Source organism: Aythya fuligula, chromosome Z (assembly GCF_009819795.1).
Source record: "Aythya fuligula isolate bAytFul2 chromosome Z, bAytFul2.pri, whole genome shotgun sequence".
Lineage (NCBI taxonomy): Eukaryota > Metazoa > Chordata > Aves > Anseriformes > Anatidae > Aythya > Aythya fuligula.
Window position 1 is genome coordinate 27,065,448 of NC_045593.1, and position 283,114 is coordinate 27,348,561.

At 41.6% G+C, this 283,114-nt stretch overlaps 3 protein-coding genes across 8 annotated transcripts; 1 reads left to right on the plus strand and 2 right to left on the minus strand.

Annotated features, from left to right (window-relative positions):
- Nucleotides 1-115,067: 115,067 nt before the first annotated feature.
- Nucleotides 115,068-243,057, minus strand: ARHGEF28 (Rho guanine nucleotide exchange factor 28). 6 transcript variants are annotated; one of them, XM_032205530.1, is made up of 37 exons: nucleotides 243,013-243,057; nucleotides 234,306-234,349; nucleotides 211,648-211,795; nucleotides 209,483-209,773; nucleotides 198,734-198,917; nucleotides 196,665-196,845; nucleotides 192,855-192,927; nucleotides 188,658-188,704; nucleotides 187,200-187,260; nucleotides 168,896-169,026; nucleotides 166,711-167,012; nucleotides 163,692-163,887; nucleotides 162,280-162,391; nucleotides 160,188-160,268; nucleotides 159,158-159,197; nucleotides 158,799-158,922; nucleotides 157,250-157,382; nucleotides 156,837-156,892; nucleotides 155,288-155,339; nucleotides 154,697-154,844; nucleotides 154,473-154,591; nucleotides 152,741-152,881; nucleotides 152,019-152,269; nucleotides 150,981-151,103; nucleotides 150,495-150,612; nucleotides 149,335-149,589; nucleotides 148,292-148,368; nucleotides 147,415-147,593; nucleotides 146,692-146,786; nucleotides 145,667-145,849; nucleotides 141,482-141,601; nucleotides 140,610-140,710; nucleotides 136,862-136,900; nucleotides 136,725-136,772; nucleotides 134,453-134,932; nucleotides 132,087-132,387; nucleotides 115,068-116,130 (listed from the first exon to the last, which is right to left on the minus strand). In XM_032205530.1, the coding sequence occupies exons 2-37, from the start codon at nucleotides 234,336-234,338 to the stop codon at nucleotides 115,970-115,972; spliced, it is 5,184 nt and encodes a 1,727-aa protein (XP_032061421.1). In that variant the 5' UTR covers nucleotides 234,339-234,349; nucleotides 243,013-243,057; the 3' UTR covers nucleotides 115,068-115,969. The 6 variants fall into 6 exon arrangements, with proteins under 6 accessions (XP_032061421.1, XP_032061420.1, XP_032061425.1 ...); XM_032205529.1 differs by having other exon boundaries at nucleotides 209,480-209,773; XM_032205534.1 differs by lacking the exon at nucleotides 209,483-209,773.
- A 5,886-nt stretch (nucleotides 243,058-248,943) lies between these two features.
- UTP15 (UTP15 small subunit processome component) lies at nucleotides 248,944-259,965 on the minus strand. The gene is made up of 12 exons (XM_032206546.1): nucleotides 259,801-259,965; nucleotides 259,440-259,532; nucleotides 259,168-259,352; nucleotides 257,857-258,035; nucleotides 257,056-257,181; nucleotides 256,309-256,444; nucleotides 255,242-255,326; nucleotides 251,682-251,831; nucleotides 251,398-251,499; nucleotides 251,062-251,195; nucleotides 250,495-250,553; nucleotides 248,944-249,980 (listed from the first exon to the last, which is right to left on the minus strand). Exons 1-12 carry the CDS (start codon nucleotides 259,888-259,890, stop codon nucleotides 249,757-249,759), a joined length of 1,563 nt encoding a protein of 520 aa, XP_032062437.1. The 5' UTR covers nucleotides 259,891-259,965; the 3' UTR covers nucleotides 248,944-249,756.
- Nucleotides 259,966-260,117: 152 nt separating this feature from the next.
- ANKRA2 (ankyrin repeat family A member 2) lies at nucleotides 260,118-268,124 on the plus strand. The gene is made up of 8 exons (XM_032206486.1): nucleotides 260,118-260,480; nucleotides 262,536-262,694; nucleotides 264,094-264,159; nucleotides 265,503-265,600; nucleotides 265,769-265,894; nucleotides 266,232-266,298; nucleotides 266,390-266,470; nucleotides 267,564-268,124. The coding sequence occupies exons 1-8, from the start codon at nucleotides 260,183-260,185 to the stop codon at nucleotides 267,617-267,619; spliced, it is 951 nt and encodes a 316-aa protein (XP_032062377.1). The 5' UTR covers nucleotides 260,118-260,182; the 3' UTR covers nucleotides 267,620-268,124.
- Nucleotides 268,125-283,114: the final 14,990 nt, after the last annotated feature.

Consider the following 283,114-nt stretch of genomic DNA (forward strand, 5'->3'; position numbering starts at 1 on the left):
ACCCAAAAGCTTAGAGAAAACCATCATTTCTGGATGGAAAAAGCAGCTATGTCTGGAAAAGCTGGATGCATTGTACTCTTATCTAGACTTGGCTGTACAGAGAGTTGTGTGGGCTGAAGTACTCTACTGAGAACAGACATCTGTGGAGATACATCCTCAGGGTTTCGAAAGTGAATAAGAACAAAAATTTCTAGCATATGTAGTTCAGCAAGCAATTGTTCAGGATCACGTTAGCATGTCTGATGTCCTTGTATAAACTACACACACTTGTTTATATTAAAAGCCTAGACGTCCTGATGACATGCTGGTGGAATAATTTTGTTCAATAACTGGAGATGATGTCTACCTTTTGTCTAGCTCCAGACAGGAAGCTATACAGTGGCTTGTCAATCTTTTTGTCTCCTTTTCTGAGGTGCAGTTATATGTTGACTGGAACTGACTGGAATTTTTCCCCCCAACAAAATGGAATAATGGGAAGTGCTTTCACAAAACTTCCCTGGAACATTTATAAAACACCAAATGAAATGCCTTCTGCCCAGATTCTCCAGAGTATTGTTGTGGCCTACAGGAGACCAAATTCAAGTCTTTGATCTGTCTGAGATGTAGCATTTCACTCTAATTTCAGTCTGAATCAAAGGGTACTTCCTGTATCCTGCATCTCCCATGTCCCCAGTAGCCCTCAGAATGCCAGTGCACACAGATGGAAGTTTCATTTTCACTTCAATCACGTTTCAAAAACTGCAAATTTGTGGGGAAAAGGAAACAAACAAACTAACAAACAACCAACAACAACAAAAAAAGGAACAATAATTCTCTGGACACTTCATAAGATCTGTCACCATTTATCATCAATATTTGCTACTCCCAGAAGTCAGCCTTTTACAAGAGAAGCTTATGAGTCAGTTTCTTAGGGTCTTTGACTAGCAAACCAAGAGGTGCCTGCATGTGATAGTGGTGGTGTAGCTACTGATTTTGCAAAAGTTCTCATAACAGTTGAGGTTGGAGGAGACCTTTGGGGATCATCTAGTACAACACCCTTGTTTGAGCAGGGGCACCTACAGCAGGTTGACCAGGACCATTTCCTGTCAGGTTTTGAAACCTCAAAGAATGGAGATTCCACAACCTTTCTGGGAAACCCATTCCTGTGTTTGACCACCCTTAGAATAGTTTGTTGTTGTTGTTTTTTCCTGCATCAAAATGGAATTTCCCACCTCTTGTGCTGTCCTTGGGCCACCCTTGAGAATAGTCTCTTCCTTCTTCTTTACTCTCCCCATTTGATATTTATTCAAAGTGATAAGGTGCCCCCCAAGCCTTCTGTTCTCCAGGATGTACAGTCACAGATCTCTCAACTGCCCTTTGTGTGTCAGACCTTAGCAGTACTTTGCTGGTCTTGCTGCAGTACGTGCCTGTCTCTCTTGTCCTGGGAAGCCCATCACTGGACACATCACTACAGGTATATCTCACCGGTGTTGACGAGAAGGGAACAATCACCTCCCTTAACCTGCTGATGACATTCCTTCTAATGCAGCCCAGGACACTATTGGCCTTTGTTGCATTAGTGCCTGGTAGGCAACATATTCTCCATCAGGGCCTTTTCTACCAAGCTGCTTACCAGACGGTCATCCCCTGGTGTTTGCCAGTGCATGGGGTTGTTCCTCCCCGATGCAGGACTTTGCATTTCCCTTGATGAACTTCATGAGGTTCCTGCTGGCATATTTTTCCAGTCTGTTGAGGTCCTTATGGATAGCAGTATGACCCTCTGGTGTATCTGTCACTCCTCCCAGTTTTACTGTAGTTGTATTGGTGTCAATGGTGTTTCTCAAAAGGACAGGGGACAGGGAAAAAAAATGAGGAAAGAAGGTTTCAGGGGATTGGCCAGGCAGACCAATACCATCCACATTACCTCACGCTCTAAGCCTTACACCTCTGAAACTAAAGGTGAAATCTTGGTTATACTAAGCTCGGAGATGCTTTCACCAATCATTCCTACTAGGCCAGGTTTTCAGGCTTTATTTTCAAAATAGTAATTGAATTTTGCTTCCATCGTATGTATTTTCAACTATTTTTGTATGACTTTTGAAGAGGGGACTTTAATCCATGAGAAAAGGCCTCTGGGTCAAATCTCCTTTGTTGTTGGGCAACCTTGGCTGTAGTATTGTTAAGTTCAGTGGCTTTCTTCCAGAGATTCACTTACACAAACACGCGTGTTTTTTTGTTTTGTTTTGTTTTGTTCCCCTAGAACATATGAGGAATCATTGTCATTCCCATTTAGTCTATCTATACATTTCCAGGATATGGGTGAACTGTTTAATTGGAAACATCTTCTGTGTCTTAACAGGAAAAAAAATAAAAATAATAAAATTAAAAATTAAATTAAAAAATTAAAAAGAGAGAGATTTCTTTATAAATAACAAAGCAGAGAACTGTTGCAATAGTGCCTGCTTTCAAGTGTTTTAATGTATTCCTTAATTAATATGTTTAGACTGTGTTCAATAAATATGCTTCCTACAAAGCAGAAAGAGTACCAAATAAAAACTTTGCTGTGTGAAATGATTCTCCAAAATGTCTAGCTCTCTCCAGACTTCTTTAGCTATCTGATAATCTGGGCAAAAGCTTTGTCTGAAATCAAGAAGATAGACCTGGAGTTCTTACCTCTGACACTCTCTCCCTCTCTCTGTCTACACACACAAAGAACAAAGTTTAATAGATAGCATATGCTGTTAACTGAGCCTTTGTTCCTGCCCCAGCAGAGTCAATGCACTGCCAAGTCTCACTTAGTTTCAGTGTGTCTCCCCTTTTTTTGGCTTGAGTTTCCTGCAATCTGAAGCAGTCTCACATAAAACTTAGAAGATTCACAGTATATTCAAATGGAAAATTTGAACCACCACTCAGAGAGTGCATTTTTCAAATCTGACTCCTTTCAGTGACCAAAACTTGGCACATTTGCCTACAGTGTGATAAAGATGGATGAGAGACCACTGAGTCTACTCCCTGTCTCCATATAGAAGCTTGAGTGATAATCTTTGGAAAACTATCTCAAAAATTAACAACTAAACTGTAGAATCTTCTACTTGTTGTTTTTGTTGTGTGTTTCATTGTGTATTGTTTTATTTTTGACAATATTTCAGTATCAGAAACAATAGACCTGCTGTCAAGCTTAGGAAATTAAAAAGGTGTCTGGTCTGTGGTCTTAGAAAGATCTTAGGTATGTGGAAAGATATGGTGGTTTTCCCTCAATGGCTGGGTAATTCTTTAACCCAACTCCTCCAGGGGAATTTCCCGGGTGAAAAATTTATACTTGGCCTGATACAATTTGTTATTCTGTCTCTTTCTTTTGATTTTTTTTTTTCCTCCGATTCTCTGATTAATTGTTGAAGAAGTACACAGGCTTTATGCTTCTTTCTAAAGGTCAGATTGATTAAGTCATATTATACCAACAAAACTTTGTGAAATACTGTGTGAATGTGGAGGTCAGAGACTGCAACCTGGAATGGGCTGATCCTTAAAATCCCAGGTTTGCTTTTTATCTCTTCAGTGTAGAGGATAAGCATTTGTAACAGCGTGGTTTGCTGATGAGCATTTTTTTTTTACATCAGATATTTTCTACCTGGTGGAGAACAATGTTTGATTGTACATAATGTTTTGAAAGTCTATTTAAGACATTCTGAGAAAGATTTTGCCTTGAATTTGATTAATGGAATATGTTTGAAAAGCCTCCAACAAACTTTTATCATTGTGAATGGTAGCTGGCACATCAACTGGATGCAAACTTGGACACAGACGTGTCTAATGGCTTGGGAAATGCCCTGTTAGACGAGCAGAATTTTGCTGTCTGATGAATTAAATACCCAAATGATCTTGAAATAATGTTAAGGAAACATAGTTGACAGAAGCTGAGAAATGAAGAGAGATTCAGGTTGAGGTTGGCATTCCATTGCTAAGACATCATATTACTCTATGAAGAATAACAAAAATGCAGAGATTCAATTAAGGGAAGTCAGTTTCTTTATTTTGGATTCCCTTTCTCACAAGACTTGCTTTTACAAAACCAAAGATACAAGCCAGTTGAGTGGAAGCTAGAAACTGAACTAGTTACTAAGGATGGTAATCTGAGATAATGACTTCATCAATGAACCTGATCATGGAGTATCCACGTGAAGTCATGGGCTGCAGATACCGAGAAATTGTCATCAGGCACGAGTATATTTGGGAGGCCGTAATAGATCAGGTAAGCTTGATACTATGTACTAATTAGCATGGTTCATAATGTCGGTCTTCTCTAACCTCTTAGAAGAAGGTCTTTGGGATCACAAGCCATTTCTGTCTTTTCTTTCTGTGTGGCCCTGGGTAACAATCTTCTCTCCTCTTCTTCATAGACCTGGATTACACTGCCTATCTCAATTTCCCATCAGTCATATGTCTGTACACATCACCAGCACAGACCAGCAAAAACTGCTGCTACACCTAACAAATCTTCATCATGAATGAGCAGCCTTGCATAAGGTGTTAAACCCATACACAAAATCAAGATCCAAAGATTAATGTTGGTTTTCACTGTGTCTTCCCCCATACCAGAACAAAATCAGAGTGGTGGCAGCAAGGTAGTAGCCTCAGTAAGCCACGTTCATTTCTCTCCATGAACCAGAATGCCACCTGCATAAGATTCCCTCAGGTGCTGTGCTCCCTGAATGCCTGCTTTTGGGAATAGTTCTATGTTCTGAGCTTTTCCTGTGGAGCAACAATCAGAGCTTTTGTCTCTGGTGGACAGAGTAAAGACCAGCTTTGTTATTGTAGCATAAGAATGATTCATTGCCTTTGTGTCACAGTTAGCACGTGTGGGGAAACCTAATAAATATCCCTATTCAGCCAAGATAATAGGGAGAATTAAATTGGTTGGCACTTGGATTAAAGCTCATTAGACTTGCATCTAACACTTGACAACCAGAGATAATATCAGAAAGGGGGTTTTCTTATACCATTTTCTGCATATGTTGCAATGATTGTTCATGTGTAATGAGATCATATCTTAGCAAAGAATGAGAAATAGCATTCTTGCCGGTTGTCAAGACCTATCTGAACATAAAGTTTATTTAAAGGCATTTTTTTGCTATGAGCTCATATTAAATCTCAGCAAGTTTATCCATCTCTAATTCAGTTATATGGTCATTACATGGAAAATCAAACTCAGATAAAGCAAAGCATTTTCATCCTCTAGTTACACAAGTATCAGGTCACAGCAATTATGTGCAAATGTCAGATACCTACCATGCCACTGCAGGGTTGACTTGAACATGTTCTGCACAGATAATGAGAATCTTATTCTGTGCAACAAAGTAGTGAATGTGCCATTGCATTAACAGGACAAAGAAGGTGGACAAGCCTACTGAATGAGCTGAGCCTCAACCAAGTCCTTGACAGAGTGCCCCAGGTCTGATAAATATCCTAAATGACTCCTTCCCCGTGGATGGCCTTCACAGACTGGAAAGGCAATGGCACAACACAATATGTGGTGTAAACCTCCTGCTGTGTGTTTAACTATCCTAACCCCAATGAGCTTGGGGTTGAGAGGATGGAGTCAATGAACCACACCTGCTACAACATTTTAGCCATCTAGCCTTTCCTTTCCATCCCTGCAGCCAAACCATTCACACACACCTAATCACTGCTCTCTCAGCTACTGCAGTCTTCCTCACAGGACAGTTTGCTCCCTTCATGGGACTTTCAGGACATTGCTGCCAAAATCATATTTCTTATGCTTGCTGTGGCATTTATTGGCCTGTTTCCTCATTGCTCTCTGAAGAGGTCTGATGTCCTAGTTTTGAAGACCTTCTGCCTTGTTCTTTCCACTGTCACTGGTTACCTCCCTTCTTCCACAAAAGCCTTCACCCCTTTTTCCCTTTCCTCACCAAAGCCCATCCTGCAGCCACTTCCTTCTAGCAGTGCTGTCATTCATGGGAGTGAAAAAAAGAAAGGAAGAAAGAAAGGAAGAAAGAAAGGAAGGAAGAGAAAAAGGAAAGGAAAGGAAAGGAAAGGAAAGGAAAGGAAAGGAAAGGAAAGGAAAGGAAAGGAAAGGAAAGGAAAGGAAAGGAAAGGAAAGGAAAGGAAAGGAAAGGAAAGGAAAGGAAAGGAAAGGAAAGGAAAGGAAAGGAAAGGAAAGGAAAGGAAAGGAAAGGAAAGGAAAGGAAAGGAAAGGAAAGGAAAGGAAAGGAAAGGAAAGGAAAGGAAAGGTCATCCATATGCCTGTGACATATCTTTAATGGACACCACACATTCTTGTTATTCTTGCCTTTGTGCTTTCTCTTCCCCATCTAGTCAGCCTGTATGTGACCTTCATTTGCTATGTATATGTTAGACATATTCATTTGTCCGAGGAGATAGGCAATATTCTCCAAAGGAAATGGAAAGGCAGATGAAATTAAAGCAAATCAAATTTTGTAATAACAGTGGATCAGAAAATATCATTCTTTTAAGCTATAGAAATTAATCTTGACTTTTTTTTTTTTTTTTTTTTTTTTTTTTTTTCCCCTGGAACAATTTGAAAAATAGATATTGTCAAATAAGTATTGCCATCTGGATCCACCACATGAGTATTCTGAACTCCAGTAAAGATGGGTCCTTGACAGAAGAATTTGACGGTGCAAATTCCAACTGACCATTGGTGAAATCAGTATGATCACAATGCAATTTTTATTTGTCTCTACTGTCCTGTTTAGAGATAAGCACAAACTATGCCAGACAGAAAGCAGGAATAGCGAGCTGCAGTCTCCAGTCACAGTGAAAGACACTACACTGTCTCACTACACTGACCATAATAAAGGCCATCAATCACTTCTCTAATGCTTCTTCCTGGCTCCAGCCACATCCATATTTACAAAATCAATCAAAAGCTTGCTTTTGTTTCTTTTTCACCCTCAGTGGCTGGAAGAAAACAAAACAAAAAAAGCAACCATAACCTAATAATTTGTAAGATGCATTATTCACTCCACATGATGAGATCATTCCGTGAACTGCTCCAGTATCCTGGCTGAAGACTCCAAAGAAGAGGTGGGCAGTTGCTCAGGTCCTTCAAGATTCAGTCTGTATATTTTTTCCTTTAAAATGCACCTGTTCCACTAATTTTGTCTTGTGCACACTTGCCACAGAGGAGGCTCACACAGCAAGGCATTTACATGGTCCTCACATCACAGTCCTATCCATGACCTCATAGAGGTGAAGAAACGAGCTTATTCCTGTACATAGAAACGTAGGAATTCCTGCATTAGGTGCATGATCCCTCAACATCTTAAAGGTTTGTGTACCTAAACCACAAGCTTGTCTACAACATGATACAAAATAAAAAATAAAAAAATAAAAATTAAAAATTTTAAAAAATAATGAAGAGAAGCCCTAGGCAAGAAGCACATGGCACATGAAGTCTTGTGTTGCTGTTGTGCATCCCTGCCATGAAGGCTGTCACTCAAGGACTGAAATTCAGTGAAGAATCCATTAAAAGTGTTATCATGAGCTGGAAGGAGAGCAGCCTTCCTCCCTAAGCAGAGTAACAGACCCTTGCAGGCAAGCACACAGCCTATATGCTTTTTCCAGACTCTTTCTTCCAACACCAGGCTTACGTGAACTGACCAACACGCTTAGATCCTCACTTAAACAGAAGGACACACAGGCCAGCGCTGTTGTCTTCAGGATCACTGTCAGCATGCTGACAGGCTCAGGCTTCTTAGAAGCAGCTGTACCTCAGCCTTTAGCTTTGAGGGCTCCACACACTAAGAGTTTCTCTGTCTTTAACACCTCCTATTCTCTGCCCCTAAATTTCTGCAGCAACATAGCAGTCATATTGCTATAATATTATTTAACTTTGAAGGCATATTTAAATAGTTTTCAGCCTTTGATTATATACATTGAAACCAGTTTTCCATTTCAGATCCTCATGCTTCTCAAAACAATCTTGCTACCTTATGTTGTCTCTTGTTACCCAGTCATTTTTGGTATCTGACCATCTTCTGGGTGGCCTAAAATGAACCAGTCCTTCTTTGTATGAATTTGCTCCTCTATTAAGTCAGACTGATCATAATTACCTGCTTCACTGTGGTTCCTTTTCACAGAGCACTGCAAAGATGTAAAGATCTATGGAAAAATAAAATGCCACTGCCTTTCCATGAGCTGTATTTTTCAAATTCTGTCAGCAGGCCTGATTTTCAAGGGATTCTCAGAATGGAACCTAAGCCCTTTCAAATGCCTTTAGATTATTTCTATTTTTGTGCAGCACATATATTTTTCCCCATTAACAGTAAGCTTTAAAACAGAGCTATCCACTTGTTGGTGGTTGGCAGAAGCTCAGCATTCCAATGTAAAGTGATCTTTTTTTGTCTGCCAATAATGCAATATTAACAAATTTGTCTTGATATTTATCTGTTGTTATGTCTGTTGTTAGACTGTACGAAGAAAACAAAACTTGGAACGTTGTGGCAACCATTAGTTTAAGATATCTGATATGGCACATAGGACTTTCCATCAGGAATTACCAGTTTTGAGGCAATGAAAAATTGTATCTTGTAAGAAGATCCCTTGTGTATTTTCCATCACTGGCCATTTGAAGATGTACCTTCTTTCACAGACTCAAGAGCTCAGATTTTGCTTCTGCTGCCTGGAAACACGTTTGTCATGCCATTTCTGCTGTGTTCAACATAAAAAGCAGGACTGGCTGCACCAGCGAGGAAGAAATACATATTACATCCAATACTTTAAATTTCACTCTAAGAGTATTTGTTTTTTGTCACTCTGGTACTCACAATATCAAGACTCCACATATCAGTGCTGGACAAAAAGTGCTAGTAATGACACGGTTTGTCAGTCTTAAGGCTTCGCACTAATAAAGACAACAGACGGTGATGTGAATGACCAATAAGGACATGGGTTAGGATAAAATGAAACTGATTAAAATAAGCCTTATTTGCACATTCAAGCACAGGCAACATATTTGAGCTCCTGTAATTAATATTTGCTTCTCAATTTTAAGTTAGATAGTAGCCTGTGTATATTCTAAAAATGCAAACTAGCCATTATCAGCCTGATAAAATTAAGAGCCAGTAACTTATACAGTATCATTCTGTGAGGTATTTGTTTGGGGCAAGATCCTGCATGGCTTCTAAGAACAATCAGAATGCAAAGAAACACACTCAAAAAGAAAGGCTGACCAAGCACCAGTTTATTAGTTACAACTTCATCAGATCGGTGGGCTGGAACTGAAAAGAAATGGTGATTTTTATCCAGATTGATGACTATTTTTATTGTAATATTGATGATCAACAGAGAGTTGGTAATAGTTATAACAGATGTGGCCTCCCTAGCACTGCACATAGGAGTCATCTTGCCTAAGAGGGAATAGTAATTATCCACCGTTTTTCAAAACCTCCAGCATGCAATTGAGTTGTCACAGTCTCCCAGACACTGCTCCAGGCACCACAGATGGTACCAGCTGACACACTTGGGGCATATCATTATGAGCATGTGTAAACCACATGATTTTGCCTACTTTCCTGATACCTAATGTATGACAGTATCTGAAAGAGAGAGGCCTTTCAGGAGGAAATATGGGCTTCATGAAGCAGCAGTATAATTGAGGAGAATATTCAAGTGAGGACACATCTGAAAGAAATTGCTAGCATAAGTTTGCAGCAGGGAATTACCAGCTTCTGTAACAAAATGCTTGTTTCCAGCCTGAAGAATCCAAAATGATTTTATATGAGGTCAAAGTCAATGCTATTCTGAAGGCCTTTTCTATTTATTTTGAATGCTTCATCTATTGGATTTGCTGAAGATCACTGCTAAAACCGAGGGTGAATCTTTAATAAATACATTTAACAGCACATTACAAACGATTTGTGTGCCAGGTGTATAATAGGTTTGTGCAGCTAATAAAAGGGAAACAATTGCAAATGTTCACTCAGAATTTACAACATTTTGTTTATAGATAATTCAGTTTGAGGCAGTTGGTTTCCTAAGTCTGACAGTGTCATAAATCATAGCATGAAGCTCACTGCACATAAAATTAAGTCAGCCTAGTGATGAATAGGAGATTAATAATTGCCATAGCTTATAATCTTTAGAAAAATAACTTCAAAATAATTTAGACTAGTTAGAAATTACAATTCAGTGATGAATTTCTGACACAGCCATATAGGACTACATGAAGTAGAACTGAATGCAAAAATAATTCCACAAAAAGTGCATTTCACCTTCTTTTCTGTCCACAAACTTTTTAAACCACATCAAATTCAGTCATTCTTTAAAAATTATTTGCACTACTCTTGGTATTTTTTTTTTCCTACGCAAACACTGCAATGGCAGTTCACTGAAAAACAACAACAACAAAAAAACCTACATTGATACGTAATATAAAAAAAATTAAAAATGTGCTGCGTATTTGTATCATGAGGTGTTTGGACACTGCTTGATAAAAGCATATAAGCAGAGCCTGTGGAAACTGGGTCCAGACCCTGACATTACTGTGATTGAAATGATATGCAAATAAACTAGGTGTTTGTGCTTGTATGGCTTCTGTGAACTTCAGGATTCAGGTGCAAGCAGTAAAGAAAAGTTGTTATACCTTTATATAAAAAATGATACTTTTCTTACAAACCTTTAGGAGCACGAGATTAGAAATAATGTTTGCAAATACCTCTACTCACGAAGTTTCAGTTCTTAAAAATGAAGAAATTGAGCCTGGAAGGATGATGACTTTGGCCAAGTTAGCCATCACTTCTGCTTGTATGTTTTTTTCCTCATTTTATTTCTTTTGATATCCTCCATAACATCTATATAAGCAAGTGCATGGCTTACTAGAATCTCATGAAAATTCAAGAATCCTGGTATGAAGAGCTATAAATGATAAACTGAACCACATTTAGGTTGCCATATATTCACCCTAATCCTATATAATTTAAACGCATTTCCTATATATGAAATCTGGATTGGAGGCATTGCTTAAGAGGAAGTATGGAAGTAATAAATTAGTATATCTGGCAATAGCATGAATTAGCCACTGAGTAAATGACAAAACTCTAAGATAGATGAGGGGCCTCACTGCTTAGATTTGAGTCATTTCTCTTTGACATGCATGCTTTGAGATCCAGCTTCTGTTTTCCAGATGGAATGTAAGAGATCTCAGAGTCAAATAACTCTTTGGTATTAGGGTATGTGTCTCCTGTCACTCAGGAGGCCACCATGCCTTGGGACATGGGAAGCAGAGGGGGGTGAACCCATCACCTTTTCCGTTGTAATACTTGTGCTTTGTGTAAAGAGCCCGTGGGAAAGGAGACTTCTTTCTGTTGAATGCTCTAGCTGCTGGATCACTGACAGTGTGAGCTTCTTTCAGCACAAATGCTCAACATTTGAGTAGAATGACTTCTCCACTCTCACCATATTCTCACATGACTCTAATGTCATACAGCACATGCAGCACAATTCACACGGAATATACTTGAATTCTTAAATCTACTTAAATCTACTGCCTATGTGTACTCAAAATTCCTGGGACTGGTGGAAAATGAATTTTATATTAAAAATCTCAGGTTAGGTGAGATCTTCTGTGTTGGATATATGGATCACGGTTTTACATTACCATAGCCTTGAGTTCCCAAACATACATTTGAAGTAATTTAGTCCTATTAGGCAAGGTAGACATTACCTTGTAAGGACTTGGAAACTTCGTTCAAAAATAAAAATATTCTGACCTTCCTCTGTAGTTATCTAAAACTCTCAGTTTCAGATTATTTTTCTGTTTTAAGGTTGCCTGTTAAAACATTATCTGTGGCTACCCTCCACTCACCGCTTCACACTGAAGATATTTCTAAGGAGTATGAGTGGCCAGGAGCACTGAGCACAGGGCAGGCAAGCAGGGTGTGGTGTATCAGCCAGGGCATGGCACGGCAGTAAGTTCTGCTTTGAAGGAGGCCACCCCACTGGTCAAGTGGGATAGTTGGTATACATATAACCCAGAGACCGGGACCATTCTGTGCCCATTTGCACTGGTGAAGGATGCTCACCCCACCTGACCCTCAAGGCAGAAAGGTGGGCACTTGTCTGAAAGTGAAGACTGCAGCTCCAGCTGGAGGGCCTGCACCATCTGTCCTAGCAGTGGACAATGCCTCTGCCCAGATGAAGCTGCTGAATGGAGAGGTTGCAGTGCAGACCTCAGACTGCAGGCAGGACCTTTCTCCTGGCACAGGGACAGGCAGCAGACCTGCCTGCAGAAGGTGTGCCCAGGTGGAGGACATCCTGCAGCAGGTGGCTGAGCTGCCAGGGGTGGTGAGAAGGCTGCACAGCACCAGAGAGGCTGAGGAGGAGTAAGATATCTGCTTCCAAGTGCAGTCTGTAGTGGGCTTACAGCCAAACCATCAAAAACTCACCCACAAGTGCACACAGAAGGGAGGCATGCCAACAATGGAAAAGAATGAAAACCTGCAACAGCAAGGAGCAATAGGAAGAAAAAAGACTTTCCCTGAAGCCTGAGTAGCCATTGAAGGACCACCTCACTGCTCTGTGGACTGACTAGGAAGGACCCATCACTTCAGGGAGGATGCTGGCCCTGATTAAGCCAGCCCATTCTGCTCCCTGTGTAACAGCCAGCTCAACCAAGACAAAGCAATGGGTGATAGTTGTACATGACTCTCTCCTGTGAAGTATGGAGGCACCCATTTGTTAACCTGACCCAAGAGAGGTGTGTTGCCTACTGGGGATTCATATTAGGGATGTTGCCAAGAAACTACCAAGCCTTGTACAGCTCACTACTGTCCACTGCTGTTACTTCATGTGTGCACCAACAACTCTATCAAGAGCACACTGAAGCATATCATGAAGAACTGCAGAGCCCTTGGAACAGCTGTAAGAGGTTCTGGAGCACAGATGGTCTCTGTGATCCTACTTGTCAAAGGAAAAGGTATTGAAAGGACTGGTCAAATCCAGCAATGCATCATTGCAGGACTGGTGTTATAGCCGGGGATCTGGCTTTTTAGACCATAAGACTTGCTTTGAGAAACCTGGTCACTGGGGACTGATGAAGTCCATTTGTCAGAGGAGGGGAAGAATGTCTTTGGCTACAGGGTTGCCAAGCTGGTAAAGAGGACTTTAAACTAAAGTTGCCAGAGGAGGGGAACCATAATCCATCCAACTCCTACCAGCCAGTGCCAGCAATCAATGCCCAAAACCAGAAAAGGGATCAAAGGTCAATGAGAGAGCCCATGACGAGAAGCACAAAGGAATCCCAGTCACTCCAGCCAGTAAGGCAGCTTCAGCAGTGCCTGACATAAATGCCTCTACACAAATGCACAGAGTATGCATTGGGAATAAACAAGAGGCGTTAGAAATATGTGCATGCCTGCAGGGCTATGATCTTGTTGGCATCAGAGAGATGTGATGGGGTGGTTCCCAAGACTGGAATGTTGAAATGGAAGGATACAGGTTCTTTAGGAAGGACAGGCAGGGTAGACAAGGAGAGGATGTCACTATCTACATGTATATCAGTGACTAACTGGAGTGAATGGAGTTCCACCTGGAGATGGATGAGGAGCAGATGGAGGGATTAAAGGGAGGGCAGGGATAGGTGACTTTATAATAGTGGTATGCTATAGGCCACCTGACCAGGAAGACTGAGCAGATGGGGCCCTCTATAGACAGATAAGATCAGCCTCATGTTCACAAGCACTGGTCCTCATGGGGGAATTAAAATTGGCCAGAAATGCCAAATAAAACAAGACAAGCTTATAGTGTTGTGTTAATGATAAAAGGAAGAGTAGGAAAATTGACCCTCTCTGGAAGGAGATGTGAAACCTGGTTATCTAGGATATGGAGAAATCTGTGGTACTTAATGTTTTTTTTGCCTCAGTCTTCACTGGCATGAGCTCTAGCCACATAGCCCAGGTCCCAGAAGGCCAAGGCAGGGAATGTAAGAATGATGAACCATACACTGTAGGGGGAGATCAGGAACCTGAAGGTGTACAAGTCCATGGGATCTGATGAGATGCATCCTCAGGTCCTGGGGGAATTGGTGGATTAAGTCGCTAAACCACTATCCATCGTATTTGGGAAGTTGTGGCAGTTCAGTGATGTCCCCCCAAACTGGAAAAAATAAAACATAACCCCCATTTTTCAAAAGGGAAAAAGGAAGACCCAGGCCAGTTGGACTCAGCTTTGTGCCTGGCAAGATCATGGAGCAGATCCTCCTAGAAGCTATGCTAGAGCACATGAAGAACAGAGACATCACAGAATCACAGAATCACAGAATTTCTAGGTTGGAAGAGACATCAAGATCATCAAGTCCAACATCTGACCTAACACTAACAAGTCCTCCACTAAACCATATCACTGAGCTCTACATCTAAATGTCTTATAAAGACCTCCAGGGATGGTGACTCCACCACTTCCCTGGGCAGCCCATTCCAATGCCTAACAACCCTTTTGGTAAAGAAGTTCTTCCTATCATCCAACCTAAAACTCCCCTGGCACAATTTAAGCCCATTCCCCCTTGTCCTGTTGCCAGTCACATGGGAGAACAGACCAACCCCCACCTTGCTACTGCCTCCTTTAAGGTACCTGTAGAGAGCAATAAGGTCGCCCCTGAGCCTCCTTTTCTCCAGGCTGGACAAGCCCAGCTCCCTCAGCCGCTCCTCGTAGGACTTGTTCTCCAGGCCCCTCACCAGCTTTGTCACTCTTCTCTGGACCCGCTCAAGCACCTCGATGTCCTTCTTGTAGCGAGGGGCCCAAAACTGAACACAGTACTCGAGGTGCGGCCTCACCAGAGCCGAGTACAGGGGGACAATCACTTCCCTCTCCCTGCTGGCCACGCTGTTTCTTCTACAAGCCAGGATGCCGTTGGCCTCCTTGGCCACCTGAGCACACTGCTGGCTCATGTTCAGCCGACTATCAACCAATACTCTCAGGTCCTTCTCCACCAGGCAGCTTTCCAACCACTCCTCTCCCAGTCTGTAGCTCTGCATAGCTAACATGGCTTCACTAAGTGCAAATCATGCCTTACAGACTTGGCAGCCTTCTACAAGAGGGTTACAACATTGGTGGATAAAGGAAGAGAAACTGATTTCATTTACCTGTAGTGCTGCAAAGCATTTGACACTGTCCAACATGATATCCATCTCTCAAAATTGAAGAGACATGGATTTGATAGATGGACCACTCAAAATTGACTTAATAATCACACCCAAAGAGTTGCAGTCAATGGGTCCAGGTAGAGACCAGTGACAAGCAGTGTTCCTCAGGTGTCTGTATTGGGACCAGTACTATTTACCATCTTTGTTGGCAATGTGGAGAGTGGCATTGAGTGTATCCTCAGCAAGGTTGCAGATGATACCAAGCTAAGTAGTGTGGTTTACACTCTGGAGGGAAAGGATGCCATCTTGAGGGACCTTGATGGGCTCAAGAGTTTGGCCTATGCAAACAACTTGTAGTTCAACAAGGCCATGTGCACCTGGGTTGTGGCAATCCCAACCATGAATGCGGGCTGGGAAATAACCAGATAGAGAGCAGCCCTGAGAAGAATGACTTGGAAATACTGGTGAATGAAAAGTTTGTTATGAACTGGAAATGTCTACCTGCAGCCTAGAAAGCCAATCATATCCTGGGCTCATCCAAAGACCTGTAGCTAGGTGGGTGATTGTCCTCCTCTACTCCATTCTTGCAAGACACTTCCTGGAGTACTGAGTTCTGCTCTGGGGCCTTCAGCATAAGAAAGACATGGACTGGTTACAGCAGGTCCAGAGGAAGGCCATGAAGCTGATTAGAGGGCTGGAGCACGTCTTCTATGAAGAAAGGCTGAGAAAGGTGGGGTATTTTTAGCCCAGAGAAAAGAAGACTCCATGGAGACCTGATAGCAGCCTTCCAGTGTTTAAAGATGGCCTACAGGAAAGTTGAGGAGGTACTCTCTTATCGGGGGTGTAGTGAGAGCACAGGGGGTAGTGATTTTAAACTAAAAAAGTGTAGGCTTAGAGTAGATATAAGGAAGAAATTTTTCACTGTGAGGGTGATGAGACAGTGGAACAGGTTGCCAAGAGAAATTGTGGATTCTCCATCCCTGGAAGTGTTTAAGGCATACTGGATGGGGCTTTGGGTAAAACTAGGTCTACTGATCTAATGGAAGGTATCTCTGCCCATGGCAGGGACATTTGAACTAGATGATCTTTAGGTTCCTTTTCTACCCAAATCATTCTATGATACTACAACTCTCTAAAAACAAGAAAACAGTTGCTCAGATGACCACAATGGTTTAAATGTTTGGCTGGCAGCTTTAAAGTACTGATTATTTTAAGTTTTGTTTTTTATGCATAATATATTAATGTCCACTTCTTTAGATACAAACTGTCTCCCAAAGGTTCCAGTTAAAACTATTTTGGAAACAGACATGTCAACAGCACATGAGGTCTCCATGAAATAGATGAGCATCTGGAAGGAGCTGCAGAAATATCACATCTTTCACTTTTAACTAAAGAGTCAACTGCTCTATGATCTGTTTTTTTAGATTCATTTAGGGGATTGACCATTTCAGGGTCTGGTTATTAGTCTGACATTCTGGATTTTCTATTTGAGGCCAAATAATAACTTGCATAAGGCATCCATTTTGCAGTAAAGCACTCTTTGAATTAAAACAGTATTCTAGGATGAAGTACAAAAAAGACTGTTTTCCACTTTTTAGTCTCAATCTCAAAATTAGACTAAAGCTTTCTAAAGAGTGGAAACAGATCACTGAAAAGTTTTACCACTTTTTCATTGTTATATATACTGGTACTTACTAGTCATGACCAGAATTATCTGTGGTATGAAATGCAGACAATATTTCTCAAATTTCTGGACAGAAGAAGCAATCTTAATATATGGTTTGTGGCACTACACCTGGAATAGAAGAGTTCTGAATTAGAAGTTCCCTGAATTTCAGATAACTTTGCCTTTCCTGTGTTGCACTCTGACTTTATTGTCTTTAAACTTACCATTTACAGGTCTTCCATGCCCATGGTCCTTGCTGTTCTTTAACTTCTTCAAATTGTAGGCTGACCCAAGCTTTGATGAGTTGGGTTAGAAAAGATCAAACTGTTCCTGGTCAGAAGATTGTTAAGGCACTATTCTTTCTATCTATCTATCTATCTATCTATCTATCTATCTATCTATCTATTGCAAAAACACCACTGTCTCACTCACTGTCTTATATAGCTAAAACCTTGTATCTGAGTCACCCTGAAATTTGATTCACTGTCTATAGTGAAATCCAGATGTGAAATTTCTCTGCTTTTTCATTTGATTTTACAAAATAAGCAAAGAAAACAATAACATAAAAAAACATTAAAATCAGAACTCTTCACCCCATGTAGGGTGTCATACCTAGAATTAAAAATAAAATTAAATTAAATGTTTCTTTTCATCCTTGGCTAGTGCAAAGAGAATTCAACGTGATGTGAGAGTAGAAGGATATCCAAGACCTCAATTTGAAGCTGCAGTGGGATTTTCAGTAGTCAAAAGTAAGTGAATTACTCAAGCTGATAGAAGGGTTTTGGCTCAACCAGACTCTACATATGATAGATCACTGTGAGACTCTTAACAATCACAAGTTCTCAAATCTCCATTTTAGTCTCCAGTGCAAGCCCATCTCTTTCAAAAGATGAAGAATTAACTGTATTTCCTTACTGCTCATATGGAAAAAATGTAGTGGTCTAATCCATGTGTGTGTCTATTCTGAATCCTAGTAAGCACATCACTTTTAAATGACTTTGCTTCTAGGTAAATCATTTATCCATGCCTATATGTCTGCCTAATCCTATCTATCCATAAAACTGTGAGGACTCACATGTAAATAACGCTCTTCTGCAAAATATACCTGTTTCTTCACACCCAGACAAGACAATGTGTTGACATGCAGAGAGATATGTAACAGCACAGTTATATACAAAACTTGAATTTTGAGAATTACAGAAGGGGAGCCAAAGACTGTGGTCCGAGTTTTCAAGGTTTTTTTTTTTTTTTTTTTTTTTTTTTTTTTTTTTTTTTGTTATTGTTGTTGTTGTTGTTATTGTGGTAGACATAAATATCAGTGGTATGCTGAAATCACTTTGCAGTCCACCTGGGACTTAGTGTTTGTTTCTCATTATCTTTTTCTTCTTATTCCATATTCTATAATTGCAGGAGCTCTGTCACAGAAACACTATTGGAATTAGACAGCATAGAAAGAATTTATCTTGGAAACTGTAATTAAGCAATAAACTCTCTTATCCTGCAGTGAACAATAGGGTACAGGAAAAATCTTCACAGAGTTTTACTCAGATAACAAGTGGGGGCAGTAGAAGCTCCCAAGCCAGAAGCACAACTTGAGAGTTATTCCCAGCAAGAGGTATGTCTAAAACAAAGAGATTATCAAAAATAGAAGAGTCAGAGGAGAGAGAGAGGGAAAACAAAACAAAACAAAACAAAAAGCACTATTGGAAACAAAGCCTTACATCTTCACTCAAAATAGAAAACAATTCTCCAAAAGTGCATTGTCAGCAGTAAAACATTGTCAGATAAGAAGAGGTTTTTGTTCAGAAGAAAAAGGGAAACTAAGAGAGTCAATTTAGATATTCTGTTATTTATCTCAGTTGAGGTGGCTAGATGAAGAAGCCAGGGTGTGAAGACGTTCTGGCTAGTGTGATGCTTCAGAGAAATTTATGCACCTACTGCAGAATTTAAGTTCAGGCTGACAGTATGCAATTCAGCCATCATACACTCCAGAACTGTTAAACTTTAATTTCTTATGCAATCAGAAAAGCAAGTTCTTTGTAGGAATACAGATCTGTCACTCTCTGAAAAGTGGCTGCATTTTAGAAAGTTTGTATTAATTTTCTTTGGGATTTCACAGTGTTAAAAGTGCAAGTAATCAAGTTAATCCTGAGATGAGTTTTCAGGAGGCACCTGTGCATAATCCAGGTAAAGATCTCTTGATTTCACTCACAATTTATTGAGGAAAAAATTGCTTGTGTAAGAGCAATGTTCTGTCTTCTAGCAAGCTGCTTGGTCACTCTAATCTGCATTTTTGTTTTAAAAGAGCAAATTTTCTGTCTCATGACTGAATGTTATTTTTGGGAAATGCTGGGTTTTTGTAAGGCATATGATACATCAAAGAGGAAGTCTCAGCATGTGAGAAATTTCTGGGTAAAAGTCCTTCACTATCAATCTTTAGATTTCACAGAATTGTCCTGTGTTGTTGTAATATGCCCACACTCTGTCCTGTATTTGATAGCATGCTACAAACAAGTTGCTGAGACTAGATACTTAGTGGAAATCAAGCTTTTCTTGTTTGGATTATGTCATTTTGGTTTAAGCTAAGCTATACTTAGCTCCAAATGAAAAAGCAAAACCCTCCTTTGGGATTGTCTTTACCTGCAGACAAGCTATGAGTTTAGCCATTGTTCAACAAAGGAGGAAGAGGTTTTTTGTTTTGTTTTTTGTTTTTCTTTCTTCTTTCAATACACATCCTTCCCTCACAGGGAAATATAATCATAGAATCATAGACTCATTACTGTTGGAAAAGACCTCCAAGATCATCTGGTTCCACTGTCCCTGTACCGCCAATATTACCCACTAAACCAAGTCCCTAAGCACCATGCCCAACATTTCCTTAAACACCCCTGGGGTGTTTACTCAGGTAGGCAGCCGAGCTCCACCACAATCACTCCCTCACTCCCCCTCCCCAAAGGGAAAGGGAAGGAAAATACAATGCAAGGGGTGCAAAGGTTGAGATAAAGACAGAGAGATCACTCAAAAAGTACTGTCACAGGCAAAGCAGACTCAGCATGGGGAGATTAGTAAAATGTATCACCTATTCCTAACAAGCTAAAGAAGTGAGAAACACGGGAAAGAAACACCTTCCCCCATCCACCCTCCTCCTCCCTCCCCAAGTGGCACAGGGGAATGAGTAAATGGGTCTGCAGTCTTCAGCACTTCGTCTACACCACTCCTTCACAATCACTCTCTGCCCCTGCTCCCCGTGGGGTCCCTCCCTTCCCAAACTGGTCCTGTGGGGGCTGCCCACAGGCAGCAGCTCTTCAAGCATTGCTCCCACACGGCTCCGTACCACGGGGTCCATCCATCCCCCAGGAGCAAACTGCTCCAGCACGGGTCCCCCACGGGTGGGCGGCAGCTCCCCCCAGACCCCCTGCTCCTGCGTGGGCTCCTCTCCACGGGCTGCAGCTCTGGCCCGGGGCCTGCTCCTGCGGGGGCTCTCCATGGGCCGCAGCCTCCTCCAGGCCACATCCACCTGCTCCACCGGGGGCTCCTCCACCCATGGGGGGGCTGCAGCATGGAGATCTGCTCCATGTGGGACCCATGGGCTTCAGGGGGACAGCCTGCTCCACCAGGGGCCTCTCCTTACACAGGCCACAGGGGAACTGCTGCTGCCTGCCTGAAGCACCTCCTGCCCTCTTGCTTCACTCACTCTTCACCTCCTCACTCTCCAAGCTGCTGTTGTGCAGCAGTTTTTATTTTGTTTTGTTTTGTTTTCTAAAATATGCTCTCACAGAGGCACAAACAACATCACTTCTTGGCTTGGCTCTGAGCAGTGGTGGGTTCCTTTGGAGATAGCTGAAACTGGTCCTATCTAACACAGGACAACATCTGGTTTCCTCTCACAGAAGCCACCCCTGCAGCCCCCCACGACCAAAACCTTGCCTCATAAACCCACTACGGCCACCAGGAATAGTGACTCCACCACCTCCCATTCGTATGCCTAACCACTCTCTCTAAGAAGAGGTGTCTCCTAATTTCCAACCTAAACCTCCCCTGGTGCAACTTGATGCCATTCCCTCTAGTCCTATCACTAGTTACCTGTGAGAAGAGGCTGACCCCCAGCTCCCTACACCTTCCTTTCAGGTAGTTTTAGAGAGCAATAAGGTCTCCCCTGAGCCTCCTCTTCTCCAGACTAAACAACCCCAGTTCCCTCAGCCACTCCTCACAGGACTTGTGGCCCTTCACCAGCTTCATAGCCCTTCTCTGGACACACTCCAGGACCTTGATGTCCACTGGTGATCAGTCAGTCTCCAGCTGGATTTAACTCCATTCACCACCACTCTCTGGGACCAGCTGTCCAGCCAGTTTTTAACACAGCAAAGAGTGTGCCTGTCCAAGTCATGGGCTGCAGCTTCTCCAGGAGAAGACTGTGGGAGATCATGTCAAAGACTTTGCTGAAGTCTAGGTAGACTACATCAGCAGGCTATTCCTTACCCACCAGGCAAGTCACCTGGTCATAGAAGGAGATGAGGTTGGTCAGGTAAGACATGCCTTTCATGAACCCATGGTGTCTGGGCCTGACTCCCCTGGTTGTCTTGCACATGTTGTGTGATTGCACTCATGACCTGTTCCGTCACCTTTCCTGGCACTGAGGTCAGGCTGACAGGCCTGTAGTTCCCTGGGTCTGCCTTATGGCCTTTTTTATAGATGGGTGTCACATTACCAAATCTCCAGTCATCAGAAATCTCTCTGGTTGACCATAACCACTGATAGATGTTGGAAAGCAGCTCAGCAGTCACATCAACTCCCTCAGCACCCTCAGATCCCATCTGGCCCAATGGACTTGTGACAATCCAGGTGAAGCAGCAGGTCTCTAACTGTTTCCACCTGAATTGTGGGGGGTTTATTCTGCTTCCTGTTCTAGACTTCAAGGTCTGGGGACTGGGTACCCTGAGGATAACTGGTCTCACTGTTACAAACAGATGTAAAGAAGGCAATGAGAAGCTCAGCCTTCTTATCCTCAGCAGTCGTGTTCCCAACTGTGTCCAGTAAAGGATGAAGATTCTCCTTGGCCCTCCTACTATTGTTTATATATTTGTAAACATGATTTATATATATATATATATAATCTTTTACCACAGTAAATACTTGTTCTTAAAACTTATTTCACTTCTCTTTGGCAGCCAGAGGAAAAATAAGACAGGTGAGAGAGCAGCTGGGGAACACAGGCTGGAGACATGTTCACAGAAGCAGTAGGTTGGCTTGTGTCAGGAGCAGAGAGAGCTCTTTATTCTCATCCTACTACTCCACCAGTCAGTAATACTTGGCTGGAAGTTAGGGAATGAAGCCTGAGATGGTCTGCAGAAAGCACAGCTCTCCCCTAATCCCCTCACCCAGACCATGGAAGCCCTTGACATGTTGAGAAAGAAGGTTTCTCTGCTTGCTCAAGGGGCTCTAGCTTCTGTCCTCTGGGAATTTGACATGAATTTGCCTGCTAAGGCATGACAAATGGTCAGTACCTTGTGGTGCCTAGTAGAATACTGTTTATAAAGTGCCTCCTTTAATGAGTATCCCCAGGATTGCCTCACTCCATTAGTGCCCAGTTACAAAATTAAATGATTCAGAATTACATGAGGGGACAGAACAGACTAGAAACTGTAATTTTACTCTACACAATACTGGAATATCTTGAAAGCTCAGCACAAGGCTATGGGTTAAATCTACCCATACCGATTAAATCTACCCATACCCTCCTCATGTATCGGGTACCGATACATGTGGAGGTCATAGGGCTAAGAAGCGTGTGCATGAAGAGAGCACTAGAACACCACCCAGGAAATGCCAGTGTGGTGGCTTTCCATGGTGGAAGGCAGATAATTGCAGGTTGCTTATCTTTCAGTGGAAAAGAAGTATGCTTCCCTCACATTTGAGGATTAAGAGCTAATAGACAAATAATTATAGAGGGTCAGCAGATATACTGTAAATTCACCTTCTAATTTGCCCTGCAATGACTCATGGGCCTACACTTTGTGTTTTTACCAGAAGCATTTTGTTTTACTGTAGCTTCTCTGTTTCCTGACAGTGTTAAAGTCTGTTTCCCATAGTAAAGCCTAGCTGCTGTAGAGCTCCACTACTGTATCCCTCAGCAGCATCAGATGGGACCCAGCTCTAGTGAGACCAGCAGAAGCCATTCTGAGTCCTTGGTGGGTGTAGTGGGGTTATGTGGCAAGGTTTTGGTAGCAGGGGGCCATAGGGGTGGTTTCTGTGAGAAGGATCTAGAAGCTGCCCCATGTTTGGGAAGGGCCCCACTGCTGACCAGAGGTGAGCCAATAAGCGATGTTGTTTTGCGCCTCTGTGAGAGCATATTTAAGACAGGGAAAAAAATGCTGCGATACACAGCAGCTGGGAGAGTGAGAGGAGTGAGGAACAGCCTTGCAGGCGCCAAGGTCAGTGAAGAAGGAGGGGAAGAGGTGCTCCAGGCGCCGGAGCAGAAGTCCCCTGCGGCCTGTGGTGAGGACCATGGTGAAGCAGGATGTCCCCCTGCAGCCCATGGAGTGCCACGGTGGAGCAGGGTTCCACGCTGCAGCCCGTGGAGGAGACCACGGTGGAGCAGGTGGCCCTGCACCGACGGAGGCTGCCGCCTGTGGAAGACCCCTGCCGGAGCAGATTCTGGGCCGGACCTGTAGCCCACGGAGAGGAGACCACGCAGCAGCAGGTGACCTGGGAGGAGCTGCTGCCTGCGGGGGAGCCAGGTTGGAGCAGTTTTCTCCTGAGGGATGGACCCCGTGGTACGGACCCATATCTGGAGCAGTTCTGGAAGAGCTGCTGCCTGTGGGAAGCCCATGCCGGATCAGTTCATCAAGGACTGCATCCCGTGGAAGGGACCCCACAGCACAGGGGACAAGAGTGACTGAGAAGGAGCGGCAGAGAAGAAGCACTGTAGACTGACCATAACCCTCATTGCCCCATTCCTCTGCGCCGCTCAGGGGGAGAGGTGGAAGAGGGTGGATGGGGGGGGAAGGTGCTTTTGGTTTCTTTCCTTTGTTTCTCACTTCTCTAGCTTGTTAGTAATAAGCAATAAATCTTACTATCTCCCTATGCCGAGTCTGTTTTGCCCGTTACAATAATTACTGCGTGATCTTCTTGTCCTTATCTCAACCTTTGAGCTCTTTTCATCGTATTTTTTCCCCATTCCTCTTTGAGGAGGGGGAGTGAGAGAGCGGCTGTGGTGGAGCTCGGCTGCCCACTCGAGCAGAACCATGACAGTGGGAATGCCCAGCGGATGGGATTGATTATTTCCAATGTTATCATCCTTTACTTTTTATAAGCTATATTCTTTTCAGCTTTTGCAACGTTCCTGTATTGATTTATATCTGTTTTGCCCAGGGAAGAAAGCAAAGAAATGTTATTCTTTGTGTCTTGATAGAAAACCTTGGAGCAACAATGTGCTGAATATACTCTTGCAGACCAAAAAAGGCTGCTTGGCAAACTGACATAGCTGTTGCTACTGTGCTCTGATTAGATAGCATCTAATCACTTAGGTGGCATCCAAGACTCAATTGTTGTTAAAAACATAACATTGTAAATTAGATTAACATAACACTAGAATGCAAACAAATAAACTTTTGAATAGCTTTCAAGCACAGCCAGCAGAAATACAGATATTTTTATCATCCATTTCCAGATCTAACTACCAGCTGTCTCTGAGGGTTTTTTCAGTACCAAATGATTTTTTAGTTTCTAGAATAAGCAAAAAGTAATGGAAAAGGAAAATCACGGGTGACCTGCCCACTTCACCTGGATTCAATTGCATCTAATCAATTGTTTAGGGTAAAAATTGTTGAGTTATGGGCATTTGGTATGAGATGACTAGCGTCCTTTAGGTAGGCTCAAATTCTGACCCTGGGGACAGAGATCTGTTACAGTAAAATCTGACATTTTGCCCTAAAAGTGTAAAGGAGTTTTTGAGATTACAAATGCTTTTACTTGAAATGTTCTCAGCTTCCTCAGAACAGATGGGTCTCACTAAGAACAGAGGCCAAACCAGGCTGCTGGTGTAACTCATCTTTTTGAGCACAGAGCCAGGTAACTTGTCATTTTCCCTTCACTCGCTAAGTTTTCTGTTGGCCAGAGTGCTTTCTGTAGTTGCTTGGTGCAGCTGTGGAAGTTGGAGTGATAAAGAGTTACTCTGAGCCTTACCCAGTGCTGCATTTGGCTCATTAGTGCCTTTTCTAATTTACAGACAATACCCTTTCAGACACGTGATCTCCATCAGGAATCAAGTAGAAGCCCAAGAAAGACTAGGATTCAATTCATTGCTGAATTCAAAATTTCCCACTCAGACTCTGTCAGACATCTGCAACTTTGAGGAGCAAGGAGAGGAGTATGTCCCCGGGGCCTTTTCCACAATGATCAGAGTGAAAGACAAGAAGTGACATAAACTTTGCTCTACTAAGTATGTAGCTCTAATAAAACCTCTTCCCAGGGCACTGAATGCAACAGCATACAGTGCTGAGTGAAACTTAAAAGGTTTTCTTGTACAGCTTGACTGTTTTTCTGATGTGCAGCCAAATTTTAAGTATCTCCTGAGCCTACAGAATAAGCTGGAAATTGTGTGCACACAATCCTACTTCTATAAGGTTCCTACCTTCTGTTCCAAATGGAAACATCACAGTAATATCCTTGTGATGGTGTGCCTGGGTTTCCAATTTCAGGCACAGACAGTTTGAAGAAAAAGATAAGTAAGATCTGCTTTTATTTAACCCTTCTTTCTCGTGCTCCCTGCTTCCAAAGGTTTTTCTTGGATGTTTGTGTAAGTCATCAATGTTTACACCTTTATTCCATTCATTTTACCCTGAGAAAATAGGATGCTTTAGCACAGGCCAGAACTTCTTCTTGTTCCATCCACCACGACTGGCAGTGGCAGGTCTCTGTGCTGCATGCCAGCTATTCACGCAAGCTAAGGTATCCTCTTCTTGCCTTTTGAAGGACTTCTAGGCTGCCTGAACTATAGCCTTGCTACACTGGCTTTCTAACACCGTATTTTATCAAAATTTTCTTTCAGTATTCTAGTGCAGCACTTTAAATTCCTCGGGGCTGTCCATCCCATGTGTGGCAGCACATTTTCTTTCTACACCCTGAGCCCAGATCCCATTTCTGCTGCTCCCCTCGGCAGCTGGAAGTTACTGGCACCTCACACCCACCAAACAAGTCGATCAGCAATCCCTCAATGTTTCAGCTCATGCTGGCTGGATTATCACAAGCCTGTTACTTGCACCATGCCAGCTGCTGAGACTGGAGGTCAGGATGATGCCCAACACCTGGCCAGCTGCCCTGGGGAGTGGAGAAGAAGGGGGAAACCAAAGTCCAGCACCCCACCAGCGCGGCCTCCACCTTGTCTTGTACTGCCCAGGGAGGAGTGTCTGGATTCAAGTCCTGGCCCCTGTTCAAATGCTTAACATGTGCAGGCTTGCATAGGGGAGGGTTGAAATAACAGACAAATTAGCCCTTCTCCGGTTTCTTTCTTAATAATATTCTTTCACATGGAAACTAAAGAGGACCACAGACTGCAGTCAAACTGCAGCAAAGCCTGCACTTTTATGAGTGCCAGCCCCTTTCTGCAGTCTTCTCGGGTTTTCTTATTTCACATTCTCTCTGTAACTTTTCAGTGCCCAGACTTACCACTACCATTTTTCATATCCTATGGAGCAATTATGAACTCTAATAATTACAACTATATCAGTATTTTTCCCTAAGACACACAGAAAGGGAGAATGGCAGTTTACAAGCAATATGTGTGAAAAACTTCCGTATGCTGTGCAAAATACATTAAATAGCTCAGAGCTACAGTTGGGAGAGATGTTTCCTTTATGTTGGAGAACACTTTTCATCCTCATGAAACACATAATGTGAAATGATTTGTGTTGAGGGTAGCTCCAACTAGTTGTAAAGTCAGACACATGCATATTCATAACCTCAGAAATATACATAATGCACCTGTCATCAAATTAGTTCTGGGTAAAGACATCGCATGAAAGCTCTGCTGAGGGTAACTGTGATATCTCAACCCTCTTCATAACTGCATACATGGGAATGTGGTCCCCAGGCAGCTCAGCTTCTCTTTACAACTGTTTGTGTACACAAGCAGTATCATCTGCATATATAAATTGTTGATTGTGTCCATGCACAACAGGTAGACTCTGCTAACCAGCATGCAGGGGCAGTGTGGACAAGAAGCATAGACGAGAATGTGCATATACACAGACTTTGAGGCATGTTAGAGGCTTGTTTATACATCTTCAGAGACATTTTCACCCTCTCTATGGACTTTGCTACTAGTTACACTTCTTCACCTGTTTTGCCCCTTGAGTCTTAAACATTGAGGGAACCCTATAGAAAGCCTATATAAAATATCCTTCACAGTACAGAGGAAAGCGAGACTGTGCTTAGCAGGGAAAACTTTATGTCCTGAGAATGTTGCATGGGTAGGTCACACAGCAATCACTTGAGTTAATGCAAACTTATATTACTCCATTGGGGGATTAGAGTAAATTGGGTCTCTACTCATTTGTAGGCCCAAGGATCTGGGGCACTTATTCTGTACTTTTTTTTTTTTTTTTTTTTAATTGTATTTAGTGTAATATTGCTCTGAAATGTGCAGTTAATAACAACTTCCTGTTTTAAATTCCATAGTTATTATTCTCCTGCCAGAAGTGGATTGCTTATAATAGGATTGTGTCCCTTTTTGGCAATATGCTGCTAAGCAGACTCCATTCCCATCCTTATTATTCATGTTCTGTATCAAGAGAATACAAGCTCACAGGGTGAAATTCAGTCTCTGATAAAGTCAGTGGCAGGCCTCCCAGGCATTCAGGAAGGCTGTGTTCAGGGGTTTTTCATTCCCACCACACCCTTCTGCTTGTCAAGCTAATGAAGCATCTCCGCTAATTACACTGGAGGGGAAAGATTGGTCTCTCTATAGCCCTAAAACACAGTCACATCATTTTTCCTCAAAGCAAGTAGTTCTGGCTATATTCTTTGAATCTCACAGTCTCTATTGCACTTTTAACCTCTGGCTGTGGAGATGTAGCATCCATCAGGAGATGCCTCCCTCTAGGACAGCTCTAGAGTAACCAATGGGCCCTCACTCACCACTGCCTAAACACATAGCAGGTGAACAGGCACCTCCTGAGAAATACATGTATGTGATGGACACAGATCTGAGAACACAGACTTTGCCATCACTCAGCCCCCAGCCCCCCAACCCACCCCCATTCTTATGCTGAATAGTTCCCTTTCGACATAAGGATAGTGCTTGTGGGTGTGGTTTGGCAGCCATGCAGACTGAATCATTTTCCTCCTGGGTTAAAATTCTTTATTTTCTTTGTTGCTTTAATTTGGTAGTGTTAGGAGTTTCACTTTACTTTTGTGCAAGTATAGTCACTACCATGCATCAGACCAATTTTTTTCTTTGTTAAATGAATAAATATAAATATAGAAAAATAAGTATATATATGACTGTATATACATGTGTATATATGTATAGATACATATTTTTGTATAATACAAAACACTGTATTCTATTTTTCATACAAACCTAATACAGTAAGATTGTAATATCAAGCATAGCTGACTTACATGCATGGATATATTATGTGCTAAGAAACGTAGTGTTCACAAAATTGGAAAATGTGGATCTTGCTCAGGAAAGTATTGTTTGAAGTCAGTAGTAGAATGCAACATTTGCTGCAGAACTTTTTCACAACCAGATTTTTCACAACAATATTGCAAACCTGCAAATCTGTGATACCCTTCCTGTGAAGTGGTTTTGCAGGAAAAAGATGGAAAGAAGGAAGGAAGGAAGGAAGGAAGGAAGGAAGGAAGGAAGGAAGGAAGGAAGGAAGGAAGGAAGGAAGGAAGGAAGGAAGGAAGGAAGGAAGGAAGGAAGGAAGGAAGGAAGGAAGGAAGGAAGGAAGGAAGGAGAGAGAAAGAAAGAAAGAAAGAAAGAAAGAAAGAAAGAAAGAAAGAAAGAAAGAAAGAAAGAAAGAAAGAAAGAAAGAAAGAAAGAAAGAAAGAAAGAAAGAAAGAAAGAAAGACAGACAAAAGGGTATTTATTGTGGAGTTTTTTGAATGTAATATTTTGTTCTGTTAATAACAGAGCCAACATGACCTATTATTGGAGCAAATAATTTGTGGAGGCTTAATAAATGAAGAGAAAATAAAAGTAAGGTCAGGAAGGAAATGTTCAGTAGCAGTCAATACAGTGATTAGAGAGCAAGTTTCAGGAATGTCTCAGAAGGACAAAGAGGTTACATCAGCACATCAGAAACACTGTTTTTTCAGAGATGATGCCAGGAAATGTGGCCTTGCCTTGAGACATGAATTCACCAAGTTTCGGGCCAACAAACTACTGTAAGCATTTCTCATGGACCACCGTGACCTTCCTTCACAAGTCTGAGATGGAAACATTCAGAATTGAAGAGAAAACCTCACCCAGACCCTGAGGACCACTCGCCACCCACAGCACACAGTGTGGGAACTGCTGCTCTAACGCAACAAAGCATCCAGCATATGACTCACCCAATACCTGCATACAATGAAAAGGAAACAAAGCCTCATAACTCCTCTCTGGAGATCCACTGTTATCTTGCCTACTCTGGGCTGTGGGGACACATAGCCTATCAAACCCAAGGTCCTTGCTACTCCACACAACAGAGCCAGCAGTGACACTGGAGAGGGGAAGAGCCACTGCCCCTCCATGAAGCTGTGTGGGAAAGGAGGTGGCAAGGGCTGTTTTTTCTTAGGCAAAGCTTGACTTGTTTATACTGAAGCCTTCAACATACTGCTTATTGCTGGACAAGCGGATCAAAGCAAAGGGCAATATTATATATTTATGTAGCTTCAACAGCGTGTTAGGCACTTAATTTGCCATCTTGGGCTGCTCCTTTTGCTGTGATATTTCAGACAGGGATTCTCATTTATCACACTGATCCCACTCAGGGGCTGGAGCACAAGGTCAGCTATCATTGGCTCTGTCATGCTTAAAGGCTGCAGAGCTCTGGTAATTAAGACTGTTAGATGGGAGGGCCTCTTTTCCTGCTATTTGATGTAGAGTAGGTGCAGATGAAAGATTTATAGTTTTAATTCAAATACGGGACTTGTCTTTGACAACTTAATTGTGTTTGCAGAGAAGTTCTGGACCCTTTCTCTTGCCAAGTCATTACAGAAAGGCCTCACATCTTGGATCTACCAGGAAGCTGTTTGGATTAAAGAAATAACCAAAGGGACTCTGCATTAGTGCTGATAGAAGCAATAAATATTTGCTTGTCCTTCTTTTGCTTGTAGTAAATATGTGTATGTTGCTTAAGGTAGTACATTTTCTTACTTCAAGGCCAAAGTAGGTATATTTTTTCCTAACTTATTTTCTGTGTCTATATTAATCTCTATAAATAGAATTTTCTCTTTTTATAGCACTCATTAAAATCCATTAATGAGGCTGGTAAAATGAAAGGCTAGACTGAACAGGATACTAAAACCAGGTACTCATTCCTTTAATAAAAATGTAATTATAAGCAATAAAATATGGTTTAGGTCTACAAGCAGAATTGCTTTAACATTTGTTTTGGAGCACTTCACAGTTATCGCAAAGGCTTTCCTTGTACTTATTTAGTAGGCGCTAAACATCAGGATGGCAAAGTGCATTGCCTACAAGTTACGAATGACTGAAGACATCCGGCCATGGGACCAGATTTCTCATGGATGGGTATGCAGTGCTTGAGCTCATTGCTTTAATCATCAGTATTGGCCTCTGCTGGCAGAGGCAGGTTGCAACACTCTGTGAGGACAGAGGGATGAAGATGATGCACTCCTTGCTTTTTATTTATTTGTCAGTTTATATAATGAGTAAATATTTATGGAGCAATTCCAGGCAGGCGAGACAGCAAGCTCCCTGTACAGGTGCACCTGGCCACTGTGCCTGCCTCTGGAAGAGATGATGCATGGTCAGACGGGTGCTGACAATGCACCTTGTACTGTTCATCTCTTTGGAAATGAGGTTTGCAGCAGTGCTGTAAAGCCTCAGGTTCGCAGTCTGGGCCCTCACCTCTGCTCTGTTTGTTATAACCTGCCAGCCCTTCATACAAATCGGCTCTTTAACAGCAAGGACACTCAACATGTCCAAAATATAGCAAGAAATACTTCCTCTCTTTCTTACACACGTAAGGGAACAAAGCTAGACTGCTTCCCTTTATGTGGCACTCATTATGGAGTGTCTGAGGGTTTTACAACCATTGTTGCAATTGTCCTCGTAAAAGCAACTGAAGCACACAGACTTAAAGAATGGCATTTAAAAAGGCATTTCAGCCCCCAAAGTGGCTGATAGTTTCCTGGTGAGATTATCCAGAAATCCCTAGCCAGGCATTTTTCTCAGCAGAGATGTGTATCTTCAAGCTCATAAAAACCTTCAGACTGTGGATATCTGGCCCAGAGTCACACAAGGAGCAGAACAAGGAATTTAACCCCAATATCACAAACTCCCCAAATCCAGCATTTCTGCCACACACAGAGCATTGGGTACATGATTTGCTTTTGTCCAAAAGGGAGAGCAGAGATGGGGGTGCATAAAAAGCTAGAGGCTGGCTAGAGTGGGAGTGGAACAACTCCTCAGGCATTTCCAGAGGAGCTCAAAAAACAAATCAGAGGCACTGTATAAACCCTTGTAAGAGAGAGCCTCTCCAGAGTTTTTGTTTTCCACTTTGTCTGCTGAAATCTTGTTGGCAGGGGATGTATGGGATGAAGGTAAACACCTCCCAAGGCTCTCAAGTAAAAAGCATGCAAGAGTGGAAGTGCTTGGCCTGCAGGGCTAGAACCCACAGGCAATAAAGCAGCAGTGGATGCCTTTCTCAGGGTTAGCAGAAGCAACAAGGGCAGCAGAGCAATTTGCAGTACTGGGGATAAGACTTTCCAAGAAGCAAATCAAACCTGTGCTCTCTCATTTACAAATTCTGCAGATAACTCTCCCTATTCATACTGCATATTACAAATAAATCTCACCATTTTAAATACATACTGGTATTAACTTCTTCTTCTGTGTTAAAATACAGATTCAGGCAAGACAAGAGGGGCTTTTCAGCTGAGAAGTGTGGCCTCTGGAGGTCCAAGGTAGTGAGTCATCTACCTTTTGACAAAAAAAGCTGCTCTTTTTTTTACAGGTCATCCTGCTCAGTATGATCTGGAGCCAAGGCCGCCCAGCAGTGTTTACATCAGGCAAAAACACTGGGTGAATGTTTGCATGTTTTTTAACCTCAGAATGTCTTTTTAATTTATACATCTATGGATCTTACTCACCTCCCAGCAAAATACAACTTTCCTGTGCTTTTGCTTAGTGTTCCTAAAGATCTGGCAGCACATGCTGACTGTACACACATTGTTATGAGATGCACCTTTATAAATGGGGGAGTTTTACAGCCCTCAACTTCACTGAGTTTCAAAGTGCAATTTCATGGTAGAGCAGAGGGTGTTGTGTCACCAAATGATTGTAGTCCTGTGTCAGAGGGTGCCACGGAAGCCAGGAGAATCTGTCCAATTAAAAAAGAAATTGGTCCAGGTGTTTAAAAAGGACTCAAGTTACTTCAATGAGACAATGTTGGCAGAAAAACTTGTTATCAGTGTAAGGGAGAGAATTGTCTTTAGGACAGAAGGTTTTGATGATTTTGAAAGTTTTCTTATTAGGATGAATTGTGCTCGGTATAATAAAAAAGGGGGACTGGAAAGGCAACTTTTCATCACCTCTGAAAACCTGAACAATTTTTCTTTAAATACCTGAAAGTAGATTTAGGAGCTTAACATCAGACATCAAGCTTTGTAAATGCTGGCCCATAATAATGACAGATTTTCCCAGCTGCATCTTAAATCCATTGCTTCTTGTTATAACCTCATTAAGTGAGAAGCATGATAGATATTCCTTTAGCACATCCCTTTATGTTTCTGCGGTCAGTTGTCATCTATCTGTTATTCTCCACATCATTTATTGTATGTGTTACTCTCTCCTGAGCTGTAGAGGAGGCCCCAGACAATTCTCACACTGCAGATGTGTGATTTTGGCAGGACTACTCAGTTACTGTTCCTCAGAAATAACCCTGACTTAGTACAGGGATGAAAAGCTGCAGCAGACCCTTTCTAATTAGCTGTGAGCACTGAAGGGACAAGTCCCAAGTCCTTCCCCAGTGCTCCCTTATACTGCTCAAAGGAAGGTGGTGGGAAAGCATCCATTGGCCAGAGTGATGCTGAACCAGATGGGAATAGCTCAGAGAGCCTTTTGGAAGGTAAATACTACATGTATTTCAGATGATTGTTATGCATCTTGATTGCACTACAGCAGGGTAGATTAGCCAGCATGGAGCTCTGAGCTGCCGTGACAAGGCTATTATCAGCTCTGAGCCTGTTAATTTAAAGCTAGCTCAGACTCTGCACTGTCCTTCTCTTCCTTCAAGGCAGTCTAGATATGATTTCAAAGGATACTCTCTCACAGTCTCTTTGCCTGGGTTTTGGTTAAATATGTGCCTGAAAAATGCCTCAGTGTGTTAACAAACCTTCAGAGATGTTCTGTGTTCCTCTGTGTTTGTCTTTGTTCCTTAACAACTGGAGTACCTGGGGGTCTGGGGTGCAAGCAGCAGATAACCGCAGACTAAATCTGTGCAGACATTTCAGGCAATAATGTACATAGGGTGTCACAGCACATCCAGCCTTGCATATCTTTCGGGACATCCCATATCCTTTAAATGTGGCCAGCCATTTGCAGCTTTCAAGTATAGGAAAAGATGTGCCAGGTGACAGAGTGAAAGAGTATAACCATATTTGCAGAAAATATGTATCCACTGGATTATCTCTTAAACATATCTGACTTTTATTTGTATGGACAACTTATTTCTTTACTGTAGATATAGCAATTCTCACATCACTAACACTATTATTTAAAATACAATTTTAATTAATATCACTCAGGAATTAAACAGCGAGTTAGTTCACTTCCTTCCAAGGAGGAAATTCAAATCCACAGGGGAAGTCACAGACAACATGTATAAGCTCTTCTGTGGATGGAAAATGATGAAACATCCCAGAGCATCATTATTGCTCACTACTTCCTGAAATCTGTTACTCAAATCCCCCAACTCACAACCCAGTGGGTTTATGATTTACCGAGAGATCCATGGGTTTCTCAGACCATTCACCCAGCTTTGTGAGGAAGTGAGGGATTACAGGGAACTACACAAGCAGGTCAGCCAAGGTTCACATCTTGACTTAACTCTAAGTTGATGGTGACATTTTCCAGATATTTATGGGAATTCATCTTGGGAGATGCTCATTTATAGACACAGGGTGGAATTTCCTAAAGCAGGTATTTTCAGTGCCATGTGCATTGTAGTGAACATTTCCATTCAAACATCTCTTTCATGAACATTTGAAACATGAAGAAATGGCAACATGCTCTGCAGGTCAAAGAGGAGAGGGCTGAGACATGCTCTTTATCCCCATCCACTCTGCATCCCCAGCCACCACTCATACATGCAACTCATATGAGATGGGCTTCCAAAATGCTGCAGCTGCTTGGGAGAATATTTCCTACCTCTTCATACCAGGAGGCTGAGGGATTCCTTGCAAGCAAGGGATGGGCAATGACTCCATAGCCAGCCCTGGGGCAAGAAAGCCCTGAGCCTCAGGATATTCACCAAGGGAAGTGTGTGTCTCCAGGGCAGGCTGGCACAGGTCCACCTAAAGCTCTGGAAAGCATCAATAAGTGCCTTCTGCTGTGAGACAGTGTCACTGTAAATTTTAAGGTTGCTATCAGCAGCAGCTCAGGCAGGGGGCTGCCAAAAAGCAAATTGTATAATTCCAGCCCTAAATCTCTTGTTACTCTTTAAAATTCCAGATGGTCAGTTTATCCAGCAATCTAATTGTTGTCGTTAAAAAAGCAAGAGGTGTGCATGTTGCTTTATAGATAATTAAAAAGGGGCAGGTCTGGAGCATGGATGGCTTCCAGTCTGAATCAGACACAACATAGCAAGGGATGAGAATGACCCAGTTGGGAGAGAAGGCTGGAGAAGACGAGGACTGAAAGAGTGAGAGATTACTCAATACCCGTCTTGACTATGCTGGTAGTCTCCATTTTGAGGAGTCAGTTTGAGTAGAAGATTAAATGGAGATGATTTTAAGCAGATCAGTGCCCTGTGGACATGAACGGGTTCAGCACTAGCTGGAAAATGATGGCCACAGTTGTTGCAGATGCTTGATTTCAGTGACTTCAGAAACAGTATTTGTTGAAAGACGGGAACAGTTTTCCCTTGAAGAATATGTTACTGCTGCTTGCTACAGCTGTTCATAACTGTTTCTGAAAATGATGACCAATCTCACCAGCCCTCTTCTTGCTGTCATTCTCTCTTATAATGCTTAGAGAAATTGTGGAGGTAGATTTCCAGATTATTGTTACTACATCTCCCCCTAGTCCGCACCTACAGAGTATCTGCCTCTTTTGTCTGTTGGTGAACCATAAATTCTCTGAGAAATTTCCACATGTTTTTGGTACATCTGGGAGCACTTTGGGGGCTCAGCCTCAATTGACACTGTAGGATATGTACTGCAGTGTGCATCAGGATACTGCCTTTCAGATTTCTGTGATACCTATTGCAATATTTATTTATATGTTAATGCAATATATACATATTGCAATTTTTATCTATATCTAAAAGTTAAACATAAAATCTATTGAGTGACCGAAGTTGAAAGGAGCTGGTCTTGTAGATCTGTATGGAACAAGGAAGGTTTTATACCTGACATGAGCACTCCCTGTCTTATCTAATAATATCTTACAGCTAGCAATACTCAAAGCACAGAGATTACTGTTCATCACAGTAAGTGCCAGTATATATAGGAGGAAATACTGCTCTATGACACTAATATGTTAGTTATGCTAAGCTGGGCATGCCTGCAGCAGAATTGCTTTCTTTCTCTTTTTAGGACTCCTTTTTTTTTTTTTCTTCTTTCATTTTCACATGTATTTGGCAACTTAGTGGCCAACCAACTTCAAAACTTTGATAAAAGGAGGTAAAGGATTGTATTTTTAATATAAATATCTGAAGAGAGAAGCAAAGAATTTGAGTTATTCTGACTATAGCCAGCTGTTGCATCATTGCCACTTTAAGTGATCATGAAACTCAGTTGTTTTCCCTCAAAAAAAACTGAACGTAATTTACCAGGCATAGTTCTCTGCAGAGAAGAGAAAGCACATTACCTGTAAATAAGAGTTGTGCATCTACACCCCATGCAGATATTTGGCAAATATGTTCCCACAGACCTCTTCCCAGATTGTTCAGCTGTGTTTCAGGCTTTGAAATTGATTTAAAGGCAAAAGCATAAATTTAAAAACGTTAGTCTTAGCACTGGGGTATGCAAAATGTAAACTGGAACAACAATGTTTCATTAAAAAACAATATGGATTAACAAAAGGAGTTTTTACAAGAGTGTCATTGGCTTAAGTTACAGTAGTTTTTTAACTGAATTTGTTCTGCTGAAAACTATTAAAATCTGGAAATCGCTATCATAAATACATTACCAGAGTCAGGATGGTATAACTGTAACATATTTTGGACCCTTTTTCCTGATACTCTTTTTGTTTTCATTTCCTCTTTTGTGTTTAAAAAAAAAAAAAAGAGAGAGAGAGAGAGAGAGACATCTCTGCTGACAATGAGAGATGCCTCCCTCCAGCTTTTCCACCCACATGCATTGGCTGCCTAGATACCTGTTTTCTGTTTTTGTGGATGTAAAGGTCACATGAAAAGCATCACCTGAACAGGAACTGGCCAGCAGACCATTGGCCAGAGTATGCTGTAGTGTCCACACAGAGGTCAGTGACACATTTCAATACACAGTGCCTGCAAAGGATGTGATAATAAAGCATGAAACACATGCCGAAGTGCAATGCTTCAGCTTCCTTTACAGTGTTTTCATCCTGACTTCTCTCTCACACTAACTCAGCATTGTGTAATGCTATGAACAAACTCTAGGTGGTCTACAGAAGGAAACCACAATGATTTCAGTGCACAGTGCTTCTAGGAGAGCATTATTATCTCATTTTCTAGCCCTTCTGCCTGTGAGCATCCTAAGACATAGGGTCTATCAACAGAGAGTAAGGTGGGAACACCTGAGGGAATTGATCACTACAGAGCTGAAGCACTGAGAGAGGTTAAAGAGCACAAGGACTCCACCTAGGTGGATCCTTCCCATCAACACAAGGACTGTTTCCAGTCACTTTGTGATCCTTCTTACAACACTGTTTCTGTAGCAGTGGCAGGGAATGGGAGTCACATGGGTTTAATTCATTTATATTCATGTCTCCAGAAACAGATACCTGCACCTGGGCTAAAATCCATTAGAGGATCTGGCTGAGAGGATCTGATTTTTAGAGTCACTGGAAATCTGGCAGATACAATGAAAAGAGTCTCCAGTGCTTGCCATCTTGTCTTAAACTAGGTGCCTAAACTGAACTGGGATAATTTTAACTTCTTTAAATTCAGAAATATGGTTATGTAGGACTATAGAGAGTTTTAGTAACAAATGTGCCAGGAGGTAGACATTTAAAGCCTTAAGAATGGCAAAGAAGCAATAAAAGTAATAACTTAATTATAGCAATTCTGTGTGTGTGCCATCACTCCTTTGGGTCTGAAACACATGTTGCTGAGGTTTAAGTAACTTCACACTTGAAGTCTGCCAGAGTTGAGATAAGTGGTTTTCATTAAAAAACATTTCCAAAGAAGCTTTACTGGTACACAGGAGAAGCATTCATCAATTAGATGTTTGGGTATGTACATCTTCACCTACCTTGTTGCAAAGGAGCTTTGTGCACACAAATGCCTTCTTTTCTGAGTGGACATTTGCAAGCTTCAACTAGTGTCAGTAGTTTTTTCTAAACTCTTTTTACCATGGCTGCCACTACATTTCATCATGAAATCTAGTCAAAAGAGGATGTTCGGATCATGAGGGGTTTTTTAAAAGGGGTTTATTTAATACGCTTTGCCCTACAGTCATACAGTCATGGCAAGAAATATTTATTTCTTCATGAGTGTCTGGCTCTGTGTGCTTCAGCTCTCTGGGCTGAACATAGCAAGGCTCTTTTATTTCTTGCAGACTGTCAGAGTTCCTCCCATCTGGCAATCAGGAAAACACAGAATAAAAGGGTGTTTCCAACAAACACCAGCTTCAGTAAAAGCTTTCTTCTAAGTTTTCAACCAATTTGGGGTCTGCATCATAAAGCAAAAGGAATGGGACAATAAGCGAAGAGCTGTGCTGTGCAAACAGATTGCTGTTGATGTGTGTTCTACAGCTGTACTTAGGGACACATAAGCTTGTTCTGATGTGATAGAACTTTAACATCCAGACTTCATGTGCCAGCTGATATAAATGATGGGGGACAAATTAAAAACAGTTTCGTTAGCACAAAACACTTGCATCAGGAGTCTGTCAATTAGGTGCTAGCACAGAACATTGTCATTATACAAGCGCCTTTTGGCCATAAATGACTGTCCAGCACCTCTACTAGAAACCTGGGTCTTGAGGATTGCTAGTAGGAGGCTGATTTCAAAGTTCATTAGGTTAAAACTTGGCAGACTGGTTCTCAAGCCAGATGTGTATTTTTTATTTTCCAAAAAATTGTATAAATCAGTTCAAGCACCTTTGATCTACAATTCTGCAGTTTGGCAAACAGCACACTCTTCTCAAAGTTTCATATGGAGGCTTTTATTCCAACCTTTAGGTTAACAATAATTTCCTTAAAACAGGGAGCGGAGGGCATGTGTGTGTGTCGGGTGGGGGGTGGGAGGGTGTTGCTTTGTAAGCAGCTAGCTCGTCAAGCTAGTTGTTTTGGTTTCTTACATTTCCCATTTCTCCCTCCACAAATATTGCTTGCAAATGGCAGATAACAAAAATGCCTAGTAGCCTTGTTGCCATGCTTCAGTGCCAAACTGAAACCATGCCACCCCATAATAAACCTTGACCTGCATTATAATTGCTCAATTTTTCATGGTTTCCTACCCTGTCCTGGCCATTTCAAATTGTAGTGACCTGCCACCCACTATACCAGACAAGTTGCCAGCCAGAAGTCCAGTTTTTAAATGAAACAGGATTATAACTCCAAAATGGTATGAGGAATTTAACTGCTTCAAGATGTATCATGTGTTGCTAACCAAAGCCTGGAGTGCTACCTAATATATGACATCCCCATGGAAATGTCAGCAAATGCTACTGCAGTGCAAAAATAGCAAAAGCTGCTTACAGTAAAGGGAATGAGGGGGAAGATTATAACTGTACTGGTGAGCTTCATTGCCGGAAGTTTTCAAAATAAGCCTGCAATTAAAGCTCAATTTTTATTGAATCATGTTACAGATTTCCAGAGGATTTTGTTGACTAAATAACATAATCAGCAATACAATGGGAAAAAAAAAAAAAGAGAGAGAAAAAAAAAAATCCTACTTTATCATTAAAATGCATTTTTAGTAGAAAATTTGTCTTTTAAAGCAGTAGTGAATAAGTCTCAGTAGAGATAGAATTTCATACCAACATCTAAAAACATAGATTTTCTACAGTCCTCCTGGTAGTTTTGGAGGTCCCTCTTTGTGCTCACACCTGGGTTAAAGCAAAAATGTAAATGCTCTGCATATGACCCTAGCTCCTTTGGATGCACGAGAGTATAATATTTGCTTTCATGAGCGTTTATAAATAATATACATTTATAGCCTACAGTGATACAAAGCACACCTTGAAAATATAAGTGTCCACCTTTGCTCTGCAGGTAGTCTGAAACACGGGTTTGAGCTGTATAGGCCATCTGGGCATCTTAATCACTGGGGTACTTAACTGTATCCATTCCCTCTGTAACAGAGGATGTCTGCAGCAGAATAAAATGTCAGGTGACCCAAAACACCACCTAAGGCAGACACCACATGCATTTCATGAGGCTTCATGTATACCAGAGGTAAGGTATACCAGACAGCAACTTGTGTACATCCCAAGGAAGGTTGTTGCCCTGCCTGGGGAACAGCGCAGTGCAGCTGCAAGGTGCTGAGGAGCATCCTCAATCCACACCTGGGCTAGGAGGATGGGCCAACCTCCTCGGATCCGGTGATGCTTTCAGCTGGCATTACTGGCACCAGGATGACATCAGAGAGGACACCTCTCTCCTGACTGCTGCTATCCTAAGGTAGAAAAGCAGCATATGGGGGAAGAAGCACCTGTTCCTCCTAACTGAGGGCTGCTTGGCTCCACAGGGGCTCTTTTGGCTACAAAGAGGAGCTGTGCTTTTGCACGCTGTCAGGCTCCACCACGTTGCTCCCTGATGAATGATGTTAATAAGGCAGGTGTTTTACCCAGCCCAGCCGGTGTTTTGTCCCTGGGGAGGTGTAATCCAGGGGTGTGGGAGAAGGATGTTCATGCAGTAAATCTTTTATTATTTAAATAGGAAACATTTTTTATGGGGGATATGAGCAGCATTTAAAAGCTAGAGAGCTAGACACTCCAGGGATCCGCTGTAAATGAAGGTTAAGCCTTGAGAAGGCTTCTACCTTGGCTTTTTTTATTGGGACTGCTATTGTGACTGAGGCCTTGATGTTTTATTACCCTGGCCATATGGTTATGTGGTTTTGGAGAAGAGAGTTTGGCAAGGGGCAGAGGAAAGGGGGGAAGGAAGGGAGGTTGTTGTTATTGCTGCAGTGGAACAAGTATGTTCAACTTTCCCAGTCTGGTGTATCCTAACTTGCAGCATATGGACACCAATTCCACATTTTTTTACAGGGAAATCACATGGGCATTGTTAAATCATTTAATCTAAACTTTGAAAGAGAAAAATAATAAGGTGATTAAGGACAACCTGAAGCTACTTGATAAAGTGATTCTGAGGAGATGGAATCACCTTTCACTACCATGCTAGGGTGAATGCTAGCTGCTGAATACAGGGAAGAGACAGAAGGTAGATTTTTCAGAATTTTTTTTTTTTTTTTTTTTTTTTTTTTTTTTTTACAGCAGCTGCTTATGTTCTTTCCATTATAAGAGCAACAGACGTGCAGAGCAAGAGCTTCAATGCCTTCTGCAGAGAGCTCCATTAGTTCTGAGCTGAAATTGAACCATGCTAATTTTAAAGTGCTGCAATATAACCATTTTATTTCCTCCAGCTGTGGGTCTTGACTTTCAGCTAGAAAAAGAGGGCAGAAAGACAGATTGAAAGAAGGACTGGAAAAAATAAAACCACAGGATGCCTGTCAATACCTGCTCTTGATATAGGAGACTCTGAATAAGACTACAATTGAAAGAAATTATTGAAGTATTTTGCTGCCTCCCCCTGGTAATGAGCACAATCCTTGTTCTTAAATATTTAGGATGCACAATTCAATAATTCTTTTTCCACTTGAAATTCTTCTTGGGACTTTAAAAACATTGGAAGTTCCCTGAATATCCTAGCAGACTGCATGCAATCAGGCTGCTATACCACTTTTCCCCATCAGAGACATTATTGGGAAAACTTTTCAAAGGCACAAAGGGGAATTCAGCACCTACCTCCTACTGATGGCCTAAATCCCCTCTGTGCCACTGGAAACCTTCCCTTAGATGAATAACCAATGAACTCTGAAGAACCCATTTCCAGATGTGAAGCTGGATTTATGATACTAGAAATGCTCAATGGCAGAAAAGTGCTGAATTTATAGTTCTTGTTTGGATTCTTTCATAAAGTCTTGCTTACTTCAGTTTTGCTGGAGGTTTTCTTATTAACTAATAGAAAAGTTGAGATGAGAAGAAGCATCATGGAGTGATCGACAGATGCCCACAAGTTTTCAGGCATTCGCTTTGATAACATTTATGAAATGTTAGAGAAGTACTGCCAAAGTGTCAGCCCACACTTTGCAAGATGTCTAAGTCATTTCATCCTACAGAGAAAACAAAAATTGTCTATTTAAATCTTTAATGAGATGTGGTAGAAGCTGCAGCAAAGACTTAAAATCCAAATACACTCTGGAATTTGCTTTATCTGTCTGTTTTCTGACCATCTAAATTAAATTAACGCAGTTTAACACATTATGCTTAAATGGTATTGTTATTCATCCTGTTATTTTCTGAGGTGGTATATCTCAGTCATGGCACTCTGGCAGCATGCAGTGTATGTGACACTAGGGATGCTTCATGGTTTGGAGGTGACTGAGCATCAGTGGAGAAGCTGCCAAATTGCTACGTGAGTGGTTGTGCTTTGGCATTGTCAGAGCCAATACCCACAGAATAACAGGGAATGACAAGCCTTACTGGATGAGATAACCCCTGGGAGTGCCAGGAGGATGGCCTTACTGAATGGAGAGAGGAGGGACATTTGCCTCACCTTCTTGGGGCCAGGGCTATGGCATTTCTTTGAGACCTGCAAATTTCTTCCAGCCTATGAATGTGTAGTGACAAACCGCCAGCAACTCATTGCATTCCCACTGCCAGAGCCTGCCTCTGGCACTCAATGCTTTAGTAGCCAATATTAAGGTGTTATTCTAGGTAAAAGTCTTTGTAACAGGTATGTGCCAGACACATTTCTGATCTTGTGAAGAAGTTCAAAATATGAAGGCAGAAGGTAGATTTCACCTACCATCCAAGAAAGCATGTACACGTGTTTTCTACAAGGAAAAAAAATGCTTTCAAAGGACAAATGTTATCTCCTTACAACTAGGATAACACTTGATTTGCAGCTGTTTTTTATCTTCAGCATTGTGCAAATGCTTGACCAACAGTCCTAAATTTTGCTGTTTTGGAGAGACCCTGAACTGACACTGAGCTCCATCACTTCATGGGAAGGCCCAGGAGGGGTGACAACACATGTGCCTGCATCCCCTCCCTCTGAGCATAGGGCTGGAGAGTGCCATACTGGCAGAGCCTTACAGGGATGTGGCCATTGCGGAGTCCACCAGATTAGTGTAGCCTGTGGGAGGAGGTATAAAGCTTTAACCACTCTGACCATTCCTTGCCTGAGAGCTGCTTCATGGCTGCTATTGAGGCTGGTGGCAAAATTAAATACCCAAATTTAAGCACTGTACAGACAGGCACCACGCTGAGGTGTGATTGCTTCCTCTGTAGACTGAAAGCAGGCAAGAGTGCAGCCTTATGAAATGGAAAGTGTGCATCACTAGCTTCCAACAGGTCACTGATAACCTTCAGCATCCAGTGCTTGCAGCACAGCTACCCTTTGGAGCTACACTTATATTTTTATAGAAACTGTTAATTATTTTAAAATAAGCCAAATTCACCCAAATAATAATGAATAATGAGTAATTCCTTATTCTCTTCACAAGTATTTCCTTTCCAATACCTGGCCATCAGTAGACTGAAACAGTTCCTCATATCTCAAGGAAATGTGTAAGGAAAAACTTAAACCAACATTTCTGAGACAGATGGAGAAGCATCAGCCTCACTCCTGTGCACCTACTTTTAATCCCTGTTGCTGCCTATAGTACATAAAGAATTTTGAAGCAGAAATTTCCCTTTACTTTGATTAGTAGTTACATTTTAAAATCAATGACATAATACATTCTCTGGGAAGGAAACAATTTCTGAGAATAAATGAAGACCCAGCTTTCTGAATGTTGGAAATAGTGCTAAGATCTGCTGAAATGCAAACGAGCTGTTTAAGAAGCTCCTAAGAGGCTTCTAAAAGACAGAGAAGATTTGACAATTGATCTTCAAGAAAAGAAAAAAAAAAAAAAGTGTTTTTGTTTTAAAAGAATAAGTAATATTAACAAGACTTTGATGTCTTATTATTTAAAATTAGGTATTTTCTTAGCCCATTAATTTCCACTGGTTTTCATTTTATACCTGCAGGAAACATAATTAATCTGCAGGAAATATACCCAGTGTGTTAGCTAAACACCAGTGCGATGACAAGACAAGGACTGACATGGCATACATCACAAACAATACAAATCCTGAAGAGGCCTTGTAAAGGGCAAGAAGCAACTTTTGTTCTGCTCAGCTACATGCATCTGTGCAAGATCTCTCTGGGTTATGCCAGCAACCTGAAGTTGCCCTTCCAAATCAGTGAGCTTCTGGGTTTTAATCACTTTGAGTAAATGAGCTATTCTAGTTACCAACAGGGAAACAGTTGCCAATCACAGCAAAGAAGAAAGCAGACCTACTGCAGGGCATGAAATTTAATTTTCCAGGTAGTAGCAAGTAATTGATACCACAATGTGACCTTTGCCTAAAGCAGCCAATTTAGAGCCATGTGGAACAACAATTGGAGTAAGCTGGAGTCTGTGACCACCGGCAGGTTTGCTCAGGAAAGGAACAGTTCTGGCAGCACTCTCTACTTTGAAGCAGGCAGCAGGTTGCTCTGTGGATTTGTAACCTGCATCAAGGGAGGACCTCACCTAATGTGGACAGCTCACTGACAATATTTTTATACAGACAAGTTTTTAACACTTTTGTTATTTTGGTTTTGTTTGTGTGATCATGTGTAATGTGGCAAAATCAGACTAAAACAAATTTGCATACAAATGACAAGGAACTGACAATTTTCCTTGACAGGAACATATGTCTTGTTGGCAATTGCAATTTTTCTCCAACCTGATAGCTGAAAAATTACTGAAGAACCTGTCTGAGTAATCCTCATTGTATCCCATGTAGATATTAGGCATAGTTTCTTCTAGGAGGACTCTGTACATCTTTTCTAAATCTTCAAACTCTCTGAGCTCCTACTGACACAACAAGTGAAAATGATGATTTCCCAGAGAGATCCACACTCATCCTAGAGATATGCCCATAAACCAAAGTGTCTGAGCAAGGAACACAGCCGTCCCAACCACCCCAGAAAAGAGAGACAAGCATTGGTGGAGGGGGATTTGTCCCAGCTGCAGGCTCAGTAGCCTTTAGGGGTGCCTATCTCACCATTTCTAATGTTCAAAGAAAGAGTCAAGAATCTCGAAGCTGCCCAAATCAGCACTTCAGTTTAATTACCGTGGCAAAAGAGGATTGGTCTTAGTCTACAGGCTGATGCTGACAAAAGTTTTTTCATCATCAAGAGCTTTGGATGAGGAGCTCAGCCTTCATCCACTATCAATGAAACCAAGAGGAATTTTGTTGCCAACACCACCCAGTCCACAATCAAGCTATAAAACCAAAATCACACATAAGGGAGTCTTTGTAAAGTGACTGTCTTTCACACCTTACAATATCCAGCAGCTGCTGAAAAATGAGCCCTCATGTCCAGACTCCTGAAGACCTTCTTATGGATTTTCTCCAGCACATTTTTCTCTGTGATCTTTGTAAGACTACTTGTGTGCTTAAACCAGGCAGGAGACTAAACGATTCACTGCACCGGTGTCTGGAACCAGCCCAACATCACTGGGGCTTCCTCATGAAGCACTGTTTATAGTAGTGAATATCAAACCCATTGCTGACATTTTTACTGCTCTGTTGCAGAAACAGTAATGCATTCTCTCGGACCACTGGAGATTGAAGCTGTACACTGAATACAAATCTAGCAGAGCCAAGAAATGCTGATAATGTTATCAGCTGGGAGAAATTAGATACATATCATTTAGAAATGCTTCGCCATCCCCAGTTGTTTCCCAGATTATTTCTTCTTACAAATATGCATCCATAATCAGACATGAAATTCTATTGGTTTGATTAGAAATGCCTCCTGACTTTGGGCTTATTAGAATACAAGCTAAATGCAGAAGGAAGAAGAGATTTTAAAAAAATAATAATAATAATACAATTAGATTTAGCTCTCTCAGCCATGTAATTTTATGATTGCAGAAAACTGGAGAGTCACAGTTCCCCTGTTCAATTTAGATTGCAATCAGATTCTAATTCAGATTTCAATTAATATTCTAATTTTAGGGGGAAAAAATGCCACAATAGTGAAGGGGAAAGTGAGCTGCAGGGACTCTCCATGAAATGAAAAGTCAGAGTTCAAAAATGAAGGTCTCAATAGGGAGCCCAGGCTGCTCATTAACACCACTGCGTACTAGGGAAGGACAATGAAATAGGAGGTGTCCTTTTCCTTCCTGGTTGGATCTCTACAAAAATAACTCTGCAACTCTCTCTCTCATCCTGCCTGATCACAAATGAGACCAATAGCTGTCGTAAGCATTTTCAACTTGAGAGCAGCACTGACAAAGGAAAGATGACATTTTGTTATACTGCTGTTAGACCTCACTCTCACACTGCTGTCACTGAATTGTAATGCGCTAGCGATAGCAGGGATGGCCTCTGAGCCACAGAAAAGAAATAAATTTTGCTTCTCCAGGATAAGGATGAAGCAGCTTCCTTGTACAGGACATGTGTGATATATTGCCCTCCCCCTTGCACCCAGTCACACAAACAGAGCCCTTGCTTCTTTCCCCAGTGCCAAGCAAAGCCTTTTCTGCCACATTCCCTCCACCTGGAGTGATGCACCTTCACCTTCTATTGCAGTGCTCAGTGCACTCCTTGCAACCCCTCACATGGGTGCCTTCTGCACCCACTCTTCTGGACAGTGTAAGCCGCTGCTCACACAAATACTTTATTATTCACCTTTGTCCTGCAAACTGTATGATTAAATAGGCAGCTGCTTCTTGGTTTGCAGGTTGGCTATGGTCTTCTGCTCAGCTTTCAGGTTGGTTGTGGTATTCTGCTCATTCAGAAACTTCCACTGGGCTGTGAAAGCCAACACATGTTGGCAATGGAAAATCAGACTATGTACAAGAAAACAAATATTTGTATCACTTTTAACAGACTGAGGGCCATAAGGAGTATTCTGTGAAGCAACCTGATGGTGAGATATGTTGTAGCTAGACAGAAAGGGAATTATGTGTTAAGAAATTTTTTGAAATTATAATCTGGAGAGCACCCCAGGTGCTACACAAAGCTGAGATATAAACCACAGGACAGCCTTTAACTAACAGTTTAATCTTGTTATTGTGTAGCCCTGAAGCCCCACAGAATTGGACCTAACACTCTGCTATGTGCAATTAACCGTTTGTAGGGATGTTCAGCATAGAGCAGGTAACCCTGCCCTATGGGGGGCTTCTCACTGGAAGCCCCAGGGCACAGGGACAGGCAGTTTTGGGGAGCATGGGCAGGCACTGCACCAACAGCAGAAGTGCTGGAGCTCTTTCTCAAACATCAGCTAGGGTGAGGTTCACATAGCGATAGCCTAACATGGTAGTGCCTGACAAAAATTAGGGCTTGTTGTAATGTGATGATCTTCAGTCTTGATGATTCTCATGAGTGCCAGCCATGCACAGCCGAGCCTGCACCACGTAGTGCTGCCCCTGCACGCTCAGGCGTCCCTCGTGCTGGTCCTGCCATCCTATATTTCACAGTGTAGCCATACCCAATGCCTGACTTGTGGAAAACCACATTTGCTTGCTTTTCTTTCTTTTCAGAGCCTCTTGCTATTGAAGGGAAAAAAGAGCCGCAAGCACTTTGCGCTTTGGAGAAATTAGGCTAAGGGTATGGATGGGTGGGAAAAAGGCTTCCTGCCTCCGCTGCTTCTTCCCAGCACTCCTGTCCTTCATTCACTGGCTGCTTTTTTGTTTGTTTGTTTGTGTGTGTGTTTTGTTTGTTTGTTTTCAGGCCATGATATTTCAATGTTAATCCCTTTGAGGGGTAAAAACAGACAGCCTGTCTCCTAAACTTTCACACCATCAACTATATAATGACCTCATGAAAAGAAATCCAGCAAACATACAAATTTTATCCTAATGAAGTCCTCTGTTTGTGGAGCTAAGGGCATCACACCTTCGGCAGCCTTTGGTGGTCCTGACCTTCTCAAGGTGCCTTGTCTTGGAGATGGGCGGCTAGCCCATGGAAAAAGTGCTCCTCATGCAGCCAGGCTGAGACCTCATCACACCAGCACAATAAAGATTTCAATAGCCAATCATAAGACAGCCATCAAAATTAACATTAAGGGTGTCTCATAAGGAACTTAATTAATTTTATGATAACATCTATGAACTGACAGTTGAGTGTCATTAGGAGATGACATTGCCCTCAGAGCTTTTGGCAAAAGCAATTATCTATCTGTGTGGAGGTTATTGTTCTGCCTACATCAAAAGTTGTGGGAAATAAAGAGCAAAAATGCCAGTTTTTTTTTTATAAGCAACAATATAGTCTCTGTGTGTGTCATAACTCCATAATTATACCTGTGTAGCCACCTGAAAATTTTTGTTAATTTTTTGAGACCTTCTTCTCTCATCTCTTCTCCACTGCTTCCAGCAGCACTCATGTTCAGTTTGCTGGTATACGAATGATTCTGAGCTAAGAGTTATATTTTTTAGAATTACTGTATAAAGATGGGAGATATTTTAAAAGTAGTAGGCTTAATTTATGTTGTTCTTATGTCCAAAATATTCTATATAAAATGTCATTAATGTCCATATATCTACTATTGTTGGTTTTGTTGTTGTCTTTTTTTCTATGCATAAATGTGCATAAGCACATGCACCTCTATACTCATGTAGTATTTTGTACTATTATAGGCCATCTTTACTGAAAAGAAACAAATCTTTTAACCTTGAGGAATGTTCTGATCCACAATTCTAGATCTACACCAGCCAGAAAATATCCAATGTGGGGAAAATCCAGATGTGGTGCTGAACTTCACAGATGTCACAGTTTTCTCAAACAAGTCCACTTTTCATATAATCATTCCATACAGTTCCTCTCCTCCTCTCCCCGTTGTCTTCCCATTCCATGCCTATACAATATGCCTGGATTGGGGTCAGAAATTCCTGACCCTATTGCTTCAGTTTAATCTTTTTGTATATCTCTCATTTAGATACAGACCAAAAAGGAAGAGAGCTTAAGATACTTGCTACTTCTCAAGATGGTGAAGTTCTCACAGCTTCAGCAATTTTCATGGTATTTTTATTTTGGGATGAAATCTGACAGTATAGATTTTGAAATTTTGACAGGACTAAGCCCTAGTCTTAATTCAGCCTCAGATCTGAGCTCTAAGCTACATCAGCTTCACACAATCTCATCCAAATGCTGCCTTATAATGAAGAGGAACAGAAATTATTTTCATTCTTATTTTAGGACATTATTACATCCTATGTCACACACTTCTACTGTGTGCACTAATTTCTCTCTCTAACCACCTATTTCAACCACTTCAGAATAACACCCGAGTCTGCCTTGTAGTGAAACCTCAGGTAGGTTTCCTTTTCCCCTCATAATTATGGCAGGTTGATCTCTTTTTAGTTCATTGATGACATGAAGTGGCACTTTTTATTCATGATGTGGTTTTTTTTGCAATGGATAAAATGGAGTGCAGCATATGATATTTGAACGGAGGTCTTCTGGTCAGAAAATATTCAGTTCTGAACTGTGACACAAAAAATTAATAGCAATATTAGAAAAAGAAAAAATTATTTCATACTATTAACAAACAAACAAAAAAAGCCTTAAAAATAAGTCTGTATCAGTATTTATTAAGATTATAATTTGTTGTTTGTAAATTTTCACAGAAGCATCTGGAAATAAAAAGGGGCCATATATAGCCAGAAATTAAGCTTGAATGCCTTAAATATTTTGATGAACACTGCAAGAACTGAAATCTGAAGGGCACCATCTGTACAATTTCTATTGTTCATCTGCTGAGAATCTTGAAAGCTGCCTTTTTACAAAGAACCACCATGCTGTCTTAATTATCAGTGTAGAAAAAAAGTGAAAGAAATTTTCTGGCAGCACCCACACTGACAGGAAATTCAAACATTTTCAAGCACATGAGCCACTGGAGATGCTGAAACTGAACTCATTGGGTGCAGGACTTTGTTTTGATGTGTGTGAGATGAGCCTGAGGCTGGAGGTGATTGTGTCAGGCAGACTGAAAGAGAAGGAGCAGGAGGAGGAGGGAGAGGATGAATAGAGCACCAAAACACACTCTTCCTCTGAGTGTCTGGTGGGTATTTCCATGCCCAGCTTGCCGCCTTTGAGCCTGCTGCATCCCTGCACAAGCTGCTTGTGTTGGGCATGATGCCAGCCCTAGGCAGAGTAGCTGGGACTTGCCCAGCAGGAAATCAGCATCTCCTGGTGCCCTTTGGGCAGACCATGCCCACAGGGCTGGCATAAATTTTCCTCCTTCCCAGTATTTGCCAGCTCCTTACAGAGACTGATGCTGTAATTTTACTCCCTTTCCACATTTCCTCTGCTTGACACATGGTGCACAATCTCCTCAAACTGTTAATCATCACTACAAACTCCCTTTGGCTTCATCTGAGATGTTTTCAAAAAGTACTTTAATTTTTTTGATCTAGCTGTATATTTATTCTTCTTGATCTCATTTATATTCATGCACGTACACACAGACACATCAATTTTACAACCACTATTAGCATCAGCTTAAGGTGAATTCTGGCAGCCAGACAAAACACAACCCATTTTGATCTGCCAGGCTTAAATGAATAGAATCTATTGAACTGAAAACAGTGCCAACAAGTTAACATAACAGATTGAGAACAAAACCTTTTATATATTGGGTAAGCTAAGATTATTAGGGACCAACACATTTGGAGAATGAAAATGTACAGAAATCTAATTTACTTTCCTGAGGAGAATAAATAAATAAATAAATAAATAAAACCAGCTAATTTCCCCATCAGTTAGCCATTCAGTCCATCTACTCATGTTCAATAATTTGACTCAGGTATGCAACACTTCATTTTCTATAGCCAATGTATTCTTGATATTTCATTTATATGCTCCACTCTCCATTCTGGGTGTGTTGTTCTTCACAGCTCAAGCAAATAGCTGTGAGCTTTTGTTTCTAAAACAAGACATCTCATTTCACTCTAAAAAGATTTCTGTCTTGGCTACCACTAAGCATTTTCTTTCATCACTAACACAGCAGCGACATAGTTCTTTCCTTCCTGAAACTGAATAACATCTGAAGAACTATTTGAGTTAAATTAGTGAGCTTAGCTAGTCACTTACTGTAAAGCAAGGAAGAATTTGCACAAGGAGGCTCCCCACAGACTGCTTCCTGTGCAGGAATGGCCAGCAGTGTCCAACAGGGAGCTGAACCTCCAGAGAGCTTCCCATCAGCTCTCTAGAAAGGACACAGTATTGATGACCTACAGGACATTCCACCTTCTAAACAGTGAATAGAGCTGGCAGGGCACAAAAAGGACCACACCCCAAAATGTGGCTAACCTGGCACGTGCTGTTCCATTACTCATAGGAAATTTGGAGGAACACTCATTGGCAGTGTGTTTGCTCTGGTCCTTGTAGCTGGAGGGCTTGAAGATGACATTAATTTCAGAAAACAGCTGAGCTCCTCATAATGAAGGAGGCCTACTGAATTGTAAAATACGGCTAGTAAAATGACACAAAATGAAGAGCTGACACCCTCTGCATATTCAGTGTATGCATATTGTTGTCATGCTGTCACAGCAGTCATAACATAAGTGTCCAGAAAGTCATCATTACAAATAACTGCAAAACAAGATCCTAGGGGACAAAGAAAAAATAACTGCTAACCCTTTGCATTCTCTGAATCCACAAATCAGTTCCTTTTATTGTAGGGAGCAAATAATACTCTTGAGAGACCTGAAACAAATGAGCTCACATTTCTGTTGCTAAGAAAGTTATATGACCTTCGATAAATTTCTCTTCTTGGAGCCAAGTGTTCTTCTGATACATTTTGTTATTCCTCCCTTTCTTCAACCTTGGGAGAGCTGCATAGGTCCTATGGGGACAGTGATCAAGCTAATATTGAGGTAAGAGCAGACTCCTTTACCTCAGTTGCCCTTTTCCACCCTAAACTGACTCCACCCTGTCTCAGCCTTCCCTGGAGGAGCAATCAGCCCTCATCATTGCCAGTGACTGGCAGTCCTTGCTGTTCCCCAGCTTTCATGCATTCTTTCCCACCTTCTGCTAATGGTTGTCTTTCCCAAGCTCTTCAAAAGCAGAATAATACATGTTTTGCAATTTCGTTTGTATATGTCTTTAATTAAATCTTCCTGTTCTGCTGAACTAATCTCACACTTTCTGCACCCTGCAGATTAGTTTGCTCTTCACTTCTACAGCTCTCTGATGAGACAGGCTCTTTTTCAGGTCTGCAATATTGCTTTCATGGCTAATTTACTTTCCTCTGTTAGAATATGAATTTGATGAATCTACTAATATTGCAAATCCTCTTCACTGTGTTCTTAAGGATTTATGAGCTTCCAAGAAATTAAGCTATTCCTCTCTCTTGCTCAATTTCACAAAGATTACAAATCACCATTGCATATTTTACAGTGCACTTCTGTAGGAATATCTATAGTAATAATGTATTTATAGGACACCTATAACTCTATAATGTTGCAGCATTAGCCAAGGAATGGGTCTGGGGAAAATAAGGATGGGAGTACATTCACCTACTTCTTGGATTCCTCTTCACAGTTTATAAAACACTTGGTGTCCAGACTATAGCTCGGTGGAAACAGAGAGGCAGCTCTGCAGCCAATGAAAGCAGATGGAGCTCAAACAATTCCAGCCCTTTTATCTGTGTGCAGTAGCTGAGGCTCACTTACAAGCTGGAAAGCTTTGGCTTCCTTAGAAAGAGTGATAAATCCCCCTCTCAAAGTGTTGCTCTGCATTGTGTTCTCCAAAACAAGCAAACAAAAAGGGGGCTGCAAGGTTCAGTCAAATCTCTGACCTGGCATAGAGTGAGGTCCTACAGTTTCACCATCCCCACAGGGAATGTGACCAAGTGTTATTTGGGGATTGGAATGAGCAGCCAGAGGCAGGAAAAGGTGGAGATCTCTTAAATCAACTTCAGTATAATAAGGAGCTACACTTGGTCAGGACAGACGAAGTACTTACATTTCTCTACTGTAGTAAGCACTGGTGACTCTAGCTCAAGTACACCTAACCTTCAGCAGGTGCCACTGCTCTGTACCAAGAGGCAGAGATACAGATCACATTTTGCCATCCTTCTAAAACTTGTGACAAAAGTCCCTTTTGTAACACATTCTGCACTTATGTTTGGGAATCAGTAGTGTTATGAAACCTTTGGTCAAATCAGTTCTCAGATGTGTGATCAAGAAACCAACTATTTGTCAGGATATGGAAATTCTTTCCGTACATTTAGTATCTTTGGAGACTTCTTCATTCCAAAAAAAATAAAAAAGTTTGTTCAGTGTAGTAGTGAGAGCTGGTGTTGGGCAAAACTGGGGAAAGGCCAAGGCGGAAAGGGATTCACTGGCAGACAAGAGACACAGAAAGGACACCGTGCATCCTTACAGGATCATAAACTTGCATTACCCTGCAATATGAGCAAATGTCCACAGGCCTTTTAAACAACCTTCTCTTCGTGGCTCAGGTGTTTCCACGAGGATCATAATCTCATTTTATGGGGAAAAGGGTGTCATTACCAGTCCCTGAGTTGTCCCTGTGATTCTTTCCACCTGTTCTAGCTGGCCTTTTGTGGAGGACTTGGGTTTTCAGAGACCCAGCTGGTAAGTTGGTCTTTGGTGGGAGATTGAGGACTGATCCACCAAAGCTTGGGATTGCAGTATTGTGGAAGGGTGGGACCAATGTATTCAGCACCGTAAGAGCTACCTCAGTGTGTTGGGTTCATGTGGCGAGGTTTTTTTAGCAGGGGTGCTGCAGGGTGGCCTCTATGGGTAGAGCCCAGCAGCTGCCTCATATGAGACCAGCACCAGCTCCAGCTGGCTCCAGGAGAGACTCACCACTGGCCAGATCCAAGCCATGAGCAACTCTGGTTAGGCCTCTGGGAGAGCAAAGTTAACGAAGGGGGGAAAAAACAAAAACAAACAAAAAAAAACTTTGTAAGACAGCAGCTGGGAGAGAGGAGTGAGAAGCAGCCCTGCAGCCCCACAGGTGGCAGGAGGTGCTCCAGGCAGGCAGCAGCAGCTCCCCTGCAGCCTGTGCAGGGAGAGGCCCCTCGTGGAGCAGGCTGTCCCCCTGCAGCCCATGGGTCCCACATGGAGCAGATCTCCACGCTGCAGCCCCCCCATGGGTGGAGGAGCCCCCGGTGGAGCAGGTGGATGTGGCCTGGAGGAGGCTGCGGCCCATGGAGAGCCCCCGCAGGAGCAGGCCCCGGGCCGGAGCTGCAGCCCGTGGAGAGGAGCCCACGCAGGAGCAGGGGGTCTGGGGGGAGCTGCCGTCCACCCGTGGGGGACCCGTGCTGGAGCAGTTTGCTCCTGGGGGATGGATGGACCCTGTGGTACGGAGCCGTGTGCCAGCAGCGATTGAAGAGCTGCTGTCTGTGGGCAGCCCCCACAGGCCCAGTTTGGGAAGGACGGCATCCCATGGGAGGGACCCCATGGGGAGCAGGGAAAGAAATGAAGTGTTACGGATGGACAGTAGCCCACATTCGCTATTCCCCAGTGTTGCTAAGTTGGAGGAGGTAGAGTCAGGTGGATGAGGGAAAGATGTTTTTAGTTTGCTTTTAATCTCTCACTGCTCTAGTCTGCTAGTAATAGGCAATAAATTATATTAATCTTCCTACGCGGAGTCTGTTTTGCCTGTGACAGTAATTGGTGAGAGATCTCCCTGTCCTTATCTCAACCCTTCAGCCCTTTTCCATTGTATTTTCTCCCTCTGCTCCTTTCAGGAGAGGGAGTGAGAGAGCGGTTGTGGTGGAGTTCAGCTGCCCATCAGGGTGAAACCACCACATTCAGATATCTGTACTGCAGGTGAGGAGCTATAGCTGACAACCTCTACCTGCTCCATGGCAAAGCAAAGCAGCAGTTGTGAACAACACCTGGACAGCCAAAATCAGATGAGCAGTCACAGCTCTGCAGATGCTTTGCTTAATCCTAACTTCTCCTCCCCATAAGCTGCTAGTGTTACTCCTCACTGCAGAGTCTGCCTTTAGATCATTTGTTTGCAGGATATAATATTGTGTGGAAGCATTCCTCATTAGTGGCTAGTTCTAGCTTCCCACATTCTCTGTTGCCTTGAACTGTCAGGCATCTGCTCACTTGCAGAAGTGTAGTCCTTGACTGCTATATAAAAGCTAGAAGCTTACTGCTAAAGAAACAGCCTTCTTGGAGATACAGGATTCATCTATATTCCTAGCTGCAAGTACACACACACCCCTCCCCCAAAACACACACGCACACTTGTCAGTTCTTATTTATGGGTTGAGGTACTGCTGAAATACAGAGGTTCAAGGGTTCTGTTTCTTTGTCTGCCTGGAGTGAGAATGAGGTGGCAGCTTTTGCAGCCCCATTCTGACCATTTTCTTCCTGCTGGGGTGCAAATGCCAGCTGAGGTCTAGCACCTTGCTTTATTGTGTGAGGGCTGGAAAGAGATTTCTCAATTAGCTTTAAATTAACTGCCTCTTGTCATTATGAGTTCCCTGAGGATGGGTGTGAGGGTACGCTCAAAAAGGTCGTTAGGCAGGCTGCCAGTGTGTCCACTCTCTGGGCACCTACCAGACTGTGCCTGCCATTTCTCATCCCCAGGTTTCAAGTTTAATTAGGAACCTCCTGTGAGTCCAGTCTTCACAAGCACCATCTGGCACACCACATAAAATATGCTCTGTTTTTACTGCTGACAAATCCTATGAAAGTTGTTTGTGTGTATATTAGAATCATGGACCGGTAGGGAAGAGGATTGGGGCAAAAACTTCCAGAGCATTTCAGAGTGGCAAGAATCTAGGGAGAAAATGAAATCTGCATCCAAGTTTGGTTCTGCACTTAGAATATTATAAGTGTTATGCAAGCTTTTCATTGTCAGGACTTCTACATATGGACTGTGATGCAGCATGCTGGAGCATGTCCACTTTTATCACTTCCCAGTACGGATCTGGAAAATATAAGACTTCTCCTTTTGTATGCCTTTGTTTTTTAGTGCATATCATGACCAAGATCTAGCACTTCTTTCCTCCAAAATTCACAGTCGACAAAGAATTTTCATAGGAACTAGAGAGTGCCTTGTTAAATGCAAATCCTTGTTGCAATTCTGTAAAGCACTCAGAAATGCTGTAATTTTTAATATTAATACACACATTTTCCCTTCTTTTCTGTGGTCTTAGTAGATTGCTAAGCTGTAGATCATAATGCTAAAGGCCCAGGTGTAGCTACCGAGACACGTTGCTAACAAACCTGGGAACAAAGAACAGACACCATACTGTCCAAAATCTTGAGAGACTATGAGAGAAGGTGGCTGCCTGTGGTCTTTCTGCAGTATCTTGCAGTCTAAGACAGAACAGAGACATTTTCAATTGCATTATTTGGAAACATTACAGATGGAAAAGCACATGAACTATGATTTGTGTTTCTAATGCTTCTTCTAGCAGCCCACCACTGTGATGAGCTGTAATTGTGGCAGCCCTGTCTACCACACACAGCAGTGGGACAAGAATGTATCCTATCCAGAGATTACTGCTGGGAGGCCAGGTTTATCCATGGTAAGATGGGAGACAGCAAGCAGCTCAATGAAAGAAACCACTCCGCAGATCTTTGTTCAGTGCTGCAAATAGCATAAGAAGAAAATGTGGAGTTTTAACAACTCACTTCTTCAACAGGAGAAGCAGTAGTCCAGATAGCCAGGTAAAGAAAATACAAACATGAGAAGTGAAGTTGAATGTAACTATATCAATTGTAATTTCACATGATGGATATGGGGATAGAGGCTTAGCAAAATAGGTAATGTATATGAAACAATGGTAGAATACAGACCCAGTTGGATTAGGTTTCTTACTGCAGGAAATAGTTTGATAGGTGTCTCTTTCTTCTTGAAGTTTATATAGGACCATTATCTCTACATGGGGCTAAGACAGCTTTTGGAATGTCAACTTTCACAAAAAGCAGCACGAAACTTTTACTTCAAGTCGTGTTGTTTGGTACCTGCAGTGCAAGTGGAAGTCCTCGGGCTGAGCTGTAATTGAGCACCAGTTTCTCTCACTCTCCCTTCTGCCCTTGTGTTTAAGCCTGTTTTTTGTTGTTGTTGTTTGTTTGTTTGTTTGTTTCCCTAAATCTGCTGTAGCACTGCTGCAATGCCACGTTTATGCTGAAATTGACTGGATTTTCAAGATGAAAGGTATTGTGTATAGTGGAGGACTTCAAGATCATATGCCTAATGTATGCTAAAACATTTCTAATGTTCGATTTGGTTTGAATTTTGGATGCAAATTCAGTGTTTCTTCCATGGGAACCGTTAGCCTTAACCCCCGGGGCTTAAATCCCCAGATGATAAGAAATGCCATATACCCTTCAGCACTGAGGAAACCCGAAACATACTGGGCCATTATTCTTTGCGGCTGCATGCAGGCAGGAAGGAGCTAACTCTTTTCCCATCCCTAATTTGCTTTCCCCGCATCCCCCGGGGAGCAGCGCGGGGGGAGGCACCGCAGGCGCACGTGAGAATGGTTCAGGAGCATCGGGCCTCCAAAATTCATCTTCAGCTCCCGAAGGTGAAATCCTGACCCAGCTGGAAGGATGCTTTTCACGGGAGCTGGTGGGTGCCTGCTCGCTCTTTTGAAAGCCTAATTGCAGGCGCTGAATGCGCCGGCAGATCTGTTCCCCTGCTCCTCCCGTGGAAACTCTCACGCTTTTGAAGTCTCTGGACACAATTACAGGTCAAAGTCTTTGTGACCGGCTCTGACATTACGGTTTCAATGGCATTTTGCCCGGGGGCATTAGCATGTCTTTCTCTCAAGTTGAGCTGAGAGGACCTTTATTAGCTGGTAACTGTTGTTTTGTTAATCTAATGAATGGCTCTTTAGGAAACAACTGAGAAAACGCTTATTAATGGTGAAAGCTTCACCCATTATAAAGCTCCGTGCCTCCAAAGAGATCAGAAAATGACAGAATGTAGAAGGAAACTACTTTACCCATACCCATCGGTCTTAATTATTCACCGTATCACAAGTTTTGTCTGATCCTTGGAGAAGGTAAAGGTCTGCCTCTCACGTGTGCACAGTAAAAAGCAAGAACACCAAAATGATTATCGAAATTAAGTTTTTAATCACTGAAATAACATTCACTGCTGTGTTTGGCTGGAATACTGCACCTCACAGACAAATTGCTGCAAGTGAAGTGTTGGCAGAGAATTAAGACTTAATGCCACTGATGCTCTGAGAAGATGTATTAATTACTTTTTAAATACCTAAAATATACTAAGGCCATCTGAAATACACACACACACACACACACACACACATTATATATGTGTGCATTTGAGCTATTTTCTTAATTCTAGCAACACTTATGGTGGTGTAACCTATTGTAATAGAAAGGTGTAAAAGTAATTGTTCCTTAACCTTGTAGCCTGTTATATACTTTTGCATAAGAATATCAGATTTATCACTCCCTAACATAAAGACTCAGCTGCATTTCTTTCATAGTCTGTTCTCTTCACACTCGAGAAAGAGGAAGCAATATACTTGCTGTGCAGGGACCTCATTCAGCTACAGCCACAGAACAATTAACATTACCTCATTAGCTTTTGTGGTTCCTTGAAAGCAGAAAAATCCAGATTTTCTTCTCTCCATCTGCTGCTGTTATTCAGCACAGACGGCTGGGTGAGAAATAAGTTGCTTTAATTTGAACAAAATCTTCAGGACAGAAATCCATGACTGCTGAAATGGGTGTCCAGACTACTCTGCTGTTCCCATACTAACTTAGAAGACAAAATTAATTGGTACACCAGTAAAAAGACCGGGGACTATTAAATTCTCTCTCTCTCTATTTTTTTTTAACAGTGGCATAAGTAAAACTCTTGTGCAAAACCCTGGCAGAGATGAGGCGCAGCTTGTACCACAGATGGCTGGCAGGATGCGCTGCACTCCTCCTACCCCTGAATCCTGAGCTGCAGACCTTTGGTGGGTGGAAGTGGGGCATACAGAGCATGTAACAGCCCCAGTTGAAAAGATGAGATTATGACCTTGTCTATATTTGGGTCATGTATTATAGTGAATCAGGGACATTTTTTGAAGTGCATGGTCTGTCAGGGCCAGGGCTGCAAGGGGAGGTGCAGCATCATATGCGTTGGCTGAAGAAATGACCAGGCACCAGACAGTGCCTACTGACCATCAGAGAAGAGGTGAGTTATGTCTGCACTGCACCGGGAAGAGGAAATGTAGCATTTGGGTCCTTCCTGTGCCAATGCCAATGTGCCCTGGCAGCAGGAATGACATTTAACAGACACTGACTCGGTCTTATAAAGCCTTTCAAGATATGCTTCTGTATGGGATTTTTGCTTTCTTGGTCCTTCAGCACATTAAACATCTGTGAGATTGCTGTAAATTAAACAACAGAGCACTAAAATATATTTTGCTCTCTGTCTCCACATTTCTTGAATTACACTGAATTCACTCCAAGTAAGGTATCGCAGCACCGCGGGTTAGGAAAACATTCAGCATAAACATTCCTATGAATTTATTATCAACATTCTCAGTGGTCTCAGGGTACATCTCTATGTCCTTGGCTAGACTTTTTCTCCAGAACACTATAGAAAATGCTAACACTGTTCCCCAAATGAGGCATTTCATTACTAGTAAAGGTAGTGCCTAGTAAAACTTTTCATGCAACTGGGCGCAGCTCTTTAAAGCAATGCATGATTGCTCTGGATCATTCCTTCCAAGCAGGTGAGTACAGCAAATATCCCAGGAGCAGTAATGCCCCCAGTATAGTAAGGACTAATATGTGACTCTTCAGTTACTCTGTCAGTTTTCTAGTGAGGAGTGGCTTCTTTCAGATGCACAGCTGTTCTCCAGCTTATCGCACCACACTTCTACGATGTCAACCTGAGAGCTTCATACCTGCCCTGTTCCTCCAGTAGATCTTTACCCATGATCAGTCTTGTTCAGGACCTGGTTTGGTAAGGCATGTAAGCAACTACTTAATTTGAAGCAGATATTTATAGACATTGTTTTGAAAGAGCTGGAGTGAAAATCAGCCCAGCAGGCCTAGTGAAAATGCTTCTTAGAAGAGATAACAGAATAGGTCTTCCAGAAATTATCTGGGCAAAGTGCAAACTCATTGAACAGGAAAAAGAGAAACATATGTGTATTTTTATCCTTTAAAATATTTCTGGAATTATAGTTAATTTGCAGAATTTCTTGAGTAAAGAAAGATACTAATTCCCATTGTTTGCAGATGATTAGTTGCCTGGCTAGTACAATGTTACTATGGTGACTACTGCCAAAGGAAATATTATAACAGACAGCTAGATTATTTTTTTATTTTTTTTTTTAAGTGAGCAAAATTTAACCTTCTGGGAACAAACATGACCATAATGACTTACATGAATTGTGAGTGTTTTTGAGGCTTGAGTTTGATCTGGGGAGTGAAAACAGTGTCACAATCTGAATGCCCACTCACTATTCATCCTCTATTACTTGGCTGGCTGGCTGGCTTTTTCATATCATATGGAATGATATGAAAAAGAATCCAATAATAAATTTAAAAAAGAAAAAAAAAAAAAAAAAAAGAAAAAAAAGAAAAGGAAGAGAGCAAAGCCCTTATGCCTCTCACTGCTACAGACTGTTGAGAAGCCCTCTAGGTTTGCTGTAACTGTACTGAGATCCTTCTGTGACATTGCTCATCACAACGTGCCTAGGGAAACTGGAAATTGCAGCTGAAATGGCTAAAGAGCTCTTTGTGGGTCTTTGCAAACTGCAGCCTCCTGGATGTAGCCAACACCTTTTAACCAACTGTCCAGTCACAAGTCTTGAAGGTTCTAGTAATGTTGCAGAAGACTAGACATCAGTTCCACTGAACTAGCAGAGTTCATGGATATCACATTTGTTTGGTTTACCCAGTGTGAGCATGAGTAAGACTTTATTGGAAGCAGCAGCATTGCACTGCTTATGAAAGAATAAATGCGATTAGTATGTCTGTCTGGAAGTTAAGAGGATATCAGTAATTGCTATCAAAACCAGAATTCACATGGAGATCATTACAATTCAAACAGCTATTTGACCTGACTTTTTAAAAGACCAGAATAAAGTAGCCTGATTGGATTCCCCAGGGAATCTGGTGTTCAGCTGGGAGAGGCTTTAGCTTTGTTAACCGTCTCAGCACTGGCAAGTGTTTAAACTGGAATAAGGTTTGAACTCCCAGGGTCAGCAGGCCAATGCAGAGAGTGTATTTTAAAAAGAAAAGCATGCTTTATAAAGCAATTAATAAAACTCAGACCCTAAGGTGGCATCTGTTCCATTTATTTCAAGAAAGGCATTGCAGCAGATCAGCAAATTGCCTTATTTCTTTGTTTGGGTTCATTTGAAAATATATCTAATTGTAAAAGAGCCCCCAGAGGACTGCCATCAGGTATAGCAGTCATGTGTAATTCTCCAGGGCTCAGCCTTGCATAAGAGACCATAAGATGCACTTTACCAAAACTGAAAACTGAAGCTGCTGTTTGGAGGTGACAACCACACATTATCACTTTCAGGTACATTGGTATCACCAGACAAAGCAAGATTAGAAATTAGCTGTGCTAATTTCTAAAAAGAACCACTAAATTGTTTTATTGTTTTGTTTTGGTTTTGATTTTTTTGTTGTTGTTTTTGTTTTCTATAACCTTCTGTTTCATTCAGTTTCAGACAGAGTAATCCAGTAAGTGAGTAGAGATGAAGTACCATTGAAGATACTCTTTTAGGACACCTGAGTCTGGCAAAAGCCATAATTACATGGGCATTACATTTATATATCTTTTCCTTTTCAATTTATATAATCTTTTCTGAAACATTAATATCTGGCTTGTTTCAATATGAATTACGGTATAACTTTCTATTCAACAACCTTTGGTCTGATCATATAGATCCACTGTAAGTCAACGGCAGTTTTAAGTTACCGTGGAGCAAGCCTTGTCTTCTTACATTTGCAGTAAATGCCACATAGCTAATATAAATCATGCAAACTACTGGACATTGTCAGGATTTAGGCTTGGGCTGCTGCTCTTACTGTTCCAGGCTTGCACAGAGTATTTCAATCTCAAGGACTCAGCCAACAGTTAAAATAAACAGAATTAACGAATCATTAAAAATTTGTAATGGAAAGTAAAAAACTAAAATATGCATTTTTCATTTTAGAAAGCCTTTGTTTAAATCTCCCAGCACAGCCTAATACACTCTGATCACTTACATCTCTCATTTCAGGCTCCGATACAGATTTATCTGTGCTGCAGACTTTGCAAGTAAATTAACTACACACAATTGTAATCTGACCTCTCCACCAGAGTTTGTGGAAGGCATTATTATGTGAGAAGCCTGCATGTGAGATCTGAGGGTCTGCGCAAAGTGGATAGACCAGAGGATATTTTCCAAACTACCTATACGTTACCTGCAGGAGATGTTTCTAAAATAGACAGAGGTACATCTCTGCTGTTAACTTCAGTGTAAAAAGGTACTTCTCAAGTGCTCAACTAGTGCTTACAGTATGCAGTAGAAGTACTAAGTATATGACACTCCAGCTGAACTAGTATTAACGCAGATGTTAACCCTGTCTTCACAAGAACTGCATCAGATCATTAATGGAATCTGTTTGCAACTAGGAAATGTTGTCCAGACAAAATTTCTGTATAGTAATCGACTCTAATACCACTGCAGCAGAAGTGCAGGATGCTATGGAACAAACTGTGGCTGAAAACATAAATCTATGACCTCCATTTTGAGTTGTTCTCTAAAATATAACTAGAATCTAAAAAATAAAAGTTTGTTTTTCAAAGCAGCCTTGAGGAGCAAAATACTAGTTCAACAAAAGTGCTGTTCACTGCCTCTGGACAGTGATTTTCCTTGTTTATCCTTTGAAGATAATTTCTTCTAATCTTTGAAATGTGCCCACCTTGGGGATTATGGTAGTTCGGATGTGTGTGAGCCTGTTTGGAACCTGCAGTATTTACCTGCAAGTCATAATAGTCTAGCAGAAGGGTAAAATCAAATACCTAAATAGTAGAAAGAATTTTGATTGCATTTTTTGAATGTAAGTTAAATCTGAAGTAAATAAGCGGCATGGGTTTTCCATGGTTAACTGACTTTGTGTCAGTAGTTAATTCTCTTGTAATCAATAGCTAATCCTGCCAGTGATGTTAATAATTCACTATCACTAGTTGTTTCTTCTAAAAATTTCATATAGATTGGTTGGATTTCTTCAGCTGTTTTTAAATCTCTCCCTCTAGGTTTAATTGATCAAAGTTGTCTCTCAGTTAAGCTCTGTGCTTAGAAGAAAGTACCAAACAGCTTTCTGTCATAAAACATAAGATTACACGGTGTTTCTTCTCTTTGGGGAACCAAATAGCTTATTTCTTTGCAGCAACCCAAACCCAGAGGCAGGAAAGCTGAATTTTCCTCCTTGTTGTTCCAACACCTATAGTACAGCATCTTCCTTATCTTTGAGGGGAGGAAGAGAGGGCTATGTTCAGATGTAGCTGTCAGAGCAGAAGGCTCCTGCCTATCCCTTTTGCCACCTCAACTAGAGTCATGAGGAGGTAAGGCGGAGGGTGTTGACTTAACAAAAAAAGCTGATTTTCACTGTTATCTTCAAAGTAGGCAACATCTCATCACCAGCTGTCTGTTTTACCTGCAATTAAAGCTATGACACCTTCACTTTGATGTTTAAGGTTGGCCAGCAGCATAGCTTCTTCCTGGCATTGCTGCATGGTATGAGGAAATGTTTAATTCAAAGCCATTCGGTGTTTATTAATAGAACAAAGGAAAACACACCCATGTCTCACTTCTCCATGTACCTAAAGCTCACATTACCATGGCGTTTCTGACCTTTATATTGTTTTTTAAATAGTATCAGTCACCTGACCTTGTGGATGGTGAAATGCCACTGCAGCTTAGAAGCTGGTGCTCTTTATGACCATATCCCCTGACCTCGGAGGGTCATATTGTCACTTCCAGCTCCACAAGGAAGATGACCTTTCTGAACTTCTTCAAATACTGACGCAAAATGGAAGAGCCCCAGTACCTGGTCCTTGTGTCCTTTCCAGGTGGCACTGCAGGTGCAAGGTTGTAATTGTTTTCACAGCACAAATCAGATCACATCATTCATTCCATGTGAGCTGCTGGATTTTCAGCAGCTTCCCCATCGGCACCCATATGAATATTCAAAGTGGTAATTAAAACCTAAAATTTCCAGGTACATTACTAATACTACTTAATAGTTAGAATGTTATTTATACAGGCTTCAGCAGAATAACTGTATCCAAATATGGATTCCTTTGATGAAAACCTGGTGTCCTCCCTTAAGGCATATCCCTACATAGAAATGGGAGCTTGCACAGGACCTGTAGCACTCCCACAGGATTGAGCAATGATATTACTAATGCAGAATTAAATTAGGTTCTGAACTATCCTTTAGATGGTGCCCTTTCTACTAACCACATCCATATCCTACAGCTGAGATATGGCTTTTTTTTTTTTTTTTTTTTAAATCTTGATTTTATATAATATCAAAGACAAGCAGTGCTCAGACTTTGGAGATACCAAAGCTTCATCTGTGGCAAACACTACGGATATACGTGCAAGAACAAAGTCCTGTGTTCACTTTTTCCTGCACACATGCATAGAAGTTAATCAATGCTGGCCTTGTGTGGCTAGCTGATTTTTGGAAAAAGACAGGCACTAGGTAAAACTTCACATCCCAGTATCACTGTGATTACAATACTACAAGAGCTCTACAAGGTCTGTGTCCCATCTGGGAGACACAAATGCCATGTTACTTTCTGGAAGGAACACTCCCCTACATGTTTTAACCTCTCTAGGAAAGTTCATGCTGGGATATTTACAACCCTGGTGTCACTACAATAACTTTTCCTTTGAAATCTTCAAATTAAAGGAAAAAAGTTGATATTTCATGCCCATTAGCCCTAAACAGCAGATTTAGAAAATGAATCTCAGTGAAATAATCTGACAGAAAGAATTTTACAGCATTTGCTATTTCTGCCATATTGCATTACAATTATCATAATTCCACGTGGTCTACAGAGAGTCACAACAAAGAGCAAACACCTTGCTGGGCTCCACAGCACTCTTGGTACAGCACAAGGACCTTCACTGTTCCAAATGTTCTAGAATCTGAGTTGTGCTACAAAAAATGGTGTAAATTGAGCTGCTGGATATAGTGGTGTGAGATCATTGCATACTGTATTCAACAGCAGACTGTGTCTGTAAATATTACACTTGCTCCATTTATATTCATTTACTCCAGTTTTACAGTTCCCACTCTTGTCCTGAATACTTCGAGGAAACAAGAGTTTTCCACAAACCTCCATTCACCTTCCACTTCATATATATTGAATACATGCACATTAAACACTCCCATTATAAACTTCATCTGAATCTGTCCTTTGTATGAAATAATGGTAGTACTCAAGTAATATAGCACCTGTTTCCAAAGCACTGCACAATGTAGGGACAAATGATATCTTTGTAATACTCACACAAAGGGTACCTTGGGTAAATGTTGTCTCTTATTCAAATAAGGAAGTGAAGAAAGAGATTTTTACATGCCATAGGGTTAACAAAAGTGTTTCCTAGAACACGGACTTGAGGAAAACCACTTTGGGTGGTCTACAGCTGGTCTGCAAAACCACAGATCCGGTAGCTTAAATAGGCATTAAAAATGTCTGATGTCCTTGGAAGAATCTTGATTCTTCATGCAGAAATTTGGGAAACCACCGATCCATGTGAAATCTTACAATACTATTATTTGACACTACCTTGAGATTTGTGCCATATTGTGTTGCAATGACTATGAGAAGGATCTGATTCTATCCACAAAGAGCTCAGAGAAAATGCAATGTCAGACTGCTGTAGCCAGAGCCACAAAGCAGTAGAGTGACTGGGTTTCTTCTCTCTGCTCTGTCGCTGATTTGTGAAGAAACTTTACTGGAACATCTTCAGGACAGGAAGCAGATTTTCTTCTTTATGTTTACTGTGCATTTCTTCATAATGCAGGTAAGAAACAAAGATACTTCACAAAGTGAAAATTACACCAGTGTCGTTAGGACCAGGAGCTCATTATTATCTCTGCAGCTAATCATAGCAGATATCATTAAAATACCATCTCTATCTACATGCCTGCAGAGCATCTCCTGTTTTAATTGTAGAAGGAAATCAAGTTCAATCAAGTAGTTTGGATGGTGGATTTGACTTTTTCATGTCAACCCTTTTATGAAAATACCAGTATTGTTTTCAATTATCACTTGTACTAGCTAGAAAGACTCTTCACAGCAGGAAAAAAAAAATAGCTGTGAGATACTCTAGGGACTTCCAAGCAAATGGGTAGACAGAGAGAAGCAGGACATGCTGAGTCCTTCCTCTTGACATCCAGGATTTGCATGGGAGGGTGAAAATGTTGGGTGAGAGTGTGCTGACATGGAGCCCCTTCAGCATAGTCAAAAAACCAATATTTTTTGCTAAAGGCAAAATCTTTCTCACTAGTTTGTCAGGTCACTGACCTCATAACAAGGAAACTTCCTGGGTTTACACAAGTGTAAAAAAAAAACAAACCCTAAATAATGAGAAATGAGTTCTGTGTCTGAATGTAACCATTACTCATTACTCTAAGGACCACAATTGGACTGTGGTACATGTCTGTCTGTAAGGAAGGAGATGGTAACAGAGAGATGGCATGCCTGTCCCTCATCACCTAAGGTCTTCCCTTTCCCCTGACTTGTTTGTTTGTTTGTTTGCTTTTTTTTTTTTTTTTGAAATCACATTTTTATCTTCTTTTGAGGGATCATAAATTGCAGTGAGAGCCGTCCCACTGACCTAATATTTCAGGATGGAAACAGAAGGAGTAAATCAATACCTCCTCCTGCAATCATTTACACGGAGCCGTGCTTCAAGAAAATGAGACAGAATGACAGCCAGCCCCTGCCATCCCTCCTTATTACAAACCCTGCAAGCCAGTGCCAAATTCAATACAGCCCATCATCTCTGGTCAGTGTCTCTCTCTCAACATGAGCTGTTGTTTCCTTACTGTGGCTTTTACTAAACAAAGCCATTGGCCTGTAAATAACAGGAGATGTCAGCACCACACAGGCAGCCCTTGCCCCACTGAAAGATGGCTTTGTGCTGCACACGCGGCCCCAGCAAGCGAGCTCAGCTTGCTGATGCACTGTGGTACTCGCAGGCACATTTAATGCTCTCACTTTTCACACCTTAGCCCCTTCAGTATTTCCACTGGCTGCTAGAAAGGTGCCAGCTATAACAGCAGCAAAGACAGAGGTGGTAATGGCAGGTATCTGCCCCACAGGACGTCAGGGTTCAGCTAAGGTGCAAGGGTCAGGACAACTGTTTTGTTCAGAAGTGGCAAAATGCAGGGCATGATTCAGAAAAATATGAACTTTTTTTAGCATAACCTCAATCCTGCATCACCCTACTAGAATAACAAAACAAGACCCCCTCCTGATGCCTGTGCAAGGAGATGCTTTGGCTTAAAGCACACTCTCTGTCCCCCAGCAAAACCCAGGGACAAGAAATGGCTTTTTAAAAGCTCTTTATGGTCAGGTAGCTCTGGAAACAGGCCTATTTTGGCCAGAGCCCCAGAGAGTCCTGGGATGATCTGGAAGATGATCTAATCTGTATCAGCTGCCCATGTTGACAGAAAAACTATCTGCAGTGAGGTGGAGAGGTCTGTGCAGTGCTCCTAACAACATTACCACCATCCTGCAAGCAGAGAGCTTGATCCCTCTGGAGCAATGTCAGGTAACAGCCATGGTTCTGCTGGGATGGAGATTCAGCTGAGGAAGCCATTACCAGGTGTTTGGATTGGCCCTGGTCACCTGAAAAGGCAGAGAATCTCTCTGCTTTCTTGAGATTCTGGGGAGAAAGAGAAATGGGAAAGAGGAAAAAAAAAAAAAAAAAAAAAAAAGCAGGCAGACCAAAGCTCTCCACCAAATCTCTTAGCTGTCAAATTTGACCTGATGGCTAAGGAAAGGGACAAGAGCTGTCAGGAACTGGGAATCCCCAGAGCAGAGTTACAAAACGTCTGGAAAATATGCTCCCTTGGCCCGAAGTTCTCTTGCCTCCCACACTGGGTGTAGATGAGGGAAACGTGCCAGGAGCTGTCTATGCTAGAGCAGGGTGGTGGAGGATTCAAGAGTAGATGCCGGAAAATGGGTAAGGAGGCCCCTGGACATCCCAGAGCTGCTGTTTTTCAAATGGGCTGCTCAGGCAGTGTTGCACAGGCCCTTCCATGCCCAGTCTCAGACTGTGCCATTGCCGCTTTGATTCTCACTTGTGTATTCCCATGTGACACATTTTCTCGACATCCTCTCCCAATCCAGGCACGAATAAAACATTAAAATGTGACTCTCATTTTCATGTGGTATTTCTTAGCTTAATACAGGTACTCTGGCATATTTGAGTGCTTGGTCTGAGAACAGGAAAGAAATTTAGAGTAATGATACTTTACATTTCCAGAACCCACTGCGACAATGCCTTTCAAGGTGCCTGTGAGTGAGATTAAGAGTTTTGCTGCTGCATATTCACTGTTCTGCCAAACAGCATTATTCTGCTATCAGTGTTCTGCAGGCGCATGCCCTCAGCTCTTGTATGTGTCTCTGCACTGAACACCACCACTCCCTTCCCTCTGCATGGCTGTAGTCAAGCATAATTATGCAAAGCAAACATGTCAGCTTGCACAGCAGCAACCTCTGAAAAATGAAATCCCTATTCTTGCCTCTTAGCAGTAGGAAGATCACAACTCTCTGGTGTTTGATTCTGATCTCACACTCGTTCTCTGCTAATGGGATTTCCTTGACTTCAAAGAAGACATTATATACAATGGAGAGAGACCCTTGTACAGCCCAAATGTGTAAGCAGTTCTCAGTCAGTCACATGTATGCTCTTAGGGTTCAGCTCAGCAATATTCATTCCTAGACTGATCTCTTCTACCCCCTCCATAGTTGAGATCTCACCAAAGACTTGTCAACAGCAGTAAGTAAATGTGAATCCTTCATTCCCCTGTGTGTGGCATCACGTCAGCATCAGTGGGATTAACCAGCCAGGCCCAACCACAGCAGCAAGCACCACGATGTCAGAAATTAAACTTGCCCTCAATGCTGTGTGCTCAGTGCTTATCTCTAGTGGTGAGCTTGAGGGACAAAACCATGACAATCATCACAGAAGGGCTTCTCATTGACTTATTTGCAGTGTCCAGCTTAGGGACTGCAGATCTCAGTAAGCTTTTTTATGTGCTTGTAAAAAAGAATAAGAAATAAAAAAGCCCACAAAGTCAATAACCATCAGAAAGAGGCAATGTATCAGGTATCAGAAGAAGAAAAAGTGTGCATATTTTTTTTCCATCTAAATTGCTCTCAATACAGTCAGAAACTGGTCTGCTGTAAAGGCCAACACTTTCCAAGGGAAATCCTGTATCCCTGTATCCCTGACCTATGGATAAGGACAGGGGTATTAAGAAGATGGATAGGAAAAGCTGGTACATTACTGCTTTCAGATGCTGTGTTTCCCACACTAGGAATAGGCACATGGTAAATTTTAGGGAGCGATAATACCCTTTCCTGTAAGGAAGAAAAACATACAATATCAAGCCAAATCTTTATAAGACAAATCATTCTACATGAGTGAATGCCTTCATTTAAATATTTGTTCTTACAAAATACCTCTATCAGTGCTGCTATAGATGCTCATCGATACGAGGCACTGGAATACCAGTTTGAGACAACAATCAAGATCCAGGCCAATAACTGGAAGTTTTCACAAAGAAATGTACCCTGGCAAAGCAGAGTGTTGGAAACACAGCAAACTATAGGAAAAGGCCAAGAAAGGGTATCAGAGATTGGTTACAATATGTCAGGCTGCCATCACATCCACACAAGAACCCAGGTAGCTTTCCATGCCTTCAGAGAATCACTCCATTCCCCAGAGTGAGGAGAGATCTCCCATTTTTAGAGAGAACCACCATGAAGGAGCATGCAATGAGTTCGTAGCTGTTGCACTTCAAGCACACACTACCTTATAGTGCTGTAACTTCTTGCTCCAACAGCTACTTCTGAGTGTGAATTGTGCAACAAGGAGGGTCTGTTTGCTGACTGTGTGAGAAGCATCCCAAATTTTTCATCTCTCTGCTAACCATGAGCACTTATCTGATTGGAAAGGACAGTCAGGCAGCTGCTCACAGGCTGTCCAACTCTGCAATGGCAAAGCCAGGGCTTGCTGCCTCCTGAAGCTGGCTGGAGGGGAACCTCACCCCAAAGTTTTTGGGGTGGCACCATGCAACCCTCATCCCATGGTGAACCTTCAGTTTGGGAGCTGCATTTGTTCTCCTGGTGAGATGTGTGCCTCTGACAATGATGCTGGCACCCCACATGCGAAATTGAAAATTTGATTTATTATGGATGAAAAACAGTAGGAAAAATGCGCAGTAGTGAGACAGGCAGCACAATACTAGATCCAGTGTCTTCTGCTGGCATTTCCAAACAGGATTAAGCTAAGTGGCATAAAATCATCAGATTAAACTGGATGCATAACATAAACTATACACGAATACTACATGCATAAGCTACATGCCGATTAAATGGCATTGCAGGGAAGGAGTGCAGAATGGATGCAAGTGTAGAATAGCTATTAGGCTTTTAAATTCCTCCTTTCTCTTTTTACACACTAGCAACCCCCTAAATACCTCATGTAGCCAAACTCATAAAACCAGCACATTAGTTAGATTTTGTCAGACTTTCCCACTAGTCTAAATTATCTAAGTTCAATAAACCTTAATGATATCACTTTCTCCATTTTCCCACATTGTCTCCTGGTGAGGAAAAAATAAATAAAGAAACCCTTAACTTTCAACTACAATTGCCTTCTTAGCTTTTAAATGAGGTTTCCCCACCCAGAGAAGCTATTTGTGTAGAATTCAGCTTTTTAATGCTGCAAATAATGCTTTTTAATGCTGCTGCATATAGTGTCCAGAACCACAGTGCACTGAAACCTCAACAGTTTTTACCCTAAAAGACCCAGAAACCCTAGGGAATCTGTGGGACACCTCTGCAGAGTCTGCAAAAGCTGACTGTGAAAAGTAAATCCAAGTGAGCAGACTAAAGTTCGCTATGCACTAGAAAGGAAGGAAGGAAGGAAGGAAGGAAGAAAGGAAGGAAGGAAGGAAGGAAGGAAGGAAGGAAGGAAGGAAGGAAGGAAGGAAGGAAGGAAGGAAGGAAGGAAGGAAGGAAGGAAAGAAGGAAGGAAGGAAGGAAGGAAGGAAGGAAGGAAGGAAGGAAGGAAGGAAGGAAGGAAGGAAGGAAGGAAGGAAAGAAGGAAGGAAGGAAGGAAGGAAGGAAGGAAGGAAGGAAGGAAGGAAGGAAGGAAGGAAGGAAGGAAGGAAGGAAGGAAGGAAGGAAGGAAGAAAAGGGAAAAAAATTAGTATAACACAAATATTAACTGTGATGATTTTTTTCATCTTTGTGTGCATGCATCTAGGAGTTGGGTCTTTCCCTTAAAGAGGAAACTGTGTTTTGCACACTAAACAGAAAATGAGGGTGAGGTTTTTTGTTTGTTTTCTTAGTAAGTCTAATAATAATATATAGTCCGTGTCAGAAATGAAAGCAGTATAAAATGCAGAGGATTAAGAAGTGTTTGAGTTTTGGTGACACTCCTACTTATTTTGAGTTTTTTCATTGTTTAGAAAACTATGTGTGACTTGCAAGTCAGAGAGACTGCATAAGCTAAGACTGGACCACTGAGATTTTATCTTGCCATTAGAGTGGCCCAAGTGGTTTGAGTGGTACTAACCTAACAGAGAGCTGGATTCAATATTCTATGGGAGGAGAGATTTGGATTGAAGAAAAAAAGCAAAATGAGCACATTTTCAGACTTGGACATTTGTCTTCATCTCAGCCTCAGCTCATTCATGAGTAGGACAGTATCCATGTGAAGCATGCTGATACCAAGAGCAGGCATCCACTGCTGTTCCTGCCTATGATAGACTCAATTCTTCCTCCATTTTACCCTCACATTGGTGCCTCTGTCTTCCTCCTCTTCTTCCACAGCCCCTGTGAGGTGGGAGTGTTCCTCCACCACCTCAGCACAGTCTGACAGCTGGGCTTGCTGTCAGCCTGAAGTAAGCACCATGTCAGAAAGAGAGTTAAAAATAGAAAGAGGGGCCCTTTTTTTTTTTCTTTTTTTTTTTTTTCTTTTTTTTTCTTTCTCTTTTTTTCTTTTTCTCTGTCTGTGGTCTATAATACCTGTCAAATGAAGTGGCTTTTTCTCAGGCTAATGTTTGCCGACCAGTGTTCCTGCACTGGGTAGGCAACTCCTGAGACTCATGTTTGCTTTCTTATTCTACCTGTTACAATGAACCAAGCAGCCCATGATAAGGTTGTTATGTATTTTAGGGCAGGCAAAAGTGAAGAGATGTAGGAAGGAAAGGACAAGGCTAATACTGGAATTCACACCTCCATTTGTTTAAAGCCTGGTACACAGGAGTTACCCATGCAAATACTTCAAAACAAGTCAATGCGAGCAGTTATTCAGCACCAGCTAATGCTCTATTATCACTGGCTGAGTAATAGCATGCTATCAGACAATATTAACTTTGGCTGGTGGGTGGCAGAAAGCCATTACGGACTCTGTTATTATTAGCTTGTGTTGAACAACTTCACCCTTTACCTTATGGAAATATATTACTTCACCTCAAGATATAAAATGCCCTTAGAGGTAACGGGTGCATTTTGCTTACCCAGCTACAGTCCCCTTGGCTTCCCAGTCCTCCTCTACTCTTATCCAGCCTGCCTGCAGGCATGCCCGGCGATAGGAATGTGATAGAGTTTAATGGGGAGGAAGAAGCGATGAAGATCTAACGTTCTTAAAGCGTGTAATCTTGCTGTCCAATTCAGTGTGCTACCACTTAGTCAAACTTTGATATGATAATTAGCCTCTGGCCCCTTTGTAGCCAGCTCTGCTTAACTTACTGGAGATTTTGAAGATTGCCGCTGGTCTCCCTCTCTCATTACAGCTGATGCCATCTGAATGCTAACTTCCCATCTCTGCAAGTAGGAGGACAGGGAGAGTCTGGGCATGCAGAGTTAAATCAATCCAAAGGTTATTTGTATCACATTAATTTTTTTCTGCCATTTGCTATATACAACAGAAGAGGCTCTCAAATGAGGTAATGCACATAGAAGGCAATGATAATATATTATGACAGGTACAGTAAATTAATTTGGAGACTATTCTAAACAGCGTGAGTATATAGATTTTATTGCAGTTTCATCTGTGGAAAGATGGCAAAAATATCTTTTCTTAGTAATTTAAGAGGCTGCAGTTGCTTCCAGAACACTCTGATGAAAACTTCAGCTTCTTAGACAAGGGAGACTCCACTTGACTGGCCAGAGTCCAGAAGAGCTTTAGCAATTTAAACCAGCTGAAACCATGGTCTGTAATACTGTGTTTACACCCTCAGCCCTGGAGAACATTTAAACAGGACAGATCCAAGTTTCTACAGCCAGTGGAAACACTAACATTAATTTCAGAACTCAATTGAGCCATTAGCCAAACCAAGTTGATTCATTTTAGATGAAACAGAGGCATATGCAAAAACAAGTAGGTGAGAGTTTTGGTTTTGAAAGCACAGGTTTCAGGAGGTGAGAGAACTGGATAGTGAAGCCAGTCAAGCCAAAGAGTTATATATAAGGTACTTCAGCTGAAGAATATTTGGAATTTATTTTCACTAAAAGCTGCAAGGAAGGAGCTCTCTGCAATTTGCATCACAGGGAGGGACAAAAACCTGCAGGAAATGGCTGCAGATTGAAATGGATGGACTGCACTAGGAAGTCCAGCACAGCATCTGTTTGGAAAGGAGGAAGGAGCTAATCAGCAAAGAAAACTTCATTTTGGAGGCCAGGAAGCACGAGGCTGGGGTAAACATTGCCAAAAGTCAAACCAAGTTAGAAGTTTGATGAGGAAATGAAATGATAATATTAAAAGGAAATCATAAAATGTTATTTAGCTATTGAAACAAAAAGATTTTAAAGGGGAAAAAAGTGATGTATTTATACAGGGAGGATTAGATCTGTTGTAGGTGTGTGAAAACATTAAATGAAACTGCTTTGGTTTTCTGTGAGAACATTAAAATCTGGAGAAAAGCAGGACAGATATGATATGGTGTCAGGAAATTGAAAATACCTCCTCAAGGGAGAGACAAAACTCTGAAAACTGGATGTGGCAGGACTCTCCAAGACCTGGCAGCAACTCTGAGTAATTTTGTCGAGCCATGATGGAGGGGGACCCACATGACTTGGGAGCAGTAAATATAGTAACCACAATTAATTGAGTGAGTTTGCATATAGAGACACTTTAGCTTGATTGCAATAGTATGCAAGAGCACAAGGCAAATTTTAAAGGAAAGGAATAATTAATGAGATGGTGATCAATTGAAAATTTAAGAAACAACAACAGATTGGGCCTGACAGCTAGGGAATACCAGGTCAGCCTAACGCTTTTCTTCTACAGTAGAGCTCACAGCTTTATCAAACAAAGGTGTCTGAACATCAGGGAAGCATTTGCCATATTGGAAATCATTAGTTCAAATTAGGGGAAAAGAAGGGAAAAGCACACAAACTACTATAAGAAAGTAAGAAATGGCTTTAATGTTTAAATTACAGAAGGTTGTGCTGAAGGAGAGCCCTTAGCATTCTCTCTGAATTGGAAAAATTTTTAGTTGTTCCTAGTAATTACTGTGGTTGAAAAAGTAGGTGCACAGTAATGAAATTTGCTGATTAGCCACATGTCAGAGACACCTTGGCATGGAAAGACATCTGAACATAGTACAGGTAGAAACAGATAACCTGTGAGTCTGAAGTAACATTAAAAGAGTGAAATTTAGTACCAGTTTTCAAGATCATGCCTTTAGCAACTAATGGGAAGATTTCTGAAGTACTCTGGGGATTCATAAATTGGAAATGGCAGAGAAGGAGGTAGAACTGGGAATTTTACCTGCTCACAGGAATTACTGTGGGTCACCAGGGAGATATGCCTGTACAAAATCAGAGAATCATAGAATAATAAAATCATTAAGGTTGGAAAAGACCTCCAAGATCATATGGTCCAACTGTTCCTCTACCACCAATATTATCCCCTAAAACATGCTCACATCCAACCTTTCCTTATACACCCCCAGGGATGGTGACTCCACAACTTCCCTGGGCAACCCATTCCCATGCCTAAGCACTCTTTCTGAGAAGAAATGTCTCCTCATTTCCAGCTGAACATCCCCTGGTGCAACTTGAAGCCATTCCCTCTAGTCCTATCACTAGTTATCTCTGAGAAGATGCTGACCCTGAGCTCCCCACACCTTCCTTTCAGGTAGTTGTAGACAGCAATAAGGTCTCCCCTGAGCCTCCTCTTCTCCAGGCTAAACAACCCCAGTTCCCTCAGCAGCTCCCTATAGGACTTGTGTTCCAGGCCCTTCACCAGCTTCGTAGCCCTTCTCTGGACACACTTCAGGGCCTCAATGTCCTTCTTGTAGTGAGGAACTCAAAGCTGAACACAGTACTCATGTACTCACCAGAGCTGAGTACAGGGGGACAATCACTTTTCCTGCTGACTACACTATTCCTGATCCAAGCCAGGATGCCGTTGGCCTTCTTGGCCACCTGTGCACACTGCTGGCTCATGTTCAGGTGAGCATCAACCATCACCCCCAGATCCTTTTCCTCTGCACAGCTTTCCAACCACTCTGCTCCATGTTGAACCCCATCCCACTGGCCCCTGCCCATCAATCCAGCATGTCTAGGTCCCTCTGCAGGGTCTTCCTACCCTCGAGTAGATCAACAGTTCCTCCCAACTTGGTATCATCTGCAGACTTACTGAAGGTGCACTCAATTCCCTCATCCAAATCATCAATAAAGATATCAAGCAGGATGGGCCCCAACACCTACCCCTGGGGAACACGACCCATTCACCACCACTTTCTGGGCCCAGACTTCCAGCCAGTTTTTAACCCAGCAAAGAGTGTACCTGTCTATGTGCAAATGTGATCATAGAATTTATTAGGAAAAGTGCTTCCAGTAGACATAGGAAAGTGTTCACAGCTTTGTGCAACACACCAATCAGATGTTATTTTGAATACTGAGAACAAGAATTGTAACTCACATTTGAGAAAGAGATATATGGGAAGCAGCTCAGTTGGAAATTCTCCTCTGTGTAAGGAGATGGGGGGAGTTCTACTTGCATAGCAAATGAAGAGCACTAGCACACTTGAAATACTGACCTCTTGGCTCAGTAGACTGTATAGCCCAATGTGCATTTGGGATTCAAAAACCAGTATCCTTGCACACATGTTCGGTAAGGATCAGCCCTCATCTCCTAATCCAAGTTTCCTCGGAAATCTCTGGGAAGATGTAAACCTGAAGATCCATCTCCGTCCCTGGAAAGACCTCTCCTGCTTTCTATCAGGTCTGGACTTCCTGTCCTGCAAACTCAGAAAGATGTTGAGAGACACCTTTAAGATAAAAGGATGCAGTAATCAGAAAGGTTGTTTTGAGATCTGTCATCATGCCTAGATTTAGGTACCTGAAACAACCTTCTGAGTACAGGTAACCAGAGGCCTAACTTACAGAGGGCAAAAACTAGGACATATCAGTCCTACATTAAGGACTAGATCAACAGGTATGCCTTCTTATTCAAATAAACTGAGTTAAAGAGACTTTAAGGGAGTTTTTGAAATAATAGTTCAATGTCTAGAGGACTTGAACAGGTAATGGATGAGGTGAGGCCAGTACCGTTCTCAGCCTGGAAAGTTCAAGACTAATTTATTATGTCTCACATAAGAGAATGTCCAAACCTGTGAGCTGCAGGCAAGTCTAAGATATGGAGACAGTCCACCCCTCCAATTAAAACCATGACAATGAGCATCTAAGAACTGAGTATTTGTGAGACTGTGTATTGACCAAGAGGGACAATAACAGGACTTGACTGAGAGAAAGGTAGTCTGGAAGGGCATATAGTATGAGCTTTTTTCCCTCAAGAAATTTGAATAAATAACCATAAAAGTAAACATAAAAAGTGTGCCCTTTTCTGGCAACAGGAATGCAGCCTGCCATGTGACCTTTGTTATAAATACATGGTAATACCTTAAAAGACATGGAAGAGAAATGTATGTGTGCTTGTGCATAAAATCATGTATGTGAGCTTGTGTCGCACCCCTCTAGGGATTGGCATTGGTGTGTGAAATGAGTGCCCTTTGTACTGGGTCTGGCTGGGATGGAGTTAACTTTTCCTGCAGCAGCCCACACAGTGCTGTGCTCTGCACCTGTAGGTAGAACAGCACTGATATCACTCCAATGTTGTGTCTATTGCTGCATAGTACTGGCACCTCATCAGGACTCCCTCCAACACCACCAAGAGCCAGCAGGCTTGGGGCGTGTAAGAGGTGGGGAGGGAACATCACCAGGGCAGCCAACCCAAACCAACCAAAGGGTTACTCCATAGCATATGATGTCACACTCAGCAATAAAAGGTGGAAAAGGGAAAGAAGAAGAGAGGGGCGGGCTCTCTTTATGAAAATCTCTGTCCTCCCAAACAGTGGTTAAGCATACTGAGGCCCTGCTTCTGGGATGTGGTCAAGCATTGGTCATGGATGGGAAGTAGAAAGTAATTACTTTCCTCTCTCACTGTGCTTCCACAAAGCATTTACAATTTTACTTTAATAGTTATTTTCCATTCAATTAAATTATTCTTACCTCAACTCATGTGTCTTTTTTTTTTTTTTTTTCCTTCCCACCTCTTCTGAGAAGGGGGAGTGAGTGAGCAGTTCAGCTGCCTAGTAAGGCAAAACCACCACACTGATTTGGCTACCTCAACCAAGACTGTATCCCTCTGGGCCCAGTTAAGAAGCACCTATGTACTGGGGAAATGTAGGTGCCTATGGTCTCTCAGATACCAAGAGTTTGGGTGGGATCACTGTGGCTCAAGCCCTCAAATACCATTATCTAAACTGCAATGGTGATGGCTGAGGTCCTGGGTTCAGCCCTTTGGGTGGATCTCACCTCACCTGATGAATGTGAGGGATGAGGTAGAAGCTAGTTCTCCAGCTACACCCCTAGTCAGTGAAAAGAGACAGATGGTAGATACCTTCAAAGGTATCTCTGTTGGTTACAGGTAGAATTGGACAACCAGCTCAGATGACATACCTTGCTGTTGGAGAGCTAAAACCACATGGGACAAATCCTACCATGCAGACCTGAGCATGTAAATATCCAGGTCAGGGGGAATTAGGTTCCTTTGAGCTTCAGATGTACCTGGCAAAAGGAAAGGCAGAGAGTGAAGATCAGCTTGCCTGTGAGAGTCTTCAGGCCAAACAGCTGTATGTCAAAGGGTTTAATAGCTCCATTGGCAAATATGATAGATTTTTTTCATGTTTAGCAAACCCAATCTCTTCATTTAACTTACAAAATTTACAAGGTCTGGTGTAGTTGGTGGAGCTTATACCTTTGTGATCAGACGGAGCCAATGGAGCCATGTATGTTATGAGTGCCAAATAGTTCAGACGTTGCTTTCCCTCTTGCTTGCTTTAAATCGGCAGGAAAATAAAAGTAAACAACTACCTTCAAGATTAGAAAATAGAGCATTCAAATGCCAGAAAATCTCCCAAATCCCACAGCAAAAATAATTCATTCATACTTCTCTTTTGACTTCCCCTGAGAAGTGATTATCACAGAATCACAGAATCACAGAATTTCTAGGTTGGAAGAGACCTCAAGATCATCGAGTCCAACCTCTGACCTAACGCTAGCAGTCCCCACTAAACCATATCCCTAAGCTCTACATCTAAACGTCTTTTGAAGACTTCCAGGGATGGTGACTCCACCACTTCCCTGGGCAGCCTGTTCCAATGCCTCACAACCCTTTCAGTGAAGAAGTTCTTCCTAACATCTAACCTAAAACTCCCCTGGCTCAACTTAAGCCCATTCCCCCTCGTCCTGTCACCAGGCACGTGGGAGAACAGACCAACCCCCACCTCGCTACAGCCTCCCTTGAGGTACCTATAGAGAGTGATAAGGTCGCCCCTGAGCCTCCTTTTCTCCAGGCTGAACAAGCCCAGCTCCCTCAGCCACTCCTCGTAGGACTTGTTCTCCAGGCCCCTCACCAGCTTCGTTGCCCTTCTCTGCACCCGCTCAAGCACCTCGATGTCCTTCTTGTAGCGAGGGGCCCAAAACTGAACACAGTACTCGAGGTGCGGCCTCACCAGAGCTGAGTACAGGGGGACGATCACCTCCCTAGCCCTGCTGGTCACACTGTTCCTGATACAAGCCAGGATGCCGTTGGCCTTCTTGACCACCTGAGCACACTGCTGGCTCATATTCAGCCGACTATCCACCATCACTCCCAGGTCCTTCTCTGCCTGGCAGCTCTCCAACCATTCCTCTCCCAGCCTAGATTGTCATCAACATGTAGCAAAAACACAGAGATTATCATTGCTATTCACTTGACAACACTAATAGAATGGAATGGGTTAGAAGAGACCCTTAAAGATCATCTTTCAGGACTTCATTTCTCAAGCTGAAATTTTTCATTAGCTTTAATGCTTCACTTTTCATTATCCTCCCATTGGAAAATGAGTTGACACAATAGTTAGGAGTGCCAGTTTGGTGTAGGAGTTTGTTTGCCACACACCTACTCATTTTCCTGTTTCTGTACCAGAGCTCTGCATGCATAGATAAACCAGGAATAGTCCTGTAGGTCTGGGAATAAGTCAAATACAAAGAAAGAAGGAGGTAAGCAAACCTAACTCCTTACTGCCAAATAATTTTGAGCTCTTTGGATGCATCAGCAGGATAGAAGGAGCTGAAGTATTTTACAAAGGGAAATGCTAAGGTGGAGCACTGCAGGGGAGGGAGGGAAGTGTTATAAATACTCTGAGGCCAGAAAGCAGCCCTGGCTACCCCATGATGTGCCAGATGCAATGGTCCCAGAGAAAGGTGCAGCTAAAACCAGCTTTCTGGGCATGAGGGACCGCTGCATTCAAACACTCCCAGCAAGTGAGCCCTCTGCACTCACCTCTGATACAAACTACCCACATGTATCCTCTGCTGGCAGCCCCTGACCTGGGTTGGGATGGGGCAAGAAGCATGGCTGCTCTGGAGGGTGTTTTTCAAGGCAATAGAGCTTTTCAAGGCAATCAGGCTTCTGAGCTTGATTGAAGATGGCCCACCTCAAAATGTTTCATAGGGAAAAGCAGTAGCAAAGGCAGTCCAACAGCTCTTCAAGCAGAAACTGGCAGCAGCTTCAAAGGTGTCATACTGTGGGGAGAGTCTGAGTCAAAGCTCAGGGTGGGAACAAATCGGTCACAACCCTTCTTGTGTGGGTAGATGTACCCGGCATTGCAAAGGTGCCATCAGAGAAGGAAACAGTGTCTTTCATCTCTCCTCCTTCAACTTTTCACCCTGCAACACTTGTGAGGTTGTTTTCACCATCCAAGCTCTTGTGTCTTCTCTGACTCTTCTGATGAGGGAGGTGAGGCTCTTGCTCCACTGAACAACACCCTGAAACACCTCTGGTGTTTATAACACATTGCCTAACTTAACAGGGCTCAGGGACATGACAGTTTCACAAACACATGATTTTTTTTCAGGAAGGATAGTAAGTATTGGTTCCTGGGGGTCAAGATCTGTGAATGTTGTCTGGAAGTGCAAGTGTAACTGTCAGACCTAGGTTATCATGAGTCAGTTTTAGTGCTGTGACTTCCAGCTTCTGTCTGAGGTTTTCTACACATCAGGGTTGCCAGGCACTGTGAACCAACTTAGGTATATTATTGAAGCAGGACTTTTAAATCTAGATCTGCACCATTTTATTTTATTTTTTTCATAAAATCCAGAAAAAGTCAGAACTAGGACTTTATTTTCAGCTTCCTTTCATTTTTTTTATTTTTTTTTTTTTTGTCTTCATGCCTAAGCTCACTGTTGAACCTATTCCATCGTTTGTTCCTACTCACTTATGCATACACATGCACATGCATGTATATATTTCTTTTCCACCTTTCTAAAAGAACTGCCATCTATTTATAACTAAAATTCATGATGGACACTTGTATTTGGTAGCTCACCTCTGAAAAGCAGACAAAGTGGTTATTTTTACCGCTATTTAGCATAGTCTCCTAAGGAAACAAAAAACCTTGCTCTTGGGCCATCTTTCAACTCTGGAGGTTGCTGCAGTTATAATTGTATGTGACTGTGAGAAGTTTTAATTTCTAGTTTTCTTTAAATCAGTAACGTATTGGAGGAGAAGATGAATTACTCCACTGAAAGCATGTATTCAGGGCATCCATTCCAGCCCACAGCTGGCACATCTCACCTGGACGCCAGCCCCCAGCTGCCCGCTGGTGAGGACACAACAGGTTAGAAGGGAGGATCTGGGGGATGTGGAGGACAGATGTAGGAGGAGTTGTGAAGGACAGCAGGCAAATTTGGGGGGTCAGTGAGTGTGGGGCTTTGGACTGAGGTAGGTGTAGGCTGATCTCATACACTGAAACTAAGTTTTAGCACATGCCACCAGTTGAATTTAATAAGAAACATGCCTATAAAAAACCTAGCTATACTGTAAATGTACAAATAAAATGGTATCATGGTCCCTGCAAAGACAGTATCAGTGTATCTAAACTGTTCCCAGGCACTCTTTTTTTTTTTTTTTTTCATCAAAGCAAGCTTCCATTTATGTCAGTATTTTTGGGAGCAGACCAAGAATGTACCACTTGGAAGTAATTTTTCTATTTCTGAATGAGGGGGAATTTTGCCTCTTCTGCCTCTTCCTGGTTGGTTGATTCACATAAAAGTACCTGATTCCTGTGGCTGAGCAGGTAATTAACCCATATACAGGCCAGAAATCTTTCTCTCTCTTTGATATATTTCTTCAGTAGAAGAATAAAAGACTTCTCTGTAGTCCCCTGAATTTAGCTATTTTTAAATGGAAAGCAGTGCAAGAATATTTTGTGCCCTTCTTTTGGAACAGACAGCAAGAGGACATTGCTGACCTGTAGATCAGGTCCAGGTCTAGTCTTTTACCAACTGTCCAAACAAATGTTAGGAAGAAAAATCTATTTGTTAGCTTCTTGTGTGAAACTAAGGGCATTCACACGTACTCTTTCTGTTTGACAAGCTCAAACTTTTGCTGTTGCTGTGCATGATAAGCTCTTATATATATCCAGGCATCTGCTTTACTGTAAGTGTTCTGCCAGCTCCAGCACAAAGTTATGCTATTCCCTATTGTCTGGATCGTGCATATTTTTGCTCTTAGTGACCTGGAGTCTAGTGCAAGCTTTGGTTTAGTAATCTCCCACTAGGGCAGTATTTTCCAGTGGACTTTCACAATCTTTCCATAGAGCAATGGAGGAGACCTCTCGTGGCTAGCTAAAGCATTTTCTGCAGAGATGTAATTAATGTCACAGAGTCACAGAGTCACAGAATCACCTAGGTTGGAAAAGACCTCCAAGATCATCTAGCCCAACCTCTGACCTAACACTAACAAGTCCTCCAGTAAAACAGATCACTGAGCTCTACATCTAAACGTCTTTTCAACACCCCCAGGGGTGGTGACTCCACCACTTCCCTGGGCAGCCCATCCCAATGCCTGACAACCCTTTTGGTAAAGAAGTTCTTCCTAATACCCAACCTAAACCTCCCCTGGGGCCACTTTAGCCCATTCCCCCAAAAAAGAAACACTCACACAACCCCTGAGAATCGGTAAGAGCTGTTTATTTCTGGGACATCTTGCAGGCAAGCCTGCGGGATGTCCATGGTGTTTGGTGGCTCCAAGCTAATGCTTGCGATGGAGCCTGAGCTACAAGCAGTGATAGGTGATATTATTAGGCACTGAGCTGACCCTACAGGGGAAATATGAGAATGGAATTTGCAGTGATTTGATCATGGTCACAAAGCCACCATAGCACAAGTATCCTCTTCTCTGTCTCTCCACTCCACAATAATTTCATTATTACTTTTAAAGCTTCAGCATGGTAATTTTGTTGTCCATTTGGTCTGAATTAATGAAAGCTGCATAACCTGAGTGACAACTTATTTCATTCTTAGTAGTGGCTAAAATTCACTGCCCTCATCCCTATCCATGTCCTTGCAACAGTTTTCCAGGCAGACAACCTCCTTCAAGACCTCGGGCCATCCATCAAGTACATAGAATCACAGAATGGTTTGGGTTGGAAGGGACCTTAATGATCACCCAATTCCAACCCCATGCCATGGTGTTGCCACCTCCCACCAGATCAGGTTGCTCAAAGATTGTATTCAACCTAGCCTTGAACACTCCTGAGGGTGAGGAATCCACAAGCTTCTCTGGGCAACCTGTTCTGGTGCCTCACCACCCTCTGAGTGAAGAATCTCTTCCTTATATCTAAAACCTACCATGTTTTAGTTTAAAGCCATTACTCCTTGTCCTATCACTACACTCCCTGACAAAGAGTCCCTCCCCAGCTTTCCTGTAGGTCACCCCAGAGTCTATGATTCTCCAGGTTGAACAACCCCAACTCCCTCAGTGTGTCTTGATAGAAGTGCTTCAGCCCTTTGATAATATTTGTGACTCTCCTCTGGACTCTCTCCAACAGGTCTGCGTCCTTCTGGTTTTGGGGCCCAGAGCTGAATCCAGCACTTCAGGCAGGGTCTTGTGAGAGCAGAGCAGAGGAGCAGAATCCCCTCCCTCAACCTGCTAGTCATGCTGTTTTTGATGCAGTCCAGGGTACAGTTGGCTTTCTGGGCTACAAGTGCACACTGTTGGCTCATGTTGAGCTTCTTGTCAACCAAAACCCCCAGGTTCTTTTTCTCAAGTCTTCTCTCAATCCACTCCTCACCCAGACTGTATTGGTGCTTGGGATTGCCGTGGCCCAGATGCAGGACATTGCACATATCTCTGGATGTTCATGTCAAGCAGGAGCATTCAGCATCATGAGTCAGAACTCAACACTGTATGAGTCTTCTGAAGACAGAGCAAAGTGGTAATTTTGGGTAATTTTACTCTTTAGGAACCTTGGGGGAATACAACTTTTTCTTACAAAAGTGTAGGAGGATTTCTCAAACATCCACATGAGCCAGGTTGCCCAGCCCCTGTGGGAGCCCACTGCTGTCATTACAGCCTAGTCTGGACCTGGGCTGAGGGCAACAGGAAAAGTGCTGAAGCCACCTGCAGCACTTCTTGCTCTGGCCTGCCCTGAAGATGAAGGCAAGTGAGGTGATGTGGTTAATCTTTACCAGGGAAAGCTAGAGAGGGGGGTCCTGAGCTATCCAGCTGCCAGCTAATGCTGCCTTGGCAACTGTGTAATGGGCAATGGCCTGTACTTGAATGGCTGCAAGAAGAGATGCAATCAGCCATTCATTATCTTTCTTCTTTCCATTAAGTTCAAAGTGCTATATAATCACTTCAATTTTCTTTCAGCAGTGATAAGGCTCAAGAATAAACCACAAAGCTTGAACTCTCAGTCTGTTCCATATTTTATCCTGGGTTTATCTTCAGCCATCATCAGGTGCTGTCTTTCTGCCTGACCCCATGTGGAAACTGGCCTCCAAGAAGGGTCAAGCATTCACTTTCATTCTCCTCTGTGCTCGAATGCTTTTCCTGGCAAGATTAGATAAAGCAATTCCCTTTCATTTCAGGCCATCCCAAGCAGATTCTTTATAAAAATCTACTTTAAAGCAATTCTTTTTCTCATTTGCTATAGGTTTATAGATTGAGACTATGGCCAGGCTATTCTTATATTCACTATGCCAGGAACAAAGCTCAGTAATTTATTCTGCTTGAGGAAAAAAATTGATTTTTATCTTAAAAAGGCATTTAGAGGATATTGTCAAAGACTCCTCTCCCGGTCACTACCTGGTCAGAATCTGCAATATGGCTCAGAGCCAGATCCAGTAAAGCTCAGCTTCTTTGCCTTGCTGCCTCTGGGGAGAGAATGAATGCACCACCACTCTCCCCATAGCCTACAACATGGGCATGGGCTGGAGCACTCATGAGATGTGGGAGATGAGGGTTCATGCCTCCATGGAGAAAGTATGAAACAACTTCTTTCCTGGGTGAATGCTCTTGCCACTTGGCTCTCACTGCTTGGCATTTAAAAGTGGGAAGCATGTTTTTGAAAGGTTTTCTACAACATGCATGAAGCCTGGGACACCACCACCTTGCAGGGATTTATTTGCATGGTACTACTCCTCCCTGCCCACCTGTTCCCCAACATCTCAGGTCTGTGGCTGTTTTACCCCACAGCGCCTGCCCTAGACCTGCATTGGGCAGCTGCCCTGCCCCTGTCCCAAAGAGCTGTTGCCATGCAGACAGGCACTGGGCCTTGTCCTTCACCTGGCCACCAGATGAACAAGCACCAGCTGATATACATGTCCTCAGCTTAGCAGTGATCCCACATCCTTGAATGATGTTGCTCCCCTGCCCATTTGTGCAGCAGTAGGCCAGAAAGACAAATCATTTGCCTTGAATCTCATTGAATATCAGGATGCAGTCATGGTCACAAAGTGAAATCAGCCATGGGGTGAGCACCTCCAGGACCTGTGCACACACATGCATTCGCACCTGCATACACACACACACACACATTTTGCTCTGTGCACACACAGGTCTGATCTAGTGCACAGCCGGTGAACCCCAGCAGCCAGAGTACACCCCAAAAATTAAACACAGGTGATTATTCACAGTTCAGTGTCTTAATCATGCAGAGAAGAGGTAGCTTCCTGGTGTGCAGTAGCATGACAGGACTTGCAGCAAGGACACCAAGCACTCACAACATGCTCTAGAGAGGTGAAATAAAATATTACAGGGAGGGCTGGTAATGCAACTAATTCTTAAAGATACTGGACACTTTCCATTTTTAGACATGATATTTGGCTCCTTAAACACCAAATGTTGACAGTTTGGTCTGATTTTTATGTGTGCCAGATGTTTGCATTGTGCTTCTGTAGTATTGCTTTCTAGAGATGGAGAGGAAAGAAAAAAGAAAAAAAAAAAGAAAAAAAAAAGAAAAAAAAAAAAACAGTTCAGACTCTTAGGAATACTGAACTAGGGAAGATATGTTGCTTTATTTTTATTCAAAAGTATTCCAGTGGCCTTTACTCTGAACATCTTGGGGTGCCCTGTTATGTTTGAGAAATATTTGGCAAGCTGAATAAAACTGCTTTCACTTTATGCACCTGCCTTCTGTTATCCCATGAAAACATTCCCAAATTTGTCCAGAATGTAAGCCTAAGAAATCATCCCTATTGAGTGGAGACCCTGATTTTATCAGCTGAAATTTTGGAAGCTATTCACACAAGACTTGCTCTGCACACATGGCAGTAAGCACACGCCGGCAGAGCTCCTGGGTCAGCAGTCCCCAGCCCATCCACCTTCAGTGGCTGAGTGACCGTGTCTGGCAAAGGAACAAAGAGCACTCTCCACTTTGCCTGCTGTGACCAGGAACTCTAGTTCAGAAAGCTAGAAATATACCAAATATTGGTATATTTGGGCAAATATTGGGAAATATGCCAAAAAACTCTACCTCCTCCTAGCTGTGTTGTGAGTACTCTGGTGCCTCTCCTCACCCTGACTGGGACAAAAGGGGCCTGATGAGACCAAGGAACCTGCTTTGGCTGAGGCAGGAAAAAGAGACAAGTGTTCACAGGAGTGAAAGGGAAGCCAGTTCTCAGAGGCATTATATATGTTTTTCCTTCCATGATCTTACCCAGCTGCATCTTAAAAGCACCTTTCTTTGCCCATTGCCGCCTTCTTAGAAGTCTACGGCATATTTCTCTGATGTTGAAGTGTTTTCCTTTAAATTACAGCCTGTATGTGTTTGTGGGAAGTTTGTTACCATTTGTTCTCATGCCAATGCTGTCCTTTAACTTGAAAAGTGGTTTTATTGCTTAGGTATTTTTGTTTTTTCTTGGCCTCGTTTGTAGACTGCTGCAATATAGATAGACTGAGCAAAGACAGAGCTTCAGTTCAGCCAAAAAGCCCTGACTCCAAAGCAGAGCTGGGTTCAGTGCCTCAGGGTCTAAATCCTAAGCTTCAAGTACTGATTGTTTGTCCTCTACCAGCCACTCAAAAATTTCATCCTTCTCCTAAGGGGGCAAAAAACAAACCACAAACCTAACCCAAAAGCAGTGGATGTGAAGTAACACCCCACAAGCCAGATCTAGCTAGGTGGACAGCAATTACAGTGTTGTACAAACCTCAGGTACACAGTCACAATCCATTTTTTTCAATAGCATCCAGTATGCAGGATAGACCAGCCTCAAACATGAAACAACTGTTCTTCCTTCGAGCAATGCTCTGCAACATAAAAGACTCAGGCTATCAGTGTTCTAGTATTTTGAGTACTCAAAACTAAGAACCTAAACTTGGGAAATATGTTAGACCCTAATCATTCTGTGCTTCAACTTGCTGGCTCTAAGATGGAGATAACATCATCCTGCAGAGCTAGTGGGAGGACATATCCATTATTGTTTGTGAAACACTCAGGCTTCATAATGGTAAGCACCAGAGAAAAGCCTATAAAGCAGTTAATAACTTCATCCTCACAGCAGAATTTACACAGATGAGTAATAAATAAGATATAAAGCCTCATATTAAATAGCAAGGATGGAATAAAGCACAGAATAATTGCTCACTAAGGGGACTCATCTGCCCTGCGTACTTAATGAGGTATAGGTCTATGGGAAAACTTGTATGTTGTCTTCTTAAAACCATATCATGCTGCATAAGGTACAAAAGCAACAGAGGTAAAAGTGTATAGGAAATCTTCATTCTGGCATTTCCTACATTTTTAATTAATTGATATTTCAAACTTGATAATGTGCTTTAACACAAATTATTGTCTGTGCATGTGTTGTAATACAGACCTAGAGGAAAAAAAGCACCTGCACGTTCATCATATCATTTCACTACCTTTTTATTCTTCTGGAAAAGCTTATACAGTGTTGTTGTATAAGAAAGCTCAGGTTTCCAATACAATATCCTGGTTTCAGGTGCTTGTCCCACAGAAAGAAACATGCCAGACTGGGTCACAACCTGCTTAGAAAAGCAGAGAGGGAGAACAGCAAAGCTGCAGGCTTTATTAAAAGTCTCTCACAAAAGATACATCTGCCCAAAACATATTTTTCAAATGCTTCAAAAGAGGATGAACTGTTAGAATTTGCACTTTTTCACTATTTGCTGAGCCAGCAACTTTCCCAACACTGGCCTCTCTCTGTATCTGAGGTGTGTTTACTGGCAGTGACAATGGTATGCATGCACTTCAGCTGTGAAATGACTCATTTTTTCCCTTTGTCTGATTATGGAACTGACTTTAGAAACTGCTTCCTCAGGTTGAAAGCCTATGAAGGAGTGAGCAATGGAGGTAACCAAGCTTTGTTCCCTGCCACCCCCAGGTGTGGTGGCACCTAGGGGACCCCTGTGCCACCTCTCCGCGATGTGGTATCCCCTCCAGTCAGCAGGCAGAGCATAGGTCAGGGCACTCAGTGGACAAGATCTGATAGCTGCTGAGGTATGCAACAGCCAGGGGTGCCCAGTAGCTCTGTGGTGTCTCCTGAGAAGGTATGGCTCATCTCAAGAGAGCTGCTAAGCTTCAAACAAAAATTAAAATGAACCATGTAATATGATTTGCAATTAACACAAATGCATTAAGTATCAAGAAGGTCAAGAATATAACATTTTGTACATATATATATATATATATATACACACACATACATATACACACATATATGTCTGTGTGTGTGTTATATACAGGGATATAAAAGCACATACATAGCACTCTTAGCGAGGTGGTACACTGTGCCTACCATCACTCAGCCCCCTGAGGACGCTTCAGCCCTGTCCTCAGGGATATGCTGTCGTGTCATGGGAAACCAGCTTGTTAACAGGACTGGCAACCTGCTACTCAAGCCACCCATGGTAATTAAAAAATGACTGTCTACTCCACCTCAAAGGACAGGGAACTTCAGCAGTGTATGAAGAGGAAAGCACTCACTCTCTCACTAGCACAGAACATCAGGACCAATGGTGTGGATGTAGCTGTCCAAGTACACAGCTCTAGCTCGGGTTTCCAAGATAATATTTGTCATTTAACATGCTGTTGTCTTAAAATATGGATTCCAAGCATAGTGTGGTGATATAGATTCAACATTATGTTTAAGGTCATTATTAATATATCTCCTTTATGTGTTTTGTTGTTTTTTGTTTGTTTGTTTGTTTGTTTTTTCCCCCTTTTTATTTCTTCCTTTGTGCTGGAATAGGTATTTCATGTGGTTTCTTTCTTTGTTTTAGTTCTGAATTTTATAGTTGTGGAGTTGTGGCTCCTTTTTATTTTTATTGTTGAACTTCCTGTTCCAACTTATTAAATCATTATTCCTTTATTTATTTATTTATTTATTTATTTATTTATTTATTTATTTATTTATTTTTACAGGGCAACTTGCATGGTTTCATGGTTTCCTCTATCTCTCTCTGGAGATCAGGGTTTCAATAAATGTATATTTCCTGTGGCTCTTACAATGTTTCTTCTTTTTTAATTTCTACCCAGGGGATGAAAGAAGAAATATAGGACTGGAAATCAATCAATAAATAAATAAAATAAAACCACACATCCAAAGAGATAAGTAAAAGTGGTGAAGAGCCTCATTCCCTTTGCATCAGCAGCATCACTTCCCAGTGACTCCTGTGCAAGTCCTCCAGGACCAACACAGGAGATAAGGCATTTATAGTTAACATTACTCTCTCTTCTTCCTTCATCAGTTGCCGGCTGTGGGCTCTTACTCAGTTTATTTCTGAGCTAGTTCTTTTGGACCTTTCAATAATTTATGCTTCTACAGTGAAAACAGCTGTCTGAAGTACCCCTGTAAATTTACTAATGACACCTCCAATTTTGAAAGCTGAAACCATAAAACCTTTCCAGTGATATAATTTTATGACATACGTTTGACTTCCTGACAGCTTTCTGAGACTTACATGGGCAACTTTGTTTAACCTGGACAGCTTATCCCTGGTTGAGGAAATTAAGTTTCCCTTTAGAAGTGTTCAAACTTCAGCTGAGGGCTGCCACCGATACCAGGATATGTTGCAAAAGTCTGCACTTTTTTGATCCTCTCCAAGTCTCTTTTTACAACCTCCAACATAGTACAAAGAGCTGGCCATTGTTCGTGCTGCATGATTTCATGCTGTCTTCCTTCCCCTCAGCCTTGTGTGCAGGTGTGGCCATCCATGGCAGCTGCCAGCTCAAGTGACCAACAGTGCCATCACTGCATCACAAAAGCTGTGAGGGAAATAAATGTCTGCCCTGATCGAACCAGTCATGTGTGCCTGAGATTTATATGAAGATATGGAGGGCTTTGCATGAAATCTCCACTCTGAAGATTGCGTGCAGTGTCTAATAAAATATGAAACATTTAATTAGAGCGAGTGATTACTCTCATTTGTTCAGGAATCCTGGAGCTGTAGTAATTTGTTGAGGGGAAATTTTAAAAATGAATCATGAGTACAGTAAGACCTTGATGAAACACACTGGGAAAAAAAAAAAAAAAAAAAAAAAAAAAAAAAAAAAAAGGAAAAAGAAAAAGAGAAAAAAACAGAAACATGAACAAACAGAGAAATAAATAAATAAAAGGATTCTTACCTAAACAAGGGCACTGCAGTACTTTTAAAAGAAATCTTTGAGTCTGTACTATTTTTCAGAACTAAAGCAGACTGATTGGTAAGGGGGTGGGATGTGATCTCTGTGTTTAATCAAAATTATTATTCACTTTAAAGTCTCTTATGAGACACCCTCATTGTACTATTTCTCTGTAAGCCCTGCTCAAGCCTTTAGACGATCTGGGTTACAACAGATATGTGTGAGTTGCTTTCCTATCACCCATGAAGATATTTTAAATGGGACTTGAGGGAGAAAAAGCCAAACAAACCAAAACCACAAGGATGGAAGAACTGCGGAGTAGACAGGTTCTAAAGGTTCATAGTTAATCTGTTTTGCAGAAGAGCTGACTCCCTCATTAGGGCTCCGAGGAGAGTACACAGGGCTATGAGATGGACATGGAAAGACACGATCCTTCGCAGAGCATCCACCTGATGTGGCAGCTCTGAGGAGGTTGCCCCAGGAGGAAGGCCATGAAAGGAAGTTGTGGAGGATGCTGACACCCCATTCACCTCTCTCCTTCAATGAGCGTTGCTTTGTGGTCTCCTCTCACTTTCAGGGTGCCACTGGCTGATGACAGCTGCCGAACAGCAGCACAGTCTGCTTCTTCACAAGTGTCCACTTGACTTGTGCACATTAATCTACTTCTGGTTATGCTGTGGTGTGGCAGGGCAAGAACACAAGCAGTTGTGATTGTTTGAAAATACCAGTTTGCTTATGTAGAAGAGGGAGAGCTGTTCATGCTCCTGAAGTAACCAGATTTATGAATGAGACTGGTCAGGATTCAGCTTTGCAAGGAACATTGCAGCTGTGATGGCATTTGCCCAAATGTCATTAATGCTCAGCCCCTAGCTATTAGGAGATCCAGCTGATGTTTCCCAAGGGGCTGTCAGTATCTGGGCTCTAGCTCACATCTAGGCACCTACCTTTTAACCCTGGGGCTTACGACCACAGTGCACCATCTGTCCACCAGCCCTGTTCCTCATCTCTGTTCCTCAAGTCCAGTCCTGGTTCCTGAGGCTCTTGTCTGAGTGTAAGTACATCCTCTCCCAAAACGCTGAGCATTCCTGTCCTGCAAAATACCTTTTTGAGGCCTGGGACAGAGAGAAACAACCAGACATGCAGATATAGATAGCCTTTACAGAAACTCTGTAAAGACACTATTGAATTTACTTACAAAATAAAGTACAAGAGATCAGAGTTCATTAGAAAAATGACAAAATATCCCCAAAGACAGATTTCCTCTCCTAAGGGGTCCTTGAGACTCTATCAGAGTCAGACTTAGATATTACAGCTCTGTACCACAGCTAGCTGAAAGACACTGTTACAGGAGCCTCAACCTGTTGTCTATTACCAGTGAAAAATACTGAAGCCTTTGTAATGCTCTTTATCAGCTATTTGTGTGGGATTATTTTTTTTTAATTATTATTTATTAGATATTTATAAGATATGATCTGGAACACATCAGGAGTATTTTTGATTTGTGAATATACATAAAGATTTTTGTTTGTTGGTTTGTTGACTGTGAAAGAAGGCAAAGGGAAAGCATTTAACCTTCCTCTTGTGCTGAGATGAGATGTTATTGCCCATATACCTGTTAACATGACACAACTCTCTGCATTAACCAGCCTTTTTTCAGAAATCATTTTCAGTCAAACATACATTGTCTCTTATGCAAGTATAGATAAACAAATATTTTTACTGTGAGTTTGATGTACAAATTAGATACACACGCTTCAACTGCATTGTTAATATTACTCTGTGATTATTTGTTATGTGTGTTATGGAGCACTTGTAATCTGCAATACTGTAATGAGAGTTTGCTGGGCACAGCTAACAAAGACAAAGCTTGTCCCAAAGACCCAACAAATTGAATATAAAGGCAACAGACAAAGGACATAAAATAAGTGCTGGGTACAGAAAAGCAACAAAGTAGTATTGATCAACATCACATACACTGATCTGGCACACCAGCAGCTGTCATGTTTTTGTGGGACATCATGGAAAGGAAAGTGTTTTAAAGACGTCTAGCCAAAATTTTCTTTTAAACTGAAGGAGGTTGTCCTGCTGCACAGCTGTAGCTCAGCAAACATCACAGAGTTGATAGGGTTAAATCTATGTTCCTGACAGGAAATGCAAAAATAGGTAGGGAGAAACAAGAAGCCAACAGCAGAGCTGCACAATGCAGCACAGAATAACAGAATATTGATAAGGCAGCAGGACTATCCTCTGAAGGATGACTACCATACTCAGTAATTAGAGGACGGCAAATTACAACTGAATCAGAGAAGGATGTTCTAGTTCCATCACTAGTGTTGAGACATTTCCTTAAAATGAAAGGGAAAAAAAAAAGTAGTTTAATGGTCTATGAGGATTGTCTGAGCACACTGTCCTCCTGCTGCTCCATGTCAGCAGGCAGTGCTGTCAGATGCTCTCACATTGCTTTCACAGCAATTACAAAACTCAGAACAACTTGCAGAGAGAGGTTACTTAATTTTAATATTGATACATAGAATAGTCAGAACCACAAAATATGTGCATTCCTAGTGCCTCTGAGAGGTATTTTTTCTGTTCCTCAATTCCAAAATATAACATCTATGGTACATCCCTATTTGCCACATTTTTTTTTCTCTGAGTCCTGCAGTGTTCCCTTTCCATCCAAACTCTACAAGCTTTGTAAAAGCTTATCAGCACACTTCAAGTGCTGTGATTTTATAATTTGGAGACCTTAAATGCTTGGTATTTGTTAGTCACAGGCATCGCAGGGCTAAATTTACCTTACCACAAGGAATGCACATACCCAGACGATTTCCTCCCACCTTTCCATCACATGCCGAGGCAGGCACCCAGCTCTGGGAGATGCTGCATTCACCGTGTGACGCTGCCTGTGGCTATTAGGAAACAACTTGCACATCTGTTTTCTTGGCATCGGACAAAAACTGCACTCACACATCTGAAACCTGGCTCTTAGGAACATTAAAGGTATGCATGTTGTTTAAATCCAACCACTGCTGTTGAGGCAGCTTTTGATGCTCCTTTCCCTTGTACTTTGTGTTACAGCCGAGTTAGAGGACTAGTGGAAAGAAGCCTTGCTCCCAACACCAGTGCCTGTTCCTACTGAAGTCAGAAGAGAGCATGCCATTACCTTGGGCTAGAGTCTCAAAGAGTGTAAATGAGCATAACTCCTGTCTCCACTCTGCTGGAGATGTGCCATTTCACACTGCTTGCAGATCTGCCCTTACAGGTTCGTACATCATCTGCCCTGCAGTTTGCTGATTTCCCAGATTAAGAGTGTGAAGATGGGAAGGCACCCGTGTAGGTGATGGGTGCAGTCCTAGCACTGCACGGGATGGCTATAACTACCTTGCAGTGCCAGACAAGCTTCAAGTTGCCAGAGAGCAACTGATGCCATCTGAAAGAAAAAATCTGTAGGAACATGCCAGCCTTTTACTATATCAGAAGTAAGGACTTGTACTTCCCTTTCAGGTTCATTCACTCTATGACATGCCAATGTTGGTAGACTTCAAAGTCTTCTCTTTTTTTTTTTTTCTGCAGGGATCAGCATTTTCTCAGCTTGGGGTGGGATGAGTAATCAAAGCTTTGTAAGCATGCCATAGCATTTACAGGGGACATAATTCATACAGAAATAATATATATATTCATGGATTTGATCCGAGCCTTCTGTAGCCCATGAGCAGTGAAAGAAGAGAATTAATGTAAAACCTCACCAATCTGATGTGACATGTTTTATAGCCAGACCTACTGTTCCCCAAAGCATAAATAACTCCATATATGATAAATCCAGGTGAGGGAAATCACATATAAGTAAATAACAAGCACTGCTGCTGGCCTAACTCCTAAGAATGAATGTCCTGTGGATGAAGCAAACTCTGTAGCTGGCTCTGAACAACTTGCTGCCTGTTGCAGTAGCATTTGCAGTAAATTTTAAAATATGAAGTAAGGCACAAGGATCAGTTAACCCAGCAAAACTGAGACACACAATGTAATGGGTACATTGTTTCTTCTGACCAAGTGTTTGCTTTTTCTTCACCTTCTTACTCTGCATCAGTTCCCATCTTTTCCATTTTCTTTGTACCTGTCCCAGCTGTAAATGACAGTACTGGCAAGAGATAATATGTTGCCCTTTTTGTAGTCATTTTTCAGCACATTTCCATGGTTCATGCTGGCCAAGATGATTCATTTTATGCAGCATAGTATTCTGGCTGTTTAGCAATCAGATGTGAATATCAGTGAACTTTTGCAGACTTACTGCTGTCTTTTTTTTTTTCTTAAGCAGAGATATGGTGACAACAAGTGAATTACTTCCAGCCAACCTTAAAAAACTAAACATGAGTATGGTAAAAGTAAAAATTCATGTCCTGGTCCCTTGTGCTGGTTTAACCATATGTGGGGCAGAAATTTTGCCCTAGACTTGTCTCTCCAGTTTTTCCTGGGGTGAAATACAATCTTCTCAGTCTACCCGTCTTGTCTGAGAGTTCTTGTTTTTCAGAAAGTGCTGCTCTGAATAAATCCCAGCTCCTCAGGTAGCACAGAAAGGGCCACTTCTGCTTTCAGCACTTACTTCCTTGGGCTGGAACAAAGCTGGCCTGGCTTGAGGGGCTTGAATCTGGTTTGTAAAATGAGGAGCCCACCCAACTCAAAGCATTAATGTTCTCTTTCAGGCATTGGCAAGGATTTGGACACTGCTGACAATCTATGGGCCACTACAGTCTTTACCTAGGAATATCGTAACCAGCCATTCATTTTCTAGACCAGCAATTAAACACAAGCACTAAGCTATTTTGCAATGTTGCCATGAGATGAGTAGAACTAATACATGGATTTAAAGACTGCTGCACCTATATGGAAAGAAAACGCAGAGATGTGGGGCAAGTACACATGTTGCAAGAAGATTGGTCAGAAAATTGACCAAACCCTGCCAATACATCCCAGCACATTTGACTCAGCTTCTGTCGTATGCAGAGTCATCATTATGGATTTAGCAGAGCTTGTGCCTGGAGGAAAGACGCCTCTGAATTATCAAGGACACTTCCCAAGGCTTTCACAGGATCTCCCCACCTCAGAGATATCAAGAAAATTATGCATTAACAAGACAACTGTAGCAGAAAAAAAAATGCCCTAAAGACCTTATAATGATCAAATTGCAATTAATATTTTCCAGGATTTCTGAGTCTCACACTGAGTTACACTGGTGAGGAGGGAAAACTGGTGCTTCTTCACTGCACCTATGTTTTGTAGGGCTGTGCCAAGCCCTGGTGTAGTGAACATAAATGATCCCAGTCCCAAGCAGAAACACATCCTTGTATCTCAGTGATCAGGAACCATGAATTTAGTCAGCTCATCTCTGAACACACAAACACAACAGCCCTTGACCTGAGCCTCATCCCCCTTGTCTTTCAGATGAGCTGGAAGAATCGAGAAGGACCCCATCTCCTCTCTGTGCAGGTGGGATTTCCAAGCTGCTTTTTGCTTCCTTGTGGGTAGGCTGCTGCAAAGCACTCGGTGCACACTCCCTTGGACATTAAAAATACAGCTACAGCCCCAACTCTGCAAGGCAAAGAAATATCCAGATGTCAAATCTGCAAAAGGTTTGTGAGTATGGGGCCTAAATGGGGCAGAAATTCCCTGTTGGCAGTGTCACAGCTTAGGTTTTGGGGTTGGGTGGGAGGGTAACCTGTGCTTTTTTTTTCTTTCTTTGTGTCCAGGAACAGCTCCACTGCTGAGAGGACATAGCCCTGGCCCTGACTCCTGGTTTTGTAGATATTAGATGGAGGTTTGCTGCAGCCCTTGACTCAAGCAATTAATCATGCTCCTTAAACATTGTTGACAGAGGCTTGTTTCTCATTAAACCACCTGAAAGCAGATCTCCTGACAGTCCCAAGAGGAAAATAAAGAAGAAAGGTATTTTTTTCCAGGCACAGTTCAAAGGCAACAAAACTAAGAACTGCTGAAACAGAAACAATCACCATTATTTTATTTTATTTTATTTTATTTTATTTTATTTTATTTTATTTTATTTTATTTTATTTTATTTTATTTTATTTTATTTTATTTTATTTTATTTTATTTTATTTTATTTATTTTATTATTTTTTTCCGCATCCTGAGATAAATTCCCCAGGCGATGTCTTACTGAGCGAAAGCAGCATGGCTGTCTGCTGAGACACTAGTCTGCTGTTGCATGCCTTCCACATGGGGTGACAGGAGGTAGCTTGAGAACTGGTAAATTAGTGAGGAAAAAAACTTACTCTAATCTCCAGAGATGTAGGTGGGCATTCACACCTGGAGTACTGGGTCCAGTTCTGGGCTCCCCTGTGAGAGAGAGACATGGACACACTGGAGAAAGTCCAGCAAAGGACCACAGAGGTGATGAAGAGACTGGAGCAATGTTCCTATGGAGAGGCTGAGAGAGCTGGGACCATTCAGACTGGAAAAGAGGAGCTCAGGGTGGATCTTTTCAGTGCATACGTAAATTCTCTGAGGAAGGGTGAAAAGAGGAGAGTCAGGCTCTTTAGAGTAGTGCCCGGTGACAGGGCAAGAGACAATGGCCATGAACTGTAACACAGGAATTTCTTCCTGAACATCAGGAAGCAATTCTCTGCTGTGCAGGTGGCTGAGCACTGGAACAGTTTGCCCAGAGAGGCTGTGGAGTCTATCTCCTTGGAAATCTTCAAAGCCATTTGGAGACAGTCATGGGCAATATGCCCTAGGTGGCTCTGCCAGGGCAGGGAGGTCAGACCAGGTGACTTCCTGAGGTCCTTTCCAACCTCAGCCATTCCGTGATTCTGTGATGAATTCACTGAGGTCAGAGATACAGTTAAAAGCTTACACTGACATAATCAGGACTCTAGTCCCACAGCTGCACAGTGAAATATGTTCAGACAAATGAAATATGTTCAGACAAGCAAATACAGTGTAGTTAGAATTTGATTAATAGATAAATATATAGAGCAATGCATCTGAATTCTCGTGTCCCCTCTCAGCCAGCAGGACCAGCTGACCCCGTGCAATACTGATCTGAATTACCAGAATGGAGAATAATGCAGTCAGAAGTGTCAACTCTCTTCTGCAAGTAACAGGTTAAAACCCTTGCAGCTGGTGGAGTTGCTGATGTTGGCTGCAAGCCCACTTTTTTCTATTTTTTTGTTTGTTTATATGTATTCCCTCTATGTAAGTTAAACTGCACCTGATTTTGTGAAATGACACAGCTGCACTTCCTCCATCTGGACTTTGAATTCATTGTTTCCCAGAGTGTGGGGAAACATGCTTATCTGTGTGCTTCCTGAAAAATTACTGCAATCTAACATGCCAAAAAGCTAGGCTGTGATAGAAGAGTCCTGGGAAATCCATGCAGCAAGCATGTCCCAGAAGAATTTCTGGCTATCAGCTCTTTGGTGGCCTTGGCAATTCTATTACAACTTTCTTGGGGCCTTGGTTTTCTAGCATACAGCAAGTATGCTACATCATACAGTGTCTTCATTCTTGGAAAGGGTTGGCTGCTCAGCCATGTGATGAAAGCAATCTGCACTCCAAGACTGACCACAGGTGCAGCTGAAAACTTCATCTTTGTATGGTTTAGTACATAGCACATTTACTACATCTCATCGACTTCCACCTCTAAAACAAATGATCCTGGTTTGCTCCTGCAGGTGCAACTAGTTCACCCCTGCAGCAAGATCTCTGTGTAACTGCAACCTGAGGTGGGATTGATCACAGCTCCAACTTCATGCAGGGAGCGTATGCAGGTGGTGTGAATACCATCACATTGCAAATGACCACAGCAGGTCAGGAACACCTCCCTTCCCTGTCCTGCTGCAGACACAGAAAACATGAGCTCCCTGTTTTCCTTCTACCATGCAGATGATTGAATGAGGCCCCAGAACTAAACTACTTTCCCATCCTTCTCCCTTGCTTACGTCTTTGATCCACTTGGGCTTGGAGAGGAGAGGGGAGCACCTATGTTGGCCAGGCTCCATTGAATCTTCAAAGTTTGCCATTTGCTTTTGTATTCCAAATCATTTTTCCTGGTTGTCAACAGGGAAAGTAGCTCAGATCCCAGTACAGGAATATCAAAAGAAGGAGTGACATTTAAGAAACTGATCATAATGGTTACATCATCCTCAGATGAGACAGGTGCCAGACATGTCCCTCTCAGACAGTGCCCTTTCATTAAGCAAGGCTGAAAAAAACAAACCTCCACCACCACCACCACCAACAACAAAAAAACACTTTCATGGTTAATGAGAAAAAGCATGTTGAAAATATCAAATAATACATCATCTCAAGTCACTGCAGCCCTGACTGACATCCTGCTCTTTATACCCAGAAAGATAAGAGGTAGTCCGATTTTCCAAGAAATTTTATTAATTGCTCTCAGTCTGTCAGAAAGCTCATTATTTCCTCTCTGCTGTTGTTTACAAAGCAGCTGTATCCACTCCTACAGCCTGCTCTTAAATCGCCAGCTAAGAACAAAGCAGATCCCAAATGCTGGAGACTTTGGCAGCATGCCCTTGACCCCTAACATCATACACCAATGCTCACATGCTTGGGGGTATCTCCCAGCTAACTCCCAGTGTAGAAGGCACACACCATGGCAGATGGAATCTCCAAATTTCTCCCCAAATGATGTCTTGACACTCAGCTTGCAGGATTTGGCATTCTCTCTGCTGCATGGTGCTGGATTCATCTTTCAGACTCTGCCTTTCTGAACCAGACCTGGCAGCACTAGCCCAATGCTCTGTGCTCTTTGAGAAGGAAGCACCTTGCACACTGCCTGTCTGGTTATTAAATAACAGAATTACAACCCCTTCTGCCAGCTCCAGATGGGAGCTAGCAATCTCAATGCAGCTTCTGAGAGGCAGCCTCTCTGAGGTCAGTGAAGGAACAAAATGCCCGTGCCCTCTTGGTCACTGCTGCAGGTTACACACCATGTGTTCTGGCAGTGGTTTGTGCACCACGAGTGCTTCTGTCCCCGGTAAATAAAGGAACACCTGTGTGTCTGGCTCGCACCTTTCCCAAATGCTCATAACAGCGTTTGGCTTGAGCCCATTGAAGCCAATGCAAGTCTTCCAATTTCTTTCAATGGACTTCTAAAAAGCTTGCAAAATAAATAAATAAATAAATAAATAAATAGAGTAACCTCAAACTACACACCACTGCAAGTGAAAGAACTTGAAATTCAATCCTCTAAATTTTTAAAAAATTATTAGCAGGATTTAAATTATAAAAAAGAGATACAAATTACTTTGAGAATATATCACAGGTTTGTGTGCAAAAATACCTAGTAAGATCACAGGTTTTCAGCATGAAATTCTGTGTTAGCTAGGACTTTATTCTGTAGCTTTGATAAACAGCTGACACAATGTGGACTGATGTTTATCGTGCTTCAGATCCTCAATTGCCTCAGGTATTATTTCTAGACAGCATGTGAAGCCAAGGCTTGTGTTCTCCAGTCCAAGAAGAATATTTTAAGCAAAAATATTTCAGCCCATCTCCTGAACCTACAGCCTGCAGAAGATCGGCTACATTGAAGATGAAACAAAAATACTCCAGAGAAGCAAAATTCCCTTTCAGTGTTGTGCTTAAGGCAACACAGTACCTACTATCTTTATTCAGAGAGCAATAACTGTATAGTAAAAAAGCAGGGTAAAGAACAGTGACTACTAGAATAGTAGTGATAGAAAGTGATTCTGTGTAATTTCATGGTATCTGTTGTGGTTTAGCCCTGACAGGCAGCTGAGCACCACAGCCACTCACTCACCCTCCCTAGGTGGGATGGCGGAGGGAATCAGAAAGGTGTAAGAACTCATGGGTTGAGATTAAGGCAGATTACTAGCTAAAGCAAAAGCCACGTGCTCAAGCAAAGCAAAACAGTGAATTAATTTGCTAGTTCTGATCAGCAGACAGGTGTTCAGCCAATTCCAGGAAAGCAGGGCTCATCATCCAGAACTCCTTGTTGGGAAGAACCATCACTCCAAACATAACCTCCTTCCTCCTTCTTTCCCACAGCTTTTGTTGCTGACCACGACATCACAAGGTACAGGACATCCCTTTGGCCCGCTTGGGCCAGCTGTCCTGGCTGTGTCCCCTCCCAGCTCTTTGCACACCTTCACTGGTAGAGCTGTCAGAGAAGCAGAAAATTCCTTGGTTTTGTGTAAGTACTGCTCTGCAACAACTAAAACATCAGTATGTTATCATCACTATTTTAATCAAAAATCCAAAACACAACATCATATGAACCTCTGCAAAGAAAATTCACTCTATACAAGACAAAACCATTACAGTATCCACTCTTTTGTCCATACCACTTACATCAGGTCCCATGCTTTCCAATACTCTCTCATTAATCACCTCCCTTCCATTCATACACAGGTATCATTCTCTTAGTCTATGGACCACCCCTATGATATGCCCTTAAAATTTTCATAAAATGTCTTCTGAGTTCTTTCAGTCCATGACTTGGATTCTACCTGTTGTGGTGGCCACTCAGGACAGGAGAGGTGGTGTGCTGCATGGAGTTACTGGGCACCAAGGCCAGCTCAAGTTGGTTCACTGTTGCACTTGCACTGCTTCTTGTGAGACATCCTCCATTGGTTTGAGTGGTTCCTGCTACAGGACTTCCTATAACATGTGACTCATATTGGGTTGAATGGGTTACAACAATTTTAAGGTATATCCATCACAATCTCCACCCTTGGTCCCCTCCGACCAGGCTACAGGGTTCCACGTTGCAATGAACTCCTCCCTTTGCCCCTTGCCTGGCTAGCAGCAGAGGTTTCCTCCTATAGCGTTCCCTATAAAATGCAGCTCAAATCATGGGTTAGAGCAGTTTGAAGGCATATCTACTACAATCTCTACCCTTTGTGCCTTTGGACCAAGCCATAGGGGTTGACATTGCAATGAACACCACTCCTCGCCCCTGCTCCAGCCTTAGTTTGTCCACTGTCCACAGCCCCTTAGAGGTGCACCTGCTCTGGCACGACCTTACCCAGGAGCCACAGGCTCTTCAGAGGCCTACCCGCTGCATCATGGCCTTGTCCACAGCCACAGGTCAAGGTGTACCTGCTCTGGCATGGTGACATGGGACCTTTAGGGGTCCCTTCAGACACCTCCTGTGTTGTGCTCTCACCCACGGCCACAGACACTATGAGGTGCCTTTTGTCATGGCTTTATCCACAGGCATGGACACTGCAAGGTGCACCTGCTGTGGCACGGACATCTCCACAGCCACAGATGCTTCAAGCTGCACTTGCTCCACTGGGGCTTCTCCATGGCCAGAGATGCTTTGGGGTGTACATCTCCCACGTGGGTTCACCCACAGGTCTCCACCCCTCTGACTCAAGTTCACTCTGAAGCCCCAGCCTGTCCAGTAGGGCCACACAGGGACAGCAGTGATGCCCTGGCCATCTGCCAGCCTGGGCACATGGTCACAGCTGTTATCAAAATGTTCCCAGGCACAGCAAAGCAAGATCATAAGCAAATGGCAGAGGCAAAAGCAGCCACTACAAGCACTGGACAATAGCATAAAAAGGGAAACAGGCATTGTGACAAGCACGGGAGCCTGCCAATTAGCAGCTCAATGACTGTAGCATATATAAATTTGGTCTAGCACACTGCACATTGCAATCTAATCTGTCATCACCTCAAACCCTTTGTGTCCCATGTTGGGCACCAAAAGGGCTGTTGTGGTTTAGCCCTGGCAGACAGCTGAGCACCACAGCTGCTCCCTTGCCCTCCCCAGGTGGGATGGGGGAAGAGATTTGGAAAGATAAAAGTGCAAGAACTTGTGGGTTGAGATAAGGTCAGTTTACTAGGTAAAACAAAAGCTGCACATGCAAGCAAAGCAAAACAAGGAATCCATTCACTGTTTCCCATCAGCAGGCAGGTGTTCAGCCACTTCCAGGGAAGTAGAGCTCACCACATGTAACTTTTTTGGGGAAGACAAACACAAGGACTCCAAACATCCTCCTATTTCTCCTTCTTTACCCAGCTTTTATTGCCCAGCATGATACCATGTGGCATGGGACACCCCTCTGGCTCCGTAGGGCCAGCTGTCCTGGCAGTGTCCCCTCCCAGCTCCTTATGCACCCCCAGCCTCCTTGCTGGCAGGGTAGCATGAGGAGCTGAAAAGTCCTTGGCTTAGCATAAGCACCACTCAGGAACAACTAAAACATCGGTGTGTTATCACCACTGTTTTATCAAAACACAGCGTCATATGAACTTCTACAAAGAAAATTAACTCAATCTCAGCCAAAGCCACAATAGCATAGAATTTGGAAATAAAATACAAATTTTCTGTTCACAGCAATAAATCCTGGTTATATGCCTTCTAACAGACCAGAATGAAGGTGGTGGTGAAACCCAAATTGTATGCCAAGACAGTAGCAGAACAATGGAGACAATAAAGCTTGTATAGACTGGTAGACAGGGTGGGACAAGATAGATGCAATAGTAATTTCTACAATATCAGAGGGTAATTTAAGTTGAAGGAAATCTCTAGAAGTGTTTGGCCCAACCGTTTTCTCAAATCAGGATTACTTCAACATTAAATTGGGTTGCTAGGGTTCTTGGTGAGTCACATTTTAGAAAACTTCCAAGGATGGAGCTGCCACAGCCTCTCTGCACATGTCCTGGCTTGTGTTCCCTCCCACCCCAACATAGTGGAAAACTCTTTCTTCAAATACAGTAGGATTTGTCCTGCTGCTGGATCCCCCAGAGCCCAGCTCTAGCATCATTCCAGCCCAGAGGCAAGAATTTACATTCATCATTGCTGACAAATACCCACTCAATTTGGTTTCAAGAGTGATAGGAGAGGCAATACTGAACACTTTGCTAAAGAAGTCAAGTAATATGTTCAGTAAGAAGTTGCTAGAAAAATAAATTGAAGCATAAGATGCAAAACATAAATTTCTGTCCCTCTCCTGTTCTATAAAGTTTTAGCACTAAACAGGCTTTGACGTTGAAGATGCAAATCACCTTAACAGTATCCAAACTTGGTTTCAAGAAATTAGCTCAGATACCAGAAACATCTTAGACACAGCTGTATGGCACACACTAGAGGTAATTTTCCCTGCCAAGGAGTTTAACATATGCAGAGCCTAAGGTTGTCACAGCTACATTTTGTATAGTGTCCAAGCTAGTTGATTTATATTTAGCTGAAGGCTCTTAATAGCGTTGGTTGGTGTAGCCGTAATCCATTAACTGTGTAGCCATAATCCATTAACCTTCAGATAGAAAAGACTATTAGACTATTCAGATAAAAAAGACTATTTCAAGAATAATTTGAAATTACAGTAAGACAGACAACTGAGGACATCAGAAAGGGAAAAAGGTATGTGGGGAAGGTGATCTAATAAGGAACTGTAGGAAAAATTTCATTTAAATGATGTAAAAGCATAGCAACATTTTGCTGTGTATTAGTAAAAAATAAAAAATAAAAAAAAATAAACTCTTAACAGAAAAAGATGGGAAATGGTTGTAAGATTAGCCAGCAACATAAGGATGCACATAGTTAAGGAGTAGGGACTGGGGGGAAAAAGGGATTTAGGCATCTACCTAAAACTAAGAAAGTATCTAAATTGAAATCAAGTAGCTGGTAACCAAATACACGTTTAGAAACTACCTATATAAGGAAAGTCAGAAGTCCAATGTTAGGAAAGTATGTTCTAGGGGAAAGTATTCTACTTGTTTAAGGAGAGCATGTAGTTAAATCTACATGTACGTAAAGAAACTGCACAGGTTTCATTCAAATGTTTTGAATTTCATCACAAATCTGGGGACACTCCTGCTCGATGGTACATTTAATTTCCCAGTGACATAGAAGGTGAGTTAATACCTTCAGTCCATTTCAGTCCTTCCTATTTAAAAGGTTATCTATGTTTAATTTTGTTTTATTCATTTAATCAAAAACTATTCAACCGTTTCTGTTGATTTTTCAGCTTTCTCTAAAAGATTTATTTTTTCATATTATGGATTAGATTGTACTTTTCATTCTGCAGAAAAAGTTTTCTAAATCTAAGTAAGAACAAGCAAAGCTCTCATTAGCAACAAGAAAAACAGAAATAAATCTAGACTCATTCAAAAAGCAGGCTGTAATCTTTTCTAATTATTTCCATAACCTTAAGGAAGCCACATTTCCCAGGAGAGCATCTGAGATAATCCTTGAATATTAAGAAATGAGCGGAAAATGCAGCAGATCTAGCAGGCAAATTGGAAAGAGAAAGAGAGGATTGAGCACCTGGTAAAGAGATATGCTTCAGCATTCATTAGATTGGCTGTTTTTTCCCAAAATCTGGGAAAAAAATCTGTCACTTTTCATTGATCATACAGATGATTCAGAGAGTTTTACACTGCAAATAATTTTACTTCAAAAATAAGAATTTCAAGTACCTGATTGTTACAAGAGCAGAAGACTGGAGTATGAAATTTTGCCAAAAGTGCTTAGAAATTCATTTTTAAAATAGGATCCAGGATGAGAATCGTGCCATGGAAATATTTTATTTAATAGCTCTCAGCAAGTTAATATCCTTGTGATTGCCTTCTACCTCTTTAGATGAAAATGTCCAATTTTATCTTAAAACTAGGAGTTGCAGCAACATATTTTCTTATCAATAAAACTGGACATTTGTCCCCTTAAAACAGGAAGCTCTTGGCCTTCTACAAAATTTCACTTGGAAACATTGCAAAGATGTTTCTTCCACTGTAGAGAATGTGTGCAGTTCTGAGATGCCAATTTTTCTTTTTCAACAAAATGCCCTTAGAAAACACTGGGAGCATTTTTTCACATTTCATTTTCAACCAGCTGTGGTCCCAACACAACCAGCTCTTCACAAATCAGCCATAGCTACTCCAGAGCACTGCATTGCCACTTCCTAATGGTTCAAATATGCAAGTTCGAGTTATGGTGTTTTTGTTGTTGTTGTTTTCCCAGTGGATAGCTTATAGATTTTTTCCTTCTACATGCTTTTGGATGAGGCTTCAAAAATTGGAAACCGTCCATCTCCCAATGAAAAGTCAGGGGGAGAACAGGAACAGTGGTGGGAGAGCAGATATCCATCACCACATCTACCTCTCTCTCTGTAGTGTGCTGTTCCTACGAGTTCCTATTTTCACAAATAACAGTCCCTATGAAACCTAGAGCATTTCCTGAAGCACTGGTAGATGATTGGGCATTGCTCCCTCACTGTCCGGCAAAGAGGAAACAATTTAATGATCTCAAAGCCCTGCTATAGCAATAGAACAAAACTCAGTGAGCAGAGGGAGAGGAATAAGGTTTGGAAATGATGTTTTGGTGTGCCTTTTGAGCTTAGCAATACCCCACAGATGTCAGTAAAACAGCAAGTCACCTAAACTTTAGATGCACAAGCACATGTATAAGCTTCCTCTTCTGTCTTTGATTGCATAATTTATGTATGCATATAAATGCCCCTAAAAGCTTTATGTTTGAGCATTTTAGGCTATCATTAAATGCTATTCTTCAACTTTAATCTATTTCACAGGTGAATTGGCTCTTCTGAATTCCTGAATTTTGTAGGAAGAGGTAGGGCAGCTTTTGTCCTTAGTTATAGCATTTTCTTGTGAAATGATGACCCAGATAGATGCTGATTCTTAGTCTTTTTTTTTTTTTTTTCCTTTAATCTCTATTTCAGCATGCAGAGGGGCATCAATTGTTGTATACCAGTAATTCATTTTACCTGAAAAGTTGTCAAGCACAAATTTAGGTGGATAGTTGGATAGTTCTCTCTTCCTTTGTTTCTTTCCCTCCCCACCCCTCCCCAAAAAACAAACAAACAAACAAAAAAAACCACCACACTGATGCAGACGCATATTAACTGCAAGTAGAAAGCACAAATGACACTACATACTCCACAGCATCTGCTCAGGCCTTAATTAATCCAACCTTCATGTGGTACCCATGGCAACGATGCTTAACAGACTCTCCTGACTTGGAATATTCAATAGAGAATCTTACACTACATATTTTATTCAAATTATGGCCATCAAATTACTTCTGTGTTAGCAACGTAGTGTTGGTGTTGATGGGAACAGAATGAGTCCTTGTTCTACTTGACCCTCGTGCATTACCTCATTAAAATGTATAATGGCGTTCAAAGCTAAGTCACATGAAAGCAGACATACTCTTTTTCAAAGCCTAGAAAGAAGCCCATTACCACTTTTTTTTATGTTTTAAAGAATATCTTGGTGTTCAGAAAAATGAATAGGATATTTTTCAACCCTACTCCTGCAACTGCTATCATAAAGTCAATAATGAAAATATCAATAGGAAAAAAAGGTATTTCCTTGGTGTATTTCCTATCTCTCCAGTCCTGGTATCTTATCAGCCTAGTTTCCAAGTATGTGTTTTGGCAACATCGCACTCCTCATTATTTAAGCCTCAAGGGATGCTGGAATAACAGTGACTGTTAGAGCTAAAGGAAGAGTTGCGTATTTTGATGATTGGTTTGGCAAAGGAAGACCCATTCTCAACTGAGATGTGGCCAAAGCCACATCCTCTCTAGCTATGTTGAGCAAGGCACCAGGCTGGATATCTCCACCACGATGCTATTGGACTGCTCTGCCAGCCAGACCTCAGGACTCTTCTTTCTGGGAGTGAAAAGCTCATATCAGTCCCCTGGTGAAGGCAGTCCTGATGGCCAAGGGCCAAGAGTGACCCATTGCCAACCCAACCTCTCCCATAAAAAACAGAAACCCAAACAGCAGGATATTTGGATAAAAACACTTAGGCCAACACCACAGAGGGAAACACGAGCTGTCCCTGATGTTTTCCACCCTGCTCATTCCCAGAAAGCTGCCTCCTCAGGGACAGAAGTAGCATGGGGCCCTCCAATAGCAGAGGAATGAGGAGCCCTTCAAACTGAGACCAGGCTCCATTAGTGGGGCTGGAGCAGGGTGCTGCATGGGGTCATAACCACACTTGGCAGTTTTTGTCACATAACAACAACCATGTACTCACAAAATTATGCCCATGGAAAAGAAGGAAGGAAGGAAGGAAGGAAGGAAGGAAGGAAGGAAGGAAGGAAGGAAGGAAGGAAGGAAGGAAGGAAGGAAGGAAGGAAGGAAGGAAGGAAGGAAGGAAGGAAGGAAGGAAGGAAGGAATCAGACAAGTGATTTTAGAAGGATCTCAGGTAAAATGAGAAGAAGGCAGCAGGAGCAGGTGGCTTCAGGCCACAACTGTGCACCAGTGTCAACTGTATGGAGGGCACATAGGCTTGGAAAACCTCTGTAAATTTGCATCTCATAAACTGCTGTATCTTTCCTCTGGGTATTAAATTAAAACTTTAAACACAGACAGCATACACACAGAGTTTAAAAAGATGATTTTGCTATTGTACATAGACAGCTAAGTTGCTCTGAAGGTATGTACAGACTAAATGTTAATCTGAGTGCAAGGATAATCTAATTATTGTTTCCTTTTGATGTAAGAGAAACAATGTTTACTGAGTAAATTATGGACCTCTAAAGGTAAAATTTGCTTTGAAGATTAAACAAGACACATGTTGTTAGTTATTATAACCATACTTGACCCCTATTGCTTTGTAAAAATTGAAATGAATTTTGAGCTTTCACAGAGATGTTGCATTTCAGACAGCATTTTACTGCTTCATATCCTTGTCAAATGCCTTTAAACAGTGACTGAATAGGCAATATAACAGAGAACCTGTTTATGTGATGTGTGCAATGCACAGCTACTCTGTAGTACAAAAAAATACGGTCTTCCTCCTCCCCCTATTTTAGCATGGAGGAGACTCATGTGGCATGGAGAATCCATCTTCAGCATTGCAGCTGCGGGCCAAGCTCACAGGCCAGCTCACTTGGTAGAGGCCTTGGGTAGAGAAGCCTAGACCTGATGCCTGCTGGAAAGGGCCCAGAGCATCCAGATTTTGTGCCAGGAGGGTGATCACAGCGTAGGACTGGACCTAGGGGCAAACCTGGCACCTCCAGGACAGTTTAGCAGCTCTGGTGGGACAAGACAGTGCAATCTCACACCCCTCCTCTGACAGTTAATGAACTGCAAAAGCTTCCACAGAAAAAGATGATCCTTCCTGCTACCTGGCCGTGAAATCCTGAGGTGTATCACACCCAGTCCACCATGTTCAGCTTCATTTCCAACACTGACTTAGTCTAGAGCTACCCCATACTTTAACTATATACTAAATACCAACTAACAAAACCCCCAATTAAACCCAATTAAATAATAACAAATTATTGTTATAAGGTAATTTCATGGAATTCCTTTATGATATTTTTTTTTATCAGTAACTTCCTGAACACTATACAGAAGGATCTGTTGCCACCATTTCTTTCAATGTATTATTTCCTTGACTACTTATTTTTGAGTCTCTGTCACTTTGACTGACATTACATAATGTAAGTTTGAAAAACATCACATTGAGTGGAGCAGTTTATCTGAGTCTTTCAAGTTTTGATTCAGGTCTGCATGTTCCAAATATCTGAAGGTCTTTGGTTCTCTTTTATGTTCAGGCCTATCTCTGTAATTACCCCAGAATCGCTGACAGAAGTAGCAGAAATAATAGGTTGGAAACATCTGAGCAATGTTTAGGGAAATGTTTCTGCTTATCAGAAGGCAATTGGGAAATTAAGTGGTGAACACTAATTGAGTTACATTTAATTGAAATTATAGATGGAAGGACTGAATTCTGGGGAATTTCAGTTGCTCAGATGTTCTGAGTTCCAAATTTACCAGAAGGAAGAATATTTTGAGTTTGGTATCTGTAAACCGTGCTGTTTTAGGCATGTTCAGAATATCTGAGAAGTATTTTGAAGCCCCAGTCATCTCATTGGGCCTTTTGTTTGTAGGACTACAATGCAGTCCTGCCTGAGGGACAAGCAAAAGTGACTAAGCCCTTGCAAATAAATTAAACTGCTTTGCCTCTCTTTGGCGACCTCCCACAATGCTGATATATTGTCTTTGAAAGTTGTTATCCTGATCTTTTGAAGAGTTATGCTATAAATAGAATTGAAACAGCTGGAGTTAGAATTAGAAATTGAGTCACTTCTACTGTGCAAACCAAAACTTCCAATAAAACAGCTGAGGAGTGTTACCATTTGTCAATAATTACTTCATATTGTGAAATACCCTTTAGCACTCAGCATTCAGTTTTACATACCAACAGTGGTATTCCGTGCTGCAAGCCACCTTTCACAACCCGTATACAAACAGCCAAACTCAGTGTATGTACCAGAGAGATGACAGCCAAACAGGTGGGAGACCTGTCCAATTCATGGTCTCCTCTGGGGCCCTGTCACTCTGCTGTGAAGCAAATCAGGGTTGAGTGTGCCTGACTTGGTGGTGTTGGCTTCAGATGAATGGCTAGTTCCTCCCTCAACTAGGTTTTTGGATTACCAACATGCCAACTGTCAGCCCTGTGACATCCCCAGGGCTGGAACTTTTCCCTCCACATCCACTGTTTCCATTATGGAGCAGATGAACATACCTTGTAGCTCATCTGTAACACTGATGATCACCTTTAGTTTCTCAGGGAGTTTGTTCCCCATCTGTGGATCAGCCACATGCAAGGTTTGCTTCATGTACCAGTGACTTTCACCTTGTGGTAAAAATTACCACAGTTCCAGAAGTAGAAAACCATCAGTCATGTGATGTATGATGAACCACCCTGGAGTTTTAGGTATTTACTTAGGATTTAAAATGAAAGAAACTCACCTAGATAACCCTTTGTACAGGAAGCCTAGGCAGCAACTGGAAGGTAGTCTGATGTGCTGAAGAAATGTGCCACAGCACTCAACAACAGCAATGTGGTTTCCTGTACTCTAATGACTTACTGCCCAGAAATTTTGTGTGGATGTAGTTTATAACATATACAAGATAGATATCAAAGTAGATATCAAATGAGGGCTAGCTGAAGCTGGGGCATTATTTCCATGGTGGGACAGTCTGCTAACAATCCAGAAGAAGGAAGGGAATCTCACTCATAAATAAAGCTATGTGCAAACTTTTGTCCATAGAGCATCTAAAAGCACTCCCAGATCTCAAAGTAAGTAATGGAGTTGATGTGTATTTCACATGAGTCACTTCTCAGCTTTGGAGTGTCAAAGTCCTTCCTTTGTTTGCAGCATTGCTGCTGTCCAGCCTTCATTGAGATATGAGCTGTTTCAGTATTACTCCAGAATCAGGCACTTGGAGATAATTTTATGAAGTCCAGGCCACATTGTCAACTCACCCAGTGGCTGTACACATGTTTTAAATCAGACCATGGCTGGTCACATGGGAGTCTGCAAAAGAAAGCACCATCAGCAGAGAGGCAATTTGACTCCCTCTGATGTTCTCATTTCTACTGACAATTTCAGTACATTACTCTGAAACCCTGCTCCTTACACATAGGGGGCATCAGTAACGCATAGTAAACAGCATCAAAAGCTGCAGAGAGGCCCCAGAGGGTGAAAATGGTTATCCTCCACTGACTGAAAATAGGAGACCCTCAGTAACTGCTCTGAAAGCTATTTCTGTCCTCTTGGCTGCCTTTGTATTTAGATTGTGCTTGACTGAAGATATTTGCTTCAATTAGGTGTTTCTAACCTGCCCATAACAACCCCTTCAGCATTGCTAGGACAACTGTGTGCTGATAGGAGAAAAGGCAAAATTGACTTCAGGTCTGACATTATTTAACTTCAATGAGGAGTGACACCATTTATTTTTTTTTTCCACTAATGAAGAGGAGCAGAAGTAGATCTACAGCTTTATCTGAATGTGCTTGAGGGGCTGGCTGAACCCACAGTCCTGTCATTGCACTCACTTAGGAGGGCAGGGGATTAGTGCTGTCCTGACAAGCTGTCTTCAGTTCATGGGATAATTCATTGTGCAGGGCTTTGTGGTGAGCAGTGGTACCCTGGGAGGGTGAAAGGCTCCCACCTCTGCATAATTCCTGTAGTCATGATTTGGTGATTTTATAGTAAGTTGGTAGGAAAGTTTCTTTGTTTCTGCTAAACAGCCTCTATAGGTGAAATTGTTTCTGCTTGTATGCCTCACTGTCACTTTTGCAGATATCTGATTCTCATTCCATCTGGCACTGGTTTTCAGAAACATGGCATGTAACCAGTTCTCAGATTATCAGGCTCACAAACAATAAGCAGTGCAATAATTGCTGATGTATGTTTTGTGTGTGTGGTTTTGCTTTATTATTTTTTTCCAAGTGGAAAAGCTTGTTCCATAAAGGAGTTTAGAAAACATCCCACAGGTAAGGGACACTCTTCCTGCATTCTCTACACCCAGAGTGCCTTTTTCATTTTTCTTTTCTCTCGTCTCAGTTTCTTCCTGTAGTATTTTGAACCCCAGCCTCAGAACTCGGTGGGACCTGCAGACTTCCCTGGGACAGAGACCTTGTGTGTAAGGGATGGGAATGTTTTTACCAGAGACTGAGTCTGAGTCAACTGGGAGAAGAGGAAGACACTTCTTCACAGCTGAATTTGGGAGCCATCTACTGACCTGGATAGAGCTGCCACCAATACTACTCTACATGTCAGTGAAAAACGTTGACATTCCCAGATGACATGCTTAGTGCATTTCACCACCATGGTGCACAGAAGAACTGCAAATTCCTCCATCATCCTCTGAGTCTTTGGTGATCACCTGATACCACAAAGCCTATCTATCTATTTTATGATGCATTTTTTGCAGAGCAAAGGGCTGTATTAATGAGAAAACTGGCAGGCAACTGCCAGTAAATTTACCCTTTGAGATTTCTCCTTTAAATTGAAGAAATGAAAATGTAGATTCACATCAGCCTGATAAAGGAATCCTTTATGATGAAATGATGATGAATTCAAGCCACTGAGTTTAAGACATCCTTATGGTCACATCTCAAAACTGGGCACCAGGTGAGACATGAAAACCTTTTTGGGGGTTGACATATAGTTGTCATGACTAAGATTACTGAGAATATTCACAACTTCTTCTGCGGTGCATCTAAATACAGGTCATTTGCCAGGGATAAGAAAACAACAAACACAACCATGTACCTTGGTAAAAAAGTCACAAAGTGACTGCTATTCAGTAACAGAAAGAGTAGACATCCAACCTCTTAAAGTATGCTGATGCCCCATAACCTGTGCTGTAACCTCAGATACGAACTGGGCACAGTAAAGGCTTTGCTCTGGAAGGATTTGGGGCTGGAATTCTTTTCAAACAAGATATTCATTAAAAGGTATCTGAGAAGTCATGTTATTTTCCCATTTGTCATCAAATACATATGGAGAACTGCCTCATCTGCAACTTTCTTTTGCATTCAGAATCCAATCAGTGACATTTCTAAGAATGTTACTAGCCACAGCACAGCCTCGCTTATTTTTACTGAATGAACAACTCTGTGAACATGATTTTACCAGTGTTACAGCACTTTACTGAAGAATCTACTCTGACTTAATTGAGATGCAGAGAAAAGTTTTACTAGTTTTGTTGTTGTTGTTATTTTTAACCTAAATGGATGGCATATAAATTAATGCAGCCCACAGGGCACAGTAAGTAAAATGATTCATGTTCCTTATGTGGTAAACATTAACAGATTATTATTATTTTTTTAATTATCCTTGTAAATAAACTTCGTGGAGTTTTGCTGAGAGCCTAATCTGTATTTAATTTAGTCATTTGAAATTACACCTGTGCATAGACAAGCTTTGTGAAAAGTCTCTAAAAAATGCAGCTGAGTGTGCTGTTTACCTTAACACTCTTAACAGCAGCCAAGTGAAGTGCTCACTCTATTCTGGCCTCATCTTGTAGATGATGGAATGCATAAGTCTAAGGCACCAAAAGTTTGAGCCCTTCATTACTTTTTTTTTTTTCTTTATCATCTTCATAGACTTGCTGTACAAAGTTTAGTTGAGATTTTCCATTAAAAATCTTCCAAAGCTGTTAGATATGGCAGCTTTACTAGCATGCAATGACATTAAGGAGAAAGTGCTGGACAAAGTCTAAGTATAGCGATGAAGAAACCCTACTTTGTTAAATGATGGAAGAATTCTAATAAAAACAAAAGGAACAAAGGGAAACACCCAGTGCAGTGGAGATTTACAGAGCAGCAACTGCTTCTTTTCATGTCAACACTGAAGTGAAGTGAATGACTAAATTCAATTTTGAGCTTTTAGAGTCAAGACGTCTTGACAAGCATAGCTAAAAAGAAAACACACAGGAGTTAAAAATAAATATAACAGGCCATACAAATATACCCACTTCAAAATAATATAATGAAGATGAGGGAAAGAAGTACTTCTAAATACATTTTTCTAATTAAAAAAATAAATAAATAGGAGGAATCGTTAATACATGCCTGATAAAGACAAAAACACAACCTGCTAAAATAGCTGTCTTAAAGGGACTGCATTTAAATTCTGAGTATTAACAAATGCCTGAATAATGGACAGAGTTCAGGGGTGCATAATACATCTTATTACAAAGAGCACCTGCCGAGACCATACTGGCCTATAGTATAAACATTTTCTACAATTAAAATACCTAAATCTAGAGACCACCTGTTTCCTGTCTTTGCCTTCCCCAAGTGCCTTACGTTTTACTGTAAACACAGGTGAGCAAAATAAGATGCTGCCTGATAGGGGACTTGAGGAATTTGCCCAACAGTTTAAGTCCTGGCTAGCCACTTTCTGACTCCCAGTGCCTCAATTAAAACTGATGAGAGAAGCAGAATCCTCTTCCTCTCCCATTTGCAAGAGACACTTACGTGGGAATTCCCACACCAGGTTGGGACAGCAACTATCCATCCAGCAGCCTGGATTTGACAGTAACCAGTACCAGATGTTGCAGCAAAGGCATAATAAAAAGCAGAGTGAGCAATTGTGGAGCAAACTTGTTAGTTTTTCCCAGTCTCCCACCAGTTGCTGGGCAATGTGCATATGCTGAGACATAATACATTCTAGGAACTGGGGTGGTTATTCAGAAATTTACCAAAAAGGTGTCCAGATGGCAATCCAGGTTCACTGCTGACTGGTAAAACAGTGAAGGTTTGGTCTGTAGGATCCCTATCAAGAGGCTGTACTCCCATTTTAATTGTAGTCTAATCGTGAAATTTAAAGCACATCAAACACTCTGAAATTCTAGAAAATTGTTTTTTTCCTCTTACATGAAGATGGCAAAGAAGTGCTGTCAGGTGAGCAGGAGTCTTGAAGGCTGGAAATAGAAACTGGAAAATACCTCTGCAGGCCCAATCTTTCCACAATGACATGGGAAAACAATACCAACAGGCAAGCAGCACCTACTTATCAAGAACATCAGTCACCCAGTTATTAGCCCAAGACACCAGCCAAAGAGACAGCCTGGTAATCCAGTGAGAAGCAACTTGGAAAGCACTGCTTTTTTGTTTTTAATATCCCCATTAGCCTACCAACCCTGGATGAGAAGCCTCCACAACGACCACCATCCAAACTTCTGCTCCTTGCAAAAGATTTTGCACAATGCAAAGCTTAGGGTAAAATGGAAACCCTACGATGCTTGGGGCACATCCAGAGTGCTCCTGCTGCACCACTGCAGGACACACCTACTCAAATAGGCATGGCTTTGGTTTTGCCAACCAAGGTGCCTGCAGCACAGCTTTGGTTGCACTGCACCAATGCAGGAGTTGGGCAAGGAGATTTTATGTTAATTTTTTTCCTTCTGTTTTCAAACTTCTTTGGAGGACGCAGCAATACATCAACATGACAGTTTTGCAGAAAGACGTAGAGCATTTAATTGATTCAATTAAAGTGTACAAAGATTACTTAAAGACAAAAAGGCATAAAACAGGTCCCAGTTGCTTACTGCCTAACAGCCTGATGATCCTGTAAACCTGAAAGCAGGAAGCTAGTTGGTTCCATGTAGAAAAGCAGCAAAGTTTCCAAAGGGATTGGTTAAATGAAAAACCTACGTTTTTTCCCCTCTGTGTTGTTCAATGAGGCTTCATCTGGTAAATTTTAATGTATAAGGGCACTTACTGACATGAGGTACAGTTCCAATACAATAGAAAATTGACTTACAGCATCTCTACACAGAACCTGGCAACAGTACCAAAATGATGATAAGGTCTGGGACCTGAAAAACACTTACTAGCAATTGTATTGAGACCACAATCACCCTCCTCTGAGCAACTTCTGAGCCAAGGGATAAGGAAAATGACCCAATAGTTAATGTACATAGCACATTTCAGGAGAAATTATAGCTATTATTATTACACTGCTCTCTTCTCATGTAATATCACAACTGTTAGAGGGTTGCTGATTCATACCCTGGAATCACAAATAGCAGGCCCAACTCTCTTAGTTTGCTCTTTTAAAAAGAGGGCTCATGAGAAAAGCAACAGTTGAATTCACAGCTCATAACGGTGTCTTTGCAATTCCAAAATGTTACATCTCCCCTGCTACCCACTTCTTGCAAAACACTTGAAATAGAATCATAAATTATTTTTTTTAAAGACTTCAAAATAACTTAATTGTTGTACACATAATTGGGAAAATCTTGCACTGAGTATTAAATACTATCCTTAGAGCCACTTGGTCATACAGAGAGCAACTACAGACATTTAGAAAAGCAAACACAAGTATATTTCTAAAGTGCTACAAAGATTAGGAAATGAGCCATCAGAGGTAAACAATTTTCTCCTCTCCTCTGTCTCCACTCTTCATGTCCTGCAGGCTCTCAGGCTGGTGGTTCGGCAGCAGTGCTTCAACCCGTGGTGTCTGGATGGATCCATGGCTCAGACTGCTTGTTTGGGGACCCTGGGTTTGTGAGGCATTTAGATCTGTAACACAAAAAAGAAGGACACGTGACAATACATCTTATTCCATACCCATGCAATCATTAAGAGCAAATTTTAACTTTTAATTAGCACTGTGCTGAAGTACCATGTCCTATCTTGTGTCTGTCTAAAAAGGAAAACATTTCTTACTATTGAGCTATACAAAAGCCTGGTGAGAGCTAGGTTGTCAAAATTTACAGAAATCTGTTCAAGTCTTTCCATTGCCATCCAAGGATCAGTGCCACTATTTTACAATAAAATACATGTTTACCCTTACTTTGCCAACCAGACACACACTAATGGAAAGGCATAAATGCTGTCAGAGTTGTGCTGGAGGGAAACGTACAGTACATAACTGGTACCTTTATTAGCAAGATAATCCAATTGTAAAATTAATACGGTTTCCATCATTACACAGAATTTTATTTGCAATTTTTCTTTTCGTGTATGCAAAAGAATCAAGTGAGCAAAGCCCAGGTAAAAGTCTACCGGACTTGCTCTTGCAGTATGTAATAGCTTTATAACCAGTCAGCTTTTTCTGCCAGTTTTATCTGTGCTTCTTTGGGCAAAACACCTACTCTATTCTTGTCTCAGTCTTTTAGCTGTGGAGATGGTACTTGTAACCAAATGCTACAAAATTACTTCACAAAGACTTTTCATTTGTTATCTTCCTAATTTTCTCCTGCAAGTGCAGTGAACCAGCCACTTTTTTTTTTTTTTCCCCAGCAGAGCTTCGAAGGCTGTTGCAATGATTTATGGGTTATTACAATAAATAGATAGATAGATAGATAGATAGATAGATAGGCTGTATTTTCTTTCCCAGTCCAATGTTTGTACCACTTTAGGACATCAGGAACCACACCACTGTAGTTGGCTCTTCTACATCTTTATTCCTTGAAATCAGCATTTGCCATAGAAACAAGATGCATGAGAAGGGAGCATGTATCATCATACTTGGTATGAAAAAAGCCTGCAATGGCCATGCTGCAATATTTGGTCCATTCCTTTTACTGCAATCTCAGCCCAACCAGCCCATACTACCTAAACAGGGTTAACACCTCTTTCTTACCTCTGGTAAAACTCCACAAGAAGCAGCAGAGGTTGGGACATCTGCCACAGTCACCACGGTTAACACCAGAAGCAAGCAATCCCAGCTCTGGGGGCCTTTGGGCTTTCTGTCATTCATTCATGCCACTTTGTGCCTGCCCTGGTCTCTGCCCCTTCTCACACGTGTGCAATGAAAATCAATTTTAAAGGATATACTTGGCATTTTACACACTGTCACTCTAAATGGTGGCAATTTACAATGTCACCTGCCCACAACTGGCACTTCTGTGATGCACACAGCTCTCACCAGTCTTGTTCATTGAGTTTACAGAAAAACAAGTTTCCTGGCACCCTGCAAAGCCCAGGCTCTCCGGTGTTTAGAGTGGTGGGAGAAGATTACAGGACAGGCATGTGGGAACATGTCATATCACTGCCTCTGCCTACAGCGTGTTCTCTGCTTTGATATTTACCCAGCTAAGGGGAGCAAACAGGCTTTGGTGTTTCACACCCGGTGCAAGCTGCAGGCACACTATACCCTCTGCTGAGATTTCAGGGTGGGTGCCAGGGCAAGGTATTTACGTACAAGCAGTGCTTGGTCATGCTGGGGTTGTAGTAAAATGATGTCCAAATTCCCTTTCTTTTACTCTTTTACACTGGATTTAAAGGATCAAGTTTTTGCCTCAGTTGAGATCCAGAATAAGTCTTGACTCTGGATTTGCAATATCTAACACAGAAGGATTGGACTCCCTTACTTGAACAGTCCTGCTCTGTTAGTTGACATTTGCATTTATTTCTTTGTAATAGCCGTATTAGAAAAAGATTATGATTTGCAGGCTCAGATTCAAGAAACCAGAAATACCCTACATCTGCTTGTCTTTATGCAAGCTGGAGAGTTTGCTTCTATTTATTCAGTAAAAAGAGTAAAAGGTCCTCAGCCTCTGAACACGTATGTTTCTGGGTAATTTTGTCCACATTAATATTCCTTTTAAGTCCTGCGAGTCCACTCATCTTGACAAAGTTATGTGCATAAGAATATCATACAGTAAGCACTTATTTGAAAGATCTGTTTCCAAAGTTTACGAAGTACATAATTGGAGAAGCCTAATTACAAATTTGAAGAAACCTAGAAAAGAAAGAGAAACACCTTACACAGTTATTTTCTACCATCAAAACTAAACAGTAATTGCTTCATCAATTAAAATAGTAGCTGTTTCCAAACCATTTCTCATTAACTGGTACAACACTAAGCAACAGATCTATGCAGTGAAAACTGACAGCATTCTGGAAAAACAAATCAGATGCTGTCACTGTTGAAATAAGTGATTTGCTGCTAGTTTAGCTGTTGTGTTTTTGTTGTTGTTTTGCTTTTTTTTTTTTTAATTTTTATTATTATTCTCTTTATTTATTCTCTAATCCTTTGCACCCTGAGAACCTGAGCCACAGGAGACCATCCAGGAGGCTCCAGCCCTGCCACCACTGGGGGTGACAGCAGTTTGACAAAGTAGGAAAGACCTGCTCAACCTGGCAGATGAAAGAAGGGGCTGGTTTTTGGGTGGCACTTAGCACAGCCTTTGCCCCACAGAAACACAGAACGTCCCTGGGCCGAGGTCCCCAGCCTGCCAGGTGCCCTGCTGGCAGCTGCCTGAATGGAGACCAGCCAGCCTTGCAGGAGCAGAGCAACGTGCTGGGGGACCAGCTGCTCAGTGACAGGGGGAAAAGAGGCTGGAGTCAGTGATAAGCCTCAGAAGGAGGGAGAGCAGGGAAAGGGGACTTGCTGTAGGGTGACCCAGGTGTCAGACAGCATGGGCTCGTCGTGCAGAGCAGTGCCAGCTGCCAAAAAGGCTTCCCTAGCTCCCCTGCAGCATGGGGCAGATGAGCTGCCCTTGGTCCCAGGCAGACAGCTCTTTAAAAATGCTCCTCCAAAAGAAGGAAGAGCCAGGCTTGAAAGCATCACCTGCTGGCTAGTGAAGAGTCTCAAGGACTAAGGATGCCCCAAAAAATAAAAGTATTAAAAAAAAATAATCAGGAAAACGAGCCATTTATCCTCAGAGTCCATGCAAACAGCAAGGCAGAGGACAGCAGGCAAAGGGAGCTACTGCTGGGAAGGGGCTGCCCAGAAACTCTCCAGCACTGTGCAGGCAGCTAGGCTGGCAGAGGCAGCACAGAGACACCCATGAACATTGCACCAGCTCCAGTCCCGGGCTCCTCTCTGCAGCGCTGTGACAGACAGTCAGGGCTCGGAAAGGATTTAGAGTTAGGTCAATAAGGACCATCTGCCTTTTTAAGAGCCTCCTCCGTCGCAATCTTAATTCCCCTGCCAACATTAGACACAAAATGAGCTTTGCAGTCTTCTCTCTCTTACGTTTAGCATTTATTTATTCCTTTCTTCCGCGCTGCCGTGGGGGTGATGCTAGGGCTGACTGTGCTCGGCTCAACAGCGCGCCCACCAGACCAGTGCCCACATCACCAAAAGCGATGCTGCCTCACCCCTCCTGACCAGCCAGGCAAAAACAAACACCAGAAAAATCCATTCATTCACTCTAGGGCTGGCCAAACTCCCCAGCAAAGCAGGATGTGCTTCAGTGAAGCTAGAAGCCAGGTATTAGATGATCTGTAGTAGCACTTCAACAATAAGCATCATTTACGTCCAGCTTTTTTTCTCTCTCTTTTTTTTTTTTTTCTCCTCAGTCAAGTTAATTTTATTTAAATTAATAACAATAATTTAAAATAAATAAATAAATAAACAAAACATATTCCCTACTTCCTCTCACCCCCAATTTTCTCAAAAGTAGTTGGAGGCTGTTTCAGCAGGATTCTGGAAGGAATTACAGATTGTCTCATGAACATTTCGTACTGCCAAACCAAATGTTAAAAATGAATCCCCCCACTCCTCATTTTCCATGACCATTGATACAGTGCAATGAAGCTAGTTATCAGGCAAAGGTAGACAAACATTTTAAGCCTCCAAAATACATTTCTAGGCAACCTGAATATAGCAGTAAGGACCATACTGTAGGCTTTCAGCCTGTGGGACCAGTTTACATGGGATTTTCTAGGAGGACCTCAGTTCTGCCCCCAAGGGTCTGGTCCCAAATTCATAGAACCGATGGCTCCTGCCTAAAAGCATGCTAATCTTGTACGGGAAATGAAATAAAAGTGGCATTATGCATCCTAACTACCTTATCCTACCCTTCCTGAAACACCAAGAGACAGGATTAGTGGCATAGAATAAACCACTCAGAAGGTGAAAGACAAAGCAAAGGAATTTGCAAAATCTGAGATCAACACATACCAAAACAAACATAGCCCGTTATCCTGGGCTGGGGGCTGGTGGTGGTACAAAAGCCAAGTAAACAACTCATTAGTCACACTGATTCTCACCTTCTGACTGTTGTCATAGGATGTAATCATTTCCACATCAAATAAATGCCACAGATTTTCTCCTTCACCTCTCTTTCCCCGGAGAATAAGACCTCTGCAGGTAACCCTGAAGTGCCCACAGTGATGGTGACGGAAAGAATGGGAAGATCGCCCGGCACTTAACCTAGCGTTAGGAAATACTCCAGGCAACAAAACCCTCTCAAGTATCTATGTTTCTAATAGCCCTTTCTCCTCCAGCTCTGATCCCAAATTTTCAGCATTGTAGTATAATTTAAGTTGGAAAGGATCTGAAAAGGTCTCTGGTTCAACCTCCTGCCCAAAGCTGGGTCATCTCTAAGGTCAGGCCAGATTGGATACGCAGGGCTTTCCAAAAAGAGAGGAAAAAATAGTAGAAAAGAGAAAGAAAAAAATAATGAAAGAAAGAAAAGAGTGGAAAAAAAAAATGAAAGTAAAAAAAAAAAAAAAAAAAAAAAAACAAGGGAAAAGAAAGAAAAAGGTAAAAAGAAAAAGAGGAAAGAGGAAACACTACATGGACTGCATAAACAGCACATACACACTCAATGACTTTGCTGTGACTTTCAGAGATCCGTGTCACGTGTTGTCTATCTTTGTACAGAAAGAGAGATTTACTCCACTTCCAGCAGTGAACATGTTAAAGATTCTTAAAGCCATTATTTCCTGAGGGGGTAGGGTGTAGACAGAATTAGTTTTTAGTTTGACCATTTATTTCCAATAACTGATACCAGTTTTTATACCACGTTCATCTGGACTGACAGCTGACACATCAACTTCAGGCCAGAGCTATATGAAATGGCAGAGTTGCTGTATTTAATCCCCCCTGCCGGCACTCATGCATAATGCAAAGCATGGGCAGACACCTAAAAAACAGTGCTAAGTCTACCGGGTCTGGGATATTCAAAGGAATCCAAGGGAGACAGGCTCTCAATTGCCATCACAATTCAATAGCAAATGGCAGCCTAACTCCCGTAAGCTCCACTGAAAGTCCCCACCAGCAATCCTAGGGCAGCTGTTTATCTCTAAGGATGCGCCCTGTGATTTTCGTGCAGATTCCTTTGCAAGAGCTGATTTCCCAGGCACCTCTGAGCATCTCAGCTTTGCTCCCTTTCCTCCCGGCAAAAGGCACTGTGATCAGTTTTGATTGCATTTTCAGTTGATAGAGACTATTGCGACAGATATTGCATTGATAGACTTGCAATGGTTCTCCCATTATTGGGAGTTCAGTTGTTTGTGAGCCTACTAGTTGGTAGGGGGAAGTGAACAACATGTGGCAACATCAGATGTTGGTTTCACAAGAAACCAAGCTGATAATGTTGATGCTGTTATTTACTTGTAACCAGCCCAACCAGAGGAAAAAGTGGCAAACAAGCACTTCCATGAATAAGAGGTCTTTTCACAAAAAGCAGGTGATCAATCAGGTCATAACAGAACCTGCGTTAATTAAACTCATAAGATTATGGTGCCATTTGTTTGTTGTTGTTAGGAGACACAGAACAGAAAGAACCTAAAGCCTATGATGATGGTATGCCATGTACCCCTTTTTCATGTCTGTTCTTTGGATTTTAGATCATGGTAAAATTGCTCAAAATGTCTTTATTCCATGTCTTTCTGCTCTTTGTTTTAGCTCTTGAGTTCAATATAATAATGTGAGTCACTTTTTTGGGTTTGCCTCATAATTCTTTAGAGAAGTTTGGTCTAGACAATTTGGACCAAACTGTTGGCCAGGAAGAAATCCACATTATTCAACTGAAAATGCTTTTTCATAAAGCTTCATAATGGTTCCAACTCAGTTATCTGATACATGTCTTATCAGATTTTGAAGTCATATGATAATGCAACCCTCTTCTTTTATTAAAGCTCAGCAAACACTATTTCTAACATGGATGATATCAAAGAAAAAATTGAAAAAACATCTCATGCTCACTGTCAATGATACCTCTCTAACATCAAATTTATAGCATGCCCTAACCTAGGTCAAAATAATTTTAAATTTTAACCTACGTACATGGCTACAGTATCAGTTGTGTTAGTTTTAAAGTGCACAGCTTCTGAACTATTTTTGGCATGCTGTTTTTTAATGTATATCAATGAGGGACTTAAAAATAGGTCTTAACTTAATCATAACTTGTCTGTATTTTAAATACCCACAGTCTCACCTTGGCAGGGCATGCTGCCTGCCAGCTCTCTGCTTCTGCTTAATATTAATTTATTTAGGTATGAATTCCCTATTAAGCTTTCTTTGTGCTAAGCTTTGAAGCTTTAGATGGTCAATTACAGACACACACATGGTCCAACAGGTATTCTGCTAACAATGAACACATGTTTTATTGACCTACTTCTTTTCCAGCTCATTAAACACAGCTGCACTCAAATGATCAAGAGAAAATAACCGTAAAACCCCAAGAACACCCTTCCTGCAGAGGATCACAAAGAATGGTACAAGCTGCCTGTGCAGAGCCACCACTCCGCACAGCCCTCAGCACCTCTCCAGAGGCAGAGCCGTCCACCCAAATGATCATAAAAGCGAGCAGCAACAGGTAAACACCTGGAGCCTCCTCCTTCAGGAGCCTAATGCAAGTATCCAAGGCAAGATGCAGCTACTCCTCCCTGTCCCATGATTTGCAGAAGACATCCAACCAGCAAACTGAAGCCACAAAAAACTGCAGCCAGTGATGAAAGCTCCAGCCTGAGTGCTTGCTGGAGAAATGGAAAGTTCAATTCCCAGAGATTTAACAACTGATGAAACCAGCTCACCTCTCTGCTGCTGGGAAGCAGACCCCCCTGCCTTCCTTGCCAGCCTCCCCACTTTGCACCCCAAGAATAAAACATTGTCATGCAGCTTGCTCTCCTTCCCTACCAAAGAAACAGCATTAACCCTGAAAAAACAGCGTCTCTGGCACAAATTTACTCCCTTTGAAACAAAATGGGACATTTACACATCAAAACTATTCTCCAGAGCTGTCTGTTACCACAGGTTGGCATTACTGTGCTGATTAACCTCACTTCATATTTTATGGTGTTGTGTTGTGTTTTGTTTTGTTTTAAACTACAAGTTTGCTTTGAAATGAACATTCAATCAAAGTCCCTGGAAAACAATCAGTTTTGTCCCCAGCTTTTGGCCACTCTCTCAAGGTACAATACAAAGGAGTAAGATCTGGAATTTAGTAAATATTTTCCTGAAGAAACAGGAGGGCACAAATGAAGGGGCAGGTCATTTATAAAACACTCTCAAGCTACCTCCTAAGCACCTTGGCTTTATACAGCGGTTTTCCAACAACAGACCAGCTCCATCATTTTTCACTCATAAAAGCTGACAAGATCAAAACGGAGTAATTGGTACAAGAATACTAAGCCAATATAAGGAGTTGCTGCATAAGCAAAAATAAGGCAAAGCACCTGTTTCAAATCAATTGCATGGTAATTTTAACCTTTAATAGAAGCTCCTCCTTATTGATTAATACAGGAAAAAATATGGGCATTGCTACGAGTAAGTATCTGAAAAAAACCTCTTATCTGATGGTCACAGAGATAACTGCACTCCACTGAACTCAAAAGACAGGGAAATATTCACTAATTTTTGACTGCAGATTGAGTCAACCACTTTTATCTGTTTTAAATCTGGTTGTTAGGAAGTGTAGACTGTGACATTTATTTCTTGCAGTCAATTAAAAAACAAAAAGAATTGAACAGCTAAACTTTCCACAAGTTCTGCTTTGTAAGCAGAGGAAGTTTTAGGGTGTGATCAAATATTTTGAAATAGTTGCCCTTTTTAATTGTTTGCTAACCACTCTGTGGACATCTAACTGCTGTGAAAACAGTTTGCCTATAAGATATAGGGAAGACCATACATCAAAGCCCAAGGCACCATTATCAAAAAAACACGTGCTTTCATCCTGTCAGCCCAGTGCTTTTCTCAAAGAAACTGGAAGTACTTGGGTCCACTTTTCTTTTTTCTGCTCCCACTTATCGCTGCTATGGGCAACTCTGGCCTTACTTGTAAGCCTGAATTAATCACCACCTCCTTCCACTTTGCCTTTGCCACAGGTTTTGCTCATCTCTAGTCACACAGAATCACCTCTGTAGACCCAGATCTGCTTTAGTCTAGCTCCCTTCAGTGCCTTCCCATCCATTCCCTTCATGCTGCAGCTCTGCCTTGGTCCCATCCCACTGCTACAGAGACCAGGCTGTTTCCCCCCAGCAGGAAAAAGTGATGCTATATTTTAAAATACCTTCCTCCGTTCATTTTGGGAGGCAGGTTAAAACTGCCCATCTTTAATGCAGAAGCCTTTCTCAGGACTTTCTCCCCCTTCCAATCCCTCTGCTGTGTTATAATGGCAAGTTTCTTTGCAGAGCAGACATCTTCTCTGCAGTTATTGCTGTCAGCAACAACTATCCTGCCATTCTCAATTTAAAAAAAAATGCTTTTCGTCCTTGCCAAATCTACAAGATGTCTTGTCTGTCATGTATTCTTTAACACAGAATATATCCAATGACTTTTCAAAGTGCATGGGTTTCTTTGATTTTTTGTATGGTAGACCTAAGCAAATATATCCAAATCACATTGATTTTTGTGGCATTTATGTTCCAGCTCTAAATAACACTTCAAGAGAATACTCAAGGAATCTCAGCAGGTTACCACTGGAGATCTTATTTGATTAAACTAAAAACAACTTCCATACTAGCATCAAGGCTCCTCCTTTCTACTGCCCCACCAAAAATTTACACCCAATGGAAAATTTTCTGTAGCATCTGGGGAGGCAGAACAAGATACTCCATTAAATCTCCCCTAGCAATTTGGCTAGTGCCAATATAATTTATGTGGAAGGCAACTGGATGCTCTTATAATTGGTGCCAATAAAAGACAGACAGACAGACAATCTTCCCCAGTTTCTCAATAAATATTTAACAGCAGATGCTGCTAAGGTGGTTTCATATTACTGAGACTTCATTACTTTTACACAACATGCTACAGGCCATTTCCTGGAATATGTAAAGTATTATACTAAATAATTAAAATGAGATTTTCCTTTTCAAAATAAGCCAGACAGATACATTTGGTGATTCAGCTACATGATTTTCTTGGGTGTGTTTGCATACTCAGGATCTTGCAAAATTCGATCATCCATAAACTGCTTCTCCCAGCCATTAAGATGGATTATTTATTCATACTTCTTAATCTATTTCAGGTTGTAACTGCAATAATAAACCATATACAAAACATTTTTAATGTACTAATGCAGGGCACCCAACCAGGTCTCCACCCACAGCTCACATTACCTACGGAAAACATGGACCTCCCAAGGATTCTTCCTGACATCAGACAATTAACAATTGTTTTGTGCTTCTCCTCAGGGATCACCTCTTCCGCTTTGGACTTACTGCTGAAGTCACAGCTCTGCACAACCCTGAGCTGGAGCTGCCTGACCAGAGACCAAAACGAGCAGTCCTTTGGCAAATGACTCCCCATGTCTTGTTTCAAAATTTGCTTCTCTCCCCCCTACAGTTCTCTGTAACCCTGATCCATTGGAACAACCTTGCTTAAGTAAAGAATAAATCTGCATATAAAAGATGACAGTCCACACCATTCTGAACTCACTAATGCCAGTAATTCCACTGAATTCAAAAAACACTGTACTGAAATTGCTGGAATCATAAGTACAAGCAAGCTGAGAAAGATTTGGCCATCATTCTGTTGCTTATGAAGTCTGCAGGCAAGGCACCTCTCAGTGCAATGTGCACATTTATACCAATTCCAGCAGTACCCCAAAAGAGAGGATGGACAATCTTTACATTCCATTCATAACTTTGAAGACATGGCACTATTTTACACTTCCCTCCTAATGAATGAGCTCTCAGTGGGAAGATATTAGAAAGAATAAAATCAGACAGGCATTGGACAGGAAATTCTGTACTTACATTAGTGTACAAAACAAAAACAGTACATCATTAACTGCCTTAATTAAGAGGTTATGCAATACCACTGAATCTACTGTGGTTACGTTCAGAAATAAGAAGTATTTTGAGAAGAGAAAATTAGTAACAGAAGAACAAAACCCTAACATTGCAGAGCTGAAAAGCAAATGTTACTTGAAATATACTAATTGCGGATGACATATAACGACATATTTTTTGCTTTGGTATCACACCGCCATGTGATTTAATCCCTTTTGCCATCTGCTTTAAACAAATGGCAGTGTTATTCCCAAGAGGAAAAAATACTTCCCCTGTGATTCACTTCCACCAAGTATCCCACAGACACTGATGTCTTATGGCAGAGCACAAAACTCAGTGTTCTGTGATACGAAGAGGAGACAAAATTGCTGCTATCAGTTACAGCAAGTTGTTCTATTAAATTGATGTAATTTTGAACCCAGGAGCAATGGATGGTGATATTCAGTTACATATTCTTATATCTTCCCGTTTCAATTTATTCTCATAATAACTTATGTTGGGCACTGAACAGGTTGTCTGCTTACCTATGCAGCCACCCATGCTAAAAGCAGAACGAATAACCAGGATACAAAGGGCACTATTAAATTTAGAATTAAATGGATGTTCCTAATTTGACATCTACTCAATTAAAAGAGACAGCAAATTTAAAGTAGCTCAACATATCACATCTGCACAGGAGGCTCCCTGACAATCCTGGAGCTCCATAGTCAGGTATCTTCTGCTTTTAAGAGATTTCCACCATTTCCACTTCTTAAGTAAAAGAATTGAAAGAATTCACATTCCATGCAAAGCAAACAATTTTTAAAAAATCACTGTTAGAAATGTTGTGAAGCACAACAGAAAAATAAAACTCAAAATAGGCAGAACAGCATCCTTCCGTACCATTCTACAGGTGATACGGGACTGGTTTGCTGTTGGCTACAAAGGATGATGTTTAAACTGGGGACCAGTAAAGCGTGTACTGTGCAAGGTACAATTACATTTCAGTTCAGAGGATGAGTGGGTCAAATGTACTCAAAAGGAGCTCACACAGCAGTACCATTAAAGAAATTAACTGACAATGGTCATATATACAGAACTGTGATGACCTTTTTTGTTAGAGTAAGTCATTATTTAACAAGTTCCCACTGATGAAAGCCATCTTATTCAACAAAGTCCTAAATATCCCATTAACCACCCCTAGTGCTGGCAGCGGTGTCTGCCCTGAGTTACCGAGCTCCAGCCCTTGCCAAAATCCTGTGCTGACTTGGAACCATGGGGAAACAGCATGTATGTTTTCAGATGACTTTTAGCACTGTAGTACAAAACATATTTAATGTGATTTTTATCACATTTGCTTCAGTTTTACATTGTATAACTGTACTGACATCAACAGATTTGCCTTATGCAATGAGTGAAGAGCCAGGCCCATGCAGCACCATTCTCATCTTCCCTGATGTAAACATATGCAGATACTTCTATACAATGCCATTAGGCCATAAACAATGTTAAGGTAGCCAAAAAACAATGTGTCATTCTAAACCTCATAGCAGATATTATCAATGGGAAAATAAAACAAATGAATCTCATTCTCAATTTTAAGAACAGGCCCAACACAGCAATCACCTCTAGCACAATCTGCCTTTAGGAACAGGAAAATAATTTCTTATGAAGGATAAAGAAAACAAATGAAGTTACAGGACACTAAACGTTGTTTCTGTGATTGGTTTGTGGTTTTGCTTTTTCTATAGTGAATTAAATATTTTACAACTCTAGAAACCACTTTCTTTGATGAAAACCACTGTAAATGGATCGTTTTGCCAAAATCAAACTATCTCATTTGCTTGTATGCATATATGTACAAATTACTGTCTCTCAAAAAATTAAAAACGTTTTATTCAAATATAGCCCTATTTTTTTTCTCCCTTTTTTTTTTTTTTTTTAATTTGGATGTTTATGGAAATCATAGTGTTTTCTATGTTCCCCATTAAGATTTAAACCGCATTTTTCACTATACCATGTATAAAGATCCTTCATGCTAACACTGCAAATGTTTGGGAAAAATCATCCATAATCAAGTTTCAGTGCAGTTTTCCAGATGTTCCACTTTTCAACTCTATTCTTGTAGGTATGACTTATGAATAATAAATAAGTAAATAAATAAAATGTGAAAAAATAAAAAGCAGTACTAGGTACTGCAATGTTGTTCACTTCAAAGCTTAAAAGAATTAAAATTGCATTGATTTCCGAAATCAAAGAGGTGAATCCATAGGTAGATCCTTAGGCATTGCTCCAGGTAGTCAACCCGACATGTCAATTAAATGCAAGATGTAATTTATTCAATTCTCAGTCTAGTCTGACACAAAACCTATACTTCCCCTGATTCCTAATTAGCCAAAGTACTTGTCTTCTTTCATGCAGATAATTTCATAACCATTAGTGTAAAGCATTAACACGTTTTTCTTTCAATCATATTTTCCTCCTGTTGACTGACACACCTTTCTTTTCTAGTGAGTGTACTCGTGCCAGTTTCAGCTTTGTGGGAACTTGCCCCAAGGTCTTTAGTAAAGTTCCCTCCCATACACATAAAACAATGATATATAATCATGATGTTAGCAATGTGAAGAGACATATGTCTTACCTTAGAAAATATGAATGGAAAACTATGCACTGGAGGAATGTAGCTACTTCCATTTAGGTACATTTATGAAGCTAAACTGCACAGTATTTAACTTACAGTATAATGCAGCATGACTAACTCCTTGACAACATGTTCAGGTGGTATTTCTCATTAAATAATTTATTTTTTTTGACAGACCAGACTTCTTACAGGATGCCTAATAATTCTATGAAAATTATTCAAAACCAACAAGTTCTTTTTGTGTACTGGGCACACAAACTTAATATACGCAAGATCTGGCTATGTATGTAGCTGCTACGTGGCAATTCCCAGTAAAGCATACTCAGTATTTTTTTTCCTTAATTCTTTTTTAACTTACTATTTAGGACTGCTTTTGGAAAGATGATTATAAGTCTTTATATAGAAAGCTGGTTGAAGAATACAGAAAAATGTCATGACATTTCATCAGTATAAAAATATGAAAAGTTTCAGCTAACTTTCAAATTCTTTCTAGTGCTTCTTTCATTGTATCCTTGCTGGTTTTCTTTCACAGCAGTCAAAACTGACTTTATCTTGCAGAGGAGTCAGGAAAAAGAGGCACAAGGCACTTCTTAAACTTCTAAACTCTCTGGGGAAAAAGCATGGCCAAAAAACAACAGAAAGGAATTTGCTTTTTAGTTATGAAATGTTCGTACTATTCAACTTGATTCTCGTTGCTTAGGAATGAGTGATTCACTTAATTTTGATGTGGGGGGCCATTTGCTGGGGCTACGGATGCCATCTGTCTTTCAGGGGGATGCTCAGCGTTCTTCTCATTCCCTGCTCCCTGTACGGTGGCTCCTAACGCATGACAGAAGTAAGCCCAAATCATACAAACTCATGCACTGCATGATCAGAGAATAAAATACTTGTCACCCTCTGAGTCACAAATGTGACTACGGAATATGATGGCACATCCCTCTGGGGGGAGGCTCCCTCCCTGCCTGCTCTACCAGCATGCCGAGAGCTTCACAACACCATCTGCACCACCAGGATGCCACAAGGATTTGCTGCACTGCCTTGCCAACAGTGCTTTGTGACTTAATCAAGGCATTAGCTCCAGTTTTTACAGACTTGGCGTCAGCAGAGAGATTTCAGCTAACCTACTGCTTTCCCTCTTGGGCAGGTTTTGTAGCTACTGCTGGTCCCAGGCAGCTGGGGCTGTACTGGTGCCCTGTTTCCACAGCAAGATCAGGATGTCTGCATGAGATGCCGTGACAGCAGCTGAACACCACGCTGGCCTACTGTCAGCCCATTGTAGGTGAAGGGCATCTTTACACAGAGAAGCTCCACCAGCTTATCTTAGAATCAGTGCAATTACACTGGTGCAAGCCAGTTTAATTAAACCAGACGCTCTCATGTGGGCTTAATTTAGAGTATCCTGGTTAGCTTGCATCTGAACATTTGCCAGTGCAAGCTAATCCACTTTTGAAAGGTTTAAACCCACGTATGTGTTCCTTTTCAACTTTGCACTAGCTTAGCTAACCTATTACTAAAATGACAGCTTCAGTCAAACTAGAACAAGTTTCACCAGGCTAATTATTTAGGCATTTTTAGAAATATTAATCTCTTTTGCTAATCAGCTTGGTTTGCTGATTGTGGTGATGAGAATAGTCAGCCATACCTTTGAATATAAAATGTTGTTTTTTTGTTTTTTTTTTAGCAATCTGTGTACTCAGGACAATGTTGTTATACTAAGGCTGTATAGCACATGCCTGATTAACACATTACAAGGAGTCCTAAGTAACAACTTCCTTAACCAAGGACTTTTCCGTTTGAACAACTTCGAGATTTGACCTAAGAATACTAAAAAAATAATAATAATAAATTGTACCCATATACCATTTAACCTTCTGATCCTACCTAGTTCTGCTGCCCACTGGTCTTGCTGTGACCTGAGCTGCATGCAGCAGGCATGGGGACTGAAGACATCCTGCACTGCCAGCTGCAGAAAGAGGGCGGCTTGTGTGCTGCTGCAGTGCTGACTTGTCATGTGCCACCTGGATCTCATGACTGTGCAAGGAAAGCCCCGACAGATCATTTAGTCTGTTACACCAAAAGTGCACCATTGTCCCCTATGATTCCTAGATGTGTTTTTAAAAGCCTTTCTGCAACTCTCACTATAACGAACAAAGATACCACAAAAGATCAAAACTAGCACTGTGAAACAGGAGAAACTAAAAACAGATAGTTTAGTGTTTCTCATTAGCATGGCTTTAAGCCACTCAGGGAATTTTCAATGCAATGCAATGCTCAGATAGGTGCCATTTTTCCACTCATTTTGGTAGCAACAGTTAGTAACTACCATGCAATTAACCAGTCTTGTGGAGTTCTGGCAAAATATATAAGTAAGGAAAGGTAATGCAGTAAAAGTTACTTTTAAATCACATGGCTGCTTATTGTTAAAGATTATATTATCCCTTAAAAGTGATGTAATTTTCTTTCTGCAACTACCATGAGCCTTACAAGATATTTTCAGTTCATTCCCAGTGAAGGAAAAAGGAAGGTCTTTGATCAGAGACTACCATTTCAATATAGTAAAATAAAAGCTGTTCTAACCAGAAATCATCTAGAAGTGTAGCTGTGTCCTAAAACAGCTGCTAAACCACTAAGACGAACTTCAGTCCTCCTGAAAAAATAGCCAAAAAACCATGAGGAAATGATTTGCAGAGACCAACACACTGAATAGCTCTACACAGACACAGAGAAGGATATATTTTTTTTTGCAAAAGATTTCTGTATTTGTGTTCTATGCTGCTCATTTTCTCATCTACCCTCAACAATATTGCAAAATGGCATGCAACTGTTTTAGCAAACTCGATTGCTTATGCCACTACCAAGCTGCTTTCCTCCCTAGGACTATTCATCCTGAGAGGTGGCAAACTGCCCATACTACTTGTTAACTAAATAAAGTGCTAATTACCATTATTAAAGGCATCCTTGTTGTTTTTGCAGGAGAAAGGCATCTGCTGGGAAGGGCCAGTGGATTTGCACAGTTCATTGGTCAACGCTGGCTGACAAGAAGTGTTTGTTCTGAGGTCCACCTGATTTTCAACAGTCCGTGCTATATCAGAGTTTGAGATGTTCAACCCATACACACCATCTTTATAGACAAGAGAAGAATCTGATCTGTTGAGGCTGCTTAGAGACACACATACTACAGTGTCATTTAAGTAGAATGAATGTTCACGAAGAAAGCGATCCGACTGATTATGTCCCATTATCTGCAAAAGGAAAACAAAACAAAACAAAACAAACAAACAAACAAACAAATAAATAAATAAATAACAGCATTTTCAATTTTGTCCAGCACAGAAGAACCCTTATACCAGGGTACCTTAAGTTAAATGCTGGACAGAATGAGGATTCATACCACACAGTCACTTAGTTTCGCAGAAGCTAACATCAGAAAATGCTAAATTGGCCACACGTACAGGAATATACATCAGTAATTGAGTATATTTTGCTTTGGCTACTCCCAAAACACAGAAAGAATCAGTAATAACTGCAAAATAGCGAAACACAAAGACCCCGTACCTGAGATGTACCAAGGTTAGCTGACTTCTTTTAGGGAGTTAATATTTTGCTCCATGGCTAAATAAGGTACCATTTCACACGGTGTAACCATAGAGATGAGGACTGCAACCGCCCTACTGGAGACTGCAGATGGTGTTCAGCAAGTACATGCGGCTCCTGGGAGATCCAAATGCATTACCTGCAGCCTGCAACACCCCGCAGGCGTGTTATCAAGACTGGGTGCACCAACAGAAGGAGTAGCAGTAGAATTAGCTGTGACGTCTGGCCATCCAAAAATAGCTAGGCTCAGAGTGATGGCAAAAATAATGGTCTGGGAGGAAAGGCTGGCTGGTAAATGCCCAGTCCTGGTTCTGCTGCTGCTGCAGTGTGTGGCATTGGAAAATGCAGGACAGAGACAAGCCCAAGGACTGGAGTACATTCAGGTCATATATTTTACTTGAAATAAAAACACAAGTGAAATGGCTTTACACATTAAATAGTAGGTTAAGAATTACTTAAAACCTGTGGCTCTTTGACACTCAGGATTTCATTATTTTGCCTCTGTCTGTGGCACCCTGGACATCCCTGAATCCAACTGTCATCCTTCAACTTCCTCTCCTCAGAAGACTTCAAAAGTCTCATTAATTAGAGCTGATGGGCAAGTTCAGCTTTTGTTTTATCATCCACTTCTTAAGCATTGCCAAATAAGTCAAACTTTTACCACAATCTGTACTAATACACACTGCCTTCATTGTTTGGGCTGGGCAAGCATATAGGGATAAGTTGTGTTCACACCATGCTGACAAAAGATGGATGAAAAGGAAGAGGTCAGAGGCCAATCCTTCATCTCCTCATTCAGGCTCAGGCTTAGACACTGAATGGTCACTGCCTGTTATGGGTCAGCTGCCAGCTGAAGAGCTAGGGAGGTGATGGCCTGAAGAACGGCTCTACATTTTTTCTTGTGAAAATGAAAACCTGAGGGGAAGAAAGCTGTTTGGGTCAGTGGGCTTTGAATCCATGTGATTTGTTTTGATTTACAGGTGCTTTAGGGAACAGCCATGGAAACCAAAACTTTGCTCACTGGTGGAGGGACTGGGCAGCCAGGGCACACCTGGCAGGTTAACACCCAAAAGCTGAGTGCAAAGCCAGCTTCTTTTCCTGCACCCTCAACTTCAAGAAGAATTTAACCATTTTTGATACTAGCACTTAAGCAGCATCAGAGCTGCTTTAAAGAGCATCACCTAATAATGACCATCTAATAATGACCAACAGTATAACCAATTATACTGTTGAGGCCAGAGCCACACACCGACCTCATTCACTCAGGAGTTGCTTGTTTCAGAGAAGCAAGATGGACAGTGCAAGGCCCGATAGAACATCGTGGGAATCAGGCCTGCTCCTGGAGGAGCCTTTGTTCCTTGCTGGAGACAGTGCTGCCGTCCAGGAACAAGGAGGGTGGCTGACCCTTCACTGACAGTGCTGCATGCCTCAAGCATTACAATTTAGCTTTTCTACAAGAAGCAAGAGGCAGAGTGTATCTTGCCAGAAGGTGGCTACCACAGCAGTAAAGTAGAATAAAACACAATTCTCACACTTCTAGTTCCCATCTCCTCAATGTAATACCCGAAGTGTGGCTTCCACAGGGCTCCAACATTAAAAGAAAGCCCTTGGATATTACCAAGCAGCGGACACCGATGAATGGTGGTCCATTCATCGAGGAACATCTCTACAGCTCTGCAGCTGGGGATGTCATTATGGCATGGAAACACGTACCTCATAGCTCCCTGTAGCTGAAAGCAGGCTGCTTTGACTACCTTGCTTCCAGCGCCAGAGGAGCTTCTTCTGCATTTTCACTCTGTCTCTCTCTCTGTCCACCATTTTCTGGCCCTCCCGCAGCCTCTCCAGGCTCTGCTGGTACTCCTGCAGCTGCAGTGCCAGCTCCTGCCGGCTCCTCTCCAGCAGCTCCTCCTGGCAGACACAGGCCCGCTCCCGCTGCTCCAGCAAGCTCTCCATCTGCTCCTGCTCCCGCTCCCGCTGCTCGCATTCACGCAGCCAGCGCTGCTGCTCCTGCTGGAACTGCTGCTTGAGTTTGTCTATGTTTGCCAGCTCCTCCCTTTGTTTTTCTGAGCTCCGACATTTCTCTTGTTCCATGAGGAGGGTGAGCCAGGAACCATGCCCCCGGCCCGTCTTCTCATTCTCTTGCAGAAGTAACCTGTAGAGTTCTTTGTGGCTGTCCTGGATATTTAATGCTGCCTAGACACCACAACAAAATCAGACACAAATGTTTAAATATTAACATTAATCCATTTCTGTACTTCAGCATTTTATAAAAATGCTCCATCCTCCCTTAATATCAGTGCTAAATGCTTCTGGGGAGGTTACTCCTCATGCAAGCAAAGAACTCCGTGTTCACGCCTATACCAAGAAATGTTTCTAAAAGCACTCAACCATTTCAAGCACTTTTAATGAGGCTTACGGTTTGCACTTGGTGTTACTATATACAACGTTTATGTTACAGCTGGGGTTCTGTTCTGTCAGATGATGTTAAGACACATAGGAAAAATAATCTTTCATGGTTTAAGAGGGCATTAAAGCATCAGTCTAGGGAAAGCTGCACTTGACAATGTATTCCTAATACAGATGTGGCTTAGGCAGAGAAAAACGTACGATTTCCAGTGCATCTCATTCAGGACCTAAGGGTCACCTTACTAACCTGTTGATAGGACCTTGCTCAGTCCTATCAACATTAGACCTACAGGCACCTGCCAACAGAGTCAGGTCATCAGGACCTTACTTCTACATGCAGAAGACCAAGATACCTGTGCCAGCTGAAATCTGCCATATAGTCATTATTTCAGTTTTGATGTTTCAGTAGCTTCTTTTACAACCAAGAACACAACAGGGCATCCCTTACAAGGATGTTGTGACATTGTTTGCATTAAAGATTGTGACATCCTCCAGTAGCACAAAAAAATTGCTGGGATTCAAATACAAAAGAAAGCAAGAAAGGCCTAGGTCTACTGAGGCACTTAGTGCACTGCCTGTCCTCAGGAACTGACATGGGAATCTACTTGAGCAGATATTCCCAGAGAATTCCATCAGCCCCGTTACTCCATGCCATCCACACCCAACTGCACATTTCATAAAGCTAAAGACTTTTTAAATTTTCTGGCTTTTTTTTTGGCTCTTCCCCCAGTACTGGGTCAGTTCCAGTGATTTGTAAACAGGGCAAGGACAGTATGCTCTGTTTGTTTCTTTGCACCTATACTGACAGCTTATGCAATTTTCATGGTCTGGACAATAAGGCATGATCCCTTTACTTTACTGCCACTGGTATTAAGCTATTTGTTTTTCATTTTTTCCAACATTTTAGCTGATTTACAGGCCTTTTATTTTGCTTTTGCTTTGCTTCAATCCACTTAATTTCTAACCCTAAAGTTTCCAGAATTGTTAAGAAGCATGCTAATGTCAAGAAAGTTTAGAAGTTAAATGAAACATTTCAAAATTAATCTTCAATTGGACCTAACTGAGTGAAAAGAAGTTAAAATATTCAAACACGGCATGGAAGAGGCAAAAGCTTTAGACTAAGACCCTATAGCATATGCACAATAATCAACGGAGGTTGAAATATCTTCAGTGTGTTAACTGGTCACCTAAGTGGCAGAGATGTGTTTTAGCAGTTGCCAGCAGAATATTCTAAGCAAAATACTTACATTTTTTCAACATTTTTAACTATAATTTCAAAAATCTGTACATGAAATGAAATCAGCTCAGCTCAAGCCATCATTTTACTTCCTCCCTAGACTTTTGACTGTACATACAACCTTTTTGGGAGGGAAGTAATCTCCAAGCAAGCATTATTCAGTTCTTAAAAGAAACATCAGTGATGTAAAATAAAAATATATCATATGACAGCTTGTGCAACAGTCAGTAGAGATAAGTATCCACTGACATAATGTCTAAAAATAGTGCGAGATGAAAACAAACCTTTAGAAGTAAATTACCAAGACTAATTACTCTACAAAGTTAACAGTGGAATAGTCACCTGTATGCTGTACAAGAGACGAGTTAGATTCTGGACTGTTTGTACAATCTAGAAAACAAAAGAGAAGGATTTTCAAAGCTTTGTCTATTATTAACTAAATAGTTACTATATTCTGTCTAGGGTTTAAATAAACTCACCTCTGTCCCTGTAGATCCTGGGAAAATCATACTTCCTTCCTAAAATAAACACATGTTGCTTTAAAAAGTAGTTCTTAATTTTACAATTGTATCATATAGGTAATTTTTTATTTATTTATTTATTTTACTAGTGGAGACATTCATATTGCTAATATATGCAGTGCTGAGTCAAACTCTCTCGTGGGTATGTGAAAAAAGACAGAAGCAATAATCTATGAAGACTAATAATTCATCAACAGTGTAGTTTCCGTGGAAATCACTAGAGATCCTAAGCACAACTGTAAAAACAAAAATATTTCATCCACAATTTTAATCCTCTTGTGACTAATGCTACACAGAAGAGACATTTCCATTCACTCTTTGTTTACCTGACAGTTTTGAAATACAGTAACCAGACTTCTGTATATACAGCAGAGTGGGTTTAGATTACTTCTAGTAGGATGAAACAGCTCAAGACTCTTCAGAAATCAAGGCATTAATAGAGTAAGAAGCTGACAGCAGTTACATTAGTGGGTTATGGCGAGTGCCTTCAGTGAGCAGTGAGGCACAGAGCTAGGGCTGTGTGCCTGCTGTACCTTTGGAAATCTACTGGCATAGTGACAACCATCCACAGCAGCTAGGCTTGCTGCTTTCAGATGAGGCTCAGCCACTTTGCACTTTCCACCCTATCCTCTTTTTCCTAGGAAGCTTTTTTAATTTATGGGGTGAAGCCACCCATAATCCTTTCTGCATGAAAAACAGCTCCTCTGAGAAAGATAAGGTGAAATAGTGGAGAAATAAAACACAATCCCTCCTGAGGCTACACTGGAAAGACTTCCTGTATGATTTCTGTAATTTTTTTTTAGAGAAGTGGAGGAGGGCTTGGGGAATATTTGTTCTTTCTGTAATTCTCTTAAGTTGTCTACTGAGCCTCATTTCCCATCACAGAGAGCACAGCAGCTGCTCCATTTCGCTGCAATAACTGGAAATGAAGACGAAAAAGGCCAGGCCCCAAAACAGAACTCACAATGAAGATGAAGTTTAGGAAAAAGGAGCACCAGCTGCTGCATTTCCTCCACAGCTTGCATTCTGCCTCATTATCTCCCTTCAGTATTTTCCTCCCCACACCTTCACCTCCTCCACTTCCTACTGCAGCCATGAACCCAACCACTTGCCCTGCCGCAAGACACAGAGGACACAGCAGGGATGCCTCTGTAGCACTGGGGCAGACACACAGGAGCTTGGCCCTCCTGCTCTGGGCTGCCAACACAAGCTGCAGACAGGGAGGAAGAGGAGGGTGAAGAAGGGATGAAGAGAGAAGAGAAGAAGATGCAGGTGGGGTGAGGAAGAGTGAGTGTATGAACGAGGGCCCATTCGTTGAACAGAGGTGTGGGATCAACTCTACACTTTGTTTCATTCTTTTAAGCCCTGTTTAATTTAACAAAGGAGGTTTACAGGGGGATTCAAGGCCTGGCTAGCTTTGGCATGGCTATGAGGTAGCCTGTGAACAGCCCAAGTGCCTGTGGACTCTTTAATGCAGCTAGGCAGCACCACTTGAGGACTGGCCATAGTCTGGGCATGGTCCTGGGCACCCTGCTGTGGGTGTCCCTGTTTGAGCAGGGGGTTGGACCAGATGAGCTCCAGAGAGGCCTGCTAACATCACCTATCCTGGGATTCTGTGACTAGGGAGTGAGCCCAAGGAAGGTGTGGTCAAGCTACCCAGGGAAACAATAGCATTGTAGCTGCACCACTACAGCTTCAGCACAAGTCCTTTAAGTCTAGTTAGGTCTGAACCAACATATTCAGCTGTTTTACTTGTCCACCACCATCTCCCTGCCACTCTACACCTTTGTTAAGAGTGACGAGCAGCAGATGTTCAGACCCCAGTGCAGGCTGCCAGTCCTCAGGCAGCGAGCTGGAGATAAAATTACAATGCAGGAGCAGGGGGATGAGATGGAGACTGCCTCCCACTAGTGCCCGCTTGGCATCCCAGGAGGAGTGCACAACACTCCTCCTGCTGCTCGGTCAGCACCTAATCCCAGAGCTAGGCGCCTTCAGTCTGGCTTTCTGGCTCTCTTCCCAGGCTAGCTGGTCTGATACCAGTGCTGCCATTCCACAACCTCAAGGCACTGCACACAGCATCTAAAGGCAGGCTGGTGAGCACACTCTGCCTTAGAAAGCCCTTGCCTTTCCTGTTCTGTTTGCACATTCTGCCACCTCCTGGCGAATCTGATTCTGACACAGTAAGATGTGACATGACTGTTGCCCAAATAGTAGGCTAAACTGGAATAAGGAACTATGATGGCTTGCTGGAAAACCTCTAAGTGGGTTAGGTGAGGTTGTTCAGGGCCTTCTGCAGTCAAATACTCGAAATCGTCAAGGACAGAGACCCCAGTGCCTCTCTGTACAACCTGTTCCTGCTTGATTACCTTCTTCATGGTGATTTTCTTCCTCTTATATACAATCAGAATTTCCCTTGCTTCAATTTGTAACCTTTTATGCTCATCATGTTGCTGCGTGCCTCTGAGAAAAGTCTGTCTCTGTCTTCTCTGTAACCCCAATGGCATTTTTTTCATGTGAAACTACTGAAACTTTTAACAGGGTAGACCTACGCCCCTGTACCTTTTATTATTTTATTTAATTTCATCTAACTTCTGTGACCCCTCACTTGGAATCATCCCTACCCTATTTTTTTCCATACACACTTTTCTTTCCACTCTCCTAAACAGCAGTCTGGTAGACAAGATGACCTAAAGCTGAACATGACGTGAGGTTTAATGAACATGAACATGAGGTAAGGTTTAAAGGGAAACAAGTGTTTTAGTAAGAGTCTTACAGAAAGAGCTAGAAAAAACATCCAAGGTTTCAGGCACACAAGTCCTCTTTTTGATCTGACGCAGACATCACCATAATGCTAAGCATCTACTTTTCTAGCAAACTTTGCTTTCCCTTTCGTGGCACGCATCTTCTGTTCTTGTCTCTCCCTTTTATTCCTTTTGTGGTTCTGTCCCTCCATCTAAGGTCTACACAATTACAGTTCAGTTTATTTGCACATACGAATTCATACTGCTCTTGCTGTAACACTCCCTGCTGCTACCACAAATTTGCCATTTATAATTCTGCCCAGAACTGACTTTTCATTCTGTGTTTTTTGTTGTTGTTGTTTGTTTGTTTTTTTTTTTCCCCCCTCCCCCGGATTCGCTGAAGAGTTACAGGACTTTGAAAAATATGCTGCTTCACTTCTATTTTTTAATTGCTCCATTTTGTTCTAATTCAAAATTCTGAAGCAAGCTGGCGTAAGACAATCCATCCTATTTTATATGCTTGTTCTGAGGATGAAGCTCTTCCAACGCATAAGCCTTCCTTGCATTAGCTGAGGTCTCTGTCATTGCAGGAGACTCAACATCCTGTGAATAGGAGGAGAGAGTAGAGGGAATACTATCAACTCCACAGAGGTGGATGTATTGAATGATGACAGTGGAGAACCAGGGTCTTAAGTGTCCCATACAAAAGCATTGTGGCTGCTATCACACCCACCAATCTGTAAGCCTGTCAATAAATGATTTTTTTTAATGATTTTTTTTTAATTCATCATTAATTGCAGTGACCTCTATTAAATTGAATTATCTGGACTTGGATAAAATGTGCCTATCCCATGCTTTAGGTTTTGGAACAGTCTTTAGACTTCCTTTAAACATTTGGACAGCAGTTACATTCCCAGTGCCCACAGTCATAAACACAACACAGGAACAGAAATCAGTTACGCTACCTTATACTCTACATTGTCATCTGACGTTTCCTTATCAACAGGAAATGTGCCTTCACTGAGGTCGACGTCAGATGATTCTTCAACTTCCTTCATTTCTGCATCTAACAAATAAGACCACAACAGGATGCAAGAGAAAGCTGTATCAAAGCATATTCTGACTGCAGAAACAAAGGGCACATTTTTTTCACAGCTACACACAGGATGCTGAAAATACCTAATGCTCTAGAATTTTAGGCTGAGGAAAAACAAGTTTCAAAGTCAGGATGGCATGGCTGGGACAATCTGTTTTTCCTACCATAAAAAATCAGTAGTATTTAAATTATGAAAGCTAAGATATAAATACAGCCGTATCACTAAAAATACTTGCAGCAATGGCTTTTACAGGACTTAATTTTTGTGTGTGTGTGTGGTTTTTTTATTTATTTTTGTTGTTGCTGTTGCAAGAAAATCATGTTATACTTTTTATAGCTGAAATTATTGCAATATCAATCCTACTTATGAGCTGGCTTTCAGGCCTTCAGACAAAAATTAGTACCCAGGAAATGGGCTACACTGCAACATACATTTGCTGTGGAGCTGAGCAACAAAGACTAGAAATCACGTATACATTATGTATGAAATTACACAAATCACACTCAATAATGCTGATTACAGACATATGATAAGGAAAAGATGCAGTGGATGCAAACAGTCTGTTTGCATTAATGAAGTTATATGACAGTTTACACTATCGGAGCATTTGTCCAAAGACAACTTTTGTTACATTTTTTTTCTGTTGATTCTGCCATAGACTGAGACAGCTTTCCAAAAAAACAATCCTGTATCAATTATTTCAGCAATCCGAATACATAGAAACATCAAATTTTACTTACCACCATGGGAAGATTCCAAGATTTCATTGGCACTAAGTTCATGCTTCAAATTTAATTCTTCAGGACTTTCCTCTGATTCACTCACTTGTGAGTATGTGACAGCAACACGGAGACTTTCAGCTAGAGAGGAAAACATGAACAGTTAGAGGCCCTTTAAATAGCCCTTTAAATAGCTCCTTTATGCATAAATAAATGACAACAAGTTGTAGAATAAGTTAGTCTGGAAGGGATTTTCAGAAGCCATCTAGTCCAAACTTCTGGTCAACAAAATTGGGTCACTCAGAGCTTTGTACAAGCAAGCTTTTAAAGTATCGAGGGACTGAGAGTTCACAATCTCTCTGAGAGACTTGCTCCAGTTTTTGACCATTCCCACAGTAATATAATTTTTCCTTTTATTTTATTGGAATTCTCCATGTTCCAACCTGTGCCTGCTGCCTCCTGTCCTATCCCCATGCATCTCCAAGAGTTCAGCTTCATAGAATTACAGAATTGTTTGGGTTGGAAGAGACACCCTGTTCCACTCCCCCTGCCATGGGCAGGGACACCTCCCACCAGACCAGGTTGCCCAAAACCCCATCCAGCCTGGCCTTGAACTTCAGGGATGGGGCATCCACAGCTTCTCTGGGAAACCTGTTGCAGTGCCTCACCACTCTCACAGCAAATAATTTTCTTCTTATATCTAATCTAAATCTACACTCTTTTAGTTTAAAGCCTCTACCCCTTGTCCTATTAAAACATTCCCTGACAAAGAGTCCCTCCCCAGCTTTCCTGTAGGTCTCCTTTACTGGAAGGTCACTATAAGGTCTCCCCAGAGCCTTACCTTCTTTAGGCTGAACAAACCCAACTCTCTCAGCTTTTTTTCATAGGAGAGGTGCTCTAGCCCATTTACTATCCTTGTAGATCCCCTTTACTATCCCCTCTGGACTCTCTCCAACAGACCCATAACCTCCTTGTGCTGGGGGCCCCAGACCTGAATGCAGTAGTCCATGTGGGGTCTCATGAGAGCAGAGTAGAGAGGGAGAGAACACCTCCTCCACCCTGCTGGCCATGTCTTTTTTTGATGTAGCCCAGGATACAGCTGGCTTTCTGGGATGTGATAGCACATTGCCAGCCTATGATGAGCTTCTCATCAACCAATAACCCCAGGTCCTTCCTCTCAGAGCTGCTCTCTGCACAGCCCGTACTTTTGCTTGGGATTGTCCCGTCCCAGATGTAGGACTTGGCCTTGTTTATCCTCATGAAGTTCACACAGGCCCAACTCTCGAGCCTTTCCAGGACCATCTTTAGGAACATGTCCAGGTCCAACCTTTTCCTCCAGTGTGTCAACTGCACCACACAGCTTCAGCAAAAAGTGTCATCAACAAACTCTCTGAGGGGTGCACTCAATCCCACTGTCCATGTCACCAACAAAGATGTTAAATAGCACAGGTCCCAATATCAACCCCTGAGGAACACCACTTGTTACTCTCTCCACTTGGACATTGAGCTATTGGCCACAGTCCTATGAGTGTGACCATCCAGCCAATTCCTTACCTACCAAGTGGTACATCCATCAAATCCATGCCTCTCCAATTTAGAGACAAGGACATTGTGGGGGACAGTGCCAAATACTTTGCACAACTCCAGGCAGATGATGTCAGTTACTCTTCCCCTATCCACCAATGTTTAACCCCATTATAGAAGGTTTGTCAGGCATGATCTGTCCTTAGTGAAGCCATGTTGGCTGTCGCCAATCATCTCATTTTCCATGTGACTTAGCATAGTTTCCAGGAGGATCTGCTCTGCGATCTTGCCAGGCACAGAGGTGAGACTGACTGGCCTGTGGTTCTTTGGTCTTCCTTTTTCCCCTTTTTAAAAATGGGGGTTTTGTTTCTCCTCTTGCAGGCAGTGGGAACTTCACCAGACTTCCAAGGCTTCTCAAATATGATAGATAATGGCTTCTCCGCTCTTCTTCAGCTTCTCTGTTATAGTACTTTTATCTGGTTGCAGACAGTTGTAAGATCCACCAAGCCTTCTTATTTCAAGGCCTAGCTTTTGCAGCCCCTCCTCAAACATCACATTCTTCATGCCCTTCACTGGACTCTCTCCGGTATGTCCATGTCCCACCACTGGACACAGCATTCAAGATACTTCCCACCACAGGTGAGTAGAGGAAGGACCACCTCCCTCAACCTGCTGGCAACACTTCTCCTATTGCAGCAGCCCACAAGCCTGCTGGCCTTCTTTGCCCCAAGGGCACATTGCTGGTTCATGGTCAACTTGCTGTTCACTAGGACTCCCAGGTGCACTTCTGCAAAGCTATTTTCTATCCAGCCAGTATGCAGCCTATACCAATACACGGATTACTGCATCCCAGATGCAGAACTTTGCATAGTCTCTGTCATTTTTTTGAGGTTTCTCAGCACATTTTCCCACTCTGTTGAGGTATCTTCAGCACATTAATCACTCCTCCTCATTTGCTGTCAGTCATTAATTTGCCAAGAGTTTACTCAATTCCTTTGCTACTTCACTAATAATATGCTGAAAAGTACTGGTCTCAATATCCATCCCTAACTCTCTATTAGGGATTCCCTCTCCCTTAATAACACGTTGCCAGCTGGACACTGTACTGCAGATCAAAATCCTCTGAGCCAATTTTCCAACCAGTTATGCAGTCCTTACATCACCAATGTGGCTGTAAGGATACTACAACCAGTGCAGGCCACATTGACTGCCTTGCAGATATAAAGGTAAAAACATGCGCTGATCTCTGCTCATCATAAAAGCCATCAAGTTAGTCAATTTGCCCTCAATGAATACATACTGGCTGTTGCCAGTCACCTCTTCACATGTTTTGAAAAGGCTTCTTTGAGTATTTCCTCCATCATCTTCCCAGAGGCTAAGCTGAGGCTGGCTGCTTTGTAGTTCCCTTTATCTTCCTTCTTGAAGAACAGTGTAATGCTGTTTGTGTTCTTCAAGTCATCAGGAACATCTCCTGGTCACCTTGACCCTTTGAAGATGATAGAAAGCATCCTCACAAAGATATTGGCCAGCTCCCAGAGCATACTTGGATTTATTCTATCTTTCCCATGGATTTGAATATATCCAATTCGCCTAAGCATTTCCTAATTCTATCCTTCTCTACTCTGAGTAGTGTTTTACTGCTAGAGAGTCTGTTATTAGCTCAGGGACTTAGTATTTGTGTTCTGGAAAATAATCCTCCACACATTGCTGTAAATTCATTATAGTGGGCTGAAAAGACATCATCAACAGTACGAGTATCATGAAAGAAAGTGAAAATTAAAAGTGGGCAGAATTAGCTGTGTCAGTATAGGCTGCTGTTTTAGATAAAATCACATCTATTATGGCATCACTACCTTATATTCTTTATCTAAAGACAAAGTCTATCAACAAACTTATTCTCTGCCTTCATAATGATGATGGAGGTCAACCTTTGCTGTTAGGGTTGACAGCTGGTTATTTGCTCACAGATCTCAGTCTATGTGATGCTATAATCTTGCAGTACTTCTCAGAGTATACCCCTATGTTGGATATGGCTCAGTTTATCAGGACTCATTTCAGCTAAGTTTAAAAGGAATGTGGCTAAACCTCCAGCTATACAAGACATCACCAAAACCAGTCTTCCTTACTTCAGAGGACAGCACTGTAGGCACAAGGCTATACAGCCCCTGCTAGATATTATGCAGAGAAACACAGCTCCTCCAATGGCAGGTGCGTCTTGGCAAATCTGCCAATACCATCTGCAGTTTGGTTTGTATATGACCCTACATGATCCAGACCTATCATCAAATCAACCTAGGCAGGTGAGGGTAAGGGATCAGATGCAGTATCACACTGTATCCCATTATCTTCTTCACCAGGCTGTACTGCAAGGAGTCCAGTTAAGGAAACACTCCTTGGATACAACCTAACACCACGGTCCAGCCTGCTTACATATGATGTTATGCACTAAACATATCCCTTATGTCACAGTCTGGCAGATACGATCTTATGCACCTGACAAGTATAAACTCAAGAGACTTTTCCTCAGCATCATTTGCCAAGTTTTGACACTGCCAGCTCTTGAGACTTGGTAGAATTGCAAGGCAAGCCAACATGGCTGTATTTTGTTACTTGGAAATGTAAAATGTTATCTGGAAATCCCATTTGGAGAGGGCAGAAACCACTATTCCCATACAAACTCACCTTCTCTGAGTGCTGCTGCCAGCAGTGAAACAGCCTGTGGAGTTTCTCCAAAATCCAGTTTGATAAGGAGGTGAGGCTCTACATGAACATCCTTTAACCCAATCATATCTACCAGTTCCGCATAGGTACGCAACTTGTCTTCCAAGCAGCTGCAGATTTGCTGGTCCTGGTTACTCAGTGATTCTGTCAACAAAAATTGAGTAGCATATTAATATTTTTTTAACCTGCAGGCAAAGTACTTTGGACATTCACACTTCTAATGCTTACACCACACAGACACTGCTAATGAGCTAGGCAACAGACCTACACGATACCTTTTGCAAGTGGCTAGGACCCAAATTCAACCAATAGTCTGTCCTGCCTGACAAAGGACCAGGCAACTGCCCTATCCTGATGAGGTGGCCTTGCCGGTGTTCTGGAGCACTCAGCTATCTCCTGCTACACTCACAACAAGCAATGCTGGAAAAGCACTTGGCTAATTCACTGTCTCAACATCAAAGAACATCTGCTCTCAGTGGAGGATGCCCTTCCCTGTTTCTCTCTCCAGGAAGGACATTGGTGAAATTTCTCTCCTTACAGCACTTAAAGATGTGGAAATTAGGTGTACAGGAAACAAGGAAGTGAAATTTGTCTTGATTAGTGATAATTTTAGACAAAAATAAAAGCAGCAAAGGTGTACTGCCATAAACAAGTAGAAAAGTAGTTACTGGAGGTTTGAGGTACTTCCACAAATAGGAATCTATCTGACCTTGATGCTGATCTGCAAAATTTAGCGCTTATTCTGAAATAAGCCATTTTACCTTTTCTTTTGTACTCACAGTAATGTAGTAAAAATATAAAGTACTTGGAAAAAAATGGTTCTTTTTCAGGCAACTCCCATATACAATCAGACAACCCTAGCTTTCTGTGCTGTGACTCTGCATATTAAGCCATTCTGAGTGCATCAGCCAACACATGAATGTTATTCCTTCATCCTAAACTCTCAGGACATGGGAGGTCTCAGAGTGGCAGGAAAGGTACCGCACCTTGATATTTCTGAATTCTGGATGCTTTGGCCTCAGCAATACGTCTGTCCTCATCAGATTCATTCATTTTTCTTCCCTTTTTTTCCTCTGGACATCTTTAGAGATGAAACAAATGTGGATAAAGCAAAATCTGAACATTTATAATTATCTTCAGTACAGCCTTGCATTCATAATAAATCGCACAACATCAACATCAACTTTTGCTCCAATCCAGCAGCATGCCATTTGCCTACTTCTTTAAAAAGCAGTAACTGGGTATGAACAATACTGAAGGATTCCTTTCAATCCTGATAAGGTTACATCATGCAGTGAGTGGGTGGCTGGCCCTCCTGCAGGTTTGCAGCTCCCACACGGAGCAATGCTTTCCCTGCCATTCCTAAGGAACTAATACCAAGGTGTAATTGGGGATTTATCCAGAATGGATGTATGGACACTTGCAGAACTCAAGAAAGCATCCAGTGCCAAAAGGAAAGGTGAGAGAAGCCTAAAATGACAGGTGAGGACATCTGATGGGGAGCAAGAAAGGTCTGTAGGTTCAGTGGTAAAACAGAAGAAAACGGGTAGTTTGGCAGAAGTGATGGTGAGGTTTTGGTGTTTGTGAACCCAGCCTCATAGGATAGATCCAGTGCAGTGCAGAAGAGAGAGCACGCTGCAACAAATACCCAAATGACCTCCTATCTGCTTTGGACTGCCAAGGTGAAAACCAAAAGCCTTTTTCTCTACCTTTCCACTGCATCTTGAATATGCCTCATCCAGCTGTTACGTTCCTCTTTGGAGCTGGTATGAATCTCATACATTTCAGGTCCTGAAGATGAAGCGCTGATCAGAAACATCCCCCTTTCTTCATTGGCTACTTCTCTTACTATGAGTTTCTGAAGACAGATAACTGAAGGCTTCCGGTCCTGGGGGAAACAGTCACAGTATATTAAAAAAAATAAATGGGTTTCTCATAAAATACCATACTTTTATAATAAGGCATATTTTTGAATTAACTGAACTAATTCTCCTACTGTTAAACTCAGCCTATGCATGTTCTCACCAAGTATATGGCTGCAAAAGATGAGTATTCAGACATCTTTTTAAACTATTTTTGTTAAATACCTTACAGTATTCACAAACAAGTAAAGCATTGTGTATGCGCTAAAAAATAAATCCCAGGGGATCAATGATACTGACACACTGTATTTATATAGTATTTATAATAAGTTTGGGAACTTCAGTCCATGACCTTTCATATATTTTATGCGTATTTACTACTACATTTGCAGTCAAATTATTCTTCTGTTTTGTTTAACAGAACCAGAAGTTAAAATTTATTTTAGATAATTGAAAGAGCCTGCTCTGCTTCCCATCCTCATAACCACATGAGGCACATCGCTAAACATCATTCTGTTGTTTTATCCTTCTTCTTCCCCGAGATTTCTTAATTTTGAAAATAAACCACGTTTTCCATATACTGGTACATTACCGTTCTGAATATACTACCAGGATTAAAGAAATAAAACAATATTTGAGAATAACCTAGAAAGGGTCCTCACATTTGAGAAATACACAAACAAAAATGTAATGTATATATTCAAAAGTCTGGTAATATACTTACAACAGCTGCAAAGATGTATTTTTGATCTTTTTCTTGTAAGAACAGCAGCACATCAGTTAGAAGCAGAGCTAAGGTGTCTTAAAATGAGAAAAGTAAAAGATTTTTTTTAATGAAGGGTTATACTTAACACTATACTTAATTTCTTCTTTTATACTTTAAAAAGGAAGAAATCCTGTTCAATAAGTCTCCCACATAATCCTACAGTAAACTAAACAGGAAATAGCTGGATTGCCCTATGGTCTGCACAAAGCAACTGCAAGACATCACTTTGTGCCTCCTGGGAAAGACCCCACTTTCTACTATTCACCCTCCTGCAGCACAGTGCTGGAGCACTGTCCCATGGAAAGCAGAAACCCTCACTCAAACATGCCCCCACATTTCCCAGGCCACTGACAGGCAACCTGGCAAAGAACAACTCACACAAATTTTGTTTTGCCTGTAGCAGCACAGTATGAAAGCATTTCTGGAGTAATAGTGAGGAGATAGCTTTATAAATCTTACAACAAATACTAGTAAGTTTAAAAAAAAGACAATCCCAACATATGATTAAAGTGAAAATCAGACTGTGAACTTGAATGTAAAAACTGGGCTCTGGCCATATTTGCCCTCATGTTTTCTTTTTCACTGTCTGTGTACCAGTACCACTGAAGAACCGCATGTAATTTTAATGCCTTATTTTCAGTAGTCAATGCTGTGAAGAATATAAATATGTAAGTCAAGAAGCTACTTCACGGGATGAAGCTGCAAACTGTGGGAACTAAAAGAAGTGTCTGGAAGAAAAAATGCAACTAATAGTAGAATGTACAAAATTTACAGTTTCCCAGGCACTGTAGGCAAACTTGTCATTTTAAATATACAGGGGATTACCTATAAAACATGACAGCTTTTGGAACTATTCTTCCAACAATATTCTCACTACCATTCACCCAAAAATCTGTGTTTGCAATGCAGTGTAACAAAGTACTTTCATTCTTAAACCAAACAATCTTTATATGTTACTTGCAAATAAAGAGTTGGAGGACTTTACTGCTAGGATGCAATACCTTTGAAACGACCTGTAGCTGTTTTCCAGTACACTAAACCTTCATGAAGAAGTATATTCTCTTTTCTCAGTAAGTCTTGCTTCCTAAAAACATAGCCGCTCTTCAGCTTTGTGTATGTTTTGTTGTCAGTCCGACTGAGAATTTCCAACAGCTTTTGCTTTTTCTCATATTCATTAACTTTTAAATCTACTGCGGCAATTATGTCCTTAATTAAATGAAGGGCTTTGCACAGGTCTTTATGTTCTTCTGTTCCTTCTGTAGGAAACAAAAAATAAACAAACTGATAATAGCTGACATATTCAATAGAAAGTATTATTCCTTACTTTCTTGGAACTAATCAACATGATGCAAGGCTTAAATTGATAAATATGTCATTTTAACTTGAACACAGTAATCAACTTACTAGAAATACTAGAGATATCTGCCTTTGGTTTGCCTGTTAAAAGATGACGGGTACCTCAGATTTATTCATCAGTCAAAACTAAACATTGAATATTTCTGACATATTTATGAGCTGTTAGCATCTCTTTTTTTTTTTTTTTTTTTTTTTTAACTAAGTTAAATCATATATTACTCTTCTGGTTAAGAGTTAAAAAGAAATTAAAATAGGATTTCAGGGATTTCAAAGACAGTTTCCAAGGAAATTTTGCAACTTTCTGCAATATAGAAATATTGTATAAAAACTTTCTGCAATATTCACTTATTACCCATTTTGAGGGTAATATCTGTAAGCTTCTAGCATTTCTAACATATTCTACAAAACTGCAGGGTTATTCAAACTTTTGTTTGAAAAGCCGAACAATAATTTGCCTAATTTTACAAGATCCTTCACTGTATCTCATTTTGAAGAACATGCACATACTTGCCTGAATTAATTCACATCCTCTATTCAAGATCTTTTGCTAAAACATGTTCTACTGGACTTCTAGGACTTACCTCACTGGAATCCTGGAAATTTTCACATCCTAGCTTTGGCAAAGACTATGTATACTAGACACACACTTTAGGTGATATTTGCCTGAACAGTAGTTACTTACATTGCTGTGTTTCTCTACAGAACAGTGAATTTCATTCTTTGTATAAATTGTATCAGTGCATATTCCTTACATTAGAAATGCACTATGATTACAGATGTGAAGCAACACTCAGCTTTTATTCACCTTTTGTGTACAGCAATATCCTTTCAACCAGAACAGGGTATTTGGTGATTCGCTGAGTGACAAGCAGAATGCACTCAGGGATTCCTCGGCGTCGTGCCAACAGGTTGCTGTTCCTCAGCTGTACAGACACAAATACATACCTTAAGTAGTAAATGCTTATCAAAGCACCAACTGACTAATAAGAAATATGATCTCAACATGCTAGACTAAACTGAAATGAAATGCTGGGTTACCTGAACCATCCCCAAGGAAGATTTGTTGCCCTGAGGGATGAGGTATGCTACAACAGAAACATGTATGTGATATATACTGAATGCCAAAGCTTTCATACATTTGAAAGAAAACTGTAATTTATTAGCTCACTCATTAAGAATGAAAAAAACTTGACATTTTTATTGACTACTAAAAGAGAGATACTGAATATAACTTTGATCCTTAAATTTTAAATAAAGGCTACATAGGGATCACATTCATGTGGAAACATACCTTGATAAAATTGTGAAATTTCTTGTTTTGCTGCAACTCTTTGAAGAGACTAACAGCTTCTTTCTGATGGCTGCAAAATTCCCCATATATTTTCTTCATTTTGGTTGCATTTTCCTCTGAAAACTGAAGAAATTAATAATTAAATCATGCTCAACATCGCAACTAACATAAAAGTATATACCAAGGATTAATATATTCTGTACATACTCAGAACCTCTAACTTCTATGCTACTTGTTTGTCAAGTTCTCTGAATGTCACTAACAGGGTCTGTCACCACAGAACAAAAAATGGGCTAGCCATTTTAGGAGTAAGGAGAGGAAGGTAAGCTGTAGAGGGCACAAGTGTGACAATCCTGCAAATAATGGCTAGACCAACTAGTATAACACTGCTTCCTTTGCAAACGTGATCCCTTTGAGGCTTATTTGCATTCATCTGATCTCCCCATCACTTATAAAACAGATATCAATAGTTCAGCTTCTTTAGTTCAGCAGGGTGAGAACTGACTGCCAAAAGGTGAAAAGCTGCACTCATTGCAAGGAACCAAACTGCTGGCAGCAAGCAAGCAGAGTTAGCTAGCAGTACTACAGCTACCATAAGCACATGTGACGACCCCTCCTCTAATGAGCAGCAACCCAAGATACACCACACCAGACCACTTTATGAAATGAAGAAATGAAAGGATAGTTTGTTTTCCATGATCAATTATTCACACTTCTGCCTAGCTGTTAACAAAATGAACTCATTGCTACTGTTTGAGCAATCCATGGGAGCAGCTTTTTATCATGAACAGAATCTCAAATTCATCACTTTCTTTGTCACTTGTACCATGCATGTACAAGTTCGTCCACCTGTTATCAGTTACCTGTCAGTAATTATTTTCTCTCATTGCTATTTCACCCTGCCATAACCTTAAGGGGACATTGAATTTAATAAGGCAACATTAGCCCTCTTCTCATCCCCAAAAAAAGTTTCAAACTCAGTAAATTGTATTTGAGAACCCTGACTATGTGAAGGATTAACAGAGCTGATGTCTCTACCTGTTGCACAAGGATGTCTCCAATTCTACTGATTACAAAATTACGGTCATTCCCCACTTCACATGATTCCTGCCGTCTCTCTCTCATTCTGAAGAAGAATTGCTTGTGGATCTCCAGTAGCTCATCTAAGCAGGGGAATATCTTATTCACTGTGTTGTGGTCCAGCTGTAGTTCTTCTTTCATTCCCTTCCTGAATATTTCAGACATAATGAACAGGGTATGGATGTGATGCACTTCTGTTTGCACCAGCTCTGCGGCATAAAAGAAAACAGCTTAGTGTAGTAATCACCTGAACATTTTAGACACCTTCTGTGATATGTTATATTATATATCATATATCGCACATAATCAATTTTCCTTTGTGAGCCTCAAACCTAATAGATTATGCCAGTGAGAAGACTTAATATATTGAGCTCTAATGCAGCTTTCTCAGTTGTACCCCACTGAGCATGCTAGGATAGCAACTGATTAAAATGGGAACTGGATGAGGTCTCTTCCAACCTCAACCATCCTGTGAACAGGGTAGGCATGTCTTTGGTAAACAGTACGCTCCTACATTTCCTTAGCTCTAGAATAAATCATAATCTGTGACAAAAATGTTCTTTGAGCCTTATTATTCTAAATTGAGCCATTCATTCTTCCAGACATAAAACGTCAGGTTCCCTAGTGCATTTTCTACACCCAGTTGTTTCCAAACTTACACGAAGCTTTGATATACTGACCAAAAATGACGTCCTGCCTCTTGATGACATCCTTTTCTTGTTTGTGATAGAATGCTGGGTCCACAACAAGACTCCAGGACTCCGCTTCAAACTCTCTTGCATCTGAGCTGAGGTCAGTCCACTGAGACGAATCCACATACTCTGTGGGAAAATGTGTATCTCATATATACCAGCTGTATGAATGTTAAGGGACACTCCTTTGCACACACACATCTATTTGTAAATAAAGGAGACAAATCATCAAATCATAGGAATTAACTTTAAGCAACTTCTGCAAATGCTGGCAATTGGTTTTATAACAGAAATGCTTGCCAGATGTCAATAGCATTACTGTAGTATTGAAATGCAAATGTGACAGCAGGGGAGAAGAACAAACAAACAAAATCTTCTCAGATTAAATCCTTTTACCCTTTTTCACTTGAAGAAACCTTTCAAATTTAAAAATAAAATCCATCATTTTCGAAAGTATCTGTGATTTTGGAGGATCACTATTCATTTTGCAGATGTCCTGCATAGCATATCCACACTACCTTTTGTGAAAGGATTCCCTTCATCTTTGAAATTTAGCCTCTCACCTACCTACAGAAAATGCCTATATCTGTTCACCTCACAAGGATGTGTATCCATTTTGGAGGGCAGTTTACCAGTGGGAGATAAGATTTGGAATCATAGAATGACTGAGGTTGGAAGAGACCTCTGAATACCATCAAGTCCAACCCCCTGCCGAGTAGGATCACCTAGAGCACACTGCACAGACATCCAGAGAGGTTTTGAACATCTCCAGAGGAGACTCAACAACCTCTCTGGGCAACCTGAGCCAGTGCTCTGTCACCCTCTCAGTAAAGAAATGCCCTCTCATATTCAGCCAGAACCTCCTTTGCTTCAGTTTGAGCCCATTGCCTCTTGTCCGGTCACTGGGCACAACAGAAAAGAGACTGGCTCCATCCGCTCAACACCCTTCCCTCAAATATTTATACTCATTGATGAGGCCTCCCCTCAGCCTTCTCTTTTCCAGGCTAAACAGGCCCAGTTCTCTCAGCCTGTCCTCATATGACAACTGTTCCAGTCCTCTCATCATCTTCATAGCCCTCCTCTGAACTCGATCCAGTAGCTCCATGTCCTTCTTGTACTGGGGAGCCCAGAACTGGACACAATACTCCAGGTGTGGCCTCACCAGGGCTGAGTAAAGGGGAAGATCACCTCCCTCAGCCTGCTGGAAACACTCTTCCAAATATACCCCAGGATACCATTGGCCTTCTAGGCCACAAGGGCAAGACTGGAGGCTACTGGGGAAACAGAAGGGATGTAGGTTTATATTTTCCAATGTATGTTGACAATAGAAACAATTAGGTGAGTGCAGAAAGAAAGTATATTTTTTCTGCAAGGATGCCAAATATATTTACCCTATTTTTTTCCAGTAGCCACACCATACAAAAATATTCTAAAAGTTTTCAAAGATTTAGTTACCAGGAAGAAAGAAAAAGCTATATTTTAAGACTATTGTGTCTGATTGTATCACTTTAATGAAGGACTCGGTTTTAACTAGCAAAAATAGGTTGCTCGTCTTTTATAAGCACCTTCCTGTATCAACTAATTATATAGGAATAATGATAATAATTAAGTGATATTAAAATAATAATAAATAATATTAAAGTAATTAATTAAAAATAATGACTTATTTTGCTCTTTGAATATAGGTTATAAAAGGCAACATTTGTATAATACTTCTCACCTTCCATCATAAATGTATCTGTTGAAGAAAAGGTCCCTAATGCCTGTAACATCTCCTCAGAACGCGACTTGGACCTCCAGGTACTAGTCTCAGAGTCTTCCTCAGGAAATGGCATAGATCTTCCATAGCAGGGGAAAAGGAAAAAAAAAAAAATTAATGGATGCAATTTTCCCAGAAATGCTGAATGATATATTTAGCAAAGAATCTTGGTGGCTACCCTCTACCTTTCAGAACTGGCACTGGGAACACTTTTGGACAATAAGTGGGACTGTGGCAAGGCTTCCCTCCACCCAGCAGACAGTCCAATAGGCACAGAGGAAGAAGGACGCACAGAGAACAGCACAGGCTGTGGAATATCTCCAAGCCGTGAATCTATGAAGCAAAGCACAAAATAGCATTTTGAAAATGTATAGCATATATTAATAACATAGTTAAACTAAAATGCTCTCTGGTTTTCTTGTAGACCCATACCAGGTACCAGGAATGTCCTCCCAAACATGGTGCAAGACTGTAATATTCTACCACAGAATATAAAGAAAAGTCTCCCAGCAAAGTAGAATAGCTCCAGTGTGGTTACTATTGATAAGAAAACAATATCTAATCATACATGCTCTCACATTGCAACCTGAACACCAGAAGACCCAAATATCTATGCATATGGTGAGTGACAAAAGCACAAGACAGAACTAGCTACTTCTGATTTCCATTCCCATGAATGATGAAGGACAGTTTCTGTTGTCATTCCCCTGATTTTTTCAAAGAGGCTTAACTTTGAAGTGCCACGTTTACACATCTTAGCCTACAAAAATACTTACTTGCTACACCAGCTTGGGGCTTGCTTTTGTTATGGTACCTCTCCTGGGATTTCTGAAAAAGAATTATTTTTGAAATAACAATGAAATCACAGCAGACAGATAACTAAATAGTCAAGTTAGTAATTCACTTACATATAACATCACACAAAAGGGCTTCAAGAAAATGGTCCTAAATGATGTTCCTAATTTCAAAAAATATCAAATAAACCTAAGTCAAAATAAAACGTTATTTGTACTACAATACAAAACTGAATCTATTTATACCAAAGAGAATTACTGAGCTACTATAAGCTGCTTTTTATGTATCAATATTGCCATGAAGGCTGCAAGAAAAGGAGATCATCTTCAGGGCTTTATATTCAAATATACTTGAAATACTTGTGGCAGGATACTGCCTGAGGAAGTCTGGGCTAGGTGTCAAGAGGCAGAATCAACCATCCTTCCAAAATGTGCTTTGCAAAACCTGTCATGAAAGGCTGTTGTGCTTAGACATGTATTTCACCTGAGGTGGTTCAGTGAATGTTTTCTGTATCTCATTCTTGTTGAGATGAGTCAACAAGAATGGTGCGGAAAGGCTCTTGTCTCCTCTTGACAAATAACCTATCAGTCCCAATAAATAAAATTGCCAGTTCAGCTCTCCTAGTGTCCTCTAGTTGGCCAGAAATGTGTGCTATAACATGAGAGCTATAAACAAAAAAAATAAAAATACCTGTTTTACATCCAGTTTAAGCCTTGTTTACCCTGAAGACTCTGTGTGGAAATATTCTTCCTGCAAGCCACCATGATGCAAAACCCAGCTACACCAGAAAGACACACTCCAGTGATTTGAAGAATGACCTGCATCACTGTGGCATACTTCTTTGCTAGACCCGTTTTATTCCATGCGGGCAATGACCTTACACATCTATTTTTGAAAGTGACATATTTCTTATGATAACTTCACCATATCTGCACACCTACTTAAAGGGAAGCAGCCTGTATATTTTCTAGCCCTGATTTTGCTCTGTCTGCAGTGGCAGCTGAACGCTGGGGGCGAGTGCCTAGACAGGCTGTGGAGTCTCCTCCATGAGAGATTTTCCAGAGCACATCAGAAAAACATCTGCCAAAATTGTTAGCTAAAGGTCAGCTTGCCCCAGAGTAACAAGATGGACTAGGTCACCTCCTGAAGTCCCCACTGCTTTCCATTATTACACACATGTAGGACCCCATTTCTGCAAAAGGGATGTCCATGACTTTGGGCAGCCTTTCTTTTTAATCCCTTTGTGTACCCTCCAGGCACACCGTTTTCCAACTTGCCCTTGCAGTTCTTAAAAAATACAAATAACACTTTAAACTTATTTTTGACCCTCTTCTAGAAATTCTGGTTCAAGCACAGAGCTTGCTGTGTTGTTCACATTAGACAGTTTAATGCCCTTGTAACGCTTTGCATACATATATAGCATTAGGTCTGCAAAGGCTTCCAGTGCTTTCTGGTTTTTCTTCACTTTGTTTCTAAACCCCTTGGAAACCAAATATTCTCTAAAGAGAACAGTGTGGTGTAGGAAGTTACCTTGGTGCAAACAGGAGCACACTCCTTACAGCTTTTATGGACAATCATGTTGCAATCTGAAAGAGAAGGTACATTTCAAAGCCTGATCCTGAACAGGGTCCTCAGCCTGCAGATGATGTTATTCTGAGGCTTCATCACTTTTCCTCGTTCAGATCCCCTTACTAAAGTATACTTGAGGCTGCTGTGATGCTACAGCTGGAAGAAGTCTCTGCCTGGAGATGACTGTGGTCCCTTCTGAAGTTTTCATCTGCTGTCCTTACCCCCTTCTCCCCTGCCAACCTCAGCCCACTACATGAAGTAGGTACTTCCAAATCTAGGCAAGGTTTCTTTTTGACATAAAACACTGAACCAGGATCTCCAAAGCAGGTTTCAGAGCACTGCAAATTCACACACAAAAGCTAGCAACTACTTACAAGAGCACTGAAGGGACTCCTTTCCTAGGAGAGCCTTTTCGCAGGCCATACATGGCATAACTCCTGAGAAAGTCCCATTTATAAAATTATGTCTGTTCAGTTTCTCTTTATCTTTGGTATCTTTAGTTTTTGTCTTCATCCCCAACAGCACAGACAAGAAAAAAAAAAAAGGGGGGGGGGGAGAACATTAGGAAAGAAGATAAAATGATTCAACCTTAGAAACACTACAGCATTCTCTTAAGAGCAAAGGATCTTAAAGCATTCATTCCTTGTTCTGGAAGACTTATAATACTATAATATATTATTACATCTGACATTGTTAAAGTTCTAAAACGATGAAGGCATTAATTTCACTGGCAGCTAGGCGAGAAAGCATTAACACAAGGAAGACTGGCATTTAAAAACCTGCAAAAAAGAAAGGGCCAGGAAACAAAATTTAAGAAGTCTTATTGACTTGCCACATACAAAAAATATTTTTGTTTGTTTGTTTGTTTGCATCTTCTTGAGGAGTACAGGCAAACTCATGCCTGTGCAGTTAAAGCTGCATTCACATAATCTTATGCAAACTGTCTTCAAATATTAAATGACATCGGAAATAACCTATTTTCAATAAGTGTTAATGGATTTAATAATTTTTGACTATTTTTACAGTACTTCTGTTGGTGTGAGCATACATTCCTCTGAGCACTTCTGGTAGTCATGCTTTAGGAGACCACACAGAAACACATTCATGTATGGCTGCTGGACTGGACATATGTGTTCAGAGCCAGCTCTGCCTCATGGGAAGATCTCACCCCAGCAGTAGTTTGCTAACCATCTTCATACCCACATATGTTAGGATATCCTGGGGCACAGCAGTGTGCATTAGAAAGCCTGCAAAATTGCTGAAACAACCCACAGGCCAAATCCACCCCTCAATCTTTTAATTGATGCCATTCATCTACACTTCAGGTGTCTCAAGATTAAACCACAAACATTGTCATCTACCTTTCATAACACGTATGTTTGACCAAACAGGCCTTGAATCTGCACCTCTTTAATGCTAAGCAGCATTTACTCATACAAGAAGTACCATTAACTTCAAATAAAGGAAATTCAACTGATTAAGTGCCCACGTACAATGACTAAGTGCCCATGCTACAGACTTGAGCACTTATTGAGAATGATTACAAGAACAGGAATATATCTTTTAATTTTATTTAGCAGAGAAAATTATTTCTTAAAGGTATTTCTAAAGACATTTCAACTTTGGCTAAACAGTAAAATGAAATTATTGATAACATTGAAAAATGGCACCGGCACCAGTTGATGTTGTTTTGCTAATGCTATCATTTAAAAGGAAAGCTGTTTTTCTAATATGAAGGCCTTTTGAGGGTATTCTGCATAAGTTTTAAAATTACAAGATAAAGACTGATGTTTCTTCCTATTACATGTTTTTTGCAATAAAGAACAAGCTATGTCTACATAAAAATTTAGATTCTCATCTACAATTAATTTAATCACAGTGACATAATTATAGATAATAATATAGACATAAATCTCAAATTACCTTGCACTTATTCCGCGAGCTAGTCATTCTGTTCATTAGAAAGCTGAAAGTCCGACTCACTTTACATTTTTCAGGCTCTGCTTTTGAAGGAACAATATACTTATCCCATTCCTCCTCCTGAATCCTAGAAACACAGACCAGCAAAAACAACTCATCCCAGTGGGAAACAGAGCAGAACCTAGATGGGGGTTGCTTCGTCTGACATTTACAGCTACAGTGTTTAATTCTGGTTTTAGTTCTCATTATTACAAAGATGATAAACACTATTTATTTTTTCCCCGCTCGGCTCCCTAGGTGGCAGCACGCTTGCACAGACCCGCTCCCGGCTCCTGGGGACCCGTGCCCGACGAGCATCCTACCTTTTCTCCCGGGAGTGCTCGGGCAGGCTGTACGCTCGCTCTGCAAGACACAAGCAGGTAACCAACATCAGGCTGGGAAGACACCACGTTTACGGGAAACACGCGACCTCCACCGGGCCGTAAGCTTGTCATTAAGCGCTTGCAATGTCATTTTAAAATTAGGGAAGCAAAAACAAATAGGTACATTAGAAGCAGCTTTTTCTAGGGTAACGCCACTGCTGACTGGGCTGCGGTTAGCTGGTGGAACCTGATAGAACTGAGATAGACAGGTATCAGCAAATGCCAGCCTCTACAAACAGTCTTAAGAAAAAATAAAAAATATATTTTTCTTCTTAACAACCCAGACTTGAATGATTCATACTCCATTTTGCTTTTTAGCAGATCTGTCATAATATATCTTCATGATATTCTTCTAACATTCACAATTGCCTGTTTAATGCAGCTTTATCTAGAACACTATTAAAAAAACAAAAAACAAAACAAAAAAAAAAAACCACCTTTTCCTAAAGAGGAACAGTACTAGCCTATGTACTGCACAGACCATGTCACTTTTTAAACGTTTACACCCTGGAAAGAGTGGAGAGGTCTCAAGGAGACACTTTTCAGCTAACTACCTAGAAAACAAAAATAAATAAGTAGATAGATAGATAGGTAAGCTGGGTTGTTTTGATAAATTAGAATTTCCTCTACTATTTCCATATGAGAAGTAATTTAGTTTTGCAGAGATTACTTGAAAAGTATCAGAAAGATACTTAAACAGCTAACCTGAAGCATCAGACTGTGCCATGTTTAAGGTTAGATACAAACTTAAACATGCTCCACAGAATCAGCACGTCTTCAGACAAACATGTAGTTCAGGTTAGCGAGAGCCAGAGTCAAAGAAGCAGCGAGACCAAAACAGCATCTCAGTTAGCTGCCAAACAAAACCTGTGCAGCAGGATGCTTTCTGAAGACACGAAGACCATGGTGCCCAAGGAAGATGAAGGCAGCTTCATGCAAAACAGCGCTGTGGGGTTGTCGTGGTACTTACTACAGGGGTGGAGCAGAGACACTGACTTAGAGAGTGTAAGAGCCTGAAGGAGGGATCGACCACTGTTCATGAGCACACCATCTACAGAGCAGGGACAAATCCTTTACTGTTATGGCCTGGTAATACCTTCTTGAATAAAAACAGGCAGCTGTTTTAAACCTGAGCATATCAAAAAGCTTCCCTCAGAAATAGATGGGGATTTCCCATTTTTTCATCATATTTGGTGTGAGAAAGACCAGCCTGTTGCCATCGTGCATTCCTCTCTTTGGCTTACACCTTATTGACATGTACAGGGTCAGCAGTGCCTCCCTCTGGCACAGCCAGGCCCTGAGTGAGATGCCTCATGAGCTGGCAGCTGGGCAGAAGGGGCAGGTTTCCAGCAGGCAGACACCCAAATGGACCTAGACACAGCCCCTCTGTAGCCTGCAGAGTCCAGGATGTCCTCTCATCCACGGCCCTTGCTCCCAGCAGTTGGTGAGTGCAGAGCACACTACATCTGCAGTGTGGGCTGCAGAGCAGCTTTTTTCCAAAGGAGAAGGAGAAGGAGAAGGAGAAGGAGAAGGAGAAGGAGAAGGAGAAGGAGAAGGAGAAGGAGAAGGAGAAGGAGAAGGAGAAGGAGAAGGAGAAGGAGAAGGAGAAGGAGAAGGAGAAGGAGAAGGAGAAGGAGAAGGAGAAGGAGAAGGAGAAGGAGAAGGAGAAGGAGAAGGAGAAGGAGAAGGAGAAGGAGAAGGAGAAGGAGAAGGAGAAGGAGAAGGAGAAGGAGAAGGAGAAGGAGAAGGAGAAGGAGAAGGAGAAGGAGAAGGAGAAGGAGAAGGAGAAGGAGAAGGAGAAGGAGAAGGAGAAGGAGAAGGAGAAGGAGAAGGAGAAGGAGAAGGAGGAGAAGGAGAAGGAGAAGGAGGAGAAGGAGAAGGAGAAGGAGGAGAAGGAGAAGGAGAAGGAGGAGAAGGAGAAGGAGAAGGAGAAGGTTTCCAACAACACAGGGAAATGTCTAGCACTGACAGTCCTAGGGGGAAGGGAGGAGAGAATGGACAGGATGTGGGCTCAAGCCCAGATCAGGTTGGAGTAGGTAAGGGTGTCTGGATGAAACTTAATGTTCTGTGACACCAACGGTCCCTTTGGCAACAAGGTCAAAGGTTTTAACTCTAAGCACACACATTACAAGGTTCTGCTTATCAGCCATCCTCTGCTTCTGTGACATACTTCATTTATTTCCTTCTGCCTTGCATTTTCAAAGACTTTTCACTAATCTGTAGGATACGAATGGTTGCAAATACATAAGCGGCGTGACAAAATGCAGCACAACTACATGCTGCAGCACACAGTACTCATTTCAAGGGGACATAAAATCTTACTCAGAATAAAGCATGTTAGAAACAATTTGTAAGACATTACAGGTTAAGCAGAAAAGTCATTTTGACAACACCGGAATAGAATGTGATGTTCTTACAGAATTTTTCCGTGGGAAAACACCTGTTCACTCATAAATCTGACAGCTCAATCTGATCAGAAACAGGCTGAGCCCAACCCTCAGCTTGAACAGCATGCAGATGTCATACGCATGAATCCCCACCAAGACACCTCCAACTTTGTTTGAAGGAGAGGGTGGGTTCTGATTATGAAAAAGACCACAAAGCCAACAATTTTAGAGATTCGCCAGGATCTAAGTGAAACTGGGGCCACTCGCCTTCTCCGACTCTGCTTCCGCATCATCTTTAGCCTTCTTTCAGTCTCTGTTGGGCACACAGCAGGAGGTTAGGATAAGGCTCTTTGGAAAAGAAGATTAGTGTCTACATTACCTTTTCTGACTAATGGTCTCGCTGTCCCAGTTCACATGTCCTCCTAAGAATCTGCTGCTGTATTGGGGGACAGCATGAGGAGGTAGTACATGGGAGAAAAGCAAGGGAAGATGGTACAGGAACCTGAGGGCAACTAAACCCTTCATTCACGGGCACTAGTGAGGTCTATGAGTGCATGGACCTTGTGCACACAGGTACTGAGGGGACACAACGGGCCTGAGTAAAGACATCAGCACTGGGTCTGAAGCAGGCAAACATGGGTGCAGATGAAAAGCAAGAGCAGAGCTGGCACTGACCTTCATTTGAATCACCAACTGTGAAGTCCTGAGGAATGTAAGGTCTTCCTAATACATCTTTTGGTGAGGAGCAGGAATAGGAGCGTGACCGAATTCCAGAAAGTGAGCATTCCTACAACAAATTGCAGCAAATGAGAACCTGTATCGGTTTGAAATTTGCCAGCAACGGAACCAAAATAAATCAGTGGCAACATTTCTAAAAGAGACAGTTGACCACACACATATATTTACTTGGCTTCATTAAAGTCTTAAATTCAAGTACAGGTTTTGTCTACTTTGAATTCTTAAAAGAGCCTGCCATACTTCTGTCATAAGAAATTCTGGTATATTTCAGGAAATGTTTTCTGGGTGCAGGTTAGACTAAGAGGAAGCTTACATTTTTCTCGTTTGGTGGCAAGCACCATCCAGTGTTGTGCACCATTACATCTATCTGATGACCAAGTTATGGTTTTTTCCTATGGGAACCACTAATTCTTTGTGGTTTAATACCATAAGAACATATCATATAGACTAACACCCTGTCCTGGTAAGTAGTGATAAGTCTCAAAAGAAAGCAGTTAGCTTCTTTCTCCTTTTCTCCCGTACTTTTTTGATTGTGCTTGAAAAAACATTCTGATCCCCAACTATGTCAATGATATGGCTTGAAAGGAACCCCCTCTGATTTTTGATGCATCATTTAAATTTCAAGACAGGCTATTCCTAAACTGCTTATACTGCTTTTAAAAGTCTCCCTAACAGAATTCAGCTCTTGCTGGACTTCTTTTCTCCCTTCAAGTAATTATTTACTGAAGGTCAGATAAAACTACAGTTTCACAAGTAGCCTGCCTAATAAAATATAAAGAATCTCTATGAATATAGAATAACTCTGTATATGTGTCAGATATTGACAGAAATGGCACCAAGGTCTAATGAAAACAAATGTAGCCAGAATGCTTTAGGAAACTGTAACCTGGAGGACAGATCTGCACTGGTCGTTGTACAAAACCCAGCTGACCCTCCATGAGTCTAGGAATTGTTTTATGGTAGGCAGCAGACTGGATTTATTCTTTACAAAGCTGTTACCCTTTCACATAACTACAGCTGGTTAAACATTTTCTAACTCAATATATTTTGGTTGGAAAATGCTTATTCACTGAACCTGATCTATTTCCTCTGAAACAGTTCTGATAAATGATGCTTTTCCAAAGGTGAAGGCAGTCTCTGGTGACCCTTTCCCTGTGCTGCTGACAAACCTGGCCACAACCATGGAGCCCCTGCTCCACATCCCTGCCCATGCTGTTCTCTGGAGAGACTAGCAGCTGTGACGTCCACCTCGGAAGTGAATTTTCACTTTCAGATTTCAGGAGTTGCTTGTATGTTTTCAGTGACTAACTTAAAAGGATGACAATCCACATCAAAACAGTATCACATACCTTGGTTTGCAGACTGGTGGATAAGGAAAGCAATTCTGTCTGGTTGATATTAAAATCACTGCTCATCTCAGAAGAGTCTAATCCATCTCTGCTGCAAGCCTTCACATCTGAAGGTCCGAGGGGAAGGGAGGAAATGTGGGGTCTGTCCAAAACACCATCATTTCCTCTGTCTACTTCAAGGTCATCAAGGCTTGAACTGAAGCAGACAACAAAGTCTTTAAGTCTCATGGATTTTATGAATCAGTCTCAACCTTAATGCCACAAAGCAATGATACGTCTGCATACTCTGATAAATGACAACCCAAGTCACACTCTTGAGTACCCTCACATTTTTCCCATCACCTGGTCACTTTGCACAGGACTTATCTGACCTAACCCAGTGGATCTGCAGTACAGATATTTGCATTGTCCAAGTCACCCAGATTCCCACCACATTTAGCCACCTCTGGAGAATGATATTCAGAACCATGATAGTTATCTCCCTTAAAAGGAGATATTTTGTTCCACACAAGTACCTGCCAATCTACATAAACAATAAAGAGAACCAAGACAACTAGCTCAGATCTCAGCAGGAAGATACATAGATGTGTGGATTTTGCTGTGTGCCTATGTGCGCATGTGTGTTTATGTAAACCATACCATGCGGCTACTCACAGAAGTCTTTTCTACACCTGTGAATTGATGGGGGATGGAAAAGAAAACAGAGATCTGAAGGAGGGTCTGAAATAGTTTATGAGATTAATTTCAAAATATATACATTTAAAAGCATATGTAGGTGGTGAGGCAATGGAAGAGGTTGCTCAGACAAGCTGTGGATGCCCCATCCCTGGAGGTGTTTGAGCCCAGGTTGGACAGGACTTTGGGCAATGTACTCTAGTGGAAGGTGTCCCTGCCCATGTCAGAAAGTTGAACTAGACAGTCTTTAAGGTTCCTTCCAACCCAAGCTCTACTGTGATTCTATAAACATATTCAAAAATCTCTGGCTAAATCAATATATCGAACATCTAGATAATTTGATTGGCAGGGGTTCCTGTACAGAATAGGACAATAAGACTGCTCAGCAGCATCAGGCTGCAAGAGGTCTCCCACGTCGGGTCACATTGACTGCACATGTGAGTTCATGGTCTCTTCATCAGTGCTACTGGAAAGACTGGTTGACTGCTTGCAAAAACATTCCAGCATTACAACATAAAACTTTAAGTTATGTGTGGTATTTCTAAATAGCCAGAGTTTCTACCAGAAATATTAGCACAATAACTCCTTCCCACACCACTACAATTCAGTTTGCCAAAGGAGGAATCTATCAATACTGTCCAAAATTACTTCCTTATTACATTTCTGAAGACCATCTTTCACAATGTTTCCAAATAATATCATATGTGATTTCTCAGAAATGTTATTCAACCATATTATCAGTTATTGTCATGTTTTAAAACTGGAAAAGCAATACATGTCTATGTCAATAGGCAAGCAGTGCATGTCTTACTAGGGGTACCTTAGCCAGGAATTTTTTCTGACATAAAAAGATGTTTTAAAGATCTACTAATTAACTTGCCACATCACCCCAGATCCTTCAAGGAAGATGCCACTGAAATTACATACTGATTTTTCTCATTTTATGTACAATATTTGAATCACTTACACTGTGGATACATCAAGGTCAATCACATCTCTCTGAAAATTCATATAAGCTCTTAAAGCTTATATATAGCTACCTGACCTTGGTCTTACAAAGTCAAGAATAACTAAACAAGTATAGGAGAAAGAATGCTTATGTCAGAAAGGCAAAAGAAGATTATTTATGGTAGTGTGCATTTTATCCCCATAGCTAGTAAAACAGAAAGGTCTGAGAAAGATCAACTTTTAGTCTAATATTTGTTGCCTTATCCGTGCCACAACATTCCTCCCAGTGGGATTTTATAGTTGCTTAAGGAAAGAAAGACTATGACAGAGAAAATGTTATTGATCACTTTGAATCATATTGATCAACAATGATGAATAGCCTCTACTGCTCCCTTTCCAAGCGTTTTTACATAGATATGGTGCCCTATGTCCAGTTAGTCCAAACACTCCTGAAAAGTGGAATACAAATTCAAATTTACTTCTGCATAAGAAGGAATGGACTTCAGGTCTCTTCTACCCAGAGCAGCAATACAGCATTTTTGTTGTTGTTTTGTTGTTTGGTTGGGTTTTGTTTGTTTATTTTTGGTTGGTTGGTTGATTTTTGTTGTTTTGTTTTGTTTTTGTTTTTTATTTTATTTTGGTTTGGTTTTCCCTACGGTATTAACCAATTGCTAAAAGCAAAAATGATCATTTCTTCTCCAAAGTTCTCTCTGCATTCCTGAAGCCAGTCAGTTCCCAGCATAACCAGCATAACCTAAAGCCATTTGACGGAGAGTCCTCAGAGAACTGGCTCTGCTGGCCTCACACTTTTTGTATCAGCACAAGAGCAGAAAAGTCTGAACCTATCAGAAACATGAACTGTACCGTGTACTATGTATTTTGAGGTTAAAAAGTATATGAATTCATGAATATGCTGTTCCTTCCACATATAGGTGCCAAGAAAGAAAAGACTCCTACAGAATTCAATGGATTTTGAACTATTCCCTTAATGACAAATAGTCAAACTATTCCCAAATAATGACAAAAAGTGAGAAAAACTCAGGGTGAAATTGCAATTTCTGACAAAAACACCATAATGGAAACTTACGGTGAAAAGCTGATTTTTTTTTCTTTGTATATTACATACAAGAAAAAAGGTTAAAAATATATAAAATTTGCATTAAAAATTAATCTGCTTAGAAGACACCTTTTGTTTGTAAATAAAATAAAGATAAATAAAAGTCTTCATAACTACCATATAAAAACAGATCATTAAGACAATTTAAATATCAGTTAATGAACAGTGATTTTACCTTGCAAAAAATATTTATCACTACAGATTCTGCCTCATCTTATAAAATAAAAGATTACTGTAAACAATTCTTACTCTGGCCATATTATTGAGTCAATTCCATACCTTTTTTCTTTCATGTCAGCATAAAGTCGACCTCTCTTCTTAATTAATGTCTTGTATGGAATGTCTTGTGTGGAATCTGGTCCATACAGATCAGAAGGTAAAACAGTATGCCTTAAACCTACATTTTTTCTGTTTTTTACTGACGTTTGATTTCTTTCATTGGGATCACATTTATATTGGTCATTCTCCTCCAGAGACAGAGTTGAAGAGCTCTTTGCCACTGATGCTGAGTTGGTGGAATTCAAACATGTTTCACTGCTGACACTATCTCCATGAATGGAGTTCATCTTTGAATCCCCAACCTGCAGAGGAAAAGCAAATGCTGATAAAATTTAGTAACAAGATATCTTGTCAGGGAACAAGGACCAGGTTAGTTTGCCATTCTATGGTTATTTCATTTTTTTTCCTCTGTTACTTCTTGTAGCATGTGAATTTATAGATCTTTTTATACCACATGAACTGAAGATAAATTATATGGCTAAGAAGTTCTAGACCTTGTGCTGCTGTTTTGCATGACAGTAGTAATGGATTGACAGTAATTGATAGTAACCAAAAATTTTGAAGTCAATCAAAAAATATGCATAATACATTAGTCTGGGGAACATATGGAAGAAAATTCAAACTATTTAATTTGGAAAAATCAGCCTATTCATTACGCACACTTTTATTTTTTCCATACTGGTTCCCTGACCTTTGAGATAAAAATGCATGACCTGAAACTGAGGTTCTCCACATAAGGATGAGAAAGGAATCTCTCTTTTTTTGTCATTAAGCAGTTGCAAGCCATGAGGCATCCTTTCTCTGGCACAAAACCAAGAATGCAGCTAGAAACTGTTTTCTCAGGAACAGGGATTAGGATTTAGACCTTGGTTACAAACGCTTAATTCTTTATGAAACTAAGGTTGAAATTCTCTGTCAAATCTACATAAGATATTCAATTCAGTCTGTTGTCAGTCGTTTAGGTAGACACTACTGCTGTCTAGATAGATGCAGAATAATATTGAAAAGCCAGTGAAGACAACCTCCCAAAAGCACCTGTATAAGCAAGAAGAAATGAAGGAGTGGAAGTGTTTCCAAAGTCCTCTTTTTTCAGATGATTGATTACCTTCTCTCCAGCCCCATTTGAGATGTATTATCCCATTCATAACAATGTTTCATAAGAGATGGAAAGAACTGCTGACATTTTTACAGCGGTCCATATTTGCAATCAAAGGTAGTTCTCTTGTGCTGTGCAAATGAGATGCATAAATGAAAAATTCTTCTCCCAGGTTTTACAGCTGCTCCTCCCTCCAAAGTTATCACTGTGCAGGCAGTGTTTCCACTCCACACAACCACAGAGTGGGTCAGTGATGCTGGCAGAGCAGTGCTTAAAGGAGAATTTTGCCCCAGTCAGCAGTTTAATTAAGTTAAAGTGGCTACATGTTGAGCTATGAAAGGGTGGTAATCCAAACTGAAGGTCCCACCAGCAACACACTCGGGTAACATGAGCATTTCTGCAGCTCTGTCCTTACCACCACAATATTATTAAAATCAAGGATTCACTGATATTCATAAAGAGTACCCTGCTATTTACTCACTCCTAGGTCGTTATTTCATGCATCTCTCAGTAACTTTAGGTGCATTTTGAACATACTGACATCTGACAGAAACTTCTGCCTCAGCAGTCAGAGGGCTGCAGTGTATGTAGTGCTTGAATGGGGAGAGGGAGAGGGAGAGAGGAAAGCACAAAGGCATGAAGAAAAAAAGAAAGAGAAAGCGAGAGAAAGAAATCACACCTCAAAATCTCAGCCTTTTTCTAACATTACGATCTTATCATTTCTTATTCCTATATTCAAACTTTCACCCAAGTCAAAGCTCACAGTACATTATAAACAAATAGATCACTTCAGCCTTCACTAAAACACAGCCTCATGATGCCAAAATTTTGCAGCTGTTCGACTACACACAATGACTAAGATTGGACCAGTCCCCCTTCCCCAGGTTATGATACAGAAGTGTGACCATAAAGAGGTATTTCAGGTGCAACGCACTGATCTAAAATACAGTTTGGTCTGCATGCTCTCTAACCTCCAGTGCTGCTAATAAATTGATAAGAAATGTGAATACTAATCCAGGAGCTCTGCATCAATTCTAAGGCACTGACTTCAGCTTCTCACCTTTCCATGAAGTTCAAACATAAACTTACTTGGCCTACTACCATGCAGTTTGCATATATTTCGTCTCCTCCATTCAACATGGCAGAATGTCTGGCTGCAGCAAAGAAAGTAGGTGGAGTTTTGAGCTTCCTAAGAACATCAAAGGTAGGATGTCTCTGCTCTGGAAAAAATAAATTGTGGAAAATAGGCAATTATTTCTCAAACCATTTTCTTTTTTATGTAATGTCATAAAAAATTGAGAAGTTAACTAGTAAGCACCAAATCTTAAGATTACAATTTGAGAAATGTTTGCGTGGCCTCTCAAACATCTGCCAATTTCTTAATTGCCTAACACTTGGTATATGTTTCTAGAAACCTATAGCCAACAAAACTACAAAAGATACCACAAAATGATTCACAAAAAGTAAGTGTTCCTGCAGCTTGGCTAGGAACACCTTCCAATTTTCCTACCAAGCTAGAACTTTGTACAGTCTGTGGCTGCAGAAGTATAACCGCAGTAAATAGGACAAGATTTATGGGCTAGGATGAAATATGTAGGATTCTGGCCTATATGTTAAATATCTAACATCAGATGCATTATACGAACAGAATACAGTCCATTTGCAGCCAAATAATGACTTTGACAAAGCATTCTGCCTGCTGGGAGCAACATAATCTTAAACCAGTGAAGTAAATTACTGTTATTAAAACAAACAGACAAACAAACAGCAACAAAATTTTAAGATAGAGATAAACAAAATACTATTGATAGTGTCTTTACAGAGTGACAGAAATCAATTAAGGTTTGATCTGTGAACACAATGTTTGGGATGAAGACTGCACCTGATATCTTTTCAGTAGCAAAAGCAGAAACAACCAGTTTCAACAGCGAACAATCTTTATCAGAATTTCAGGACTTATATTTCTATAGTGTGTTCATGACTGCAGATATTACAGAAAGCTGTGTGTGCTGACTCAGTATTTCAGAGTTCTGAGCAGTAGAAAACCCAACCAAGTGCTACAGAAACAGTCAATCTGTCCTGTTGGCACAGATCTCTTGAAGCTGCTTTTGAGTATGAGGAGCATGCACCAACCTAGCACCTGATCTGGTCATCAATGCCTCATAGTATCTTCTGATTGTAGAAGGAGCAAAGTTTCACAAAGTGGGAGCCAGTCAGTTCTATAGAGTGTGAAAACAGGTATATAAGATATATTTCTAGAACTGCTTCTGGAAGACACCGTGCCTATAGCCATCAGACTGCAAGAAGAGTTACAAAATACTGGATTAGAAACTACGCTTGACTAGATCTGGGACATTAGTTCCTTAAAAAAAAAATCCTGGACAATGGCCAAAAATGCAACACTACACCACAGCTTTTATTTAATTTTAAGATCCTATCTCATAAAAGCCCATGAACAGTAAGCTCTATACTTAGAGAAAACTGGAAATTCCCATTTAGAAATGGCACGCTATGAACTATTTTGTTTCTAGTCCTGGCAGGCTTTGTGGGATCTCATACCATTAAAAACATCCTTATATCTCTCATTTTGTTTCTTCCCTCCTGTAGGATTTTTAACATGATTTTAGTGACTGCCATCTTGAGACTTGCTAAAGCTACAAACCATTTCCTTATGTCTGCCAAAATCCTGAAGTCTTTGTTTATAAATAGCGTAAACCATTGTTTTCTACAGCAATTCATCAGACTTTGGCAGCTAAAATCATAAGGAAATGTGATTTGGCAAAACAGGCAGTGCTTTCTTGTGGCAAGCAAAGTTTTCCGAGTGCTGATCTTAAACCAACAACCACTGAAGAAAATCATATTAAACTCTACATTGCCTCTTGTGCATTCACTGTCTCCACTGCCTCCCCCAGGTATGAGCCTGGTGAGTACAGCTGGAAGGGTGGCATTTGGCTCCTGTGCTCGGCTGAAGGAGGTTCAATTATACACCCCCAATCAGTCTGCTGTTAAACATGCCTCTAAATATTCACCAGAGTTTTAAGTGAAAAGATGAAAGAAAGCGGGGTATTTGGGGCTTTGTGATGCAGCACGATTCCACTGAACCTCCTTACCCACTTCGCCCTCAGATTTCAAACATACATGAAGTGATGACCACATTGCACTAACTGTGTTAACCATGAAAGCATTTCAAGACTTTGCTGAATGCAGGGGAGAGCATTATTAATTACAAGTAACTTATTTCTACTGGAAAGGCCAGCTTAGTTTAAAGGAGGACAAAACCATAAGAAATTTCCACATCATGCACTGTATTCCTGGAGCCCCACTAATTGTTATGCTAACAGCCTGCATCATGAACAGTTATGAGTCATCATCAGTCTTACAGGGACCATCAATACCTTTCACCAGTTTAAAATGACAGCAGGTAGTAATAGTTCACTGCACTTGGTGACAGTGTTAAAGCCCAGAAAGGCCTTTTGTTGTTGTTATTTGAAAGGTTAGGAGTATTGATTAAGTGTATTTTCAAACACAGTATCTCATAAATATCCCCCACCCTACCCAGTCAAAAGCGTTGTTATTCCTATTGCAGATGCAAATTCCAGCACGGTGTATGAAGAGACATTAAGACTGGCATCTCTTTTGGCAATGAAGATGTCCCAAAGAGACCTAGCTCTGAAAAGTGTTGGTAATGGACTTCAGGATGCTTATTAAGGAAAACACAACCTAAATATGACACAGAATAGACCCAGCCCTCTGCTGCTGAAACAACCCAGCAAGCACGCCTCACCAAGCTGATCCTCTTTCTCAGAGATGAATGCTCTGACTGTATACTGTGCCACAGCCACCAAAAGGGAATAAAATAAAGGCATGTCTCCCTTTAACAGAGCATGTGGATCTCTGTCATCTGCCTGGTAAATGGATAAGTAAGATGTGTGCATTGTTTAGATGCAGGTGAACAAAAGCCACAGTGCTTGGAAGGATAATCTCCAAACATGGATAAAATAAAACATGTGGACCACCAAACGACTAGGCACAAGTTCTCTACATCTTTTGTTATGTCAGGTTGTCATCAAAGTTATTCAGCAAAAGCTGCACATTTTAACAGGCACAAATGCTCGTGAAAATACTTTAACTTTAGAAAACACATGATCATCATGGCGGTAATTTAAAACATGCTTAATACTGGCATAAGAAGATGTATAGCCTTGAATGACCTGTTTTGGAAAACGGTCCAAACCAGTATTATGACCAAATTCATAATACTGACTTTTACCACAAAAATCAAAACTTAAATTTTCTGAGAAGGCACATAGTAAAAGGGAAGTGAAGTACATCAGTGTGACCAAGCTGAGAGCCAGAAAAGAAATTACAAATTCCCCTCTCTAGATGCAACGAATAGTTTTCAGACAGCTCATCACATTTACCCCCAGCAGACCAAATAGGGGTTAATGTGTAACTGGAAGTAAGAGAGGTATGAAGTCAGAGAAGAAATGCAGACAACTAAATGCATGGGTCATGCAGGACTATGGTAATGTTCCTCTAAATCCAGAGGTGGTCACCTGAATTTCACAGAAGTCCACAAATTCCTGACAAGGCACTGAAAAAGCAATATGCATATTTGGAGATGTGGACTGTATGATTACTTTCAACCAGGTATCTTCATTCCTAGCCTGGGGAGTCTTAGTGCTCCATTCAGACAATGCAACCACTCCTGGGAGTAAAATTAAACAAGCACATGAGAACAGCACTGCACTGTGCATAAAGTGAGGTTGGCTTTGAGGTGCTGTTGTCACAAGCCTGAACGTGACATTTAAGTGTCCTGAATCTGTGGAGCGGGAAACTAAAGCACTGTCTCCATGATGTATATGGGAAACACAATCAGGCAGCTGTATGCTAGAAATCTTATCCAGGATGTTCCAGACGTGATGCTATAGTAGCCACTAAGAAAAACAGACGATAAAGGCACTTTTTAATCATCACCTTTGATTTTTGTCACCTAAACCTGGATAAGAAGAGAGCAAACTCATCCACCATGGGATTCACAGCCCTGACCGCCCTCTCTGAAGCAGGTACTGTAGCTGTTTGCAGTAAATCAATGAGTATAAAGGCAAAAATAAGTTTGTACAACACCAAAATGCAAAAACTACATTTCCAAAATAGAGTATGCTTGGTTTCTTAGTGTGCTCTGTCCTGTGAAGCCTGAGAGGTCTCCAAGCAGGGACAAATGCTGAAGTTGGGGTGAGAAACTTAAAATTTGAAAACACTGATGTACGTAATGCAAAGTAGCATTCAAGAATTTCAGCTTTTGAATTTCCCACCAGAAGTCTGCAGAGCTTCACTACCTCCCGGGAAGAGAAACCCCAGACCGTGAAACCAACAATGGGCTTGGGGAAGAAGGAAGGAAGCTGACGTTTATTGCCCAGATCAGCCAAAACACCCAACACAGGTACATAACTCTTCATGACTTTTGGGGTGGGGAGGAAGAATCCCCCACTGCCTCCACACAGTTCTCAGGGTCTCTTGTTCACTGAGACCCGAAGCTGTACGTGATGGAAACACAGATGCAAGGCACCATGTCCCACACCTGGCCATGTGAAAACAGGTCACGTTCTGCTTGGAAAGGAAGCGACCAACACAGCTGTCCTGGAGCAAAGTGGAGAAGAGCTCATCCCCTCATAGAGGTGCTTCTCCCACCTTACTTGCTGCCGGGATTTCAACACCACAGACACCATTTGGAATTTACCACTGAAACACACAGGTGCACCCGGAGCATCTTCTTGCTCCAGCAACACAACATAGCCTATCACCTGTGCACACATGCCACATGTGTTGGTATGTTATTCAAAGAGACAGGAATCAAGACGCAACACTATAACATGAAAACATCAGGAGTGTATACAATGCTATGTAACACATAAAATATCTAAGAATAATAATGCTGTCCTAAGGTAAAATAAAGAACAATCAAAGTGCCATGGAGGATGGGTGAATAGCTACAACATATACAAATAAATCAAGTACTCATGAGAGACACAGACTGCACACTACACAATTTGCAATCCTTTTCATCTTCTTTACAGATTGTGTACACATCCACACACATTACAAAAACTCCTCTGCACTTGGGAAATAACGGATTTCCCCACTAATAAATAGTTCATAAATTGCTGTGTGCTTTAAAAAGTGTATTCTGTACACATTTTTTGCTCTAAAAGTTAAGGTCAAAGTCTGAGCCTGTGTAAACAACATGATTCTCCTCACTCACTGACTTTAATGACACTGATGGATCTTGATTCTCTTATTTGTTCTTTTCCCTTTCTGAAACAAACAAAAAACTATGAAAGGAAATATAAAGTACATTTTTTCCACTCGTCCTCTTTTCTTTGCTTCTAAATGCAGGAAAAAATATATTTCCTTGTTAAGGCTTTTAATGATAATTCTTCCTAACACAAATTTTCTGCCCAGTGCTTTTCCGTCTCCTTAAAACTCCTTTTCTCATGCTGACAATTTATAATGCTTCCCTGTCAGAGGCTTCTCCACAAAGACAGACAATATCTAACTGCACCAGTATCTGTGCAGAGAATGACTGACCCTGCCATCTCTTTCTTTTACAGAAAGCAAAAGAATTCCCTCTTCATTCTGATAAGATTTCTGTACATAATTGTAAAGGTTCTCTTGTTAGCTGTTGAGACATATTTGAGTTACAAAATTCCCCTTAAGTGAAAACAACTGTAGCTAGCAGAACTTTGTGTAGCTGCAGCAGTGCCGTTCTGCAAGCTCCCATGGCACCAGAACTGCTTAGTGAGAGCAACACATATAGCCTGAAGAAAAGAAGTCCTGAGAGAATAAAGAAATTAAAACAATTTTAAAGAACAGTACATAATTTGGAGAAAACACTTTTTTCCTCAACAATTTTCAATAACATTATTTACAAAAGCATAACTAACAGTGAGGTAGACTTTTGACAAAAAGGAAGAAAATTTGCCTCATTACAGCTGTCGATAGCCACCTGCACACAACCAGACAACAAAAAAGAGGCAGAGCAAGTAAGCAAGAGTCATTTAAAAGAAGACAGCTTTTTCTACCTTGTTTGGATGCCCTTCTTCGAATCCGCATTTTAGGTAGGGAAGGCCAAGAGTAATTAAAAGGTGAATCAGAGTCTGAGTCCATTTTTTTGCTCAATAAGCAGAGAGCAGATTCTCAAAGTTGCACTTTGTTGTTCTCAATTGCAAGTCAAGTCTAAGAGTGATGTAAAATAAAGGAATGGACAAAGAAGGATCAAATTGCCCACTAAACACAGGGGAGGGAAAAGCTGTAAATGTTTGCTCTCTTCAGGCGTCCAGGCATGTAGACAGATCAGGCTGCAAATATTAAGGCAGAAGCAAGGAGGTTAAAGTATGAGAGCTTCGAGTGGAACTGTTCCATCGTGGTCCAGAGCTATTTGAAAGGTCATTGTGTGCCAATGAATCATTAACTCACCTTTCCATTTTGATGTAAATGAAAACAATAGGAGCTGAGTAAGGAATGAGAAAATATGTCTCAAAAGTAAACAAACCAGTGTAAGGTTTTTCAAAGCTTCATTTCCACGTTAAAGCTAGGATTTACAAGAGTCTCAAACTGAGGACAAGCAAAACACTGGGAGTGAAGAAGCGAAAGATTAACAGTAAACTAAGAAAAATAGTCTACCTGCTGGACCCTTTATAACTGCGGAGAAATGCCTCCCCTCTCAGTGTTTTTGACTTTGGCAGACCTTGGGATGTAGCAGCTGGAAAGCAGAGATAACCCACTCAAAAGCCTGTCGCTCCCATCTTTCTAGCTCAAATGAGCGTAAAGCTTAAGTGTTATATAGAAAGATTACAATGTTATTAGAGGAGCTCTCTTTCAAATAATATTTAGTCTGAATAGTGTTTTCTCCATCACACAGTCACCAAGTGAGACAGTGAATCATAAGGATTTTGTAGAGCTGGCACCTTTACAGCACTAGTCTAACCTCATAGCAATGCACAATACAGCTAGTGACTAATTTACAACAAATCCTCCATTCTTATACAGTCTCCCTGAACAACTCACAGGCAATTAGTATTCAGTAGGAACTCATTATCCCTTCCCCCAACATCTTTACACTACACAAACTACATTTTTTAAACAGGCTCGAATGTGGCTATACAAGAGCTAATACAAAAATAACATGTCCACTGTTTCTTAACCAGCTCCGCCAAACATTTCTTTTAGTTACCCCACAATGCATGCGTTTTTGTGTTCCACATAAAGGAGGAGAGGGAATGTGGATCAGCTTAAATGTCAGTTTTTGGAAGATGATGACATTTGAGCTTGTTAACATTCCTTACTTCACTTCAATTATTTTTCAGGCTGCTGAGGTCTGCAGCGCTACTTCTGTATTATGTTTCAAGTGATTCCTCAATCCACATTGCAGTCGGAGATAACAATGTATTTGCTGAAAGAAGATCATGCGATTCAAATGCAAATTTAATTCAAAGCTCATTATAAAAGTATCTATCAGGTTTTCAGGGATAAAATAATTATTATATGAGCACTTCATAAAGTGCACAAATTACACAAAACACAATTGAAGCAGATCATTGTTCTGCCCTTCCCTTAACTGAAGTCCTGCCAGCTTTGTTAGGCCTGGAAAGAGTAATTTGCCCCAGACGCTGGAAGCCTTAGACTTTCACTTTAAATATTAGACACTCCCATTGACTTTGTTTGATTTATATATATAATTAACAGCCCCAGGGAATAACAGCAGACAATGGATAACTGACAATACAGGGAGGATATAAATCCACGGTTTAAGCATCCACTTCAAAACATCTCCGCTCGCTGGAATGTCAGGTTCGAGCAGCACTGATGGATCCCCTGGGCCCACGGGAACGCAGGGGCGGACATTCTCCTGTGCACCTGCACCCCGGCTGGCCCCCATTCACCAGTTGTGGCCACAGTTAAATGAAAAAAAGAGGAAAGGATGGAGCATATTTACTGGGTAACTTGTTCGCTTAGGAAATGTCTTCCCAGCTGCTCCAACACAAAAGATTTTCCCTGTACACAACATCTTTCCCTAGCCAAGCTCTCTTTATCACCAGATATATTTAATGACAACCTGAATACAAGCCTCAATTTCAGATGTACTCAGGGCAGTGCTCTGTGAGCAAACTGGTGTTCATATTTAAAGAGCATTGTAAGTTTTACACTGGCCTTAAAATTCCTCACCTTTCAGTTTAGGCAATTATTCTTTCATTCGTGATGAGGAATGTTTTTTTTGTTTTTGTTTTCCTTTTCTCTACATTGGCCAATTCTGACTTTTTCACTCAACTTTATATGATCAAGAAAAATATACTTCTTCACCTCCACAGGTCTTCCTTCTATCTATTTTATCTATAGTTAATCCAGAAAGAAACAATTAGAACTGAACAAAACTCTCACAGCGTGGACATGCAGCTGATGTATTAAATGGCAATAAACTATTTTATATGCCAAGATATTTACTTTTCTGAATGACCTCTGTATGTTTCATAAATGCTTTCACTGACTGTTTCAGCTATTGCCTGCCCTTAAACTAGCAGTGTTAATTTAGAACCTCCAAACATAAATGAGTAATTGAGGACTGTTAAGTAATTTTTAAACTGCAATCCTATTACATAATTCTTGGAGAATCCAGCTTTTAAACTTCTGCTGTGATAAAGACCTGATCATTTACTGCTGCTATTTATTCTCTATTTCTTGGGCAAATCTTAGGCTTTTTACATGCTTACTGCAATCTCCCCTGAACAGGATCTTGCATGAGAATTTGTCAATTGCATTCTGAAAGTGCAGATAAATTATCAACCTTAACCAACTATTTCTGAAGGGCTAATTGAATACCACTCACATTACTTGCTCTGTTCAGGCCCTATGAAAGATTTATTTTTTTTTCTGGCTTGTAGAAGTCCTTTCTTCAGAAGACCTCATGCTGCTTTTCTGCCATGAAGACAGGTTTTGCTTTGCCTTCCAATCTATGGCTAAAAGTATTTTTCTCCCCATTCTTGCACTTTGGGGGATGATCCAATCTACATCTCACCTCCCACTCATCATTTCCAAAGTGGCAGCATTTCAGCAGTGGTATTTGCATGCAGCTGGCATAGATATTTGGCAGCTTATAAGATAAAAGGTGATTTCTAGCTGGAAAATATTAACCTTACTTTCCATGTAAAATGTTTTCAATTATGTATACCAACGTATAGATGTGAAGATAAAGAACAAATGTTTTTTGTGTGCATTACCTAAGGCTAATGCTTTTGATAAATACTAATGCAATGCTTTAAATTCTTTCACCTAACGCTTGCCAAAACACACCCATACGATATAAATGTTTTTCAGAGATATTACAGTCTATTGTCTATTGTCTGACCACTCCCTCCGCTCGTGGCAAGACGGAAGGAAGTACAGGAATGTCACCAACATTTACAGTTTCCATGGAACAGCACCATCACCTCCCCAAGGCACTTAGAGGACAGCCTCATAGTGAAGTGGTGTGGGGGATGTGGTCTCCCTCTCCTGAAACACTGCTAAAACAGCCCCATAGCTGGTAGTTAGCTCCCTGGCAGGCCAGAAAGAGAAGATCCCTTTGAGTTAGGTGCCCCGTTCCCAGATGGAGAACAGATCTACGGGGCTAATGACCCCAGAAACAGGACCGGTGATGGTTGACATAGGGTGTGGGTGTTGAGAACTGCATGAGCAATGGTTTTGACAGAAATGCCCTCCCTGGTTTGCTCTGAACAGTCCTCACCAACATTAGGGACAAAGTTGATTTCCGCCAGCTTCATTCTGTCCCAGGACCAGCAGAGTTCATTTCCCAAAACTGTGGAGAGACTTTGACAAGGAAAGATAGCATAGAAAAGGCTACATGCTTTTCTCCACCAACCTCTGTGACCCACAGGTCCATGTGACTTTTCTACCATCTTCACTCCATTGTTTGTCTAAGGTCACAGAAAGGACCTGCCAATGTACCTGGACAAAATATCTACATTACCTGACAGTAATCGCTGTTTTGAAAATTCAGCAAATGTGAATTAAAGGCGACTGAAAGCAAAGTGCTACCAGCCAGTTCCCACACACCAAGCACACCCCAACCCAAATGTTCTTTCCACCTGCCCACAGCAATTATATGGTGACTGTGAAGATCACTGCCAGCAACAGCATCACAGTTCCCATAAGACAGCTTGTCATGAAAAAAAAAATAAAAAATCTTTACCACCTCTCTTCTCTGCCAAACACCTGGGTCTTTTTTATAGAAGTTTATACTGGAATTGTCAGAAAACTTTGCCACATCTCTCTTCTCCCCATCTCCCTTTCCCAAATCATTGATGAATACACTGAAAAACACAGAACAAAGTCCAGATCCTTAAGATCTTGGCAGATGACCTCCCCAATTCGTTTTTATGATCTTTCTTACTGCTGAGCTTCCAATGGATGATTCATTCATTCAGTTTAGAGAACTGTCTTTTCTGATGTATTTATTTCCTTTCTTTGTGCACAAGCAGAGGAGATCTGAGAAGGTCTCCCACTAGCAACAAAACAACTTGGAATTTAAACTGCATAGCAGTGGATCACAAAAAGATTCAAGCAGCATTCACTGGCCATCATCACTGCCCAAATTTTGACAGTATTTGGTAGAACCTGTCTCTTTCATTGAAACTGCATGCAAAACTCCCTGTCCCATGTCACCGTCAAGGGGAATACTGCAGGGAAGGGGAAAAGTACTGGAGAGGAAGTGGGAATTGCAACCTTCCTGTACTGCACACATTTGTCAGCAAACACACATGCTTTTCACTGTTTCAGCCCCACCAATGCTAAAGGTTAGTGCTAGCAACAGCCTTGTGAAAGATCATCATTGTTTATCACTATGGAGCCTCTTCCTCTCACCACCATTTACAGAGGCAGATTTTTCTCTACTAGAAAAGCCCTAGGTGAAGGTAAATATCAAAGCCAAGTAAATCCTGAGATAAGATTAAATGGCCCTGAGCCCTCAGTCCTCTCATCTCCTACATGAAATACTTGCAAGCATTCTCCACCTTTCATAAATAAAACATAAAGATGTGGTGCTATAAATTTGGGTTGATTTTTTCTTTTATTTTTTTGTGCAATTTCTTGCGCAGTAGTCTGATGATGAACCAAGATGCTACAGCTTCACAGAGACCCCAGTGAGAGTGGCAGGCCACCTGACCTGTCTCTAAAAATGCTGTTGTACACAAATAAGAGTTTACTGAAGCACTCACGTCACAGCAGACAACAGAAGAAGCAGAGCCAATTTGCGTGCACTGCATTCTGGTTCACTTTAAGCTAGATTGCCAATCCAAGCATTTTCATGTTCCATTGCATTTATTTCCCCAGGGATATATCCTTTTACTAACTCCAGACAGTGCACATAGACTCACAGTGTCGTAAATGATCCAGACTGAAGCAGGCCATAACATCTACATTTTTTATCTAACTCTTCAGCTACTCACTTGCAGGTGTATTTCTAATTACAATGTGAATTATAAAATTATTTTTTAAGGCTGTTCTGCACATTTTTTCTTTGAAACAATAAAGACAACTTCAGTTAGAATGGATTTAATGAGAATAATGTTTTCATGTTAAAAATACCATGTTTATGACAGTCAATGAAAGGTGCATCATTCCACAAAGATCTACTGGTAATACTTATCTTCCCTTTGAAAAGCAACTGCTTCGTATTTCTTTGCTAAACTAAAGGAGCAATTCACCTTTAAGAATACAAGAGAACCAGGTTTGCATAAACAATACTAGTACTGCAAAATCTTTGGATAACACCCAAGAGACTGGGATGAAGAAGAGCTCAGCACTTACAAAACTGAGGCAAAGCGCTACCTCTGCTCAACCCTGAGTCATTCTAGCTCCAAAGAGCCACTGGACAAAAAGCATTATTTCAGGCTTTGTCCCAAATGCATTGGCCAGTTTACTGTACTGATATTATGGTTTCACAGTGTTCTTCAGATCCAGAGCTTTCTGAAATCTGGTTCATGACTCACTGGATATGCTTTCCTTTTTAAAAAAAAAAAATATATATATATATATATATATACACATATATAAAATATCTACAATATATGTTATATATTTTATATATGTGTGTAATAATAATATATATTGATATGTATATAATATATATGTAGATAATATATATAGATAAGATATGCTTTCTTTTTTTAAATATATATATATATGTATATATTCACCTGGTTGTTTAGGATAACAGTTTCAGTTTGGGTAACTAGCTCATTAATACTACTTTCATGTGACAGCGGTCAGTATGCCCTGACTCCTGAAACAACCACTAAGCTGTTCCAGCAACGTACATAGTGAAATAATTTGACTAAATGCTCTCCTTGTCCAGCATCTACTCACATCAAAAGGGTAGCTGGGATATGCAGTCCAACTGTGGACAGAAAGCTCATTGCTGTTTGTCTCATATCTTGATGAAAAGGTCTCCTGAGTTTATTTGCAAATGCTTGAGAATTAAGGGCTAGGATAAACAGAAATTTCTTCCTGGTTTCTGCTCCACAAAGTCCTGTGCAAGTCCCAGTAATGCAGACAACACACGTGGCCGTACATGAAAGCACACCAAAGTTTGAATTGGACCTCACTCATACTGAAGTTTTGCCAATGACTTGGTTGTTGAGTCTACAATTACACTGGCAACCTGAGCAGCCAAAAAGTTCACCAAAGACCCGATTCATTAAACATTCAATTTTCCATGTTTCAGGGAAGATTTCAAGGGAAGGGCTGCTTCTCAAGGAGGAGGAAAGCTGAGAAATGTGATCATTTGTGCATTTTCAAGACTGCAACTGTTCTCTTCACAATATAGTTCTGGAATACATTTCATATTTAAAGAGTAGCTTGACATTAGATATATCCCAGATTGTTTATTTACGTTAGTGTGAAATGAGACTGGGCAGAAGACAGGCGAAAGAGCTTATTTAAACATCAGAAAAAAGAGCCTCTTTTTGAAGGATTATTTTGTTGAGCAAATTTGTTTTGGATTTTAGGCAGAGGAGGAGGACAAGTTCTGGGAAGCCAGACAGCACATGTTTGTAGCTTGTTCATTTTTCTTTCTGTCTTCCTTTTGAGGTTAACTTGAATTATAATGTCTCAGAAAATGAAGAGTGGAGGAAACTCCAAGAAACAAGAACAGGCTTGTTTTACTGCTTAATGCTTCTTCTTCCAGATTTCTCCACAGCTTTTTAATTAAGCTCAGTTGAGGCTTACATCCCAGGAAGATTTTCCTTCCCACATCTTCTTTAGCTCTCAACTATTCAGCTATCTTCAACACTCAGTTGTTTATAGACAGTTTAAACAAACATGAAAATGTTTTATCTAACGCAACGAACAACAACAAAAAGTCAGCTATATGTTGTTTAAAGGTTGTTTCTGGAAGGGTTCTGACAGACCAGATCCAGGTTAAGTGTCTGTTCTGCAAGGTGCAAGAAACTACGCAAAGGTTTTGCTCAGTAAAAGAAGCACCATAAAGATCTGAGAACTTCAGTGAAAAAGGGCACAGTATAAATGCCACAGTCATTAAAAGACAGCTGCATCAATAACTCTGCAGTTTTCTTCAGCTAGTATTTTTCTCTGCAATTTTCAAACCCGTCACATTTCCAAAAAAAAAAAAAAACTGCCTTTAAAAAAAAAAAAGCCTCCTTCCACTGCAAATCCATCTTCCTGAACTTCTTCAGCACATCTCCAATCATTTAAGTATTTCAGTGCCTCTTTCTCATCTTATTCTTCATGATCTCCCTTACTTCTGATGAATAACAGATACAGGGAAAAGATAATTGGCATGCCCAAGGTCATGTTGTAAATCCATAACAGAACAGAAACTGAAGTAAAGGTCTGCAGATACAAGGGCCGGATCACCCAGCTTCTCCCCAGGCATAGAAAAGGGGAAGACCGGATTGGGTGCTGCCATGCAAGGACTGCAAACACAAAAGATCTGCCTAGCATTAATCATAGGATTCTCGTAACTGTCTCGAATAGGCAACACGACATACAACTTTCACTTTTATCTGTCAATAACCATAAAATTACCTCCTGTGGTTCCAATCTCAAAACAGGTACATTTGACTCAGAATAGTTCCAAATGTAAATATTCTTCTCCCCATTGAAGGGGAAAAAAAAAAAACACGGAGTGAAAAAGTTAACCCCAATCAGTAGAAGAATCAATCATTTTACAGACCCAGCAAAAACTGTGTCAAGGAGGGACTCTAGACAGTAGAACCATGCTTTTTTGTATTTAAGCAAAACAAAAAACTTTTTAAGTCTTACCAACCACAGTAAGGAAATCTAATTGAAAAAAGAACAAAACAGCAACATTGAAACCAGATTCTCTGCAGATTACAGTGAAGCCCTTCTGGTTTACACAGAGAAGAAGATCATTGTGTTCTGTTCCTTAAACTGATCTGCGGTTAAACTAGGATTTCTGTGGAACCATGAAAATCAAAGGACAGATTCTACTAAAAACGTTTCACAGCTGCCTGATCACATACAGAGAACCGCCAAAATTTGGCATCAGTATTTTTATCTCTCAAAGTGCAAAACCTGGCTTGCAATACCCTTTCACCACTGGCAGAGCAAACAGACTAGATTAGGCAGACACCAGTAGGTCACTGGCACTGTAACTAGGAGAACAGGGAAAATATTTTGAAAATTTATCTTCATCCTGCCTTCCTGAAGTTATATTTCCTTGGAAGAAAAACTGGAGGTTAGATTTTTCTTGTTGGAAAAGAGAAACTTTTGCAGCTTTATAAATGGCCTTGTGAACATCCTCTTTCCAAACCAGCTATACAAAACAGGAAGGAATTATAACTCTTTAAAAACACATGCCCTGCTAACACCGTCACATGTCCAACAGTAACAGCATTCAGCTGTCACCTCCTAGACTCTCTCCCAGAAAGTACAGGGCTGCTGACTCTTGAGGATGACAATGCTTGGCAATAATACATACGCTTAATATTGACAGAAAAAAAAAATAAAATCCTTTATTTTCTTGCTTCCCTTTTTGTTTCTTTCATTCACTCTCCCCAACTGGATATTGTTTTTCCTCTCTCAATCTTTCCAGTGTGTTTCTTTCACTGAAAAAAGCCTTTGTGTTCTATTTTTTTAAAACACAAAATACATCTTTAGCAACTTCTGAGAGAGAGAGAGAGATCAGTGGAGGAAAGAAGACTGCCAGGTGTGATTATCACTGAATTCAGGTGTCTCTACGCCATCCACTGTTCGTCCTGGTTTAGCTTTCTCTTGTGCCCCACAGTTTACTCCTGTTTTTAAAATTCTTGAATATGACAAACCCACTTCACCCGAAGAAAAAACATATGTAATTCACATGGCTTCCCATGTGTGTTCCTCACCTCCCCAGTACACATCAGGGTGGGACCCCAGGGCCTCTTCCCTCAATTCTGGACAATGTGGTGCCTCTTGCTCAGCAGAGGCCAAGGGGAACAATTTTTGGAGTTGAACTCTGAGAATCAAACAGTGCCTGAGGCAGCCAGGTCCCAAACCAAAGATGAAGACAAGGAGCAAGAAGAGTTGGCATCCTTTTAGTACCCTACTGACTGCTGTGAGCACCCTTGCAAGATACTCCCAAAACTTTGTTAGGTGAGGAGAAAGAAACACATCAGTCAATACATTTGAAATGGCAGGGTGGAGGGAAGACAGACTGCATGAACAGGAGAACCCCTCCAGGACCCACCATGCTTAGACCAATTTTTGGAAAAGCTTCTCAAACCACGTGGAAAAAGAGTGAGATGCAGAAGTAGAATAACTTACATCCCATTCAAAGAAACCCATTCAAAGAGTACTGGTGTTCTTGGTCTTAGAAGTCCTCTTTGATTTACACATCCAACTTCCTAGTGAGATTCCAGAGTTTGCTTGTTTCTATTCATTCTTCTTCACTCAACCCCCCCTAGCTGTTTTCCCTCTTCCTCTCCCCCACTGACAACCGTTTCCATTTCTCTTCTTATTCCCCACTGTGTGCTCTTCCTGCCAAAAGAGTTGCCATTTAAAAACAATGCCAGGCAAACAATTATTTTTTTAAAAGTAGTTTAAAACTATTCAGGGTAATAAAACTGACATTTAGCAATATGGTTATGTGAGTCAGGTTAGAACATATACTGTTTTTTATATTCAAAGAAACCCATAAAACCAGCTTAAGCCAACTTATAAATTTTTGGTTGTCACTAAACCCTAATTTCATCCCTTTCCCTCCCTACCTTCACCTTTTAGTGCACATCCAAGAGCACCCTTAAACCCCAGCTTGCACTTCAACCCCATCACCTCTCACACAAAATGCTGATGGGAGGCCTTCCAGGCTCTGGTAAGGTCAATGGCAAAAACCCATCAAATGTCAGCACTACAAGCTGAATTTCAGCTGAGTTCAGTAGTCAGAGATGGGAGATGGGTAAGGAGAGCTCAAGACCCACATAGTAGTGAGACCATGCTCCAGTCTTCACAGAGTGAGCACATTTTCAGTTACAGTGATTTACTGATGTCTGTTCTAAAACAAGTAGAATAGACTTCACTGCAGCTTCTCCACACGTAAGTCAACCTCTTAGATGCATTACATGGTGATTACAATTTAGTGAAGAGAGAGAAGGTTCATTTTCAGACAGAAGGTACAATAGGTAATATTTCTGATTTTAATATAAGCTAAGCATGTGCTCAGGACAAAAGCTTTATATGTTCACATGTATATGATATGTGCATGTACACATTTATCTACGTATTTATAATTTATTATTGTAAATGAATAAGATGCCTAAGAAAATAAGGTAAAATCAAATATTAAGCACCTAAATCTTGTTCCAAGCTGTATGCAAGTACACCGTTTTTTCACCTGGAAGCTCCTTTAAGAATCTACCATTCCTATCTAGCAGTATGAACCACAGCCAAAGTCTCTTGCTTGCTTCTTGCAGGGGACCCAGGATCTGCTGGCAGCTGCCTATCCAAGCTTCAGAGAGGAGAGGGAACTGTTCTGAAGCCAGAGGGCCTGGCTTCTGTTCCTGCTGTCACATCCAGCCCTATGCAAATGATGACTTAGAAGGAAAACTCATTTCAGGGGTAAGAAAAAAATATCAGCTATAATTTCAGGGTTGAGAATTTCCACTATGCAGCTTTTCAGCTACCTTCTGCTCGTTCCAGATGGTGTAACTGGAACTTAGACTGGAGCAGATTAGCAAACCATAATCACTCCCCAATGGCTCCACACCCTCCTACATTGAGACGCAGCCCAACATTTTGGTCTTCCTTGACAGAAACAATTTGATCATGTGGGAAGTAACATTGCATGCACATGCACTGCATTTTTGTGCAAGACAAGGACTGCTATTCTGTGCTATTAACAAAAGTATTAAAGCCAGTATAACCATGCATATTAATATTTTTGCTACTAGTCCCAATTTCCTTATGCAGCTCCCATATCGCTTGGATGGAAGAGCAAGACAAGCATTTGGATTTGCTGCAGTACAGGCATTTGACCTAACAACAACTAGAAAAATTGAGAACTAGATGATGATTTTAATGAGAGATTATTAAAATAATCTGCTGCTTTCTTATCTTACAACCATGTCTCTGAGTTTATGCCAGCTCATTTCTCCCTAACATATAATGCCTCCATTCATGCATGCACATCCCCCCCCCCCTCTTTGCACACACACAGAGCAACTGGTGGTTTTGTAGCCACCAGAGCCTGCACATAAGTGGTCTGAATGCAGCCATCTGGGCTCCGCCATCCTGAGCTCAGCACTGGACCACAGGCAAGCCTTTGCCTGGCACAGCAGTTCCCACAGGCAGAGCTCAGCTACTTGTCTTTCTCCTCCTTGCTCTGCTTTGTATGCAACCATGGTTGCACTTTCCACTTGGAGCTTTCCCTAAACTTGACAATATTCACCTTTCCATTTGATTTTCATTCTCTAAATGCACTGTCTTAATGTAGTTGGCTATATTCTCCTTCTGGCCCTACAATGCACTTTGCACTGTTACATCTAAACATTTCCACTTGCTTCATTTAATCTACAGTCACATATGTTGGAAATCGATCAGAAAATCAGAAACGATCAGAAATCGTTTTCAAGATTCTTATTTCTACAACAGTTTATATTCTGCTGAAAAATCCTAGGATAACATGATACTGTTGGATGCATTGTGTATGTACATTAGAAGCATTTTGAAAGAGGTTCTCCCTTTGACATAGACATAACTCATTTGATCTTTTGCCAAGCTATGTTGCAATGTAATTGATATTTACATTTTTAAAAGACACTGCCTTATGGCATCAGAATACATACCAACAGCTTTTTGGAAGTCAAAATGATTAATTATTTCTTACCTATGCCCAAGAGGACATGATCTTCATTTTCATTAGAAGGAACCACAGCATCTCGGAAAGGCTAGAAACAGAAAACTTTAGCTAGATCTTCTAAGATTAATAGTTACATTTGTGCTTAGTTACAAGCTGTGCTTCAGGCTTTCTGAATTCAGTTCAAATAAAATCAAGCAGCAGTCACTTCATTTTAGTCATTTTAATGAAGGCAGCGGATAGAGAATGCCTCTCCCAGACTGATACGAAAATGAATTATAAGGCTGACCTGGTGGACTCAAACTCATAGTCAAAGAAGAGATCAAACTCTCTTGACATGCAAACTCCAGTTTTCTTCCTTAAGAAGTTTAACTGTGCCCAGAGTAGCCAGTAGAGTGCTTGGGAGGAAAGAGACATTTCTGAGAGGGCTCCTCTAATGCCTGAGCTGTTCATGCCTATAGCAGTAGTATAAGCCAGCTCATTCTCTATAAAGTGAACTACAGACTTTCCCCACCACAAAACAAGAAACAGTCAACACAGTACCAGAAACTTCTACCCCACAGCATGATTTGTGAGCTACCACAGTCTGCCCCAACAGACATTATCAGCATAGACTCAGAAATTCATGCACACTGCAGAGATATGATTTTGAGATGACACAGATTGCAATCTCAAAGGAATGGTCAATCTTCTTTAGAGCTGGCACTTAAAAGAACTAAGGGGGTGAGCACATTCAAAATCAGGGTGTAATAGCAGTGGCAGCCTAACAACATTCCCAAAATTCAAATGTTATTTAAAATCAAAAGTCACTAACTATGCAAAAGATAATACCTTTACCAGATTTGCCAGATTTTGTTTCTGTCGACCTAAATAATTTAACTTCACACCCATTTGAGTTAATAATCAAATATAAACTTCTGGCTTAAAAAGGTGTCAATAAAAAAAAAAAAAAAAAGAAAGAAAAACAGAATGTGATTTCTCAAAAATATTTTTCCTCCACAAAAGCTGTTTGAGACCTCCATGTAAAAGACAATGGGAACTGTTATCTTTTCTACAGCAAACATTTTTTCCCAGTTGAAAACTCACAGTTAACCAAGAAGTCTCCTTCAGGTGTAGCAGACCATGCCATCCCAAGGATGAAGCAGGTGCTCACAGGAGACAGGTTTTGACCCCACAGACCAGCAGCTGAGCTGCAGGCTGCCTGAAGGCACTCAGGATGGCCACAAACACAAGAGTTTTCTGGTCCAAAAGCAGAGCTTGCTTCTGTGACCCAGCTTCCCGGCCCACAACCACATAACAGGTTCCTTCAAATGATAATCATCTGCACACATAGCTATTCCTACAGGATAGGAATGGACAGGAAATGTTGGCTGGCAGGCATTAGTCACCTTATTTGTTAGTTCTGAGAGATCCTCAGATAGCCAAGCAAAGGTTGCTGCCCCCGAGCCTACAGGGAGCTTAGCTATTTGTATAAGGAGAAATCTGTACCTTCATATCATCCTGGGACAATTCATCAGATGTCAAGTTCACAGGACCTGCAAAAGCAAAGATTCCTGCCTTTAAGATCAAGCGAATGCAGTTTGGATCTGCTTTGGCTTCTGCTGCTGGTCTCTCTTCTCTTTCAGATAGGAGGGGGAACAACGAGCACACAAACATGCAGGCAAGCCAAAACAATGGACTTGTGCAGCCCATGCATCCCCCTAAAACAGCATTCCTGTGGGCAGCAGGCAGGCTAGATGCACAACAAGTGCTATGTTATTGTCATGGGACAGTTATGAACAAGCTATTGAAACCAAAGGCTAGGAAAACATGGTGACTTGTCGGGCAGATGCTGATGAGCCGCCAAAGTGTTCAAACACCACTGTTTCTTGTTCTGTGCTTTGCACTAACTCTGCAGAGCATTTGGGATCTGTTTCTTTCCCTGAAAGAGGTCTCTTGTATTTTCCAAAATTAGACCTCACATCTTCACACAACCACACACACATACAAGGGAAAAAAAATAATTTCTGTCACTCTCTCTTTTACAGTTTCTTCTCAGAACTGTGGGAAAGGACATAGCACACACATAACACTTTGCAAGTTTTGCCCAAACAGCCTCCAGCACTATTGTGAAACAGCAAAGAGAAGTAATCTGGCTACAGGAATGCAAATGAACACCAGAATCACCCAGGCTTCCAGGAACATTATTATTTACTAAGTATATTTTAAATAATAACAATTATACCACCATAGTTATGCTGGTAAATATGTGGGGTTTTTTTGACTGAATCTTTCAAATTGAGGTTCAAGTCTGCTGTCACCTACACAAATCCCTCTCAATTCCCCATTTCCAGCAAATCATTAAACTAAGCATGACTCAGCAGCTGATATAGGGTGGTTTAGGGAAGTGCCTTGAAGAATGGTAGGTTATGTGGCAACTCACTCCTTTCCTAGTATTCCAAGTATTTCCAAGAAGGGAAGGGAAGGGAAGGGAAGGGAAGGGAAGGGAAGGGAAGGGAAGGGAAGGGAAGGGAAGGGAAATCACAAGCCCAGTGCAATCAGAGCACCTGTGATCTCTGAGCTCTGCACAGCCTCGGGATGCTGGTGTGAGTCAGAACTGCAAAGGCCTGGGTTCATGCTGATCAGTATCTCAGCTGCTAATTCTTAATTATTTCACCTTGTGTAACGAACCTGCTGCAACAGTCAAATACATACCTTGCATTTGTCTTCCCTTGCATTCCAACACTGACAGAGTCCTGTGCATGAGGTGTGTCTGCATCCATCCTCACACAGGGCTGACATGCACAGGCCACCCTAGCTCCCCGACACCTGCCAGTAGCATGAAGCACTGCCTGCTTCTCCATGCCAATTGCTGGCTCTGCCTGAAGCTCTTCCTGTCCCTTCACAGTTGTTTTGTTTTGTTTTTGTAACTCTGATCACAGTAACTTACTTTAAAAGCTTCAGTGGAAGAAGTGGCATTTTTGAAATGTCACTTCCAGAAAATGAATGTCCAATGTTCTTCCAGATTTTTCTTTACAATACTGAGATGCAATTATTATCATCATCCAGTCTTACAATTCTCAGAAGAAAAGCTGTTTCCTCTATAGCTAAGTTATTTTGCAGAAGCAAATGGCTTATACCTCCAGATAACAGCATTCAGTCTACTTACAGACATGGAATTTCACAGTCAGAAAACAGAGAAAAAGCACAAACTACTGAATTAACCAAAATACCATCTACTTCACCTTTTGTTCTTCATCCTTACCAGATAGTGTATCACTCCATGTATTTTAATTTAATGAAGTTGCTTTGAGAGATTCACTACTAAGCTAGTAGTATCACCTTACAGTGACCCACTACTTTCACTTGATTGCATTTCACAACAAGCAACATACTGCTATAGCAACCTTTTGTAGATAAAAGCTCAGGGCTTCTGAAAGCATTGTGTTTTAAAGGACTGCTGATCTTGACTTTAGGCCCACCGTGAAAGGAGTAGTTATTTGTTCGCTAAATGGCAGCAGCTCTGAAATATGAGGGGGGATCCTTTCATGACACTAATGCACCAAATTTATATCCTAAGCTCAGCAGCCATTTTGCAAAGGAGTTCACTAAATGCAACTGAGAACATAGTAAAAAACATTCCATTAATTGTTTCATATTAGTTTTAGTTGTACAGGTAATTATTTTAATTAGATCTACAAAAAAATAAAATTATTTGAGTCTCCTGAATGCCTGCCGATGGAGAGCTGGAGAGCATAACACAGACTACAAGTCACCAGTACTGATCATTAATGAATTTTCAACATCTAGATTTGGTGGTAGGTGGTGGGAAAAAAAAAATAATCCTGGCTGATAGAAATGCTGTAACTGAGGAGAATATCAAAACATGTGAAATTAAAAACAAACAAACAAAAAAAAAAACTGTTGCCCATCTATGTGAAAATAATAATTAAGGGCTCCCCATGTATACATGTAGACAACGCAGAATGCAAAAATGCAAGTCTGATCAGCTTGCTACTGATTTGTTTGACACTACCAAACCAGTTTCACAGTGGTTTGTGTGGTTTATTGGATACTAATAAAATGTGGCATACTTCTCTTGTCTGAAATGAGGTATTTTTTTTTAAATCCAAATCAGGCACAAAACAACTCTGATCTATAAAGGCACAAAACTACATAGCTTCCACTGAAAATGCAAATAGGTAGGTGTTCAAACATCTTTGTAGATCTTGACATGATATATGTTCTATATGAGGATCTTTACAACCAGAATCCCAAACAAGAAGCCCTGCAACCAAAATCCAACCAGAATGCAGCCCGTCCTGAACTCATGATTCTCTCTTGGGGCAATCAATACCCACTGATGTTCATTAACTGCTTGCCCCAAGTCAGGCCAAACAAAAAGTGCCTTTGGTGAAAACATCAAAGTAATTATCACCTAGAAGTTGTATTGCCCTAGCTAGTGCTACATATGATGTTACCATGCCATGCCATTCATTTTCTATCCATGAAGTACAGAGATCATGCTGGTCAGAGTATGGCCCTCAGAGGAATAAACTGAGTCAATGTGCATGCTGCATCATCAAAGCCATCCACATACCATGTAAAGGAAACTGCTGTTTACAGTTGCAATAACAGATGTATAGTTTGCAACTGCTAACAGCTGTTTATTGTTTCTCTGCAAATTTACCTTCCACTGGCATGACAATAGCTGCCTGAACACTGATATATTAGATGTGAAGTTCCTCTTCCAACACTAACCAGCAGTAATCTACCTTTTTACCTGTGACCTACACTGTTTCACTGATTTATCTATTCCCTGAAAACTTCTAGTTGATGCCACTTGGAAATACAGTCCAGCCCGGTCCAGGGCCTGCCAAAGGTTCATGCAAGTGCTCATATTCATGCTGCTCTCAGCAGGGCTGCCACCACTGCAGCCACTTAGCCTGACCAGACACTCTCAGAGCGCCCACTGTTCTTAGCAAGACACTTAATCTCAACAAACAGCACCAGCCTCATAAGCAAATGGATAAAAACTTTTAATTAATTCCTAACAATCATACATCAAATATCCCAACTTCCATACTTCTGATGCTTAGGAATGTCTTTGTGATTTTCTTTTCAGCTCTGAAGTACATACAAAGATGCATCTTGGCAATGAAAGAGCTCTGATTAGAAAGTACAGTCCTGCAACCCTCATGGAGGTAAATCACCCAAAAGCACATTGAATGTTTAATAGAAATACATGGGAGTTTTGCCACATGAAGACTTTTGGCCTGGATCCCAAAACTGTTTGCACAAGAAGTTACATTTTTGTAATCCACTCAAATCTTTGTTAATTTGATTCATTTTACCGGCATTTTCAGGCTGCAGTGTTCATTCAGTTAAACACTGCCCTCTCCTGGAAACTACTGACATTTTTCTGGCTTTTGCAATAAAGTTGATTGAGGCCTTTCCAGTCACTATGCATGCCACAACATTTTTTGAACAATTTCAATTTTACTCTGGAAAAACAGTGCTCTGTAGGGAGTATAATGATTTACAAATCTCTCATAGTGTATGATTTGTGTATTCCACTGTTGCCTACTTACAGGTTTCTAATGTCATATGTAACATGATCTTCCTGAATAAATAAACAGTATATGAATCTATGCCAACTTTCCAGAACTTTTAGAGAGTTTAACATTATGGAATAAGAAACTGTACCTTCTACAGAGCTTGTCGTACTGCAGGGCATTTTTGGACCTTCCAGTGTCTCAACTGGGTTTGAATTAATACTCTATAAAAAAGAAATACATATCAAAATCACAGTAACTGTATTTGATGTCCATGACATTTAGATAAAAATTTACAAACAAAAGCAAAGACTAGCAAACAAATAAATTATACATAATACTAAAAATGCTTGATAGAGGTTCTACAGAATATTTTATCAGTTTCCCTCTCTCAAGAGGAAAATTACCCTCTGCTTACAGTAACTTCCTTCTCTATGAGAAAGGCAGCACAGCAGTTAGCTAGAGTGGCTCTGTCCAGAAGCCTGGTTAACCTTGTCAGCATGCCTATAAAGAGCAATTTTTACTGATAAGAAATACAAAGAGCCTAAATCAGGACTAAACAATGACTACATAGCAAACCCAGCCTGCAAGCAGGAGTCCATGTACCCCTTGCTGATGTGACCCTTCGGTCAGGCACACACACAGCAGGCATTGCTCCACTGTCAATGAAAGTGGGGTGGTCAGGTCCAGTCACTTACTTTATCAATTACATTCAAAGAATGTAAGTCACTTACTTTATCAATTACATTCAGAGAATGTAAGAAAAGGGAATGGAGGAGAGACTGTCTCATTTTAAGTAGTTACTTTCACCTACAATTTTACTGCTTTTAATCTTTCCATCTACAGCTAGGATTCCCATGTATATGTCATCTCTCAGAACAGCAAGCAGATAACGGCATGGTAGTTTAATTTCAAGAAAGAAAGTTAGAGATGACACTGAATTATTTTAATGTCTGAATTTTGCACCCAAATTGCTCCGAAAGCCACATAACTATCATTCTAGCTCTTTCTCCCCCTTGGTAGGCCCAGTTACATTCTTCTCAGCTCCCACACTTTCCTACTCCTACAGTCACCTGTCAGAAGTAAGCCCTTGCAGTCAGCTCCTCCTTGAGAAATTACAAAATCTATCCAACACCAGGCTACAAAGTTACTTTTAAAATGTAAATTATCTTACTCATTTTGGACAATTACTCTGTTTTGCCCTCTTTTTTTTTTTTTTTAAACCCTGACACCATTTGATGCGTGGATGTCAGTCCATGGATTTCTTCTTCTCTTGTGGAGGATGCTTCTTCTGTGTGTCTCCAGCAAACCGATCACCTCTACCCACTGGTTACAGCTCTGCTGGAGGTGCAAGACAAACCCCAAGAAGCTCACCTTTCCACTGCTTTCTCCCTATGCCCTCCTCCAACCCACATGTGCTCCCTGCAGCCTCACTGATGCATGCTGCTACCTCCATGGGGCCATTTCTGCCTCAAAGAGGTTTAAACTTGTGGGTTTAAACTTTTTTGAATTGCACAGCCCCTGAGAGTTTCCAGTGAAGGCAAGATTACTGCACAAGTAACTCAAGCTTACTAACAATCCTGTTTGCTTTAACTTTTCCATTGCTCTTTTAGACTTGCAAGGAAAAGTGAAGCCACAGCTAGGGAGTGAAAAACATAAATGAGAAAGATCAGGTTTTGTTGGTGTGAATAAACAGAAAATTAGCTTCTGCTGCTCCCTTAGCCATCCATTTCACACACACAAATCCAGTGCTGCTTGCCACCATAATCAACACAAGCTCTTTCTGTTTAGTCCATGACTTTTTCTGACTCAAACTGAAAATAACAATGTGGGCATTTATACAGTCTCAAAATACAATAAACTAGATTTACAGTCTTGGGGCTGAATGATCAAGTACAGCAGTAAATTCTAGCTCTATTTTAAACAACTACGTATCTAGAAATCTCTGACACCCACCTTATGCTTTGGATCCAGCTAAGGGCTGCAAGTCATTTATAACAGAAGAAAAAATAATTTTACTTTATCTTTTGGATATAATACATAGTCTAAACATGACAGTTTGATTGCCTCCCCACAGACATTTCAGGATGGCACCTGGTCTATCGAAAATTAATCAAACACTGTGACCTTCCTAATTATTCTGACTTATTTCTGTTTTAATAAAAGAAGTACAACGCTGATGCTGGGATGGACATAGGGTCCACACAAAGAAGTATTTAGACTGCTGCAACTACAGGAATGAGCAAAAGGGAAAAGCACAACTGAAAGCTGATGGGCTTTTTTCTTAAAGTACATAATTTTGCTACCTCAAAGAGTTTTTGTTTCTAAAAGCTGTGCAAACATCTAACATAGCACATTTTCTTATTCCATTTCCAATACCACAAGAAGAACATGGATTTGATGAGTTTAAGAAAAAGCCAGCGATATAAATAACAATGCATTCCTCATTACAGTCTTGGTTTTGCTACTGGGTTTACTACTGTTTCCATGGGAAAACCACACAAATTGTAGGTATTCTGCATGGTACAGAGTAACTTTTTTTTTTGTATGGGAGCAAATCAAAATCTTGGCAGTAAACACACAAGATTATACACAAGAGCTGTACAAAAAATCACACCTTTAAGTTTTTGTGTTAAACTTAACGAGTACCTTATGTTCTAAGTTATAAGAACATGTATAATATAACAAAAGTGACTCAAGGAAAATAAGGAATGCTGAAATTAAACAAGGAAAAGGAAAGTTAAACTTTAAGACCAGAAAAAGAGAAAAGCCTGACTATTTTCAGTGTCTTTTCAGCTAACTAATTTTATGTCATGAGCTAGAACTATGATTGAGACATGCAGTCTCAATCCAAACTTATAGGTGAGCACCTGCACTGCTATTTAAAAACTCAGGTTTCCAACTCCTAACCTCCTTTGTTTACTTAATTTTAAGCTTGTCCTGAAGGTATCACAGTAGTGCTCCAGACACCTTACAGCAAAATAAGACCCAGTGCACCATAAATTCCTCCACAGCAAAAGTCTATAATCTGTATGTTCTTGCTTTGTATAATACACTGGGGTTGGTACTGTGAGAAACTAAGTTGTGTTTTTGCAGTAGAGAACTAATCTTCTGTATTCCAAGGTAGTTGTGTAGTCATAATAAGGAGAAATGCTAACTAGAGAAGTGGACAGTAGAAGGCCTCACTGTTCCAAAATAAGATAAAAGCTTGAGAAAAACAGGATGAGCAGTTTGAGAGCAGTAAAACAAAGACCACAGGTTCTCAAAACATAAAAATGGAAAAAAAAGGAGAAAAAAAAAAAAAGGAAAAGGGAGAAATTAATGGGTTGAAGAAAAAAAAAATGTACTTATATGGTATAGAGGAGCGTTGAGTAGCTTGTGAACCTGTAGTACTCAGGCAATGAGGTGATCAGGCATCGGGTAATAGGGAACAAAAGGATATGATTTGTTTACTAAAATGTGCTCCTGATTGACAGGATGTCTGCCATTGCAATCGCAAATAAAACAGCTTCACAAAAGATCCTGTCTGAAAAAAAATATTGAGATTTTTCTCACAGTACATGGTAAGGGCTCACAGGCATTACACTGGTACAAAGAAAAATGGAACTAAATTAAATATTTCAAAGTACCAACATGAATACAATGGCAATGTAATCTAAGAGACAGAGATTTCAGGGGGAGATATTCACCAGGAAGTCCACAGCAAACCAAAAACAATTTGGGGTGTAAACAAAACTTTGATAAAGTTCTCAAAATCTCTCACTCTCTCCAGCTTCATATACACGGTGAGCTGCATTTACACACCGTGGAAGCCCACAGCAGTAATCCTTCATTACACTAGCCATGGGTGAAACAGGCAGCTTCAACGAGAAGGCTACTCAAAAAAAAACAATCCAGATTGCCCACAGCAAGAAATGTGTGAAGACAGCCTGTGAGCGCCCTGAGTTGGGCTGGCACCCACCTTGCAGAGCAGGGGTCTGTTCATGAAGTACCTTCTGAAGAGCCTCACGTCCGACTCCAGCAAGTGCTTTGCAGTGTGGTCAAATGTCAGCGTCAGGGCTGATGACGAACGAACAAAGCGCACGCAGGCATCCTTGCCGATCTCCGCTCTGGAAATTTCAGGTGAGCGGCTGCCCTGGGAACTGGAAAAAACACACTCCTTGAGCCAGGGCAGATGCTCTGTGCGCAGCTAGGGTGAAAATACAATCGCAGCACCGTTCCCACTCCCCTGCAGTATGGCCTGCCAGCATCCCAGCACACTCACTGCAAAATCCTGAGGCAAAAAAAGCTTGAAACATCCACTGAAAACACAGCTGGGCAAACAAATACTTACCAAGGGCTCCTTTCAGTACTAGGAAACTTCTAGCGATTGGCATGGAAAAAACAAAGACTGCTCTAGAAGTGGTGAGTGGTTAGTCACTAATAAAACAAGCCAGTGAGAGCAAGCTGTGACAATACCTATTTCTCCTAATTGCTGTCAATTAGCAGTAGTACCTTTTCCTGTTACCGTTGCCATATATAGCAGTAGGACATGACTGGCAGCTAGCAGATTTGTTATCCCGTCACAGAGAGTAAAACAGAAAGTGTCTCAAGGGAGTACAACATTGTTTGGACATTACAAACAATTCATAACATAATGTACCATACTGCTCTTTCACGTATTTTCTTCAGACAAACTGAAATGTGCATAATTCTCACATCAACTATACACTGCACTGAACTGGGACTGAGCGAGCCTCACTAAGAAAAAAAAAGAAAAAAAGTAAAGCATTCAAATTCTGGCATATTTCCCCATATTTGCAAAGAAAACCAGCAGTAAGAAGGGCTCCTGGCACTGAGCATTTCGCACTGAGAGACACACACATCAGGCAGAACTGCAGGTCAGTGCAAGGGAAGCTCTCGACAGCTGAGGTGTGCCAGAAAGCACTTGTCCTTGAAGTCATCTGTCAGCCTGGAGGAAGTCTGGTGAAAACACAATCATCACTGCAGTCCTGGGTGTGCTACCCTCTCCCTTGATTACAACCTGAGACTTTACAAAGGCCACAAAGTCACCCAAGGCCTTTGTGAAAGTCATGTCTCTGCACCTGTGTGCCCCTCCATGTGCATTTTAAGGGATGCCTTTACTTGTTAGCAGCAGGTTTGGGCCCAGCTAAGCCAAGACCTTTTCAGCTTCCCATGCTGCCCTCCTAGCGAGAAGGCTGGGGGTGCACAAGAAGCTGGGAGGGGACACAGCCAGGACAGCTGGCCCTGGGGGGCCAGAGGGGTGTCCCATACCACATGGCATCATGCTAGGCAATAGGAACAGGGAGAGAGGGCCTGGGGGTCTGTCACTGCTCAGGGTCTGGCTGGGCATCAGTCAGCAGGTGGTGAGTGACTGCATTGCACAACACTCTTTTTATGCACATATTTAATTACTATTATTATGCTCCCTTCCTTTTCTGTCCTATTAAACTGTCTTTACCTCAGCCCAAGCGTTTTACCTTTTTTTTTCTGATTCTCTCTCCCATTCCACTGCAGGGAAATGAGTGAATGGCTGCGTGTCACTGTGCTGCCTGCCAGGTTAAACCACAACAAACTCCTGTCAGACAGGTGTGTTCTCTAACAAGTCCCGGAAAAGGAGTACTTGTTATTTAATAATTTCCTTTTACCTCTCCCATGAATCCAAAATTATGAAATGCCAGAATACAAACTCATAAGGCTACAAATTAATGTCAGATGCTATTTACACAACAGCCTGAAGGAAAAAAATAATAATAATCCCTAACTGAATCATGGCAATAACTTAAAATCACAGAAGTGCATTGTTGATACTAACACTATTAATGGATTTGCAAATGCAATGAAGGATACACATCATAATCTTGCTTTACTTATAAATAAGTGCCACTTGAAGTGGTAATAAAGACAAGAAGTAACAGAAACCAACACAAGATAGAATCATAGGCAAGTCTTTTGAGAAAAAAATTACTTCCCACATCCCTTAACAGATGAAGAGTTTTTCAGGAGAAACAACAAAACCATTATACTCACTTTGTGAAGACCTCAACAAGTTTGGAGTGCCCGTTTTGTACAGCCAAATCTAATGGTGTTGCTCCATCTGCATTAGGTAATGTTAATGCCACTGACCCTCCAGGCTGGGCTGCTAAGAACTGGGAGAGTTCAATCAAGCCTAATTTCATCACAAGATGGAGAAGAGTTTCCTTCTGTGTAGGTTCTGAAAAACACAATAAACAAATAAAATCATAACTACCAAAACTGGTATTTTGTTGGCTTAGAAACATCAAATTAAACTTTTTTTACGCTGAAGCAATAGCTCAGCTCAGGTTCAGACCCATGGAAGTATTTAGGCAGTATTATTTATTAGGCAGTATTATTTATTAGTATTATTAGGAAGTATTATTTATCCATCTTTCACCGAAATCAATAGAGTTCAGCCCTTAATTGTATCTGTAGAGCTAACCCAGGATATACAAATACCATCTAAGTCCAGGAGGTAAAGAAAACACTTTGAATTACATGATTTCAATACTTCTTTCTTCATGTATAGTATAGCATTCAGCACAAGGGATGTCCCAATATATAATACAGAAGATAGCTGAGGTAATTTCCCAGCTGCTGTGCACAGCCTCAGCAACACAAAACATGGCAGCATGGCTAAGTATTTATTTTATTTTATTTTACTGTAATTAAAGTTTGTGATTTTTCAGGGAGCCTGCTTAACAGCATGCTAAGACATCCGTAGTGGTGCAGTGTGACATAAGCTATCACACCTGTGGGTAAAGCATGCAGTTCTTGTGTCTCTTGTCTTGTCAATAGTTCTTGTGTTAATAGTTCTTGTGTCACTTTTTGGAAAGGTGGCCTCACCCACCAATTTCTCCTCTTTACTTTTTAACACAATCATCAAGTTCAACTGAGGCTGAACCTTAAAATAAAGCAATAGACAACATGGACTAAATCATGTGATGCTGATTGTCATTCACTTGAGCCATTTGCTTGACTTTATTCAAAGCAAGATTTATCTGTCTACATACATTTTCAAACACAAAGCCTCTGGTTTAAGGGCAATAAATGAATATTAGCTCAAGTGCTACTAAACATATTCCTTACATCGGTATTTTGGTATGAAGCTAAATATTAGGGTGTTTTGACAAGCACTGACTTGGGACTGGACTGCTGACTTGGGGCCCCAGCTATATGTAATACTTATGGCTGGGCTGAAACTAATGTGAGATGCAATAATTACACATTTTGATATCGAAAATACACCAAGGAACTTTTCCATATATCAAATCTAGCACTTTTTCCTAAAATCAATATATTTTTGAGCTTGCACAGACAACAAATCACGGCAGAAAATTTTTTTTTTGCTTTTTTTTTTTTTTTTTTTTTTTTTTACATCAACTGTGCAAAATACAAACAGCAGCATTTAAAATATATATCATAACCATAAAACAAAATCTGTTTCTTATCTAGGGACCATCTACACACCCATTTTTTCCAAGGAGAGACCTATCCTAGTTCTAGTGCCATCTGCAAGCCCACACATGCTAGCCCAGGCTTTCAAAGCCTCTGACCTCTTTTCAGTCCACCTAGTCTGAAACACACTGCATAAACAGCTATGTTTCCACAAGGGAAACTAAAGGATGTATCAGAAGAAAGAAAAAGTGGGAGGAAAAGGTTTCTCAGAAGAGCATCAGTGAAGAACTTGGCTCCTTTTGCTTATCTTCCACGCAGACAAGCTCAAGAATAACCAGGAGGAGGTAGCATTAGAAACTCCCTTCTCTCTCCTTTCTGCTCTTGGGGAAAATGTTCTCTGCTTCATCCCACAGCACTGCTGCATAGCTAAGGCCAGGGCCACTGTCTCCTCTGCAGCCTGTCCCAGGTGCAGCAAGGGATGGCTGCTGCACATGGCCCCTGCCTGTGTGGGGTTTTGCATGTAATGCACACAGAGCTGTGCTGATGTGGGTGCACAGAGCTGATGATATGGGTGCCAGCATATCTAGCAATAGCCAGCTGATGCTGGTTGAGAACTCAGAGCAAAATCTAGGACACATATGCCTAAAAATGAATCACCTGGTCCTGCAGGGTCTGGATGACTCACTAAGACAAGTGAAGGTGAGAGCCTCAGAGAGAAGCTTCACAGAAACCCATGTAGTGAGCATGTGGCTGGCTAAAGTCAGCCCACAGGCAATACAGAACATTAGAATCTCACTCCAAATCACAGCTTCAAACAGTGAAACAAAGGATGATGTGCCACTTCAGAAATGGAAGACCTCCATTCGACTTCCTCCTTGGCCAGATGGGATGTAGACCCACATCTTCACACTTCTTCAGGTCACCCCCCTTCAGATGGAAGCACAGCCTGTCTGCTCCATTAACGAGTAATTGAAAGTGGCTCACCAACTATGCAGAAGGAAATTCAAGGGACGCAGGGCAGGAGGAGACCACAAAAGCAGCAGCCTGACTCTACTGCAACAGAGCATGGCTGGGAACCAGACATCAGTGTTTCCATGTCTGGCATGCTTACATTTACACCAAGGAGTTATGGTTTCCTGGAGATGCCCAGGAAATTTTGTGGTATAAAACACAGTCCCAAGGCCATATTATGCGTTTCCAGACTAAAATATTCACTAAAGCATGAGCTTTCAGAAGTGCTCCTTGCTCTTGAGCTCTTAAATTACGCTGAAGTCCCACTTTAGACATCATAGTAGGACTCTGGATGATTCAAATTTGGCCATTTTTTTCTACATAAGCAACCAGTGCATAAGACCATCTAATTAAAACACATGCAAATGTTTTAACCAGTATTAAGTACACTAAGCATCTGATTATATATTAACCACACCCCAACCCTCAGATTAAAGACAGAAATAAAAGGACAAACTATACTCTGAACTCCACTGCCTGATTAAAACTTTGGCCTTGGGTCACTGGGTTTCAGTGTCTATTGTAACACTGTAATTAATAAAACAAACAAACAAACAAACAGACAAAAAAGTGCACGCACACAAAAAACACAGATAAATTTACACTGGGCAAAATATGATTAGGACTTTTCTGCTCAGCAAAAAAGGAAGCCCTTAGGAAGACTCCCATAAGGAGTAGCCTAGGCAGAAGCCTACCCTAAGCTCTGACACTGCAGCAAATAAAGTTACATTTCTGGAGGCCAAATCTTAAAAAAAATGTAGTGTGAATAAGTCTACCACAAAAGAACCTAGTTTTAAAATTAACTTAAATAACACTTATTAATCTCTGCGGTCTTAAAACATGACTTACAATAATATCTTCTGTTATCTCACCACAAATATTCTGGTAACTAATTTTTGCCTGTCCAACCCAATGACCTTCATCTAACACTAGACTCAGTTTGCTCATGGCTACCTTAAAAGCATGTTGTAGCAGAACCAGCCTGGCAGTTCAACCAGCTCGTTTCACTAGCACTTAGTTAGAAACAGTACTTAGATCCCTCTGCAATCTTCAACTCCAAAGAGTCTTTGCTGGGCTACTCTCCTACTACTCACATCTGGCTTGCCTAGGAGCAGGCAAAACCTGATGGCGATTACTAACACCTTCAGGATACTAAAATCTGAAATATAAAGCTTAAGGTCTGCAAGATAAATAGGAAGGTAAATGAGTTCTTCCAATACAACGAAAATATTTTTCACCAAAAGGATGGTCAAACATTGGGACAGGCTACCCAGAGGGGTTACGGACCCCTCTGTCCTTTGGAGGTACTCAAAATTTGAAATTGAGCAACCTGATCCAACTCTGATGCTAGCCACGAGCAGGGGGCAGGAACAGACCACCTCCAGCAATCCTGTCCATCTACATCCTGCATTCTGCTATGGTTCTATTTATGATTAGCAATACCAAAGGGGAGGGGGGGAAAAAAAAAAAAAAAAAAAAAAAAAAAAGTAAAGTTCTGATTTTTTTAGCAACTTTTTTCATAAGAACAGCTTCCAGTCTCAATTCTTCTCTTTTACTCTTCCTCTTCTGGCTCCTCAATGGCAGGGAACAAATGGCATTTTCCCATATTTTTTCATTTTCATTTACTCTTCCCTTGAGGAAGATTTGTAATGTGGCAAAATGGCAAAACAAATGCAACAATAAATAAAAATACCACATCAAGAAACAAAAATAAAGATGTGGTGAAAAAAAAACACAACATAATTCATTGAACTTCATTCAGCGGCCAAAAAAAAAAAAAAAAAAAAATGGAAGAAAAACAGGAAACAATGAAAACATAAGATTTCTTCAACAAATTCATATTTAAGTGGTATAAAATACCATTTTCCATCAAGACACACAAAAAAACAATTACTAACATTTGAAAGATGCAGTGCTGGCTGATTCATACAAGGTTAGATACCACAAGCAGGTGGTGCTGTAAAGGATATGCACTATCAGGACGTTGTTTTGCATCGCATCCCGGTTCTCCAGCCAAAACACCCTGTTTGAGTTACACTGAGCTGAGCCAACACAATCTGTTTTAAACATTATATAAATCCCTTTGTTCTTCCTTGCACCTGAATCTCTTCCTACGTCCAAAACAATAAACTAAAAACAAATATTTCTCTCTGACAGAAATGACTAAGCCCTTTCTGGGCTATGAATCTCATTCATTTCCTGGAAGGAGAACGAAAACTCAAGACTTGTGACTTGAAAAGCAGAGGGAGACATCAAAACAGTCTGACAAATTCCAGTTTTTCCTGGCTTCATTCTTTTATGTATTACTCTTAATTTTTTTTTAATTTTCCCCTAGGTACGAGTTTATAAAGAAGTCTTCTGTGCACCCCACTACTGCAGAAACATACATACATGCTGATCTCACATGGCAAATGGTTTTGTGAACACACAGCAGTGAGGCATGAAGTCAGTGCTGTTCTGAAACCTAACCCCTTTCTACTTACTAACTGGAATATCCCCTTTTTCTATTCCTCACATCATCTGCCCTTCTGTAGGGTACCTTTATCGATTAAACTACTGGATTTGGTGATCTGTGTGATCCCTTCCAGCTGTAACTATTCCAGCCTATTTCGATACCCTTCAACCTACTTCAGACAGAGCTGGACCAGGCCCAGGAAGTGGGTTACAACAGTCAGGCACATCTGCTGCTCTTGGTTTGGACAAACCCAACCAGCAGCCACCAGCCTGACACTGAGACATGTTTGAGTGCATGTAGCATAGCAGGACCATAATTAGCACCAAGTAGAAACAGTAACAGGATTTACAGTGAAAGCGAGCAGGGAAGGGAAATGAAAATGTCAAAAATGCAACAGAAAACAAAACAGCGTTCCCCAAAAGCAGCCTATAAAGCAGAGAAGTTGGATACTTCAAGTCATTCTGTGAGAAACTAAGTTGTGTTTTTGCAGTAGAGAACTAATCTTCTATATTCCAAGGTAGCTGTACAGTCATAAGAAGGAGAAATGCTAACTAGATAAGTGGACAGTAGAAGGCCTCACTGTTCCAAAATAAGATAAAAGCTTGAGAAAAACAGGATGAGCGGTTTGAGAATGGTAAAAGAAAGATCACAGGTTCTCAAAACATAAGAAAGGGGAAAAAAAGGAAAAAGGTGAAATTAAAGGGTTGAAAAAAAAAAGAATTGTAAATATATGGTATAGAGGAGCATTGAGGAGCTTGGGAACCTGTAGTACTCAGGCAATGAGGAAACAGGAGAGGTGATCAGATGTCAGGTAATAGGGAATAAAAGGCTATGATTTGTTTACTAAAATGCTCTCCTAATTGGCAGGACGCTTGCCATTGCAATCACAAATAAAATAGCTTCAGAGAAGATCCTGTCTGAAGAAAATTATTGTGATTTTTCTCACAATTCCACAAGACCTATTCCTAAAAAACAATTACAGAGCATTTATGAAATAAAATGAAAATTCTCTTTGTTTCTGAAAGAGAATTAAACAAGTATAGACACTGTTCTGTTCTCTATGAACCACAGCTATTTTTCATAATTTTATTGCTTCTACTAATAGCCTCAAACCTAATAGAGCACTCTTCTTCAAGAAAAAAAATGTAGTAGTGACAAAGCTGGCAGGAAACGTTCTTGTTTCACTACCAGCACAGTTATGTCAGCCAGACAACCTGACCTCAGCCTCCCAGCAATGCCCTTAAAGCAAACTGAGACACCCTCAGCCACCTGTGTGTAATGCAGATGCCTTGCAGATTCCACGCTCCTGCACTTGCGCACCCATTCTGACAGCCAGGGGACAAAACCCTGAGCATGCCAAGGACATAAGAGGTGCAGAGAGGATGCTATGTCCATGTCTGATGGGGCTGCCAGCCCTGAAAGACTGCCCTAAGCTGACCCTACTATAGGAAGCACGGAGACATCCTCTGAAGGTTATCATAGAGCATTTCTCATCCAAATGAATCCATCTCTTCTTTTCATCTTTTTTTTTTTTTTTATCTGAACATAACAACTGTGAGAGGATTCTCCTTTTCTGACCAACCTTAACAAGTTAATTGGGATAATATTTATTACAGTTTAGCTTCCTAAATTGAGCAATCCAATTTTCAGAATGAAAATGTCCATTACAAAAGTACAATTAGCAAATAAACAGCTTCTCCAGTCCTGTCCCTCTTTCCCCTTTCCTCAAACCCACCAAGGAGTACGTGTGCAAGCACAGCACCTCCACTGGGTCCTCAATTTCCCCTGGCAGCAAACTGGCTGTGGGCCAGGTGATCAGACCGTCTGACCCTTTTTTGTGAGCAGGCGTTTTCTGACATAGCTGTCTAACAGGCACTTATTACAAGTGAGGATTACCAGAAGGTTCGTGCTTTCTTGTTTCCTTTGTTGAACTTTAAATAATGTGGATAACAAGTTCTGACCTGTGCAACTGCACTAAATTCCTGAATTATTTGCAATGCTCCCTAGACAATCCAGTCTCTCTCTTTATCCAGTACTTTTTATGCCTTATAAAGGGAATACAAACACTTTTTCCAAATACCATAGCTCCTATGAATAAATTATTCTTCCATCTTTCCATCAACCCATACGTCTCTAAATCCTCATAAAAAATGAAAGAGATCCAAAAACACCAGATGGTGCAACAATTTTCTCAAGCCATGTGTCACTCAAAAGTAATTTTTTTCTAATAAAAATAGCCCAACAGGCCTGAAAACTGACAGAATCAGCAGCAATTTAGTCTCACAGGCATGAGATCCTAACTAGTGATGAATGATACCACCCAAAATGTTTCATAATACTGATACTAAAATGAACATCCTGACACTGTCACGTGTCAAGACACTAAACAGACCTTCACGACAAGGAATTTCAGGGACATCAAGGACAGAGAAAGGGTCTCCCTCTCTTTTTAGCTCCCATATTTCTCCCCCAATTTGATCTTTTTCAGGGGGTGTCAGGGAAGAAGCAAGGTCCTGGGGCAGCCTTTCATTACTTCATGGTGGAACAGGAAGAACCTCCTTCTCCTCTTCCTCTCACCTGTCCAAGGTCCTCCTTGCACAGTCCAGTTCCTTATCCCTCCCTCTCCTTCCCCTGCATGCACAGGGCTCCCTCTGCAACATGCAACCGATGGCTTTGCTCAGCTTCTTGGTACTGGGACAAAAATACTGGTATGGAGACAACAAGTGGGTTAGAATATAAGTCAGTGCTTCTCAGGCTCAGGTGAAAGAGAATATGGCTGTGAGACAAAAAAAAAAAAATGATTTCAGAAAAGAAAGAGAAAGGATACAGGAGATGAAGAAGAATTGTACAAATTGATTAGAAGAGACTAAAACAGATGGGCCTCATGAACAGAAAACACAGGAGAAAAAAAATGGAAGAACTATGTAGAGACTTTTAAAGTAAAATGCCGAATACTCAGTTACTGTGGGTAAGCTGCTCTCCTGTCAAGTTGACTACATACACTATGAGATGACAGGCTTCCTTATTTCTATATGTGTGCACATGGCCATAACCAGTTATTTGAGCCACCCAGGCCATTCTTGCAAGTGATGCATTTAAAGGACTCCACAGACTTCTGTCCCAAAAGGCCTAGAGTCAGGACTTCTCTGGGTATGGAAGGCTCTCCACCACCTATGTGTCTTAACAGAGGCACAGAAAACTCCCCTCAAAGGCCAGGATCCATCTTGTCCTCGTTCAGCCTCAGTTTTCTTTGCTGTATCAACACATCCTTACCATAGCACTGGCAGCAACACATTTATTGTTGCTTCACAAACTCTGACAGAGGGCAGAACTACACTACATAAGGAGTGGAGGGAGGCACAGAGGGAATGTCAGTCCACCCTTGGGCTGAAGGAAAAGCTAGCCAGAAACCTTTTGGGAGCCCTCAGTCAACAAGGGTTGCCAGCCTTTGCCTTCCTGCCTAGCAGGGACACCCCTTACAAGGACTTTGTCACTCTGGGAGAGGAGAGAGCCAACCACCCAGATGTAACACTGGCACTGCCTGGAAAGCAGGGAGAAGATCCCCATTTAAAGCAATGCCTGAGGTATGAATGCAGATGTGACCTGCACACATCAATGGAGAGTACTGCAGCTGGGTCAGGGCAATCCCAGACATGAGCACAGACAGGGAGAAGAACCCATTGAGAGCAGCCCTGCAGAGAAGGACTTGGGGGTTCTGGTGGGCAAAAGGCTCAGCATGAGCCAGCAGTGCACGACTGCAGCCCAGAAAGGCAGCATGTGGAGGGAGGTGATTGTCCCCCTCTGCTCTGCCCTTGTGAGACCCCACCTGGAGTGCTGCATCCAAGTCTGGGGCCCCCAGCACAAGAAGGATGTGGGTGTGTTACAGTTGGTCCAGAGGAGGGGCATGAAGTTGGTTGGAGGGCTGGAGCACCTCTCCTATGACTAGGAGAGCCGGGGCTGTTCTGCCTAAAGAAGAGAATGCTCCAGGGTGACTTTATTGCAGCTTCTCAGTACTTAAAGGGGGCTTATTAAAAAGAGGAAAAGCAACTTTTTGCTCTGGCAGATAAATGACAGAACAAGGGGAATGGTTTTAAACTAAAAGAGGGGATATTTAGATTAGGTGTTAGGAGGAAATTCTTGGGTGGTTGGTGAGGCCCTGGTACAGGCTGCCAAGAGAAGCTGTAGATGCCCCATCCCTGGAAGTGTTCAAGGCCAGGCTGGATGGGGCTTTGGGCAACCTGGTCTGTGGGAGGTGTCCCTGCCCATGGTAGAGGGGTTGGAACTGGGTGCTCCTTAAGGTCCCTTCCACCCCAAGCTGTTCTGTGATTCTATGATTCCTGGTTAGACACACACTCCCCACAAGAGGCATGAATGACCACTGAGTCTGAGCAATTTAATGTATAAATGCTGCAGTACACCTCAAAATTGACAGCTAGCAAAACTAAAAATTTGCGATTTGGGTAGCAGCTGCCCTGGCAGAGCTCTGCCTGGTACTGGCTGTGCTGGTCTCTGATCCCCCAGACTCACAACACACACAGCAGAAACTTCCCCGAGTTTCAGGCAAACAGGTAGGCATCTAGATTTGGCCAAGCATCTCTCACTAGCTCTGGTGTCCTGCTGTTACTTCTGGACTGGGCTTCAGCTGGTTTTGATGAAAAGCTTAGCGAAATCTGTGAAAAAACTACAGCTGATTTCTTCAGACTTTGAATCAAGATCTTCACTGCTACAAAACAGTCATTCCAGAATTTGAGCAATGTGAACAAATATTTACTACACATGAAAATGAAACAAGTAAATCCAATGTCTAGCCAATATTTGAATGAGCCTTGGTATTTGTTTTTACATCTCTTGAAAGAGCTATTTACAGCAGACAGACAAAAATTATCTTTCTCCTGAGGAAGGCAGTAGCGGATTTCAAGCTGACTGTCATTAAGAATTAGAAAGATTTAAGACAGGGAAAAACCCTCACCCAGAGAAATGGGCTAAGCATTGTATTTTCAGTTCCCAAAAGCTTGCATGAATCTCTCCTTCAGTTTGGCTCATATGGAAACTGCCTGTCCTCCAAATTTTAGCAATTTAAAGTACTAAGAGGAAAACAGCCAAAAGTACCAAATTTTCAATGAAAAACATGTGAAGCCATCAAGTTTAACACTGTTTCCAACCTCAGCTATAAATCAACTCAGTCTGCAAAAAAAATTACACTCTTCAGCAAAAAGTAACTACAGCTTTGTGTTTGCAATGAAACATGAAGCCAGGCAAATTTCACCTGATTTTGTTACAAAATTTTTCAATAGCATACCCTAGTGTAAGGTTTCATGTATATTTTCATTCCACTTTCTATTTAAAAAAAAAAAAAAATCAAAACTTGGTTAATGATACTCTCCCCTAAGAATAATCATAGTTGCAAGTAAAGTATAAATACTTACAGAACTATGATAAACAGTATGCTTACTCTACATATCCAAACGCCTACAGTAACACATTATTCTGTTTTATGACTGTATACTTCGTCTCCTTTTTGTCTGCACAATTAAAACACTTCACTTGGTTGGAATCACGGTAGAGATACTCTACTACTACAATTACTACTACAATTCTTTTTAAGAGACAACCCTTTAATCTTGTAAAAGCAGAGTCTTTTTATAAAAGCTATTTTAACAGTGAGTCAAAGTACAAAAATCTTCTGGAGAGACTGAGTTACAATAGCCACAATTATTTTTAAAACTTCTGGGCGCACACCAAAATCTCTGAGTACCCTTCTCAAACAACTTTTCATCATAATCACAAAATAAAGCAGAAGGGTTGGAAACCTTCAATAAAATGCTGAGAGACTCTGCTCTGACCTATGCAGGAAGTCACCACTAGAAGCCTTCCAACCTGAAATAAAATCTTACCACCTTCTGAGTAGCTTCCAAGGATGTTCCACGTTGATGGCAATTCTTCATGAGCAATGGCCATTGTCAAATCATTATCCAGGGACTGCAGCTCTTTTATTGTTAGCCCAAACTTATCCAGTAAAACCTTGTGACTAGTGGCAGTGATGCATTCTGTGTGATTGACCAGAAAACGAGACAGTTTGCAAGTCAGGTTCTCTCTGTAGGTGACAGGACAGCTGCCGAGCACCACAGGTGAGTATCCTCTTGTGTACATTAACACAGAGAGAGAAACTTCTTCCTGGCATCCATGGCCTAAAATCATAATGTAAATTAATCATTAAAATTATATATGCTCAGAAAATTAATTAGTTTTTCCTCTTTTCTCATCCTGTAAGAGCGGTGACTACTCATCCAGAATTACTTTCTTCTTCCCTCTAGTTACACCTACTTATTGTCAGGCACCCACCAAGCATTTCTGTTGATGAACTTGGATTTGACTAGATTCTGAACTGCCAGTCCTCCAGTTATACTGATATAGTGCATTTTTAAAGCAGTCCTTCTATATGAAGGTTCTTCAACTACAAGAGAAAGAAGAGGTAACCATCTCAGTACTAAACACCAAAAATCAAAAGCATGAAAGTACCTGGATAAGAATTACAAGAGACGCCCATAAAAAGAATGTCACAGTAGCATGCAACATGAACTCTGAGGAATACATCGCATCTATTTATTAACACACATTTTTTAATCTACCCAGCATCTCCATGCAGGCCAAAACCTAGATGCTTTTAACAAATGCGCATTTCATACTTTTGGCAGGCTTGATTCAATGTTGTATCAACTGTCTAATTTACAACCCTGACTGTCGAAGTCTAAGGGAATTTGCCACTTAAAAATCCCACCCCACCTTTCCTCTTTCTTTGCCAACCAGGTGAGGATAAATGTCACACATCCGTAAGGTGTGCATCCTGTACTCACACGTCTTACTGGAGAGCTGCCATGACATACTATGGGTGCAAATCTAAATTTCCTACAATAGCCTCCCAATAACTACAAGTTTATATGCAGTCTTATATCTGCAGAAGCATGTGCTTACCACATCTGCAGTTGTTTTTGAAGTGCTCTGCATTCCCTTATGTTTAATTTGGCCACTATGAACCAACAGTAACTACACCAGAGCCATATTTTAACTTCGCCTTTTATTTTCATCTGCTAATGGCCCCTGTTGAGAGCAGACAGAGGACTAAGCATTGCCTGTAGCCTCCTGTTTTTATCCTAGCTGAGAAGTAATCATTTAGTAGTGTCATTTCAGGCATCTCAGAAAAATAACCTTGCTACCCTGGGATTAGTCTAGCACTGCGTTTTCTCCCATTGTATTTCATGACAATCTTTTAGCATTTACAGACTAAAGCAGCCACCACGTAACAGCAGCAAACTTTCCCTTTTTATACTCACTGGTTACTCTAAGATTCTAAATGTCCTTTAGAAAACAAGAACAAATAACAAGTGGAACTTACTGCCTAGGTACATCATGTTTATAGCCACCTACTCCACAAATGAAAAGGTCACAAAGCAGACGATAACGACAACAGTCAGGGTTCATATTACACCAGCAAGAGGGAAAACGCCAAGGCCGAGAGAGACAACGCCAGCTGTGAGGGAGCTCAAACCCCCTCTACTTGCAGCAAGGCACCTGCAGATGATTCTCCCCATGGCTCAAGCAGAGCTCCAACCACCCCAAGCCACCACCACCTGGGTACTGCAAGCTGGGCTGACTGCTGCCTTCAGGGAAAGCCCAGACAAAAATGTGAGTTTTGTAGGCATTACAATTCCCAGAGGCAAACTCTAGTAGGATGGAACTGTTGGATAGAATTAAGTCAGACTAAAATCAATGAAATGCCTGAAGATGCATTTTCCTACACACCCTACTATGTGTACACCCAGGAAAGCCCTGCCTGTAGCATTGTCTGTGTCTGACACCATGCAGGTACAGATGGCTACAGAGGGCAGCATAACTTATGGCCAGTTAAACTCACGCTGCATCCTAAGGACCATCATTCAATGCCTACATTTCCTCCACTACAAAGCCATAAAACAGAGTTACCCAAATCACCCAGTTATGTCCAACTTCAAAATGGGACTGCAGTATAGCAAAGAGATCAGAAATAAAAACGAGTAACACTCACCTGGAACTAGGGACTGAAGAGCATTGTCACTTATCCGCGCAGCAAACATTATGTGCCTCTTCATGGATCCGTCATAAACAAAGTAAAATTCCGCATCTTCTGGCAGGTAAATGCCTTTCTCAAATTTTGCATTTATAGTCACCTGTCCCTGAAAAATGAATATGTTTTCATAAACATCCAATAGGTTTCTCATTTTCAACACACACATGAATATATACTTCTAGTGCAAACTTTTTATAACCTTTCCAACTCTATTATACAGAGTCTGTGATCCAATGACAAATCTGAAATTTTCTACTTCCCCTTTGAAAATAATGCTGTGTTTATGCCTGTAAGGTGATTTAAAAATTTGTCTTTAAACAATGCCTTTTAGCATACTCCTTTCATCCTGACTCGTGCAAATATATGACTTTTAAATAAAAATGCCTCAGAGCAAGCAAATCAATGAATCTGAGGATTTTGCTATTTACAAAGTATTCTTTGTGTTAAAAGAAAGAGAAAAAAAAAAAAGGAAAAAAAAAGTGATTGAAATATTTTAGACTTGGTTTACAAAAGCACTGTTGCAACTCTACAGCTGAGTTTCAAAAAATACTAGTTCCCAGATACCTGCCCATGTGTGTTGTTTTTTGTTTTGTTTTGTTCTCTTATAGTAAACAGAAAGCAACCAGCCAAGAAAAGTCTGCCATACAATGGCTTCAAAAAAGAACAGGAAAGGGATCTGAGAAGCAGCAAACAATAACAAGTGTCTGACATGTTCAAGGGAGGAAATTTAGATGAAGTTGCATTTCCTCAAAGAGGAGGACAGCTTGCTCCAATGTGATTCCTGGCTGCCACGGTTGCTTGAAGTAAGACTGGATTTGCCCAAGCATTATCTGAACTGGTGTTTCAGGAAAACACACCGCAGAAGAATATCTCATCATTTCACACTTCCAAAAGATGCATGTGCCCTTGCTACTCTGAACAGCTGCTGTGACATGTGCTCCATCAGCTCCATGAGAAGTATGGTAAAAGCCTGCATCAAAGCATAACACGGTAGCATAGAAATTTCCATGGCTGAAAAATACAGCTGTGCTCCTTTTCATTATATAATAAATGAGCCTCTTTGTGTAAACATGCTGGATAATTTGTGATCAAGTTAGAAAAAAGAAGTACTGGAGTGTTTCACCATCTCCACAACCTCAAGTGTCCGCAGGACTGCAGGCCATTTCTCTTGGTCCACATGCAGTGAGATCCTTGCCAGACCACTGCAAAGTCACATCTTTGACTGCCTTCCCCAAGGACATCCTTCTTGTCACTCGTAACAACGCAAATCCTGCGTTTGTTTTCCTCTTAAACACAAGCATGTCTATTGAGCTAGAGCTAAAGAGGCAGAATCTAGTTTCAGACACACAACATCTTCCTTAAATAGGATTTTCTGGCAAGATTAGATGTAAACAACTTTAGGAGACTAGCACTGAGAGCAGACATGTCTGTCATCCTCAGAAATTGATGCTTATCTCTTTTTATTAGCCTGAAGTGTTACTGTAACTGCCAAGTGCTTTCTCCTGCTTCTCTTTTTCACAGTTATACACAGAACTGGTCTTCTTTTTTCTATTATTATTTGTAACTTATATCCTTTTTTTTTTTTTTTTAACTATCATTTTTTCATCTTTTTATGTTAGTTGTGAATGGGTCTTTTTATTGGTTGAGTAATGCTATGGATGGCTATTCTGGGGAGACAGGAACAGGGTATGTCCCTGAAATATCTCAGATAGCTCCAAGGACTGCTCCAGTATGGGCTTTGCTGCCAGCAGCCTGGTGCAGGGGAGCACCACATGGGCCATCACTCACAAACCACCTCTGAACCCTCTGGACCCCTAAGGCTGAAGGACTACATAGGCAGCCAGCTTCCACACTGCGCAACTGCAAGAACACTGGAGATATTTTCGTGGCAGTACTTCTCATTTTATAAACCAACTCTTAGAAAAAAAAAAATCAACTTTAAATTGTAACTGTTGTCTTACACTGCTCCTTAAAAAAAACAAACAAACAAACAAAAAAAAAATGTCTGTTTAGACTCAGTGAAGATAGAGGAACAACTTCAGAAACACTGATCACACTGCCAGATGTGAGGAACAATTTCACAACTCCTTGTCTTCTAAAGGGTAGAGGGGAAAAGCAAAAGGGAAAATACAGTGCAAAGCTCAAGTGTATATGATAACATTTTTTTCATAAGCCCTACCTTACAACCCTTCAGAGGAAGAAACTGCTAGTAACTTAAGGAAAAAATTACAGAAGAAAGGCAAATTGGCAGCTATCTTGTATCTGCCCAAATAATTAAGTGCTTCATTTTGAAAATTCCATGCAATTCAAAAAAAAGGAGGGTTAAACCATATAATACGAGAGAAAACTCAAAGATAAAAGAACTTTCACAGCTCAATAGAAGTCTTCATGCTTTCTGATGCTGGGTGATTACCACACCTGGCATCAGAGGCAATTACTTCACTAAACATAAGTTCGTCTCCAGCACTTCCAAATTGCATCCATCCCACCTATAGACTTCCTTATATCATACTCCTTAATTCCATACTCCTCAGTTGCCTCCACTAAAATATGTATCAGTTTCCATTAGTTGATCAAGCCACCATGTGTTTTTTTTTTCTCTAGCTTTGAAGTATCTCTTTTCTTCTCACCTACTCATCTCCAAAACATCCTTGGGACATTTACATCATCTCCCCTTCTCACCCTCTGAAAACCTTGTGCAACTGCATCCTGTTGCCACTGGACTTCTGGAGTTCATGCCTGCCTTTTCATCCTTTCCTGTCCCTTCACTGCTTTGCACAGCACTTTTCCCATCCAGCCATGCCCCGTGCCTGCCAAGCTGCTGCCTGCCCTCTCTTCACCCTCTCTTCTCACTTCTGCCTTCCTCATCCTCTCTTCTGAGCTACAGCCTTCAAAATGTAGTTAATACCACATTTAAACCTGAATATTTAAGCATCTTCTCCTTAACTCCAGCTACCCTTAGTGCACAATTATGTCTATTTAATGACAAGTTTGACAGTAAAGCAATATTTCCACGAAAAGCATCAAACGTGTCTATGCTGCAGAGGAAATCACAGAATTTCTAGGTTGGAAGAGACCTCAAGATCATCAAGTCCAACCTCTGACCTAACGCTAACAGTCCCCACTAAACCATATCCCTAAGCTCTACATCTAAGCGTCTTTTAAAGACTTCCAGGGATGGTGACTCCACCACTTCCCTGGGCAGCCTGTTCCAATGCCTCACAACCCTTTCAGTGAAGAAGTTCTTCCTAACATCTAACCTAAAACTCCCCTGGCTCAGCTTAAGCCCATTCCCCCTCGTCCTGTCACCAGGCACATGGGAGAACAGACCAACCCCCACCTCACTACAGCCTCCCTTGAGGTACCTATAGAGAGCGAGATGGAGATCATGGGACTGGCTGGAACTAGAAAGCCTACATACAGTGTTTGATCAACTTCTTTCCTACATTTGCAAAATCTTTTTTTTATATATACATTTGAATAAAATTATTATACTGTTAATATAATTATCATACATGTTGTATATGTAGCATACATATAATTGTATCTCTGTATATACACACACTACAGAAAAAAAAAAAGAGAAAAAGATGCCATAATGCAGCTAGACAATGTCACAAACAGATGTGACTGATGGAGATGACCGCACCCACGACTGCATCCATTTGCTCTGCTGGCACAAATGTGTTTAACAGTCTTCCTAAATCCTATGACCACTTTTCTCCTCCACTTTCCTCCAGCCTTTGCTGGCAGAGGTTCATTAATTGCACACAGAAAAAACAGAATGCCAAATATCAATACTATTGAATATTGAGGATGATATTATTGTTGCTACAAGAGGTGTCTCAGTATATGCCCATGAACACATTAAATGTGCCTTACTCTTTGAATTGCTGTGAGAGAGCACCACAACTAGAATGTTGTTCATTTCCTCTGTGTAAAGCCAACTTTGTCACCAGAACCTTTTGTTTTGTTTTGTATTTTCCCCTCAAGCAAAGATCATCTGCAGTCAAGTCTAGAAAACTTCCAGGTAGAAGCAGTCAGAGAAAGGGATTAGCCTCCTGCATCTGGAGAAGGAGGAAAGATGCATCCAGCTCCCAAGCCAGACCAATATGCAGTCTTTGCAGGTGGAGAAGGAAGAAGAGGAGATAAGGTGAAAATGCCAGTTCATTTAGCTCTTTGCACTCAGTTTTTAGATGTTTGGCCTTGCCTTTAGCTGTATTTAAATCCAGACATTCATGAGCGTTGACTTTGCCATGTACTCATCTCTGTATACAGGCAAGCCACTGCTTTATTGGGAGCTGTCACTCCCAGTAAGCAGTAAACTCACTTTACTGATCACCTCAGAGTCTGGGGAAGCCACTTGTTGGAGACTAATTCAGACAACTTCATTAGGAAAAACAAAACAAAACAAAACAAAACAAAAAACTTAGGATGTCCTAGGCCACATAAAAACAGCCTGGAAGGACTACCAACATACATATACATATACATATTAAATTAAACAAAATTTCAGTGCTACAACTACTTCAGATTATTATTTTTTGCAGCAGTTGTTAATGCACAGTTTTAGAACGATGCAAACAGCTTCAGAAACATGTACCAGCTTGATTTCTGTCAGCCTCACTGCACATACAATATAAGCTCAACTAGGCAGAAGCCCAGAGCTCTTAGCCTTTTGAGAAAAAGGCTTATGCTACTAGCTTAAACCTGAAGGATAGTTTACACCTTTCCAGTACACCCACTCCTGCAGAGGCAGTGCCTTCCCCAGTCCGTCGGGGGGCGAATGTGCCCAGCCCAGCCCCAGAAGCAGGCTGCAGTGGAACAGCAGGAGCTACTTGCACAGATCTTTCCTAAGTAAACAACAGCACGGCACAATGCCATGAGTCCCACAAGAAATTCCTACACTCTCAGAAAACATTTGTTTGGTAGCACTGCTACTGCCTCCAGCAAAAGTGCTTGCTCCACTGCTCCCCATTCCATTTTGCAAGGTAATATTGCCAATTACCTTTTCTTGTGTACTTCTCTATAGTGCACAAACCTCTACAATTGACCCACTGCTGAAGTATGAAGAGATTAATATTAGGGTTATCAGCACCTAAAACTAGGCAATTGAGCCCTAATTTAAATATTAACAAACAGAGCAAAACCAACAGAAATAAATAAATAAATAAATAAATAAATAAATAAATAAATAAGGATGGTGTACACATGACCATGTGCTCCTGGAAGGCCATGTTTGTTCTGAGCCTCTTCCACACAATTTAGCTGAAAACACATCCTACTGGCATATTTCTTTCAGAATGGTGTGTGTTTCTAAATAGAGAACCAATTTAAGCTTAATGGTTATCCTTTTCGTGCTAAAACAGAAACTATAAGGCACACTGGCACCAGCAAAGTGGCCTGAATACAAGGCAGCTGTGAGAGCATGGAAGCAGAGGACTTCTCTGGGCCACATTCCTGAGAATCTACCAGTGGTTAGGAAGCTTTGCCTTTGACATTATTTTCACCAGTTCATTGTCTAATGACAATTCAACCTCTCTCCCATTGTTTACTTTCCCTAACAAGCCTATTTATATTCAGATGGACTTGGAAAAACATAAGAGGAAGTTACAGGTTTATTTCCATGCGTAGGTAAGCTTAAGGATGATTCTCAGCCTCCACATGGATCTAAGATTGTTAAATCCTCTTTCAATAAAAGCAAAGGAAAGGATGTGCCCCCTTTACCATCTCAGGAAATAAACACAGCCCCTGGTCATGACTTGTTTCTTACAAAAATGCTGGGGAAGGTTCTTGCCTTCAAGTTCATACAGTGTTGATTCTGGCAGACTTGTACAGGAAGTAAATTTTAAAGTCAAAGGGTGTTTGTTGAGACCAACCTGACAGTGTATTGCTTAGATTTACACTCTAAACAAGAACCTCAACTTTACCTAGCCACCACACAGCAGCAGGAGATCTCTCAAATATCATCTATGCTTGTAACAGCCAAGAACTTCAGACAGACACAACATCTGCAACTGCAAAATGTACCACAAAAGTCATTGCAGACCACTGCAGATAAACTTCTGGTCAACCACCTGAAGTGCTGCTGCATGGACCTTCATTTAAAAAAAAAAAAAAAAAAGAAGAAAAGAACTTCACGTAGAGTACATTGCAGTATCCCAGTTATCTCAAGTTCAAAATTAGAGAGGCACAGACCACCTTCCTACAGCCTGAATCAAGAATAAAAATATTAAAATGTTCAAAGAGTAGAAAGGAACTGGTGTTCGGAACCAGAGCTCCAGAAAATGCCACATGCATCATGAGACTGGAGAAGATGAGGCCCTTCCAAGCCCTCAGAGATGCAGCAGCTGGTAGAAAGACCCTATGGGCAAAGGCCAGAAGCTCCTGCTTCTATGAGCTCCCCCAAACGTGCCCCACTCGCAGCAAATTCAATACCTTCAGCATCAGTCAAAGAGAAGGGCTTTCAACTAAAAATTGCACAGAAGAAAGGGTTATTTTCCCTAAAGAGCTTCTTAAAGACTAAGAAACTTTGGGTGCAAGCCATTTTCTTTAAAGAGCACTTGAAAAACTCTCCATCTATATAAGCCAAAAGGAGTTTTGCCACTGATTCAATGACAGCCAAGAGTATCACTGCAAACCCTGAAATAAATTAAATTAAATTAAAAAAAAAAAAAAAAAAAAAAAAGCTGCACCCCAAATTTTGCAGGCCCTGGGCACAGAATGCGATCAGGGAGGTGGGGCAGCAGCTGTGGGGGTATTAAAAGAGATGACAATCCTACTCCAAGCACATTAAACCTGTGACCAAGCTGTTGTTTGGCAGGTTTGACATCTTTGGGATCCATGAATTAAAACATACCTCTTATAACCAGTGAAAAGGCTGCACTGGTACTGGTGCCAAGAAAGAGATTAGGAAGGTTTGTGTTTTTAACAGGATTTATAGTTCTAAGCAATTTTTCAATGTAACCAAACAGTTTTTTTTTTGGACATACATTTTTATCTGGCTTCTCTAGGGTGCTTGAGAGCTGATAGGGATGGGTTCTGACTATGTTCTGCATGCAGGGTGCATGGAAGAACCATGCCACCATTCCAGCGAGAGAAGCAGAGGGAAATGGAGGTACCAAACCCTCAAGGCCTAGGCAGGCAGGACAGGATGGTGACGCTTCTAGTGCATCTGATCACCCTGCCTCATGATAAATCAGTGGCCCTTAACCTGAACAGAGCTTCTTCCTTTTTGAATTAATTTAGGTAACATCACTGTCTTCACTAGCAACCTGCCCCAGCAAAGCTGGTGCAATGCAAAAACATCTCTAGTGGTCTGCCAGGCCCGGCCCACTGCACTGGGTAACTGAAAATGTACTAACTGATCCCAATTCTTCTACCCCCAGCCTGGGGAAGTCTACGTTCCCAACAGATTTTTACCATGGAAATAATTAATTCCATTGTGACATACACTTAGCATACATCGTAAAGTACGCTAAAAATATTTTTATCAAGCTATATGAGCAACATAATAGCTGCAGAAATACTGCATGAACACAACACTTTCAAGGATATTATCTGTAAATATAACAGTATAAGTATACCGCATATATGCAGCTTGATGGTTCCAGGAAAATATCTGTGCACAATGGTAAAACACGGTGCCTTTTTGATCCAAAAATGCAAGTTCCGACATTCTGAAGTAAATGCAAATCCCTAAGCATTGCTAGCAATAATGGAGCATTTGCCCTCTATGTAAAGCTGCCACTACAATTTAACATAGATATGCATACTAAACAGTGCATTCCAGTATAAACTCTAAGTTAGGCTCATAGACAATGTTATTTCAGAATTATATTTATTTATTTTATCTGCACCTCAAGTACTGTGTTCAGTTTTGGGCCCCTCACTACAAGAAGGACATGGAGATGCTCGAGTGAGTCCAGAGAAGGGCAACGAAGCTGGTGAGGGGTCTGGAGAACAAGTCTTATGAGGAGCGGCTGAGGGAGCTGGGCTTGTTCAGCCTGGAGAAAAGGAGGCTCAGGGGCGACCTTATTGCTCTTTACAGATACCTTAAAGGAGGCTGTAGCGAGGTGGGGGTTGGTCTGTTCTCCCACGTGCCGGGTGACAGGACGAGGGGGAATGGGCTAAAGTTGCACCAGAGAAGGTTTAGGTTGGATATTAGGAAGAACTTCTTTACCGAAAGGGTTGTTAGGCATTGGAATGGGCTGCCCAGGAAAGTGGTGGAGTCACCATCCCTGGAGGTCTTTAAAATACATTTAGATGTAGAGCTGAGTGATATGGTTTAGTGGAGGACTGGTTAGTGTAAGGTCAGAGGTTGGACTCAGTGATCTTGGAGGTCTCTTCCAACCTAGACGATTCTGTGATTCTGTGATCGTGTAATTCTGTGATTTCAGATAATTATAGCAAGTGCGTTGAAACTGTTGTTTAATTTATCAGTTGTAAGATGAGACCTCACACTCATGCACCAAACTTAAGGCCGGAAGAGAAAATCCTGTTAATGTAACTTAAAACACTACAGTATGAAAGAGGCAGGAGAATTTTCTCACTAGTTTTCTCATCTTTACACAGGCCTTGCAAGAGTGTAAGGTTTGCTTTATCTGACCACAGCAAGCATATTAAAACATTTAATCAATGTTCAAAAAAATCACTTAAGATCTTGCTATTTGAAGGTGAATTGTTAAATATATTTCACTTGTGCTTAGATAAGAGGAGTGGCATGACAGTTTCCCTGAGCATTTTAATGACCTTTATAATAAAGCTTAGCTGCAACAATCAACAAGCCTACACAAAAGATGACAAAGCAACAGTAGAGAAATTGTTAACACAACAAGATTGTTTAACACGAAATAAATTACTTAAGTCATTAATAACAAGGACAAAGTTGTAAAGATGTCTTTCTAACATTCAGTGATATGGCTGTAATATTCACTGGGCAGTCCTTGTAGCCAGACTGCAGTAAATATTGTGATGGACTTGTTTAAGAAAGCACATTTTACATTTTAAAGGAATGCGATGGGATTCAAGGCTACATACACAGTGAAACAGCAATTACTCCCAGGGAAGGAAAAGAGCAACAAAGTAAAAAACAAAATCAGAGATAAAAGCTGAACATTTCTGTATAACCATTAACACTCTAACTGTATAGCTAATAACATCTTAAACAAAAATAGCTGTTTTTTCCCAGATTAACAATTTGGCAGAATAAGCAACCAAAATAATTCATATCTTTTATATCCAGAGTAATAGCACAAGTCTAATTCCACATAGACCGGAGATGCAATGTGATGGTATGGTCATACTCAAAACAGTATTACACATTGCCTAAAAGCCTTCACACTGATATTTTTATTAAAACTATATATGTACATAAAGGTGCTTTGAGAAGAGCCATGTCCTCTGCTTATACAAAATGGCAAAACTCCACCAGCACTACAAGAACCTCTCTCATTCACAGCAGAAAAAAAAAATAAATAAATCAGTCTTCAGCATTTGCACGTGTGAACAGGAAATACTTGAAACAACAGGACTTTTACACACCGAGTATTTTTAAGCTCCTTTTCAGCATGAGGTAGCTTTTGAGAAATGCAGAGAAAGCATTTCCACAGGAATTCCAAGCACAATTAAGAAACATCTGCTCCAGCAATAAGATCTTGTCAAAAGAGCAAGGAGAAAGTGGCTCAGTGACCACTTGGGTCTCTGAATTGAGCCTGAAGGATGCTTCCAGCAAGGTTGAAGGTCAACCTTGAGGAGAAAATACTTATCAGAGAAATTCCTTAATGAAGATTCATTCCCTACCCTCTTTCGATATGGAGTATCAGCAAGTTCACCATTTTGGTAGTGATGCGGTGCCTTTTTGAAAGGGAAGGTAAGTGTTTGCTGCAGCTATTGCCACCTCATCAGCTGCTTAACAACCAGGGGTCACACATCCAAATAAAATGGAAAAAAAAAAAAAATTACAGTATTTCCAAACAGATGACAGAAGTATGCTCCTCAAAGCAAACAAACAAACAAACAAACAAGCAAGCAAAAAGGTGGGGAGGGAGATAGGGTCAGGGAGCTGGAAGAGATCCTGAAAGGTCTGACTCTGCACTTCAGGGCAGGACCAGCTCTACTGCAGTTACTTCTAAATGATGGGGTTTGTTTCACATGTCCTAAAAGCACCCTGCAGACTGTCAGTTTGCACTAGGTTGGTGCAAACATGGAACATCTTCCCACCCAAGCAATGCTCTGCTTGGCCTCTCCCGTTCTACAGCCGGCACATGCTTTGGCTTTTTCAAGAGCTGAGATGTTTGGCCTTATAAGTCTTTGGCCTTCGTACATAGTAACTGGGTGAAACGTAATGGCCAGCAATGTAACAGAAGACTGCACTAAATGGAGCAGAGCCTTCAGTACCAGTGTTTTCACTCATAAGTTGAGTTCTAGCCAGTTAAGGCCTCTGAAGCAGGATGGTTTTTTAATTATTTTGAATAGGAGGGGAAATGAAAGTTCATGTTTTATTTTGTTAGGTTTTAACAGATGATCAGTCTTTAAATTGTGTGTGCAATCCTCCTTATTGCAATCCTCATCCCTCAGTGACAAACTGAAGCACATTGGCTGTTGTGGGGGTCTTTGAACTTGCATACACGGGTATTTTCCCACAGCTGGTGCTCCAAATTAAGATACACCTTCTGCTGCCTCCCTAGTTTAGATAGTGACCTTCTTCATGGCCAATCGCAAAAAAACAAGTTTTGTGTTGGGAACTGCAAGGCTTGGGCCCTGGGAAAAGGAAGATCAAGAGGCAAATAAATCTAGTATAACCTGAACAATCAGCCATTTCAGGAATTAATATATTCTTGGTGCCTAGCTCAGAAGTTCAAGGACTTTATAGGATCACAAGTACGTGGCTGGATTCCCCCATGGCTTGGCTGCAGAAACTCAAAATTTAGCCAAAAGCAAGAAAACCCCCAACTGACTTTGCAAATCATAAAGATGAATAGAATGATTCAAAAGAGAAAGCATCCAGTAATTTTTCCCTCATTGTAGCTCAGTAAGTGATAAGCTGCTTCTTTCAATCTATTTAAAGACAAGCCTGAAATGACATTAATCTATCATCTAAACACAGGGCTGAACATTTATGAGTTGCCATGAGCTACATCCAGCCAACACCAGTCTGACCCACAACAGACATGGACATAAAATCTCACTTTTGTCGAAATAGCGAGAGCACACAATACACAGCTTACACCGTGTTTGTGCTTTATATGCCTGCTGCATGTTAGCAGCAGGAAAACAGACAACACCTGATCTGACCGCTGGTACAGAGCTAACCTGCCCATGTGTTTAAACAATCTGTACTAGCAGAGCAAATTTATATCAGATCAGGACTCTGCATCACGTGGCTGTGATTTTCTGAATCTGTCACTAGCAACCTTAAGGCTGTGTTTAATGCTGAATCAAAACTGTGATAACAGGTAAGGTGGATAAAAGTTTTCAGTCTCCCATATAGCAAAGTAAAAAACACAAGTAGAGAACACATCATCTCATTCTGGAATTGCTGGATACTAATAAAAATAGGTTGGATGCCTTTTTACAAAGAAAAAGAAAAAAGGAAAAAAACAAAACAAAACTTTTCAAGCAATACACAGTGCCAAAACATGTATTAACAGTCTTGCTGGTTAGTTGTTAAAAATATCATTCAGTATGTTGATGTCAATGGCAACACAATTTATGTTTGTGTTTAAAATCATATACAGGAATTAAGAACCCTGGGACTGAGCTGTTCACATACAGAGGTCAGAAACCTTCCACAACAAGGGGCATTAATAAAAAATGAACATCCATTCTGACATGTAACTGTTAACTGAAACAAGGGAGTTACCTCTTTCATTTGACTCAATTTAAAATAAATAAATTGGATTAGTTATTATTCTCATGTCCTGTGTGACATCAGGACTCTACTCTTGCAGACAATACACAAATGCATGCAGGTCCCTGATTAGAAAATCATAATTTAAGGACTGACCATGGACAAAAAAATGGAAGGAGAAAAGTACAGTATGGGCACAAAAATGATCTGACTGCTGATGAATGTGCTTTGAAATACCCACTCTTTTCCTCCATACATTTTAAAATAGATCTCATTGTTTTACATGTATTTCCTGAGTCTCATTGTGGCAGCAGCTACACATCCAAGCACAGACCAACCACTGTGCAGGCTCTTTTGTGAGCACCCCAAGCAAGCCGCCCACGACAGACCTGACCAGGCTCCCATAGGGGTCAGCAACAAAACACCCACTGACTGTGCTGGACCAGGCCAGCAAACACAGCACTGTGCATGAGCAAACACATGCTGGAAGCCTGACAGACATTTACATTTTAAACCACATTACTCTGTTGCGTTTCAAAGTCACCGTATAACAGGACAGTGATTTCAGCCTGGTTGAACACACAGACCATGGCCCAGACGTGGACAACACCACTGCAATGAAAAACCTCTCTCCTCCCATAGCAAGGAACTTGAAAGCAGAGGATGGCAAGATGGGGCAGAAGCGGGCTTCTTTCCCCACATTGCTGGCCAGAAGAGACTGAACACATTGCAAGGGCAGAAAAAGATAATAATAGTAATAAAAAAAATCTGTACTCCATCCACTGTGGGAAACTCTATCCCTTCCCAGACCTCCTTCCCACTCAACTCCTTTTAGTTCAGCTGGGAAGGACAAGGAAGACATGTAGTTTGGCAAGGCAGATGACCAACTGCTCACTATGGGAGCTATATGTGAGGCTTACTGCCGCTTTCCACTTCCACCATGCAAAAACGCACTGGAATCCCATACTAGTTTGACCTTCACATCAATCACATTTCAAAAACAGAATACACTGTTGAATGATTTATATTAATTCTGTTTCCCAACTCTCACACAGATGAAACCCATGCAGTTGTAGAGAAGATAATAATCACAGTCCATTCGTCCTTCTGGCTATAACCAGGCACACAAATGATATACATTATAAAACTATACAGAATTCCTTCCTTACAAACAAGATGATTCACAACTTTTTAACTGCCTTACTAAGTGTTTTTAAAGTCTCTCTTCCTACGGACCTCTGAACATTTTCCAACAGAAGATACGCTCAAATTATTCCTGGACATACTGCTAGAGTAAAAATGAAAACAGTGTTTATTTAATCATGCTTTGCATGGAGCACAGAGCAGAGCTGAAAAATGTCAGAAGTATTCAGGGTTGTGTGAATATTAGAGTGTACTTTACCATTGCCTTTAGCTGGAGCAACGACAACCAACAGCAAGCACTACAGAAAAATTTCACCACTGAGGTAAAAACAGCACAGACAAACAGAAGTTCCTGACAGAGCACTAAATTAATCCATTTCCTGGATATAATCTTTTCAAACTAGACTTTCTACCACTCTGCTCTCTACTCTTTTGAGAGGACTTTGATCCCTAACCTAAACCTTCTGTCTTTAATTTATTTAGCTGTACATCAGGCATTCATATTCTGAAACTGTCCTGGAAGTATTTTACGTGAAGTGTACAGTATGAAAATCCACAATTATTTTTCCCCTCCGTGCCACTGCTGTGCAGACAGTATAACAGTGGGTGTACAAAGGCCACGGAAAACAAGGTGGAAGGAAGGATGGAAAACAAGGTGGAAGGAAGGATGACCGCTAATAACTAGCTGGAGAGAGCTCCCTTGCTTCATTCTTTAGCCAATGTCTACTGGCTTGTGTCTTTATTCAATGGTTGGAAATTAGCTTGATCGTTGGCTACAACCTTTTAGAATGAATTCTGTCTCATCGTATTTCCTTCACATAGAAACCCAAGCAGTTAAATTGTCAATAAATACAGCACTCATTGCTTTGAAGAACCTTAAAATTTAGTCCAGGAATTTGCTGTTGTTGTTCTTTGGGCCCCTAGGGTATGAAATAACTCCGTTATTTCACTTTGTCCTATTACTTACTCAGACACCTTCAATTACCAAGGTGCCTGTGAAAAAGCAGTTGTGCTTTCATTCAGATCCCAGACAATTATGCCTGCACATCCTGGAGGAACAAAAATATCACTGATTAAGAAAACAGTGAAGATGCTAACAAGCCCGACTGTAGCCCAGGTGTTTGCACAAACAATCCTAGAAGAGGGCATTTCCTATGAAAAAGGCAACAAGACCACAAGAACTTTAAAATCGTTACGTAATGACAGAAGGAAATAGAAGAGATCCAAGGGATAATTAATGGAGGTAGGCTGTAATCAGGCATGCCTTTGTAGGGATAGGCTACTAGTATATCACATGCAGTAAAAAAGCTGCCAGCTTCTGTCTTGCCCAAACCAGCACTTAATTTCCAGTTTTGCAGCTCCTGGGCAGCATTTAATGCAGGGAGGCTGACAGCAACCAGCAGCAAGGAAGCCACACAGTCATTTCCACTTGCTCAGGGCAAGTCCAGCTGGAAGGCCAGCTGAGGCCACCAAGTTGCTGCCTGAGTACCTCCTGCTACCCTGTGAGAGTGCGTACCAGGGAGCAAAGCTGGAGGCACAGCTGCTGGGGACCCCATTTATGCTCAGCTGCCAATGCACAGTTCTGCCCAGCCACGGTCTGAAGCAGCCGCTCGATGTGCCTGCATCTAAAGCAGCTGCACTCCTGTCTTTTGCATCATAAATAAGATGGGATACACTTGAGTCATGAATATGCCACAAACAGTTTGCATTAGAAGCAGTTTTCACTTTTCAAAGCAAAGCAAACAAAGCAAAGCAAAACACAGGAAAATGTTCTTCATACAGACATCTTTAACATCTAAGTGGCTAAAGGCTACAGAGTAAGGATGCTGCCCCATCCTACCACTAAGTTAGGATCTGAGAAACCTGGACTGGATTGTGTTTTATCACACCTTTGTTAGGTTTGTAAAGGTAAGTGCACTTCACTGCACTTACCTTTAAAAAAGATGGTCTGAGCTAATGAAGTTAAACAACATTTCCTGACCACAAAAGAATATTTGTGACTTCCAAAGAAAAAAGTTAACAGGCACTGACATTATGACAGCAATAGAAAATAGAATCAAGCCCACATCACACCACCAAAAGCAACCCACCAACCCAAACAAAACACGCAAAGAGCAGGACAAGCAAAGAACACGTTTGACCACATGAACTCTAAAGACTGATACAAGGAAAAATGCTGGGGGGGGGGGGGGGGAAGGTGGGGGGAGACATGGAGGAGGGTGACTGGAAAACTTCACACACTCGTCACTCTGCAGCACATACCAGGCAAAGAGAACCACTGGTTCACTCCAAAGTGGGACAGCCTGAAGGCACCAATATGCTCTGCAGCTTCAAGCAGCTTGACACTATGTCCTAACCTCAGGCACACCTGATCCAGTCAGAGGGAAAACCACTCAACCCTCAACCTTTGTAAGAGCACTGATACATCAGTAGATATATAACTGTGCCTCCCTCCATGCAACCTACAGTTCAACAGAGAAGCTGCTACAGTTTGAGAACCAAACCCAAACAGACATTCTTTTTGCAAAGAAGGCTGATGTTATCCAGGGCTTCATTAAGCAAAGTATCACCATTGGGTCAAGGGAGGTGATCCTTCCCCTCTACTCACGCAGTGGTGAGGGGTGAAGCCACAGTACACACCTGCAGTGCTGTCTCCAGACATGGCCATACTGGACAGAATGCAGCAAAAGCACACCTAGATGATGAGGGGACTGGAGCACCTCTCCTGTGAGGAGAGGCTGAGAGAGCTGGGGCTGTTCAGCCTGGAGAAGAGGATGCTCAGAGAGATCAGTCTAAGACTGATGAGAGGCTAGAACCTGAGCTGGCAAAAGTCATGTGGAACATGGTAGATAAGGATGTAATTTGCAAGGTCCTGCAGTTTTGCAACCTAACCTAACCCATAACAATGGCCTAAAAGAAAGTGGAGAGGGACTGTATCAGGGAGTATAATGATGGAACAAGGAATAATGGCTCTGAACAAATGGAGGGGAGATTTAGATTAGATGTGATGTGAGGAAGAAATTCTTCACTCAGAGCACAAAGTGCACATGGGCATTAGGGCTGAAGATGTACCGTGCTTCTGTTCTTTTCCATAAATTAATTTTAATTACCAAAAAAAAATGTTAAAAATAAACCCAGGGCACAGGATGAGAGGTGGAGGACAATCCCTGTGGCCGAGGGGCAGCCTTTCTCTCTGGCAAGCCAAATGACCTGGGGGAGCCAGCCCCACAGAAGGGGCCCTCAGCCCCCCCAGTGCTCCTCCTTGTCCATGTGAGGGCATCTTCCAGGCCGTCTCCAACACAGCCATCCTTGGCCATGCGTGGGCCACTCCACCACAGAGCCTTGCTGTGGTCACAGTGGCCACCACTGCTGTGCCTTTGCTGCAGGCCCTATAAAGCAGGACCCCTGCAGCTGGCCCACCACTCGCTGAGCTTCTAGGCACTGACAGCCAGCTTGTGTGGCAGGAAGAAGAGCCAAAGCAGCAAGGCGAGTGGCAGGCCTCCTCGGTGTGAGGACAGCAATGCAGTCCGAGGAAGCACTGAGAAGGAGTGCACCTAACAAGGAGACGTGTTATGGGCGAAGGGGCAGTGCCTACAGCACAACTGACACCAGTGCCCATGGGACATCTGGCACCCAGCCCACAGACACGTATAAGCAGTACCACTGGCACCACAACAATGCAGGGAACAGGCCGCCCCCTCAGTCATACAGCAACAGGGGGCATGGGCCTAACCAGTTGTGCAACGGTGGTGAGGGCCGATGGCCAGAGCATCAGGCAGACAGCCACGGGAAGCAGAGGCATGCCTATCGTCCAGAATACTGCGTGGGACCCAGCCATGGCTGCAAAACAGACGGCAGTGTCAAATCCATGCATGGAAATGAACCAGATGGTGGCATGGGACCTAGGCATGGAACTAGACAACCCCCTGGTTCAGCACCCTGGCCTGAAAACATTCCAGATGCAAGGCATCCCATGTGGGCAGTCCCAGGCAAGGACTGGCTCATCCTTTTGCCAAACATCGTGGAGCCCATGGAGAAGGTTCCACCAGAAGATGTGGAGGAATCAATGGACGTGGATCCACCTCAGCCAGATCAGACCTGCAACTACCCCAGCATGTCTTCACTCTGTGCCATCAGAGCACCCCAACAGCGTCATACGAGTGCCCGGAGAGCTCCCTACTCATCGCGCAGGCTCCATCCCAAGCATTAGCTTGGAGCTGCCAAACACCATGGACAGCCTGCAGGCTTACCTGCAGGATGTCCCCGCAATAAAGAACTCTGTTGCCAATTCTCAGGGGTTGTGTGACTGCTTCTTTCCCATCCCCCAGCCCCAGTGCGGGATGTGCCATCCCTTCTGCACAGAGCCTCCAGGAAGAGCACAAGAGAGGACCCAGCTCCCTTTGGGCTGCTGCGCTGGGGTGACAAGAGGAGTCCCCAAGGGCCACCATGTACCTTTAACATTTGTGAAAATAGACTGAGGGGTGAAAAACAGTAGCATGTAAGTGATCATAGGTGGCTAATTTCTTATATTAGAAGTGAGTTTCTGTATCTGAGTAATTGGCAACAACAGACATGGAGAAGGCTGAGGCACTCAACAATTTCTTCGCCTCTGTCTGCACTGGTAGGTGGGCTTCCCAAGTCTTTCATTTCCCTGAACACATAGATGGAGGCTGGGGGAGCAAAGTCCCACCCACTGTAAGTGAAGAGCAGGTTTGAGACCACCTGTTGAATCTAAACAGGCACAAGTCTGTGGGACCTGATGACATGAATCCCAGGGTCCTGAGGGAATTGGCTGATGTAGTTGCCAAGCCTCTCTCCATCATAGCTGAAAAGTCCTGGCATTCGGGTGATGTTCCTGGTGTGTGGAAAAGTTGAAACGTCATGTCCCTACTCTTCACCAATTAAAGAATTGAACAAAGAGCACAACAATTAAAACAATTAGGATACATTTCTTCTCAGAAAGCGTGGTCAGGCATTGGAACGGGTTGCCCAGGGAGATGGTGGAGTTCCCAGGTGTTCAAGGAAAGGTTGGACCTGGTGTGTAGGGACATGGTTTAGTGGGTGATGTTGTTAGTAGGGTGATGGTTGGATCAGATGACCTTGAAGGTCTTTTCTAACCTTAATTTTTCTATGATATTCTATGATTGCAAGAATGGATACGTAGCCTTCAGCATCGCCTTGGAAGATGAGGCCCCTCTGTCATCTACAGGGAACTGCTGTGAATACCCTTCTGTGACTCTACATCTCTCTGTTTCTGTCTGTTACTCCCAAGGGAGACATTTACTGGGCTCTCAGTAAAGAATAATTTACAAGCTTCTGAGATCACTCATCTTCTGCTCTCAAGAGTTGACTGCTCCCACGGTCTGCTTGCCCCATGGCAGCAAAACATTCCTTTGCCAATGTCAAAGATCAACACTGATGATCAATAATACTTCTCTTAAAAAAAAAAAAAAAAAAAAAAAAAGACAAAAAATCACCTACCATTAAATAAGAAGGAAGAATTTTCCATTAGAGGGATTTGTTTTTACATACTAGTATCAACTTTCAATAGGAGGAACAACTACCATCTTTAATTTTTTTAATATCTGAATTGTGTTATAAAGCAAATATTTGCTTTTTACATATTTTTTACCGTCAACAATGAAACTGATGGCTGTCTAAGGACAGGACAGGGTTATTCCATATACTGTGTTTCCTATGCTGTAAAATGAAAAGACTCATCTTGCTGAGATCCTTGCAGAAAGAACTGGATAAATATGATTTTATTTGTATCAGTTAAAAAAAACACAATTTAGAAGGGAAAAGGCTATTTCAATTCTGGTTCTTCTTGAAGCAACAAATTATTAGGACTGAAAGAAGAGACGTCACAAATGATGCATCAGTTTCTACTCGGCTAGTCTTAAAAATCAGATGGGTTTATAAAGACTAATTTTAAGATGCGGTTACCAGGATTTTGCTATCTAGAAGCCGGAAACAGACTCCTCAAATTAACTGAAAAACATGTGCTTGAAATATTTAATTTTCTGTTTCATTACCATTTATTTTTTAAACCATGACATTTATGTGTGTTGTAATTAGATTTTAATCGTATTGCTGCTACAAAAATCATATATAAGGAGAAGTGTATCAAAATAATGCAATTTTGAAATGGAGTAATTTCATAGAGTATTTTAAATTATATTTCACAAAAATCATATTACCCAGCAAAGTCCTTGAGCTTTCTGAATACATTCTCTCTTATGCAACAGAAAATAAACAGCTCTCACTCACCTGACAAGATTACACATACTATGTTAGATTTGTGAAGAAATTCCACAATGACACAGTGGGATGGTTTGAAATAACAGTGCTGTATGCATCCTCCAGCTTTGTAAGAGCTGCTCAAACACAGCTAGTCAAAAAAGTATTTTGCATGTAATCTTTAAAAATATTAACAATTATATTATAAACACAGAAATATAGTTATTCTAAGGTAATTTTACACAAAATGAGAGTCTCTCAGACAGACATTTTCAGAATTAGGAATGGCATAAAATCCACCTGAGACAGATACTAAGTATATTTGAATACAGTGTGAAAAGCATCCTAATTTTGGACCTAGCATACAGTAGATCCCTCTCTCTCTCTCTCTCTCTAGTAAAAAAAAACCCACATTTTTGTAGAGGCTGGAAGGTTGTGATTAGTTCCTACCTTTTGATCACTTTAATTGAAAGATTTTTCTGACAGCAAAAAATACTTACTACTAAAACTCACCTTACTTCTGCAGAAAATAATGTGTTACAACCATATGTTGCCATTATTTTTTAAGTTGCATGTGAACAGCATGCAACTGTCATTATGTCTTATTTTCTATATTCACCATTCCCTTTAAAAGGGACTGGAACACATCAGAAGTAACTGCATTTGTTGCAATGCAAATATCTGTCATGCTTCCTGTCTCCCCAAGAGATGCTTTCCCTGTCCTTTATAATGGATGAAAGACTCAACAATTTTTTGCTAAGCTCAGATGGCCAGAAAACTGCTTAATGATGTCTAAGGAACTTCAAATCAGAAAGGTCTTTCATGTGTTATGTGAATGCTGACTTGATTGTGTTCTCCAGCAAAGTCATGCAAATGACAGCAGCAGTGGGAAATAGTTTCCAGAACTGACAAAGTAATTGGATCTGACTAAGAGAAAAGAAATACCTTAACTCAAGGACTCCTCAAGATAGACAGACCTCTTTGATCTTCCCGGATGCGCTGAGGAGCACTCACATTAGGAACAATATTGTAAGGGGTAGGATTGTGAAGGTGCAACACTTTCAGATGCTAACTCACCAGAGCAGCTGCAGACCACAACCAGCAAGTCCTGAAGCAACACTCAGGTCCAGGACAGGCTCTCACTTGTGCAAGGCTTACAGTGAGCGTTCCCAGGTTGTTGTGGTTTAACCCGGCCGGCAGCTAAACACCACGCAGCCGTTCGCTCACCCTCCCCCCCTCCCTCTCTGGGACGGGGGAGAGAAATGGAAAGTGAAGCCCGTGAGTTGAGATAAAGACAATTTAATAAGACAAAAAAAAAAAAAATAATAATAATAATAATAATACAATTATGATAATAGTACTACTAATAATAATGTGTACAAACAAGTGATGCACAATGCAATTGCTCACCACCCGCTGACCGATGCCCAGCCTAACCCCGAGCAGTCCGGTGCCCCTCCCCCAGCTAGCCACCCCTAAATATTGTTTAGCATGACGTCAGATGGTATGGAATACCCCTTTGGCTAGTTTGGGTCACCTGTCCTGGGTCTGCCCCCTCCCAGCTCTTACTGCACCCCCAGCCTGCCTGTTGGCAGGACAGAGCAAGAAGCTGAGATGTCCTTGGCTTGGTATGAGCACTGCTCTCCAATAATTAAAACATCAGGGTGTTTTCAGACTTTTCTCATCCTAAGCCAAAACATAGCATTCTACCAGCTACTAGGAAGAAAATTAACTCTGTTCTAACTGAAACCAGGACACAGGTAAAATCACATTCTCACCCCTGTCACTCTGTAAGTGACTAACACAGCCCAGCCTCCTCTGCCTCCACCTGGTAAGCCCCTACTTCATAACAGATTTATCACAATTATTATCCAAATGCTCTTATTAATTGGAGTAAGTAAGAGATAGGAAAGTCCAATCTGTCCATGTAGTAACTGAATTGTCCTCAGCATTAAACAATACAATAACGTCCACAGATTTGCACAGATCTCACAAACCTCCATCTGGCTCACGAGTGTATAATCAAAATATCAAGCAGAACTGGCCTTAGATCTTATCCTTAGGGAGTATCACTTGTAGTAACTTTCTCTCTATCCTGGTGAGTGTTCCTGCAATGTAACCCATAGCGTATCCATACATCCTTATCTGGATTACAGGACCAGTATTAGTCTCCACCTTCATCTGACAGAATAATTTCCTCTGAGACGTGGCATCAAATGTTTCATTTCAATTAGCGGGATTGAGCCCAATTACACTGCCCTTGTCTAGCCCATCTGTTAAACTATTCCAGGAAGATATCAGATTAGTCTGATGCAGCTACCTCTGATGAAACCATGTTAAATTCTATCAATTACCAACACATTCTTAATTATCCTTCCTGTTAAAAATTGTTGAGACCTTGCACACAACATGAGCAGTTCTTACAAACCTCCACCCCACCTTTACAGACGCTGCAGTTAGTTTTCCACAGCATGAGGTTCCCACTCCTAAATTGACAAAGACAAAGAAAACTCTTGGTGTTTTAGAAAATCCTAAATTCTTTCAGTACTCCAGGGTACAGATGATTAATGCCTGCCTCCATTTTCAACCCTATCTTATCACAATAATCAGATAATTGTTTTATTTCCATCTTTCACCACCCTTTCCATTCCCATTCAGTACACTCCCACTATTCTCCTATACAACACCATTCAGTAGCCCTACTACCATTCTCATTGAAAACCATGGCAGAACAAACTAAAAAAGATAAGCCATGGTTTAGTAATAATAATTACTAGGTTGCCTGAGTTTTAATTCCCATCATTACATCCCAGTAAATTAAATGTAACTAATGCATATCCTCACATCTTTTAACACATTTTTGATCTCTTCTGAGCTCTACTTATTATATCCAATCACTTCACATTTTGCAGAAAAAAAATACATTTGATTACCAATTTCAATCTATTAGGCTTACACACATATATATATACGTATATATATATATGTGGTACAATTTTGTGTTTTGAGGAACTGGAGAGAAAGGTAGTTTAGAATTGTATAATTGTACAGCTATTTACAGTAGCTGCAAATTGTGAGAAACTAGAAAGTGAGTGCCACCTCCTCACAGACAATAACTGTTTTGAAAACTGAGATTGAGAATGTTGAAGAATAAAATAATTATCCTAAAGAAAAAATAATTCTAAACTTACTTCAGAGAATGGAGCTACAGTATTATAAACCATCATCCCCACACATGCCTGCTTTCAACAGCAACATTCAACTGCCTAAGGTCGCAGACAGCTATAGAATGTTTTTTGGTTTCATTCACTCTGTGTTTGAATGAGCTGTTACCCAAAAGAAAGCGACTCTCAGGGCAGAAGCCCAACGTTGTAGAACTTACATAAAGAGGTACTTCAGTGCAGCTCAACTCCATTTTCACAGCACCTGGGAACAGAATAAACCAGCGGAATTATTACACAGCAAATCAGAAGGTACCGATATCACCCTATCCCATTTGCATCTTCCAGAATTAGTAAAAGAAAGCATAGTAAACTTATCAGACACCCAGTTGCCCAAAGTTTCCTCGGTGCGAGGAGAGGCTGGTGCAATGATGTTGCAGTAGGGGTGGCTGGTTTCATGGACACGCTGCATGCTTTTCACACAATTGGCACAGTAAAATAAAACAGGTCAGCAGACAGCGGAGCCTGGTCACAGAGACATTCCTAGTGGCAGCAGATGAAGTGCTGGGCCCTTCTTATCTCCGGAGGCAAAGAAAGGAATTTTGAATTTGACCTAGAGATGAAGTTGTAGCAGCCTTTTACTCCACACCAATATCCCAAATGTCTAGTGCTGGTATTTAGAAACTTCACAGAAGTTATGCCCAAGGCAAGTTGCCTTAAATACCCTGAACAGCAAATTACTGCCACAGTAAGTCACTGGAATTACTATAATTACAGCCATCATAGCAATACTGATTTCTATTATTATATTTCAAACACAATACAACCTCAAAATTCATACCCTAAAAATAGCATTCCTTGCAAATGAGAAAAGCATATCAGAAGCAACTACATCACTTTAAAACAGCAGGATGGGCTCAATAGCTACACTCAAGCCTTCTTCCACTTACTGAAATGGGCCACAAAAAAAGAGCCTGTCTTAAGAGGAGGCTGCCTCAGCTCAGATGTGGCCTTGTTTTTAGAGCTGAACAGTTTCCAAAAACAACAGAGTTGTGCAGCACATTTCTTGTTAATGCATAGGTACAGCCTGCTATGAGTCAGATAGGATTTGAGAAGTTCTTCTCCAACAAGCTGCAAAAATTAAATGCAGAGCTTCAATCAAAAAAAAAAATCACACACACATACACACATATTTCATTTAAACCATGGAGTTTGTTAATGCTCATCTCCCAGTGCTTGTCAATTCATCTATATTCACAAGTACCTACATTTTTGCGGTTTGACTTTAGTGCAATTTCAAAAGAGAAATCACTGGCCACAAGCATTCAGTCAGAAAAAAAAAAAAGGGGGGGGGCAGAGAGAGAGAGAGAGAGAGAGAGAATGCAAAAGAGCACATTCATATCATAAGAAAAAGGTCTTAGGGAAACTTTAATCCAGCCAGCCTAGTCAGCAGCTAGACACAGGCAGACGGGATTCTTATGTTCCAAGGCAGGAGGAGGAATCCTGAAGCTGTCTCCAAGGTGTCTCGCTTTAACAGACAGAGACAAAGCTCTGCAGTTTCCAGCACCAGCATCCTGAATGCTGCCTTAGGAGAAACAGTACTGGAAGCACAGCTCTGTTTGCACAGAAGAACACAGATCTACAATAGAAACTAAAAAAACATAGCATTAAGTCTTCAAGGAGTATTTAAGGTGGAGCTTCTAGCAAGTGTCACATTACAGGACAGGTGAAGCACATTGACTTCTGTCCCTGACCTGTCACCAGCTCACAATTACTGCCACACACATCATTTAATGGTAGGCTGAAATGAATGAGAGACATGCCAGCCAGATGTTTTTGCACCATTGCTCTATAATGATATACAAAATCCCTTCAACTGCAGTGGTCCTCCCTCTTTCAAGGAGCACATCCAAACTAAACTCTGCCATCTCCTCTGTAAAAAAAATACAAGCACAATCAAATCATTATGCCATGCCAACAGAACTCGACCTACTCTGGATTACTTCTGACATATGACTAGCTTGAGCTCTACAGCATCATGAGATGCATGTTATACCCTTCTCTGCAAAGGATGAGGAAAACAGCTATCTTTGTAGCCTAGTCTCCATATTGTGCTGCAAGCATGCACAAAAAAGGCTTAATTTCATCCTTCCTTTCAGGAATTACCATTATCACCTATGCAATAAATGCCTTTTTTATTGGCTAATACGAACAGAACTCACTGGAGATATGATGCTATCCCAATTTTAGTTCCCTTTACCCTTTGTTTATGTCACCCTGTGGATCATAGAATCACAGAATGTCCTGAGCTGGAAGGGACCCACAAGGATCTTTGAGTCCAACTCCTGGGTCCCCAAAAGACCACCAAAAAATCAGGCCATGAACCGGAGATTGTTGTGCAAATGCCTCTTGAACTCTGGCAGGCTCAGTGCTGTGACCACTGTGGATGCTGTGGGAGCTTGGTAATTCTGAAACACCAAGCTCCTAGCTCAGTATTGATCCTGAGTGGATAAACAGCCCAGAGATTTAGGTCATTGGAGGCAATCAGTGTTCTCCTGTATAGCACTCAGAAAACATTGGATGCTGAACGCTGACTAGAACCACACAGAAATACGCTCAGTATTTTCAACATGTGCTCCCCTGACAATCCAGCCTATAATGTTTTTTCCTGGAGACAAAAGCATCCCTAATGATGCCCTTTTTGCCTCCTGCAGAAAAACCAGTAACTGTCAACAGTGGGTGGATGGTTCTGCTCCTCTCGCTCTTCAGAGTGCTGGTTGTTTAGGAAAGGTTTCATACGAATGTCTCACGTCTTTCCATCTGGGGCTTACTGTAACTTGGTTTGCTTGCTAGAAGCAGCTGGGAGTGGCAGGAAGAGGATGCACGTAGGAAGGAAATACTCAGCTCTGGCTACTGAGCTGCTCTTTTGCAATTTCCATTTCAGAGAGAGGGACCGGAAGGAATCCTGCCACTCACCTCCTCCAAACCTCTTCCAAGTGCAGCTCAGGTCCCCATACAGCACTTTCCCCAGTAGCCAAGGGCTATCACATAGACAACTGAGGAGGAATCCAACCCTGAGCAGCAAGCACAGACTCCACATCTAGCTGGAAACAACAGATACACATCATTCCACAAAGTACAACCTCAACTACCCTTCCAGCATATGTGCTTCTGACTCAGAAACCAGTGGGATGGGCAAACAGCTCCAGTTTAAGGCATTGCCCACAAACACCAACCTCACATCTACTTCAGCAGGAAGCAGAATTCATCTACACAAACAGAAATACCTTTTTAGCTTCCAGATTGATTCAGTTTAGTATTAGATGTACTGGAAATATTTGCTGTGGTGAGCATTTCAGCCAAGTAGAAGTAAGTATACAAGAAAGAACAAAAAAAATCTTGAAAATAAAATGGTTTACCTATCTTTTTTTTTTTTTTTTTTTTTTAATCTACACTGTCCATTAAATCTATTATCAAATGCTATTACTGGTCTCCTGACAAGCTTAAGCTTTATTGAAATGAACATCAACAAGTATTGTGGGTTTTATCTAAGTGCAAGATATATAAATAATCTCTCCTATACCTTTCTCTTGCTCTCACAACATCTAATTTATTGGTTGCTAATCACAGGACTCTTCTATTTCTTTCAACATCACAAATTTCAGCATTTTAAGGCATGGTTTCCCCAACTATCAAAACACGTTAAAAAGGCCAGAAGAAGATACCTGAAGTTTTTATTTTCCAGTAGTACATTGACTTAACTGCACTTTAATGGAAAAGACTTCAGTTATCAAACTTCTCATTCTACACACACCAAAGAAATCAGATAAAAGAAAGCATTATCTGAATCTCAGTGGAAAGGCATTTCTGCTAGCTGTCAAGGTGACCCTTCAGCCCTTCATTATTGTTTGGTTGTCCTGGCACCTACTCTGGATACTAGTGTATCATCACTATTTTCCTGAACAGAAGATACCACCTACTGATCCTACAGCTACCTGGCTTACAAGTCAGAACTCGACTTTCTCCTCTTCACTGTAAATGAAGTGCATAACAATGGCAGAAAGACTCAGAGAAAGTGAAGACAGGACACGCGCCCTGATGGTTCTCTGTGATCCAGCACTGGTGTGGACCTCACTTAACTTAGGGCTCTCCTGCTGCCTTGCTTTTTTCATCCCACATTTCTGTGCCCCAGATCACTACTGATGATTCATGTATTGCAATATAATTGACTGAAAGTCAAATAAGCCTCCAGTAATACTTCATAGGTGGCTTGGAATTCAATTCTTCCTCTCTTTTTTTTTTTTTCCTTTTTTTTTTTTCCTTTTTTTTTTTTTCCTGTGTGTGTGTGATGCACATATTTAAACTCATGTTTATTAACACTGTTTATTACTACCATCAAAACAAGCATGTTAAATCTTGATTTCTGATCAAGTAGAGCAACAAGGAAGTAAGAGTGGATGCCACCCAGACTCTACTGGAAGGTAAGCAGGAACCCCTAGAATTATCATTCACAGTGCTTGAAAATGCATCATTATTTTCTAAGCAAAAAAGCCTTGTGCATTGTGCTGCTAGACTTTTTGCGCTTTTTACAAGCATTTTAATAGGGCTTCCACCTAGCTATCTTCCTCTGCATGGCTGTGTTACACAGCACCTTTATCACTGTGTTGCTGTTATGTATAATTCATTAGTCCATAGTGGTAGGTGCTCTACCCAAAAACTACCCAAAAAACAGCCTCTAAGATGGATATGAATAATTTTACATAGTGTTTATACTTTTCATATCTAAATACTTTTTAAAAACTGTGCTACTCTAGTATGGCGTTCATGGAGCAGCTGGTTTCCATTAATAATGTTAATCCCACTGATTCCTCTCAAAAAATACGGCAACTGAACCAAACTGTATTTTTTTACTTACTGATTCCACCAGTTACGTTATGTATGCACAGGTAAAGGCTCACTCACTGCTTCTAAAGCACCAGGAAATGCACTGCACAGAGATCAAATGTAGTTTAGTACAGAACATCATTTTATGTACAGATCCTTGCTCCGAATCTGGTTACTGGAAGAATTAAAAGACAGGAAAAAAGTAGAAAGCTGAAACTGTACCTATGCTAAACACTGCATTCCAAAATACAAATATTTGCACCTTTGTAGCCAAGTTTTTTGACTGATCTTTCATTCTTACACCTGGTTTTCATGAAGATCTATAGCATGAAGAGGGTAGAGAGGAGACAAAGCAAAATCCTCAGTTAAAAACTTTGCAAGCATACTCTCTTAGTTCTTTTTGAACACTATTCAAACTGAGAAGTAAAATGAACCCTTGCCTAATAAATTTATAATGAAGCTGCTTGCATTAATGTTGATTACTTCACCAAACATTAGTTGCTCTTGAAACATGTGAATAGAAGAAATGCAGCTAAACACCTTTTTTAATAGCTCTCTTTTCAACAATTGGAGATGAAAAGAGTATTAAGTCTTCCAAAGAACATCACCTCACTTATGGCTACCGTACTTCTTCATAGAGAAAATATTTAAAGACTGTCCAAAAAAAGTCTCAAATTTTTACACTTTGAAGAATGATTTGGATTTTACAACAAAAACTACCCTAGAAAAGTGCCTCTCTGACAGCAGCTAGTTCCTGAAGTTGGCAAAGTTTATTCTTTATGCATTCCTGTATTAACATTCTTAATGTAGCATTTTCATTTCATCTAAAACCAAAACAGAGTTCTAGGTTTTAGAAACCTTAGGTTATACATTTCCAAAAGACAAAAAGAAAAACAAATTGGCCCTAAAATACAAAAACAGACATCTGTCTCACTTCCCCTACTCCTTTAATGACAGTTTTGACATAGAAAATTGCTTTCTACTGATTTTGTTTTAATGGTTTTAGAGTTTACCACCCCCTAGGTTCTCTACTGTGAAGTCATAATATTAATTATATCATTAAAGGGTTTACACAGCGTAGTTACACTTGTGTGGTTCACTGAGAAGGTAGCAGAAAAGCGGATCAGAAGTGTTTGTTTTTACCAATGCCACCAAATCCATGCTCCAATGCTGCTATCAGCAATGCTTCATCATCACTCACTCCTGGTCATCGACCAAAGTGCTAGAACTAACAAACAAAGTTAGGGGGGACACATTGTGTATACACCAATACTCCTGTAATTTCTCGTCCACATTCATGAACAGCTAGAATTAACTGCCCTGAAAGCATGGCTTATTGAACTCAAAAACAGTTGGAGTGCATCTCAGCTCGCTTTGGAGATACGAGATGGTCCCGCTTTCTGATTATCCCAAGGGCAGCTGCAGAGCAGAATTCAAGCTTGTCTGAATGACTTCACCTCTATATTTTCATATTTTCAACTATGTGGAGCACCCTGTAACACTGAACACTGGCAAACTGTTTATTTAAATATATTTCCTGGAAACTATACAGTTCTCTTCCCCCTTGTCCAAACTTCAAATTGAAAGTGAAAGAGATCATTGCCTGAAAATCTTAATAGGTTTATTCAAATTCACAAGCTCTGCAGATTTTTTTTGCTCCTGAAATCTTACTTCTTCCTTCATCTTTCAAAGTGTGTAGGTGAAAGCCTGAAGCTCAAACAAGTTCCACTCTCCTACCAACACACATAAAGCAAGAACACAATTTCAATTCCAAAGCTGACAGATTCAGCTGGGAAGTCTTCTCCCTGATTTCTCCAGAATACGGCCACACACTGAGATGATACATAAAACTGTCATGGTACAGCTTTGTGTTTACTGACTCTTTTCCAGCCAAATTTAGTCAGCATATTGTTGCACAGACCTTCTTTCCAGCTGCTTCCCCTGCTAAATTAGCAATCAAGGTACAATTTTCTTTACTTAGCCCATATCATAGTGTGCAAACAATTCTGCTAGCAAAATTTCTTCACATTATTATGTGGCTAAATGTGTTGTCCATAGGCTGTGCAAAGCACAACAAAATACAGACATTAAAAATAGAGAGGGAGTTGACATTTTTGATATCAACAGTCATTAGATATTCTGATATTCAAATAAGTGGCTTCACCCTTCAGAAGGGTGAGTATTCTACTTCACAGCTCTCCTTTAATCATTAAGGTAGTTTAGCAGTACCCACATGTTAACAGCATCCACCTTAATGGTGCCTTTAAGATACAAGTCACACAGTTCAACTAGTCAGTCCAACATTAATTAAAAATCTGTAATTTCTGAAAAAATTCAGCAAACAGCATCGAGGAAAAATCAAAAAGCATCCCCAAGATGACAAGATGATGACAAGATTGATTGATGACATGATGCTCTAGATACAGTATATAGATGCAGTAATACTCAAGGTGCTACAGAGGTGAACTCGGGCACAAACTTTCACTGCGATAAAACTTCTGCCTGCTCTTCTAGGTAGCATGCTAGCAGGTGAAACACTTATTTGTACGAGGCACAGAGAATGTATGTACCTGCTCTAAGATTACCACATCTCCCTCATCTATAAACTGAAAATCTCCATGTTCAGGTGCCAACTGACTGACACACAGACATGCAGAGATTTGGCTTTCAGCTGGCAAAGCCAAAAATTGGAACTGGATCTTCTGAGTCACCATATTAGTCATGAGCTGTCCTTCCTATATCCTGGTACAAATTCTTGTTCAACATGTTATTCAGATCAAAAGAACGGTGAGCCATTTTACACACCATACCCTTCCGAAGCAGCCGCACAAAGGAACTATTCTTGGGGGGAAACAATAGGAACTTCTCCGGAAAAACAGCAGCAGCTTCAGACCCAGAAAAAGAATACTCCTGTGTGATATTACGTAACAAAATGTTGGCAGAAATGCCCAATTTACTCGTCAACTGAGAAGGCCAGATGAGTTTCCTGGTAGATATTACTAACATGATTGCTTACTTTATTGCATTCAATATTCAAACACTGCTCTGGAAAAAGAAAAACACTACAGTAATGAGTCTTTTAACCAGATTTTGTCCTGACATTTTTATACCAAGTTTTCAGAACATAGTTCATTTTTCAACGATGTGGAAAAGTCCCTTTTAATCAAACGCCTCCTGAAGCCCTATTTCTGCAAAGCACAGCAGAGAGTAAATTACTTCCATAAAAGAGAGAGAAATAAAGTATGTCATCTGCTGGGCTTCTTATCATGTTTGCATGTCTTATAACAATCTGTGAAAACTACCTCCATTTTTGTATACCACCAAACTGCAGATGTAGGAGTAAATGCATAAGAACGCAGAAGATTTTCAGAGACTTTTTTTTCTTTTTTTTGCATAAGAACCACCGTTCAAGTTGAAAATTATGCAGCTCTAAGCTGCACACACTGTGCCATATAACAAAACACTGCATAAAAGCATTTTAAAATCTGTTTCTATGATTTTTACTGTTAGGAAAGCTTTCAATTCTTTTATATATTTAGTTAAAACAGTTTAAAAAAAAAAAAAAAACTCCTTTGCTCCGGCTCAGGGAGGCTAAGGCTTAAGAGAGGACATGAGCTGAGAAAACACCAGCAGCTCTGCAGGCAAAGTAAGGAACAAACACAAATAAATAGATGATATAGATGCAGTTACAGCTATAGATAATATAAGACATAGATGTTATAGATACAGTTATAGCTACGGATAATATAGATACAGATGTCACAGATACAGTTATAGATATGGGTATTGTTACGGATGTCGCTTTGTATATAGTTACTGATACAGATTGTGCGACAGATGCAGTTAAAGTTAGTTATAGTTACGGGTATAAAAGCACCTCCGTTTCCCCCCCCCCCGGGACTTCAGCACCCCCCTTTCCCACGGCACCGCGTCCCGGCCGCCAAACGCCGTGGCAGCGGGGGCTGCCGGGGGTCGTCGCTCGGCAGGTGCCGCCGGGGGCTGCGGGCCCCCGTCCCAGGGCTGGTGTCCCCCTCTCGGCCTTACCTGCTCGCGAGGAGAGGATAGTGAGGTCCGCACGGGGAGGGGATGCCTGTGTCAATGCCGATGCCGGTGCCGGTGCCAGCGTCCAGGCTCGCCCCGCCCTCGCCGCCCCGTCGGGGGCGATCCCTGCGCGGCCCCGGCGGCCCCCGGGCGGCTCCCGGAGCGCAGCGCTGCCCTCTGCCGGCCGCGGAGCCCCCAGGGGCCCTGCCCCGGCCCGTGGGACGCTGCCACCCGCGGGGGGGTCGTGGTTTGAGCTGCGCTCGCAAAGAGGGCGGCGGTGGCGGCTGCCGGCCGCCCGCTCGCACAGCCCGGGCAGGGGCAGGATGGGGCGCGGAGTACCCCAGGCTTGGGCTGGGGGCAGGTCTGGGTTGCAGTTTTCTCGTGCAGCTTAGAAATTAGTTCACGCAGGGGAACAGCGTGCTGCCTGGGCAACGGCAGCACTTTTGCACGGTGCTGTGAGGATGAAAAAAGCTCGTGCAAGTGCTGTCAGCAATGCATGGAGAATTGTTTCGCTGGGAAGCATCATCTGAAGCACCACTTATACAAGTCCTCTGAGAGTATCATCTATGAAAGTGTGCTCCTGCTGTGCTTGTTTTATATTCTGTACTTTTTTTCCACACCCAGAGGGATAATTGCAGGTGCTGACTTCTGAACTCTCCTTGGCCAAAGGCAGTAATATGAGCACAAATATAAATCAAGCAATAAACAAAAAAAAAAAAAAAAAAAAGCAGCAATAACAAAAAACAAACAAACAAAAACAAAAGAGTGTCATGATGTGCTGCTCTTCAGAGGTAAGGAATGAATGAATGAATAAATAAATAAATAAATAAATAAATAAATAAAAGCAGGCATTTTAACAAGGAGTGGAGTAAATGCTAGGAAAAGGCAACAGTAGAAGACAGTTTGTTCCCCAAGATTCACTGGGTATAGCGGGTAAGGACTCCTCTCTGAGGCCTAAAGAAAAGGTTTGAGGTCACATATGCAGGCCTACCCCTTGCTTCACCACAAAGGGTGAAGCAAATAACATACCTTTCTCTCTCGTGCACACACACACACACCCCTCATTGTAGCCTGTCTCAGATCAACATTTCCATTAATTTGATTTCCCTTTAAAACAAACAAACAAAAAAAAAACAAACAAAAAAAAAACATTTGAAATTAGAATAGTAAACACATTAAACTATCAACACAGATTGGTACTGTAAAACAAACAAGCAAAAAAGCATACACAGGAAACAGTAACACAACTGAGGCTGACATTCTCCTTATCTTATACTAGAAGGCTTATATGTTTTACATTCAACTAATAGAAAAGCTGTACCCAGGCTGGTAAATACAGTGAAAGCTTCGAGTTAGCAGCACAAAATCACCACTAGACTCAAATTTCATAAAAAAATTCAACTTTCTTTTTTTTTTTTTTTTTTTTTTTTGTCATTTTATCAGATGCCCTCAATGCAATCTTACTTCTGTAATTTGCTTTCATTCACCTATATAAATGAATGATAGTCTCAGCAGGTTTTTTTTTTTTTAAAAGATAATGTATGTGCTGCAACAGAGCATAGGTAGCAAAGATAACCCCCTGTAAGAGAGAAAGAAGCCAGTAAAATCTGACTTTTTCCTGTGTTTTAGTAAGATTCACAGTTTTACACAGTACGTCTGTCTTTAAAATTTGAAACTTCTCATTTCATTTCTCCATGTAGCTTATCATGACATACCTGACAAACTTCTGCTCAGAGAACCAGGAAGCAGGAGCTTTCTGTGATGCACCTATTAAATCCAGAACTGAAATTGCAAAGGTGATATATCCACTGGGTATTTCCATCATGCAAACAAGCATCTAGGTAAGCTTGTTGTATGTACATAGATACGTATGCAATATGACAAGTTTTGCTTAACCAACCCAAGTATCAAAGCAAGGAAAACACAGACTTTGGAGACTCTCTTTGGATTGCACAGAGCATCCTGACATCCGCGTGACAACCATTGCCCAGGGCTTGTACATCACTGACTAACATTTATTCAGTTCTTGATGTGTAGACTTATTTCTGCTGCAGTAGTAAATGTGAAGAAAAAAAAAAAAAGAAAAAAAAAGAGATCAGTATTATCTGCGCTTTGTAGAAGTATTTGAAGACAATGGCCTGTAGCAGGAAGCACGGCCGAAAGCACGACAGACACCAGTAGAGTCAGATCATGCTCCATTTTATTGCCCAAATAGCCTAACTTTTATAGTGAACTTAACAGGAGCGGACAGTGTTTCACACAAGATTATTGGTCAAAAGCACTCAGACAAACAGCTACAAGAAAACAACCCCACCTGCAAGAAAACAACCCCCTTGTGATTAGCAGTCACATAGACCTTGTCCTTGAAGCCAGCTACTGGTAACAGTATTTTCCTGAATTCCTCAATTGGGCAATGTGGGAACACTGTCATGGGAACTTCTCATAGTTGCCCTGGTAGCTTGGTTTGCTCAGCTACAGCAAGCCATGGGATTCTTGCTGTTTCAAAAATCCCTCAACAATGGCCTGCTTGAGAACAGTGACATGGGAAATAAATTGGCACACTGCAATATTTAAATAAATGTGGGCAACAGTTTTTGACTGTTTTGCAATTTAGGTTCAAGGTGAACTTTTTGCTGTTTTCCATCATAGGATAATGTTTTTAATGCTATCATTTCTACATATCAGTTACTAAATGGAGTTTAAAGCAAAGAAACTTCTTAAAGCCAAATTTGACCTGACATTACTTATTAATTAATAAGAATGGAGATATTTAAATGAATGCCTAGCATTCATATGCAACAAATAATTTTATGAAATGGGAAGCACAGTCAGAGAGGCAGTTTCTGGACCTTACTGTACCACAACTAGTACATAATACCCTTCTGCCTCCCAAGTAACATACATGTAGCTTGGAAAAACTTCTCCATGTGAACTTCTAATATTATAGTATGGATAAATTCTTACATAAATAAGAATGCTGAAATAATCCTTGCCTTAAGACCTGAAGAGGTGTTAGTTGTGGTACAGTAAGCTCCAGAAAGCAAAGCTACTCTCAAAAGAAAGAAAGAAAGAAAAAAAGTAAATTAATTTTACATCACTTTCCTTCAGAGTATGTCACAGAAACTACAAACTGCTATCTAGGCAAGGATTAAAATCAAGACATACACTCAAATACCTTTAAAACATAGTGTTCTTATACACTATGTTTTTTGTTTTTTTTTCTCTACCTTCATTTTTAAAGGGGATTTTAAATGAGAAATTTAAACCAAAAATTAAATAGGGGGCTCTTTCTCAGGTGTAAAATGTGTGAGATCTTCCCTGAAAAGTTAACTCTGCAGGTACAAAACTTGTGTTTTAAATACTGAAATGCAGTATCCTATGAAATCTAATGTCATTTTTTTTCTGTAAAAACTTTTTCTTGTTTTGCATTATTTCACTGGAGTGCATTACAGGCTCCAACCAAGGAAGCCAGTGAAAGGTAGATGATGATTATCCAGGGCAACCAGAAAAATTGCAACTGTAACCGGCACTAACTCTGAGCTCAAGTAGGCATGCAAATCTAAATCAAGTATTTGGCAAGAATTGCCTGTGCTACACAAGCATCATTAGAGCCATTAAAACTCTTTTTGTTTGTTTTTAGATGCAGAAACATGAAAAAGCCTGAAGACTAATGATGGCTATTTGCTGGCAACACCAAGGCCAAACTCACCATCCAGACGTACTTCTGCAACCTGCGAGAGATTGCTCCCTCTGAGCAGGGTCAAAAAAATATATTTTTGGAACCTACGAAGAGGCAATTTTTGTTTTGTTTTAAGTAAGGTATGTCTCAAGTCTGCTTTAACGCACTTAAAATCTTTCCTGACGCAATTCAGCCTTTTCTGCTCTTAGTGAACTCATTAGATTTCAAACCTAAAACCAAAACTCTGGCTGGTTAAAATACCAGACAATATAGATAAACCTATTCTGCATCAAAAACTTAGAACCCAGATGTGCCATTTTCTGCTTATAGTTGCACATACACAGTCTGATTTACACTGTCTCAACTCCAGATTTCCATCAGAGAGTCAGTAAAAGTGACTTCTCTGTAAACTGCAACCTGTTTCATTTGAGGAGGGCTGGAATGAGCATGTACCCTGAGACGGTAACGAAGATTAAAAAATAAAAATAAAAATAAAAAAATCTATGACAGCTCACACAACTGCTCATGGAGGAATGCAACCTCGTACATACAGAGCAAGAATATTTTCATCTTCATTTATATCCAACTCCTCATGCCTACAGTATTAAACATTCAGAATTTGCTTGCTTTATTACTCACTTTAATACTACACTTCCACTGGCTTTACTCTTTCTCCTTCACATTTTACTGTTTCCTGTGTCAAATTAATTATGGATTACATAGCATCCTTTTAGCAACCACCACTACCAATGGATCTTCACAGACAATGTACTGAGCATCATTCAGCCCCTTCTACTATGGGCTATTGCTGCAGAATGTCAACAGGTTCCTTATTAATAGTAATATGCCTTAGTTTTACTCCTCTGAGCTGCATAGGTACTGGAAAAAAATGGCCTAATGGAAAAACAAACAAACAAACAAACAAACAAACTACTAAATGTAGAGAAAGAAGACCATATTTTTTCATAACAAACAGGGTCACAAACAATAAGCAAGTTTGACAGGCAGACTAGCTTTCACCTGAACAAATACTAGCCTTCAACACAAAGGCACTGAATCCGCAACTCAAGACACAACTTAAGTAACAAAAAATCATTTGACCTTTTGTTTAAAAATCTTCAAAATTTGATTTTAGTAGTCTTCTTAGAAATGAAGCTCTTAAAATAGCGTATTTTCCCACCTTTTGATCAGATTTCTGTTTGTGTAGATGCCACCTCTGCAAGCTCACTTGACAGAACAACGTGAATGGGATACCTGATGATTAATCAAATTACTGTAAGATCAAACTGATCTACTATTTTAGTGCAATTCCTTACTATGCTGCTGCAAGCCACACATCAAACTTCAAGGCAGTACAATGAATGCATAGTTCAGATAGGAAGATCATCAATAAAAACTCAGACAATGATGTCAAGGGCTGTGGTCCTCAAGTCATGGAAAACTCGGCTGTCAAGAGAAACATCCACCTTCAACAGATACTACTGAAGAGATGTGGAAGGAGGAGGCTCCAGGAAGAGCTTCTCACCCCAGAACTCCTATGTTCTGTTAAGTCTTCTAAAAGATACTGCCTGATTCAGTCACACAATTAAAAGTAAGATTTCCTAAAAGACAAAAGAAAGTTCAACTCTATTAGCAGCAATAGGATAAAAATAGTCAAGTGAGCACCAAGAAAACAAAGAAGCATTGAGAAATGTTTAAAGCTTGCATGAAAATGCTCCTCATTGTTACTTATTATTATCTTAGCCCTTCAAAATATAACTAACAAATCCCAGTAGCCAGGAAGATATATTGGTCACATATTAACTTTACAGCAGACCAGGTACTATTCTACGTTTTCCAGGTTGAAGATAATAGTAAGATTTCAGGTAAAACTCAGAAAATATTACCTAAATGTACTTAAACTTGGAAAATTTTCCCAAGTTATACTGATAAACATAACTCACTGCCAACTGCCAGACACGTACAAATTCCTTTTGAGGGAAATTCTTATGGTATCCCAGTAAGTTTCAGCCTACAGACTACAAATGAAGCTTTACATCACCCTAAATGTGTGTGGCTTTTGGCACACCCTTCTTTCCAAAATGTATGATCTTACTTCAGTTTCACGTGAAGTTTAAAACAAACAACAACAAAAAAACTACCCTAGAATACTGATACAAACTTTGTGTGAATGTAGCGCTCAGGGACATGTTTTACTACTGGAACTGGTAGCATTAGGCGATGGTTGGACTTGATGAAAAAGGTCTTCTCCAACATAAGTGATTTTATGATTTTATTCTTTAAAAAATTAGACTCTATTGTATAACAACAGTTATAGAATTAAGTAAAATCTCTTGCGTTGATTTCCTCATTGATGTACAATTTATTTACTTACTACATTTATTTTGAATTCACTTCCCCATACATGCAAGGATTATCTTTATCCTTGAGAATTAAAAGTCTTAAGCATACATCACTCTTTAAAAAAAAGAAATGAGTTTTTCCAATAATATAGAAGCATATTTCTTCTACCGTACAAAAAACACCTACTTGTACTAGTTCTTCTTAATTTGTTGTTTTCTATGAATTTATGGAAGTTTGAAGTGCAGACAAAGCAATGAAAGAAAATACAACACTATCAAGTTATATCAAATACATACATGGTTTTACTCCTGTGTCCAAGTACCTGAGATGGGACACTAACCTTAAATGAGGATGATGACATGTTAAAATTAGACAAACTTGTAATTATTTTCTGGTGAACAAAAAGTAAAAATTGATTGTTTTTCCAAAATCAAATTGTGACTTAGTACTGGATGCATAATACACTTGTTAAAAGTTAAATAGCTTTGGAATAAAAGTTTAAAATCCATTAGTTTTTCAAAAAAATACGTCATGGAGAATCTTGAAAAAGTCCTTCTTCCTCTGTCTTCTAAAATTGGCCTCTTCAAAAACACATCCTGCAAGAAAGAACTTGTACAGAGAGGGGCTTATTTTGAAAGTCACTATTATAAAAAGTTATCAGTAGAACAGGTCATCTATTTCAAGTCCATATAGTTTTAATAAGAATTTGTTGTGGTGCACATCACTTAGTTACACGTATCTTGATCCAGAGTCTTTGTAAGACCATTACTTTTGTTCTCTTCTAGATATGTAGCTTTTTTCTTAGTCAAAGTGGCAAATAGTGCATCCATCATTCCCAAAACTTCTAGTAGTTCCTCTTGATAGTCAATCTCTCTTCCTATGGCTTCCTGAAGCCTCAAGAATTGTTTATCTACAACTGCTGACTGTCCAAGCACAGGCTGATAAATATCTGTAAAGAAGAGAGTCACTTAAGATAGACATCTTAATTTTTACATTAAAGATGTAAAAATTATTTTGGCTAATTAGATAGGCATTTAAAGAACCTGGCACTAGTCCAACATTGTAGATGAGTAAGACAACTTTGCTAGTGTTCTGAAAAACAGTGTTAATTATTGGTACATACCCGCAGTAATACATAAGACAAACTAACAGAAAAAGAAGTTTTTACGATATCAAATTCTATTTTTACCTCACTGGAGAAACCAAAGTCACTTGTACTACAGAAGTACAGGAACATGAAGAATCAAAAAAAATTAAGAAACCATGAGGTACCTCACAGACAGTATCTGATTTATACTGTCTGCAGGATCAATGCTGTCTAGCAAAATTTCTTTTTGGATCAGTTCATCGCCATTGAGTTTATAAACCAAATTATGTAGGTGTAGTTTCTAAAAATGGTAGCATTTGTCACCTTATTTTCAAACTAGCTGCTGGGCTTTGAGTCTTCTCTGTGTGGTACTTACCAGTGATCATATCCGCAACAGTTACCAGTATTGGAGTAAATCTAGGTTCAATTACACGCCTGCAAAATTAGAACACATTGTCATTGTACCGTGTTGCCAAATGAAACAGTTACAAGCAGTTCTATCATACTGGCATGCAGACAACATTTTTCTTAGAGAAGAGACTTCACAGATCAGGGATATGAGTCAAAAAAGCTACATGTGGTATTTACCCTCCTCTTTTCACAAAGACAGAAGGGAATGGAGGACCGGCAAAAGCCTCAGGTACGTTAAGACATGGGTTGCATTGAAAAGACAAAAAGTAACAGATTAAGGGTAAAATGTGTGGCAAAGGGCCAAAATAGTCTCTTTTGGTGGTTCTAATAATATCAGCAAAATCTTTTCGTGCTAACATGTAAACTATTTCAGTACTACAGCCAAAGTCCCAGACCTTGGCATCAGAAAGCAAAAGGCACATGAAATTTCAGTCAGTGCTACAAACATGATCTCCTGAGCCCCTGTGGCAAAAGCTAGTAAGAAATATGGGTCTCAAAATAAGTTGTCAGAGTAAGTATGGTAAAACAATACCTTGTCACAAAGGTAAGGAGGAGACTAATTTGCTTCTCGTCTCGGCCTGCAAGCGCACTCCTTAGTGTTCCTCTGCGGTTTAGTTCCTGCATAACTGCAACTGTAACTTCAGGAGTATAAAGCCTGATGTGTGGCTGGACAGACAGTAGAAGAGTTTAGCATCAAAGCAACATCATCATACAGAAAACAGGGATGGTATCAGTTTGCAAAAAATAAAATGAACAAAGGACGCATAAGGAACCCACGCGGTTTGAATGCTCTCTAGTTATACACTGAAAGAAAAATCCACTCTGAATGACAGCACACAACTTTGATGAGACAAGAACAAAGGCTTACCTCCAATACTGCATCAAGGGCCTTGGATGACTGAAAGCCCTTCAGTAGCTTGTCGTATTTCCTCAAAACACATTTTCCAGGCTTACTGACAAAGAAATCCTCCTGGAATTGAAATACAAATTCATAATAAGATGGACACAATGAATTTGTGTAGATATATAATGTAAACATACTGCTATGGACAAGCTTGTATGTCTTTGTGTCTTGCCTCCCTTCAACTTAGCACACACCAAAAAAAAAGAAATCTTGAGTGCTTCAAGATACATTTCCTCACTTCACCTTACCTGTTTTGGCATGTAATTTCTTCCTTTCACATAGGTTCTATACGCTGGCTGTCTCTTCTTTTGAGACTTTTCTTTGCTTTCTTCAGGCTTTCTGTGTTTAACATTTAGCACCCCATTGGTCATGCCTACAACTATGGTTTCATCTTCAGGCTAAAATGCAAAAATCACAGAGTTAGGAACCTGGTGTTTTATTTGACAACACATGCATTACTACTGTGCACAGTTTTCAGCTTTTATGTGTAATAATAAAACTCAAATCACAGTATCATAGAAAGATTTAAGCTAGAAGCCACGTCTATAGGGTTCTGTTGTCAAACTCCCTGTACTTGAAGGACCATCTTCAAAGCTATGATCCTAAGCAACATTATCTATTTAATAAGCCTCTAATAATAAAGTATATTAGAGAAGAATCACAGAATCACAGAATTTTCTAGGTTGGAAGAGACCTCAAGGTCATCAAGTCCAACCTCCAACCTAACGCTAACAGCCCTCCACTAAACCATATCCCTAAGCTCTACATCTAAGCGTCTTTTGAAGACTTCCAGGGATGGTGACTCCACCACTTCCCTGGGCAGCCTGTTCCAGTGCCTCACAACCCTTTCAGTGAAGAAGTTCTTCCTAACATCTAACCTAAAACTCCCCTGGCTCAACTTAAACCCATTCCCCCTCGTCCTGTCACCAGGCACGTGGGAGAACAGACCAACCCCCACCTCGCTACAGCCTCCCTTGAGGTACCTAAAAAGAGCGATAAGGTCACCCCTGAGCCTCCTTTTCTCCAGGCTGAACAAGCCCAGCTCCCTCAGCCGCTCCTCGTAGGACTTGTTCTCCAGGCCCCTCACCAGCTTCGTCGCCCTTCTCTGCACCCGCTCAAGCACCTCCATGTCCTTCTTGTAGCGAGGGGCCCAAAACTGAACACAGTACTCGAGGTGCGGCCTCACCAGAGCTGAGTACAGGGGGACGATCACCTCCCTAGCCCTGCTGGTCACGCTGTTCCTGATACAAGCCAGGATGCTGTTGGCCTTCTTGGCCACCTGAGCACACTGCTGGCTCATATTCAGCCGACTATCCACCATCACTCCCAGGTCCTTCTCTGCCTGGCAGCTCTCCAACCATTCCTCTCCCAGCCTGTAGCTCTGCTTGGGGTTATTGCGCCCCAGGTGCAGGACCCGGCACTTGGCCTTGTTAAACTTCATGCAGTTGACCTCAGCCCATCGGTGCAGCCTATCCAGATCCTCCTGCAGAGCTTTCCTACCCTTGAGCAGATCGACACACGCACCTAACTTGGTGTCATCTGCGAACTTACTGAGGGTGCACTCGATGCCCTCATCCAGATCATCGATGAAGATATTAAAGAGGACCGGCCCCAGCACCGAGCCCTGGGGGACGCCACTAGTGACTGGCCTCCAACTAGACTTGGCTCCATTCAGCACAACTATTTGGGCCCGGCTATCCAGCCAGTTTCTAACCCAACGAAGCGTGCGCCAGTCCAAGCCAAGATACAGCATGACTAGTTCAGCAAGATTCAAATACACATTAACATCCTTCTCACAAAACCACACGCAAGTATAATCTTATATAGGTTTGTTGTGTTTGTTTTGTGTTTGTTTTTTCCAAATGGTGTACAGCTGCCTTTGGATACTACATGCTATACAGCAGACATAAACACCACCTATGAGAATAGCTAACACAGATCAGTAGCATTTTCAGAAACAAGACAAAGTTGTTCAAAACATCAGCCAGTGCCATTTGTTTTATCTACGTAAAAAGGTTAAATTTATTTGATGATAAAGGTTATAATTTTAAATAATGCATGAGAGAAAAAATACTGACTTTATGTATATAAAAGTGGGTTCTGACCCATTAGTACTAGTAGATAACTATATGAGATCTTTAAACTTTAGCTGTATGGTCAACAGATGTCAAGAAAAAGCAAATTAAATTGCTACATAAGAAATAAAAAATAGGTCATGATGACATTAAATAAATCCATAATTTGCCCACATCTTACAGCCTATGCAAGTCATATTCTCAAAAATCAGAAGCAGAATCAGAGTAGGAAAAAAAAATAAGAAAAAATAAGGAGAATAAAAAGTTGGCTTGATTTGAGACAGAACTCCTTAGCATGGGCAAAGGACCACTGAGGAGGCATATTATAGAAGCCTACAAAATCGTGACAGGCATGGATGGAGATCAGCTGCTTAGTGTTTCTTAAGGGTATCATATGACAGCAGTGAAGGTTCAAATGGAACAAAAGGAGGCACCCTTGCTAACTGCTGTGTGAAGAGACATGGAACTCTTCGTCTAGGAATTTAGTGAAGGTTAAAAGTTTGTACAAGCTAATGGGGAGACTGAACAGGTTTATGCTAGAGGAATTCTTTGAGTTGCACAGAAATTGCTCTCATCAGCAACCTTCTTATCTGAAAATGAGTTTGGAAGAACATCATATTTATCATACATATTTGTCCTGCTTTCAGCTTTCCATAAACATCTGCTAATGGCAATAGTTAGAAGCAGAATCTGGGGCTAGATCAGCCTTTGGTTTGACACAGCACAGCCAGTGTTATGATCTCATATGATCATTTAAAGCTTAATAAGGTGTTTAGTCAATAGGAAACAAAAAGATAATGTCTCAAAAGATATATACACAGCTTTAGAGATGCCAAACTGCAGGTATGGCATGTGTTTTGCAGTTGCAGCAGAGGCTTGAAGTATGTGTTTTCTGTGGTTCTATGAAAGATATGCCCCACTACAGTCTTCACCTAGTTCAAAATCATTCAAGCTCTAATTCTCTTGGGAACAAAGTAGGGCATGAAGGAAGATTTTCTGTCACCCTTAACCCTCCCCCTTCCCCCTTGGTTCCAGAAGATCACCACTACAGCGAAGTAGCAAAGACCTTCACAGTCCCTTTTACAGGTTATATAGAAGGGTGACTGCATCATGACAGTACTGCTTTAAGGAAAAAGAGGTGCTGGCCTTCAAATTTTTGCCCAAACAGTCAGTTATCCATTGGAATGCTTTGGAGAAATAAGCATCTTTGTTTTCTGTTCCTAAGACAGTAAGACAGCTGGTTTGGCAGACTCTCATTTATGTTTGTACCCCAGGCCCTTTCCTCTTCTCTTCCTCAGACCACTCTAACATCAACAACTTCTAAGACAGGTTTATCCTATTCTAGATCTCTCAAAGAACAAATAACCCACTTTTTCCTTTTATCACTGCCATACAAGAAGACTCAGAAGGTTCCTGAAAAGCAAAAGATGTGTATATTCATCATAAAGGACTTCCCTTCTAAGCTGTGTACTTCCCCAACACTACATATGGTGCCTGATAAACACACAATTTTGTATAGATCTGAATACAGGTAACACCTGGTATGTTAATCTGTTATGTTTTAAACCTCTAAATGCCATTTTTACCCAGGAGAAATATAGTCAGTGATTCTAGTTCATATGTTCAGCATTCCTGTGAAACATCTAATGACAATGAAAGCAAAAATCAATTACTTCAGTGATTTAAAGCTTATCAACAATTATGCTGCCTATAAAGACTTCTAAAGTACTTACTGACAACGCAAGACTGAGGATAGATGTTGCGTAGTTAAAGCTGTGGACTACTTTGTAGGAAGTCGTACTGTAAATCTTCACATGCCTGTATAGGAACAGTGACAAAGCCTTGTTACTAATGCCTTCAGAGAAACTTCATCGTTCTCAGCTTCTAGGAGATCATTTAAAGAAACTGAATATTTAAGCAAAGCTTTCTTCAGACTACTAGCAAGCTTCTCAGTTATTACCTCTCCTGTAATAACAGAAAGGTTCTAGCAAAAGATTCAGAAAAGAAAAAGAAATAATTACTTGCCCTAATACTAAAAAGATGAAAACAGTGAAAAGGGCAGAAAGGGAAACCAAAGGCAGACGTAGAGACCATTTGACTTCAGCAACACTTAATAGGAAGCACTAAGACAGTGTTTCTTCAAACTTGTTGTTAGTTTTAAATGGAAGATTTACCGATCATTTCTGCAATTAAATCCATGGATATTTTTGCATCCAGCTGCCCTTTAATGATTTGTTTTAAGGTGGAAAACCCTTAACAAATGAGAAAACTAAACACTATCTTAAAAGTATGAACTTTAGTGTTATAAGCATTGAACAATCCATAGCTACATAGTTAATGCAACCCTTCACAGCTTATCCTTTGTGACCACATCGCTCAAGGGAGCCTAGGAAGTACAGCACAGAGGGAAGACAGGGAGTAAGAGAACAGACCACTGTCACTTCAGACCACTTCATTCTTCTGATGTCTCAGAGACAATAGATTGTATACTGAACTCGGCAACATTAAAAAAAAAACAAAAAAATCACCTCTGCGCCTTGGGTACATTCCTTCCATTGACAGAGTCACTTTAAGAGGGACAAAAAGCAACAGCACAGATACACCAAAAATGGTCTCTTTTAAAGGTAAGTGCTAGCCAGTATTGAACTGTGTTGAAGTAAAATAAGAACAGTTTTCTTATTGGGAGAGCAAAGGTCTGTTTAGAGGTTCAAAAAACCAAGTGCTTACTCAGAAGTTCCCCACAAGCAATTACCAAACAAAAGTTAAAAAAAGGCAAAACAAAGTTACAAAATATACCAACCTGTCCAGGGATCCTGATAACAACCTTTGTCCAGAGCTGTTCAGGCATAAACAAGTTACAGTTTTATGATGATTTTTAAGTGAAACTAGTAATTGTCCACCTTTCAGTACATCCCAGACTTTGACATAACGTCCTCCTATGAGAAAGAAGCGCACAAAACAGTTGGACACGCACACATTTATGCTTCTCTGAAAAAGTTTTCACAGAAATGACACAGTGCATCCTTTGTAACGGAGTCTTCTGCACCTGCTTGTGCTCTCCATACATTATGGCTATCCCCTGGGACAAGACACATTACAAGACTGTTCTTTTTCAGGTGGTTTCGCAGGCATAGCTGAATGGTTTAATGTATTCCTTACAAAAAGGATTTAAACACTACTGGATTGCAAGACTTCTCATGCAATAGCAAGAGACTAAAAAACATTGCTAAGCATAATTTAGAGAAAGATGCAGGCAAAATATTTCTTAAATACGTTCCTTCAGGCCAGCACTGGGCCAATAAAGTGCATTGCATCATTAAAAGCGTACTACTATTTTTTAACTAATTACAAGAGAAGCAAATCAGAGATAAGATCCCTACCTTCAGCCTTCAGGTCAACACTGGTTCCTAAGGAAGATCCTCAAGAAATCTAATTTTTACATACTTACCACTTCTTGGCCAAATTAAAGCATCACACAGGGAAGAGACAGATGAAAGATTTCTCAAATTAGGCCCAGCAGAAAACAAAGTTGATTTTATTTAAGTACCTGCAGATACTAGCAGCCCTCCTGAAGGGAAAAGAAGCACACTCTCCACTGGGTGGCCATGTTCTATTGTCATGACACTACTTTTTGCTCTTGCATCAAACACTTTCACAGTGTGATCATAGGAACCTGCAAACAATAGCATAAATAGCTTCAGTTGCATAATTTAAGTATTTCAGGAAGTAAAATGGCCAAGTGTTACCATCTAACAGAGCTCCAGACAAATGGAAACAGTCTTACAGCATGCATTTAAAACGCCTAGTGGCCTACTTAATTTATAGCCTTCTGGCAGCATAAGGCCTCCAATTCTAGTCAGATTAATAGAAAGTTGCTGGTAGGAAAAAAAAAACAAAACAAAACAAAAAAACAACACACACACAAAAGCAATTGGTCTTAAAAACTTCTTATAAGGCATTTCATTTCTGAGTCTGCAAGTTTTAGGCTGTACAAACTACAGAGGAAATAGTGCTCTCCTCCAGTGCCCTGATAAAACACTTCCATCAATCCCAGCTAAAGAATGCATTCACAGCATCTTCAGCTCTCAAAGGCAAGTCAGAATAGCGCCATTAAGCTTAACAGGCTAAAGCAAGAAGATGTTAAACGCTTGGTTTCCCTACAAACACCAGCATTAACTGTGAAAAGCAAGTAACAAGGAAACAACAAAGTAGGCCCTGAATGGGAAGATTATTGATGTTTAAAATAAAATACACGAGATGCTATTGTATTAAAAATTTACTGTATTTTTAATTCAGTTCTATCCCCCCCCCCCCAAAAAAAAAAAATGCATAAAAAATAAAATCAAACCTGTTATAAAGACATCTCCATTCAATTTACTTGCACAGCCACATCTCACATAGTCAGTATGTTCAGTGTATGACACAATTTCTGTAGCACTCGGAATATCCCACAAATTTGATGAATAATCATCACCACCTGAAAATATCCGGTATTTATCAGCGAGGAAGCCCACCACATGAACAGCTCTGGAAACCAAAGTGCACAACAGCCATTGTTAAAAGTGTACTCTTATTTCCACAAATAAACAGGTTGCTGAAGGAAAGGATTCTCTCTCGTCTGAAAGTGCAAAGCATTTACTATTGGAAATTAGCGAGCCTCACTTCGGAAGTTAAAAGTAGTTCACCCTGTACAGTTCCAGCCAGAAAAGGATCTTGCACACAAGATGCTAATCTGAGCACTACTGTGATCTGCGTTAAGAGTTTTACAGATCTACTGGATGTTCATTCATTCAAGAGCTGTAAATTCTGCATTTATTACTTGGAGGCCTGTGTACTAGCCCAGTCCTTTTGAAACTGTAAGCTTTAAGCTATTTAAAGTTGTAAGCCTTAAGTAAGACCGTGTTGGACACTCTCCTTGTCCTTTAGGAATCCCTACCAAGATCAGTATTATCATTTTAACATCCCAACAGAGAATGACTGTGACAGGAAACACAGACAGTTTATATTTTATTAAGTTAACCTAGGGATTAGGACTTAAGATAATACCCTATCTGCAACTAGAGAGAGCTCAGATAGGTAGAAACACAATCTCAAGTTCCACATGGGTGCTTTCCTGTAAAGGAGGGTTGTTGTTGTTTTTATTGTAGAAAGATAAAGCAGTTTTAGGTCTTCCAGAGTACAGCAATCTGTTTAATCTAATTATTACTGTTGTCTTCTTCTCGCTGAAAGATCAGGATTCCTCCTCCAACTTCTTCTCCACCAAGGGGCATACACTTCCCTTTTCTTTTCTTTTTTTTAAGTGATTCTTGCTCTTTCTCACATACTTCTTCACAGCTTTTTTAACCACTTTTTACAACTGCTCCTCCCAGCATGAAATAAAATTTGCTTACCAAGTGTCTACACAGTGTATCAGCAAACATTTGCCTTAATTAGAATATGTATTTATTCTTCCACGTGCCCAACTCACACGCTTAGAGTTAAAATTAATATCACCACTCTAATTTAGAATTCAACTTTAAAATCTCCTTTTAAGTAAAAGCTGCAGAAGCTGCAAGCAGCACAGATGAATACTACCCAGGTTTTCAACAACAAGCAGAGCAGACAGCAGTTAAATACATCAGACAAGCTTATGCACACAAAGAACAAAACACTGCCTTACTTCGTATGGCCATCAAATTGCCTCAGGGGTGCTTTTCCACTAATATCAAAGAGCCGAATGCTGCCTTCCTCGCTGCCAGCAACAAGAAGCTGGCCATCATCCCTGTACGTGGCACAATAGGCAGCATCTTTGAAGCGAGAGAACGTTTTGATCGGTTCTTGAGAATAGCGACCGTAAATATGGACCTGGAAAAGTAAAGCAATTGTAAGCTCATTCACGTGACAGCAGTTGAGAAACAATGTGAAAAAAAGTTTTAAAAAAACGTGACTTACCCTTGAGGAGGCTGTAACAGCATAGTTATAGGGAGGAACCGGGGAGAAGTCGATTTTATTTACTGCACCAAATTCTTTTATCTGAACAGGCGTCTAAAAGAGGTGCAATAAAGATGATTAAACACACGTAAGTATCAGAAATTAAATCATTTAATCCATTCTTACCGCAGAGCTCGGAAGGATATTTACAACCAAACCACCCGTGAGCGCTGCCCCACGAAGCCCCTCTTCTTCTGGGCTACCTTTAGCACCTTTTTCTGCACTTTGTGCGCTAAAACAGACCCGCTAATCATGCCTTTTATAATCACAGTAGTCTTTTACAGCCTGCAGGCAGCCCGGTGGCCGAGGGGCCGTGCCGTACCTTGTAGCCCTGCCAGTACAGCGTGTCCTGCGTCACCTTCTCGCCCAGCCTGGGCACGGCCGGCACCACCACGGGCTTGTAGGACGCCATGGCGGGCCGAGGCTCGGTGGGGGCTCGGTGTGGGGCTCGGGGCCGCCTCAGTGTCCGCACCGCGCGGCCGCCGCCATGCGCGCCCCGCTCGCAGCGCGCGGAGAGGCGGCGCGCCCCGTGTCCGCGCGCGTCATCGGCGGGCGCCTCCCGCGGGCCAATGGCAGCGCTGCGCGCCGCGCGCTGTGGCGCCACTTCCCTCCCCTCCCAGCTCCACCGGCGCAGGGCGCCTGTCGCGACACGCTGCGCTGTCGTGAGGGCTGCATGGCGTGAGCCGCCGCGCCTGGCCCGGGCCATGGCGGCCCCCTCCGGCAGCTCGGGCGCCGGGGCGCAGCTGGTGGTGGAGGAGTGCGGCGGCGGCGGCGGCTACAGCCTGGCGCCCATGGCGGACATCAAGGTGGAGCAGGCGCTGGACGGCGGCGCGGAGGAAGGGCAGGCGCAGGGCGTCGCCATGGGCATGAAGTTCATCCTGCCCAACCGCTTCGACATGAACGTCTGCTCGCGGCTCGTCAAGTCTCTGAACGAGGAGGACAGCAAAAACATCCAGGACCAAGTGAACTCCGACCTCGAAGTGGCGTCCGTCCTGTTTAAAGGTGGAGCTGTGCGGTGCCGGTTGTTGTGTCTGGGCTCTTTGCATCCTCTTAGGATGCCGCATATCAAAAAAGTATTTGCCATATGTGTGTGTAATAGTTTCTACGATCCATTCTGCTACCATTTTTTATACGCGTCTTATTAATTATTACCCTAAACTAATTTTTCCCAAGTTTATTTTATTCCATTTTTTAATTGAAAAGACGGCACAAAAAGCCTTTAATTTATTAGAAGCTGATGCAAATGATAAAAACAAGCTTACTTCTTCTGATAGCAAGCCCTATTACAAAGTCATACAACACGCTACCCATTCTTGAATATGTGTGTCTTTACAAAACACTACTAAAAGCACTATGCGGTCATTTCAACTACAGTAGTGTTCTGGACCACGTTTTATCTTTTCACTGGTGTGATGTCCAAATAGCAGGTGATGCGGTTGACTTTGTCTTATGAATATGGATAGACAAAGCCTGTTCTCATAGCAATTGTCTTGCTGATTGAGTTTCACAGTATTTGAAGGTGAACAGTGCTGTAATTCTGTAGGTTGTTCCCTGCAGCTAATATTTAACCACCACTGTCCAGCTTCATAAGAATTGATCCATACCTTTTAATAGCTGAGCGTGTTAGTAGAGAAAGGAATTAGGGTTTCTTTCTATTACGTAGTAATAATTATGTTTTTGCAGTGCTTGCTTTAATATTTCAGACACTTAGTCGTTTGTTTTTTCATGATACTAAATTTGATCCATTTCCTATGACAAATACAAACAGACCTATTGTGGATTTTCATGATTTCTCTGACTTGTGTTGTTTGGCTGCAGTTCAGCCATCGTAATTTTCACACTTTTTTGATTTGCAGGCCCTAAATGCTTTCTAGTGGAGCTGCAGACCTGAACGGCAAATTTAGACCCATCAGCAATAGGGTTGTTTTTAATTAGGTAACATTTGTGAACCCTTTAGAAGTAGTCCTGCGGATCCAGAGACCGCAGGTCAAAAATCCCTGGTAGGTCTCTTAATTTGATAACCTCAGCTGTAGCTGTTTGATAGGCAAACAGAATGTAATTTTACTTTCATCCTTTTACCCTGTACTTCTAATTGGTTCCATTCGGAAACTTGCACTTGGGTTGATGACCAAGAGGTTCGCTATAGTGTGAATTCAGTGTGCATGTTAATTATCTTGCAGTCACTGATTACTGGTGCACACTGGTTTCAAATCAGTTTAGCAAATACTGAAATTTAATCCTTCAATACATCTTTCCAGTATTCAGTCATCTAGCTTCTTAAAAATTATTTGGCTTTTCAGCTACTTCTCAAAACCAAAAGCTATTGTTTTGAGAATTGGAAGCCAAGATGCTCTATCTGTTCTGTAATAACTTGCTATTAGATTCTGATACAAAGTTAGAAAAGTCAGTACTGTTTAAAACAGCAGCACTGTGTGATTTTTGAATTCTAAGTGGTGACCTGCTTCTGCATTTTCTGCTAGCTAGTTCGGAAGGTCTTTGTTCCTACTGGATAAATGTTCATAAGACATCCATAATGTAGTCACAGTTTTATCCAAGAGGAGTTGAAAAGGTTTTAGTGAAGAAACACAGTGAAGGTCCACCCAACCAATGAAGGTTGGGTCCACTGGTCAAGGAGTAGGTAGAGTAATGAGCTGAGTGGCTCGTGACTGCAGGACTCATGTTTTCGTTGTACTGGAGAGTGCTAGTAAGAATACTGAATGCGAAGTGGAGCCATCCTGCCTGGTAAATCTGTGCTGGATGTGTTGGGAATCTAAGCAAAGAATTACCTTACTTAGACAACAAATAGTTTCTGGGTGAAGTTACGCTGTATTTAACATATTTGTTATCAGTATTGCTTCATGCCAGAAATGAAAACAGCCCTTTGATCAACCTGTATGATACACGGTGGAAAAAGTACATGTCACAAAGCTTCCTTAGTGTAGGCTTGGAAGATCTTGTGGTAGTGGTGTTTTCCACTTTGGTTTAAAATCTGTGGCTTTCTTTTCATTCCCTTCCTAGCATTAAAAAAACTATGTCTGTTTTCTCTGTTCAACGTAGCTGAATGCAACATCCATACTTCTCCTTCCCCTGGTATCCAAGTAAGGCACGTTTATACTCCATCAACTACTAAGCATTTCTCACCAATAAAACAATCAACTACCCTAACTAACAAACACAGGGGAAATGAAGTCTCTACAACACCTCTGCTTGTAAATTGTAAGTATCCTTCTGTCATACTGTCAATTATTATTTTGTGAACTGCAGGTTAGATGCTTGTCAGATTTTTTCCATTTTTCCTTTTTTGTGTGTGTGTGTGTTGTTATTTATAATATAGGAAGAAAACATTGAAATAATCTTGTCTAGTGTTACAGGCTTCCAGCCATAAAATAATGCACATACTATATGTACCGAATTCGTGACTGAGGTGTATTTTCCAGAAAGGATACAATTCTTGGTTTGAAAAGTACAGAAAAAGATTTTTCTGATCCTTTTAAAGCTTCAAGCTGTTATTTATGATTTTCTTGACTTTCAAGCATTTTCTCTATAAACTACACTCATAATCTACTTAATCTCCTATGAACTGCTTTCCTTTAAAATCATTTTTAAGTCTTGACCGTGCATCTTTCTTAAACTAAGCAAGACCAATGTTTAAAGAAAAAAAAAAAAAAACTGTTTGCATGGGAAAAATTTATCTGGAACTGTATCATATGCTTCAGCCTGACTAAAATAGTCAGTCTTTCTGAATTAAATCAAACTTTCATTCAGTGAATAGAAAGAGGACACTGAATATTTATGTATTATGTAACCATTAGCTAGTTTTCTTGCTATATAAGTCAGATAAATTGCATATATTTCCTCCTGAGCACCTTTCACACCTGTCTGTATTTGTAATTGTCAGAACCATGCATCTGTGCAGCATTTACTGTAGGATTAGAGAATATTTCTTTGTAACTCCTTAAGAATTCTGCTGCCTTTAATGCTTGGTACTTTGGATCTAAGAAAAAAATATCTGTAGATGTCGTTTTGTGCATAGTTCTGTAATGTCTGATCCATTCAACATTGTAGTGAATAAGAGTCATGTTAGGGACATCAACTGGTATCATGACAGGTTTCCTGGTAGCTTGTGACCTCTTACAATAATGATGTTAGAAATGTCACTTATAATAATGATGTCACTTATAATAATGATGTCAGAAATGTCACTTCTAAACTGCTCAGCCTTAATTTATCAAAAGATGCTAATTTTCATTTGATAAATGTTCTTAACATGATCTTGGGTTGCTGACCAAACAACAGAGAGTGAAGTATGTTGCCTGCAGGAGTCGTTGTAGGAAGTATCTCTGTTTTCTAGTGTTTTTTTTGTATTAACAGGAAGTATCTCTATTTTCTCTATTAATTTGTACATTCGTTAAAAATTACCAAAACCTTTGAGGCATTTCAGAAACATCTTAGTTTTTCACATAGTGATTCCAGTTCAGAGTATAAGATGAAATCTATCCATGCTCTTAGATACAAGATAAGTACAGCTCAAGCCAATGGAGGTATTATGCCCAGCTCCAAACAGCAGAATGAAAACTGGTGTGTATATCAGCTGATTTCTCTTCCCTTTTTGTAGCTTTATCAGTTCACCAGCTGGCTGCTCAGGGAGAAATGTTGTATCTGGCCACACGCATTGAACAAGGTGAGTCTAAGGAAGGTTAAATAACATCCTCTTTATCTTTGGCACATGTGCAACCTGCTGCACACTTTTTCCCCAAAGCTGTATTAAAGATATCTCCAAATATGGTACAAATTGAAGGATTTTTTAGATACCTCTTCTTTGTAGGTGTGGACTGTTGTTTTACATGAGTCTTCTATTTACCCACTGCTATCATTTGGGTTTAAAATGAAACATTAATATCAATAGGAGTTGGGGAATCCCTTCCTCCCCGTGCTCTCCCACTGTATAGATGATCTATGGAGATGAGGGGTTAGAATCTGTTGGTTCTATCAAAAGAGGTAAACTTTTTTAAAATAATTTAAAACACATTCTATTAATCAGGGCTTTCTGATTCTATATTATTGATCAACATAGAGAGCGGTGTGTTTGGTAATTTAAGATATAGACCACACCTGCAATATAATAGCACTACTCATTCCAAGTTGTATAGTATTCAGTGTGACAACTGTGAGTCCATAATACATTTATAAAATTTAAATTCTTCATAATATATTAAACTGTTCATAGAATATTCTTATTCCGATATTACTAACCAGCTGTTCTTTCAGTCCATCTCTGTTAAACCATTTGTAGAAAGCAGGTTTTAAGTAACTCAGTCCATATACTTTGCTAATGAGTCATCTGTATTGAAAGCAAACTGATTCTGGAATGTTGGTAATGGTTAAAATTATGGTGCTATGGCAAACATGGGACTTTTAAACTATTTAGATATTTTTTTAAAAAGTCACCTACTTGTTGATATATATATATATATATGTATGTATGTATGTATATATTCTTTTTTTCTTACATCAGCTCTTTAAGTAGACCTTAATTGTTTTCTATAAAACAGACAATTCATTAAATGAACTTTGGGAGCAACGGGGTTTTGCTGTCTGTATTACTTTACAAGATAATTCTTTACAAGACTCTTGAAAGTGTGCTTTCTACAATATAGTACAGATAATACAGTACGTATTTGTTTTTCAAGCAGTACTTCTCTCCAAAGATAAAGCCCATATTACAGACAACTTGTAATATTTTTAAGTAAAAACAGAGTTTGATTTGCAGAACTTAAAAAAAAAAAAACAAAAAAAAAACTTAGATTTTACTTCAGTCAGTTGGATTTTTTTTTCCTTCAGTAACGATATTTGCACCACCTCTGGGATAGACATTTGTTTTTAAATTTAAGATGAGAACGACTTTCAAGGCACACTGCTATACACCAGTCCATTCACAATGAACATGTCAATACATTCATTCTACCAGCTCCTACAATGCGTTAGTGAGAGGGATTCATAAATTGCATATTTTTATTTAAACAGAAAATGTAATCAATCATAAGGATGAAGAAGGATTTACCCCTCTGATGTGGGCCGCAGCTCATGGGCAGATAGCAGTGGTGGAATTTCTCCTCCAGAACGTAAGGAAAAGAGCACACTTAAATTTCTTAATTTACTTTGTATTTTATTTTGCATTTCTAAGTTTGTCAATGCTGCTGTATGCTTAAAACTTTTAAAATGAAGTTCTCTGTAAAAATGTCACTTCAAAAAATTTGGTTCATTTGCTTTTCTTTTTATAACTGTTTTAGGGTGCAGATCCTCAGATTTTGGGAAAAGGGCGAGAAAGTGCCCTCTCACTGGCTTGCAGTAAAGGATACACAGATATTGTGAAAATGCTGCTGGACTGTGGAGTTGATGTCAACGAATATGACTGGGTAAGTCTCTAGACTGAATTTATATCAGTGTGCACTTTGGTCAGACACTTGAAGCAGGGCACAGCATTGGCTTTGGTTTGAAAATTGTTCTACCTCATCTGAAAGATCTGACATTCCCCAAACTTACATGGGATGCTTTTTGATAACAAAAGAGAAATTAACCCTACTAGTTATGGCTTCTTGGTAAAAAGAGAGTGACGCTAATCCTGAGCCCTTGCTTACATTCTAAAGGACCAAAAGTTTCTGATACATATGATAAGTATGCTAGGAGGCTGAGGAATTACAGTTGCAGAATAGTTGGTTGCTAAGTGTCTAAGGCTTTTTCCTGCTTTTGCAGAATGGAGGAACACCTCTGCTATATGCAGTGCATGGGAATCATGTGAAATGTGTAAAAATTCTTCTTGGTAAGCAGCCTATACAAATGGAATTATCAGTAATAATGTGCTGTCAGTTAGCATGGTTAGAAATCTGACTTTCTTTTCATATTTTACATAGAAAGTGGTGCTGATCCAACTATTGAAACAGATGCTGGTTATAATTCCATGGATTTGGCTGTAGCCTTGGGCTATCGCAGTGGTGAGTATTGGAAATGTATATTCCTTGATTTTTTTGCTACTCCTTGTTTATGCAGCTGCTGCAATAACCTCATAGAGTGTTATTCCTTATGCAGCTGTAAGAAGATCCCTGTCCTAAAAGCCTTAATACACTTAAATGTACCAGCAGAAAATGAACGATTTTCCTTCCTGGTTCAGAAAACCAGGTCCCAACTGAGAATATGTCACTGGTGTGGATCTGCATCTACGGGCACTGACAGCAGTGTGTAGGGCTGATGCAACCATGATTGAGGCATGAGGAACTAAGCTGCTCCCTAACTTTGCACAAGCAATCAGAGTTGCACAGGAGAATGCTAATAGAGCTTGCAGTCCTCATGAACCACTCACAACAGTGCTCTGTGTGATTGGTATGGTGTGATGTAGTTTGCAAAACCTTCTGTGCTTGTCATACTAGCTCTAGCTCTAGTTCATCTAGTTCATCGTGGGGGCAGACAGTAACAGTGTGAGGGTGAGTGAATTAGTCTACCTTACTTGGCTCTGGAAAACAAAGTGGCAGAGAAAGGACTGTGTTGTTTTTAACTCATGCTGCCTTCATTTTGAAAGCTGTGAAATGTCTGTTGTTACAGAATCTGGAACCGAACCCAAAAATGAGACTAATGCTGTACATGTAGTTTCTCCAAGCAGAGCCCTGTGCTTATGGACAAGCCAGTAACTTCACAGCCCTACACATCTAGGTGTAGGACTGTGAAGGTCTGCCAGAGTTCAGTCTCAAAATGTTCCACAGAAGTAGTTCCTAATAAGTAAACATTCATTTTCCACTCTCTGTGTATAGGCTTTAAAATTTGCTTTCTGTAGCTATCTGCCTATTCAAACCAGAGAACAGATCATCATCCTCCAAAACTGTCTGCCTTACTGAGTGTATTGTTTTTTAATTACATGATGCTTTTATTTTCTGAAGGGATGCAAACTCCCTTCTCAGAGTGAATTTATTCCTGTCTGTTTTTATTAAATGTTTGTAGAGGACAAGTCAGCATCTCCTAAAATAAAATAATATGTACCTAAAGACTTGGAAAAAACACTGAACACTGATTAACCAGACTTTTTCTCTGCTTTAGTTCAACAGGTTATTGAGTCACATTTATTAAGGCTACTACAGAGTATCAAGGAATAAGAGCTGTCTCTTCTGTGGCTGTCAGTTCTCGTCTTGGAGATTTGGATTTCTTTTTAGCCCTGTCATGATTGACAAGGGTTGTTTGTTTTGTAAATTTACCTCAGTAAAACTATGTGCTGTTTTTAGTTAAGCTTTTAAATATGCTTCCTCTTTCATAGAAATGTTTGGTGTCATCCTTTTTCTTGAAAATATTTTATATAACTTTGAAAGAAAAGATTGTTTGTCTTGCATGAAAAAAAAAAAAGTTTGACCGTGTAAATGTTCATACAGAGTGCATTGGGTGGTGCTGTGCCAAGAGTACTACCTGATCTTGTCATTGATACGTGTTCATGAGAAAACAATAATTTAGATACTGCAATATATCGCCATAGAACACAGATGTCTTTACTGTTAGCGGTACCCACTTGTGATGGTTTTCAAGATCCTCAGTTAGTATTATTGTGTCTGTTTTTGTCTTTGTATGATTTTTAAGAAGTTAGTAATAAATTGAAGGACTTTGATGGTAGTTTGATTCCTGGTCGATTTCTTAACACATCTCTCTGCCTTCTTGTATTCTCGAAACAACTCATCCAGAGTGGTCTAGGTAGAAACTTAGCTGATATAAGGAAATCCAAGCATAGAATACCTAGCTCCTAAATATCCTCTCTGCAAGTGCTGAACAGCAGACAGTGTGGGAACAAAAGCCCGAAGTGCTGCATTCCAGCCTTCTTCAGCTGATGTGTGCTCTGTTGCATGCTCCGTAGTTGCAGCAACTATGGTTTTTGAAAATAGTTGAAAAAGCAGGCAATGTTAACTGATTTCCTGGGACTCATGCACTTAAAACTACAACGAGATGGGATATGATAGTTTAAATAATGGATAAGCTTTTGAAATAGACTTTTCAGAAGTTTGTTTTCCCCCTGACAATACATGTGCATCCCTCATGCATTGTTCACGTATGTTTACCTAAGCATTTAGCCATTGTGTCCACTAGAGGTCTGGTATCTGTACACAAAAATACACCTCTGAGCCCCTCCTTTCTTAGTCTATGTGTAGTAAGTGCAAGCTTCAAATTGCTCTCCACCAGCAGCTCAAAAGATGTGAATGAACCCAGGTAAGTTACAATAGTAAAAATACAGCAAGTATACCCATTGTGTTTTATTTTCAATTCAAAAAATCATTCTGAGAGAGGGAGTGTTATAAATTAGACCACACAATTTACTGGTCTATTGAAATTATTTTATTAATCAAGTAAGCAGACACAAGCAAAACAGCGCTGGGCGGCTGGGGAGTCTCCGCTCCACCACGGCACGCCACTTCCCCTTTCCAGTGTCGCTGTTTTATAGCATTGAAGTTCTGGCTTGTCGAGACCTGTCGACTTGTCGAGACCTATTGAGACCTGTCGACTTGTCGAGAATTGTTGATTTGTCGACTTGTCGAGACTTGTCGACTTGTCGAGACCTGTCCTGAGACTGCGCAGTCTGTTGTTGGGGATCATTATTCTTCCTCCGGTGATCATGCGTTGTGCTTGTGTTCAGGTGGGGGCAAAACAGGATGTCTCCTGGTGGGTGGGTGGTATCTTACAAAATCTTTGTTTTAACAAGGATGTTCACCCAACCCCCCTTCCCCATTTGTCCCCATGTTACAATGCCATGAGCTGTGAAACCTAATCTCCTCAGTAGATTCTTTAAATTCTCAAGGACAATGAACAAACCCCTACTAATTTATCACAGGGAGTTAGGAGAATCTTAACAGTTAGTGATAGAGCACTGACAGCATTAAATTGGAATGCTACTTAGTGTCTTTGCTAACTGTGGTGCATTGTGCAAATTAACTAAAGCAAGAAGCCTTGGGCCCCTTACCAAGGTCAGTCTCCTAGTAAGAGCATGAGGTTCTCTTAAGAAACTGGTATAAACTGGTCCTGCGGATGGATGAGCCAAGGAGCAACTGAGTCTGCGCAAAGACAAGAGGTCAACTAGCGGTGACAAGGAAGAGTCATCAACCTTCATTCCCCCCGAATACCACCACCAGAATACACTGTGTAAGCACAGATGGGAGGAGTTTATGGGAATGACTCCTTGGAACTAATTTTAATACAAAGCAGGGACAGGTTATGAATATGTACAGATGTATTGTGAAACTTCATTCACATGTAACACTTTACTGCATATAACTGTTATATATGGAGTGGTAATTCGTGTCAAGGAAATGGTTGATATTAATAAAGAAGGCGGAGATTTGGGAATGTGGCCATGGGGGTTGCAAAGCCCCGTGGTTGAGATAACATTAGACTCTTAACAACGAGGCTATAAGGAATATAAAAGAGTTTAGAGGGAACAAAGAAGGGTGATTCAGGAGACTCCATGCAGTCTCCAGTTTCTTGTTCTCCAGATGGTTCTCTTGTTCTCCAGCCATTAAGGCATGGAAGTTGCTGGGAGTTTGCTGTTGTTGTTACATTTAAAGTTGTTTGACCAATGAAAAGCTATTTTGAAAAGGATTGCTGTGGGGAGGATTGCTGTCCTGGTAACCTTACGGCTTATTCTCCTTCTTAACAATCGGACAGTTTATGATCCTGAAATATGGGACCAAATTGAGGTCAAGGTGTGGGACTCTGCAACTAAAAACAACAAGGTTGCAGTGGGATTGCTCGGCACCTGGTGAGCAGTCTCTGAGGCCTTAAAGAGCCGTGTGGGACCACAGTCAGACACGTGTGGTTTGCCAGACAGTGAGGGGGGAGCTGCGGGCTCCTTTACTGATCCTGCTGCTACGCCATCGGCCCCTCTGCTGCTACAGCCATCGAAGGCCTTTGCTGTTCCGCCCCCTGGTGACCTGGACGTGCCTTTTGACCCAGGCCCTGTTGGCCTTGAAAAGGAGATGGATATGCTTTTATTCGATGCGGGAAGCACGGGATACATAAGGCCCGAAGACCGAGTTGCTTAACAACTTAAAGCGAGACATATTGCTCCCACGACTAGCCCTGGAATTCTCCCGTGTTTGTAATGCAGAAAAGGAATGGAAAAGGGAGACTGTTAAGTCATGGAACTTAAAGGATTGTTTGTTACCTTTCCTGATTTTACGCTTGTATAGGCATACTCGGGTTTCATATGTATAGAATCATAGAATCATAGAATCATAGAATATCCTGAGTTGGAAGGGACCCTTAAGGATCATCAAGTCCAACTCTCGACACCGCACAGGTCTACCCAAAAGTTCAGACCATGTGCCTAAGTTCACAGTCCAATCTCTTCTTAAATTCAGACAGGCTCGGTGCAGTGACCACTTCCCTGGGGAGCCTGTTCCAGTGTGCAACCACCCTCTCTGTGAAGAACCCCCTCCTGACGTCCAGCCTAAATTTCCCCTGCCTCAGCTTAACCCCGTTCCTGCGGGTCCTGTCACTAGTGTTAATGGAGAAAAGGTCTCCTGCCTCTTGACAACCCCTTACGAGGAAGTTGTAGACTGCGATGAGGTCTCCCCTCAGCCTCCTCTTCTCCAGGCTGAACAGGCCCAGTGACCTCAGCCGTTCCTCGTACGTCTTCCCCTCAAGGCCTTTCACCATCTTCGTAGCCCTCCTCTGGACACTTTCCAACAGTTTCATGTCCTTTTTATACTGTGGTGCCCAGAACTGCACACAGTACTCGAGGTGAGGCCGCACCAGCGCAGAGTAGAGCGGGACAATCACCTCCCTTGACCTACTAGTGATGCCGTTCTTGATGCACCCCAGGACACGATTGGCCCTCCTGGCTGCCAGGGCACACTGCTGGCTCATATTCAACTTGCTGTCTATCACGACCCCCAGATCCCTCTCTTCTAGGCTGCTCTCCAGCGTCTCATCGCCCAGTCTGTACGTGCAGCCAGGGTTTCCCCGTCCCAGGTGCAGGACCCGGCACTTGCTCTTATTGAACTTCATGCGGTTGGTGATCGCCCAGCTCTCCAACCTGTCCAGATCCCTCTGCAAGGCCTTTACGCCCTCATTTGAGTCCACAACTCCTCCAAGTTTGGTGTCATCAGCAAACTTGCTCAAAATACCCTCTATTCCTACATCCAGATCATTTATAAAAATATTGAAAAGTACCGGCCCTAAAATGGAGCCTTGAGGGACCCCACTGGTGACCGCCCGCCAGCCTGACGCAGCTCCATTTACCATAACCCTTTGGGCCCTGCCCGTTAGCCAATTGCTCACCCATCGTATGATGTTTTTATTTAGCTGTATGGTGGACATTTTGTCCAGTAGGATCCTATGGGAAACCGTGTCAAAAGCCTTGCTGAAGTCCAAAAAAATCACATCAGCTGGTTTCCCTTGGTCCACCATACGGGTGATCTTATCATAAAAGGAAATCAGGTTAGTTAGGCAGGACCTACCCTTCACAAACCCATGCTGGCTGGGACCAATGAGTGCTTTGTCCCCCAGGTGCGCCTCAATGAGTCCGAGAACCAACTTCTCCATGATTTTACCAGGCACTGACGTGAGACTGACAGGCCTGTAATTGCTAGGGTCTTCTTTCTGACCCTTCTTGAAAATCGGCACAACATTTGCCAGCTTCCAGTCTACCGGGACCTCTCCAAATTCCCAGGATCGTTGAAAAATAATTGATAGAGGTTCCGCGATGACATCCGCCAGCTCTTTCAGCACCCGGGGATGAATCCCATCCGGACCCATGGACTTGTAGGGATCCAGGTGGAGTAGCAAATCCCGCACACGTTCAGGGTCAGTTGGGAGTTTGTCATCCCCACCGTCCCGGTCCTCCAGCTCAGGGCACCCTGGGTCCCGAAGCCCATCATCGGCATTGAAGACAGAGGCAAAGAAGGCGTTAAGCGTCTCTGCTTTGCCTACGTCATCGTCTGTGAGGAGACCTTCCCTATCAAGGAGCGGCCCTATGTTTTCTTTAGTTCTCCTTTTTCCATTTACATATCTAAAAAAACCCTTTTTATTTTCTCTCACAGACACAGCCAGCTTCAACTCTAGCTGTGCTTTGGCCACTCGAACTTTCTCCCTACAAACACGAACAGCATCCCTGTATTCTTTCCATGACGCCTGGCCCTCCTTCCAGTAGCGAAACACTCTCTGTTTCCGCCTAATCTCCATTAGAATGTTCCTGGTCAGCCACGCCGGCCTCCTGCCCCGCCTGCCTGACTTGCGATATTTTGGAATTGCCTTATCTTGTGCTTCTAGGAGGCATCGCTTAAAGAGTGACCAGCACTGGTGGACATCGAGGCCTTCAAGAGCAGTTTCCCAGGGGACCTTACTGACTAGTTCCCTGAGCAGCCTGAAGTCCGCTTTCCCCATATCTAGGGATGAGGTTTTGGTGGCACTTTTCCTTCTGTCACCATAAATTTTGAACTCAACCACTTCATGGTCGCTATGACTGAGGCGGCCACCAATCACCACATCTCCCACCAGACCCTCTCTGTTTTCTAGCAACAGGTCTAGGAGGGCACCAATGTAAAAAGCAATGTAAAAGCAATGTTCTGTATATTTAGAATGTTTGATGTTCGCGTGTGCGTGTTGGTGGAGCGTAGACTCCCCGCACACCCAGCGCTGTTTACTTGCCTTTTATACCTTTTATAAATATTCCTTTTATAACTATTACTAAACACAGATTGAGTTGAGACTTCACTTATAACAGAAGGAACAACCGCATGTATCAGTACAGGCTGGGGGATGACCTGCTGGAGAGGAGCTCTGCGGAGAAGGACCTGGGGGTCCTGGTGGATGACAGGTTGGCCATGAGCCAGCAGTGTGCCCTGGTGGCCAAGAAGGCCAACGGGATCCTGGGGTGCGTTAAAAGGAGCGTGGACAGCAGGTCAAGGAAGGTGATGCTGCCCCTCTACTCTGCCCTGGTCAGGCCTCACCTGGAGTGCTGTGTCCAGTTCTGGGCGCCTTGGTACAAAAAAAGACAGGGATCTCCTGGAAAGAGTCCAGCAGAGGGCCACAGACAGGATACGGGGCCTGGAGCATCTCCCCTAGGAGGAAAAGCTGAGAGACCTGGCTCTGCTCAGCCTGGAGAAAAGAAGACTGAGAAGGGATCTTATCTATAAGTACCTGAGGTGTGGGAGACACAGGGATACGGCCAACCGCCTTTCAGTGGTCTGTGGGGACAGGACAAGGGGCAATGGCCACAAAATGGAGCACAGGAAGTTCCGCACCACTACGCAAAAGAACTTCTTCACGGCGAGGGTGACGGAGCACAGGGACAGGCTGCCCAGGGAGGCTGTGGAGTCTCTGCAGATATTCAAGCCCCGTCTGGACACCTACTTGTGCAACCTGCTCTAGGAAACCTGCTTTGGCAGGGGAGTTGGACCCGATGATCTCTGGAGGTCCCTTCCAACCCCTACAATTCTGGGAAACGAGCCCCACAACGCCTACGTTTCTCTATCTTCTGTTTAACCTATTGGAGTAACAGCTCCATTAATACAATGTTTCCACAGTCTTCTAACACCTGGATTACCCCTAACAATTGAAAAGACGAAGATGCAGTCTTTCTAGACCTGGCTGGCATCGATAAGAACCCCTGGTTTTGAAGATGACATCGAGTTGCATAGTGGGGCCTTGGTCCTTCCACAGTCCACAGACTCAAAAGTTTGCAGAGCGGAAGCTTTGCAGAGCTGTACGATCACTGAAGATCCAGTTCTGCAAGAAGCTGATGCAAAAGCTACATGGCACTGGGCAGTTTGGGTGAGGAAGAAAGGGACTGGCATTCTCACGGTGCATGGTTTAACCGAGTTTAGTCCTGTGGGCTGTGTCAACAGAACTGGCTTTGCTTTGTACCCTTTCAGGACACTGAGGACCCAATTTCACGTCTGTGGGCAGCACGGCTAAGCGGGCAGTGTACTCTGTGTCACTGGGGACAGAGGAGGGATTGACTGATGGGCTACGTCAGTGTGCCCTGCACAATGCTGCCGCCACCTTGCTGGAGCAGTTTGCGTGCTCCTAGCGCCAAAACGTGCCTCTTGGAGGGCCGGGGGCAAGGCGAGGCAGAGCTGGAGGTGGTGTCAGGAAAGCCTCATGGCTCCTGCCAGGCACTGCGCCAGGCCTCAGGCCTGGGACGCCAGCCCCGCCCTGCGGCCTCCTGGCGCCCATCGGATGCCACAGCTCCAGGCTGCCTAGCAACAAGCGCCAGCGGCCTCACTATTGGCTGCGCCCAGAGGCGCCAAGGCAGGCGGCCAATGGGGCGGTGCCTGGCCATGATGGAGCAGAGATGTCACAGGGCAGGGTGGGTGACATGGTGCTGGGTGTGCTGGGGCTGCGGCACTCCGGCGATGGTGGCGCGCAGGCGAGGCGCGGCCTTTGGGCTGCTTGTGGCCCCTGAGGAGTGCTCCTGTGTGCAGCTCTCGGTGTTGTCTTCACCGTGCGACCCCGCAGGAGGGTGTCGTCGTGCAGCTTTCGGTGTTCTTATCACGGCAGCCCTGAGCAGTTCTGCATCGTTCAGCTTTTGGTGGTTCTCCTCTGCAGCCTCTGAGGAGTGCTTTCTTGAGCAGCTTTTGCTGTTTTCTTCACTGCGACTTGAGGAGTGCTTCTGCGTCCAGCTTTCTGTGTTGCCTTCACTGCGTTTCCACTGAGGATGCCTTCATTGTGCAGCTTTTGGGGTTCTTCACATCACGTTTACCCTGAGGAGCGCTTCATCATTCAGCTTTTTGCATTTTCTTCGCTGTGGCGCTTGAAGAGCTAATTCTTTGTGGAGCTTTTTGTGTTTTCTTCACCTTGTGGTCCCTGAGGAGTTCTTCATCGCGCAGCTTCTGGGGTTCTCTTCACTTCGGGACTCCGGAGGAATACGTCATCGTGCACATTTTGCTGTTTTCTTCACTACGGCCCTGAGGAGTTCATCGTGCAGCTTGCGGTGTTTTCTTCTACTCGGCCCTGAGGAGTTCTGCACCGTCCAGCCTTTGGGGTTCTTCGCCATGTTTTCCCTGAGGAGACCTTCATCATGCTGCTTTGGTGTTGTTTTCACCTTCCAGCCCCTGAGAAGTGCTTCACCTTCTAACATTTGGTGTTTTTGTTTTTTCTCATTCTAGGCCCTGAGGAGTGCTTCTGCGTGCAGCTTCTGGCGAATTCTTCATTGTGGCCCATGAGGAGCTCTTCATCGTGCAGCTTTTCAGGATCTCTTCACCACGTTTCCCCGGAGGAGGGCTTCACTATTCAGCTCGTCGTGTTTTCTTCACTGTGGCGCTTGAGGAGAAATTCTTCGTGGAGCTTTTTGGGGTTTCATCTCCCTGTGGCCCCTGAAGTGTGCTTCTGCGTGTGGCTTTAGTTGTGTTCTTCACTACGGCCCTGAGGAGTTCTTCATCGTGCAGCATTTGGTATTTTCTTCACCGCGGCCCTTAAGGAGTTCTGCATTGTCCAGCTTTTGGCATTCCCTTCATTACGTTTACCCGGAGGAGTTCTTCAGCGTGCAGCTTTTCTGGTTCTCTTCACTTCGGCCCCTGAGGAGAGCTTCGTGGTGCAGCTTGTGGTGTTTTCTTCACTGCGGCCCTGAGGAGTTCTGCACCATCCAGCCTTTGGGGTTCTTCACCATGGTTTCCCAGAGGTGAGCTTCATCATGCCAATTTTGGTGTTGTTTTCACCTTGTCCCTGAGAAGTGCTTCATCTTCTAACATTTGGTGTTTTTTTCTCTCATTCCGGGCCCTGAGAAGTTTTTCATCGTGCAGCTTTGTGTGCTTTCTTCACTACGGCCCTTGAGGACTTCTTCATCATGCAGCTCTTGGTGTTTTCTACAATGAGGCGCTTTTTGGCATCGCCCATGTCTGCAGCCAGACCGACAGCTTTGTGCCTGACGTGTGAAGAGGCACATTCTTCTGTTTGTTTTCAATCTGCCAACCGATCATTTCATGTAGAGCTGTTTTTCTTTTTGTACTTTTTTTTTTTTTTTGTACTTTTTTTTTTTGTGCCATGTTCTGTCATGTTGCTATAAATCTCTTTCAAACCATTTCCGAGTTCTCTTGCCTCATGTACTGGGTTTACGTGGCAAGGTTTTGGTAGCGGGGGGGCCATCAGGGTGGGTTCTGTGAGAAGAATCCAGAAACTGCGTCATGTTAGAGAAGGGCCCGCTGCTGGCCACAGCCAGGCCAAGAAGTGCTGTTGTTTGCGCCTCTGTGAGGCCAGATTTAAGAAAGGTTAAAAAAAAAAAAAATGCTGCGGAAGAGCAGCTGGGAGAGAGGGAGGAATGAGAACAGCCTTGCAGACGCCAAGGTTGGTGAAGAGGGAGGGGGAGAGGTGCTCCAGGCTCCGGAGCCTGCAGCCTGTGGTGAGGACCACGGTGAAGCAGGCTGTCCCCCTGCAGCCCATGGGGTACCACGGTGGAGCAGGGTTCCACGCTGCAGCCCGCGGAGGAGACCCCGGTGGAGCAGGGGCAGAGAGCCACCGAGAAGGAGCGGCGGAGACAAGGCGCTACAGACTGACCGCAGCCCCCATTGCCCCGCTCCCCTGAGCCGCTCGGGGGGAGGAGGTGGGAGGGGGTGCACTGGGGGGGAAAAGTCTTACTGCTTCCCTACTCTGAGTCTGCTTTGCCCATCACAATACCTGCTGAGTGATCTCCCCGTCCTTATCTCAGCCCTTGAGCCCTTGGCATCGTATTTTCTCTCCCTTTCCCTTTCAGGAGGGGGAGTGAGAGAGCGGCCGTGGTGGAACTCGGCTGCCCACCCAAGTAAAAGCACCACACAGTAACACCTACACTAAAGTCCCTTTGCTGCATCTGAAGTCCTTTCTTCCTTGTCCTAAATCTATGGCCTGGGGAGAAGTTTGCTCGCTTTTTACTTGCAGCATCCTTCTCCACATCTCGGTTCTGCCTGCTCTTGACATTAAAGCCTTAGTCCATTAATCCAATGTTTAATCTTTCCTTAGAGACCATGTTTCCTAAAAGTCTGATCCTAAGAAGGGTCGTTCTTAGCATCACTTCCTGGGTTCCTTGGATGCTTTCTGCTCGGTGTGTGTGTTCCTTGAAATACAATCCTCAGAAATGGGCACAATTTCAGTGGAAAATTTCACAGTAGACCCCACGCTCTGGAGAGAGCAGTCTTCCGCCAGCCGCTCCCTCTCACCTTCTTCAACCTGCTGATGGGAGCACGAGGTGGAGGGTGTCGAAGGCTTTCTGAAGGCGACACATGGGGGTCTTCCCTGAGCAAGGTATTCCGCTGTCAGAGAAGGAAACGGCTTTGTTGTTTGTTTCTCACCATCGGCACTTTGTTGCAGTTTCAGTTGTGATTGCCTAACTACACGTAACCTATTGGATTATTTCTTTGAGTATTTTTGCAGGAGTGGACATTTAACTCATTAGTTCAAATAGTGAGATCACGTTCATGTCATTCACTTACTTTTCAGCCGAATGCAACTTTTCATAGAATTTGCTAGCGTTGCAAGGGCCCAGACATGACCGCTCTCCTCTTAAGGCACCTCCAGTGTTAAGGAGACGGGGAAAGACTTTGGCAGTGCATTTTGTGTCTTCCCAGTGGGATGCTGATGCGCTAAACTTTTCTATCACCGAGCGTGATGTGAATCTCCAAACCAAACAACAACAACACAACAAAAACAAAAGGCTCTTGCTACTGTCTGCCACGATATCCTGCTAACAAAGCTGACAAAGCGTGGCACAGAAGAGCGGACAGTAAGGTGGGTTGAGAACCGGCTGACTGGCCGAGCTCAGAGGGTGGTGATAGGCGGAGCAGAGTCCGCTTGGAGACCTGTGACAAGCTCAGGGGTCGGTGCTGGGTCCCGTCTTGTTCGACAGCTTCATCAGCGACTCTGATGAGGGAACAGTGTCCACCCTCAGCAAGTACGCTGATGATACAAAGCTGGGAGGAGTGGCTGGCACACCAGAAGGCTGTGCTGCCATTCAGCGAGACCTGGACAGGCTGGAGAGCTGGGCAGGAAGAAACCAGAGGAGGTTTAACAAAAGCAAGTGGCACCTGGGAAGTGTTCTATATGGAGTGGTAATTCGTGTTGAGAAGATGGTTGATAGTAATAAAGAAGGGGGAGATGTGGGAGTGTGGCCATGCGGGTCGGCACACTCTGTGGTTAATGATAACAGTAGACTCTTAACGATGAGGCCATCAGGAATGTAAAAGAGCTTAGAGGGAACAAAGAAGGGTGATTCAGGAGACTCCATGCCATCTGGGGTTGCTTGTTCTCCAGCCATTAAGGCATGGAAGATGCTGGGTGTTTGCTGTTGCTGGGCAAAGTTGTTGGACCAATGAAAAGTTGTTTTTGAAAAGGATTGCTGTGGGGAGAAGGGTATAAGAGGGGAGCCTGCCCTCAAGGTTATAAAAAAATTAAAAATTAAAAATTAAAAAAAAAAAAAACAAACAAAAGGCAACACAATGAAGTTATGTCATCAATAAAGAAGCAGAAAGAAGGAATGAAAAGGAACAGGCTAGCAGAACGGTGACCAGGACGGGAACAGGCACATTGATTGCCTCATGAAGAGAGGTTCGGCCAGACTCATCAAACCGCTCAAAGAAGCTCCTACTGAAAGTCGCTGGAAATGGGCGTACCGGAGCTGCAAAGAAGCTCACGCTGAGAGAAGCGGAGCCGCGCACACAACTGCCCCTCGCTGGTAAGCAGTTGCGCATTACGGGGAATCATGCGTCCGTAGAAACAAAGACTGTCCTGGTAACCTTACGGCTTATTCTCCTTCTTAACAATCGGACAGTTTATGATCCTGAAATATGGGACCAAATTGAGGTCAAGGTGTGGGACTCTGCAACTAAAAACAACAAGGTTGCAGTGGGATTGCTCGGCACCTGGTGAGCAGTCTCTGAGGCCTTAAAGAGCCGTGTGGGACCACAGTCAGACACGTGTGGTTTGCCAGACAGTGAGGGGGGAGCTGCGGGCTCCTTTACTGATCCTGCTGCTACGCCATCGGCCCCTCTGCTGCTACAGCCATCGAAGGCCTTTGCTGTTCCGCCCCCTGGTGACCTGGACGTGCCTTTTGACCCAGGCCCTGTTGGCCTTGAAAAGGAGATGGATATGCTTTTATTCGATGCGGGAAGCACGGGATACATAAGGCCCGAAGACCGAGTTGCTTAACAACTTAAAGCGAGACATATTGCTCCCACGACTAGCCCTGGAATTCTCCCGTGTTTGTAATGCAGAAAAGGAATGGAAAAGGGAGACTGTTAAGTCATGGAACTTAAAGGATTGTTTGTTACCTTTCCTGATTGTACGCATGTATAGGCATACTCGGGTTTCGTATGTAAAAGCAATGTTCTGTATATTTAGAATGTTTGATGTTCGCATGTGCGTGTTGGTGGAGCGTAGACTCCCCGCACACCCAGCGCTGTTTACTTGCCTTTTATACCTTTTATAAATATTCCTTTTATAACTATTACTAAACACAGATTGAGTTGAGACTTCACTTATAACAGAAGGAACAACCGCATGTATCAGTACAGGCTGGGGGATGACCTGCTGGAGAGGAGCTCTGCGGAGAAGGACCTGGGGATCCTGGTGGATGACAGGTTGGCCATGAGCCAGCAGTGTGCCCTGGTGGCCAAGAAGGCCAACGGGATCCTGGGGTGCGTTAAAAGGAGCGTGGACAGCAGGTCAAGGAAGGTGATGCTGCCCCTCTACTCTGCCCTGGTCAGGCCTCACCTGGAGTGCTGTGTCCAGTTCTGGGCGCCTTGGTACAAAAAAAGACAGGGATCTCCTGGAAAGAGTCCAGCAGAGGGCCACAGACAGGATACGGGGCCTGGAGCATCTCCCCTAGGAGGAAAAGCTGAGAGACCTGGCTCTGCTCAGCCTGGAGAAAAGAAGACTGAGAAGGGATCTTATCTATAAGTACCTGAGGTGTGGGAGACACAGGGATACGGCCAACCGCCTTTCAGTGGTCTGTGGGGACAGGACAAGGGGCAATGGCCACAAAATGGAGCACAGGAAGTTCCGCACCACTACGCAAAAGAACTTCTTCACGGCGAGGGTGACGGAGCACAGGGACAGGCTGCCCAGGGAGGCTGTGGAGTCTCTGCAGATATTCAAGCCCCGTCTGGACACCTACTTGTGCAACCTGCTCTAGGAAACCTGCTTTGGCAGGGGAGTTGGACCCGATGATCTCTGGAGGTCCCTTCCAACCCCTACAATTCTGGGAAACGAGCCCCACAACGCCTACGTTTCTCTATCTTCTGTTTAACCTATTGGAGTAACAGCTCCATTAATACAATGTTTCCACAGTCTTCTAACACCTGGATTACCCCTAACAATTGAAAAGACGAAGATGCAGTCTTTCTAGACCTGGCTGGCATCGATAAGAACCCCTGGTTTTGAAGATGACATCGAGTTGCATAGTGGGGCCTTGGTCCTTCCACAGTCCACAGACTCAAAAGTTTGCAGAGCGGAAGCTTTGCAGAGCTGTACGATCACTGAAGATCCAGTTCTGCAAGAAGCTGATGCAAAAGCTACATGGCACTGGGCAGTTTGGGTGAGGAAGAAAGGGACTGGCATTCTCACGGTGCATGGTTTAACCGAGTTTAGTCCTGTGGGCTGTGTCAACAGAACTGGCTTTGGTTTGTACCCTTTCAGGACACTGAGGACCCAATTTCACGTCTGTGGGCAGCACGGCTAAGCGGGCAGTGTACTCTGTGTCACTGGGGACAGAGGAGGGATTGACTGATGGGCTACGTCAGTGTGCCCTGCACAATGCTGCCGCCACCTTGCTGGAGCAGTTTGCGTGCTCCTAGCGCCAAAACGTGCCTCTTGGAGGGCCGGGGGCAAGGCGAGGCAGAGCTGGAGGTGGTGTCAGGAAAGCCTCATGGCTCCTGCCAGGCACTGCGCCAGGCCTCAGGCCTGGGACGCCAGCCCCGCCCTGCGGCCTCCTGGCGCCCATCGGATGCCACAGCTCCAGGCTGCCTAGCAACAAGCGCCAGCGGCCTCACTATTGGCTGCGCCCAGAGGCGCCAAGGCAGGCGGCCAATGGGGCGGTGCCTGGCCATGATGGAGCAGAGATGTCACAGGGCAGGGTGGGTGACATGGTGCTGGGTGTGCTGGGGCTGCGGCACTCCGGCGATGGTGGCGCGCAGGCGAGGCGCGGCCTTTGGGCTGCTTGTGGCCCCTGAGGAGTGCTCCTGTGTGCAGCTCTCGGTGTTGTCTTCACCGTGCGACCCCGCAGGAGGGTGTCGTCGTGCAGCTTTCGGTGTTCTTATCACGGCAGCCCTGAGCAGTTCTGCATCGTTCAGCTTTTGGTGGTTCTCCTCTGCAGCCTCTGAGGAGTGCTTTCTTGAGCAGCTTTTGCTGTTTTCTTCACTGCGACTTGAGGAGTGCTTCTGCGTCCAGCTTTCTGTGTTGCCTTCACTGCGTTTCCACTGAGGATGCCTTCATTGTGCAGCTTTTGGGGTTCTTCACATCACGTTTACCCTGAGGAGCGCTTCATCATTCAGCTTTTTGCATTTTCTTCGCTGTGGCGCTTGAAGAGTAATTCTTTGTGGAGCTTTTTGTGTTTTCTTCACCTTGTGGTCCCTGAGGAGTTCTTCATCGCGCAGCTTCTGGGGTTCTCTTCACTTCGGGACTCCGGAGGAATACGTCATCGTGCACATTTTGCTGTTTTCTTCACTACGGCCCTGAGGAGTTCATCGTGCAGCTTCTGGGGTTCTCTTCACTTCGGGACTCCGGAGGAATACGTCATCGTGCACATTTTGCTGTTTTCTTCACTACGGCCCTGAGGAGTTCATCGTGCAGCTTGCGGTGTTTTCTTCTACTCGGCCCTGAGGAGTTCTGCACCGTCCAGCCTTTGGGGTTCTTCGCCATGTTTTCCCTGAGGAGACCTTCATCATGCTGCTTTGGTGTTGTTTTCACCTTCCAGCCCCTGAGAAGTGCTTCACCTTCTAACATTTGGTGTTTTTGTTTTTTCTCATTCTAGGCCCTGAGGAGTGCTTCTGCGTGCAGCTTCTGGCGAATTCTTCATTGCGGCCCATGAGGAGCTCTTCATCGTGCAGCTTTTCAGGATCTCTTCACCACGTTTCCCCGGAGGAGGGCTTCACTATTCAGCTCGTCGTGTTTTCTTCACTGTGGCGCTTGAGGAGAAATTCTTCGTGGAGCTTTTTGGGGTTTCATCTCCCTGTGGCCCCTGAAGTGTGCTTCTGCGTGTGGCTTTAGTTGTGTTCTTCACTACGGCCCTGAGGAGTTCTTCATCGTGCAGCATTTGGTATTTTCTTCACCGCGGCCCTTAAGGAGTTCTGCATTGTCCAGCTTTTGGCGTTCCCTTCATTACGTTTACCCAGAGGAGTTCTTCAGCGTGCAGCTTTTCTGGTTCTCTTCACTTCGGCCCCTGAGGAGAGCTTCGTGGTGCAGCTTGTGGTGTTTTCTTCACTGCGGCCCTGAGGAGTTCTGCACCATCCAGCCTTTGGGGTTCTTCACCATGGTTTCCCAGAGGTGAGCTTCATCATGCCAATTTTGGTGTTGTTTTCACCTTGTCCCTGAGAAGTGCTTCATCTTCTAACATTTGGTGTTTTTTTCTCTCATTCCGGGCCCTGAGAAGTTTTTCATCGTGCAGCTTTGTGTGCTTTCTTCACTACGGCCCTTGAGGACTTCTTCATCAT

Excerpts from the sequence above, each read along its gene's own strand:
- ARHGEF28 (XM_032205529.1), bottom strand. The coding sequence starts at position 234,338 with ATGGAGTTGAGCTGCACTGAAGTACCTCTTTAT. Across the intron at positions 152,882-154,472 it reads AGATACATTTATGATGGAAG|AGTATGTGGATTCGTCTCAG; the intron begins GTGAGAAGTATT and ends ATTTTCCCACAG. Across the intron at positions 116,131-132,086 it reads CAAGGATGCCTTTAATAATG|ATCTAAATGCCTCACAAACC; the intron begins GTAATTAGCACT and ends TTTGTGTTACAG.
- UTP15 (XM_032206546.1), bottom strand. The coding sequence starts at position 259,890 with ATGGCGTCCTACAAGCCCGTGGTGGTGCCGGCCGTGCCCAGGCTGGGC. Across the intron at positions 251,196-251,397 it reads CCCTTGATGCAGTATTGGAG|CCACACATCAGGCTTTATAC; the intron begins GTAAGCCTTTGT and ends CTGTCTGTCCAG. Across the intron at positions 250,554-251,061 it reads CTCCTTACCTTTGTGACAAG|GCGTGTAATTGAACCTAGAT; the intron begins GTATTGTTTTAC and ends CTAATTTTGCAG.
- ANKRA2 (XM_032206486.1), top strand. The coding sequence starts at position 260,183 with ATGGCGGCCCCCTCCGGCAGCTCGGGCGCCGGGGCGCAGCTGGTGGTG. Across the intron at positions 262,695-264,093 it reads AACACCTCTGCTTGTAAATT|CTTTATCAGTTCACCAGCTG; the intron begins GTAAGTATCCTT and ends CCCTTTTTGTAG. Across the intron at positions 265,601-265,768 it reads TGGAATTTCTCCTCCAGAAC|GGTGCAGATCCTCAGATTTT; the intron begins GTAAGGAAAAGA and ends TAACTGTTTTAG.